Source organism: Callionymus lyra, chromosome 9, assembly GCF_982586985.1.
Source record: "Callionymus lyra chromosome 9, fCalLyr1.hap1.1, whole genome shotgun sequence".
Taxonomy (NCBI): domain Eukaryota; kingdom Metazoa; phylum Chordata; class Actinopteri; order Syngnathiformes; family Callionymidae; genus Callionymus; species Callionymus lyra.
The window spans coordinates 26,022,130-26,256,885 of record NC_141826.1 but is presented as its reverse complement, the minus strand read 5'-3'; the positions used below and the strand labels follow the sequence as shown (position 1 = coordinate 26,256,885).

Genomic DNA, 234,756 nt, shown 5'->3' with positions numbered 1-234,756 from the left:
TCCTCAAAGTCATCCTCATCTTCATCTTCATCTTCATCTTATTGATGATCAAACATGTGAATGTCAATGTCAATGGAAAGAAAAGATGAAAATGTTCCTGATTAATGAGTCGAGAATGTTCTTATGTTCTTCATCCTGTTCAAGGAGACAAACGTGTCTTCATGACTCATCCAAAGGAGGTCAAAGGTCACCAGATGTTGCCTGTGGACTGTCCAGCTCTGACATTGAAAACATTTTTGTGCTTCTATTTGTGGAGATGCTGGAAGCATCTGGTTGATGTTAAGATGTTTGCACTGACTCAGATGCTGGAGCTCTCTCTAAAAATAGCTGCAGATGTTGGACCATGTTTCCCGCTGAGCTGCTCCATAAACATCTCCAGCTTACATAGGAAGGATTCTTGGACAGCAGCGTGACGATGATGATGTGCTGACTCCACAGTTTTGGTTCAACAACATCTTCAAGTGTCCAGAACTAAAGCAGGAGCTTCTGAGCTCCTCAACTCTCGACCTTCATCAATGAACTAACAGTTAAACTAATAATTGATTCAAAGGCGCCATCTAGTGGCGGAATGTGATATTGTTCCATGAGTTAATAAATAACATGATGGTGGTGATCATCATCATCATCATCTTCATCTTCATCTTCATCAACATCATCATCATCTTCATCAACTTCATCTTCATCATCATCTTAGGTTAGGTTAGGTAGAACTTTATTGATCCTCAGGAGGTCTCCTTCGAGATTTTTTTTTTTTTCCCCAATTAGACACAGCAATACAGTAATTATTCATAAAAATAAGAACAAGAAAAAAAGAGAAATAAAGAGAAAGAACAAGATGACACAATCTAAGTCTGAAGATAAAGAACATAGATCAAATAAAACAACAAAGACAAAGGATACAAAGACTAACATAGAACAGAACATCCAGATACTTTCACTCCACTCCTGCCCCCGAACTCAGAATTGTACAATTTAATAGCCCGAGGAATGAATGAGTCCCTGAGTCTATTAGTGTTGCATCATGGGAGGAGCATTCGTGCTTCATCTGCTTCTCTGCTCACTGATGACAGTGTTCAGAGGATGATGTCATCATCATGATGGACAGTAGTTTGTTCAATGATCTCCTCTCAGCAACTGTCACCAGTGAGTCCATTTTCAACCATCATCATCATCATCATCATCTTTTTAATCTTCTTCATCATCATCATCATCTTTTTAATCTTCTTCATCATCATCATCATCTTTTTAATCTTCTTCATCATCATCAACTTCTTCATCATCATCATCATCATCATCATCATCATCATCATCATCATCATCTTCATCATCATCTTCATCATCATCATCATCTTCATCATCATCTTCATCATCATCATCAACTTCTTCATTATCATCTTCATCATCATCATCTTCTCAACCTCTTCATCATCATCATCATCATCTTTTTAATCTTCATCATCATCATCAACTTCTTCATCATCATCTTCATCATCATCTTCATCTTCATCTTCATCATCTTCATCTTCATCTTCATCATCATCATCATCATCATCAACTTCTTCATTATCATCATCATCATCTTCTCAACCTCTTCATCATCATCATCATCTTTATTATCATCTACATCATCTTCATCTTCATCACCATCATTATCTTTTTTAATCTTCATCATCATCATCATCATCTTCTCAACCTCTTCATCATCATCATCTTCATCATCATTTCTTCTCAACCTCTTCATCATCATCATCATCTTTATTATCATCTTCATCATCTTCATCTTCATCACCATCATTATCTTTTTAATCATCATCATCATCATCTTTTTAATCTTCTTCATCGTCATCATCATCTTTTTAATCTTCTTCATCATCATCAACTTCTTCATCATCATCATCATCATCATCATCATCATCATCATCATCATCATCATCATCATCATCATCTTCATCATCATCATCATCTTCATCATCATCTTCATCATCATCATCAACTTCTTCATTATCATCTTCATCATCATCATCTTCTCAACCTCTTCATCATCATCATCATCTTTTTAATCTTCATCATCATCATCAACTTCTTCATCATCATCTTCATCATCATCTTCATCTTCATCATCTTCATCTTCATCTTCATCTTCATCATCATCATCATCATCATCATCATCATCATCAACTTCTTCATTATCATCATCATCATCTTCTCAACCTCTTCATCATCATCATCATCTTTATTATCATCTACATCATCTTCATCTTCATCACCATCATTATCTTTTTAATCTTCATCATCATCATCATCATCTTCTCAACCTCTTCATCATCAACAACTTCTTCATCATCATCATCTTCATCATCATTTCTTCTCAACCTCTTCATCATCATCATCATCTTTATTATCATCTTCATCATCTTCATCTTCATCACCATCATTATCTTTTTAATCTTCATCATCATCATCATCTTCTCAACCTCTTCATCATCAACAACTTCTTCATCATCATCATCATCTTCTCAACCTCTTCATCATCATCATCATCATCATCTTCATCATCATCTGTAATATCATCTTCATCATCATTTCTTCTCAACCTCTTCATCATCATCATCATCTTTATTATCATCTTCATCATCTTCATCTTCATCACCATCATTATCTTTTTAATCTTCATCATCATCATCATCTTCATCATCATCATCTTCTTCTTCTTTATCATCATCTTCTTCTTCATCATCATCTTCATCTTCATCTTCATCTTCATCTTCATCTTCATCTTCATCTTCATCTTCATCTTCATCATCTTCTTCTTCTTTATCATCATCTTCTTCTTCATCATCATCTTCATCTTCATCTTCATCGTCATCGTCATCTTCATCTTCATCTTCATCTTCTTCATCTTCATCTTCATCTTCATCTTCATCTTCATCTTCATCTTCATCTTCATCTTCATCTTCATCTTCATCTTCATCTTCATCTTCATCTTCATCATCATCATCATCTTCTTCTTCATCATCATCTTCTTCATCATCATCATCATCATCATCATCATCATCATCTTCATCTTCATCTTCATCTTCATCTTCATCTTCCTCTCATCGTCATCTTCATCTTCTTCATCTTCATCTTCATCTTCATCTTCATCTTCATCATCTTCTTCTTCTTCATCATCATCTTCTTCTTCATCATCTTCATCTTCATCTTCATCTTCATCTTCATCTTCTTCATCTTCATCGTCATCTTCATCTTCATCTTCATCATCTTCATCTTCATCTTTATCATCTTCATCATCATCTTCATCTTCATCTTCATCTTCATCTTCATCTTCATCTTCATCTTCATCTTCATCTTCATCTTCATCATCATCATCATCTTCATCTTCATCTTCATCTTCATCTTCATCATCACCATCATCTTTATTATCATCTTCATCTTCATCATCATCATCATCATCATCATCATCATCATCTTTATTATCATCTTCATCTTCATCTTCATCATCTTTATTATCATCTTCATCTTCATCATCTTTATTATCTTCATCTTCATCTTCATCTTTATTATCATCATCTTCATCTTCATTATCTTTATTATCATCTTCATCTTCATCTTCATCATCATCTTTATTATCATCTTCATCTTCATCATCATCATCATCATCATCATCATCATCATCATCATCATCATCATCATCATCATCATCATCTTTATTATCATCTTCATCTTCATCTTCATCATCTTTATTATCTTCATCTTCATCTTTATTATCATCATCTTCATCTTCATCATCTTTATTATCATCTTCATCTTCATCTTCATCTTCATCTTCATCTTCATCTTCATCTTCATCTTCTTCATCTTCATCTTCATCTTCATCTTCATCGTCATCTTCATCTTCATCTCCATCTTCATCTTCATCTTCATCTTCATCATCATCATCTTCATCTTTATCATCTTCATCATCTTCATCATCATCATCATCTTTATTATCATCTTCATCTTCATCTTCATCATCACCATCATCTTTATTATCATCTTCATCTTCATCTTCATCATCTTTATTATCATCTTCATCTTCATCTTCATCATCTTTATTATCTTCATCTTCATCTTCATCTTTATTATCATCATCTTCATCTTCATCATCTTTATTATCATCTTCATCTTCATCTTCATCTTCATCTTCTTCATCTTCATCTTCATCTTCATCTTCATCGTCATCTTCATCTTCATCTTCATCTTCATCATCATCATCTTCATCTTTATCATCTTCATCATCTTCATCATCATCATCATCTTTATTATCATCTTCATCTTCATCTTCATCATCACCATCATCTTTATTATCATCTTCATCTTCATCTTCATCTTCATCTTCATCTTCATCTTCATCTTCATCTTCATCTTCATCTTCATCATCATCATCATCATCATCATCTTTATTATCATCTTCATCTTCATCTTCATCATCTTTATTATCATCTTCATCTTCATCTTCATCATCTTTATTATCTTCATCTTCATCTTCATCTTTATTATCATCATCTTCATCTTCATCATCTTTATTATCATCTTCATCTTCATCTTCATCATCTTTATTATCTTCATCTTCATCTTCATCATCATCTTTATTATCATCTTCATCTTCATCATCATCTTCTTCATCTTCATCTTCATCTTCATCATCATCTTTATTGTCATCATCATCATCTTCATCTTCATCATCTTTATTATCATCTTCATCTTCATCATCTTCATCATCATCATCATCATCATCTTTATTATCATCTTCATCTTCATCTTCATCTTCATCTTCATCTTCATCTTCATCTTCATCTTCATCTTCATCTTCATCATCTTCATCATCATCATCATCATCTTTATTATCATCTTCATCTTCATCTTCATCACCTTTGTCAATTATCTTCTTCTTCATCATTAAATGATGAATAAAAATGATTAAATAAACTCGACGTTGAATGTTTGGAAGATTTTTTTTTTTAAGTAAGAAACTAAAAATCAACAAAACTTCTGAATTGAACCTTTTTTGTTTTATGTAATGAAGTCAGTCTTGAAAACGTTCAATACGTAAAAACGTTCACAACTTTGATTGAAAGTTCGTTTAATAAACCGTACGATCCATTTGTGTTTGTTGTCATGTGCTGCCCCCTAGAGGTGTTAAATATATCAACTTCCTAGTGTGACGTCAGTCCAGGGATGTGTTCAGACTCTTGATGTTTAGCTGTGGCTTCAGTGAGCAAAATAATATTATGTAATTAATATTATTAATTAATGGTCACTATATTATTCAGCGACGGCAGAACCTGACACAACAGACTGGAACTCACTCTCTCGTCATCCAACGGTTTGGAGAGAAATAAAAATGAACAGTTGAAAACAAAATAAAAATGCGAGAAAAGAACAAATCAACCATTTGTTTGTCAACAAACACAAGCGTTGAGGTTTCATTTCCATTTATTTGCCTCAAACGTCCGCTAGAGGGCGGCAGCGAGTCGAGGTCTGCAGTTATTCGCAGTGAATTCCTGACGTTGCTGTTGAAGATAAAACAGTTAATAACGTTTGAATGTCCAAGAATTGACGCGACTGGTAAAAAGGAGGACAATAAAGAGAATATAGAGATGTTTTTAAAACGAATCACTCAAATGATTGATGAATAGATCCGCAGTGAATGGACGCAGACGGGCCTGGTCGTGACCTCGCTGTCTCGTAAACATGTGCTGCTCAATAACGTGAAGCCTCTGAGGAAACATCTCATGCGTTTACGACCCAGACCTGACAAGCCAATTAACCAGCGATGACGTAGAGCAGCGAGTGGAGCACCTGCTGACTTGTTCATCAAAATAATCATTGAATCATAATAAAGACACTTTGAAGCGTCAGTTAATACAACATGATTCATGTTCTCAGAGAAAATCAACCATAAACAGAGAAGATACAAGAAACTGATGGAATCGGAATCAAATTATTTATTTGTGCTATTATTAGTGGGTCCAGTCATTTGGAATTTGTTTCGGTCCAGTGTGTATCAACAAACATTAAACATTATAGAATAAAATAAGAATCATTAATACAATAACATGAATGACAATATACTGCACATTTAAACATTTAAACTTCTCTATATTGTTGTTTATGTCTTTTAAATACCGTCAAAAATAAAACATTCAGTTTAATTTGTCATCGAATTTTGTACCGATTTATATTTGGGTTAGTTGAGTGTAAACAATGTTTTCATTAATATTGTTGTTGTTCACTAATAAATTAGTACTTTCATTTTTACAAACTCACTAAATAATTAACTTAACTGTGACGTCAAATAAATATTCTCTCTCTTTTTGTTTTTCTCAATCAACAATATTTCGTGTTCAATTGTTAACATTTTAGAATCAATTATTTCGATTATTATATTATTATTATATTATCGATTATTTCCAAATTACATTTAGAATTTTCCCTTTTTTAACAACTTGTGTTTCCGACTTTCAATGTAATGTCCTCCGTTTAAATCGATCGATTTATAGATATTTTATTGAGACTCGTGGCTGATCAAAGCAACAGGTTTGATGTGTGTGTGTGTGTGTGTGCGCGTGCGTGTGTGTGTGATGTTTGTCTCAGGGGGGGTTGTTAAGTTTCCTTGTAACCGGAATTATCTGTGAAGTGCGACCTTGAGGTGTGACTGTGAATAAAGGAAGAACGAGTCTCTCATACTTCGCACCTCGTTTGCAAATCAATGGCTTCAACAAATCCAAACGTGTTGTTATCTGGTTCTGGACCCTCGCCCGCGCGTGACGTGTAGCGGCCTCACACACCAGTGCTGTGTGTGTGTGTGTGTGTGGTTGTGTTGATTTCTCGAGTTGTTTCATTTCTTTAATCTCTCGGCGCGTCGAGGCCGCTGATAGGTCCTGGTCATAATGTATCGGCGGGGTGTGTGTGTTGGACCTGCGGGTCCCAGGATTGGCCCCGCGGAGGCTCGAGCCTCGCACGTGACGCTCATTTGCATGCACACATCCCCGCGCGGCGAGGACTCGCCGTGACGTCACGGTCCGGGGTGTATACCTGTTCGCATCTTGTCAACACACACACACCATGTGAGAGACGCGCTGGAGCCACGCTTGACCCACATTCGGACTAAAACCAGATCCAGGACCGATCGCTTCTCATCTGTGACGTCATGTCACCTTGAATACGTTTCTTTTTTTCCGACGCTTTATATTGTTTTCAACCCTCGACTCGTGCGCGAGACCATGTACGTGGGGTACCTCCTGGATAAAGAGACCGGCATGTACCACCAGGGGCCCGTGAGGAGGTCCAGCATCAACCTGCCGCCGCAGAACTTCACGCCTCAGTACCCGGACTTCAGCGGATACCATCATGTGCCCACCATGGACTCGCATGCGTCGCAGTCCGGCTCCTGGGGGCCCTCGTACGGCGCGCCCCCGCGGGAGGACTGGGGCGCCTACAGTCTGGGGCCCCCCAACACCACCATCTCCAGCGCCATGAACAACACGTCACCTGCGCAGGTCCCTTACTGCTCACCTGAGTACACGCACATGCACCCGCCCGCGTCCACGGTGCTGCCGCCGCCGCAGGAGAGCGTGAGCGGCGGACACATGTCCCCGGAGGACCGGGACCGGGACGGACGGCGGAACTCGTACCAGTGGATGAGCAAAACCGCGCAGTCTTCGTCCACAGGTGAGTTTTTTTTTTGGACATGTTTGAGGATCTGATGTTAGTCATTTTTCTGAGGGCCTCAGGATGGAGGTGTGAGGCGCCAGTTGTGATGGAAATGTTGAGGGGTTTTTTTTGGGGGGGGGGCCCAACTTCCCTGTGACAAGTGTGAGCCGTCATGTCCAGGCGGTGGCCCCTGGTTTCTTCAACACCTCCTGACTTTGATATGCAGCAGCTCTTCCTCTCCAGGACCATAAAAGCGATCACAGCTGAGCCTCTGCGGATGTTACTGTATTTACTGTCGCCATAAATCACGTGGGAGAAATTCTCACGGGCGCGCAGCAGCCCCCCGAGCAGCTCTCGAAAAAAAACCCCTCTTTTTTTCTAAACATTTTATTTGATGTTGTCTTATCTCCGGCGTGTTTGACATTATCTCGGACCAGGATCTGAGGCCAGTTCGTTTGAAACTCCCTGCACGACCGCGCACATCAAAAAGCCTTATTTGCGTTTCTGTAAACAAAAGACGCAAAGATGTGGATTTGCGGCTCGTAAAGATCCGCGAGATACAGACGCGCCGAGACACGCAGTCCAGTCCGACCAGAGCCAGGACTCGATGAAACTCTGCGTGAAACCTGAGGTGTGTTGTGTTCGCAGGCAAGACCAGGACCAAAGAGAAGTACCGGGTCGTGTACACGGACCACCAGAGGCTGGAGCTGGAGAAGGAGTTTCATTACAACAGATATATAACCATCAGGAGGAAATCTGAGCTCGCTGTCAACCTGGGCCTGTCAGAGAGACAGGTACGTGCACGAGATTAACACAATATTAACACAACATCAACACAATATCTGTGGCAACATCTGTTGTGGAACGAAACCTTAAAGTCGTTGTTTCTATCTCAAATAAATGTCAATATTTCTGAAATAACGTGTTTTGTATATATTTAAAGAGATAATTGTATATATTTTGAGATAAATAGAACATGTTGCTTTAAAATGTTAAATATTATTTAATTAATCCTTGACTTAAATTAAAATATTAAGAGGCTACTTTAAGGCGAGGCCAAGATTTTACTTAGATAATTCAGAAGTTAAAATATATGATATAACATTTGAATCGTCCTGTTATCGACATTAACTTCTGGATAATTATTTATTTTCAAATATGTGCGCAAACACAATAATAATAGGAATCATTTAAAACTGTCTGCGAAAAGCGCATTTTTTACGACTTTACTCGATTTATATTTACGTCTTTAAAAGCCTCAAAAAACGTGTATTTTTTACGCACCTTTACGATGATCATTAAGTTATTTCGTCTTAAATGATCCAGATTGGCACGTATTTATTATCCGCTGACAAATGTGTCGCATTAAAACCTGTCACTTTAAGATTAATTTCTTTTAGAAATACATTTCAAAGATGATCTGTTCGTTTGTTTATTTTAAATTAAACGTGTTTAGAAAGTTAAACGATATAAACTTTTATTTTAAACAAAAAATCGAATTCCTTTGCGATTGAAATAATATATCATTTTTATTTCTAATACACTTTAAGTAAAATGTACTGTACACAAATATATATGTTAAACGGTTTCAATTATCAGAACGGTTTTATAAATATATTTAACGTATTTCTCTAAAACAATTAACGTTTTTAAATTATTTTTGACGTAAACTAAAACGAATTATGACACTTAAATATTTAATACAATATTGTATAACGTGGACTTTCGTTAATTCAGGTCAGTTTTTATCGACTTTAAATATATATTTTCGTTGAAATGCCAAACGAAATCGAATGAATTGTTATTTTTCCCGAATTCTTGTGGTTATTTTCAAGCAAATAGCGAAACTAAAAAAGCTCGAACTTTATTTGTTTATGTTACTTTCTCTCGTTTAAATGTTCGCTAATGTTTTTTATTTCGTTCAGGTGAAGATCTGGTTCCAGAACCGCCGAGCAAAGGAGCGGAAGCTGATCAAGAAGAAGATGGGTCAGTCGGACGGCAGCGGTGGTTCCGTCCACAGCGACCCCGGTTCCGTGAGTCCTCTGCCGGTCCCGGGCTCGCTCAGCCCCTCGGACCTCCACGTGTCCCTGTACCCCCCGCCCCCCATGAACGCTTTACCGTCCATCAGGAATATACAGCAAGTGACATTGACTCAGTGAGAGTTCTGGACCTTCTCCCAAACCTGAGCACTCCGAACCCGCAGGATGGACACTTGGCGTGCAGCCAGAAGACTTTTGATTGGAGGCTCGTGACCCCCCGAACCCCCCACTTCCCCCTCTTTTTTATAGAATAGATCTAATGAGCAGGAAGACTTTGAATGAGAAAAAATGTGACAAAAAAAGTTTTTAATCTTCTTTAAAAGAAATTGTTTGAGATTTATTAAGATATAAATATCATTGTTTTGGTATGTGATTTTGTGTTTGTGTATAAAATGTCAACTCAGGGAAAGTCAGTTTTGAAGTGAACTGAACGAACACTTTCTTCTCCGCTTTATCAAAGCAGGGATTATTTTGGAGAAAAAAGAAAGACTGGATGAAACGGGTATAGAACGATGTTCGATGACAGCGTTCACATGTAAATAAAATGGGTTTTTTTTGCAGTAAAGGACGTTTTTTCGTGTTTCATGGTAAGAAAAATACACAAATTAAATTCATTTATATGTTTAGTTATAACATGATTTTACTTAAAAATCACAATTTATAATACACAAACCGTTAATAAGAGATACCACCGACTTGAAAAAAAATGTGACGGTTAAAAAAGTGTGAAATAAAATGAGGAAAAAATAAATTAAATTGTGTTAATTTAATTGCTATGGTTTCGATATAATAACGTATATACTACACGATAGCTTACGAAAAGGAAGGTAAACCTGTTGAAGAGAAAATATCTCTTTCTTGGTATAAATAGATAAAAACTAAACGATAATATTTATTTATAATAATCAGTCTAGAAATTAATTATTTACGTTCATTAATGTGGCATTTTATGTATTTTTTCAGAATCGCTGTTTGTGGTTTTCTATGATGATTGAAGGGACAATCTACAGTAACAGAACTGCAACACAATTCTTAATATATGAACTAGATTAACATATAATTAATAATAATAATAATAATATCGGTTTCGCGAATCCTTCCCTGCGCGGGCGCGCTCGCTGCGTGCTCGCTCCCGGGAGAGCGCGCACTGACGTCAGCACCTACGTCTCCAGCTCCCAGCGACATGGCGGATTTTGATATCATTTATGAGCTCGAAGACGAAGACGAAGAGCGAGTTGTCAGCGAGGAGTTCCAGCCCAGATACTGCCCGGAGCCGGTGGTGATGCGAGGCGCCGGACACATCACTGTGTGAGCAGAACCGGTTCCGAACAGATGTCGCTCGTGCTTTAAATCAATGTGTCGTTAGCCGCGTTAGCTTCGGAGCTAATAATAACAACAACCATATGTTTGCTCTGGGATCCGTTTGATCGGAACGTTTTATAAACAATTGTCTCTCCTTCAACCAAACACATCAGTGCTGTTGGTAGAATTTAAAAGTCTCAGCGATGAAGGCGTGACTTTTACTTTCTATTAAATTAACAGATTTAAACAGAGATGCGTGTTTTCAACACTAGTTTGTATCATTTGTAACTGGTTTAAATCACGACTGTCACTAGTTTTACTTTCAGGGTTTTTGTTCAAATGTCTCCACTAGTCTTCAGAAGTGAAGAAAGAGATAAACTTGTATTTTAGGGTCTAAACATAACGTGACAGTTTGTGCAGGAGGTTAAACACATGTAAAAACTTCAGCCAAAACAAATGTATAACATGTTAAATTAAACTAGTAAACGATACATTCACTTTAATATCAGTTCCTGATTGATACTGTTTTCGAATACAATTTTCGGATCAATTCCAACAAAAATAAAATAAAATTACACAGTTTAGTTTTGGTAAATTTTCTACGGGAATCATTTTGTTACAGAAGAAATGAACAACAAACAATTTCCAGTGCAAAAGAACACTTGCTAACAAGTGACAAATCAATCTGATAGTTACTGTCTTACTTACTAAACAGTTTTCTTGAAAACAATCAACATATTATCAAGTTTTTTAGCACTTTGCACCAGAATACGAAGCATGTTATGATAGTCGGTACCACTGACACGTTTAGAAAATAACTGGAGTTCAACACCCAGCCCTGTGTTGAGACCACAAGGTCCATCCCATGCATCTCCTGATTTAGGTTCGGTAGAACTTTATTTATTTATTTCTCAAACTCGTTCCTCAAACTCTGGCAATAATGTTGGTCTGTATTCTGCAAAAAAAATGAAATGTGCTTCAAACTCCTGCTCGCTAAGTAATTTTATTTTTTAATATTAACGAGTTAATCCAATTTTGATATTGTAAGTAACGTGTATATAGACATTTGAACTAAGCTATGAACGATAATCATCGATATCAACAACCAGAGCTTGAATCAAAGGAAATTAATCTAATGAGAATGTTTGATGAAGGAGGACAAACACAAGACTATCAGACTCATAGATACATTTTCTTCAGCCCGTGACTGGGACTGTTGAATATTTTGGCCCCTCTGTGATGGAGCTTTTACTTTTCTGGATCTCAGTTAAATAAAAAAAACATTACGAGGGTGAAAAACCTTTTCAAAATCCACCACCAAGCCTCTATTTCCAAGCTAGTGTGTGTCGTTTATGTAACCTTCTCCACACTCGCTCAAGTTACTCGCTGCATGGATCAGCAGGAGGGTAACCTTTAGTCCAACAGGTTTTTGTCCGACGACTTATTTTCAGTTTAAATACAGGAGCTTCACCTTCGGCATCAACAGAGAAGCCGCTCGATGGAATCACTTGAATAAACTTAAATAAAGCACATAATCCATCATTAATAAATCAATATAATGTGTTGATTATTTGTGTGAATATGATTCAACATGTTGAGTTAAGTAGCCATATTTATTATACTTTATTATTAAATGTAGATCAGGTTGTTTTTTTTTAGCATAATTGTATCATTTTTTGAGGTTTAATTAAGAAAAACACTAGGTGTGACTTCTAAGTATCTTTTATGTCGACTAATACAAAGAAGATATTTTTCTACCAGTGACACATTTTTAATTCAGACGTAAATCAAAGAGGTTCTATCAGTAGAACTGTAATGAAATAAACAAGTGTTGACAAATTAATAATGAGGTCGACCTCCAAACATGACGTCAAGAACACTGTTAAAAACTAGTTGGCTAATAAAAATGTAATGTTGTTTGCAAAGCTGCAATAAAACATTACAATCCTTCATCTTAAATGTGTTCTATCTAATACATTTCTGTGTTTTAGTTCGATAATTGACCATTCAATTGTCATTTAATATTCTTTAATTTCAATAAACTATTATTTTGTCTCATAATTCAGCAAAAATAGTTTATAATAATAATACATTTTATTTAAATGTGCCTTTTATGTTGAACACATTAAGGCCACCGCACAGAGCACTTTTAGAAACAGAAAACATATTAAAACATCATGGAAAACCGTCAGAAACAGTGAAGAGAGATATTGACAGTTTTTATATGATATATTTTAGATATTAATGTGAAAAATGATATTTTTGGGAACAAACATGACTTAATGAGACACGAAGGAGTGAAATATGTCTTGTGTAAATGTCATTGAATATTGATTATTTTCAAGTGTTTATACGATGATGCTAATATCACTTCTTTACTTATATCTTCCAGGTTTGGGCTGAGCAACAGATTTGACTCGGAGTTTCCCTCCGTTCTCACGGGAAAGGTACGTCTTCTGCACTTCACTCCAGAGGCTTCTTTCTGTTCAACTCCAAGTGGCAGGAATGAAACCATTAACACTATTGTTGTGGTGTTTGGCCTTTAACAACCCGACTTCCCTCTCGGCCCATTCACGCCGCCCATGTGCCGGAGCTGGGCTCGGGCGACCCAGAAAAGAGGGTCTGGCTCTGTCAATGAGTAAGCCCTGTGTGGGGCCGGGCCGGCGGTGTCGTCGAGGGTCCGACTCCAGGTGATAAAATAATGAAATGAAGCCTCGGCTGCAGACAAGAAAGGAGAGATTCCTGGCTTGGATGCAGAAAGACAAAAAGGCTGCAGGGGTGAAGAGCAGGCAGAGGGAAGTGTGGGGTCATAAAAACTAGCCTCAGTATTGTGATCCGGGGTGACACGTGATTGATGAGGTCACAATTATGATGATTGAAGGGTGCAGATCAGGCCCTGCTGGGCTTTATTCCGAGCTCTTTGACTGTTTGCAGGGAGACCTTTGCATCCTGTCATAAAAGATTACGACCTCGCTTTTATGGCGTACAGACCCGACCAGGAATGAGCATCCATTCAAGTTGTTTGGCCAGCGCCGCCACAGGCACGGACCTTATCTGTCCTGCGAGTCCCTCCTTTGCCTTGAACAGTCTGGAGCTCAGTTAGCCGGTCACCGTTTAGAGATCGACATCTGCAAACATCCACCTGCTGCCTTCTCTTCATGCTTTGATCTCTCGCAGGTTTCCATGACTTTCTCCTGTCGTTCCGCTCGGTTTGAAGAGTCACACTCTTGCTGAAGCTTCAGACAGATTGATACGTTACAAGGATTGATACGTTACAAGGATTGATACGTTACAAGGATTGATACGTTACAAGGATTGATACGTTACAAGGATTGATACGTTACAAGGGTTGATACGTTACAAGGATTGATACGTTACAAGGGTTGATACGTTACAAGGGTTGATACGTTACAAGGATTGATACGTTACAAGGATTGATACGTTACAAGGGTTGATACGTTACAAGGGTTGATACGTTACAAGGATTGATGCGTTACAAGGGTTGATGCGTTACAAGGGTTGATACGTTACAAGGGTTGATACGTTACAAGGATTGATACGTTACAAGGATTGATGCGTTACAAGGGTTGATACGTTACAAGGATTGATACGTTACAAGGATTGATACGTTACAAGGATTGATACGTTACAAGGATTGATACGTTACAAGGGTTGATACGTTACAAGGATTGATACGTTACAAGGGTTGATACGTTACAAGGGTTGATACGTTACAAGGATTGATACGTTACAAGGGTTGATACGTTACAAGGATTGATACGTTACAAGGATTGATACGTTACAAGGATTGATACGTTACAAGGATTGATACGTTACAAGGATTGATACGTTACAAGGATTGATACGTTACAAGGGTTGATACGTTACAAGGATTGATACGTTACAAGGATTGATACGTTACAAGGATTGATACGTTACAAGGATTGATACGTTACAAGGATTGATGCGTTACAAGGGTTGATGCGTTACAAGGGTTGATACGTTACAAGGATTGATACGTTACAAGGATTGATGCGTTACAAGGGTTGATGCGTTACAAGGATTGATACGTTACAAGGATTGATACGTTACAAGGATTGATACGTTACAAGGATTGATACGTTACAAGGGTTGATACGTTACAAGGATTGATACGTTACAAGGGTTGATACGTTACAAGGGTTGATACGTTACAAGGATTGATACGTTACAAGGGTTGATACGTTACAAGGATTGATACGTTACAAGGGTTGATACGTTACAAGGGTTGATACGTTACAAGGGTTGATACGTTACAAGGGTTGATACGTTACAAGGGTTGATACGTTACAAGGGTTGATACGTTACAAGGATTGATACGTTACAAGGATTGATACGTTACAAGGGTTGATACGTTACAAGGATTGATACGTTACAAGGGTTGATACGTTACAAGGATTGATACGTTACAAGGGTTGATACGTTACAAGGATTGATACGTTACAAGGGTTGATACGTTACAAGGGTTGATACGTTACAAGGGTTGATACGTTACAAGGGTTGATACGTTACAAGGGTTGATACGTTACAAGGGTTGATACGTTACAAGGGTTGATACGTTACAAGGGTTGATACGTTACAAGGGTTGATACGTTACAAGGATTGATACGTTACAAGGGTTGATACGTTACAAGGATTGATACGTTACAAGGGTTGATACGTTACAAGGGTTGATACGTTACAAGGATTGATACGTTACAAGGGTTGATACGTTACAAGGGTTGATACGTTACAAGGGTTGATACGTTACAAGGGTTGATACGTTACAAGGGTTGATACGTTACAAGGGTTGATACGTTACAAGGGTTGATACGTTACAAGGATTGATACGTTACAAGGATTGATACGTTACAAGGGTTGATATGTTACAAGGGTTGATACGTTACAAGGGTTGATACGTTACAAGGGTTGATACGTTACAAGGATTGATACGTTACAAGGGTTGATATGTTACAAGGATTGATACGTTACAAGGGTTGATACGTTACAAGGATTGATACGTTACAAGGATTGATACGTTACAAGGATTCATACGTTACAAGGATTGATACGTTACAAGGATTCATACGTTACAAGGATTCATACGTTACAAGGATTGATACGTTACAAGGATTCATACGTTACAAGGATTCATACGTTACAAGGATTCATACGTTACAAGGATTCATACGTTACAAGGATTCATACGTTACAAGGATTCATACGTTACAAGGATTCATACGTTACAAGGATTGATACGTTACAAGGGTTGATACGTTACAAGGATTGATACGTTACAAGGGTTGATACGTTACAAGGATTGATACGTTACAAGGATTGATACGTTACAAGGATTGATACGTTACAAGGGTTGATACGTTACAAGGGTTGATACGTTACAAGGATTGATACGTTACAAGGATTCATACGTTACAAGGATTGATACGTTACAAGGATTGATACGTTACAAGGGTTGATACGTTACAAGGGTTGATACGTTACAAGGATTGATACGTTACAAGGGTTGATACGTTACAAGGATTGATACGTTACAAGGGTTGATACGTTACAAGGATTGATACGTTACAAGGGTTGATACGTTACAAGGATTGATACGTTACAAGGATTCATACGTTACAAGGATTCATACGTTACAAGGATTGATACGTTACAAGGATTCATACGTTACAAGGATTGATACGTTACAAGGATTGATACGTTACAAGGGTTGATACGTTACAAGGATTGATACGTTACAAGGATTCATACGTTACAAGGATTCATACGTTACAAGGATTGATACGTTACAAGGATTCATACGTTACAAGGATTCATACGTTACAAGGATTGATACGTTACAAGGATTCATACGTTACAAGGATTGATACGTTACAAGGATTCATACGTTACAAGGATTCATACGTTACAAGGATTGATACGTTACAAGGATTGATACGTTACAAGGATTGATACGTTACAAGGATTGATATGTTACAAGGGTTGATATGTTACAAGGATTGATACGTTACAAGGATTGATACGTTACAAGGGTTGATACGTTACAAGGATTGATAAATTACAAGGGTTGATACGTTACAAGGATTGATACGTTACAAGGGTTGATACGTTACAAGGGTTGATACGTTACAAGGATTGATACGTTACAAGGATTGATACGTTACAAGGATTGATACGTTACAAGGATTGATACGTTACAAGGATTGATACGTTACAAGGATTGATACGTTACAAGGATTCATACGTTACAAGGATTGATACGTTACAAGGATTGATACATTACAAGGGTTGATACGTTACAAGGATTCATACGTTACAAGGATTCATACGTTACAAGGATTCATACGTTACAAGGATTCATACGTTACAAGGATAGATAAAAGATCAATTCAGTTGATTTTATTTATTTATTGGAGAACGTGACATGAAAAACAAAACGATAAGGATCCTCAGAAATCTGTCATAAACATGGAAACAAAAATAATCTTGACAAGAGAGAAAACAGGTAGAACCCCGGAGATGAATTCATATTTTGAAAAAGTCTTCAGGAAAAACAAATGAAAATACCTGAAATGAATGTGGTCGAGAGAGAGATTAGACACGAGAGTCTGATGCTGTGATTGACACAAAGAAACAACGACAATATTAGTCTGAGAGCGACAAGAGATTCAAAATACACTTTTCCATGTTAAGCCTCACTTGTACGATTATTTTTGGGTAATAAAAAAAATTGTTTTAATTTTATTTGCCACTGTGAAACGTCAATTCAGTTTTAACTACATTCATAAGTACGCTTAGGACCGTTTAGTTTAGTTTTATAAATGTGTCTCAGAGATGCTGGATATTCATTAACAAGGGAAGTTAAGATACCTTAGCATGGCGGCTAGTTAGCATAGTATGTTCTAATAGTTCTGATATATCAGGGATTCATAATAATTACTGTCTTTTTATTCACTAAGAATAAAGTGGAAATTGTTTTTGGTAAATGGAATAACTTTACAAATAACCTTTACTTACTTACCTACTGTTATAATTACTCTTGGATAGCTTAGCTTTCATGCTAATGTAGCTTCATTGCTAGCTTTGAGTCATTTCAATTACTGTATAATGATGGTGGATTTACCTCCTTTTTTACCTCGATTTTTGTTGCACTTAAAAATAAAAAAAAAAGCAGAAAAAGGTTTTGAGTTTGGCCGAGAAAAACGTGTTTCTCTGTGTGTTGGAAACTCTAAATGTGCAAATAAAATACAATTCATAAAAAAAACACAACCTTTCATTTGAAATTGGGAGAACAAAACGTGTCATTTACAATATAAGTGTCACGACTAGTCGCTATGATGGAGACGATAAACACAAATCATGATCCATCAGTCGATCAAAGGAAGTATGTCCATCACATGCAGACGATCACATGACATCTGACACAAACCCTGGAGAAGAAGATGTTTATTGTCAGCGAGTGATGATGTCATCGGTTCACTCAGTCACATGACTTGTCTAAAATTTATATATATATATATATATGTATATGCATATATATGTATGTATGTATGTATATGCATATATATATATATATATATATATATATATATATTCCTGTATATATGCATATACATACATACATACATATATATATATATATATATATATATATATATATATATATATATATATATATATATATATATATATATATATATGACGTAACTTCTGTTTACAACGTCACTAAGATGGAGTCGTTTAGTGTAGAAAGTGTTCATCGATCCATACTCAGTTTTGTGGGCGTTTTAGTGAGAATTTAGTGTGTATGGATCACTACATTTCTCACACTAAGAATTGAGACACACTTATGCACTAAAAGTACTAACTTTGAGTACACAAGTGTGCAATTTTGAGACACAGCATAAGAGACAAAAATGTAGTTGGTTGTGTTGTTGTTGCGTTGTATCGACTCGTGTGGTTATAATCGAACATCAACGTATGAACGTATTGATCATTAAATGTTTAGATCATTTTTAAAAAGAAGTGACACCTGGACCCATCAATCAATCAATCAATCATCAATCAATCAATGTGTGTTCAGGTGGCACCAGAAGAGTTCAGAACCAGCATCAGCAGAGTGAACTCCTGCCTGAAGAAGAACCTGCCGGTGAACGTCAAGTGGCTTCTGTGCGGCTGCTTGTGCTGCTGCTGCACGGCGGGCTGCAGTCTGTGGCCGGTCATCTGCCTCAACAAGAGGGTAAGAACCTGAACCTCCTCAACCTCCTCAACCTCCTGAACCTCCTCAATCCTCCTCAACCTCCTCAACCTCCTGAACCTCCTCAACCTCCTCAACCTCCTGAACCTCCTCAATCCTCCTCAATCCTCCTGAACCTCCTCAACCTCCTGAACCTCCTCAACCTCCTCAATCCTCCTCAACCTCCTCAATCCTCCTGAACCTCCTCAATCCTCCTCAACCTCCTCAATCCTCCTGAACCTCCTCAATCCTCCTGAACCTCCTCAATCCTCCTGAACCTCCTCAATCCTCCTGAACCTCCTCAATCCTCCTCAACCTCCTCAATCCTCATCAACCTCCTCAACCTCCTGAACCTCCTCAACCTCCTCAACCTCCTGAACCTCCTCAATCCTCCTCAACCTCCTCAATCCTCCTGAACCTCCTCAATCCTCCTGAACCTCCTGAACCTCCTCAATCCTCCTGAACCTCCTCAATCCTCCTGAACCTCCTGAACCTCCTGAACCTCCTGAACCTCCTCAACCTCCTCAACCTCCTCAATCCTCCTGAACCTCCTCAATCCTCCTGAACCTCCTCAACCTCCTCAACCTCCTCAACCTCCTCAACCTCCTCAATCCTCCTGAACCTCCTCAATCCTCCTGAACCTCCTCAACCTCCTCAACCTCCTCAATCCTCCTGAACCTCCCCAATCCTCCTCAATCCTCCCCAATCCTCCCCACTCTCCCTTCGCTCACCGCCCAGCAATCCAACCTCGGTTCAGAAAAGACTCTCAAGCGCTCGCTCTGCAATTTGCAGGTTTACGGATCAGCAAGAGTGAGAACGAGCCGTAAACGAGCCGCTCGCTCTATAGATCCTGACGTGAGCTTGTAAAGCGAGCGCTGATAAGTGTGAGATTCACTCGTTGATGTTTAAGTCTCACTGTTGTGGTTCCAGACCAGGAGATCCATCCAGAAGCTGCTGGAGTGGGAGAACAACCGCCTGTACCTCAAGGTGAGCAACGACGTCTTCACCCGTTTATGTGTTTCGTCGGAATATTGAGGCGATTTTATTTTTTAAATCAAATGTTGTTGAACTAGTTTCTTTAATTGGTTCAATAATTTCTATATTGAAAGATTGATTTTTATTTTTTTATAAATGAATAAAACTATTTTTATATTTTCCAAATTCATAGATTTTTTAAATTTTATTTCTTATACTTGTAATATTCTTATACCAGAATCCGAAAATAAATGTTCTAAAGTCAATATTATTTAATTTGTAGTCTTTTAAAATCAACGTATAAATGTATGATGGCGACACCAGACATTACCAACAGAGCACCGAGCGACTGGATCGAGAGCTCGATCGTCGCCTTGTGACTTGAGAGTTTAAATTAATTTGAATTGAATAATTAGTTTAATTATAGTTAAATGTTTATTTTTCCAATAATGTAAATTAAAAAACAATCGTCTGCTTGACCCACGATTGGCTTAAGGTTCGATCCTGTAGCTCGGTGCTCTGTTGGTAATGTCTGGTAGTTTAGGTAGAACTTTATTGATCCTCAGCAGGTCTCCTTCAGGAAATTACTTTTTTCCAATTAGACGCAGCAATACAGCAATTTTTCATAAAAAATGAATACGAATAAAATAAGAACAAGAACAAAGAGAAATAAAGGAACGAACAAGATGATACAATCTAAGTCTAAAGATAAAGAACATAGATCAAAGAAAATAACAAAGACAAAGGATACAAAGACTAACATTTATGTTAACATTAATTAAATTATTAAACATTAATGGTAACTCTATTATACATTTTTATATTGAATTTAAAAGCCTACAATTGTAAAAAAAAAAATGTTTTATTGAATTTAGAAAATACATTTTTGAATTATTCAAATTATTATATCAAACTCTCTGTAAAAAAAGAAAAGCATAAATAAATATTTTAAAGTTTTTATTTAATTATTGAAAACATTTTTTTAATCCTTAATAAACAACCATTTCAATAAAGTTCCAACATTATAAACTTTTAATTAAATGGTTTGTTCTAATGACACAGATGCACTAACGCGACGATTTGTATCAATTTGACGATCAAAGTGTCAAAGAGTGAAACGCTGAGTCAGCATAAAGCTAGTTTGGTCTCTCGGCAACAAATTGGAGCGAAGGCGTTGCTCAAAGGCATAAAGGAAGCTCTTCAGGGTGTCTGGCCAGAGTTTGACCTCAGCCGGACCAGACAGCCCTGTTCCTCAATCCCCCCGAGACACGTCTTCTTTTGTGCCTTTGTGTGGAGCTGAAGAGCTTCTGCTTCTTGGGTTATTTCTTCTTCTGCTTCTCCTTCTCCTCTTTCTCCTCCTCCTCCTCCTCCTCCTCCTCCTCCTCCTCCTCCTCCTCCTCCTCCTCCTCCTCCTCCTCCTCCTCCTCCTCCTCCTCCTCCACTGACCGAGTGTCTCTCCTCAGCTGGGCCTGCACTGGAAGCTCAGCAAGAGGAAGTGTGAGAGCAGCAACATGATGGAATACGTGAGTCGTCCTCGTGCTCCGTCACCCGTTCCGTCATATTTCACGTCGACCGCAGACTCGCCGCCGATTGGCCGCGTCGGCCGTAAGCCCCGCCCCCTGCCCCGCGCGCCACATGACCTGCTAAAGGGCGACAAAGTGCTCTGAACTCCAGACTCCGGCATCTGACCTGCAACTTATCTGCGCATCAACAATTACTCACGACACTTTCCTCTCTTTCAACGTTTCCACATTTCCACGTCCTCGGAACGACAGACGCCTTCGAGGCTCGCGCTGCAGATGTTTTCACTCGTTTGAGCAAAAAGAACAAACATTCTTAGTGAACTGAAACTGTCGCAGTGCATTATGGGACTCGTGGTTCGACTGATCAATTGTATATATTTATGTCAAAGAAAAATGTTACACATAAACGACTAAAACCAGACAAAATGATCCGAAATATGATTGAAAACGATCAAAACTAAATGGTCATAAATCCACTGACTGTCCGCACCGTCTGTAGATAAACAAACACAAACAAATATAATAAGATTTCATGATTTATCTTCCATTTGTGTTTGTCTCTCCTGTCGCGACACATACGATTCTGTCCTTCAAAATAAAAGTCTCCATTTAGGATTCAAAATGTAATGAAGTGACTTCATCAGGTACTTGCCACTGCAGTCAGGATTCGTTTTCCTTAACTTCATTGGTCAGACTTTCTCAGAGGGGATGAGAAAACACACCTCTAAGTCTGAGGCCTTGGTTCTGCTCGCAGTAGCAGACCGGGACAACATAGATACGAGGAAGAAACAATATTAAGTCAATATTTATTTTCAAGTTTTCTTTTTGAAAGAAGCCGCGGCTGCTAATGTTAGCTCAGTCGTTATTATTGTAATATTGTTCCAGTTGATATAAGTGTTTATTGACAGTATCTAGTAAAATAAACACAGTTTGTTGACAGTCTTATACATATTAAAAGAATAAATACAATTATCATAATGATACTAATAACATAAGAGTCCTGTGAATTAAAGTGTTATAAATGTACAGATTAAATCAAAAGACATGACATTAAATAGAATTTAACCAAATTAAATTGACATTTGTTTTATTATGTTTCGGCCACAGATGTTAACATGAGAAGAGTTGAGTTTCTGTTTTAATCTTCATTCATTTATTTAAAATCATTTGTTTCTGGTGATAAAATATTACATTGTTTTTATATCTTAAATGTTGCTACATTTATGCTAAACTAAATCAATAGGAAGAGAAAAAAATGTGGCGTTTTAAAACATTCTTCTCGTTTTATAATCTTCGTAAAACTCACTTGACTTACACACACGGCAGAATTATAGTAGTATTATATACAAGTATTATGTTTTATCTTAAAATAAGAGACTGAAGGTAAAATGCTTGATTTATACAATAAAAAATGAATAATTATCACATGTTTTCCATATTCTTATCACACGTGACAACATCGCGATATTGATATGTTTACATATCGTGCAGAACTGTTTTATACCAACATGTTTATATTACATTTAAAAGACCAAGAATTAAAAAATATTGAATTTAGAAATTTGAATTTTAATGATCGTAATTATGAAATCAAACCAGGTGTAAAACAAAAAATCATAATTAATTTTTAAATATATGATTTTAAAATCAAGAAGGTCTCAAGTGTCTCATCAGAGTCTGTGTTTCTTCGCAGGTGATTCTTATAGAATTCTTACCCAAGTATCCGATCTTCCGGCCGGACTGAGGACGCGGGTCTCGTGGACGGACACTCGGCTCCTCAACCTCCGCCTCAGTGCCTTGTCCCTCCGGAGTCGGACTCTCTTCCCCCAGAAGTCGCTCCGGAGAAGATTTCTTTGCACATTTCCCGACAGATCCAGACACGTCGTTGCACTCGGAGGCGTTTCTGTTACACGAGAGAAGTTTTACCCCAAAGATCCTGCGGACGCGAGCGGCTGTAGATGCACAGAGACTCGTCTACAGGTTCGACCGCCAGTGAGTCGTGAGGAACCAGAGTCTGCGGCTCGTCTGGACCCGTCGACCTCGTGAGCCATAGTCGTGATGTTTGACGATTGCACTCCAGTCCAGATGTTTCTGACCCACAATCAAGACCAAGAACTTTTGCCAATTAAAAGACGTGCCACCGAGGACGAGGTCCACCGGAACCACAGTGTCGTCTCTACGCTCGTCCACCACCAGATGGATTCTGTTTCCTCCTCAGACTTTAAATGAAAAGAACCGTTTTTATTGAATTATTCAAAGGTTAAGAGTTTATATTTATATTTTGTATCACATAAATGATGCCAGAGTCGACATCGTTTGAAGGAATTCACTTTAAATCATCTTGAAATGAACCGATCGATGGTCGACGTTGAAACGTGTTGTTGACGAAGAAAGTTCGACATTGAATCTAAAGAAAGTAATCCTTTTATTCCAGGAGCGACTGAAGCAATAACGCAGATGTTTTACTGCGAGTAACTCGAAGCGAGGCCTTATCTGTACGAACCTGTAATTATTTAGTGGAGAATCTTGGAGACGTTTCATGAAATATTTGTGTTGTTTTGAAAAGAAAGTTTTGAGCGACGGCGTCTTGCTCAAGGGCAGCAGAATCGAACTCTAGTGTTAACCTGCTAACAAGTGTAGCGACTCTGATGCCGGGCTGGTGTCGGACGATCCCGGCTTTTGACTCTGATTTCCTCCCTGTACGTGTCGCCCTCGACGACCTGGAAGCAGAAATAAATGTTTTGATATTCGATCGATTCTTGTGGCGTGAGTTTGATGTCATGACTTGATTGACAGCTCAGAGGTTTGTGAGGCGCAGGCCGTTGTCACCGAGCGTCGTTAACTTTAACAAGTCGACAAGTTACTCGTCGTTTAAAGTTTCACTTTATTGAAACCTGTCTCCATGTTTTCAAAACGTTTAAAGCTTTTCTTTAAAAACAAATGTTTTTAAAAAATAAAATAATGTTTAAATCTGGACAAATAATAATATTAACAGTTTAAACATGAGATTTTTATACATTTAAAATACAAACAAAGCTTAACTCGTACAATAGTTACAACGTTTGAAACTATTTAATATTCTATTTAAAAATATTTAAACGTGAAGTTTTTCAAAGAAATACTTGAGTAAATACATGTTTCATTATAACCAAAAATACTAGCTATTATTACTATTGTTAATAAAAGTGATAAGATCAGATAAAGATCATTACAAATGACTAATACATTTAAATGGTAGGAAAGTAGTAAAATATAGATTCAACATTCAGAGATAAACGATAAATAAATGATAATTTATAATAATCTAATATGTTTTACAGTCGTAAGTCTGGCTGATAAATAGTTTATATCCTAAAAATATGGAAATGTTGGATTTAAACGAAGTTAAAAGTCCTAAATATATGATATTACGAGAATTAAAACTCATAAACAAGACTGAAAATACATCGGATCATAATTTAATGTTTAAAACAAACATTCATACAAATAATTAAAGCAAATACAACAACTAAACATGTTTAACGAGAGAAACACTGGTGAAGTTAACCAGGTCTAGTTAGTAAAGTTAGTATTTGTGTCCAGATCTGAACGAGTCCTTGGACTAGTTCCACTGGTCTGTGTTGACTCAGGTCTGTTTGTGTTTGAAGACTCGTGATGTTTGTTCACTTCTGTCAGAAACGAGGAGAAGAAACTTCAAGAGTTTTGATCAAACCTGCAGAGATTTGTTGAGACTCGAGGGTCCAGTGCTGGAGCCACGAGTCAGACTTCTGCCCCCTAGAGGTCAGACCGCACCATCACAGCTGCTGCTCACGTGATCCAGACTTGAGGAAACATCATTTATTTATTTTATTTATTTATATTCATCGCATTAAAATATTGTCCAGAGAAACGGTATTAAGAAACAACATCAAATAAACGATAAATTAATCTAATCTCCAAACGATTAATGAACACAAAACATGGTTTTGAAGAAATACAACAAATGATTCATGTTTGATAAATCTCTTCATGATTGACACATAACTTCTTGATTGACACGTAACTTTATGATTGATAAATCTCTGCTTGATTGACACATAACTTCTTGATTGACACGTAACTTCATGATTGATAAATCTCTGCTTGATTGACACATAACTTCTTGATTGACACGTAACTTCACGATTGACACGTAACTTCATGATTGATAAATGTCTTCTTGATTGACACATAACTTCTTGATTGACACGTAACTTCATGATTGATAAATCTCTGCTTGATTGACAGATAACTTCTTGATTGACACGTAACTTCATGATTGATAAATCTCTGCTTGATTGACACTTCTCCTCAACATTGATGAATCTCTTCATGATTGACACTTTACTTTATGATTGACATATAACTTCTTGATTGACACATAACTTTATGATTGACACTTCTCCTCAACATTGATGAATCTCTTCTTGATTGACACATGTTCACCTCCTCGTTCTCCAGGCTCAGCAAATGTCATTTGTTTCCTTGATGGCCATAAATGGATCCTGACGTCAAAGGTTTATGACACGGAGACTTCCTCGTGTCCTCGTGTCCTTGTGTCCTCGAGTCCTCGTGTCCTCGTGTCTTTGTGTCCTTGTGTCCTCATGTCCTCGTGTCCTCGTGTCCTCGTGTCCTTGTGTCCTCGATATCCTCGTGTCCTCGAGTCCTCGTGTCCTTGTGTCCTCGTGTCCTCGTGTCTTTGTGTCCTCGTGTCCTCGTGTCCTCGTGTCCTCGTGTCCTTGTGTCCTCAATATCCTCGTGTCCTCGAGTCCTCGTGTCCTTGTGTCCTCGTGTCCTTGTGTCCTCGTGTCCTCGTGTCCTTGTGTCCTTGTGTCCTCGTGTCCTTGTGTCCTCGAGTCCTCGTGTCCTCGTGTCTTTGTGTCCTTGTGTCCTCATGTCCTCGTGTCCTCGTGTCCTCGTGTCCTTGTGTCCTCGATATCCTCGTGTCCTCGAGTCCTCGTGTCCTTGTGTCCTCGTGTCTTTGTGTCCTTGTGTCCTCGTGTCCTCGTGTCCTTGTGTCCTCGATATCCTCGTGTCCTCGAGTCCTCGTGTCCTTGTGTCCTCGTGTCCTCGTGTCCTCGTGTCCTCGTGTCCTTGTGTCCTCGAGTCCTCGTGTCCTCGAGTCCTCGTGTCCTTGTGTCCTCGTGTCCTCGAGTCCTCGTGTCCTTGTGTCCTTGTGTCCTTGTGTCCTCGAGTCCTCGTGTCCTCGAGTCCTCGTGTCCTTGTGTCCTCGTGTCCTCGAGTCCTCGTGTCCTTGTGTCCTTGTGTCTTTGTGTCCTCGTGTCCTCGTGTCCTCGTGTCCTCGTGTCCTCGTGTCCTTGTGTCCTCAATATCCTCGTGTCCTCGAGTCCTCGTGTCCTTGTGTCCTCGTGTCCTCGTGTCCTCGTGTCCTCATGTCCTCGTGTCCTCGTGTCCTCGTGTCCTTGTGTCCTCGTGTCCTTGTGTCCTCGAGTCCTCGTGTCCTCGTGTCTTTGTGTCCTTGTGTCCTCATGTCCTCGTGTCCTCGTGTCCTCGTGTCCTCGTGTCCTTGTGTCCTCGATATCCTCGTGTCCTCGAGTCCTCGTGTCCTTGTGTCCTCGTGTCCTCGTGTCTTTGTGTCCTTGTGTCCTCGTGTCCTCGATATCCTCGTGTCCTCGAGTCCTCGTGTCCTTGTGTCCTCGTGTCCTCGTGTCCTCGTGTCCTCGTGTCCTCGTGTCCTCGAGTCCTCGTGTCCTCGAGTCCTCGTGTCCTTGTGTCCTCGTGTCCTCGAGTCCTCGTGTCCTCGTGTCCTTGTGTCCTCGAGTCCTCGTGTCCTCGAGGACATGTCCTCGTGTCCTCGAGTCCTCGTGTCCTCGTGTCCTCGTGTCCTTGAATCCTCGTGTCCTCGTGTCCTTGAATCCTCGAGTCCTCGTGTCCTTGTGTCCTTGTGTCCTCGAGTCCTCGTGTCCTCGAGGACATGTCCTCGTGTCCTCTGGTCCTCGTGTCCTTGTGTCCTCTGGTCCTCGTGTCCTCGTGTCCTCGAGTCCTCGTGTCCTCGTGTCCTCGAGTCTTCGTGTCCTCGAGTCTTCGTGTCCTCGAGTCCTCGTGTCCTCGTGTCCTCTGGTCCTCGTGTCCTCGAGTCCTCGTGTCCTCGTGTCCTCTAGTCCTCGTGTCCTCGTGTCCTCGAGTCCTCGAGTTCTTGAGTCCTCGAGTCCTAGTGTCCTCTGGTCCTCTGGTCCTCTGGTACTCTGGTCCTCTGGTCCTCGTGTCCTCGTGTCCTCGTGTCCTCGCGTCCTCTAGTCCTCGTGTCCTCGTGTCCTCTAGTCCTCGTGTCCTCGTGTCCTCGCGTCCTCTAGTCCTCGCGTCCTCTAGTCCTCTAGTCCTCTAGTCCTCTAGTCCTCTAGTCCTCTAGTCCTTGTGTCCTCGAGTCCTCGAGTCCTCGTGTCCTCGAGTCCTCGAGTCCTCGAGTCCTCGTGTCCTCGTGTCCTCGTGTCCTCGAGTCCTCGTGTCCTCGTGTCCTCTAGTCCTCGTGTCCTCGAGTCCTCGAGTCCTCGTGTCCTCGAGTCCTCGTGTCCTCGAGTCCTCGTGTCCTCGCGTCCTCTAGTCCTCGTGTCCTCGTGTCCTCGAGTCCTCGAGTCCTCGAGTCCTCGAGTCCTCTAGTCCTCGTGTCCTCGCGTCCTCTAGTCCTCGTGTCCTCTAGTCCTCGTGTCCTCGAGTCCTCGAGTCCTCGTGTCCTCGTGTCCTCGTGTCCTCGTGTCCTCGTGTCCTCGTGTCCTCGTGTCCTCGAGTCCTCGTGTCCTCTAGTCCTCGTGTCCTCGAGTCCTCGAGTCCTCGTGTCCTCGAGTCCTCGTGTCCTCGAGTCCTCGTGTCCTCGCGTCCTCTAGTCCTCGTGTCCTCGTGTCCTCGAGTCCTCGAGTCCTCGAGTCCTCGAGTCCTCTAGTCCTCTAGTCCTCGTGTCCTCTAGTCCTCGTGTCCTCGAGTCCTCGAGTCCTCGTGTCCTCGAGTCCTCGAGTCCTCGAGTCCTCGTGTCCTCGCGTCCTCTAGTCCTCGAGTCCTCGTGTCCTCGCGTCCTCTAGTCCTCTAGTCCTTGTGTCCTCGAGTCCTCGAGTCCTCGTGTCCTCGAGTCCTCGAGTCCTCGAGTCCTCGCGTCCTCTAGTCCTCTAGTCCTCGTGTCCTCGTGTCCTCGTGTCCTCGAGTCCTCTAGTCCTCGTGTCCTCGTGTCCTCGCGTCCTCTAGTCCTCGTGTCCTCGTGTCCTCTAGTCCTCGTGTCCTCTAGTCCTCGTGTCCTCTAGTCCTCTAGTCCTCGTGTCCTCGTGTCCTCGTGTCCTCGAGTCCTCGAGTCCTCTAGTCCTCGTGTCCTCGCGTCCTCTAGTCCTCGTGTCCTCTAGTCCTCGTGTCCTCGCGTCCTCTAGTCCTCGTGTCCTCGTGTCCTCGAGTCCTCGAGTCCTCGAGTCCTCTAGTCCTCGTGTCCTCGTGTCCTCGCGTCCTCTAGTCCTCGTGTCCTCGTGTCCTCTAGTCCTCGTGTCCTCGTGTCCTCTAGTCCTCGTGTCCTCGTGTCCTCTAGTCCTCGTGTCCTCTAGTCCTCGTGTCCTCGTGTCCTCGTGTCCTCGAGTCCTCGAGTCCTCTAGTCCTCGTGTCCTCGCGTCCTCTAGTCCTCGTGTCCTCCAGTCCTCCAGTCCTCGTGTCCTCGAGTCCTCGAGTCCTCGAGTCCTCTAGTCCTCGTGTCCTCGTGTCCTCGCGTCCTCTAGTCCTCGTGTCCTCGTGTCCTCTAGTCCTCGTGTCCTCTAGTCCTCTAGTCCTCGTGTCCTCGTGTCCTCGTGTCCTCGAGTCCTCGAGTCCTCTAGTCCTCGTGTCCTCGCGTCCTCTAGTCCTCGTGTCCTCTAGTCCTCGTGTCCTCGCGTCCTCTAGTCCTCGTGTCCTCTAGTCCTCGTGTCCTCGCGTCCTCTAGTCCTTGTGTCCTCGTGTCCTCTAGTCCTCTAGTCCTCGAGTCCTCGAGTCCTCGTGTCCTCGAGTCCTCGTGTCCTCATGTCCTCGTAATATTTAATGTTCATTTAACTGTTGATTATTTGTGTTTAAACACAAACATGAATCAAACCTTGTTAACATTTGTTGTGTTTAAATATTTCAGGAGATAAAAGAGATTCTTCCTCTTGTTTAATTCATTCTAAAGCATTTTTAAACTCATAAAACTACGTTAAAATCATGTGAAACTATCAAATACTGCAACAAAACTTCTTTATAACGAGTGTTGATACTACAAATACTTACAGTTAATAGTATAGTTAAAACTATAATTACAACTATAAATAACATTAATATGTTGTTATTGCTTTAATATGTTGATAGTTTGACATTTTTATGTTCATTTTATGAAACATATTTTTAACATAATTTTATGAAATCTTTATGAAAGTTTAACCAAGTTTAACAAATAATATTATTCTTTATAGTTTTTAAAAAGCTCGTCTATTGACTCTTGTTTGCACAAAGTTAACATATAAAGTTAAAAACATTTCTCAAATATTTTAATGAAGATAACAAACACGTCACTGATCTGACTTTGTTCTAAACTTCAACGACTTCTATTCCGTTATTTCCTTTGATCTATTTCTTTATATTTGCCTTTGTCATCCCATGAACTTTGTTCTTAGTTTGCACTTTGTTCTTGTTTTTATAAAACTATCATCTGCTGTGAAGTAGAAACCTCATTTCCTGAAGGACCTCCAGAGGGATTCATGAAGTTTATCCATCCATCCATCCATCCATCCATCCATCCATCCATCCATCCATCCATCCATCCATCCATCCATCCATCCATCCATCCATCCATCCATCCATCCATCCATGTATCCATTCATCCATCCATCCATCATCCATCATCCATCATCCATCATCCATCATCCATCATCCATCATCCATCATCCATCCATCCATCATCCATCCATCCACCCATCCATGTATCCATCCATCCATCCATCCATCCATCCATCCATCCATGTATCCATCCATCCATCCATCCATCCATCCATCCATCCATCCATCCATCCATCCATCCATCCATCCATCCATCCATCCATCCATCCATGTATCCATCCACCATCCATCCATCCATGTATCCATCCATCCATCCATCATCCATTATCCATCATCCATCATCCATCATCCATCATCCATCATCCATCATCCATCATCCATCATCCATCATCCATCATCCATCATCCATCATCCATCCACCCATCATCCATCCATCCATCCATCATCCATCCATCCATCTTCCATCCATCCATCCATCCATCCATATATCCATCCATGTATCTATCCATCCATCCATCCATCATCCATCATCCATCATCCATCATCCATCATCCATCATCCATCATCCATCCATCCATCCATGTATCCATCCATCCATCCATCCATCCATCCATCCATCCATCCATCCATCCATCCATCCATCCATCCATCCATCATCCATCCATCCATCCATCCATCCATCTTCCATCCATCCATCCATCCATCCATCCATCCATCATCCATCCATCCATCCATCCATCTTCCATCCATCCATCCATCCATCCATCCATCCATCCATCCATCCATCCATCCATCCATCCATCCATCCATCCATCCATCCATCCATCCATCCATCAACCATACATCCATCCACCCATCCATCCATCCATCCATCCATCCATCCATCCATCCATCCATCTATCCATATATCCGCTCTAGTAGAAGAACTCACATTTCTCCTTCAAACTCTTCACTGGCTGCCAGTTTCTTTCAGGATCATTTTAAAATTCTGGTTCTTACTTTCAGATCTATTCATGGTCAGACCTTCCATCAGTGATCTGATCCAGACTTACACCCCAGCTCGGGCTCTGAGGTCTGTGGATCAGAATCTACTGATGGTTCCTCACACACGGTTCAGGACCAGAGGAGAGAAATCTTTTCAGGCTGTTGCTCCTGAGCTTTGGAACAATCTTCTCTCTCTTTGCTCTTGATGATCTACGGACTCCTTCGACAGACGTTGATTATCTTACTGATCGACCACAGTACGTCAGGCTGAAGGATATCAAGTCTTGCAGCTGAACACCTCAAATACCAAGGAGCTGGTCTTGGACTTCGGGAGGTCCAGGACAAAGCCACGTCCAGAGTCCATCAGAGGCGACGAGGTGGAGATAGTTGACAACTATAAGTACCTCGGTGTGTGGATGGACAGTAAACTGGTCCTGCAACACAGACCATGTATATAAGAAGGTTCAGAGTAGACTGTACTTTCTGAGGAGGCTTCGATCATTTAACATCTGCAAGAAGCTCCTCTGCATGTTCTACCAGTCTGTGGTGACCAGTGTCATGTTCTATGCTGTGGTGTGTTGGGGTGGAAATGTGTCCAAGAGGAGGTCAACAGGTCAACAGGTTGATCAGGAGGGCTGGTTCTGTGGTTGGAATGAAGCTGGGCTCACTGGTGACAGTTCTGAGAGGAGATCATTGAACAAACTACTGTCCATCATGATGATGACATCATCCTCTGAACACTGTCATCAGTGAGCAGAGAAGCAGATGAAGCACGAATGCTCCTCCCATGATGCAACACTAATAGACTCAAGGACTCATTCATTCCTCGGGCTATTAAGTTGTACAATTCTGAGTTCAGGGGCAGGAGTGGAGTGAAAGTATCTGGATGTTCTGTTCTATGTTAGTCTTTGTATCCTTTGTCTTTGTTATTTTATTTGATCTATGTTCTTTATCTTTATCTTTAGACTTAGATTGTGTCATCTTGTTCTTCCTCTTTATGTTCTTCTTATTATTTTATTTTTTATTTATTATTTTTTATTGTTTATGAAAAATTGCTGGCTATTTGAAAAAAACAATTTCCCGAAGGAGACCTCCTGAGGGATCAATAAAGTTTTACCTTACCTTACCTTACCTTACCTTTATTTGTTCAGGCTTTTCCTTGATTTTATGGAACTCCTGTTGTGTTATCAGTATTATCTTGATCTTTTAAGTATATACTTTATTGAATATTGTTTTGATTGTTTAAGCGATTTGTGACCCTGGTCTGGAAAAGCGCTATACAAATAAAAATGACTTACTTACTTACATTGTATCCATCCTTCCATCCATCCAATGCACTTTGTTATCTGTTTGAACTTTGTTCTTTTTATTTGCACTTTTTTCTTGTTTTTATGAAACTTATGTACCTTCTATCGTTCACTGGAAAATCTGATTACTCGAAGGAGATCTTCAGAGGGATTAATAAAGTCTATCTGATCTAATCTAATCTAATCCATCAAACAAAATTTTACTCTTATCGTTGACATTCATAGTCTCTTATCTTATCTTATCTTATCTTATCTTAAACACTGACATCAACATGTCATCGTAAACATAAATCTACGATCATTTTGGGACAAACATCCGACACTACATAAAATGATATATATATAGATATAGATATAGATATAGATATAGATATAGATATATAAATATAGATATAGATATAGATATATAAATATAGATATAGATATAGATATAGATATATAAATATAGATATAGATATAGATATAGATATAGATATCGATATAGATATAGATATAGATATAGATATAGATATAGATATATAAATATAGATATAGATATAGATATATAAATATAGATATAGATATAGATAAAGATATATAAATATAGATATAGATATAGATATATAAATATAAATATAGATATAGATATATAAATATAGATATATAAATATAGATATAGATATAGATATAGATATAGATATATAAATATAAATATAAATATAAATATAAATATAAATATAAATATAAATATAAATATAGATATATAAATATAGATATAGATATAGATAGATATAGATATAGATATAGATATAGATATAGATATATAAATATAGACATAGATATAGATATAGATATATAAATATAGATATAGATAAAGATATAGATATAGATATATAAATATAGACATAGATATAGATATATAAATATAAATATAGATATAGATATAGATATAGATATAGATATAGATATATATCTATAGATAGATATATAAATATATATCTATCTATAGATATATATATTATATCATATATATTATCGTGTCAAAGACATTATTTACTAAAACATATATGAATATAAACCTCGTTCTTTTTAGACATATTTGATCCAAAATGACAGGAACATGTTTTTTAATTATCGTGAGAAAATATGTGTGTGTTCTCGGGACACGTGAGTGTGTGTGTGTGTGTGTGTGTGTGTGTGTGTGTGTGTGTGTGTGTGGGGGTGTGTGTGTGTGTGTGTGTGTGTGTGCGTGTGTGTGTCGCTCTCTCCCCGGCAGACAGACTCGCCCAGTTCTCTCCTCAGGTCCTCACCTGGACCACCTTCACCTGCTCACCTGGACTAACAAGACTAAGAACCAAAGAGACTCACCTGTGGTGAGTTCCAGTCTCTTGTTACGTCATTGTTACGTCATTGTTTGTGTTTTTGCGACTTGACAATAGTTTCGCTACTTCCGGAGTGAAACACGCACGCACAGGTAAGACGAGTTTCGCTCCTGACTTGAGTAAATACCGATTTGTTATGTAAATAACCAGCGCGTTAAGTTGTTTATATGTGTTAAGATACTTGTTTACTGGATATTTATACTTTTAACGAGAGTTTATTGGCGCGACTGTGGCGCGCAGTTAGCATGTAGCATGTTAGCCTCGCCAGGTGCTATCAAGGTGAGTTCAGACATCGTGGTTTTTGTTGTTTATTTTTGTAGTTTTACTGTCTGTGGTTCTGGTTCTGACTCGTCCTGGAGGGTCTCGACAGTTGACAGGAGACTTTGACTTATTTATGGCTTCAGTCAGACGAGCAACGAACACAAACCAAAGTCCAACTGACGAATAAATAACTTTTCTCTCACGAAAGTGGATTAAAATCACTCAAAAAAAACTCCATATTTTTATAGATCTATGTGGAATTGTTTATAATTTAGTCGTTTTACTGTTGTTGGTAAACATTCTATTTTAAATTAGTATTTTGTTGTGATTTTACATTAATCACAAATTTAAAAAAAAGGCTTAAAATCCTCTTTATTTAAATGTCTTTGAAATGACATAACCTTGTCACTTCCCTTTGATATCTTTATTACAACACCTATATAGCTGCATTGAACTATATTAAACCACATACGACCGTCTCTTTAGACATTTCTGTGAGAGTAGAATATAAATAATACTATCAAGAATATACAAGATGGTTCGAGAACGTCAGTGCGACATGAAATAAAAGGTAAAATAATGGTTTCATTAGAGATTTATCTGTTAATAATGGAAACTGTTTCTGTGTCGGTGGTTTGAGTTTGAATTCCTTATTATTATTATTATTATTATTATACTTGTTTTAGTTGTACTGTGGGCCTCTTAGTACGTTGAGTTAAATCCACTGTGTGTGTTTTTAAGTACCGCAGAATTGACGCTAAACATTGATTTATTAATACAGTAAGAAACTCCCTCTGTACACATATTTATACACGATGATTCATCTTAAATGATATTAATATTAACATCAGTAACAAACCAGACGGACCAGTTGCTGATAACACAATGTGGTAAACAATACGAAACATAACCATCTTAAATGTTTAAACATTAAATACAATTTAATTATTTTCTGATTATTAATAACAATTTATACTTCATAGTATTTTTCCGTTCAGTTTTAAAATGATGTAAACACGTGTTGTTGTGAATAAAGTCAACAGGCTGTAAACACATGACACATCATAGGAAACCTTTTATTTTCTCTTAGTTAAAAGGATGAAGTTCAAACACCAGATGTAGTTTCACTTCTCGCCCTCATCAAAGTACTTTTCAACACTTGTTTTCAATGATACTTCACTGAAAGTATATCATAACCACCTTAACACCGATGGTTTGGTGAAATGCAGGGTAAGAGTTTTGCTCGAAGACGTTTAATATTTGAGGGAACATCGCGTCACATGACAGAAAATATTCAACACAACAATTGAATTCCTTGTATGTGAGTAATATTGAATGTTTGCATGAAAGTCTTTATCTCGTATAACAAGAGTTTTCTTCATCAACTATATCAGTTCTGACCACGAAAGATCGTGGTTCAAGGATAAGGTCCTCGCGTGTAGAGTCAGATCTCATCAGAACGTTTAATCTATGTTGGTGACACCAATGAAAATGATGTAGATAGAACTGAATATTAAAATGTATATTTTCAAGTCATTACTTTATTGATAATGACATTTTTTTGGCTTCCTCGAGCCACGGTTGCTTGTTCGTTCTAATTATTACATTTCATCCTGAGATGATCTTTAATTTAAATACAGTAAATCTGCAAAAACTCACAATTTATGACAATTTCTCTTTTATGACAAATGAAAGTGTGAACAACCATTTCACAGCATATGATATTTCAGATTATTTCTATATACAGTGTTAGATTTGCCTCCTCTGAACCAAAATCCAATCTTAATTCACTGTTTAGATCCATTTATACTTCATTTGTACAGCATTACTTTGTCTAATACATTTACTTAAGAAATGGCCACATTTGTAAAAGATGGATTATTACACTTTATTCAAAGACGGGTCGACGACACGTAAAAAAAACTCCAGACATCTTTAAAAGTGATGCCATCGGCAGATTCGATCGACTCTTGTTTTCCATAATGTTTAGTCATTTCTTCCGAAGCGCTGACGCAGCGTCAGACAAGCCACGCCCCCTCTGTCTCATCGACGGGAGATTTGATTTACCTGTCGAGGCCTCACCTGTGTGTTCACACTGGGTGTGTCGTGCACGTGAGCCACGCTACAAAGAAAGTCCACGGGCTCGGCGTGGAACAGTCGCCTCAGATAATCCTGAGACTCCAGGATCATTCGGGACCAGAGACGTTTCCTCAGCGAGCTTAAGTCTCTCACATGATCTCCAGGCATGATGTGGATAATAATGGTGGGAACATGCAGGGAACTACTGCGTTTGTGTGTAGTTTGTGGTACTATATTCTGATGTGGTTGAATCGTTCACGACATCATAGACTTTATACAAATGCATTGTTTTGTGAAACTGAAGCTCGACTTCAATCAATCATTAAACCACATCTGGGAGGAAATGAAACCTTATTTATGACAAATTTTACAGTGAAAACTATTTTAATGTTTCTCTCAAACCCTTGACGTGTTAAATACATGTAACTTCACAGCAGTACTTCATATCTCTAGTATCAGAACCAAATTGAAAATGATTCCCCAAGAGAGTTCAAACAAGTGGTTTTTAACTCTTTTATCTTCATGGAAGCCTGTAATTTATTTTATTTGATTTCTGAGGGATAAAGGTACTAACGTGTAGTGAAAGATGACAACAACAAATGTGATAAAATGAAGTTTAGTTTTAGAAAAAGGACTTAAAAACCTAAAATCTTTGCTCTTTCCAAATGTTTTACTCCATCTTCTCACCTGACATGAATTTGCCTTAAAGAGAAAAGATATGTTGATGATAACTTCGTATGTTAGCAACATTCTGAGTACACAAGTCCATATCATCGTTCACCTTTTATTGTTTGTCTTTTTTCTTTACAAATTTAAAAACAATTGTAAAAGAAAGCCACTAATTATCTAAACCACTTTATATATTTGTGTTAGAATCAAGTGAACTCCCATGATGCCTTCTGACTCACTGTCCTATTTATAGTAGTGACGTCTGGTCACTTCGATACTGATGTTAAATTCTACTTCATGATTCAAGTCAAAAGTGATCGTCAGTTGTGATTGTTCGGCTGGGCGGCAAAGCATTATAAAGGTCACTGTTACTGAGAGCGGGGGGGGGGCACACTGTGGCGCAGCGGTTAGATCGCCTCACAGCGAGAAGGTTGCTGGTTCGCTTCCAGTCCGAGCCAACTTGTTACCTTTCTGTGTCGAGTTAGTTTGTTCTCCCCGCGTTGTGTGGGTTTACTCCGGACACTCCGGTTTCCTCCCACGGTCCAAAAACATACAGAGGTTGATTGAGAACTTGGGGGAAAATGTCTGTTGGTATGAGTGTGTGTGTGAATGGTTGTCTGTCTTTGTGTGTCCTGAGACGGACTGGCGTCCTGTCCAGGGTGTCCCCCGCCTTGTGCCCAAAGAAACTGGGATAGACCCCGGCCCCTCGTGTCCCGTAAATGAATAATTAATTCAATGTTACTGAGAGACACGACACCTCGTGTGGAATGTTGAGTTTCATGTAAAATATTTTTTTGTTAATTTAAAGTGAAAAAGTGAAATGATGAACTACTTCTTAGATACTCTTCGATGCAGGACTTTCAGAAGGTTACTTTGTAAGTTATCATGAAAGTTTTCCTCAGTAATACCTCGTATAACATGCATAACAAGCATAACAAGCAGCTGCATTATCAGCTGAAATGTCTGACGTTCAGAGGAAAATGGAGCTTGGCCTAGTTTCTGCTTCTCTCCGAGGATCCAGAAACACGATCTATTAGCGGAGCAGGTATCGTTTGTACCGAGCGAGGACAAAGGCAGCGATGGAGGACCTCGCTCTGACGTCAGCGATGGCGTGCACCTTCGGGAGTACATGTGTGCGCACAACTTTGTCGTCAGTCGCTCGATGTGCGATTGCTGTACCTGTGGAGATGCAACATCACAACAAACTCTCAGCTGTGCTGCTCTCTGTCTAGTTAAACCAATTCCCCCTGCATTCCTTACACAAATGTCGCTGCAGCTCATAAACACACTTGCGCGCACACACACATACACACACACACACACACACACTGACAGTGTGCAGGGAGGCAGGGCTCTGGTTTCATTCAGGCTTCAGGCAGCTGCTTCGATAGTGTCTTCTGTGAGTGCGATGACGACTCGAGTGCTAGTAGACAAGAGAGATGATCGGGGTGAGTCTCTACAATATCACTTTCTTCTCAAGTATTTCAACATAAAACTTTCTCAATAGGTTGGACTTTTCTCTTTTAGGTTTAGACCAATGTTGTCGATGTTGTGGGTAATATTCCTGAAATGCTATTCACTGTTGAATAACTGTTTTTTAAAGACCGGTTCGAACGGTTTGTACTCGGTTGTTGAGTGTCTTGATCTCTGTTATTCTTGACATCTTTTTAAATGTATAAAGTGCTTCATATTTGAAGCATAAGGTCAGAATCTTCCAGATATCTTGTTAACGTTACTCCTCATTTCTGGTATGTGGCCATAGGTTCCACAGAAGAATGCATTCCTTATCGACACAAGCCTTATAAGAGGGAATTAAAGTGGATTAGCTGCACGACGAATGTGAGCGCTGCCGATCGGACCATTAGAGATGAGAGTTCTAGTTTGTTTCATTCAAGCCTCGCTCTCACTGTAGCGCCACCTTTCTTTTAGTCCGTTTAACTAGTTTAAGTCTGGATCCTCTGGCCTCGTTCACGAGCACAGATGTTGTCTTCCAGTTGGAATGAGAATTCCTTTCGCCCGTCAGGAAACTTGTTGAGAGGAAGCAGCTGCAGCTTCCCGCCGTCACTCATTTCCTGTCGGGGCTGATGGCGTGCCTCGAAATAACGGCGCTCTTCTGTTTTTTTTCTCCCCGCAGAAGGTGACCATGAGGATGTGGAGTCTTCGCAGATGAAAGTGGAGCGACACGACTCGAGCCGCTGGAGGGATATGGCGTTTTGACATGTGACCGAAGAGTGACACTTTTTTACGTATCGTTTGAATCGAGTCTGTAAAGAAAAAATGGCTGCGACAGAAACCAAGACTGTCGGTGGGAGCAACAGTCCGGGTCTCTCGTGGGCCCGGGTGTGTAAGGAGTGCGGTCAGGACCACGAAGGAGAAGAGGGCCACCTCTACGAGTACCAGGACGACGTGGACGACGAACTCATCTGCCACATTTGTCTCCAGCCTCTGCTGAGGCCCATGGACACCCCCTGCGGACACACCTACTGCTTCGAGTGCCTCAGCAGTTTCTTGAAAGATCAGGACTTTTGCCCCGTGGACCGCCAGCGCCTCCAGTTGCAGCAGTGTCGTCAGTCCAGCCTGTTGGTCAGGAACCTCCTGGACAAGCTGACCGTGACGTGTCCTCACTTTGACGAGTGTCAGCAGCAGATGCAGCGATGTGAGCTGCAGCCTCACCTGCACAACAGGTGAGGTTCACACAGTCCTTTGTCTACTTTAGAGTAACTTGTGTTTTATGTGGTGTCGGAGCTGTTGGATAGAACCAGACGGTTGGATCAGATACATTTTTATAACCTTCCGAATCTTCCTCGATCCTACATAAAACTCCAGAACAAGAACTTATTTAACTGCTACTTTGCCAACAGATTGAGGGGTAAAGAGTAAAGGATGGAATAACCATAGTCTGAACACAATTTAAGTTATTAAATAAAGTACAGGAATGTTTACAAATGCCACAATAAATGTAATATCTAAGGCTTTAATCGAGAAGAATATATATTTTTTTCTTCGCAACTTTGTATACAGTGACTGACTGTACTATGGTGCAAACTACTGTAGTACAGAACTAAAAAGTTGTCTTTCAAAGGTCAGGGTTCATTTGGCTCACGTAGTAATGACAACCTTTATTTACGTCACCAGGACGGACTCTTGAAAATATCGAAGGAATGTCCAAACTAGTGTTTTCGAAGGCATTTCTTTCCCGACTGTCCGACTTCAAAGACGCGTTTCTTTCTCGCTGCGAGACATTCCGGTCGAACGAAAACCTCTGCTGTTCTCCAGAGACAAACTAGTCGTTACTCGCATGGAAGGTGCTTATCATCGCAGTGGTCAGTGACAACATGGACTGTTTTTGCTACGTCGTCTGTGTGTTTGACGGCTAACGTGACAAAGTTCAGATGCACAACTGCGACACACACAGACCATACAATTTCTCAACAATGTGTTTCAAGAGTTGTTTTGGTTCTCCATTGTTTCGCTTCACAATCGAGTGAAGCTCCCGAGCCGCTACACAACTGACGGTGTTACACAACAGCTCTGCGTCTATGAAGGCTTGGGTTGAAGATTGAACCTGTGCTTCTCCTCAGATGTCCTGCTTTCAGAAGACTGAAAGATGAAGCAGAGAAGAGGAAGAGGCCCTCGTGGAATGAGCTCAAGGGCCGGAAATGTGACGGAGAGTCGTCCGGTGACGCCAAGCAATCGACGCCTCCCTCTCGAACGTTACCGAGAGATCAGCCGGAGCCTGGACTGGTCAACCCGGCGTACGAGGATTGTGAGGATGGTATGAAACGACAACCTTTTAAACGTTTGGTTTCGTAGTTTGTTGAAGCGTCACTTGTGTCGAATGAACCTTCACTGCCATGGAATTTGATACTGAATCGACTTTCTTATGGAATTTGAGTTTCTGGTTTGTAGTCATGATGTCAAGAATGTGACTCCTTGAGCAACACGACAGTCCATGTCTAGTTTGATCTTTATGGTTGTTCCTCACGATAAAGTCTAGAAGGTCATGTGTCGCTTCTCTCGGTCCAGTGTTTCTCCATGTGAGTTCTGATAAGAGCGACGAGGTGTCGTAAGAGCACGTTTATCAGAAACGGCAAACAGAGCAGTTTCGACGAAGCCCTCGGAAGTCGAACACATTTTGAATGAACAAACAGAAACTACTTTTTGTTTGTTGTGAGTCGAGAACACATGTTCCCTTCATTTGGTTGCATGTGTTCTCAGCCTCTGGGCGTCTGTCGTCGGTCGGTCATCTGCGGCGTCGATGAAACGTGTGTCGACTCACAGCTGCGCTCGTCAGAGGCTTTCATCCACTTACCTGTCTTGATTCAAGCTTCAAAGTCTGCTGACACACGGTTGCCGGGCAACGGTTGAAGTGTTTACCGAACAGTGAGGGTGAAGCTTCTCTTTAATGGAGAAGTGACGTGGAAATGTACAAACGAATAATGCTTTTATTCTGCTTAGGATTTGTCAATCATAAACCGAACAACGACGAACCCTATGTTGACTTTTCCATTATAATAGTTGATTTTTTTCCTTCAAGGGCCACTAGTTAGTTTCCTTCACTAATGCGTTAAGATGTTATTTTTGTCCAGGAGGCTTTATTGGTTTTTTCCAGCCTGATGCAACTTTTTAAATCACAACAATTTTGATAAAAAATTTTTTTTAATAATATCTGAAAACTTAAAAATAAATGTTAATAAAACATGAGGTGGTTAAAACCGACATATGCCAACATATCCTTTGAGGTAATGTCTAGAGAAGAAAGTTAAAAGTTGGTTCAGATGATCTCTAGGAGATCCAGACGATGGCTGACACATTGAGATTCTGCCCAAACATGAGGAGGTTATAAAGAAATGTATGATTGTTTTATTCTTCTCAGTTACACAATGTATCATCAAGCCCTAAAAAACATGATCCATCAAGTTCCAAGATGTCTTGGTATTTTTTTAATAACTAGATGATGATTTTATTGAGCAACATGTATGACCTCACGACAGTGTTCACTTATCTACTCACAATATGTTGGCAGCAGCACGGCTGGTTGTAACATGCTCGTGGACACGTGAAGACAGTTTATGGTTCTTTCTTTTTATCTCAGCTCTTTGTTTCATTATCCAACATTGAAGGAACTACTGTGTCCGATTATGCTGCTGTTATGTCATCGTCGTTTACGAGCTGATGCTAAACATTACATCACGGCTCTTGTAAACATTGAATATACAACTGGATCATTGTTTTTTAGGATAACAATATTCTGCCTTGTTGGACTTTTTGTTCCTTTTTTTGGTTTCATTTTCAAACGGGTGTGTGTTATTATCTTAACGATAACGAGTCTTCAGTCCAAAGCTTGATTCTTCTTCTGTATTTTATATATATTTTCAAACACGTTGGTCTTCCCACAGACAATACACCCCTGAGGTCCAGCCTCGTGGCCGAGTCCAGCGTGGTGGAACTGTTCCGGGATGACCTGGATGAAGAGCTCGGCATTCGCATCGTGGGGGGGAAGGACACGCCGCTGGGGAACATCGTCATCCAGGAGATCATCTGGGGATCGCAGGCGTCCCGTGACGGCCGACTGGCTCCTGGGGACCACATCTTGGAGGTAATATATATAGATGTATATATACATGTGTAGAGTGTTCCAGAAGTGTAGCGGCGCGAGACTATCAGGCCGATGTCGTAGCATGTTGTTGTAAACAGAGAAGGATATTCAGGATTGACAGGTTTTTGTGTCCATGGTTACGGTTGGAGGCGTGGCTTCATGGTCTGACCTGAGACACTCGAATGGTTGTTTTAGTTTGTTATATATTATGTATATTAAGTGTATTTTCTTGGTAGAAATAATAATAATAATACTTTGTAGTTCAGCTTTAACGGTTCAAGTTGATCTCGTCATTGTTTGGTTCTTGACTCGTGGAAAGATGAGTCTAAAGACGAGCTTTAATGGATTGAAAGAGGAGGTTCGTCTTTAACGCGAGTCGATGTATTGATTCTTTTTTTTAGAAAAGCCTGATCCAAACATCACGTCTTGACAGGAAACCGTTAACTTGGAATATGATCGCGTCCAGCGAAGATGATTATTCATCACCAATAATTAGAAGTTGTTTATCCAATATATGTGCAGTTATTTTAATAATTGCATCAAATATGCCTTAATCGATATCAACACCCGTTAAATAAACCATACTCTTATTGACGTTGTGTATATTTTCAGAGTACGAGTCAATAAATGTATAGTTTATTTAGTTTAATCGTCAGTAAAGATGTGCAGTTTGTACATTCATAAAGGTTTTTATCACGTGTTTATTTGTGTTTCTATCCTAAATCTTTGTCTTAAAAGTGTCTCCTAACATGATCATCTAGTGAAGAACTAACTCTATGAACCTCTTGTTGCAGATAAACCAGTCTAGAGTTTGAACTTTACGTTGTTTTATTGGCCTGTCGAGATATTTTATTTCAAGGTGAATATACTGCCTCCATTAAACCTTGAGTGTTTCATGTGTGCAGGTCAACGACATCAGTCTGGCTTCGGTGCCTCACGCTCGTGCCATCGCCGCCCTGCGTCTGCCGGCCCTGCTGCGACTGACGGTGCTGCAGGAGAAGGGGTTTAAATCCAGAGATGCTCGTGACCACCAGGCCTCCTCCTCCTCCTCCTCCACCGGCACCTCCGGCGCCCCCCTGTCCTCCCACAGCCCTCCGGGAAACTCTACCTCCACCTACAGCCAGGGCTCGGTCCTGCAGGTCACGCTGATGAAGAGTCAGCGCAACGAGCCGCTCGGCATCAAACTCATCCGCAAGTCCGACGAGAGCGGCGTCTTCATCCTGGACCTGCTGCCCGGAGGCCTGGCCGCCAAAGACGGGAAGCTGAGGAACAACGACAAAGTTCTCGCCATCAATGGGCAGGACCTGCGACACGGGACACCTGAGAGCGCCGCGCAGATCATCCAGGTGAGTCCTGTTGTAATGGATCAGTCATTAGTAAGTAAGTAAGTAATATTTATTTATATAGCGCTTTTCAAGACCAGGGTCACAAAGCGCTTAAACATTTAAAACAATATTCAATAAAGTATATACTTTAAAGATCAAGATAAAACTGATAACACAACAGGAGTTCCAGAAAATCAAGGAAAAGCCTGAACAAATAAAAATGTCTTAAGATGTTTCTTGAAGGAGTCAGTAGATCATCAAACACAGATGTTTCTTGAAGGAGTCAGTAGATCATCAAACACAGATGTGTCTTGAAGGAGTCAGTAGATCATCAAACACAGATGTTTCTTGAAGGAGTCAGTAGATCATCAAACACAGATGTTTCTTAAAGGAGTCAGTAGATCATCAAACACAGATGTTTCTTGAAGGAGTCAGTAGATCATCAAACACAGATGTTTCTTGAAGGAGTCAGTAGATCATCAAACACAGATGTTTCTTAAAGGAGTCAGTAGATCATCAAACACAGATGTTTCTTGAAGGAGTCAGTAGATCATCAAACACAGATGTTTCTTGAAGGAGTCAGTAGATCATCAAACACAGATGTGTCTTGAAGGAGTCAGTAGATCATCAAACACAGATGTTTCTTGAAGGAGTCAGTAGATCATCAAACACAGATGTTTCTTGAAGGAGTCAGTAGATCATCAAACACAGATGTTTCTTGAAGGAGTCAGTAGATCATCAAACACAGATGTTTCTTGAAGGAGTCAGTAGATCATCAAACACAGATGTTTCTTGAAGGAGTCAGTAGATCATCAAACACAGATGTTTCTTGAAGGAGTCAGTAGATCATCAAACACAGATGTTTCTTGAAGGAGTCAGTAGATCATCAAACACAGATGTTTCTTGAAGGAGTCAGTAGATCATCAAACACAGATGTTTCTTGAAGGAGTCAGTAGATCATCAAACACAGATGTTTCTTGAAGGAGTCAGTAGATCATCAAACACAGATGTTTCTTGAAGGAGTCAGTAGATCATCAAACAGATGTTTCTTGAAGGAGTCAGTAGATCATCAAACACAGAGATGTTTCTTGAAGGAGTCAGTAGATCATCAAACACAGATGTTTCTTAAAGGAGTCAGTAGATCATCAAACACAGATGTTTCTTGAAGGAGTCAGTAGATCATCAAACACAGATGTTTCTTGAAGGAGTCAGTAGATCATCAAACACAGATGTTTCTTGAAGGAGTCAGTAGATCATCAAACACAGATGTTTCTTGAAGGAGTCAGTAGATCATCAAACACAGAGATGTTTCTTGAAGGAGTCAGTAGATCATCAAACACAGATGTTTCTTGAAGGAGTCAGTAGATCATCAAACACAGATGTTTCTTGAAGGAGTCAGTAGATCATCAAACACAGATGTTTCTTGAAGGAGTCAGTAGATCATCAAACAGATGTTTCTTGAAGGAGTCAGTAGATCATCAAACACAGAGATGTTTCTTGAAGGAGTCAGTAGATCATCAAACACAGATGTTTCCTAAAGGAGTCAGTAGATCATCAAACACAGATGTTTCTTGAAGGAGTCAGTAGATCATCAAACACAGAGATGTTTCTTGAAGGAGTCAGTAGATCATCAAACACAGATGTTTCTTGAAGGAGTCAGTAGATCATCAAACACAGATGTTTCTTGAAGGAGTCAGTAGATCATCAAACACAGATGTTTCTTGAAGGAGTCAGTAGATCATCAAACACAGATGTTTCTTGAAGGAGTCAGTAGATCATCAAACAGATGTTTCTTGAAGGAGTCAGTAGATCATCAAACACAGAGATGTTTCTTGAAGGAGTCAGTAGCTCATCAAACACAGAGATGTTTCTTGAAGGAGTCAGTAGATCATCAAACACAAATGTTTCTTGAAGGAGTCAGTAGATCATCAAACACAAATGTTTCTTGAAGGAGTCAGTAGATCATCAAACACAGATGTTTCTTGAAGGAGTCAGTAGATCATCAAACACAAATGTTTCTTGAAGGAGTCAGTAGATCATCAAACACAGATGTTTCTTGAAGGAGTCAGTAGATCATCAAACACAGATGTTTCTTGAAGGAGTCAGTAGATCATCAAACACAGATGTTTCTTGAAGGAGTCAGTAGATCATCAAACACAGATGTTTCTTGAAGGAGTCAGTAGATCATCAAACAGATGTTTCTTGAAGGAGTCAGTAGATCATCAAACACAGAGATGTTTCTTGAAGGAGTCAGTAGATCATCAAACACAGATGTTTCTTGAAGGAGTCAGTAGATCATCAAACACAGATGTTTCTTGAAGGAGTCAGTAGATCATCAAACACAAATGTTTCTTGAAGGAGTCAGTAGATCATCAAACACAGATGTTTCTTGAAGGAGTCAGTAGATCATCAAACACAAATGTTTCTTGAAGGAGTCAGTAGATCATCAAACACAAATGTTTCTTGAAGGAGTCAGTAGATCATCAAACACAAATGTTTCTTGAAGGAGTCAGTAGATCATCAAACACAGATGTTTCTTGAAGGAGTCAGTAGATCATCAAACACAGATGTTTCTTGAAGGAGTCAGTAGATCATCAAACACAAAGAGAGAGGAAGATCGTTCCTTTAAATGTAAAGTTTATTAAGTTTAATCGTCAGTAAAGATTGTACATTCATAAAGGTTTTTATCACGTGTTTATTTGTGTTTCCATCTTTATTTTAAAAGAGGCTCCTAACATGATCATCTGGTGAAGAACAAGCTCTAAGAACCTCTTATTGCAGATAAACCAGTCTAGAGTTTGAACAAAAAACTACTTCAGAGGAACATTAATACTCTTAAGAGTTTACTCACAAATACATCACAGCAATAAAGTTTCCTCTCACAGTCCAAAAGTATGCAGAGGTTTAGTAAATACCCTCAATTGTCTGTATGTGTGTATGAATGTTTGTGTGTCTTGCGACAGTCTAGTGACCGGTTCAGGGTGTCCCCCACCTCTTGCCCCGAGTAGCTGGGATAAACTCCAGCCCCCCCCCAGACAACCTGACGAGGGCATCAGCAGTAGAAACTGAAAACATTTGCAGTAAATGTGATCGTGTGGATATAACTGTAGTCTCAGGTGTGTCTCTGTGTTCTTGGTTGTTCTTCAAGGTTTGTGTATGTTGTGCGCACAGGGCAGCGAGGCGCGCGTGAACTTCGTGGTGATGAGGCCGGCGGACGCGACCGAGGAAGCGTCGAGCGGCGCCAGAGACGGACAGCACGGCCGAGCCGGTCGGCGAGCACCGGATCCACAGTACTTCAGGAGGAGATCCACGTACATGAAGGTGAGTCATCCTGGTGTTGTTGTGTTTACAGTCATGGTTCCTCAAGAACGAGAGCTTCAGGTGCTGAAGCTCAACATCAACTACACACTAATATTAATTGAATGTTATCGTGTTTCTTTTAGAATCAAAGCAGAAAAGTTCCGAGTCGTAATGTCCGTAAAAGTAGCCTCGTGTCCTGCTGTTCTTTATGTCAACACTCTTACCGACGGTGACGCCTCCTTGTCTGCAGCTATCATTTACTCTGTAGGTGTGAGTGAAAGTTGTTTCCTCTAAACACTCTCAGTTCCTCCGACAGGCGCTTTGTTTACATTCATTCATTCATTCATTTCAACCTAATATGTCCACAAACCTCCGAGGCTTTTGGAAGATTGAGAAACTGTTACGAAGTAGATTTAAGTTTGATTAATAGACATGTTTATGATTCTGTGTTTGATTAATTTATCTTTATATTTTCTTATGAAACGGTTGCACAACTGAATCTCAGTTTGATTACTTTTAGTTTGTAACTTTAGTCTGATTCATCAAATACCATTTGATCAGTTTTAAAATATTGGTGCTTTATTACTGCATAACTCACTTGATCTAATGTGTTTTGACTTGTTACACATGTTCATTTTTGACTTTTCTTTTTCCCCGAATCCAATTTTTTTCTCTCATGGTTGAGCGACTTTTGCTGGAAAATACTTTCTTGTGTCTTAAATACTTTCTCGTGTCACAGTTTTTTTTTTTAGTGTAATTATTGTTTTTAAAAGTAATCTATGAATTAGTTTGGATTAACATTCGACAGATATTACGGTAGTTTTGTCTGATCCGGTGTAAACGTGGAGGTAGAACTAGCAAACACCCCCCTCTTGAAAAGGTAAACAACAGGAAGTAGTATCCTCTCCATGTTTGTGTTGATTCAGTGTAATTGTGACGTTCACTCTCCCTGCTTCCATACACCGTCGCTGGGAAGAGTGGCGCCTCACCGCGGGGGGCGAGCGGCGTTGACAGCAGACACCTGCGTCGGGCGAGACCCGTGAAAGCATCAAAGGCGGCGGGTGCTGTCGGCTCAGGCCTCGGCCTCGTTGTTGTTGTTTCCTCGTCGCTCCGCAGGATCAAAGCTAATCACAGTTAGCTTTCACCTGCAGAGCAGAGCCTCGTCTGTTCCGCGGGGGAGGGGCTCCCTGCTGGGGGACACGCAGACCTCCCCCGAGCTTCCCCTCTCAGTTCACACACTCTGGCTGCACGACGAGAGTCCGGTGCTGATCCTCACACTTCGTCCTCTCGCATCTGTCGCTGCGAGGATCTGTTGGACGAGTTAGTCGAGTCCTGATGGGGGTGTGACCCCAATAATATCATGTTTGTTTAGGACCTGCTGGGGTCCGACCTGATGTCTGACATGGATCTAATGATTATTGATCATTGATCATTGATCATTGTCCTACAGGGGGTTTTGAAAGAATAATTATTTGCTTTTTAATATTTTACACCAAACCTCAGTAAAAAAAATAAACTTTGCTTCTTTTAAATATTTCCAAAGAAGCTTCTGTAAATAATAACAATAAATAACAATAAAACTGTATTTTTATTTATGTTTAAGTTATTATTTTTTTAGGTTTAAACCAAAGCAAACGACTTAAACAATGATTCAGTTCAGTCATTGTAGATTTTTAAATTATTGAACTCGTAACGTCTTTAAAACTAACCATTTTTAAACATAAAAATATATATTCTTTTCCCCATAACTCAAAAATAAGTCCTATAAATTCAACATGTTTTATTTACTCTTTTAAATCAAATATAAATATGTTTGAAGTATAACAAACATTTTTTATATTGAATTCAAAATGTTACGAATTACTGAAATATAAATTTAGAAAACATGTTTTTGTAATATTAGAATAAGAAAATCAAACTGTGTTCATTTTAAACTCAATTATTAAAAACAAATATAAGCTCCCAAAACAAACTATCAAGTTCATGATACTATCAAGAAAATGTGTCATCAGTTCAATATTGTGATGACACTGATAAACGTCTATATCGTACGATTAAAATCACAATAAATGATGAAGAATGCAGTCAGGAGAGCGAGGAGGCAGCACAGTTGACACAGAAGGCCAGGAGCATCTGTTCCTCCTGTCATCAGGAGACTTGAACCAACAACCTCTTCATCTGGAGCTGAAACCTCATGAAGCTCAGACTCATGAAGCTGCGTCTTCCTCGATCTGATCTTGTCGACGCGAGTAAAACAAACGTATACAAGGTGACGCGTCGTCATGGTGATAGACAGGAAGTGTGTCAGGTACCCAAGAGAAGATCTTCACCTGCTGATCTCCAGTAGGTTCCTCAGGTGTGAAGGAACTTCTGTTACACAACCAACTCGTTTGCATGTTTGAGATTTAACATTCAAATGAATGTTTCCTGGTCCGTGTTTGTTTTGTTCCGACGACGCTTCAATGATCTGAAGTTAATTCTTGCTGAAAGTGATCCATCATTGAAGTGCTTGGTTCCTCACCAGGATCCTCCAGGCGGGTTCTCCAGCCAGGAGAAGACGGTCAGTCTGAAGAAGGAACCTCGACTTTCTCTGGGCATCACCATCGCAGGAGGACGAGACTGTCGCAGTCGTCTGCCCGTCTACATCACCAGTGTGCAGCCGGTGGGCTGCCTTCACCGCGACGGCACCATCAAGAGAGGTACCGTAGTGTCAGGACTAGAAGCGCACTTAGAATCCTTACAGGTCAACTAATAACTTAATGAGACTTGGAGGTATTACTCCGCTAGACTTGGTGGTATTACTCTGATAGACTTGGTAGTATTACTCCGCTAGACTTGGTGGTATTACTCCGCTAGACTTGGAGGTATTACTCCGCTTGACTTGGAGGTATTACTCCGCCAGACTTGGTGGTATTACTCTGATAGACTTGGAGGTATTACTCCGCTTGACTTGGTGGTATTACTCTGATAGACTTGGAGGTATTACTCCGCTTGACTTGGTGGTATTACTCCGCTTGACTTGGTGGTATTACTCCGCCATACTTGGTGGTATTACTCTGATAGACTTGGAGGTATTACTCCGCTTGACTTGGTGGTATTACTCCGCTTGACTTGGTGGTATTACTCCGCCAGACTTGGTGGTATTACTCTGATAGACTTGGTGGTATTACTCCGCTAGACTTGGAGGTATTACTCCGCTAGACTTGGAGGTATTACTCTGATAGACTTGGAGGTATTACTCCGCTTGACTTGGTGGTATTACTCCGCTTGACTTGGAGGTATTACTCTGATAGACTTGGTGGTATTACTCCGCTTGACTTGGAGGTATTACTCCGCTAGACTTGGAGGTATTACTCTGATAGACTTGGAGGTATTACTCCGCTTGACTTGGAGGTATTACTCCGCTTGACTTGGTGGTATTACTCCGCTTGACTTGGTGGTATTACTCCGCCAGACTTGGTGGTATTACTCTGATAGACTTGGTGGTATTACTCCGCTAGACTTGGAGGTATTACTCCGCTAGACTTGGAGGTATTACTCCGCCAGACTTGGTGGTATTACTCCGCTTGACTTGGAGGTATTACTCCGCTTGACTTGGAGGTATTACTCCGCTTGACTTGGAGGTATTACTCCGCTTGACTTGGTGGTACTACTCTGCTAGAGTTGGTGGTATTACTCCGCTTGACTTGGTGGTACTACTCTGCTGTATGGACTGAAGTATTTGGCTGATGTGGTTCTTCTCAGGCGACGTCCTTCTGAGCATCAACGGCGTGGATCTGACCCAGCTGACCTACAGCGAGGCCGTCTCTGCCCTGAAGACTCAGACGGCTCAGCCTCAGGTGTCTCTGCGGGTCATCCAGACCCTGTCCGAGGACTCCGAGGAGAACCTGGACGCCAACAGAGACGAGCGAGACTCTCCCGAAGACCCTCGAGACGACCCTCTCCACTGGACCCCCCTGTGGACCCGCTGGCTGGGCCTGCCGAGGTAAGACGCGAGCGCCGCCGGGTCGTGTCGCGATGACTCTCACGCTCCCCCTTGTGGTGGTTTCAGTCACATGCACTGGTGCCGAGACATCGTCCTGCAGAAGACCAACAACGACAGCTGGGGCTTCAGCATCGTGGGCGGATACGAGGAGAGCCGCGGTCAGCAGCCCTTCTTCATCAAGACCATCGTGCCGGGGACCCCCGCCCACTTCGACGGACGCCTCAAGTAAGACCACTCGACCTCTAATACGACCTACACGACCTCTACACGTCCTCTCCTTGACCTTTGACCTCCGGGCGTCTTTTCAACGCTCAGACATGAAAGAAACTCTTAAAGCGCTTCAATGTTGCAGCAGATATTTAATTATATTATTATATATATACATTATATTTCATGATATTTAAGTAATGCGTAAATAAAACGATAACATTAGACTCACAACAAATTAAAGTTGATCAACAAAGATACAGTTTTGTTTGAAGCAGAATTTTTTTTATATTGATAACATAAATGTTTACATTTTACATGAAATAAGAGTGATTGAGAAAAATAATAAATCAATTATATTAATAATAAATCAACAATAAAACAAAAACTACACTTATAAAAATAAATATGTAGTATCACTCATCTTACTTATGGTGCCAACAAAAGGGTGAACTCCCATGATGCATTTCTACACACGGCTCTATGAAGTGACGGTTGATTGGTCGATACGATATTTAAATTCTACATGTTAAATCATGAGCCTCTTGGTTCTTCTGTCACATGACGCCCGAGTCACATGATGTCGAGTCACATGATGTCGAGTCACATGACGCCCGAGTCACATGATGTCGAGTCACATGATGTCGAGTCACATGACGAGTCTCATGGTTCCTCCTGCAGGTGCGGCGACGAGATCGTGGCGGTGAACGGATCGACTACGGTTGGAATGAACAACTCGTCGCTGATACCGATGCTGAAGCTGCAGAAGAACAAGGTCACGCTGACCGTGGTGTCGTGGCCCGGGAGTTTAGTTTAGACGCACAATCACACAAAGAGACTCGTATATACACACACAGAGACACACATAGAGACTCACACACACAGAGAAACTCATACACAGACTCACGCACGCACACACAGAGAATCACACACACACAGACTCGCACACACACACAGAAACTCATACACAGACTCACACACACGCACACACACACACACACACAGAAACTCATACACAGACTCACGCACGCACGCACACACACACACACACAGAGAAACTCATACTCACACACTCACACACTCCCCCCTTCCCCCCCCCCTCACACAGAAAGAGAAACTCAGACACACACACACACACACACACACACACACACACAGACATACACACTCAGACTTGCATACACACTAGCACTCACACAGACACACACACTCGCTCTCACACACACAGACTCACACACTCGGTCAAGTCACTCACCAAGTTGTCGAGTTAGTTTCTGGTGTTTGATCAGTTCAACACAACATGTGTGTGCGCTTAAGAGGGTCACATGACTGTTGTGCGAGCGAGTTGGTGAACAATCACAACCTTGTTGAGCTAAAGATGCCAAAATTGATCTTGTTTTATTTTGAAAGAACTTTATCTTCAGATGAAACTGAAGCCGTGTTTTTGAAGAGTTTTAAACTTTTTATCGTCTCCACGGCAACGACGTTCATCTCCTCGACTCACACTTTCATCTCGTTCGGTACAAGATTTATTTTTCTTTGTGTATTTATTTTTGTTTGAAACGTTTCGAAGCTGATGTAGATTTTTCGTTCATTTTATTTTCCAACAATTGATCAAAACTGTTCTACAGCGTCGATGTTCACACCGTTTCATCAATAAAGTTTTTTTCAATGTTGATGTTTCTTGAATTATTTCATAAACAATACTTTCTCTTCTACATCTTTTACTACATTCAACGAATGTCGCCCCCTGCTGGCTCGTTCTATAAACACAAATCAGTCTCTGAAAGGTGGTTTAGTCCCGCCCACTCTCTCCTGATTGGTCAATGTCGCGCAGGTGTGTTTCATCTACTTCCTCCGCAGAAGATTGATTTGAAAATATTTCATTTTCTTCACTAATGTCTCAAATTTTAAAAATACCATCTTTTGGCAAAAATAAATCAATCAAGTCTTTCAGACTCGTTCAGGTCAAAGGTCATCGGACGTGTTCGTCGCGGAGGCAGCAGCTTTAACATGTTTTAAAGGGAAATAAAAGTTTTTCTTAAGCCTTTTAAACATTTGAACTAAATTTCTTCACAGTTTCAAACAAACTAAGTTTAAATCACGTGTTTTATGAACATATTTTCATCTCTATTATGATTTTAAATATTATTGTGTATCTTTTATTATGAATAAACAAGAATCATCTTTGATTGTTATAGTAGAACAAACATCTTCACAGCGCTATATAAATACAAATTACTTACAATATTTAACTTTCTTTAAAAACGACTTTTGTTACATTTGAGTCTCAAACAAATGTTGTCACGTGTTAAATTGACAAGAAACTAATTTTGAACAGAAACAAAATTATTATAATTCGAATCAAAGCCAGTTTATTGAACAGTTGAGTCTTAAAAACGTCATATTTATGATCAGTTTGAGGTGAAAAGTCTTGACATGTAGTGTCTCTGCTGAGACAGTGACCCCTGGCGGTTCATAGAAACATTACAGCAAAAATGTTAAACCATTTCAGATTCAAAGTGATTTAAAAATAAAATAATTAAATGTATTTGTGTAGAAAATAATTGTTCAGGTCATCAAGGATATGACTGGAAACGTGCGGTGTTTGTATTCTACACTAAAACCCTCAAGTACACACATTACTTGTGACTTCCCTCAGTGAAAGTTGTGCGTCCGAACGACACATCCCGACACTCGCACAGCAGAGTGTGTGTTTGTGACGACAAACGAGAAGAAAGAAAAGAGACTATTTGTCTTTCCTGGGATCAGCAAACATCCTCGACACAAACAAGTTCCTGCAGGAGTGAGAGAAGACTCACCGTCAGGGCAGCTGCTCTTTGAAGTCCAACCGACAACCTCTGTCTCACTTCAGTCCTGGTGGAGGTCCTCGGGACGGAGGTTGAAAACCGCCATGAGTGTGTTTGCTCAACGGTTCAGGGTTTGAAACCCGGAGGCAGATTCTTCACAACATTTGTACAAACTTCAATATTTGGTTCATGAATATTTACACTTTGAGTCTCTGACACAACATGTGTGTGTAAAAGTGTTACACAATATTGTGTTTAGCATCACTGTCAATATTGTGTTGATACAATGCTGATAGTGTAGTAACAAGTATATATATGTGTAGTATTGTCCAGTACTTGACTCTGGTGTTATGATAGTGTAGTAACAAGTATATATGTGTAGTATTGTCCAGTACTTGACTCTGGTGTTGTGATAGTGTAGTAACAGGTATATATGTGTAGTATTGTCCAGTACTTGACTCTGGTGTTGTGATACTGTAGTAACAAGTATATATGTGTAGTATTGTCCAGTACTTGACTCGGTGTTGTGATAGTGTAGTAACAATGATATTTGTGTAGTATTGTCCAGTACTTGACTCTGGTGTTGTGATAGTGTAGTAACAAGTATATATGTGTAGTATTGTCCAGTACTTGACTCTGGTGTTGTGATAGTGTAGTAACAAGTATATATGTGTAGTATTGTCCAGTACTTGACTCTGGTGTTGTGATAGTGTAGTAACAGGTATATATGTGTAGTATTGTCCAGTACTTGACTCTGGTGTTGTGATAGTGTAGTAACAAGTATATATGTGTAGTATTGTCCAGTACTTGACTCTGGTGTTGTGATAGTGTAGTAACAAGTATATGTGTGTAGTATTGTCCAGTACTTGACTCTGGTGTTGTGATAGTGTAGTAACAAGTATATGTGTGTAGTATTGTCCAGTACTTGACTCTGGTGTTGTGATAGTGTAGTAACAAGTATATATGTGTAGTATTGTCCAGTACTTGACTCTGGTGTTGTGATAGTGTAGTAACAAGTATATGTGTGTAGTATTGTCCAGTACTTGACTCTGGTGTTGTGATAGTGTAGTAACAAGTATATATGTGTAGTATTGTATAGTACTTGACTCTGGTGTTGTGATAGTGTAGTAACAAGTATATACGTGTAGTATTGTCCAGTACTTGACTCTGGTGTTGTGATAGTGTAGTAACAAGTATATATGTGTAGTATTGTCCAGTACTTGACTCTGGTGTTGTGATAGTGTAGTAACAAGTATATATGTCTAGTATTGTCGAGTAATTGACTCTGGTGTTGTGATACTGTAGTAACAAGTATATACGTGTAGTATTGTCCAGTACTTGACTCTGGTGTTATGATAGTGTAGTAACAAGTATATATGTGTAGTATTGTCCAGTACTTGACTCTGGTGTTGTGATAGTGTAGTAACAAGTATATATGTGTAGTATTGTCCAGTACTTGACTCTGGTGTTGTGATAGTGTAGTAACAAGTATATATGTGTAGTATTGTCCAGTACTTGACTCTGGTGTTGTGATAGTGTAGTAACAAGTATATATGTGTAGTATTGTCCAGTACTTGACTCTGGTGTTGTGATAGTGTAGTAACAGGTATATATGTGTAGTATTGTCCAGTACTTGACTCTGGTGTTGTGATAGTGTAGTAACAAGTATATATGTGTAGTATTGTCCAGTACTTGACTCTGGTGTTGTGATAGTGTAGTAACAAGTATATGTGTGTAGTATTGTCCAGTACTTGACTCTGGTGTTGTGATAGTGTAGTAACAAGTATATGTGTGTAGTATTGTCCAGTACTTGACTCTGGTGTTGTGATAGTGTAGTAACAAGTATATATGTGTAGTATTGTCCAGTACTTGACTCTGGTGTTGTGATAGTGTAGTAACAAGTATATGTGTGTAGTATTGTCCAGTACTTGACTCTGGTGTTGTGATAGTGTAGTAACAAGTATATATGTGTAGTATTGTATAGTACTTGACTCTGGTGTTGTGATAGTGTAGTAACAAGTATATACGTGTAGTATTGTCCAGTACTTGACTCTGGTGTTGTGATAGTGTAGTAACAAGTATATATGTGTAGTATTGTCCAGTACTTGACTCTGGTGTTGTGATAGTGTAGTAACAAGTATATATGTCTAGTATTGTCGAGTAATTGACTCTGGTGTTGTGATACTGTAGTAACAAGTATATACGTGTAGTATTGTCCAGTACTTGACTCTGGTGTTATGATAGTGTAGTAACAAGTATATATGTGTAGTATTGTCCAGTACTTGACTCTGGTGTTGTGATAGTGTAGTAACAAGTATATATGTGTAGTATTGTCCAGTACTTGACTCTGGTGTTATGATAGTGTAGTAACAAGTATATATGTGTAGTATTGTCCAGTACTTGACTCTGGTGTTATGATAGTGTAGTAACAAGTATATACGTGTAGTATTGTCCAGTACTTGACTCTGGTGTTATGATAGTGTAGTAACAAGTATATATGTGTAGTATTGTCCAGTACTTGACTCTGGTGTTGTAGTATTTACAGACCACATGACTCTTGACGAAGTCGTAACTACTGTCAGTCGTTTTCAAACCAAAATATGTCCAAACATCAGCTATAAAAATTCACTGTATCCTCTCGTCCTCAGTCATCGTTATTCCTATAGCTGCGGAGGACGTAACGACTGCTGCCGTCTAGAGGCCGGAATTTTGATTGCAACACAAAATTAACACTGAACGCTGTGAATATTTTCATGTTCATTGTATGTTTTAAAAAAAGATACATTTTTTAAAATATATAACATAAAATAAAATATGATTTGCCAAAAAAATGAAAACAATGGTTTTGTTAAAAAATGGTTGTGATTAAAACACACTGTAATTAAATATAAACCATAAAAACATGTTGAAACTCAAACAATAAATGATGAATAAAAAACATGATGAATAATTGTTGAAATTTTCTCACATCGCTCGTTATAACATTTTATTTACAACAAAAACAACATTATTTCTTCAAAGACTCAAAAAACCAGTAGAAAAAACAAAAAGTCTCTGGGATTTTGTTGCAGAGAAACAGCTCGAGGCGTTTAAGTCACATTTATTTATTTATTTTTATTATTTATATTATTATTTATATTTTTATTGTATTTATTTACATTATTATTATTCATATTATTTTTGTATTTATTTATATGTATTATATTATTTATATTCTTATTGTATTTATTTACATTATTATTATTAATAATAATATTGTTTTTCTTTATATTCTTATTGTATTTATTTATATTATTATTATCATTTATATTATTATTATTATTTATTTTATTGTTGTATTTATTTATTTATGTATTTGTATTACTATTGTATTTATATATATATATTGTATTATATTAGTATTGTATTCATTTATAGTATTATTGTATTATTTATATTATTGTTGTATTTACATTATTGTATTTATTCATATTATTATTATTGTATTTATTTATATTATTGTTGTATTTATTTATATTATTATTGTATTCATTTATATTATTATTATTGTATTTATTTATATTATTATTGTTGTATTTCTTTATACTGTTGTTGTATTTCTTTCTTTCTTTCTTTATATTATTATTGTATTTATTCATATTATTATTATTGTATTTATTTAAATTATTATTGTTGTATTTATTTATATTATTATTGTATTTATTCAGATTATTATTGTATTTATTTATATTATTGTTGTATTTATTCATATTATTGTTGTATTTATTTATATAATATTATTGTATTTATTTATATTATTGTTGTATTTATTTATGTTATTGTATTTATTCATATTATTATTATTGTTCATATTATTATTGTATTTATTTATGTATAATATTATTGTATTTATTCATATTATTATTGTATTTATTTATAATATTATTGTATTTATTCATATTATTATTATTGTTGTATTTATTCATATTATTATTATTGTTGTATTTATTTATATTATTATTATTTATATTATTGTATTTATTTATATTATTATTCATATTATTATTGTATTTCTTTATATTATTATTGTATTTATATGATTGTATCTATTTATATTATTATTGTTAATATTTATATTATTATTGTTGTATTTATTCATATTATTATTATTTATATTATTGTATTTATTTATATTATTATTCATATTATTATTGTATTTATTTATATTATTATTGTTAATATTTATATTATTATTGTATTTACTGGATCAGGCTCGATCTGTGACGACGACATGAATCTTGGCTAACCGTCGACGACTCCTGGTGTAAAACACTCAAGAGTTGCTGCAGGATCAGAGAGTTCCTCTGCTGGTCCTGGGTCGCCCGGGTCTGCGGCAGCTTGCCGGTCCAGCCTCTGGTCAACCTTAAAAAAAACCTCCGACTCGCCCTCGAGCAAAGGCAGCAAAGCATTTGTCTTCGAGTCACAGCTTGACCCGAGCCTCGGGTCCCGTCTGGTCCTTATGTTGACTTTTGATTACTGACTCGTGGTTCCGGTCCTGTGACGGTTCTGAGCTGCTAGACTCTGGACCAGAACCGGGGCGGTGATGAAACCCGGCGGAGAAGGTTCAGGATCTTCTGGGCTTGTTTGCGGTGTCGTCGTCGAGCTCGTCGGCCCAGCAGGACGCCCTGTAGTGGAGGACCAGCCCCTCGCAGATCAAAAGGTTTTATCTGATGCTATCCTCGTCCCCTCAGAGCCCGGCCTGCTCTGGCCTGACCCGGGCCTCGTACGCTGGTCCTGACGGCCCTTTGGCCTTTCCTCTTCTTATCAGGCTCGTGATAAGCAGCTCGGCCTCAGGACAGAAGGAGTTTCTCTCATAACTGGAACACTTTCAGGCAGTAAAACGTCTCCAACGTGGAGTCACGTGTTAGTGTTTCGTCGCCTGATCGAGCACCATGGTGTCCGACTCTGACCTCATCTACTCTGGTTCAGCTGGAGTTTGACGCTTTTTCTCCATCAGCGACGACCAAAGTATTTTCAAAGAACCGTGTGAAGATAAAAACTGTAGAAACTTCAGATGTCGACCGTCATTGAGTGGAATAATAATCATTAATAATCATTAATAATTAAAACGTTTATTTTATCATTTTGGTTCATGTTTTTATGTTAAATTCTACAACATATTATTGTGTCCAGTTGCTATAACTTCAGCAAATTATTTAATATATTATTAATTATTTAATATACAAATATGTATATAAATACATATAAACTGTTCTTTTCATAAACTATTTTTCTCGTTTTTGTTTCAATACATTTGAAGCAAAGTGTCATTAATTATGATATTATCCATTATATAATAAAATATAGATTAAATGAAGAAAAATCAAATAAATGTTATCTTTTTTAACCATTTTCTATCATATAATGTTACATCCCTTTTCTCCCCATTTTCCATCATGTAATGTTACAGCTCTTTTATAACTATTTTCCATCATGTTACGTCTCTATATTTAACCATTTTCTATCATGTTACGTCTCTTTTATAACCATTTTCTATCATGTTACATCTCTTTTTTTAAACCATTTTCTATCATGTTACGTCTCTTTTTTTTAACCATTTTCTATCATGTTACGTCTCTTTTATAACCATTTTCTATCATGTTACATCTCTTTTTTTTAAACCATTTTCTATCATGTTACATCTCTTTTTTTTAAACCATTTTCTATCATGTTACATCTCTTTTATAACCATTTTCTATCATGTTACATCTCTTTTTTTTTTAACCATTTTCTATCATGTTACGTCTCTTCATAACCATTTTCTATCATGTAATGTCTCTTTTTTAACCATTTTCTATCATGTTACGTCTCTTTTATAACCATTTTCTATCATGTTACGTCTCTTTTATAACCATTTTCTATCATGTTACGTCTCTTTCTTAACCATTTTCTATCATGTTACGTCTCTTTATAACCATTTTCTATCATGTTACGTCTCTTTCTTAACCATTTTCTATCATGTTACGTCTCTTTTATAACCATTTTCTATCATGTTACGTCCCTTTTATAACCATTTTCTATCATGTTACGTCTCTTTATAACCATTTTCTATCATGTTATGGCTCCTTTTTAACCATTTTCTATCATGTTACGTCTCTTTATAACCATTTTCTATCATGTTACGTCTCTTTTATAACCATTTTCTATCATGTTACGTCTCTTTATAACCATTTTCTATCATGTTACGTCTCTTTTATAACCATTTTCTATCATGTTACGTCCCTTTTTAACCATTTTCCATCATGTTACGTCTCTTTATAACCATTTTCTATCATGTTACGTCTCTTTTATAACCATTTTCTATCATGTTACGTCCCTTTTTAACCATTTTCCATCATGTTACGTCTCTTTATAACCATTTTCTATCATGTTACGTCTCTTTTTAACCATTTTCTATCATGTTACGTCCCTTTTTAACCATTTTCCATCATGTTACGTCTCTTTATAACCATTTTCTATCATGTTACGTCCCTTTTTAACCATTTTCTATCATGTTACGTCCCTTTTAAACCATTTTCCATCATGTTACGTCTCTTTTTTAACCATTTTCCATCATGTTACGTCTCTTTATAACCATTTTCTATCATGTTACGTCTCTTTATAACCATTTTCTATCATGTTACGTCTCTTTATAACCATTTTCTATCATGTTACGTCTCTTTATAACCATTTTCTATCATGTTACGTCTCTTTTAAACCATTTTCTATCATGTTACGTCTCTTTCTTAACCATTTTCCATCATGTTACGTCTCTTTATAACCATTTTCTATCATGTTACGTCTCTTTTAAACCATTTTCTATCATGTTACGTCTCTTTTTTAACCATTTTCCATCATGTTACGTCTCTTTTATAACCATTTTCTATCATGTTACAGTGAAAACATCGAGGAATCTTCGAGCGTTGAAGCGACATCAGTGTCATCATCACTCGCACGACGACACGTCGTCAGCGTAGAGCCGCACGTCTCCACCTGAAGCAGTGCATCATGGGTCGCGGGCCTTCGTTACCTGCGGCGAAGACGAGCGACAGACGCAGGGAAACCGTCCAAAGTCACGACCCCGACCTGACCTGCTGGAAGGAAATTGTCACGCCGCCCGAGACAAAGAAGAGGACCGGCCCCTCAGACTCTCCTCGGCCCCTAACAATGGGTCTGCGTTCTTAGACCTCTCTGAGACCACAGGCCACACAAAGGCCAGGCTGCCCCCCCGACCTCGCCCCCCCCCCCCCAACCTTCTTCGCAACAGAGCCGGCATTTCACACCGAACCGCGACCCGTCGCTCAGACTGTAACCCCTCGTGCTCCGGGATCGCGGGCGGCGAGAAAAAAAAAAAAATTCAGAAAAATCTCCGAAAAATAAGCCGAGGTTTGTTTTACGACGGTTGTTTCCTGAGAGCCGCGGATCAATGGCTAATAAATGATGAGTCCGGTAATTGGCGCGGGGGGGGAACGGCTCCCTGGGGAACCCCAGACATCAGCAGACCCTGCGTCTGGATCATGTACCCTGAAGCCGGGCCAGGAGACCACATGACCCTCCTACAGTACCTGGGCCTGGATCAAGGTGTGTGTGTGTGTGTGTGTGTGTGTGTGTGTGTGTGTGTGTGTTCTGCATATCAAACACAGGCGTCTCTTTGATGTGAGGGAAACACAAACACTGATCTGAGGACAGTCGTAATGGCTTATTTGTTCCCTTTAGTCATTCATTGAGCAGCTCCTCGCATCTCTATGTCTTCAAAGAGAGGCCGAGGCGCTCGCTACAGTAGCCGAGGAGGGCCTGAGAGGGGCCCGGCCTGGTGGGCCCGAGGAAGACCATCTGGCTTCCTGTTCCTTGGATTTGATATTGATTTATTGGCCGTACACGAGAAGATAAGAGAGAGAGAGAGAGAGAGAGAGAGAGCAGCTGCCAGAGGTTCTTCTCTGAGGAACACAAAGAACCTCCTGCTCGTCCACATCCTAGAAGAATCTGTGTCCAGATACTTCCATCAACCTTCAAATACATCCTCCTTATATATTTGATTGTTCTACTCATGTTTGATTCTACACTTTTATATCACGTCTTCAAGTTTTTAATGTTTAATGTTCTATTGTTTATTTTTATATTTTGACATGTTCTTGTTTTCACCGAGTATCTCTTTCAATTCATATAAAGGTCACAACAAACACAATGTATTCATATAATTATCATTATTCCATTTTTCAAGGATTCAATTTTTAAATCTAAAGACTCGACTGAAGTTATTCGACAATTTAATCATTTTATATATTTTGACACATCAGAAGCAACAGAAATTAAAGTTTCATTTTGCAAATACTACAAATATAAATTTAATAAAATAAAATTTAATCATATCACTTTTTAATATATTTTTAAATATCCAAATATAATGTACTATTAGTTATATTATTGTATAACTAATAAGAAATCTTATTTTAAAACGAAAACGTCAACAGAACGTTGTGAAAGTGAAACAAAAAGAATCGGAACAATCGTGTAAAAGATATTAAACAAGACGTTTTAAAACGGTGTCGACAGATGAAAGTGTCATCAGCGTACAAGTCGACTTCAATAAAGTCAAGTTAAAAAAGTGATTTATTGTTGTGTTGTTTGTTCGTTTCCTAAAAAAGTGAAATAATATAATATCAAGGATCATGTTCAAGATGTTTAATAAATAAAGTTAAGCTAAAAAGGTGATTTATTGTTGTGTTGTTTGTGTGTTTGTATCTAAATAAAAAGGTGATTTATTGTTGAGTTATTTGTTTGTTTGTATGTAAAAAAGTGAAATAAAATAATATCAAGGATCATATTAAAGATATTTAACATGATGTTTTAAAACGGTGTCGACAGATGAAAGTGTCATCAGCGTACAAGTCGACTTCAATAAAGTTAAGTTAAAAAAGTGATTTATGGTTGTGTTGTTTGTGTGTTTGTATCTAAAAAAGTGATTTATTGTTGTGTTATTTTTGTTTGTGTCTAAAAATAGATTTATTGTTGTGTTATTTGTTTGTTTGTATCTAAAAAAAAGTGATTTATTGTTGTGTTGTTTGTTTATTTGTATGTAAAAAAGTGAAATAAAATAATATCAAGAACCATGTTCAAGATATTTAACAAGACCTTTTAAACTGCGTCGACAGATGAAAGTGTCATCAGCGTACAAGTCGACTTCAATAAAGTTAAGTTAAAAAAGTGATTTATGGTTGTGTTGTTTGTGTGTTTGTATCTAAAAAAGTGATTTATTGTTGTGTTATTTTTGTTTGTGTCTAAAAATAGATTTATTGTTGTGTTATTTGTTTGTTTGTATCTAAAAAAAAGTGATTTATTGTTGTGTTGTTTGTTTATTTGTATGTAAAAAAGTGAAATAAAATAATATCAAGAACCATGTTCAAGATATTTAACAAGACCTTTTAAACTGCGTCGACAGATGAAAGTGTCATCAGCGTACAAGTTGACTTCAATAAAGTCAAGTTAAAAAAGTGATTTATTGTTGTGTTATTTGTTTCTAAAAAAGTGAAATAAAATAATATCAAGGATCATATTAAAGATATTTAACAAGACATTTTAAACTGCATCGACAGATGAAAGTGTCATCAGCGTACAAGTCGACTTCAATAAAGTCAAGTTAAAAAAGTGATTTATTGTTGTGTTATTTGTTTGTTTGTGGAACGGTGGGGGGATAAAAGCACTCGACTGATGGCGCCGGAGGTAGAATTGCTGCTGTAATGAGGTGAAAACTTCATTTGCTATTCATAACAAACACGGTCGAAGGTTTAAATCCATCATTGGAGCCATTTATCCGGTCGCATAATGTGACGTGAGCCGGGGAAGTTAAGAGGCTCTGAATGGACGCATGATTTCTTCTCACCCTCTCACCCTCTCACCCTCTCACCCCCTCACCCCCTCACCCCCGCCCGGAGGAAGACGTACATACAGACATGTTTGCGTGACCCCCCCTCCTCACCCCTCCTCACCCCTCCTCACCCCCCAACACAGGCCTGTGATGTGACTGTCTCAGATAATGAGGTGAGAACTTTACGGCAGCAGCCTGTGAGCCTGGCACCAGTCCCGGGGCGGGGGTTGTGGGGGGGTTCCGAGCGGTGGTGTCCAGCGCCCCCTGTTGACCGGCCAGTGCCGGGGCGGCGGGTCCCGCAGCGTCGCACTTCAAAGTCAGAGATCAAGGGTTGACTTGCGCATGACACCCGCAGCATGACAAAGCCGGGGCCGGCCTACGACTGCTGCCTCGTCCCGACACACAAAGACCCTCCGGCGGGCGCCGCGGCCAGGAAGTGCCGAGTCCGGGGGTGGGACGCTCGCAGGAAGAGGGTGTCTATGGGTGACAAGGGTGAGGGCCACAGGAAGGACAGACGGCGACACATTCTCGCCGCCGTTTGATTGGTGGAGCATTAATTGATAAGTTATCTCCGGAGACGCTATCAGCGGGACGAGCTCACACGTAAGACATCAAAGACGCAGACGAGGGTTTCCTCACAAGAACGTCTTCAGCTGCAGTTACAGTCCATCAACCATCATGTCTGACCAGCAGTTAGAGATGAAGGTCCGAGAAACGTCAGTGTCGTCACGAGATTGAACCGAACTCTTGAAATGTGGAGATTTTGATTTAAAATTCAATCAATTTCTATATCAATGTGTTCTATTTTTTGTTGAATAAATACATTTATTAATTTGTATATTGAATTTTGTGTTTAATCATTTAATTCAGAAAATAGATTTTTATTTTTACATGTAGAGTTTGATTTTCTAGTTGAAATAATGAATAAAAAAAGGTTTTTAAATTCAGTTATTACTTAATTCATAGTCTTTTAAATTCAATTTAAAAATGTTGACACCAGACAAAACCAATAGAGCAATAAGCTCCTTATTGTGGGCGACAAATATATTATGTAAGTATATAATATATAATGTCTTGCGTAACATTTGTTTGAAAGAATAATTATTGGAATAAGAACATCACATTTAATGTGTAAAAAAAAAAATTAGTTCATTTTTCAAAACAAACTAATTAAAATATTCAGATGGAAAAATAACACATTTTCAATATACAAGTAATTGATTTCAATAATTCAAAATAATGAAATGCTTTAAAAAACATTAAATATTCTACTGACACTGATATACAAGAACAACTGTCAGTCAAATACTGTCTTAACAACGTATTCATCGTCAGATTATTCTGCTTTAAATATGAATCTCATACTTGTGATGACATCATCGTTTCCTGAAGGAACTGAGAAGACAAGCTGAAGACAGATAGTGGGGGGCGGGGGCCTCATGCTGGGCTCGTCTGCCCTGCAGGGGGCCACTCCTGGATAACACAACAAGAACACAAATAATGGTTGACTACAAATGCCGTCGAGTCAACACAAACAACGTTCAAGAGCTTTTAAGGTCACATGACCTGAAATCTTTAGCTGCTTTGAGATGAAAATAAAAAAATATATATATAATTATGATGTAATATAATATGTAAACGAGAATGAGAAGATAATCAACTTTTGAAATATGAAATAAGCAAGATTAAAGATGTGTTAACACTGAAAGAATGTTTTGTTTCGTAAAGATTTTTATGCTCATAAAAATGTTCTCAGGGTCTTAAACATGTTAAAAGTAAGACAACAGCGCTGCCTGTGGTGAGACATCAGAATGCACTGTGACTGAACAATCAACTTTTCTTATGTAAATTAATTTAACGTATAGATATTTATATTTGGATTCTCTGTTAAGATCAACGAGTCGTGACTTGAGAAAGTCAAATTAATGTAAATATTGTAAAATATTATAAGCAAAGCAAATCATCCCAAACTGATTTTCATTGAAATCTCACTCCAATTTCCTCCCAAATCAATACAGATCCAAAATTAGTGAATAAGTGTGAGTCTCGATGATCATTTACCCTTTTTCTTTATCAAATTTAATTTTTTTAAATTAATGACTTTAATGTTATATTGTATTTAAGTAATTTCTTTTCTTTTTTGTATTATTTTTATTTTTTTATTTTTTCAAAAATACATGTATGCAAGACATATATGTATATTTGTACATACAGCATATATACTGACTATTTAAGATGTTCAGTAGAAGTGGGTATATATTTTTTTAAAACAGAAATTCATTGACATTACTTTTTCGTATTTCAGCTTAAAAATGACTTAAAACGGTTGTTAAAACCAATAAGTTTAAGTGAAATGTTTGACTGTGATCTATTGACTTCTATGACTTAAAATATAACTTAAAGACCTAAATATACCTTAAAAATGATAGTCTTTAATCTGCTAAAGTAAGCCGAGTCCTGCCTAAGAGATTACATAAAAAAGTGCATTTCTACATAAAGTGATGGTTCTCCCAAAAGCTAAAGACGAAGATGAAGACGAAGACAACTGAGCTCCAGTCGCTACATTAAAATGAACAAACATGTTTGTCTATAACTCTAAAAAGTTAGTCAACATGAGAGTGAGTAGAAAATGAATGAAGATTGGGTGAACTATCACTTTAACCCTTCAAGAGGAGTCCAAAAATACAGTTTATATTTTTTATGACAACAAAGACTCATTTCAAGTCACTTTAATATATAAGTTTTAACACTTTTATTGTTGTGACAGTAAATTACTTCTTAACAAGTCATCTTAAAATGCCAATGTACGCTTTTACAAAACGCTAATTCAAAAACGCTAATTCCAAAAGGTTTGTGTTAAGATTAAGGAAAAGTATTTTTAAATGAGCTGCAACTTCCTGCACATCGACTTAAAACATACATTTGTCTCACGTGACCACTCACATGACGTCGCTGCTCCACGCTGACGTCACAACAGCTGATCTGTTCAGTATCGTCTGGCGAGCGAGGTGGGAGTTAACCAGGCCTGCAGCACCACCTGGCGGTGAGATGTCGTCTCTGCACCCGGGGTGAGGTGACGAGTCACAACAACCACTGGACCGAGCCCAGGGCGGACATGAACGACGACTCTCTGCTAAAATTAGACTAACCTGGACTCGAGTCCGTCGTCGAGGCGAGACGCTCCACACCTGGACTAATGGCTTCGGTTAAAAAGGACGACCGACTGACCAGGTCCCAGAGCGTGCTGTGCGTGGGCTTCGCGGGGATCTTCAGCAAGAGCGTGACTTCTCCTCTGGAGGTCGTGAAGATCCAGAGTCAAGTCGGAACTTTTCACTGCAAACGAGGCTTTTGTCAAACTTTCCTGCTCGTGTACCAGCATGAGGGACTGCGAGGCTTCTGGAAGGGGAACCTGGTGTCGTGTCTGCGCTTGTTCCCGTACACAGCTGTTCATCTCGCCGCCTATAAAAAGTAAGTTTTTAAAAAACGTGTGTTTGTTTGTTGTTGTTTTGATGATCGAAGCTAAGTGTTAGCAGCTACTGTTAGCCGCCATGTTTGAGGATCGATATTCACTCGCCGCTTATTGACAGACGATGAACGTACGGATGTGGAAACAAACTCTTCATTATGGCGATTTGTGGAACTGAATCTAAACATATTTTTTAGTTTAAATAGTTTTTTTTTTTCAAAAACTAGGCACTTCCGGTTTGAATAAGACAACACAGCGTCTGCTTCTTTTAGCCAATCAGAAGCTTTCATTTGCTCAGACGATGTTTGTCGACAAAGGGCGTGTATGCCCCGAGTGTTGTCTCGTAGGTGATCAGGCGTAAATAGAAATCTTAATTAATGTAATTTTCCTTTTTTTTTTAAACAAGTTGTTTGTTTAATTAAAGTAACAAGACTTTTGAGACATCATGTCAAATTAATATTTAACTAAATATGACATTATAGATAATCAGTTTTCAAACTAAATAGCACATTTTAATATATATATATATATATATATATATATATATATATATGTATATATACAAAACATGCATACATCTATCATGTATTAATGAAGTGTCATGTCAATATCAATCGTATAAATATGTTCGAAAGCTGAAATCTATAACAAGTACATCAAAGTAATTTAAAAGATTGTATGAAGAGCAAATGAATAAATGTATAAATGTTCATAGATGTTTTCATCATGCTGCTATATTTATATAATTTGTTATATTTATTTATAGCAGGACCAGGCTTTTTTGAACAGCCAACACAGGTTTCCAGCCTGAAGTGAAATATACTTTAAATTTCACTATGTTTACATAGTTAATGAAGTTTGTTTTTAATGAAGTTTTTTTTTTAATGAACATCATTCATAGAAAAAAAAAACAAGCCAAGAAAGATATTATAAAATCAAACATTTTGAGCAAAATGGATAAATAATGTTAAATATTTGAAATTGTTTGTAAGTTAAAACGTGAAGGAACCGATTAACGGTCGTGTCTGCAGCCTGTCAGACTAAACCCAGGGCTGCAGTGAAGGTTACTGTCGGACACAACGTGCTGCAGAAACACAAACATACCTGTCAGAGGATCACCTGTCAGAGGGTCACCTGTCGTAAAAACATCAGAGAAGTCACGACACGTGCCGCACAAACACCTTCACAACAAGCTCACATAAACCTCTGTGACATTCAAGTACAAACGTCTAATAAACATGTCGTAAAGTCGTAAATAAAAGAAACATATTTCTGTTCTTATCTTTCGAGGAATCAACAGTTGATTTGTATTTATTATGGTAGTTTATCTGATTTATGGCATTTCTAAATATGTATTAGACGTTTCTACTTAAATGTTATAGTTGTTTATGTGAGTGTTGTCTTAAAAAAACATACAATCGTATAAAACAATAAATATTTAATGCTTTTATCGGGGATAAGAGGAATACAAACGGGTGTTATTGAATACTTTAGTACATTAACTTACAATCATGGAGAAACTTACAATTATTTTATTTTATATTTATTTACCTTTTTTATTACTAGTCTCTTATTATGACTTTAAGGTTTTTGTTTAAGGAATTTTTCCTTTGTTTTCTAAATTTTTGCTAGATTTTATTTCCCTTCAAAGAGATTTAAGTGAATATTAAAAAACATGATGAAAAGAGTGTTTTTATTTCAGATTTATTTTAAAATAAAGTTTATATAAATTACAAGAATAAACTATACTGTATAATAATATATACTATAACACTAATACTATAATATAATATTACTTTTAGCATGTTTATATTGATTTAATGACTTGATTTTATACTTTTAGCTTCTTTATTTTTGTCTGACGGCCCCTAACAACAGCCACTATAACGAGTGTAAATTGACAACATAAATATGTTAATGTATACGTTTTCCAGATGCAAACAAAATTAAAAGTCTGTTTGTTTTTCACCTCTTTCACCTGCAGCTTTAACAGAACAGCTCTTGTGTGTTCGCAGGATAATTCACCTCCACATGGATAAGTTCGGCTTCGTCTCGCAGTGGAAAGTGGCGTTTGCAGGTGGCCTGGCTGGCGTCGCCGCCGCTCTGGTCACGTATCCTCTGGAGGTGGCGGAGACGCGACTCATCGCTCAGAACCGCCGCCAGCCCACGTACGCCGGCGTGCTGCACACGCTCGCCAACATCCAGCGCGTCGAGGGACTCGCCGCTCTGTACCGAGGCTTCTCCCTCACCGTCCTCGGTCAGTACACCTGTCAATCAAGAGAAGAGAGACTCACCGATCTGATGGAAACTGTTATTGATTTAAATTAATTCTGTTTCTGAATGTTTTATTGAGCTCCTTGGCAGAGGTATGTGCCGTCAAAGTGCTTTTCTAAATAAGTTCCATGTTTCTAGGTGCGTTCCCGTTTTCCGTGGGATGCGTCGCCGTCTACATGAACCTGGACAAGCTCTGGAAGGAGCAACCGTTTCGTTTCTCGTCGCTGCAGAACTTCATCAACGGTTGTCTGGCGGCCGGCGTCGCTCAGACGCTCTCCTTCCCTTTTGAGACCGTGAAGCGTAAGATGCAGGTGAGCTTTGGAGGTTTTTACTTTTACAACGTGATGTTGTTGCACATGCGTCGCTAGGTTTAGCTTAGCCGGTTAGCAAAACATGTACCTTTATATATTGACTAGTCCTGATATTTGACATTAAAATGAAGGTTAATGACGTGTCTTTGAATACAGCATGTTTTTTTTCTCAGAATTCAAAGTATTTTTTGAAGAAAAAAAGTATTTGCTGCAAACAAAGTAACTGTTTTCAAGTGAGGAGCAAATCCATTAATACTAGTGCACACTCGCTTCTTCTTCTTTTTCTTTTATTCCTGAGGCCTATTGCACAAAAGTAGGATTGAAACATCCAGGATAAGTAAGTCAGCTGGGTTTGATGAATCCAAAACAAGACTTACTTTGTTGGAAACCAATCGTGGATAAATGAACACACGACTTCCTCAACTAGACCCTGCGATGGATCACAGATTCACTGATGCACTGAGACAACAAGACATCCCTTTAGAAGCCTATGAAGAACTCAAAGACACAATTAAACACACAGGAAACATTGCTTAGTATGATTTTGGTTCCGCTTTGTGCAACGGGACCATAGATGAGTAGAGCCAGGACAAGATAGCACGACTTAATCCCTTATCTTACTTTTATGCAATAGGCCTCAGGTTTGATGGAGTGTTTATCGGAAATCTAGACGATAACTAACCAAGTAACTTTTATTAGCTTATTTTTCTTTAATTTTTAAATTTACTATATACAGTATATATATTTATATTTGTATGTGTATATTATCAATATCAACCATGGGATGCTATAGTTTAAACACAGCCAAACCATTTTATATTGTCCTTATTCATTTAGTAACTTTAAGATAGAGTAGAATTAAATCATAACACTTACAAATACAACTTGTAATGAATATATATTTTTAATTTAAATGTATATATTTACCTGAAGTCAATAAATCATGTTTTTAATTTTCCTCGGTATTTCGGACACTCGATAAGTACATGATCTACTGTCTCCCTATTTATTTATTTCAATGTTATGATTATTTTTCATCATTTTTAAAAGCGTAACGTTCAGTGATGCATTTGTTTTTTTCTCTTTGGTTTCTTTTCTTGTTTCATAATATCCCACCTTTCTTATTTTTTGTGCGCACTTATTAAAGATCCCCGGGCACAACCGACGATGAAACATAGTTCCGGTGTCAGCCACTAGGCGGTGCTGTCCATCAAAAAGAAAACTTACTCATCGTTATCCGTGTCCGGCCTTTAAGTAGAATTAATCTCAAACTATTATCATCACATCAATGTTTCTTAATCCACCGAAGAACACATATTGTCCGTTGATTTCGTTGAGAAAAGACGCCACTTCCGGTGTCATGTGACCGTGAAGGTTGTCCGGCAGCTGAGAATGTCGCGGCGGCAGCTATAGATAAATACTCCAAAGATAGACTTGTTTCTCTCCGGGACACACGGTTGTGCCTCATGAACCCACATCTGCAGCAACATCATCCGTCACGAGCACCGGGTTGAACGCTGAGTGTTGGAGACGTTTTTGTTTCATCTCTGTTTGTTCAGGACGTTTTAACGTGTGACTCGAGGAAGTCACGTGACGGTCGAGCTCAAGAGGAAGACGTAAAATAACCAGAGTTTTTTTTCACAAGTTTAACTTTAATCCTCAACATTGTCAAGCTGTTCGTTTTATTATTATTATCATTAATCATTATTATTAATTCTTATTATTATTGTCATTATTTTTTAATTGTCATTTTTCATGCATTTTGTTGTATTAAATCTCAGTAGTTTGATAAAAAGAAAAGAGGTAATTTCACTGTGCAAATGTAAACATTTTATCAGTAAACATATTTGTAGGAATAAAAAAAAAAAAAAAAATAGTTGGTTATAATACAAATGACTCAACAGGTGATTCATTGTCCCAGCTTTCCGGGGTCAGGGGACAATTGCGGGGTCATTTACGAGGATCATTAACAACCAACCAGAGACATAGTTTCAAGTTGTCACTATTTTCATGGACTGTTCCTACAGATATTAACCAGAAGAAACTGTCATCACAACCTGCTAAAAAAAAGCGTGTTTTCTCTTTGTTTATATTTAATCAACAATCGTCCACATCAAGAATCCAAACGTCTGCGTCTCCACAGGCTCAGGCGGCTCATCTTCCTCACTGCGGCGGCGTCGACGTTCACTTCCAGGGGACGACGGACTGTTTCGTTCAGATGGTTCGGAACAAAGGTTTCTTCTCGCTCTGGACCGGACTGACCGCCAACACCGTCAAGGTATGTGAGTGACGGGCGACACACCTGCTCCGGAGCACGAGGTTGCCACGCCGACCGTGGCCTTTGTGGGAGGAGGAGGGTGAGACGGGGAGGAGGAGGGTGAGACGGGGAGGAGGGTGAGACGAGTGAGGAGGGTGAGACGGGGAGGAGGGTGAGACGGGGAGGAGGGTGAGACGGGTGAGGAGGGTGAGAATGGAGAGTAATGCCGACGGTGAAATGAATCGTATCACGAGCCGATGAAAGTCTAGAACAGCATGTGTCGCTCTCCAGTTTCAATGTCATAATGGCTGCTAACACACGTTAGCTCGTGGCTCATACTTGTGAAGAGTTACTAGTACTACTACTCGGAGCAAGTACTTTATCTTCGTGTCACTCTGTTGTGAAGAGCTGAACGATTAAGATTAGAAAAAAATAAAATATATACATATGTATTGTTCATAGTTTTCAAGTCATTGTGTATTTAATTTTCATATTGTGTCATGTCACCACAACAAATCCCTGTGTCGTGTTTACAACAAAGTTTCCTGATGCTGATGATATGACCAACATAAACTTAAATAAAATCAACTTTTAACTCTGAGGAAATGAGATGAGAAACTGATTTTTAAATGTATTTATTTGAATAAAAAAAACTTTAAAATAAACATTTAAATAAAACTACACAACTGGAATAAACAATTATAACAAATAATTATAAATATCACATCATTTAGAGTGAAATACATTCAAATAAATACAATATGTGAATCTCCAGTCATCAACAAGTCAAATATAAAAGTTTTAGCTACAACAATATATATATATATATATATATATAAACATATTTATGCACTTTTCAATACAAGCAAAAAGGACGGAGCTTTGTCGTGTTTTGAGTTGAGATGTAAAGAAGAAAAATCCCAACAGTACACGATTCGTTGCGCCAGTTCTTCTCCACAACTCTTGTAGCAAAGTCTCAACAGCACGACACTGAACGAACACAATGGAAACACAGTCAACGTCGTATAAACGTTAGAAATATTTACTTCATCACGTGAAGAAACCATGTTTGGAAGCTCGTCTAGAGAGAGTCGGTGAGGCCGGTGCTCAGGAGAGGCCAGAACATGAAAGTAGATGAAGATGTTTTTGAGTTAATATTTGAAAGACGTCAAAGAAAGTTGTATTTGAGTCGACAGAAGACGGATCTATGACTCACTGATCGACTCTTTGTGTCATTTCTCGTCCTCCGCAGATCGTTCCGTACTTCGGCCTCCTCTTCGTCTGCTTCGAGATGTGCAAGCAGGTGTGTCTTTACCGCAACGGCTACATCGTCTCGCCGCTGAGCTACAAGCCTGCGCCGGGCGTGGACCAGAGCCTCGGAGCCCAGGAGCTGCAGGAGGTCAAGAGATACTTGAGGAACTTTGGCTCCAGCGAGTCGTCCTATTGAGAGCAGAGGAACGTTCTGTGGCTTCATGTGTCGCAGCCTTGTTACCGTGTGGTTACAGAAGGTTCAACTTCTGGAGGAGGAAGTGAAGGAGGAAGTAGAGGAGGAAGTGGAAGTGGGTCACGTGCAACTAACGCTCAATCATGCTAATGTTGAAGTTCTAAACGTGACCCAGAAGGTTCTGATCCAGAGTCAGTTTTGTTTTCTCAAACCGATGAATGAATAAATCTTGACAGTGTTAAAGTGGTCATTATCGGTTCAAATCGTTGTTAGTTCACCTTGTTAATGACATTTTTCTTGTGTTTTCACAAACCTCTTTTGTTCAAAGTGCCTTTTTTAACGCACAAATGTAACTAATGCTGCCCAAAATAACACAGATAATGTATATTTTTATTGAAAATGGTTGTAAATATTTTTATGTTCTAGCACATTTTATTAAAACCTGAAAAATATTGTCACATTGTGTCTTCATTATTTGTGTTTAACTGTGTTTTTACAACAGTATTAAAAGCAAAATAAGCATCAAAAACTCTTTATATTCTTACTCTTCTGTTATCAATCGATTTAAAAAAAATGTATATTTGATACGACTGTCATTCACTTGAGTTGATTGATGGATTAATTAAAATTGATAAATTAAATGATCTTAATTCCAGTGATGGTATTTGTACTTGAAGGATAATACTAATACTAATATTTGTTCTGGAGCTTCAGGCTCACGGAGCAAGTTTGAGTGGAAACAGTCACCTGACCCGTGACGTCACACAGCGAGCACCTGATTGACAGCTGAAGACCAAAAACAGATGTTTCTTTTTACTTGTGATTTTACGTCAGAAATCAAAGGTTACGACCTTATAGTCAGTTATATTCTCGTACTCAGTACATTTTATATCCACAAGTGCAAATAAAGAGTTTTGATTAACATGCATTTTATAATCACTTTATTTTCCAAAGACCTTAAAAACGATAAACTATCAACAAAAAACTGTTTACTTTAATTGAAAAATACACTTTGCATAGAAAGCGCGAACATTTTAACATTATTATACTTTCTTTTTAACGTTTTTATTTATATATCAGGCCATTTTCTTGTCACGAATTTCCATTTTCTTTATTTATGATGAGTGTTTTGATTAAATCAACTATTATTGAAACGGAAACAAATAATGATAAAAGTAAAAATAAACTGTTTCTGACCTTTAACTACCTGTGGGTGCAGCTGGTTCAGCACCTCGACTCTGAATCTATAGAAATGAAGAAGAAACTGCTTTAAAAAACGACATTAAAATAATAATAAAGTTAATGAAAAATAGTTGAAAGTCAAATCTGATACCCACGAGGCCCCGCCCACTACCGGACTCCTCGTCCAATCGGAAGGTGCGACTCCGAGTTCACGTTTTATCTCGCGCACGAGCTCCTTTAAATGGCATCCGCTGCGGTCCTGCTCCGGCCACTCGCACCGAACCCCCAGGAAGACCATCATCTTCACCACCAGCACCCACCAGCACCACCTCCAGCCCCAGGATGAGTGACACCGCCATCTCCTTCGCCAAGGACTTCTTGGCGGGAGGAATCGCAGCCGCCATTTCTAAAACAGCTGTGGCGCCCATCGAGCGAGTGAAGCTGCTGCTGCAGGTGAGTCACGTGACGTCATCACTCATCTCCAAACTCTTAAACGCGTTTATTCTGGAAACTTCCGGTCACTTTTTAAAATGTTTTTAAAGATGTTTGTGCGCAGCTGCGACACAAGAACAAGACCATGTAACGAAAATAATGAGTTTATTTTTCAACTTTTGCTCTTTTTTTTTTTCGGGTCAAAAGTTCTGTGTTTTTTGGGCCCCCAAGGTCAGGAGGAGGTTCGGCTCAGATCTGCTGCTGCTGCAGTGGATCAGAACCAGGGGGACGGGGGTGGGATATCAGTGACGTCAGAATATTAATGGTTGCATTTAATCGTTGAAACTGCGAAGTGTTTTTTATTTATTTAAATATATACACGAGTGTTTTTACACGGTTTTACGTTCTTATTCCAACAACTAAAACTTTAATAGCCTTTAAAAAAAAAATGTTGGTATAATCAGCGGATGATATCAACTTGATTGAACTCTGAACCGATCATGCGAAGGGCAGATGATCACGTGACGACATGGACGCGCATGATCTAATCAAAACTGTTTACAACTAACTAGGTAGATAAAAACTAACTTTTGCACAAGGTTTATTTTCTTTGCTAATTTATCTAAACATTTTTATTGCTGCTGCTTTTTATGTTTTTAATTAGTTTTGTTTTATCTTTATGTTCTTTTTAAGTCAAATGTATTTTTTTTTAATTTAAAATATAATTTAGAAAATCAGTTTTGAGTCATTTGAACAAGAATATGAAAATTAAATTAATTGGTAAAATATTCGATTTTTTTTATTATTAATAAACCTCATCCTTTTCTAAAAAGAAATGATTCAAGTCAGTTATTTAATTAGTTATTCTTTAGACGTTTTTATTTGTTCAGGCTTTTCCTTGATTTTTCTGGAACTCCGTGTTCTCAGTTTTATCTTGATCTTTAAAGTATATATTTTATTGAATATTGTTTTGATTGTTTTAGCGCTTTGTGACCCTGGTCTGGAAAATATCTATAAATATTACTTACTTAAAAAATGAAAGCAATAATGAAACAAAATAATGCTTAAACTTTTCTACAAACAAATGTAAAGTTTCCACATCAGATAAAACTTGTTCTAAAGTGACATGTATGTTCTTCAGGTCCAACATGCCAGCAAGCAGATCTCCGCCGACATGCAGTACAAAGGCATCGTGGACTGCGTGACCCGGATCCCCAAAGAGCAGGGCTTCCTGTCCTTCTGGAGGGGGAACCTGGCCAACGTGATCCGGTACTTCCCCACGCAGGCGCTCAACTTCGCCTTCAAGGACAAGTACAAGAAGGTCTTCCTGGACGGCGTGGACAAGCACAAGCAGTTCTGGAGATACTTCGCCGGTAACCTGGCGTCGGGCGGCGCCGCCGGAGCCACGTCGCTCTGCTTCGTGTACCCCCTCGACTTCGCCAGGACCCGTCTGGCGGCCGACGTGGGCAAGGCCGGGGCGGGTCGCGAGTTCAAGGGCTTGGGGGACTGCTTGGTGAAGATCTCCAGGTCGGACGGCATCAAGGGTCTGTACCAGGGCTTCAGCGTGTCGGTGCAGGGCATCATCATCTACAGGGCCGCCTACTTCGGCGTCTACGACACCGCCAAAGGTGAGCGGCGACCCCGCCTTGACCTCTTCTCTGTGACCTTCACGACTCTAACCTTGAGCTGGCGTCCGCAGGGATGCTCCCCGACCCCAAGAACACGCACATCGTGGTCAGCTGGATGATCGCTCAGTCGGTGACGGCCGTCGCCGGCCTGGTGTCGTATCCCTTCGACACCGTCCGCCGACGCATGATGATGCAGTCCGGACGCAAAGGAGGTGAAGAGATGGATGGTTTATGAATGCCTTTAATGTGTCGGAAGAAAATGAATTAATTTAACATTTAAAAATGAATTAATTTAACTTAACTTTTTTAAATGAATTAATTTAACTTAACTTTTTAAAATGAATTAATTTAACTTTTTAAAATGAATTAATTTAACTTAACTTTTTAAAATGAATTAATTTAACTTTTTAAAATGAATTAATTTAACTTAACTTTTTAAAATGAATTAATTTAACTTCTTAAAATGAATTAATTTAACTTTTTAAAATGAATTAATTTAACTTTTTTAAATGAATTAATTTAACTTCTTAAAATGAATGAATTAAACTTTTTAAAATGAATTAATTTAACTTTTTAAAATGAATTAATTTAACATTTAAAAATGAAGTAATTTAACATTTAAAAATGAATTAATTTAACTTTTTAAAATGAATTTAACTTTTTAAAATGAATTAATTTAACATTTAAAAATGAATTAATTTAACATTTAAAAATGAATTAATTTAACATTTAAAAATGAATTAATTTAACTTTTTAAAATGAATTAATTTAACATTTAAAAATGAATTAATTTAACATTTAAAAATGAATTAATTTAACTTTTTAAAATGAATTAATTTAACATTTAAAAATGAATTAATTTAACATTTAAAAATGAATTAATTTAACTTTTTAAAATGAATTAATTTAACATTTAAAAATGAATTAATTTAACATTTAAAAATGAATTAATTTAACTTTTTAAAATGAATTAATTTAACTTTTTAAAATGAATTAATTTAACATTTTAAAATGAATTAATTTAACTTTTTAAAATGAATTAATTTAACTTTTTAAAATGAATTAATTTACCATTTAAAAATGAATTAAACTTTTTAAAATGAATTAATTTAACATTTAAAAATGAATTAATTTAACTTTTTTAAATGAATTAATTTAACTTTTTAAAATGAATTAATTTAACATTTAAAAATGAATTAATTGAATATTTTAAGAATAAATTAATTAATTTTTATTAATTTAAAAAAAGTTAATAACTTTTTTTAATTGATTTATCCTTTAAAATGAAATCCTATATATTTTTAATTTATCATTCAGTCATGTGATCATCTGTACGTAGGCTAAACGTTTATATATAAATAACACTATTAAGCCAACATTTTAGCATTACATTTAAAAGACTATGAATTACATAATATTGAATTTAGATTTATTTTTTAGTAATTTTCTGTAACTTCAAACTAGGATTTTTCTTTTTAACTTATTTATTTTACTTTCCCAATTAAAACACTTTTTAAACCTCAAAATATGATTTTTTAATAAAAAAAATACTTCAATCATACAAAGGTGTTTTTGTGTTTGAGACATTATTGGTAGAATTTATTTTTCATGATTAAATCCCCAAATGCTGTTTCACTCAAAACATGTTTTCAATCCTTTTTTTTGATTAAGGTTAAACCCTTTCATGTGGTTTAATTAGTTTCTTAATTAGTTTTTTTTTAACCTATAAAAAACTTTTAAGAAAAAAAAAAAAGGAATTGATTTTGAAAAATGCCTTTTTTATTCAATGAATACAAAAAAAAACACCTTTCATAGAAAAACGACTACATTCCAATTTAAAAACAATTAACTCCTTAACCTTTAACCTCCTCGTGTCACTTCTGCGCCTCACGCTCCTCTGTTGCAGCCGACATCATGTACTCGGGCACCATGGACTGCTGGAAGAAGATCGCCCGTGACGAGGGCGGGAAGGCGTTCTTCAAGGGCGCCTTGTCTAACGTGCTGCGAGGCATGGGCGGCGCCTTCGTGCTGGTCTTGTACGACGAGCTGAAGAAAGTCATGTGAAGCTTGTCGTCGCTGAACTGTAACATATTTGTACATTTGATGTATTTCTGGGGACCAGCTGGTGTTTGGCTAGTTGGACCGAGGAGCTCGTGAGGCTTGGAAATAAAATTTGAGCGGAACAACCGTGTGTGTGATGTGTAGCAGAGTGTTGTCGTCACTCCAGGTCTGGTGTGTGTTCTTGTCGTCACTCCAGGTCTGTGCTGTGTCTCAAATCGCATACTAATCTTAGTATGCTAGAAGTTAGTATGCATCAGTTTAGTATGCATACTAACTAGTACGCAAATTCTCCGCAGATAGTATGTCTCAACTCAAACCCTGAAGCTACACACTAACCGGAAATCACATGACGGCTTCTTCTTCTTCTATTTAACGATGTTTCAAGCAGCTGTTTGAACGCTAGCGACACCTGCTGGCAGCACGTATTGCAACTATGGAAAAAGAAATAAAGAAAAAATATGAGAATCTAAATAATCGCGAGATATTTAAGCTGGTATCAGCAGCGAAGACGTGTTTATCCTCCTGCTGCTGAAAATACACATTTAAGTATATGCATATATATGCATTTATATATGACGTAACTTCCGTTTAAAACGTCACTAAAATGGCGGCTGTTTAGTGTGGTTAGTGTCCATCGAACCATGCTAGTTTTGTGGGCGTGTTAGTATGCATGGCGCACTAAATTTCGCATACTAAGAATTGATACACACTAACGTACTAAAAATACTAACTTTTAGTACGCTAGTATGCGATTTGAGACACAGCACTGGTGTGTGTTCTTGTCGTCGCTCCAGGTCTGGTGTGTAATCTTGGCAGGAGGCGGAGTCTAAGTTATGTTTGGTGAAGATCCAACATCAGCTGAGAATGTTTTGCTGCTTCTTATATTACACGAGATGAAGGTTAAAAATATACAACTTTTACTCTTAAGGTTATAAATACATTTTGCTGCAGTTAAACATAAGTTAAATAATGTAAATATCTTTTTAGCCTTTTAAATACAAATTCTAAGATGAATCTAGTTAATGGTTAGTGTATCACGGAAGGGTTGCTGGTTTGAATCCAGCCGTTCATTCTTGCAACCTGTGGAGTTTATTTCTGTGAGTTACTCTGATTTCCTCCCAAAAGTCAAACATGCTTTGTGTGTTCGACTCTGCCGACCTGTCCAGGGTGTCCCTCACCTCTGACCCGGGGTAGCTGGGATAGACTCCAGCCCCCCCGACACAAGGGTCTTTAGAAAATGAATATTTAATCAAATTTATAAAATGGTTTTCGTACAGTCGTCGTATAAGTGCGACTATAGTTACTCATGTTAGTGTCAACTTTTATTTTATACATATTTAATTTCTGTTGTAATGTTTAAACATTCATTTGCTTGATTATATAGTTTATAAGAATAAATGATATGCTTTAGAAAAACAAGTGTTAAATATAGTAAAATGACACGACAAATGTTGATGTTAACGATATCAATTATCGAAGCACGTCTGAAGTGAAGCATCGACTCGTCGGAAACATAAACCAGGAAGTAGACACGACTAGACGATCAGAGTCTGAGAGATTTGATGCACGAGCAGCAGATTTAATCCTCGTGGAGACAAAAGCTCTGATTCTAAACTCGTCGACTCCACAGATCAGACTGAAGAACAGACGATGGAAAAACATTAGCAGGTTGATGAGGTTTAAGATCTTTGTCTACAACAAACATTTATAAACACAAACTTAATTGTCTATGTATTGTTGGTGCAGATGTGTACTGTTGTCTGCTTTTGAGTTTTTCAAGTATATCTTTGTGTGTTTTCTGATTGTGTTAACTTTTGGTGTTTGTGGTTGTGTTTCAATTGTATGTTGAAATGAGGGAGTGTGTTTTGTCAGGATGTGATCTTTTGTGTTAGTAAGTAAAAGAGTTATTTTGTAGGAGCCATGTTTTTTGTTTGTATTTATAGATATTTTACTGTTTTAAAAACCCCTCATGTTTCAACACATCTGTGAACAGAGCTGAATCAAAGTGTGTGTGTGTGTGTGTGTGTGTGTGTGTCCTCATGAAGCTTCACTAGATTACCAATTAAGGCTTTAAACAGGAGGTCGTTACATAACCAGAGCACTTACAATGAATGACGTCATAGGTCATGACCTCCTGATTTACAGTCTTTCATGCGGACGTTTCTATGAACAAACAGCTAATGATGGTGTAAAAATGTTGATTTATGAAGAATGTAAATATAAATACTATCGTCTCGTGCGATCTATCAACACATCTGTGGGATTTCATGAATAATTCAACGTTTAAAAACAAGCGACTCATCAATCTTTGCTTTTGTTTACAACTGCGATAAATTAAATCAGCTTTAGATTGGTTAAAAAAAAATGAAGGTTTAATTTTTATATTTAACGATGTTGCGTCCTAATTATAAACTGGAGTTTTAGCACCATCGCGTGGCAATATCTGGTAACTACATATATGTATATGCTGTATATTCTTTAGTCATTTTTTAAGGTAATTTAACATGAACTAAATAACAATTAAATACGCGCAAAAATGATGTGACCTTAATGTTCATTGAAATACATTTTCACAATAAGGAATCTTCGTGGAATTTAAATATATTAAACGCAATAGTCATAATAATAATTATCCTTTTTTACTAATAAATTAATCATAATTAAATTAAATTTCAAGATTGAATGAATAAATAGGAAAAAATAGAAAAGGTGATTTCTTTACAAACAAGTGATGGATTTAACCAAAAAGCCTTTACAAACGGTCAGTGAGCATTTAGAATGTTTGTAAAGTTGCTAATATAAGACATTAATAAGTGGGTCATAAAGAAAGAATATAATTAATTTACATTCAGAGATACATATGGAGGAGATTTTTACAAAATGGACGAAAACAATATTATCACTGAACTCAAGATACATAATCATTCTCGTGTTCAATCCAAATATACTTAAAACATACTTAAAATGTCGTCATCTGTGTACTTTATTTGTTAACGCTCAGCCGATGCGGAGGATGTGACGTCACAGGCAGCAGCACCTGGCTGTCAGGTAAAGTTCTTCTTATTTTATTTTTTTATGTATTATTTTTTATTGTTTATGAAAAATTGCTGGCTATTGGTAAAAAACAATTTCCCAAAGGAGACCTCCTGAGGGATCAATAAAGTTTTACCTTACCTTACCTTAAAGCTGTGACCTGTAGATGGCGGAAAACACTCGGCACTGCTCGGCAGCCAATCACAGCCCCGCATCCAACCCGCTTCTCCCGAACTCTTCGTATATTTCCGCCTCTTTCCGCCGCCGCTCGGGGTCTCCTGCCCCACTCTTGAGATGTTGGCGTGCGAGCTCTTCACCTCCGTGTCGTCCTGCAGAGAAGAAGGAGAAGTGAAGGAGAAGTGAAGGAGAAGAAGCAGAAGTGAAGGAGAAGTGAAGCAGAAGAAGGAGAAGATGCTTCGATGGTGGATCTCCATCGCCGTCTCGCTGGCTCTGCTCTGGTTCTTCTGGGACTGCGCGCGCTCGTGGACTCAGTACTTCCTGTGCGTGTTCCTGTGGATCTTCACGCCGCTCACTTCCGGTCAGTGTGGACGAGAGTCCGGCACGCAGACGGAGGGGGAACCCTCGCCACAGGTGAGCCAGAAAACCCCGCCAAACCTTGACCTTCTTGACCTGAGCTTCTCTCCTTCAGGAACGAGTGGATGAACGGATGAGCGAGGAGGAGAGGAGCTCGAGCCCGGACCTGACCCAGTGTCCGCTCGTGAAGAAGGCTCTGCAGAAAGGTGAAAGGTCACCACGTGACCAACACTCTAGTGTGTGTATATATGCGTGTATATACGTGTATAATGTGTGTAGCTTTACGTTTGACCTCCTGCACGTGTTCTGTCAGCAAATACTTTCGCTGTGTTTGGACTTGAAACAGAACATCTGTGGCTCATGTTTCAGGAGGAGGAGCTTTTTTTGGGGGAAACTAGGTTAAAAAACATCCCTCGAGGATAATCTATATGTATGTTTGCTGGTTAACTTCTAGTTGACTTCTAGTTGACTTTATAATCCACCCAAAGTTAAGTCCCGCGGTCTGACAACAGTATCCAAAAAAGTTGATTTACTTTAAAAAAAATAATTAAAACATCAAAACTACAGCATCATGTTATCTAACCATCATCTGGTGCTTTATCTACTTCTTAAAATAAATACAAACATCAACTTTCAGTCACTTCCTGTCAGAGATGCTAACACTGTCTTTCAACACTAATGCTAACAACAACAAACCAATTAGCATGTCATGCTAATAAACGGCTAAAGTTAGCCACAATGTAAACAAGATGAAAATGTGTATATATATATTTAAAACATCAAAACTACATCATCATGTTATCAAGCCATCATCTGGTGCTTTATCTACTTCTTAAAATAAATAAAAACATCAACTTTCAGTCACTTCCTGTCAGAGATGCTAACACTGTCTTTCAACACTGATGCTAACATAAACAAACCAATTAGCATGTCATGCTAATAAACGGCTAAAGTTAGCCACAATGTAAACAAGATGAAAATGTGTATATATATATATTTAAAACATCAAAACTACAGCATCATGTTATCTAGCCATCATCTGGTGCTTTATCTACTTCTTAAAATAAATAAAAACATCAACTTTCAGTCACTTCCTGTCAGAGATGCTAACACTGTCTTTCAACACTAATGCTAACATAAACAAACCAATTAGCATGTCATGCTAATAAACGGCTAAAGTTAGCCACAATGTAAACAAGATGAAAATGTGTATATATATATTTAAAACATCAAAACTACATCATCATGTTATCTAGCCATCATCTGGTGCTTTATCTACTTCTTAAAATAAATAAAAACATCAACTTTCAGTCACTTCCTGTCAGAGATGCTAACACTGTCTTTCAACACTAATGCTAACATATACAAACCAATTAGCATGTCATGCTAATAAACGGCTAAAGTTAGCCACAATGTAAACAAGATGAAAATGTGTATATATATATTTAAAACATCAAAACTACATCATCATGTTATCTAACCATCATCTGGTGCTTTATCTACTTCTTAAAATAAATAAAAACATCAACTTTCAGTCACTTCCTGTCAGAGATGCTAACACTGTCTTTCAACACTAATGCTAACATAAACAAACCAATTAGCATGTCATGCTAATAAACGGCTAAAGTTAGCCACAATGTAAACAAGATGGAAATATTCCTTTTATTTGTCCCAAAGTGGAGCTTTTTTTTTTGGTGGATACAGAAGAAACACGAATGTAAAAAGATTGAACAATTAGTTTTAGAGAAAGTTTGTAAATAAAAGAGTTTAAAGGTTTATTATTAGCTTGTTTTTTAGGAAGTGCTTGAACGTATCACAAGATTGATTGAAACAGGAAATGAGAAATAATGTTTCCACTGTTTACTTCTTGATGTTTTCAACTCCAGGGCTGATGGCGGATGTTCTGCTTCTGGACTGGTATTAAAAATGCATCTTCAAAGCTCTTAGTGGATGGAAACAGGATGTTTTAAATCATGCTACACATTTGTGTATACGATACACAACTTACTGTAATATAGACGGACGGACGGACAGACACTTGTTTGATTCAAGTCATGAAGCAAACATTGATGTTCAAACTACAATCAGACAAACACACAAAGACACACACTGTCTTCTGCATGTTGCTCAGAGACACTTTTGCTGATGAATAATACATAAAATAGTACATTTACTTTCTGTTTTATGCAAGTATTACTGCCGTCATAATACTGATTTAATTTTACTTTTATTTATTTATTTTAAATAGAAATGTTGTTCTTTTTAAGCATTTAATAATTTTTTAGAAATTATTAGAATTCTTTGAAAAAATAAACTTCTATTTACTTTTTAAAAAAAATACATAAAATATTTTCGAGTTGAACGATTTATTATTCACAGTTTGATATTCTAATTCCCAGAACTTTTTTTAATAGCTCAGTACTCTTTCACTACTTGTTCCTCCAATTATAAAATATATTTAGCAAATGTTTATTTGAATTATTGTTTTATTAATGATGATAACGTTCCAGGGTTGAGTCAGTACTTTGGTGACTTGTCTGTCAAACTGAGAAACCTGGTGTAGTATTTGATAAAGACATGTCTCTAGTTCAACACTGAACAAAACTGACCAAAAACTGCTTCAACTGAGAAAAATATATAAACTTAGGAAAATGTTGTCACAACATGATCTGGATCTTATAATCCATGTGTTTGTGTCGTTGACACTATTGTAACAGTTTAAGTGTCTAAACCAGAAGGATGTGTTTCGCCTGCAGTTCATACTAAACTCTGCAGCCAGAATTCTGAGCTGCTCTAGTAGAAGAACTCACATTTCTCCTTCAAACTCTTCACTGGCTGCCAGTTTCTTTCAGGATCATTTTAAAATTCTGGTTCTTACTTTCAGATCTATTCATGGTCAGACCTTCCATCAGTGATCTGATCCAGACTTACACCCCAGCTCGGGCTCTGAGGTCTGTGGATCAGAATCTAATGATGGTTCCTGAACTTCAGGACCAGAGGAGAGAAATCTTTCAATATAGAAATTATTAAATTCAATGATTAAAAAAGGCTTAAAAAACATTTTAATAAAAACATTAGTAACATTAGATGAAACCTTCAATATTAAACACTGATAAACTTCTAAAGTGTTTGCAGCAACGATGTAAAGTTTTAGCCACTTTAAAACTGAGTTGAAACATGAACCTTCTTCAAATGTGTTTATATTGTTCCTCAGTGTTTGCTTGTGCGTACGCTCAACTGGTTCTGCCGTGGTACTGCGTCCCCGAGGCGAGGCACCAGCAACCCCTGCACCAGGTCCTCAGCAGGGAGTTCGACTGGGTCATCGAGCGCCTCATCGTGCACGCCCGCGAGCTGGATGTGGGTCAGGTGGCCGTGGGATCCGTTCGCATCCTGACCCAACACCTGCACAACAGCAAGCAGCCGGACAGGTTTGGACCTCATGGTCTGTTTACTGTCTTCATCGGCAGCTTCTCCTAATGTGTGTCGACTCTATAAAACCATCTTAACTATGAATAATTCACCTCAGCTTTACTGGCTTTAACTTTTACTACAGACGACCTGTGAACGCGTCTAAATCTTCTCGGCTCTAGCTCCAGTTACGAAGCTGCTAATGGACCTTTGATGGCTGTTGATGTTTGTGACTCTCGGGATTTAATGACGGTCGTTTACGAACCTCCTGTCCCGTGATGGTCAGCTGACTCGGTGAATGCAGGGAAGACGCATTAGTAGATGAGAAGAAACACAAAGGAACTGAAACGATTGATTTGTTTTGACAGCACATGGACTCTTGAGATCATGTGAATAGATCACAGCTCTCTGGTAGAAACTAGTGGAAAGTATTGATGCTGTGGATCAGAATCTACTGATGGTTCCTGAACTTCAGGACCAGAGGAGAGAAATCCTTTCAGACTGTTGCTCCTAAGCTTTGGAACCATCTCTGTGTTTGATGATCTCCTGACTCCTTCAAGAAACATCTGTGTTTGATGATCTACTGACTCCTTCAAGAAACATCTGTGTTTGATGATCTACTGACTCCTTCAAGAAACATCTGTGTTTGATGATCTACTGACTCCTTCAAGAAACATCTGTGTTTGATGATCTACTGACTCCTTCAAGAAACATCTGTGTTTGATGATCTACTGACTCCTTCAAGAAACATCTGTGTTTGATGATCTACTGACTCCTTCAAGAAACATCTGTGTTTGATGATCTACTGACTCCTTCAAGAAACATCTGTGTTTGATGATCTACTGACTCCTTCAAGAAACATCTGTGTTTGATGATCTACTGACTCCTTCAAGAAACATCTGTGTTTGATGATCTACTGACTCCTTCAAGAAACATCTGTGTTTGATGATCTACTGACTCCTTCAAGAAACATCTGTGTTTGATGATCTACTGACTCCTTCAAGAAACATCTGTGTTTGATGATCTACTGACTCCTTCAAGAAACATCTCTGTGTTTGATGATCTACTGACTCCTTCAAGAAACATCTGTGTTTGATGATCTACTGACTCCTTCAAGAAACATCTCTGTGTTTGATGATCTACTGACTCCTTCAAGAAACATGTGTGTTTGATGATCTACTGACTCCTTCAAGAAACATCTGTGTTTGATGATCTACTGACTCCTTCAAGAATCATCTGTGTTTGATGATCTACTGACTCCTTCAAGAAACATCTCAAGACACTTTGATTTGGGCTTTTCCTTGATTCTCTGAGACTCCTGTGTTGTTCTCAGTATTATCTTGATCTTTTAAGTATATATTTCATTGAGTATTGTTTTGATTGTTTAAGCGCTTTGTGACCCTGGTCTAGAAAAACCCTCTATAAATATAAATTACGTACATAATGGTAATACTTTAAACAATATTATATACAATTTTCAACAGCTCTTTATATATATATAATTTCAAAATATATATATATATTTTTTTAACGTAATCGGTCTTCGACTGGGGCAGGACCAGAGAAATGTATTTAGAGTCAAGAGTTCACACTTAATCATCCTCTGGTATTCTGCTGCAACAGATCAGTGTTGATAGGATGCTGGTGGGTGTTTGGAGGTGAGGCGAGCGACGATGGTGGCATTATTATATATTAAAAAAAAAATTCTTCAATATTAACAGAAAGAAGATGTTGAGGTCTGAGGTTTTACATTAAGTCCAAGTGTGGTTTCATCTGTGGAACAAATACACTTTCAAATACCTTCTTCAGAATCAGAATTCTGTATTTGTGCCAATGTGAGTCGAGAGGGTCCAATCGTTTGGAATTCGTTTCGGTCTACTTTGCAACATCGAACATTATAGAATAAAATATTAAACACAAATACAATAACATTGACAAGTTGGATATTTACATAGTGCAGTTATGGAAGTGTTGATGTTTAAAACAGGTTTGTATGAAGGAAAACGTCAACAATACAGTAAATTAAAAAAATATTTTTTATAACGTACAATATTTTATAAAAGAATACATTGAAAACAAGTATAAATGTAGAAAATGAAAAGATGAGAAAATATTTATTTAAAAGAAAATAAATAAAAAACGGACACATCTTAGCAAAATAGCAGTTTATTATGAATATATGAAATAGATTTTTTCTCTCAGGGTTTTTAACTTAAATCAATGAAAGAACATAAACAAGAAGTAAAATGATTAGTATTTAATCTTATTAATCATAAACAAAAAAATTCAAAGTCATAACCGGCTGTTTATATAACAGAACTTTGAAAAACAAAACAAAAAAATGTTCCTAAACAATCTGACTCGTCAATCTCTGACCCAGAATCTTTGCTTCATGATCTGCACGTTCTTATCTTTCAGTGCGATCTGATTGAAAAAAGAATCTCGATCTAACTTCCCTTTTTCTAAAACCATTTCTGCTCTTTACTGTCGAACGACTGCTCTCACGTTCTCTTCGTCTCCCTTCCAGAGAACTTCTGTTCGGCTCCAAATCGGAAGAGTTTGCTCTTCTGCGGCACTTCTCAGATGTTCTGGTGCGAAACATCTTCCCTGAACATCTGTGGAGCCACGACGTCGTCCGCTGTGCCTTGAACGAGATCATCGCCTCCAAAGGTGAGAGATTGGATTGTTCTCGTCGTGATGATGAGAGCTTCTTTCACGGAACTCTTTCATGAGGTTTTCCTGCCACCGACTCTTTTATCTGCTGCACACACTGTGTGGGTGGTTTAGAAATGATGCTCATGTATGGGTTGCAAAGCACCACATTTGTGGTTGGAGTTAAAATACTCTCAACTGCCGACATTTCTCCTCACGCTTAGAAATATTTAGAAAGACTTTTCTGCAGGCTTTTTTTCTTCCTTTGTTCATCCGAGTCTTCTGTTCTAACCTGGATTCTTGGAAAAACATTCCCTTAATATCTGGTTCTACATTTATACCTGGATGTTTTTTTTTTAGTTTGAAATCCTCTTCTATTTTTATCATAGTTATCTTTAAGTTTATGTTCCAGAAATTGGGTATAAAATGATAAAACTCTATATACAATTAACATGCACATATTAACATAATCAATATTTGTTCATTATTGTGTTGCAATTAAACTTCCGGCCTCTAGATGGAAGTCATAACGTCCTTTGCCGCTAAAGGAAGAATGAAATCTAGTGAGGGCCTGGTGATGACTGAGGACAAGAGGATACAGTGAGTCCAGAAGCTTTTAAAGCTGATGTTTGGACACAAATGAAAGTAGTTACGACTTCGTCAAGAGTCATGTGGTCTGTAAATACTACAACATCAGAGTCAAGTACTGGACAATACTACACAGCTGGCACGCTGCGTCGCAGCCTACTCCCATCAGTGTGTGAATGGGTGAATTTGTAACTTGGTGTAAAGCGCTTCGAGTGCTGAATAAGCAACTAGCGCTATATAAGTAAGAGCCATTTACATATATATTTGTTACTACACTATCACAACACCAGAGTCAAGTACCGGACAATACTACACATATATACTTGTTACTACACTATCACAACACCAGAGTCAAGTACTGGACAATACTACACATATATATTTGTTACTACACTATCACAACACCAGAGTCAAGTACTGGACAATACTACACATATATACTTGTTACTACACTATTACAACACCAGAGTCAAGTACTGGACAATACTACACATATATATTTGTTACTACACTATCACAACACCAGAGTCAAGTACTGGACAATACTACACATATATACTTGTTACTACACTATTACAACACCAGAGTCAAGTACTGGACAATACTACATATATATATTTGTTACTACACTATCACAACACCAGAGTCAAGTACTGGACAATACTACACATATATACTTGTTACTACACTATCACAACACCAGAGTCAAGTACTGGACAATACTACACATATATACTTGTTACTACACCATCACAATACCAGAGTCAAGTACTGGACAATACTACACAAATATCATTGTTACTACACTATCACAACACCAGAGTCAAGTACTGGACAATACTACACATATATACTTGTTACTACACTATCACAACACTAGAGTCAAGTACTGGACAATACTACACATATATACTTGTTACTACACCATCACAATACCAGAGTCAAGTACTGGACAATACTACACAAATATCATTGTTACTACACTATCACAACACCAGAGTCAAGTACTCGACAATACTACCCGTATATCCTTGTTCCCACAGTATCACAATATATGGTATCGTTGACCTGGTATCGTGGTACATGTCAACAGATTTTTGATGTTTTTCAGTGGTTCTGAGAGCATGGATCTTGAAGATATTAAAGCATTTATGGTAGTATTGTATTCCATGTTTCCTCGCACATAAAAGTCACATTTCTCGGGCACAGTAGCTTGAATGACGACCATGAAACGCAAACATGAACTTCTTTACTGACGCTGACTCGAGAAAGTTAAAGGTCAAGGCCGCTCTGACATGATGACATCATCGACACATTCTTCTGCCTCATAAACGCCTCAAATGAAAGCGTCTTACAACTGTTGCTGCAGTGAAGGTTGTTGGTTTAAATGCCTAGAAGCGCTAGTGCTGAACATTAGGTTCACCCGAGAGTCAATAACTGGCACAGGAAGTGAGCGTCTGAAGAGTGAGGTTCTATGGTTCACTTCACGTCACATCAAGACACCATCTTGTTTTTCCCCTCCATAGACAAACTGCTGACATGATGTTCCTCCAATCACTTCAGTTCATTCTGAGCCGCCTCAAGATTAAAAGACGAGATAAAAGAACTTCCTGGACCAGAGATGATTCTTTTAAATGTTGCAGTAAATCAAATATAATGAAAGAATAGATATGGTTTTACGATGATTTACACGTCATCAACACGACCTACAAGTGGAGATGTTTAAATAGATGTGTAACGAACATTTGAAAATGACTCATGCTGGTAATTCTTGTAAGAAAAATCACATTTTTTGTGTTATCCATCCAGTGTTTACGTGATAAATATATAAAAAAAAATTCTGTGAATTTGAAACGAGTCAAGTCGATTTTCTTTCTTTTCTAACTATTTTCTTTCATTGAGTTAAAGTTGTGAGTTTTTGTTTCTATAGTCTCAAAAATATTGGTACAAAATATGCTTGTTTTGATTAATAATTTTAAAAAAAACAACAACTTATAAATATTAACTTAAACGTTTGTTTTTCTTACTCAAGATCCTGGATGTGAGATTCAAAGATCCATCAAACTCTCGATATACTGATGAAAACTCCACAATTCAAAAGTCAGTTTTTAAAAAATAATGTTTCTGAATATGACGCCCAATTTAGTTTGAGAGCAAAAGTGCACGATCTTTAAAAATGACAGCCCTCTATACATGAATAACATTACACTCTTTTTAAATTAAAAAAAGAAAATGCAGTTATCTTTTGACTTCACAGTTCACTATGTAAGAAAGACTTAAATGTCACTTAATTCAAGCTTCTTTTTACAAACGGTGCTTGTAATACGGCAGTCAATGGATAAAAAAAATCAATCATTTTCTCGTCTTTGTTCTTTTATTCCCTCTGAAAGCCTTGGTTGTCTTTCAGTCTTTCGGTTCTTTACGCTGCCGTCTCCAACGGCTCACCATGTAGAATGCTCTCTGTTAGAAAGTATCAACGTATATTTCATAAATTGTGAACCTTTTAGGTAGAACTTTATAGAATTTTTTTTTTTTTCAGCAATACAGCAATTATTCATAAAAAATATATAAAAATAAAATAAGCAAACAAAGAGAAATAAAGAGAAAGAACAAGATGATACAATCTAAGTCTAAATTTTGCTGATTGAAGTAAGAAACGTTTGTGTCCTGATTCTGAAAAGTTATTCTGTGACTAAGACCAGCTTTAAATATTCAACCATTTTGCTTCTAGACACGGGTTTGAAATTGGCATAAAAAAAACCCACATTAAAGTGAAGAACCTGATATTCATGACTTCATAAATTGACACAACCGTTGCTGCCGGTGTGTACGATGGAGTGAAGTCAGGAGGAAACATTCCTTTGAAAGTTTCTTCTACAAAGAGAAGGTTTGATGTCTCGGGAAAAGTTACTTTTCTGGTTTGAAGCCGAGAGTTTGACGCAAGCATCGGCGAAGCTTTGTCTGCATAAACTTTTATGCGTTTGTTAAATGGCTCTTTTTGTCCTTTCAGTCCTGATATGAATAATTTGAATTGAAATCAGACTTAATGAGTCACATGGAATCATCCCGACTCATTTGGTTATTCATTGTTATTCTGCAGTTTGAACTGCAGTTGAGAGAAAAATGACACTTTATGAGAAAAATAAATGTTTTATTTAATAACACTCGTTAAACACAAGGCAACTGAACTTTGGGACGAAGGTTAAACATTCTACAAATCTAAACTGAAGTCCATTTACTTTCATTAGCACGACAATTGGAGAAAATAAAAATAATTTTAAAAAACATAATAGAATCCATCAAATCAACTGCAGCTTCTCTATTTTAAACTTTTGAATGTACAGTATTTGTTAAAACATCTGTATCTTGAGGAACAGCTGTACAAATGGAAGAAGAAATTTGAATGAAAGTCTTCTTTCTTCTTCAGCTCTACTGTGTGCGTTGTACGAGGTTAAGAACTCTGTCGTCTGCTGCACCATTGAGCTTGATGCTATTATCAATATTTGAACCTCCTTAAAACTTATTGAGTAAAATGTAAAACGTTAATATTTCCATAGTTTGGTTTAAAAAATGGGCATCTTGGTGGAAGGCTGCACTCTCAGAGTACCTTTATTGTGTTTTTCATCGACCTTTGATGATGTTTATCATTCAGCTCTTATGACTTATTTGAATACACATCTAATTAAATTAACACTCTCTTAAAACCAGTTCTTAGATGGGTGTGTGTATTGTCAACAATGCAAATATATCTCGATAAAGGATCAAAGATACAATATATTGTGATGGTGTAGTAACAAGGATGTATGTGTAGTATTGTCTAGTACTTGACTCTGGTGTTGTGATAGTGTAGTAACAAGTATATATGTGTAGTATTGTCCAGTACTTGACTCTGGTGTTGTGATAGTGTAGTAACAAGTATATATGTGTAGTATTGTCCAGTACTTGACTCTGGTGTTGTGATAGTGTAGTAACAAGTATATATGTGTAGTATTGTCCAGTACTTGACTCTGGTGTTGTGATAGTGTAGTAACAAGTATATATGTGTAGTATTGTCCAGTACTTGACTCTGGTGTTGTGATAGCGTTGTAACAAGTATATATGTGTAGTATTGTCCAGTAGTGACTCTGGTGTTGTGATAGTGTAGTAACAAGTATATATGTGTAGTATTGTCCAGTACTTGACTCTGGTGTTGTGATAGCGTTGTAACAAGTATATATGTGTAGTATTGTCCAGTACTTGACTCTGGTGTTGTGATAGTGTAGTAACAAGTATATATGTGTAGTATTGTCCAGTACTTGACTCTGGTGTTGTGATAGTGTAGTAACAAGTATATGTGTAGTATTGTCCAGTACTTGACTCTGGTGTTGTGATAGTGTAGTAACAAGTATATATGTGTAGTATTGTCCAGTACTTGACTCTGGTGTTGTGATAGTGTAGTAACAAGTATATATGTGTAGTATTGTCCAGTACTTGACTCTGGTGTTGTGATAGTGTAGTAACAAGTATAATTGTGTAGTATTGTCCAGTACTTGACTCTGGTGTTGTGATAGTGTAGTAACAAGTATAATTGTGTAGTATTGTCCAGTACTTGACTCTGGTGTTGTGATAGTGTAGTAACAAGTATAATTCTGTAGTATTGTCCAGTACTTGACTCTGGTGTTGTGATAGTGTAGTAACAAGTATATATGTGTAGTATTGTCCAGTACTTGACTCTGGTGTTGTGATAGTGTAGTAACAAGTATATATGTGTAGTATTGTCCAGTACTTGACTCTGGTGTTGTGATAGCGTAGTAACAAGTATATATGTGTAGTATTGTCCAGTACTTGACTCTGGTGTTGTGATAGTGTAGTAACAAGTATAATTGTGTAGTATTGTCCAGTACTTGACTCTGGTGTTGTGATAGTGTAGTAACAAGTATATATGTGTAGTATTGTCCAGTACTTGACTCTGGTGTTGTGATAGTGTAGTAACAAGTATATATGTGTAGTATTGTCCAGTACTTGACTCTGGTGTTGTGATAGTGTAGTAACAAGTATATATGTGTAGTACTGTCCAGTACTTGACTCTGGTGTTGTGATAGCGTAGTAACAAGTATATATGTGTAGTATTGTCCAGTACTTGACTCTGGTGTTGTGATAGTGTAGTAACAAGTATAATTGTGTAGTATTGTCCAGTACTTGGCTCTGGTGTTGTGATAGTGTAGTAACAAGTATAATTCTGTAGTATTGTCCAGTACTTGACTCTGGTGTTGTAGTATTTACAGACCACATGACTCTTGACGAAGTCAAACATCAGCTTTAAAATCTGCTGGACTCACTGTATCCTCTTATCCTCAGTCATCATTCTACCTTTAGCTGCGTAGAATGTAATTACTGCTGCCATCTAGAGCTGGAAGTTTAATTGCAACACTAATAAACTTATAAATAAAAACAAAAAATGTGCTTTAAACAAAAAAAAAAGTACACCTTTTTACACATTTTAGTGAAATATATAACGCAATAGAACTATGATAAAAATAAAATTTGATTTGAAAGCCAAAGAAAGAAATCTATAGTGTCGTTATAGATGTATCAATTAAAATATGTTTCCGTGTTGATATATATGTGATGTTATTGTTTCAAATAATAATAATCTTTAGATAAACCTGTGTTAAACTTGCATCATATTTATGTGTCGGTAAGATGTGTTGTGTGTACCTCAGGTGTGTGTCTGCTGGTGAAGTGGTTCTCTGACCCGGACAACCTGAACCAGCTGGTGGTGAGTCAGCTGGACGTCGCGACCCTTAAAGACTCCACGGAGGAGCTGAACGGATCCGACCCCGAGCAGACCTCGCTGGCGTCGCAGGACGAGGAGGGCAGCGACGGGTGAGTGCGAGTCTCGACCTCCTCCTCTCTTATCACGCTCTTATCTCCTCGCAGGCTCTCGGAGGAGGCCGGCGTCTCCAACGGTGACGCAACCAAGCGCAAAAAGAAAGGTTGGAAATTCTCTTTTTATCGAGTCAATTAAGAATCTATCATTAATCCATGAGCTCGTTCATGTGGGTTCCATGGAATCCGACACGTTCTCGCTCAATAAATCATTCTTGATATTCTTCTACACGATTGAACCATGAGAAGCACTCGAGTCCACCAGAGCCGCTTCATGTTTGCTCAGCATCGTGGCGTTCAGTCTTTGTGTTTCTCCAGATAATTAGTTTCATCGTTTGTTTGTCCAGATGGTTAATTAGACCAGCGGCCGACACGAGTCGACGGCGCTCCGGCGTCAGCGAGTCGTTCGTGAAGCAGGAGCTCGAGCGGCAACAACGCAGCGTCAGGATCGTTGGGATCTTTGACATGAATATTTGATCTATTCTGGAGATTGAATGAACAATGAGGCTCTCACAGTAGGAAGTGTTGACCCGAAGCTAAAATGTTGTGCAAGTAAATAAGAAAGTAATTTGTATTTGTAGAGCGCTCTTCCGCTTAAACAATCAAAACAATACCCAATAAAATAAATACTTAAAAGGTCACAGACACCGAGACAAACACAGGAGTCTCAGAGAATAAAAGTGTCTTAAGATGTTTTTTGAAGGAGTCTGTAGACTCCATCAGGGGTGTAAGTCTGGATCAGATCACTGATGGAAGGTCTGACCATGAATAGATCTGAAAGTAAGAACCAGAATTTTAAAATGATCCTGAAAGAAACTGGCAGCCAGTGAAGAGTTTGAAGGAGAAATGTGAGTTCTTCTACTAGAGCGGCTCAGAATTCTGGCTGCAGAGTTTAGTATGAACTGCAGGCGAAACAGATCAAAACAATCCTCAATAAAATAAATACTTAAATGATCAAAATAACACCAAGACAAACACAGGAGTCTCAGAGAATCAAGGAAAAGCCTGCACGAATAAAAGTGTCAGACATGAAAACAAACTGTTACAATAGTGTAAACGACACAAACGCATGGATGATAAGATCCATATCATGTTGTGACAATATTTCCAAAATTCTCTACATCACATGTTTCAAACTCATATTCTTGTTAATATACTGACCTGTCAAGAGTGTTTAAGACGAGACCGTATCGAGGTCAACGATTATACCAGGAATTCCAGTAAAAGTAAAACCTGTGTTGAAGATGGAAGTTTGTTGACGTTTGTTTTTTCTTTTTAAAGAATGAACACGTCCTGTTGAAGACAGTTGAAGGTCTAGAGTTTGACACGTTGACAACTATAAGTACCTCGGTGTCCGGACAGTAAACTGGTCCTGCAACACCATGTGTATAAGAAAGTTCAGAGTAATCTGTACTTTCTGAGGAGGCTTCGATCATTTAACATCTGCAGGAAACTCTTGTGCATGTTCTACCATCTGTGGTGTTTGATGCTGTGGTGTGTTGGGGTGAGAACGTGTCCAGGTGTCAACAGGTGGATCATCTGTGGTTGAAGCTGGACTCACTGGTGACAAGAGATCACTGGACAAACTACTGTCCATCATGATCATCATCCTCTGAACACTGTCATCACGAATGCTCCTCCCATGATGCAACACTAATAGACTCAGGGACGCATTCATTCCTTGTGTTATTAGACTGTTTAATTCTGAGTTTGGGGGCAGAAGAGAAATGATGATATTCCATGTTAATCTTTCAATCCTTTGTTCTTTTTCTTTGATCTATTTTCTTTATCTTTAGACTTGGATTGTGTCATTTTGCACTTTCTGTTTATAGAAACTGTGTTCTTGTTTCATGAATCCATCGTCTGTGTCGCTGTGAGCTGGAAAAATAATTCCCCGAAGGAGACCTGGAGAGGATCAATAAAGTTTATAAAATTTAGAAAGGTTATGAAATGGTTTAAGAAATTCAATTTGAAGTAAAGTGAAAAATCAAAAGTTTTGACAAATCATTCCTGAGTATTGAGAGAATGAAATATCTTTGCTTTTGTAACAAACTCACTTTTTTGTTGATGTTGCTTCACAAAGAAATCAATGTTGAGCTCAGAAAATTGATATTTTCTTTTTGTCATTTTGTGGATTTATCTTGTAGTCTGTGTAGAAAATCTCTCAACTTTATAGTAAAACTATTTCTGACGCACTGATGTAGAGCAGTTGGTGGTCACATGACCAACTCGTCCAGACAAAGTCGCATCGTAAATATCATCTTCAAAATTAATTTAAAAAAACAATAAAAATCATAATTGTTTTTGCTAGTTATACTGAGTGAGTGATGACGTTCTAAACTTAAACAGATTATTAGAGCAAATATTTAAAAATAATGTTACGTGTTGCTGCTTTAAAGCTCCAGAAGCATTGATTGATATTAAATGTAGAAGCTTCTCAAACAGTCGAGGATCCTTCATGGTTTTAGGCTTTTGTTGTTTTGTTTGAGTCAAAGTAAAATCTTGTGTTTTCAAGGCAACAAGTTAAAGAAGGGATGGTCCAAGTTCAAGGACAAGATGAAGAGCAAGAGGGCGAAGAAGAAGAAGATGAAGAAGATGGAGCAGCAGCTGGTGATGAGGATCATGACCCTGCAGGGCGACGCGTCCAACGAGGACGAGGCCTCGAGCAGGGAGGGCTCGCTCTACAGCCGGGACAGCGACGCGGTGAGACGACCACTGATCTGGTGAAAACATGATTGATTGACGGTGGACTTCACGCCGTCAGGAGGACAACGAGGACCTGGAGTCGTATCTGACGGGCGTCCAAGAGGACATGATGGAATTCAAGCTGTCGTATGAAATGTGGCGAGTTGGTCGCTGGTGTGTCAGTATCCCTCAAGTGAGTTGATTAAACAAAGATCAATGATGTTCTACCTAAGTTCTAGAAGAACACTCGTCTATATCTGCTGATCATCCTTGAAGATTGTTTGATTATAGTTAAATTGTTGGATTATAGTTGAAAATTGTTGGATTATAGTTGAAGATTGTTTGATTATAGTTGAAAATTGTTTGATTATAGTTGAAGATTGTTTGATTATAGTTGAAAATTGTTTGATTATAGTTGAAAATTGTTTGATTATAGTTGAAAATTGTTTGATTATAGTTGAAAATTGCTTGATTATAGTTGAAAATTGTTTGATTATAGTTGAAAATTGTTTGATTATAGTTGAAAATGTCTCGATTATAGTTGAAAATTGCTTGATTATAGTTGAAAATTGTTGGATTATAGTTGAAAATGTTTCGATTATAGTTGAAAATTGCTTGATTATAGTTGAAAATTGTTTGATTATAGTTGAAAATTGCTTGATTATAGTTGAAAATTGCTTGATTATAGTTGAAAATTGTTTGATTATAGTTGAAAATTGCTTGATTATAGTTGAAAATTGCTTGATTATAGTTGAAAATTGCTTGATTATAGTTAATATAAATGATTGTGCGTGAGTGAAGTTTCAAAAACGTATAAAATACGTATAAAAAGTGTACGATTGTTTCAGTAAAGGTATCATACATTTTTGTGTTTTCATCAATGATCCAAACGCATAAATAAATAATAAAAATGTATTAACACTATAATAAAGTGCGTCTTCTCAGGCTCACTTGATAAACGATGAGCTGGTCTTCACGATCCACCTGGAGGAGCCCAACAGTCCAGACCACCTGCAGTGGGACATCAGGAAGACTTACATGGACGTCATCTATTTTAGAAATAGTTGGCAGGTTTGTGTTGTGATCAGAGTTGAAAGATGAGCCACTAAACCTTCTTCTACAGGACACTGGAAGTCTTCCTCCTATCCTGGATCTTGGTACGTCAGATGTTCATGATGACCTCATAGAAGAAGCTCGAGTATCTGTGCAGAACTTCCTGCAGGTGAAGTATTTAAACGTAACAAAGTTATTTCTCAGGATTCTACAAGATTCTACTTTCATTTCCAGGAGCTGATCATTGATAAAGACCTCGGCTCCAGTCAACTAGTCTTTCAGTTCCTGTGTCCACTTGATAAACTTCTGAACGAGGAGGAGGACTACAGAGGCGTGTGGGGCCTCCTGAGTGGACTGGCTTCGTTCCTGACCCCGGGTCACGAGGAGGACGAGGTGAGACTAGTTTACACTCTTAGTTTGAGCTTCATCCAGTCAGTGATTTAGTTTATTTAACATAATCTTGTCCATTAGTTTGTTTTTTACAATCGTACACTTCAAGTCAAACACATTTAATCAAACAATTTTCAACTATAATCCAACAATTTTCAACTATAATCCAACAATTTTGAACAATAATCAAACAATTTTGAACTATAATCCAACAATTTTGAACTATAATCAAACAATTTTCAACTATAATCAAACAATTTTCAACTATAATCCAACAATTTTCTACTATAATCAAACAATTTTCAACTATAATCAAACAATTTTCAACTATAATCAAACAATTTTCAACTATAATCCAACAATTTTCAACTATAATCAAACAATTTTCAACTGTAATCAAACAATTTTCAACTGTAAACCAACAATTTTCAACTGTAAACCAACAATTTTCAACTATAATCAAACAATTTTCAACTATAATCAAACAATTTTCAACTATAATCAAACAATTTTCAACTATAATCAAACAATTTTCAACTATAATCAAACAATTTTCAACTGTAATCAAACAATTTTCAACTATAATAAAACAATTTTCAACTATAATCAAACAATTTTCAACTATAATCAAACAATTTTCAACTATAATATAACAATTTTCAACTATAATATAACAATTTTCAACTATAATCAAACAATTTTCCACTATAATCAAACAATTTTCAACTGTAATCAAACAATTTTCAACTATAATCAAACAATTTTCCACTATAATCAAACAATTTTCAACTATAATCAAACAATTTTCAACTATAATCAAACAATTTTCAACTATAATCAAACAATTTTCAACTGTAAACCAACAATTTTCAACTATAATCAAACAATTTTCAACTATAATCAAACAATTTTCAACTATAATATAACAATTTTCAACTATAATCAAACAATTTTCAACTATAATCCAACAATTTTCAACTATAATCCAACAATTTTCAACTATAATCAAACAATTTTCAACTATAATCAAACAATTTTCAACTATAATCCAACAATTTTCAACTATAATCCAACAATTTTCAACTATAATCAAACCATTTTCAACTATAATCAAACAATTTTCAACTATAATCAAACAATTTTCAACTATAATCCAACAATTTTCAACTATAATCAAACAATTTTCAACTGTAATCAAACAATTTTCAACTGTAAACCAACAATTTTCAACTGTAAACCAACAATTTTCAACTATAATCAAACAATTTTCAACTATAAACAAACAATTTTCAACTATAATAAAACAATTTTCAACTATAATCAAACAATTTTCAACTATAATCAAACAATTTTCAACTGTAATCAAACAATTTTCAACTATAATAAAACAATTTTCAACTATAATCAAACAATTTTCAACTATAATCAAACAATTTTCAACTATAATATAACAATTTTCAACTATAATCCAACAATTTTCAACTATAATCAAACAATTTTCCACTATAATCAAACAATTTTCAACTGTAAACCAACAATTTTCAACTATAATCAAACAATTTTCAACTATAATCAAACAATTTTCAACTATAATCAAACAATTTTCAACTATAATATAACAATTTTCAACTATAATCCAACAATTTTCAACTATAATCAAACAATTTTCCACTATAATCAAACAATTTTCAACTGTAAACCAACAATTTTCAACTATAATCCAACAATTTTCAACTATAATCAAACAATTTTCCACTATAATCAAACAATTTTCAACTGTAAACCAACAATTTTCAACTATAATCCAACAATTTTCAACTATAATCAAACAATTTTCCACTATAATCAAACAATTTTCAACTGTAAACCAACAATTTTCAACTATAATCAAACAATTTTCAACTATAATCAAACAATTTTCAACTATAATCAAACAATTTTCAACTATAATATAACAATTTTCAACTATAATCCAACAATTTTCAACTATAATCAAACAATTTTCCACTATAATCAAACAATTTTCAACTGTAAACCAACAATTTTCAACTATAATCAAACAATTTTCAACTATAATCAAACAATTTTCAACTATAATATAACAATTTTCAACTATAATCAAACAATTTTCAACTATAATCCAACAATTTTCAACTATAATCAAACAATTTTCAACTATAATATAACAATTTTCAACTATAATCGAACAATTTTCAACTGTAAACCAACAATTTTCAACTATAATCAAACAATTTTCAACTATAATCGAACAATTTTCAACTATAATATAACAAGAAATTGAAAAGATTAAATGGATCAGAGAAAATAAAAGTTATTTATATGTTAAATGTGCAAACTAGGCTTGTCATGTGATCATTGACGGGTGTCATGTGATCATTGATGGGTGTCATGTGAGCAGTTTCTAAATTGTATTCTTTATTTCTAAAATGTATTCTCTTCAAAGCCATCATTCTTCTATGTGTTGTTCGTAAACATCGGCTCAACAGGTGAATTATTGATGTGACGTATTAAAGTCAAGCTGCAGTTTGTGCTGTTTTAGAAACAAATCAAATATAAATGTTTCCACTGAGACGAGTGAGAATAATTCACCGTGTTTTGTAGGTTTTCACTCTAGTCTTTAGAGAGACTTCCACTGCTCTGCCTTTAGGGGGCGCCAAACTCACCAACCGTTCTGCAACAAACCTTGAAGTTATAAGATGAAAATAATCAGATGCATCTTAAATCAAATCAAAGGGTTCAAGGTCTTAATAATAATCACTGATTCCATGATTTTGTTGTAGAACGTCAACCCTCAGACTGAAGTGCCGAGACATCATCCTCTCACTCGTCCCTCTGCTCCGTCAACTGAAGAGGACTCTGAGCAGATCCCCACCATCCTCATCACTGACGCCGACCCGGACCCGCCTGAAGAAGAAGAAGAAGAACCGGAGGTCTGCTCCCAGGACGACAAGCAGGAGGAGTCGGAGAACCCTCTGACTCACTTGAAGATGATGTTCAAAGGACTGACCCGGAGCAGGTCTCAAGAGTCCCTGGTCTCCAAGAACCCCTGCGAGGATGACGAGGCCACGTCCTCGGGCTTCGCTCCGACCTCCGACCTGAACGGCGGGATCCACGGGGAGGACGCGGAGAGCTCGCCGTGGCGGAGCTTCCACACCAGGTCCGGTAAGAAGGACCGGTCTCAGAAGAACAAAGGCAAGGATCATCCAGGTCTGCCCCGAGGAGCCGACGCTCAGAAGAGTCCGGCCAACTGGGAGCAGCTGGAGACCACGAAGGCCATCTTTGATCTGCTGAAGGAAATCTCAGGTGAGTTGAGCTTCTTACCTGAGATGCTGTTGCTGCTCAATCATCTTCATGAAGGTCGTTTGTAGAACTCACTCTTCAATCTTTGAACATAATCAATAACTAATGATCATCATCATCATCGATCACACGACGAATCTCTCAGTCGTTTAATCTACAATATTCTATGTTTCTTCGAGTAAATCATTCATCTGACCTCAGGTCAGTTAGCAACAAGCTAAGCTAACGTTCAGAGTTTTAAACAAGAGTCAGTGATTGACAGGAGTGAGGTTCGAGGAGATGAGTTAACTATTCATTTCTAGTCATTGATTGTAACTTAAATACTTGTTGATTTGTAGCATCATTAACCATCTTCGACAATGACGTGAACATAAAAATACATAAAATATTATGTTTGAATGATCGATTTCTCCTTAAATAATACAATTTCAAAACATGTGAATGTAGAGTTTTGATTATAATTCTATTATTTAAATATTAAAACCTGACATTTTTATTTATTTAAAACCCATTTATTGGCTGACGATAATGCTGCACGATCAATTGAAAAAATATTGATAACGTGATATTGTCACGTGTGATATGCATCGAAAACATGTGATAATTTACACTTTTTTATTGTATGAATCAAGTATTTCTTAAATGTGCACTTTGATCAATCAGTGTCACATTCTGTAAAGTTGTTAATTTGTAATTTTAATGTCCGTTGTTGTTTACGTCTCCGTCTGTCTGTGAACTGTGCGGCGCAGCTTGTTAGGCTTGGTTGCTATAGTGACGCGTCTAAGCTCAGTATATACAGTGAAGTAATACTAACTTATGATCTAGTCAAACACTAGTGATCCAGTCACTCGTCTCTTTCAACCTCCTTTGTTAAAGCAACATATTGTAAGAACTTTTCATCTCGTCTCAGTTGTTTTCTTATAAGATCGTGAACTTCCAAACAAACCTGTCCGTCTTCACCGTATGCTAACGAGCTAAGTTGTTAGCGTCATTTATAAAGTGTTATGTGTCCGTCTTCACCGTATGCTAACAAGCTAAGTTGTTAGCTTCATTTATAAAGTCTTATGTGTCCGTCTTCACCGTATGCTAACGAGCTAAGTTGTTAGCGTCATTTATAAAGTGTTATGTGTCCGTCTTCACCGTATGCTAACGAGCTAAGTTGTTAGCGTCATTTATAAAGTGTTATGTGTCCGTCTTCACCGTATGCTAACGAGCTAAGTTGTTAGCATCATTTATAAAGTGTTATCTGTGCGTGTACAAGGATTTATTATTGATTCAGTGATATCACGACGCGCCGGCGGCTCCTCTCTGATGTCGCTCAGTTTGGCGGGAAACCGATGCAAGTCCCGCGAGACTGAGCGTTATAAGAGATATTTTTATACCATCATGTCAACACCGAAGCGTTGAAATAAACGAAAGGGAAATATCATAGTTTTCCTTCTTCAAACCACCGGACCTACACTACAGTACTCGCGTGTACATTTTTCAGGTGAAAATATCGCATTAATATCGATATCGCAATTCAAGACACAAATATCGCACATATTTCCAACATCGTGCAGACCTAGTTGATGAACTTAATTGGTTTTAATCAATCAATAGATGGCAAGATGAATGAACTAATGAATGATAATAAAAAAGATTAACAACATGATAAAGAAGACGGACGAGATGCTCTTAATTTGAAAGTTTATTTCCTCCTTCTGGACGGCGTTCGGGGAAATTTCAGTTCAGCGATAACTTTCCAAATTAAACTCGCTCATGATGGATCGACTCTATGATGATGTTTCTGTTTCACTGAACAACTTATACTTTCTTATTTTGTTTATTTTCTCGTTACATAATCTTAACTTCACTTAATCTTTCATCATTACTTGTTAACCTCGTGTTTATCGTACAAGTTTAACTTCTGGTCATCAGTAGAAAAGTCACGACTCGTGCTGTTTAAAGAGTCAAGTTGTCTGAAGCTGCTTCTACTTCCACAGGAAACTCGATCCTCATTAACATTTTCGACGCCATCCTCAAACCTGTCATGCCCATTTTGAAGAAGTAAGTTGAGCTGCTGGTGCAGGATCTCAGGTCCACACTGACTGGTGCAGGATCTCAGGTCCTCACTGACTGGTGCAGGATCTCAGGTCCTCACTGACTGGTGCAGGATCTCAGGTCCACACTGACTGGTGCAGGATCTCAGGTCCACACTGACTGGTGCAGGATCTCAGGTCCACACTGACTGGTGCAGGATCTCAGGTCCACACTGACTGGTGCAGGATCTCAGGTCCTCACTGACTGGTGCAGGATCTCAGGTCCACACTGATTGGTGCAGGATCTCAGGTCCTCACTGACTGGTGCAGGATCTCAGGTCCACACTGACTGGTGCAGGATCTCAGGTCCACACTGACTGGTGCAGGATCTCAGGTCCTCACTGACTGGTGCAGGATCTCAGGTCCTCACTGACTGGTGCAGGATCTCAGGTCCACACTGACCTGTCTCTGCCGCAGGAAGGTTAACTCGTTCCTGAACAAGATGAACCCGTCTGAGGAGCAGATGAGCGTCTACATCGACACCATGCGTGACAAGCAGTGGCCGGAGACGCCCGTCGCTCCTCAACCTCCTCGAACCGACGAGCAGAAGAACGAGACCCGAGAGAGAGCCATCGAGCTGCTGACCTCCAGATGTAGGACGCCATCTTGACTGACGCACGGACGCCATCTTGACTGACTTCTATATGAGACACACATGGACGCCATCTTGACTGATTCTATATGAGACACACATGGACGCCATCTTGACTGACTTCTATATGAGACACACATGGACGCCATCTTGACTGATTCTATATGAGACACATGGACGCCATCTTGACTGATTCTATATGAGACACACGGACGCCATCTTGACTGATTCTATATGAGACACACAGACGCCATCTTGACTGATTCTATATGAGACACACAGACGCCATCTTGACTGATTCTATATGAGACACACACGGACGCCATCTTGACTGACTTCTATATGAGACACACATGGACGCCATCTTGACTGATTCTATATGAGACACATGGACGCCATCTTGACTGATTCTATATGAGACACACATGGACGCCATCTTGACTGATTCTATATGAGACACACATGGACGCCATCTTGACTGATTCTATATGAGACACACGGACGCCATCTTGACTGATTCTATATGAGACACACATGGACGCCATCTTGACTGACTTCTATATGAGACACACAGACGCCATCTTGACTGACTTCTATATGAGACACACGGACGCCATCTTGACTGACTTCTATATGAGACACACATGGACGCCATCTTGACTGACTTCTATATGAGACACACAGACGCCATCTTGACTGACTTCTATATGAGACACACGGACGCCATCTTGACTGACTTCTATATGAGACACACATGGACGCCATCTTGACTGACTTCTATATGAGACACACATGGACGCCATCTTGACTGATTCTATATGAGACACACATGGACGCCATCTTGACTGACTTCTATATGAGACACACGGACGCCATCTTGACTGACTTCTATATGAGACACACATGGACGCCATCTTGACTGACTTCTATATGAGACACACAGACGCCATCTTGACTGACTTCTATATGAGACACACGGACGCCATCTTGACTGACTTCTATATGAGACACACATGGACGCCATCTTGACTGACTTCTATATGAGACACACATGGACGCCATCTTGACTGATTCTATATGAGACACACATGGACGCCATCTTGACTGATTCTATATGAGACACATGGACGCCATCTTGACTGATTCTATATGAGACACACGGACGCCATCTTGACTGATTCTATATGAGACACACATGGACGCCATCTTGACTGACTTCTATATGAGACACACACAGACGCCATCTTGACTGATTCTATATGAGACACATGGACGCCATCTTGACTGATTCTATATGAGACACACGGACGCCATCTTGACTGATTCTATATGAGACACACAGACGCCATCTTGACTGATTCTATATGAGACACACAGACGCCATCTTGACTGATTCTATATGAGACACACACGGACGCCATCTTGACTGACTTCTATATGAGACACACATGGACGCCATCTTGACTGATTCTATATGAGACACATGGACGCCATCTTGACTGATTCTATATGAGACACACATGGACGCCATCTTGACTGATTCTATATGAGACACACATGGACGCCATCTTGACTGATTCTATATGAGACACACGGACGCCATCTTGACTGATTCTATATGAGACACACATGGACGCCATCTTGACTGACTTCTATATGAGACACACAGACGCCATCTTGACTGACTTCTATATGAGACACACGGACGCCATCTTGACTGACTTCTATATGAGACACACATGGACGCCATCTTGACTGACTTCTATATGAGACACACAGACGCCATCTTGACTGACTTCTATATGAGACACACGGACGCCATCTTGACTGACTTCTATATGAGACACACATGGACGCCATCTTGACTGACTTCTATATGAGACACACATGGACGCCATCTTGACTGATTCTATATGAGACACACATGGACGCCATCTTGACTGACTTCTATATGAGACACACGGACGCCATCTTGACTGACTTCTATATGAGACACACATGGACGCCATCTTGACTGACTTCTATATGAGACACACAGACGCCATCTTGACTGACTTCTATATGAGACACACGGACGCCATCTTGACTGACTTCTATATGAGACACACATGGACGCCATCTTGACTGACTTCTATATGAGACACACATGGACGCCATCTTGACTGATTCTATATGAGACACACATGGACGCCATCTTGACTGATTCTATATGAGACACATGGACGCCATCTTGACTGATTCTATATGAGACACACGGACGCCATCTTGACTGATTCTATATGAGACACACATGGACGCCATCTTGACTGACTTCTATATGAGACACACATGGACGCCATCTTGACTGACTTCTATATGAGACACACATGGACGCCATCTTGACTGACTTCTATATGAGACACACATGGACGCCATCTTGACTGATTCTATATGAGACACACACGGACGCCATCTTGACTGACTTCTATATGAGACACACGGACGCCATCTTGACTGACTTCTATATGAGACACACATGGACGCCATCTTGACTGATTCTATATGAGACACACATGGACGCCATCTTGACTGACTTCTATATGAGACACACGGACGCCATCTTGACTGATTCTATATGAGACACACAGACGCCATCTTGACTGACTTCTATATGAGACACACATGGACGCCATCTTGACTGATTCTATATGAGACACACAGACGCCATCTTGACTGACTTCTATATGAGACACACAGACGCCATCTTGACTGATTCTATATGAGACACACATGGACGCCATCTTGACTGATTCTATATGAGACACACAGACGCCATCTTGACTGACTTCTATATGAGACACACGGACGCCATCTTGACTGACTTCTATATGAGACACACGGACGCCATCTTGACTGACTTCTATATGAGACACACAGACGCCATCTTGACTGATTCTATATGAGACACACATGGACGCCATCTTGACTGATTCTATATGAGACACACATGGACGCCATCTTGACTGATTCTATATGAGACACACATGGACGCCATCTTGACTGACTTCTATATGAGACACACAGACGCCATCTTGACTGATTCTATATGAGACACACACGGACGCCATCTTGACTGACTTCTATATGAGACACACAGACGCCATCTTGACTGATTCTATATGAGACACACAGACGCCATCTTGACTGATTCTATATGAGACACACATGGACGCCATCTTGACTGATTCTATATGAGACACACATGGACGCCATCTTGACTGATTCTATATGAGACACACATGGACGCCATCTTGACTGATTCAATATGAGACACACATGGACGCCATCTTGACTGATTCTATATGAGACACACATGGACGCCATCTTGACTGATTCTATATGAGACACACATGGACGCCATCTTGACTGATTCTATATGAGACACACATGGACGCCATCTTGACTGACTTCTATATGAGACACACATGGACGCCATCTTGACTGATTCTATATGAGACACACATGGACGCCATCTTGACTGATTCTATATGAGACACACACGGACGCCATCTTGACTGATTCTATATGAGACACACAGACGCCATCTTGACTGATTCTATATGAGACACACACGGACGCCATCTTGACTGATTCTATATGAGACACACGGACGCCATCTTGACTGATTCTATATGAGACACACATGGACGCCATCTTGACTGATTCTATATGAGACACACATGGACGCCATCTTGACTGACTTCTATATGAGACACACATGGACGCCATCTTGACTGACTTCTATATGAGACACACATGGACGCCATCTTGACTGATTCTATATGAGACACACATGGACGCCATCTTGACTGATTCTATATGAGACACACATGGACGCCATCTTGACTGACTTCTATATGAGACACACGTGGACGCCATCTTGACTGACTTCTATATGAGACACACATGGACGCCATCTTGACTGATTCTATATGAGACACACATGGACGCCATCTTGACTGATTCTATATGAGACACACACGGACGCCATCTTGACTGACTTCTATATGAGACACACATGGACGCCATCTTGACTGATTCTATATGAGACACACATGGACGCCATCTTGACTGACTTCTATATGAGACACACATGGACGCCATCTTGACTGACTTCTATATGAGACACACATGGACGCCATCTTGACTGATTCTATATGAGACACACATGGACGCCATCTTGACTGATTCTATATGAGACACACACGGACGCCATCTTGACTGACTTCTATATGAGACACACAGACGCCATCTTGACTGATTCTATATGAGACACACATGGACGCCATCTTGACTGACTTCTATATGAGACACACATGGACGCCATCTTGACTGACTTCTATATGAGACACACATGGACGCCATCTTGACTGATTCTATATGAGACACACATGGACGCCATCTTGACTGATTCTATATGAGACACACATGGACGCCATCTTGACTGATTCTATATGAGACACACACGGACGCCATCTTGACTGATTCTATATGAGACACACATGGACGCCATCTTGACTGATTCTATATGAGACACACACGGACGCCATCTTGACTGACTTCTATATGAGACACACAGACGCCATCTTGACTGATTCTATATGAGACACACATGGACGCCATCTTGACTGACTTCTATATGAGACACACACGGACGCCATCTTGACTGACTTCTATATGAGACACACATGGACGCCATCTTGACTGATTCTATATGAGACACACATGGACGCCATCTTGACTGATTCTATATGAGACACACACGGACGCCATCTTGACTGACTTCTATATGAGACACACAGACGCCATCTTGACTGATTCTATATGAGACACACATGGACGCCATCTTGACTGACTTCTATATGAGACACACACGGACGCCATCTTGACTGACGTCTATATGAGACACACGGACGCCATCTTGACTGATTCTATATGAGACACACATGGACGCCATCTTGACTGACTTCTATATGAGACACACATGGACGCCATCTTGACTGACTTCTATATGAGACACACATGGACGCCATCTTGACTGATTCTATATGAGACACACATGGACGCCATCTTGACTGATTCTATATGAGACACACATGGACGCCATCTTGACTGATTCTATATGAGACACACACGGACGCCATCTTGACTGATTCTATATGAGACACACATGGACGCCATCTTGACTGATTCTATATTAGACACACACGGACGCCATCTTGACTGACTTCTATATGAGACACACAGACGCCATCTTGACTGATTCTATATGAGACACACATGGACGCCATCTTGACTGACTTCTATATGAGACACACACGGACGCCATCTTGACTGACTTCTATATGAGACACACATGGACGCCATCTTGACTGATTCTATATGAGACACACATGGACGCCATCTTGACTGATTCTATATGAGACACACATGGACGCCATCTTGACTGATTCTATATGAGACACACATGGACGCCATCTTGACTGATTCTATATGAGACACACACGGACGCCATCTTGACTGACTTCTATATGAGACACACAGACGCCATCTTGACTGATTCTATATGAGACACACATGGACGCCATCTTGACTGACTTCTATATGAGACACACACGGACGCCATCTTGACTGACTTCTATATGAGACACACAGACGCCATCTTGACTGACTTCTATATGAGACACACAGACGCCATCTTGACTGACTTCTATATGAGACACACATGGACGCCATCTTGACTGACTTCTATATGAGACACACATGGACGCCATCTTGACTGATTCTATATGAGACACACATGGACGCCATCTTGACTGATTCTATATGAGACACACATGGACGCCATCTTGACTGATTCTATATGAGACACACATGGACGCCATCTTGACTGATTCTATATGAGACACACATGGACGCCATCTTGACTGATTCTATATGAGACACACATGGACGCCATCTTGACTGATTCTATATGAGACACACATGGACGCCATCTTGACTGATTCTATATGAGACACACACGGACGCCATCTTGACTGACTTCTATATGAGACACACAGACGCCATCTTGACTGATTCTATATGAGACACACATGGACGCCATCTTGACTGACTTCTATATGAGACACACACGGACGCCATCTTGACTGACTTCTATATGAGACACACAGACGCCATCTTGACTGACTTCTATATGAGACACACAGACGCCATCTTGACTGACTTCTATATGAGACACACATGGACGCCATCTTGACTGACTTCTATATGAGACACACATGGACGCCATCTTGACTGATTCTATATGAGACACACATGGACGCCATCTTGACTGATTCTATATGAGACACACATGGACGCCATCTTGACTGATTCTATATGAGACACACACGGACGCCATCTTGACTGACTTCTATATGAGACACACAGACGCCATCTTGACTGACTTCTATATGAGACACACAGACGCCATCTTGACTGACTTCTATATGAGACACACATGGACGCCATCTTGACTGACTTCTATATGAGACACACATGGACGCCATCTTGACTGACTTCTATATGAGACACACATGGACGCCATCTTGACTGACTTCTATATGAGACACACATGGACGCCATCTTGACTGATTCTATATGAGACACACATGGACGCCATCTTGACTGATTCTATATGAGACACACATGGACGCCATCTTGACTGATTCTATATGAGACACACATGGACGCCATCTTGACTGATTCTATATGAGAACTGACTCAGCGTCTCCATCATGACCTTTGACTCCATCTTGTCCTTCCAGATTCCAACATCCTGGTCCTCAAGAAGACGGACATTGACGCCGTTTTTAATCTGTTTCAAGACTGTGAAGAAAACAAAACACTGCTTTATGTGAGTGTTTGTGTGCGTTTAATGTTTGTGTGCGTTTAATGTTTGTGTGCGTTAAATGTTTGAGTGCGTTTGATGTTTGTGTGCGTTTGATGTTTGTGTGTGTTTAATGTTTGTGTTGGTTTAATGTTTGTGTGTCAAATATTGTGTGTGTTTAATTGTTTGTGTGTCAAATATTTGTGTGTTTTTAATGTTTGTGTGTCAAATATTTGTGTGGGTTTAATGTTTGTGTGTCAAATATTTGTGTGTTTTTAATGTTTGTGTGTCAAATATTTGTGTGGGTTTAATGTTTGTGTCTCAAATATTTGTGTGGGTTTAATTGTTTGTGTGTCAAATATTTGTGTGTGTTTAATTGTTTGTGTGTCAAATATTTGTGTGTGTTTAATTGTTTGTGTGTCAAATATTTGTGTGTGTTTAATTGTTTGTGTCAAATATTTGTGTGTGTTTCATGTTTGTGTGTCAAATATTGTGTGTGTGTGTCTAATGTTTGTTTTTTGTATACGTTTAATGCCTGTGTCGAACATTGGTGTGGGTTTATCGTGTGCGTTAATGGTTGTGTGTTTAATGTGTGTGTGTGTTGTGTTCCAGATGCTCTTGTCGTTCTTCTTCAGGGAGTTCTTTCCTCACGAACGTTCCTCGAGCGTGTCGTCCTTCAAAGACTGACGTCTCTTCCGATGTTTTGTATTTATTTTTTATTGATTTTTAAATATGACGTATTTATTAAACGTGTTCACTGTACGAGAGAAAAACCTCAAAGAAATGTGAATTTATTTGATCCTTGGACTCGTGTCGTTCACTGTCCTTCATGAAGAAGAAGATGTTTTAGTTTCAGTTTCACTCTTCACTTGAGTTTCTAAGAATGTGTCACTCTGAGCACCGGGTGAAAACATTTGTTCACTCTTCCATTCTTGATAGAAAATTAATGTGACGGAATATTATTAAATAAAGCTTTTTTAACATTTGAGTGTTTCTCTCTGAGTCGAAGCTCTCGTGTGAAGAATCACGAGTGTGTTGATCATGAAAACATGAATGAAGAGTCAAATATATTCATCAGTTATTCCACCTGGTGATTCATAAAAACATGTCATTTCAACTCCAGATGGAAATTAGTGTTTTTATCAGAATGAGTTTCTAACGACGTTATCTTGAGGTTTGTGTCGTATTATGACAGAGATGATGATACATTTTTAATATACGACACAAACTGATTTGAAGTTTAACATTTAATATGTTTAACTGGTTCAATGGAAGTTTATCAGAGAATAATTCAACGTTTAAAAACTTCAACTTTTGTTTAGTTGAAATGTTGTTTTTTTTAACCATAGAATTATTATTTTTGAGTTTAAATTATTTCTATATTAAAATGTTAATTTCTGGAAAAGAAAATGAATTATTTAATTCAATATTTATTTTAAATTAACAGGTTTTCCACAGAGTTTGGTATTTTAATTCCAGTAATTCAAAAATAATTCTGAAAATGTCAGTATTTTTTTTCATTCGTAGTCTTTTAAATTCAATATTAAATATGTTATAATAGTGTCACCAGACATGACCAACAGAGCACCGAGCAACTTGATCCAACTTTTCAGCCAATCATGCGACGCTCAGATGATCATGTGACGACATACAAGCACGTGATCAAGTAGCTCAGAGCACGTTAGATAATATTGAATTCAGAAAAAACATCTTTGGAATTAGGATATCAATCTATATGTGTGAAATATATACTTTCCCCTCCAGATTATTAGAACAAATAAATGTTTAAATATACATATATAATTGATTGAATCAATTATTTTCCAACATTTGTTTTTGTTAAATTCCTTAAATCTACTGATGATAAACTTCAATAGTCTCACATTTTTTTGCACCAACCTTCAGATAAAAACAGTAAAAATAAATCATTTACAGTTTGTGTTTTACTCATTTTAACTAGTTTACAGGTTTATTTTAGTAAACTTGACTGAAACAAACGACTTCAGAGAAAACAGTAATAATTGATCATGAATAAATAATATAAATCTGTTTTTCTTTCTCTGATGAAGCTGAAAATAAATGATGTTTATAAATATAATGTCATGTATTTACACGTCAACATCCCAGCAGGAGTAACTGGAGATTTTCTGCTGAATCAAAGGAGGATAATTTAAGGAGAACTAATAGAACTCAGCAATATTCAAATCTCATCTCTTAAGCTCCGTATTCAATTGTTCTGCCTCCGGTTCCTTCTATGTCACTCCGTGTGACGCTTGATCTTGTTTTCTTCGCCTCTTGTTAGGGAAGCATTGAACCTTAGTTTCCCTGCAGAGACGTTTGCTGACGACTCGTGATCTTTGGTTGAGATGCAGACGCTGGAAAGAAGAAGCAGGTGAGAGAGAAGAGGTTTGAAGATGATGCTGGAGACGAAGAGGAAACAAAACACCGAGAGGTTCACGGACGTGTCGTGAAAACCTCTGACCAGAAATGATTTGTGTTGTTGAAGAAAATATGTTTTTGTTTTAGGAAAAATAAAAGAAATAAAGTGAAAAAAGGCTGCAAAGAAAAGAAAAAGAATAGAAAGGAGAAGAAGAAAAAGAAGAAATTAAAAAGTAAAAAGTAGTACAATTTGTAGTAGAAGTAGAACTGGGAGTAGAAGAAGCAGTGGGAGTACAACTAGAACTGCAATTGGGTGCAAAAGTAGAAGTAAAATTAATAGTACAAGTATAAGTATTAAACGCAGTAGTAGGAATAGTATAAGTAGAATTAGTAGTTGAAGTAGTATGTAAGAAAATAAGTAAGTAATGGTTATTTCTAAAGCGCTTTTCTAGATCAGCTTCTTTTAAAGTACATGTTGTATCTTTGTATTGTAGTAGTAGTAGTCGAAAGTAGAAGTAAACAAGTTGATTGAAGTTTCTAAGCGTTAGAAGATGAAAGTACCTGAAGGTCAAAGTGGAAGGAGTTGAAACATGAGTTGAAGAGTTTTATCGTTTCAAGTGAATGGAGAAAAAAGGGTAGAAAAAGAGGAATAGAAGAAAGAGTTGAAGAGATAAAAGAAAGACAGAATCGAACTGAATACCTTCAGCATTCACACAATTATAGTCTTCTTAACAACCTTCTCTATTTATAGATTAAATTAACCGAAAAATATAATATATCAAACAATAATTGACTCCAGTTTGACCATCACTTAACTGAAGAGTAAACATTTGAATTTATTATCTGATATAACAGCCAATATTTATAAAATAAACCGCCAAATATCTTATCTATATCTTACAAACACATTCTTAGTTAAACATTATAAATCACAAATATGCTCGAATCAAAACCAACTTAAATGTATATTTGTATATAATTATAGACAGTAATTAATTAAATATGTATATGTATTTTAATATTCAGCTGTTATGTTTTTATTAATTTATTATTATTATCATTTATTATTTAAAAAAAGTGAAAGAATAAAAACCACCCGCGCTGGTGTCTTCTTCCTGCAGTTTCTCTTCCAGGCCGTCAGGAGTCGCTGTCGCCTCCACAAACCCGCCGGGATCCAACATGGCTGCGCCCTGAAGACTCGCCGTGTGAAGGAGGTAAAGATGATTCTGTCTCTTCTCTCTTCTTTCTGCGCCTTTAACGTGTTTATTCTACTTCTTGTCCAACATGTCTCTTGTGCTGCTGCTGTTCGTTCATTCGTTGGACTCGATAATGTTGTTTTCTCTCGGTTTAACGCATTAATGTTTGTTAAATGACTTTCATGCTCCTCAGTTTCACCTTAAATCATAATTTTAATATAAATGTTTCTTCACTGAAGACACTTCCGTCTAAACAATAATCGTTAAACATCTGCATTTAAACTGAATATTCTGTACTCGACGTATGTTTATCTTGTTTGAAATCGAACATTCTAATAAATAATAATTCAGTTTTTCGTAAATTTGTTTTAATGCTGTACAATAATAATAATATAATAATAATAAGGTCAAAACAGTCCAATAAAGATTGAAATAATAATAATATTCCAAGTCCAAATGTTTACTGTTGTCAATGCTGATGCTTTTTTACATGTATTTACTTTATATAAATAGTATTTTAAATATTCTATACTATTTCAAGACAAGCATATTTATACAGTCCATCTTTTTACATGTATTTATTTTATATAAGTAGTATTTTAAATATTATATACTAGTTCAAGACGAGCATATTTCTACAGTCCATCTTTTTACATGCATTTACTTTATATAAATAGTATTTTAAATATTCTATACTAGTTCAAGACGAGCATATTTCTACAGTCCATCTTTTTACATGTATTTACTTTATATAAATAGTATTCACTGTATTCTGTGTATTCACTCTTGGTATTTTCTGGTGACACTTTTAAACCAACATGTTTATGTTAAATTTACTACAAATAAAAAAAAAAAAAAATCTATAAAATTTATTTTTTAATCATTTGAATTATAATATCAAACTCTGTGTATAAAATAATAATGTTATTCATTTTTAAGATATTTGAATTATTGAATAAAATGATTAAATAAAAAAATTCAGTGGTTAAAAGAAATACAATTATTAATGTGAAACGTCAAATTCAACCATTGAATATTTTGACACTGATACACAGTAAATACATACAAATGTATAAATTAAGGACTGAATCTCACTATTATGTTAAATGTATAATAATAATTAAAAAATTCGATTGTTGTGAGAGATGTTTATAAAACAAAAGTGTGTATCATACGATGTTTACCATAAAATAAGAAATGGAATATTATAAAACTTATAAGATAATATTGACACAAAATGATACGACGATGATGTAATCATTTATTGTTAAAACATTCATCGTCTCAACATGTTTCTTAACTTTGTTTAAGTGATATTAACTAATGTCTCTTTATATTGTCTAATAATATATTAAACTTCGACAAAAATTAAAATTCAAGACGTAAAAAAAGTGATTCCCATCTTTAGTCGAACATTTAAATCTTTTTTTCCTCATCCTTACAAAGCTGTTAAAATATAAACGCAACATTTAACCTTGAACAATTCATTTTAATGAACAAAACACTGAAGTTGATTTCTATTCAAATCTAATCATCAGCTTCTTTGTTTGGAAACTGATGCTTGTTTTGAATGAAACTCTATTCTTTTCAAATGTGAACTTGAACTTGAGATCTCGTCACCAATAGTTACGAACCAGAACATATTTGCTCGTGTTTTTCTCGAACAAAGGAAACGATGCAGAACTTTTTCCAGACGTTGTCGTCGCGTCGCTGAGAATCAACTTGTTTGTCAAGATGCAGTTTTTTTTTAATATTCTATGTTTATCTTCAGCTTTACATCAAAATATCTTTTCATTCTTTTCTTTTCATTGTGACCAACAAATACTATTTTAGTCACATTATGTAGTTTGATGTAAAAAACATCAAATAAGTAGAATAACTAAATAAAAAAATTATAAAAATACATGAATAAATATAAAGACATAAAGACCAACAGAGAGATTCATATGCCTTGAATCAAATGGGAATAAAGGTTCACGATATATCGAAAAAATATATTGCGGTATTGGCACGTGTGATATACATATTGAAAACGTGTGATAATTTATCATTTTTTAATTGTATAAATCAATCATTTCTTAAATACACACTTTGATAAATCAGTGTCACGTTCTGTAAAGTTGTCAATTTGTACTTCTATGTCTCGTTGTTGTTTACGTCTCCGTCTGTCTGTGAACTGTGCGGCGCAGGTTGTTAGGCTCGGTTGCTATAGTGACACGTCTTGGCTCAGTATATACTAATGAAGTAATACTAAGTTATGATCTAGTCAAACACTAGTGATCCAGTCACTCGTCTCTTTCAACCTCCTTTGTTAAAGCAACATATTGTAAGAATATTCATCTCGTCTCAGTTGTTTTCTTAGAAGATCGTGAACTTCCAAACAAACCTGTCCGTCTTCACCGTATGCTAACGAGCTAAGTTGTTAGCGTCATTTATAAAGTGTTATGTGTGCGTCTTCACCGTATGCTAACGAGCTAAGTTGTTAGCGTCATTTATAAAGTGTTATGTGTGCGTCTTCACCGTATGCTAACGAGCTAAGTTGTTAGCGTCATTTATAAAGTGTTATGTGTGCGTCTTCACCGTATGCTAACGAGCTAAGTTGTTAGCGTCATTTATAAAGTGTTATGTGTGCGTGTACAAGGAGGTAGTTTTATTATTGATTTGGTGATATCACGACGCGCCGGCGGCTCCTCTCTGATGTCGCTCAGTTTGGCGGGAAACCGATGCAAGTCCCGCGAGACTGAGCGTTATAAGTGATATTTTTCTACCATCATGTCGACACCGAAGCGTTGAAATAAACAAAAGGGAAATATCATAGTTTTCCTTCTTTAAACCCCCGGACCTTCACTACAGTACTCACTCCTGCTTATAGATGGATGGATGCACAAATATAAGCCTACACACATAACGGGTAAAAAATAATAAACAAGGAATGTATAATGGTATTAATTGGAATTAAAAAAAAATTGTATATGTACATATTATATTAAATTAAAAATATAAAGGGAATAAACTAAATATAAAAGTTCTATTAAGTAATCTTGAAAAAAATGTTATTTTTATAATCGGTTTTCTTCCCAGATAGACACGTATATATACTTTATGTCCTGGTTATATAAATGGTTTCACATTTGATTATAACTTTACGGTCGCGTTTCCCTTATTTTTAACTCGCAGCATTTTGTATTTTATTTGGGTTTTAAATAAAAGTAGTTTAGTGTCGCATTAAAGTAATTTGTAGTGAATCTCTATGACCTTGAGTTTTATACCATGTGTCAGCAGTGGATGCTGGAATATATATATTTTAAGTGAGACTCTTTTACAGTACATTTCCCCCCATATATATAAATATATATATATTATATGTATTACATGTACAAATCAACACATTAATATTTGTAAAGCGCCTTCAATCTAATCACTTTAAGTTAATGATGGATAATAATGTTCATTCTGCTCCTTGTTTCATTCCAAACGAAAGCATATTTTAACTTTATATACTGTATATCATACAGAATAAACTAAATGATTAAAAAACTCAAAACCAAGCGGTCGATTGTGCCAGAACATTAGAGATACTTTCTACCAAATTATCACAAACACACACACATTTACTGCAAAGAAAAAATGAATATTTAAAAAAACTAGTACAACTAAACTAACTAATCAATTAAAAATAATATTAACACAAAAAAAAGTAAAATTATAATGTCGAGCGGGATTCGAACCTGTGAAATCAATGTAAAGATTTCTAAAAATATACAAATGGATCAACGTTGATGATTAAAACGATGTTGATTATAAACTAAAAAACTAATCTAACCGCTCACAAGTGGAGTCGATGGAAGGAGAAACATTATCGTCGCACGATCATTACTCCTGATGAAAGTGTTCGACTGATGACCTTTCCAGGAATAAACCGTCGGAGACGAAGATAACGACGGTGCTCGGACTTCTGTGATGGAGCTCCAGCGTCTGAGAGATCATTGAAGCTCTTGTCGTGACCCTGAAGGTCACAATCATGAGGGACCGTCTGAAGAGGCTGATGTTCTGAACATCTGGAGCCGCCGCTGAGGGAGAACGAGGTCGAGCGACGCCTTCATTATATTTTATTGATGCTCCAACACTTGTAGTAGCAGACGCTGGCCTCGGGCCTCACTGATGAATCGCTGGTTCTGGTGTTTACAGCGTGACTTGATGATGGTGTCGCTGAGCAGGTGGATGAGAGTTTTAATGCGTCTCCTCAAGAGACTTTGACTTTGAGTCCTGCAGCGTTTACTTCACTGCACAAGAATACACACTTTTCATAGATGTTAACACAATGATCAGAGAGTGTCGTGAAGAATGTGTTAAGTATCACGATCGGACAAGGATATATAGTGATAGTGTAGTAACAAGTATATATGTGTAGTATTGTCCAGTACTTGACTATGGTGTTTCGATAGTGTAGTAACAAGTATATATGTGTAGTATTGTCCAGTACTTGACTCTGGTGTTGTGATAGTGTAGTAACAAGTATATATGTGTAGTATTGTCCAGTACTTGACTCTGGTGTTGTGATAGTGTAGTAACAAGTATATGTGTAGTATTGTCCAGTACTTGACTCTGGTGTTGTGATAGTGTAGTAACAAGTATATGTGTAGTATTGTCCAGTACTTGACTATGGTGTTGTGATAGTGCAGTAACAAGTATATGTGTAGTATTGTCCCGTACTTGACTCTGGTGTTGTGATAGTGTAGTAACAAGTATATGTGTAGTATTGTCCAGTACTTGACTCTGGTGTTGTGATAGTGTATTAACAAGTATATGTGTAGTATTGTCCAGTTCTTGACTCTGGATTTGTGATAGTGTAGTAACAAGTATATATGTGTAGTATTGTCCAGTACTTGACTCTGGTGTTGTGATAGTGCAGTAACAAGTATATGTGTAGTATTGTCCCGTACTTGACTCTGGTGTTGTGATAGTGTAGTAACAAGTATATGTGTAGTATTGTCCAGTACTTGACTCTGGTGTTGTGATAGTGTATTAACAAGTATATGTGTAGTATTGTCCAGTACTTGACTCTGGTGTTGTGATAGTGTAGTAACAAGTATATATGTGTTGTATTGTCCAGTACTTGACTCTGGTGTTGTGATAGTGTAGTAACAAGTATATATGTGTAGTATTGTCCAGTACTTGACTCTGGTGTTGTGATAGTGTAGTAATAAGTATACATGTGTAGTATTGTCCAGTACTTGACTCTGGTGTTGTGATAGTGTAGTAACAAGTATATATGTGTAGTATTGTCCAGTACTTGACTCTGGTGTTGTGATAGTGTAGTAACAATTATATATGTGTAGTATTGTCCAGTACTTGACTCTGGTGTTGTGATAGTGTAGTAACAAGTATATGTGTAGTATTGTCCAGTACTTGACTCTGGTGTTGTGATAGTGTAGTAACAAGTATACATGTGTAGTATTGTCCAGTACTTGACTCTGGTGTTGTGATAGTGTAGTAACAAGTATACATGTGTAGTATTGTCCAGTACTTGACTCTGGTGTTGTGATAGTGTAGTAACAAGTATATATGTGTAGTATTGTCCAGTACTTGACTATGGTGTTGTGATAGTGTAGTAACAAGTATATATGTGTAGTATTGTCCAGTACTTGACTATGGTGTTGTGATTGTGTAGTAACAAGTATATATGTGTAGTATTGTCCAGTACTTGACTCTGGTGTTGTGATAGTGTAGTAATAAGTATACATGTGTAGTATTGTCCAGTACTTGACTCTGGTGTTGTGATAGTGTAGTAACAAGTATACATGTGTAGTATTGTCCAGTACTTGACTCTGGTGTTGTGATAGTGTAGTAACAAGTATACATGTGTAGTATTGTCCAGTACTTGACTCTGGTGTTGTGATAGTGTAGTAACAAGTATACATGTGTAGTATTGTCCAGTACTTGACTCTGGTGTTGTGATAGTGTAGTAACAAGTATATATGTGTAGTATTGTCCAGTACTTGACTCTGGTGTTGTGATAGTGTAGTAACAAGTATACATGTGTAGTATTGTCCAGTACTTGACTCTGGTGTTGTGATAGTGTAGTAACAAGTATATATGTGTAGTATTGTCCAGTACTTGACTATGGTGTTGTGATAGTGTAGTAACAAGTATATATGTGTAGTATTGTCCAGTACTTGACTCTGGTGTTGTGATAGTGTAGTAATAAGTATACATGTGTAGTATTGTCCAGTACTTGACTCTGGTGTTGTGATAGTGTAGTAACAAGTATATATGTGTAGTATTGTCCAGTACTTGACTCTGGTGTTGTGATAGTGTAGTAACAAGTATATGTGTAGTATTGTCCAGTACTTGACTCTGGTGTTGTGATAGTGTAGTAACAAGTATATATGTGTAGTATTGTCCAGTACTTGACTCTGGTGTTGTGATAGTGTAGTAACAAGTATATATGTGTAGTATTGTCCAGTACTTGACTCTGGTGTTGTGATAGTGTAGTAACGGCTTTAAAAGCTGCTGGACTCATTGTATCCTCTTGTCCTCAGTAGTCATCCGGTTAATGTGGGCAATATATTCACAAACATCTTCATATAAAAACATTTTTACACTTGTTTACAGGTGTATTATTTATTTTTATTGACTGACAGTACTTGACTCTGGTGTTGTGATAGTGTAGTAACAAGTATATATGTGTAATATTGTCCAGTACTTGACTCTGGTGTTGTGATAGTGTAGTAACAAGTATATATGTGTAGTATTGTCCAGTACTTGACTCTGGTGTTGTGATAGTGTAGTAACAAGTATATATGTGTAGTATTGTCCAGTACTTGACTCTGGTGTTGTGATAGTGTAGTAACATGTATATATGTGTAGTATTGTCCAGTACTTGACTCTGGTGTTGTGATAGTGTAGTAACAAGTATATATGTGTTGTATTGTCCAGTACTTGACTCTGGTGTTGTGATAGTGTAGTAACAAGTATATATGTGTAGTATTGTCCAGTACTTCTGTCTGACTTCAATCATACTTCGGACATTTGGAATCGACGTTCACTGAAAAAACTTCAGGGGTTTGTGAGAAAATTCCAGTCCGTTCCCAAACAAAGTCTTATCTCAATCCAAACTCTCAGTCTGGCCTTGAAGGCCTAGTTATCAAACTTCTCTGTCAAACGTCAACCTGACGCTCCTCTGCCCCCCCCCCCGACCCCCACGGACTCCCAATTCCTCTCTGGACCAGCTCCCGAGGTCCAAGTCCCACCTTCAGGCAGAGACTGGGACAATGAGGAGGAAGTACGTGGAGACGAGCTCCTGCAACTCACCACCTACGTTGTTTTGTACTTCAGTGTTTGAGGTGTGCTTTATTTGTATCCCTGCATAGCGCCCCCTTCAGGAACAGAGCAGAGATGCCTGTTTTTCATTTATCCGTGGAGGATGGAATGACTGCCATCTAGTGGCTAGAAGTTTAATTGCAACACCAAAATTCACAAACGATGTTCATGTTAAATGTAGATATATTTTTTAATTGAATAAACATTAAACATTAAGTGTTATATGTAACATAACTATGATGTTTAAGTGTTTAAAGAACAAACTTTATTGCCAGTTTTGTAAATGAAGGAATCTTGTGTACTTTGATAAATATTTCCAACCTCTCAGAAGGAGCTCATCTTCTCTTCACTTCCATGGCTGGATGATGATGATGATGGAGTGAAAATGTTCTTGACCTTTAAAACCAGCCGCTGCAAAGTGTGTTGTTCCCTCGACAGAAGTGTGTTTATAAACTGAATGTTCCATGCGAGTCACACGGGTCGAGCCTCGTGTCATCTCCATGATTTGATTCTGGATCGAGATGTTTTGGTTCTTTCACGAGGTTTGAACCGAAGTAACGTTGGGTTTAGAAGGAGCTCGACCTCTGCACGAGTCGACCTCCAGGACAGACGGAGCTGAACGTTTAAAATCAGTTGAACGTCTCGGACTGATGATCAGGAGCAGAAAGTCTAAATGAAGAATCTCAAACTTGACGATTGAACTTCAAATTGAAGTTTAACGATAACGAGTTACGAGTCGATGAATTCATGTTTTTGTGCATCGATACTGTTTCTTTCCTTCTCTGTGGATGTTGAAGCAACACTGTTTATAACTCTTTCGTATTTCATTTAATGGTGGTTTAATTTTGGATCCGTCAAGCACAGTAGAACTGTTGAGCTATTATTGTGTTGCTCTTTACTACACAACATTGTATGCCGACCCACCTGGAGTCTGAGTGTGTTTGGATAAGAATCTGGCAACATGATGTATACGACAGGGACAACGACAAGATATTCTGAGAAAAATTGCGATACATCATACTGTAGTATCAAGGATATATGTGTAGTATTGTCCAGTACTTGACTCTGGTGTTGTAGTATTTACAGACCACATGACTCTTGACGAAGTCGTAACTGCTTTTATTTGTTTTCAAACCAAAATATGTCCAAACATCAGCTTTAAAAGCTTCTCACTGTATCCTCTCGTCCTCAGTCACCACTGTGATCTCGCGGGAGTTGGTTGTTGATTCAAGACTTCGTGGCTGGAAGATTAATCGCAACACAAAATTGCATTTTAATTGTTCATTTAAAAGATTGATGTCCAGAAACATACAGAGGTTGATTGAGAACTTTGGGAAAATTGTCCGTAGGTATGAGTGTGTGTGTGAATGGTTGTCTGTCTTTGTTGGTCCTGATACAGACTGGTCTCCTTTCCAGGGTGTCCCCTTCCTCTCGCAATGAAACTGGGATAGAAAATGAACGAATGAAAGCCTGAAGAATCTTGTCAAAACTGACCAACGGTCTTTAGAAGTTTAATAATGACGTTGTTGTTCTGGAGGTTCTTTCAAATATTCTTCTTCAACTCTTCCCAACGTCAGCTTCTAGAAATCCACTCGTGTTCGTGCCTGTGATGACGTCTCTGTGGTTCGACGCCATGTTGTGACGGACGCCCCGACTTTCCCAGCTGTTTCTAAAAAGCCGTAACTTTGAAGATGAGGCACAGTCGGTTCCTCCGGCTTCCTTCTGTGACACCTGAATCATTTAGAGCTGCGACTGCAATGCAGTCGTTCTCAGGCTGGTCCTGATCTCCTGGTTATTGATCATCATTTCTCCTTCAGAACTAAAGTTCTGGTCAGAGACACCTCCTGCTACGGATCCTTCAACTTTGACTTCTGGTTTTCATTGGCTTTGTGCTCTTATTGTGAAGGAAGAGCTGGAGTTCTTCACCACACGAGAGCAGCATCTGATGTTTTCACTGAAGCTGATTTCTCTTGTTTTTGGGTAAAAAAAGCTTCAACCCTGAGGGTGATCTCTCTTTGTTGCCGTTTGTTTCCGATGGATTCGAGTGCAGGCCTTGAGCAGCTTATTCCCTCTCGCCTCTCAAACATGTTCAGGAGGCGGAAATGTAATTCCGAGATGCCAGTGAAGAAAGTGGTCCTGTGAGGATCGCGGTACGAGCAGCCGGGCTTCGCTCGCGGGGAATGTGGAGCAGGAATCGAGGGCATCGTAGCTCAGGGTCATGTTTTCCAACTCCTGTCTGACATGTTGCTGAGGTAATGGATTAAGTTGGACTAACTTTATTAACCGAGGGACCGGTCGCTCCTCGGGGTCCTTCTTCACTAACCAGGGCAGGATGATTTCTACAACCCGGCTGCCAAGTTGTCATTTTCCATCTGCGTCTCCCTGCGTTCATGTTTCTTTAAGAATATTTATCAGCAGCAGTTTTAGTTTCCGATCACTGAAGGATTTTCTCTCTCGGTGAATGAGAAACGATGGATTCATACCAGAGAACTGAAGAAAACATTGATGTGTTAACGAGAATCATTCGTCCTTCAACACAAGCAGCGTCTCTTTATTTTTTTTGTGTATCAATATTTTACAATGTGTACTTGAAATTCTTTAATTTCTCAAAAATAAACTGCACATTATGAAGGGTGCCATGCTACTCCGCCAGGCGTGGTGGTACTTCTCCGCCGGGCTTGGCGGTAGGTACTACTCCGCCGGGCGTGGCGGTAGGTACTACTCTGCCGGGCGTGGTTGAAGGTACTACTCTGCCGGGCGTGGTGGTAGTTACTACTCTGCCGGGCGTGGTGGTAGTTACTACTCTGCCGGGCGTGGTGGTAGTTACTACTCCGCCTGGCGTGGCGGTAGGTACTACTCCGCCGGGCGTGGCGGTAGGTACTACCCCGCCAGGCGTGGCGGTAGGTACTACCCCGCCGGGCGTGGTTGAAGGTACTACCCCGCCGGGCGTGGTTGAAGGTACTACTCCGCCGGGCGTGGTTGAAGGTACTACTCCGCCGGGCGTGGTGGTGGTACTACTCCGCCGGGCGTGGTGGTGGTAGTTGCTACCCAGCCGGGCGTGGTGGTGGTAGTTACTACCCCGCCGGGCGTGGTTGAAGGTACTTCTCCGCCGGGCGTGGTGGTAGGTACTACTCCGCCGGGCGTGGTGGTGGTACTACCCCGCCGGGCGTGGCGGTAGGTACTACTCCGCCGGGCGTAGCGGTAGTTACTACCCCGCCGGGCGTGGCGGTAGGTACTACCCCGCCGGGCGTGGTTGAAGGTACTACCCCGCCGGGCGTGGCGGTAGTTACTACCCCGCCGGGCGTGGCGGTAGTTACTACTCCGCCGGGCGTGGCGGTAGTTACTACTCCGCCGGGCGTGGCGGTAGGTACTACTCCGCCGGGCGTGGCGGTAGGTACTACTCCGCCGGGCGTGGCTGTAGGTACTACTCCGCCGGGCGTGGCTGTAGGTACTACTCCGCCGGGCGTGGCTGTAGGTACTACTCCGCCGGGCGTGGCGGTAGGTACTACTCCGCCGGGCGTGGCGGTAGTTACTACTCCGCCGGGCGTGGCGGTAGTTACTACTCCGCCGGGCGTGGCGGTAGTTACTACTCCGCCGGGCGTGGCGGTAGTTACTACTCCGCCGGGCGTGGCGGTAGTTACTACCCCGCCGGGCGTGGCGGTAGTTACTACCCCGCCGGGCGTGGCGGTAGGTACTACCCCGTCGGGCGTGGCGGTAGGTACTACCCCGCCGGGCGTGGCGGTAGGTACTACCCCGTCGGGCGTGGCGGTAGGTACTACCCCGCCGGGCATGGTTGAAGGTACTTCTCCGCCGGGCATGGTTGAAGGTACTTCTCCGCCGGGCGTGGCGGTAGGTACTTCTCCGCCGGGCGTGGCGGTAGGTACTACCCCGCCGGGCGTGGCGGTAGGTACTACACCGCCGGGCGTGGCGGTAGGTACTACCCCGCCGGGCGTGGTTGAAGGTACTTCTCCGCCGGGCGTGGTGGTAGGTACTACTCCGCCGGGCGTGGTGGTGGTACTACCCCGCCGGGCGTGGCGGTAGGTACTACTCCGCCGGGCGTAGCGGTAGTTACTACCCCGCCGGGCGTGGCGGTAGGTACTACCCCGCCGGGCGTGGTTGAAGGTACTACCCCGCCGGGCGTGGCGGTAGTTACTACCCCGCCGGGCGTGGCGGTAGTTACTACTCCGCCGGGCGTGGCGGTAGTTACTACTCCGCCGGGCGTGGCGGTAGTTACTACTCCGCCGGGCGTGGCGGTAGGTACTACTCCGCCGGGCGTGGCGGTAGGTACTACTCCGCCGGGCGTGGCTGTAGGTACTACTCCGCCGGGCGTGGCTGTAGGTACTACTCCGCCGGGCGTGGCTGTAGGTACTACTCCGCCGGGCGTGGCTGTAGGTACTACTCCGCCGGGCGTGGCGGTAGGTACTACTCCGCCGGGCGTGGCGGTAGTTACTACTCCGCCGGGCGTGGCGGTAGTTACTACTCCGCCGGGCGTGGCGGTAGTTACTACTCCGCCGGGCGTGGCGGTAGTTACTACCCCGCCGGGCGTGGCGGTAGTTACTACCCCGCCGGGCGTGGCGGTAGGTACTACCCCGCCGGGCGTGGCGGTAGGTACTACCCCGCCGGGCATGGTTGAAGGTACTTCTCCGCCGGGCATGGTTGAAGGTACTTCTCCGCCGGGCGTGGCGGTAGGTACTTCTCCGCCGGGCGTGGCGGTAGGTACTACCCCGCCGGGCGTGGCGGTAGGTACTACACCGCCGGGCGTGGCGGTAGGTACTACTCCGCCGGGCGTGGCGGTAGGTACTACCCCGCCGGGCGTGGCGGTAGGTACTACCCCGCCGGGCGTGGCGGTAGGTACTACACCGCCGGGCGTGGCGGTAGGTACTACTCCGCCGGGCGTGGTGGTGCTAAAGTTTTGCAAAAGTGTTGTTGAATATCATTACCATGAAAATAAAAAGTAGATATTTAAGTGTTTTTATATTTTCTTAAACACATAGTGTACAATGGATTCTTTAAGCTCCTCACTCTGAACCAAGTCGTCCATTCAAGACTCAGATCGCAGCTTATGCTGTTTGTTGTGGCGACGCCAGGACGTTTTCCTGTGACTTTAATTTCCTCCCCGAGGGAAACCTTTGAAAGTGTGACAGTCGCCCACAGAAACCATGTCAAAAGATGCTTTAGAATTCTCTGGAACAAAGGAGTAAAAATGTTCTGACAATGTTTGTGCACGTTTTTGTCTCAAAGTAGGACGAGATTATCTTTGCAAATAACCATGACTTGTGAGTGTAAAAGAAAAAACTGTCCTGTTATGACGATGTAATACCGGGAGTCACTCCAAGAGCTGCAAATATTGTCGTTGAAAATGGAATTAATGCTAATCCCTCAGAGGACTCTCACGAAAGGCGGCATTTTTCCGCGAGGTCTACTTCGCTCTAAAACGATTGATTCCGGCGTCGATGTTGATAGCGTCGTCCGGGCAGGAAAGCGGTGATAAGAGTAAAGTGTGTCTTGTGAATTCACAGAATACAAAACTATTTTCAGACCATAAAAGATTTTCACTCATAATGTGACTTCATAATGGCGAGCGTGGACCGGCGTACCAGAGAGTTTCTTGGGAAGGGATACCAATGTTTACTTCTACTTAACTTTATGATGGAAATGAAGGGAACTGCCGTCTCTGACTCACTACCACAGATTGGTGGTCATATGGGTTCACCTTTCCAAGACGGATACCTTTTCTTACTTGATATATTGTTATTAGTGTTAAGGATCTGTTTCGCCTGCAGTTCATACAAAACTCTGCAGCCAGAATTCTGAGCCGCTCTAGTAGAAGAACTCACATTTCTCCTTCAAACTCTTCACTGGCTGCTCTAGTAGAAGAACTCACATTTCTCCTTCAAACTCTTCACTGGCTGCTCTAGTAGAAGAACTCACATTTCTCATTCAAACTCTTCACTGGCTGCTCTAGTAGAAGAACTCACATTTCTCCTTCAAACTCTTCACTGGCTGCTCTAGTAGAAGAACTCACATTTCTCCTTCAAACTCTTCACTGGCTGCCAGTTTCTTTCAGGATCATTTTAAAATTCTGGTTCTTACTTTCAGATCTATTCATGGTCAGACCTTCCATCAGTGATCTGATCCAGACTTACAACTTTGATTTGAGCTTTTCCTTGATTCTCTGAGACTCTTGTGTTTGTCTCAGTGTTATCTTGTATAAGTATATATTTTATTGAGTATTGTTTTGATTGTTTAAGCGCTTTGTGACCCTGGTCTGGAAAGATAATTAGAAATAACCTTTACTTAGTTACTTACTATTATTCCTTCTTTAGCTTTCAAAATAAAATAAAAACAATGACCTCACGATAATATAGAGGGTCTCGATCACATGAAGTCTCGTGCGTCTATGATGGTCTCGGACCTCATGAATCCCTAAAATATTTCACCCATTTTGAATCTTTCATTGGACTGCAAGAGTCACGTCGTTCTCCTCTTACACTCGTTTTGTTTCCAACACTTGTGGATCTAATCCTGGCGACTGTCAGATTCTAGCTGCTGATCCATTAAACAAACGTCCCTGGAACGTTCTCCTCATCAGGAATATTTATGATCACATCTGCCGAAGACGAGACTGTATCGTCTGCGATTGAGAGTTTCTTCCCTCAGACGCTCTTTGTTCGAGTCCGTGATGACATTTTTCTGTCGGGAGATTGTTTGCCGTGAAAAGTTTCAATTTCTCCGGCGTATTGTTGCCGGTGATGGGTGAAGCTGGCGGAGCTCAGCCCCGAGGTCTGACCGGGTCATCCGAGTTCTTTTATCTCCAGTCCCGGAGGATCATTCAGACCCTTCATGAGGTCTTGGTTTTATTTGACTGGCCTTTAGCACTTGGCATTCAGCGATCAATACGAGCCGAAGGTATGAATACTGATGTGATGGAGGAGCCGACGCAGATGAGCAGCGCTTGATAACTTTAGATCCAATCTTATCCCCTAATCTTCTCCTGCAGCTCAGTGAATTACTACAGCCCAACATTTGTTCTGTTTGGTCGCCGCGGTTCATCAATCGCCTTTTTATCCTGCAGCTCTGAAGACTGTTCACACCCTCAGTGACATCGTGAGGTTCATGTTTGAAGATTTGACTTGAATGGAATTTTTTTCTCTAGGGCTGCACGATATTGGAAATATGTGCAATATTCGTTATTGGTGTCTTGAATTGCGATATCGATATTAATGTGATATTTTTTTCTTTCACTTAAAAATGTAGCCGCGTGCAGGAGCGAGTACTGTAGTGAAGGTCCGGGGGTTTAAAGGAAAACGATGATATTTCCCTTTCGTTTATTTCAACACTTTGGTGTCGACATGATGGTATAAAAATATCTCTTATAACGCTCAGTCTCGCGGGACTTGCATCGGTTTCCCGCCAAACTGAGAGACATCAGAGAGGAGCCGCGGCTGTGCAGGCCGATGCGGGATCCGCAGGTTTTGCCACAGGAGGGACAGAGGTACGTGGCACTGGAGGGTGTGGGCCCTGTAGCAGGCTGATGCCTCAGTGCACGTCGCCGTATCCTCCTCTCTGTGGCTTGCTCCTGAAGGTGAGCAGTTCCTCGGTGGCAGGAGGAACTCCAGGTATAGCGATCAGCAGCCAGGGACTCTAGTGCTGCAGGTGAAATTTTGCACTGCTTCAGGAGGGTTTTAAGATGGTCCTTGAAGCGCTTTTTTGGACCACCAGCAGATCTCTGGCCATCCAGAAGTTGGCCGTAGAGGATTTGCCTAGGCAGGCGGTGGGCAGGCATACGGATCACATGCCCAACCCAGCGCAGGTGTTTCTTTGCAAGGAGCACGGCGATGGTAGGTGTGTTGGTCCGTTCAAGAATATCAGCATGTGGCACCCTGTCTTCCCAGGACACACCCAGGATCCTTTGAAGGCAGCGGATGTGGAAGGCCTCTAGTGTTTTTATGTGCCTCTGGTAGGGTGTCCAGGTTTCCGACCCGTACAGCAGTGTAGAGAGGCAGACCGCCTTGTACACAGCTGCTTTGGTGGAGCTGGTGAGGTTCCTGTTGTGGAATACCCTGGAGCTGAGCCTGCCAAAGGCAGCGGAGGCCAGACCGACTCGGACCTGGATGTCATCATCAATGTTGCAGAAGGGGGACAGAATGCTGCCTAGGTAGGTGAAGTGTGGGACGATGGCAAGGGGATGACCATCGAGGGTGAAGGTACGCACATGTGTTTGGTGGGTGAACTCCTGGACAACTATCTGTGTTTTCCTGATGTTGATTTGGAGACCAATGATAAATCCACCTCCTTGTACACACACACATAACACTTTATAAATGACGCTAACAACTTAGCTCGTTAGCATACGGTGAAGACGGACAGGTTTGTTTGGAAGTTCACGATCTTCTAAGAAAACAACTGAGACGAGATGAAAAGTTCTTACAATATGTTGCTTTAACAAAGGAGGTTGAAAGAGACGAGTGACTGGATCACTAGTGTTTGACTAGATCATAACTTAGTATTACTTCCGTGTATATACTGAGCTAAGTCGGCAAGCTGCGCCGCACAGTTCACAGACAGACGGAGACGTAAACAACAACGAGAAATAAAAGTACAAATTGACAACTTTACAGAACGTGACACTGATTGGCCAAAGTCCGCATTTAAGAAATGCTTGATATATAGAATAAAAAAATTATAAATTATCACATGTTTGCGATGCATATCACACATGACAACATCGCAAATTCAATTTAGAAAATGTATTTTTAAATGATTGGAATAAACGTATACAAAAAAACATTTTGAAAATATTATTTATAAAAAATGCAATTATTTGAAATTAACCTTTCAATGTATAATTGAAATAAATAATTAAAAAAATAATTAAATTCTAAAACACAACATTAAAAAATCCCAAGTTTCAACATGTAAACTTTTAAATGGACTCAATATCACGACGACACTGATGCAGGTCCAGACCAGCCGCTGGTGAAGGTCTCTGCCCTGGGGTTTACTTTGCTGCTGCTAACATTGTTTCTGGATATCTTTTGTATTCAAGGACAGCAGTCCTTCATTGTGGCCTCTAATCATATTCCAACTTTTCTGCAGCGATGAGCAGAATCATGAAATTGCTTTTATAATGTTGTTAGTTATTTTCCAGTGAAGACAGCAGCTTGTCTTCGGGGATTCTCTCTTTGTTAGAACCGGCAACAAAGTCTCATGGCAACCGTCACCGCGACCACGACTGCTGAGCTTCTGTCATTTCTTAAATCAACATGTTTATTTTTTACAATATTCAGGCGAATACTAAGTGTCACATAAGGTGTTGCTGCGTATCATGATACTATGTTAACGATATGGATATGTGTAGTATTGTCCAGTACTTGACTCTGGTGTTGTGATAGTGTAGTAACAGGTATATATGTGTAGTATTGTCCAGTACTTGACTCTGGTGTTGTGATAGTGTAGTAACAGGTATATATGTGTAGTATTGTCCATTACTTGACTCTGGTGTTGTGATAGTGTAGTAACAAGGATATATGTGTAGTATTGTCCAGTACTTGACTCTGGTGTTGTGATAGTGTAGTAACAAGTATATATGTGTAGTATTGTCCAGTACTTGACTCTGGTGTTGTGATAGTGTAGTAACATGTATATATGTGTAGTATTGTCCAGTACTTGACTCTGGTGTTGTGATAGTGTAGTAACAAGTATATATGTGTTGTATTGTCCAGTACTTGACTCTGGTGTTGTGATAGTGTAGTAACAAGGATATATGTGTAGTATTGTCCAGTACTTGACTCTGGTGTTGTGATAGTGTAGTAACAAGTATATATGTGTAGTATTTATCCAGTACCCTGGTGTTGTGCAGATTGATATTATTACGTTTTGAAAAGCAAAAAAAATTTTTTTTTCATTAAATATAAATATAGTTTCGCCAGAAAATCCATCACTATAGTTAACATGTTGAATCCCCCCCTAGTGTCACAAGAGAGAACAGCAGCCTCTTCCATTCTAATGTTCTAGTTGTCTTTGCTGCTGGTTCTTGAACCTCTGCGAGAAATATAAGAAATAATCCGTACATTTCATTTCTCCTTTGATGTAGAGGTTTTTATTTCCTGGCGCGGCGTCGTCTTCTCAGCTTCTCAAGTTTATTGAGAAAAGTGTGTCTTGATAGAAGTTTGTCGAGCGAGTTTGATCCGAACATGCATTATTTTCGCGGCTCGACTCTGACCTACATTCCCATCAGCCCCGGCGTGACCAATCATGGCAGCGGAACTGATTCAGTTTTTTTGTTGTCGAGCGAGGACTGACTTCGGGGGACGTTTCCGCAGGATTTTATTGATCAATTATAAAAGTTCTGCCGATCTGTAGCGACTCATCTGAGAGAAACTATTTTAAAGTCGAAGAACATCAACGATCTCTCGCAAGATTTTCTTATTGGATGTATTTTTAACACCTTTTTTGTATCGTTTTTATCTCCTCATTACAGCTTCAAGAGGTTCTTATTTATAAATGCATCGTTTCCCTTTTATATCGTCGTTTTTTCCTGCTTTACTTTTTAAATAATTTTTTCAATTATATAAATAAATACTAGCAGTAATTTGACAGTTTATTCATACGATTCCTTTGGTTTATGTCCCTCGCAGTGTTGCCTGGAGCTGTAGACATTATTCTGACAACATTAATCCTGACAAAAGTAAAAAGTTGTCAGATATGAAATCACTAGTTTTTTATGCAGTACTACTGCTTAACGAATTGAAGAATTATATTTGTGTAGAACTATGGCAACACAATCATCAGCAAACAAAAGATGAGAAACATTTTATTAGTTACTATAAAAATATAAATACTTGCAATAAATAATTTTTTATTTTATTTACAAACCCAACTGATCGGTCACATGACCTCGCAGAACATTGTGTTGTTTAATTTAATGCAGACGACGGTGTTTATTATTATATTATTATTGTAATTGTGCACTTTTCCATCTTGCTGCGTATATGCTACCTTTCTCTTTCAGTAATTGTGCGAGTAGCATTACTCCACGTTTGTCATAGCATTATTCAAAGTTTGTTGTAGCATCGCTCCAAGTTTGACGTAGCGTCGCTCCAAGTTTGACGTAGCGTCGCTCCACGTTTGTCATAGCATTATTCAAAGCTTGTTGTAGCGTCGCTCCAAGTTTGACGTAGCGTCGCTCCAAGTTTGACGTAGCGTCGCTCCAAGTTTGTCGTAGCGTCGCTCAATGTTTGCCGTAGCGTCGCTCCACGTTTATCGTAGCGTCGCTCAATGTTTGTCGTAGCGTCGCTCCAAGTTTGACGTAGCGTCGCTCCACGCTTGCCGTAGCGTCGCTCCACGTTTATCGTAGCGTCGCTCAATGTTTGCCGTAGCGTCGCTCCACGTTTATCGTAGCGTCGCTCAATGTTTGTCGTAGCGTCGCTCCACGTTTATCGTAGCGTCGCTCAATGTTTGTCGTAGCGTCGCTCCACGTTTGTCGTAGCGTCGCTCCACGTTTGTCGTAGCGTCGCTCCAGGTTTGTAGTAGCGTCGCTCCACGTTTGTCGTAGCGTCGCTCAATGTTTGTCGTAGCGTCGCTCCACGTTTGTCGTAGCGTCGCTCCACGTTTGTCGTAGCGTCGCTCCACGTTTGTCGTAGCGTCGCTCCACGTTTGTCGTAGCGTCGCTCCACGTTTGTCGTAGCGTCGCTCCAGGTTTGTAGTAGCGTCGCTCCACGTTTGTCGTAGCGTCGCTCCACGTTTGTCGTAGCGTCGCTCCACGTTTGTCGTAGCGTCGCTCCACGTTTGTCGTAGCGTCGCTCCACGTTTGTCGTAGCGTCGCTCCACGTTTGTCGTAGCGTCGCTCAATGTTTGTCGTAGCGTCGCTCCACGTTTGTCGTAGCGTCGCTCCACGTTTGTCGTAGCGTCGCTCCACGTTTGTCGTAGCGTCGCTCCACGTTTGTCGTAGCGTCTCTCCACGTTTGTCGTAGCGTCTCTCCACGTTTGTCGTAGCGTCGCTCCACGTTTGTCGTAGCGTCGCTCCACGTTTGTCGTAGCGTCGCTCCACGTTTGTCGTAGCGTCGCTCCACGTTTGTCGTAGCGTCGCTCCACGTTTGTCGTAGCGTCTCTCCACGTTTGTCGTAGCGTCGCTCCACGTTTGTCGTAGCGTCGCTCCACCTTTGTCGTAGCGTCGCTCCACGTTTGTCGTAGCGTCGCTCCACGTTTGTCGTAGCGTCGCTCCACGTTTGTAGTACCGTCGCTCCACGTTTGTAGTAGCGTCGCTCCACGTTTGTCGTAGCGTCGCTCCACGTTTGTCGTAGCGTCGCTCCACGTTTGTCGTAGCGTCGCTCCACGTTTGTCGTAGCGTCTCTCCACGTTTGTCGTAGCGTCGCTCCACGTTTGTCGTAGCGTCGCTCCACGTTTGTCGTAGCGTCGCTCCACGTTTGTCGTAGCGTCGCTCCACGTTTGTCGTAGCGTCGCTCCACGTTTGTCGTAGCGTCGCTCCACGTTTGTCGTAGCGTCGCTCCACGTTTGTCGTAGCGTCGCTCCACGTTTGTCGTAGCGTCGCTCCACGTTTGTAGTAGCGTCGCTCCACGTTTGTAGTAGCGTCGCTCCACGTTTGTCGTAGCGTCGCTCCACGTTTGTCGTAGCGTCGCTCCACGTTTGTCGTAGCGTCGCTCCACGTTTGTCGTAGCGTCTCTCCACGTTTGTCGTAGCGTCGCTCCACGTTTGTCGTAGCGTCGCTCCACGTTTGTCGTAGCGTCGCTCCACGTTTGTCGTAGCGTCGCTCCACGTTTGTCGTAGCGTCGCTCCACGTTTGTCGTAGCGTCGCTCCACGTTTGTCGTAGCGTCGCTCCACGTTTGTCGTAGCGTCGCTCCACGTTTGTCGTAGCGTCGCTCCACGTTTGTCGTAGCGTCTCTCCACGTTTGTCGTAGCGTCGCTCCACGTTTGTCGTAGCGTCGCTCCACGTTTGTCGTAGCGTCGCTCCACGTTTGTCGTAGCGTCGCTCCACGTTTGTCGTAGCGTCGCTCCACGTTTGTCGTAGCGTCGCTCCACGTTTGTCGTAGCGTCTCTCCACGTTTGTCGTAGCGTCGCTCCACGTTTGTCGTAGCGTCGCTCCACGTTTGTCGTAGCGTCGCTCCACGTTTGTCGTAGCGTCGCTCCACGTTTGTCGTAGCGTCGCTCCACGTTTGTCGTAGCGTCGCTCCACGTTTGTCGTAGCGTCGCTCCACGTTTGTCGTAGCGTCGCTCCACGTTTGTCGTAGCGTCGCTCCACGTTTGTCGTAGCGTCGCTCCACGTTTGTCGTAGCGTCGCTCCACGTTTGTCGTAGCGTCGCTCCACGTTTGTCGTAGCGTCGCTCCACGTTTGTAGTAGCGTCGCTCCACGTTTGTAGTAGCGTCGCTCCACGTTTGTCGTAGCGTCGCTCCACGTTTGTCGTAGCGTCGCTCCACGTTTGTCGTAGCGTCGCTCCACGTTTGTAGTAGCGTCGCTCCACGTTTGTAGTAGCGTCGCTCCACGTTTGTCGTAGCGTCGCTCCACGTTTGTCGTAGCGTCGCTCCACGTTTGTCGTAGCGTCGCTCCACGTTTGTCGTAGCGTCGCTCCACGTTTGTCGTAGCGTCGCTCCACGTTTGTCGTAGCGTCGCTCCACGTTTGTCGTAGCGTCGCTCATGGTATAACGTAGCATTACGAAAATAACACGGAGGCGATCATTTACAGGTCCACAGGTAAAACTAATCCTGTGCAAAAAGGGATTAAATCGGTGTTTATGACAAATAACAGTAAGTTACAGTATATTTGTTAACGTAGATTATCATATCATATAATTCCAGTAAAACTGATGTTCGAAGTAAAGAAATGTGCGTTTGATGAACACAAAGAAAGTTAAGATCGATCGCGTCTCAATTCTTCCTGTAAACGACAGGTAAATACTGGTTTATTTCGACCCCGTAACTAAGATTGTTCAAATAATTAAAGTTTCTTGTGTGACTGAGCTAAACAACCTTGTTCTAGTCCTGGAGTATGAAGTTGTTTAACCCTTGTGTAATATCTGCGTCATCTGGGAGACACAAGGGTTAATACAATGAAAAGAGATCAGGAATATTTTATAGTGAGCATATTTTAGTTCATCTGCTGGAAAATAGGTTAAATATTGAACCAATTTCCCCGTTCTTTGATCTGGAGGTAGAAGTGGAGACGAGCGTTGCTAGAGTTGTTGACGTTGTTTTGTTGTCTTAATGAAGATTAAAGCAGACGCTAATGGCTACAACAACAAACTGTGTTGGGCTTCACTTTGCAATTAAATCCACATCTTTTATAGGAACCTGATTAATTTTGGCAATCAAGGTCGACTCCATCTCACAAGTGTCTTCGCCGTCTAATTATTTCCAACAACGGCGAAGCAGTTTCGGGATCATGTTAATGAATTGGTGATAAAAACTAATGGCTTCTAACACGGGAGCGTAATTTCACATCAGTTTATGCAAAGCCGTGTGTAATCATGGCAGCTGCTATTTTGCTCGTCTACCTGTCACGGCTGCCGACATGTTTACCTCAACGGTGAGTCAGTGGAGGTGATTGTAAAAAGACGTGTCTTCGTAAGAAACGGTGTGTGGGAGCCGCGTAGTAATGATGGTGTAGTAATGAAGTTGATGAACAACGTCGACTGTCATCTGTGATGAATGTTTCAGTTGCAAACATGAAGCTTTAACAACGTTATTCATGTTTCTTTAACATCTCAAATGTGAGAGTCAGGCCTGTTCTGGTAAACCAGTAGTTTTTCATTATTAAAGTATTTTTTCATATACTATATAAAGCTTATTTTTGTCTATACATGTTAAATTATATTTAGTTTGATAAATATACCATGACAAGTTTGAAAAGTGAGCTTCTATAGTCAGGAGCCTCGCGGAGTAATGTTACGTGATACCACGACCAAGGTGGAGTAATGCTACGACAAACGCAGATTAATGCTACGATAAACGTGGAGTAATGCTACGACAAACGCGTAGTAATGCTACAACAAACACGGAGTAATGCTACGGCAAACGCGGAGTAATGCTACGGCAAACGCGGAGTAATGCTACGACAAACGCGGAGTAATGCTACGACAAACGCAGATTAATGCTACGATAAACGCGGAGTAATGCTACGACAAACGCAGATTAATGCTACGATAAACGTGGAGTAATGCTACGACAAACGCGTAGTAATGCTACAACAAACACGGAGTAATGCTACGGCAAACGCGGAGTAATGCTACGGCAAACGCGGAGTAATGCTACGGCAAACGCGGAGTAATGCTACGACAAACGCAGATTAATGCTACGCTAAACGCGGAGTAATGCTACGACAAACGCAGATTAATGCTACGATAAACGTGGAGTAATGCTACGACAAACGTAGAGTAATGCTACGACAAACGTAGAGTAATGCTACGACAAACGTAGAGTAATGCTACGACAAACGCGGAGTAATGCTACGACAAACGCGGAGTAATGCTACGGCAAACGCAGAGTAATGCTACGGCAAACGCGTAGTAATGCTACGGCAAACGTGGAGTAATGCTACGGCAAACGCGTAGTAATGCTACGGCAAACGCGTAGTAATGCTACGGCAAACGTGGAGTAATGCTACGACAAACGCGGAGTAATGCTACGACAAACGCAGATTAATGCTACGACAAACGCGGAGTAATGCTACGACAAACGCAGATTAATTCTACGATAAACGTGGAGTAATGCTACGACAAACGCGTAGTAATGCTACAACAAACACGGAGTAATACTACGGCAAACGCGGAGTAATGCTACGGCAAACGCGGAGTAATGCTACGACAAACGCGGATTAATGCTACGATAAACGTGGAGTAATGCTACGACAAACGTAGAGTAATGCTACGACAAACGCGTAGTAATGCTACGACAAACGCGGAGTTATGCTACGACAAACGCGGAGTAATGCTACGACAAACGCGGAGTAATGCTACGACAAACGCGGAGTAATGCTATGACAAACGCGGAGTAATGCTACGGCAAACGCGGAGTAATGCTACGGCAAACGTGGAGTAATGCTACGGCAAACGCGTAGTAATGCTACGGCAAACGCGTAGTAATGCTACGGCAAACGCGTAGTAATGCTACGGCAAACGCGTAGTAATGCTACGGCAAACGCGTAGTAATGCTACGGCAAACGCGTAGTAATGCTACGGCAAACGCGGATTAAGGCTACGGCAAACGCGGAGTGATGCTACGGCAAACGCGGAGTGATGCTACGTCAAATCGGGAGTAATGCCACGACCAACGCGGAGTAATGCTACGACAAACGCAGAGCAATGCTACGGCAACGCGTAGTAATGCTACGGCAAACGTGGAGTAATGCTACGGCAAACGCGGATTAAGGCTACGGCAAACGCGGATTAAGGCTACGGCAAACGCGGAGTGATGCTACGTCAAATCGGGAGTAATGCCACGACCAACGCGGAGTAATGCTACGACAAACGCGGAGTAATGCTACGGCAAACGCGTAGTAATGCTACGGCAAACGCGTAGTAATGCTACGGCAAACGCGTAGTAATGCTACGGCAAACGCGTAGTAATGCTACGGCAAACGCGTAGTAATGCTACGGCAAACGCGGATTAAGGCTACGGCAAACGCGGAGTGATGCTACGGCAAACGCGGAGTGATGCTACGTCAAATCGGGAGTAATGCCACGACCAACGCGGAGTAATGCTACGACAAACGCAGAGCAATGCTACGGCAACGCGTAGTAATGCTACGGCAAACGTGGAGTAATGCTACGGCAAACGCGGATTAAGGCTACGGCAAACGCGGATTAAGGCTACGGCAAACGCGGAGTGATGCTACGTCAAATCGGGAGTAATGCCACGACCAACGCGGAGTAATGCTACGACAAACGCGGAGTAATGCTACGACCAGCAATAGGCAGGAAACACCCTGGACTGGACGCCATTAATATTAATATCGCTACAGCAATTCAAGACACTATTATCGATCATCGCACTTATTTCTAACATCGTGCAGCTCTACTAAATAACATTTCAAGTCGGCCACATAGTTACTGTGCTGTAGGTCGAGTCAAGATCCTGAAATTGTGTTTTAAAATCTAATCAAAGTTCAGTGAAACATTAAAAAAACACATTAGTCTCGTATAGAAAATGTAAAATTCCATCTGCTGGTCTCGTCATTTATCCTCGTATTTAATCCCATTTTCACAGTAACGCAGCGAAACAAATGGCTCTTGTGTTTTTCTTTCCTTCTGTACTGTTGCCAGTAATTGCTGTGGAACGTAATTTTGGCCTAAAGAGCAGCTCGAATCCTTTTTTCTCCCGAACGACTGCGACTTCATGCGACGACTGCGAGGAAACATTAACTCTGATTAAAGCTCGTTGCGACGCCTCCAAGCCGCTGCCGTCACTTTGTTTCCGGTCCAGTGTAAATGTTGTACTCGGCGCCGATGTAGGTCGATTTTCTTCAGCGTTTACTGCGAGACCTTGTGATGAGTGATTTGGTTCCACGAGCGCGAGAAGGTTTCATTATTTACCCACAAACACTGTTGTCAGTGAAGCGTGAGCTTTTAACTCCACAGCTTTGATTCCTTCGTCACGAGTCCAAGACAATATTTGTTGCTGCTACTAATTGCTTTTTTTTCCTTCCTCTTGCATTAAGCTGGAGGTGGGAAGCGGCTCATTATGGGATGTAGGTATCATGTGTTTCACAAGATGTATTACTGGCATTTTTATTATGCATTAGTCGATGAATACGATGAATTCAACTATTAATGAGTGTTTTCTCTCCGAGTCGCTGCAGGATTATGAAGTGATTTGTTCGTGATCAGTCGATGTTTTACTGTTTCAAACACTAGTACTATTGTTGTACTTCTTGATGGACTGTATTTACAGCATGTTTTTAACAACTGTGAAACCATATAATATAATAACTTTGAAATATATTCCTCATATGACCCGCATCACTGACATTATGATCTCAATAGTAAAAATGACAAGCGACGAAGTCAATATAATTTTACACTAATAATAAATTATCTTAAAAAATTGGTGAAAATTGTTTGATTATAATTGAAAATTGTTGTATTATAGTTGAAAATTGTTTGATTATAGTTGAAAATTGTTGTATTATAGTTGAAAATTGTTTGATTATAGTTGAAAATTGTTTGATTATAGTTGAAAATTGTTGTATTATAGTTGAAAATTGGTTGATTATAGTTGAAAATTGTTGTATTATAGTTGAAAATTGTTTGATTATAGTTGAAAATTGTTTGATTATAGTTTAAAATGGTTTGATTACAGTTGGAAATTGTTTGATTATAGTTTAAAATTGTTTGATTATAGTTGAAAATTGTTTGATTACAGTTGAAAATTGTTTGATTACAGTTGGAAATTATATAAATATAATTGGAAATGATATAAATATAGTTGAAAATTGTTTGATTATAGTTGAAAATTGTTTGATTATAGTTGAAAATTGTATTTATATAGTTTAAAATAGTTTGATTATAGTTGAAAATTGTTTGATTATAATTGAAAATTGTTTGATTATATGATTATAGTCTGAATTCTACAATACAAACAAATTATACAAACGAGTACTTTGTGTTTGTGTCAAAGTGTACGATTGTTTAGAATCGTTGATTTCAAGGACAAGAATAGATTGAACAAAGGTAAATAAATCATCTATGGAGTCTCCGTCCTTCACCTTCACTGCTCCACATCAGTAACATCTACATCCGTCAGGATTTGAACCCGAAAAAACAGTTTTGTCTCCTGATGCTTCTCTGATGGTCTCTTCATCTTTTTTTCGTCCCATTGTCTTCTTTTATTTCCTGCTCTTTATTGGATCTTGCTGTCGTTCAGCAGTGAGTGAAGATGTTTCCTCATCCACGGCGGCCCATCCTCACATCCTCAGCATCTTCCCTGCAGACTCTCCACCAAACATTAGTGTTGCGGCGTGAAATCGACCTCTGAACGGCGGCGGCGTCTGCGAGCCACATTGTAAAAGGAGCTATTGAGGGAATTCAAAGTAAATGGATTCTATTTGAGAGTCTTTTTGTGGCGAGCGCCGCCGCCTTAATGCTCTGACAAATATTGCCTCACGGTGGCTGCACTTTAGCTGCCGACGAATAATCAGGCGTGCAGATGGAAGCAGTTTTCCTGGAGAGCGTGAGGCCTGCACATCCTCCACCGTCCATCTAATTGGATGCTCTCTGATGCCGACCATGAATCATTACGAGACCTTTTCTCCCGTCGGTGCTTGTTTTTATCGCAGGATTTCCCTGCATCTGGAAGCTCGATCTGAAAACTTGTATTTGTCCCCAGAGAAGAGACATCGATTCTTTCTTTCTCGTCCTCTTGTCAGGATCATGTTGTTTTCTGACAGAGGATTTTTTACGTGTCCGTGTCTCCGAGTAGTTTCAGATCAGAATTGTTTGACCATTGTTGAAAATTGTTGGATTACAGTTGAAAATTGTTGGATTACAGTTGAAAATGTTGAATTAAAGTTGAAAATAGTTTGATTATAGTTAAAATGTTTGATTATAGTTGAAAAATGTTTGATTATAGTTGAAAATTGTTGGTTTACAGTTGAAAACTGTTTGATTACAGTTGAAAATTGTTTGATTATAGTTGAAAATTGTTTGATTTTAGTTGAAAATTGTTGGATTAAAGTTGAAAATGTTGAATTAAAGTTGAAAATTGTTTGATTATAGTTAAAATGTTTGATTATAGTTGAAAATTGTTTGATTATAGTTGAAAATGGTTTGATTATAGTTGAAAATGGTTTGATTACAGTTGGAAATTATATAAATATAGTTGAAAATTGTATAAATATAGTTTAAAATAGTTTGATTATAGTTTAAAATTGTTTAATTGTAGTTGGAAATTGTTTGATTATAGTTGAAAATTGTTTGATTACAGATGAAAATTGTTTGATTATAGTTGAAAATTATATAAATATAGTTGAAAATTGTTTGATTATAGTTGAAAATTGTATAAATATAGTTGAAAATTGTTTGATTATAGTCTGAATTCTACAATACAAAACAATTATACAAACGAGTACAAACATGTGTTTGTGTCAAAGTGTATGATTGTTTAGAATCGTTGATTTCAAGGACAAGAATAGATTGAACAAACTGTTTGATTACAGTTGAAAATTGTTTGATTTTAGTTGAAAATTGTTTGATTTTAGTTGAAAATTGTTGGATTAAAGTTGAAAATGTTGAATTAAAGTTGAAAATTGTTTGATTATAGTTAAAATGTTTGATTATAGTTGAAAAATGTTTGATTATAGTTGAAAATTGTTGGTCTACAGTTGAAAACGTTTATTATAGTTGAAAATAGTCGGATTAAAGTTGAAAATTGTTGAATTGTTGTTGAAAATTGTTTTTATTGCAGGATTTCCCTGCATCTGGAAGGTCGATCTGAAAACTTGTATTCGTCCCCAGAGTCATTGATTCTTTCTCGTCCTCTTGTCAGGAACATGTTGTTTTCCGACAGAGGATTACGGGTTTTTTACGAGTCCGTGTCTCCGAGGAGGTTCAGATCCGCCTCTACTCGCCACTCAACCCCGATTGACTTTGGCAAATGTGTTTAAGGATGGGATTAAAGTGCGGGTTATTAAATGCACGGTGACACCTTCAGCCCTCGTAACGTGTTGGCATTGACAAGTACCCGTCGCTGTCCTTGACGCCCGCTGGTGTTGGAGAAAAGTCTCTCAGAGTTTTGTCAGTGACTTGAAACAGACCAGATCCTTCCTGAATTCTGATGAGTCCAGAGTTGTTACTGCGTCGCAACACGTCCTCATTCGGTCAGTTAACGGTCCAACAGTCGTGGTTAAAGATCGACAAACGAGTAAATGCTACGATCTAGGGCTGCACGATATTGGAAATATATGCAATATTTTCGATATTGTTGTCTTGAATTGCGATATCGGTATTAATGCGATATTTTTTCTTTTACCTTAAATGTAGCCGCGAGTACTGTAGTGAAGGTTCAGGGGTTTAAAGAAGGAAAACGATGATATTTCCCTTTCGTTTATTTCAACACTTCGGTGTCGACATGATGGTATAAAAATATCTCTTATAACGCTCAGTCTCGCGGGACTTGCATCGGTTTCCCGCCAAACTGAGCGACATCAGAGAGGAGCCGCCGGCGTGTCGTGATATCACCAAATCAATAATAAATCCTTGTACACGCACACATAACACTTTATAAATGATGCTAACAACTTAGCTCGCTAGCATACGGTGAAGACGGACACATAACACCTTATAAATGACGCTAACAACTTAGCTCGTTAGCATACGGTGAAGACGGACACATAACACCTTATAAATGACGCTAACAACTTAGCTTGTTAGCATACGGTGAAGACGGACACATAACACCTTATAAATGACGCTAACAACTTAGCTCGTTAGCATACGGTGAAGACGGACACATAACACTTTATAAATGACGCTAACAACTTAGCTCGTTAGCATACGGTGAAGACGGACACATAACCCCTTATAAATGACGCTAACAACTTAGCTCGTTAGCATACGGTGAAGACGGACACATAACACCTTATAAATGACGCTAACAACTTAGCTCGTTAGCATACGGTGAAGACGGACACATAACAACTTATAAATGACGCTAACAACTTAGCTCGTTAGCATACGGTGAAGACGGACACATAACCCCTTATAAATGACGCTAACGACTTAGCTCGTTAGCATACGGTGAAGACGGACACATAACAACTTATAAATGACGCTAACAACTTAGCTCGTTAGCATACGGTGAAGACGGACACATAACTCTTTATAAATGACGCTAACAACTTAGCTCGTTAGCATACGGTGAAGACGGACACATAACACTTTATAAATGACGCTAACAACTTAGCTCGTTAGCATACGGTGAAGACGGACACATAACCCCTTATAAATGACGCTAACGACTTAGCTCGTTAGCATACGGTGAAGACGCACACATAACACTTTATAAATGATGCTAACAACTTAGCTCGTTAGCATACGGTGAAGACGGACAGGTTTGTTTGGAAGTTCACGATCTTATAAGAAAACAACTGAGACGAGATGAAAAGTTCTTACAATATGTTGCTTTAACAAAGGAGGTTGAAAGAGACGAGTGACTGGATCACTAGTGTTTGACTAGATCACAAGTTAGTATTACTTCACTGGATCACTAGTGTTTGACTAGATCATAAGTTAGTATTACTTCACTGGATCACTAGTGTTTGACTAGATCATAAGTTAGTATTACTTCACTGGATCACTAGTGTTTGACTAGATCATAAGTTAGTATTACTTCACTGGATCACTAGTGTTTGACTAGATCATAAGTTAGTATTACTTCACTGGATCACTAGTGTTTGACTAGATCATAAGTTAGTATTACTTTACTGTATATACTGAGCTAAGTCGGCGCGCCGGGAACACTTGTCGCTGTTGTTGACAGACGGACAAAGAGACATAAGTACAAATGAACAACTTCACAGAACTTGACACAAGCATTATCACGGCGGTACGATTAATTAATTAAAATCCTTTACTACACTGTTTGAGAAACGGCGTCGGGGCCCAAAAATCACAATAAATGGCTGTGTGTGTGTGTGTGTGTGTGTGTGTGTGTGTGTGTGTGTGTGTGTGTGTGTGTGTGTGTGTGTGTGTGTGTGTGTGTGTGTGTGTGTGTGTGTGTGTGTGTGTGTGTGTGTGTGTGTGTGTGTGTGTGTGTGTGTGTGTGTGTGTGTGTGTGTGTGTGTGTGTGTGTGTGTGTGTGAGAATATTTATATATGTATATATTTATTCCTTCATTTATTCATCAAACACTCAACAATCAATCTTTTCCTTCAACATCAGTTGTATCCTTTAAGAAGTCTCTTATTATTCATAATGTATATTCCTGATCGTACCTTAAACCCATCAATGGTCACCGTAGCAACACAGACATTTTATTTAACATGATTTGACATGAAAGCACTTCGTCGAGCCAGGTTTACATTCGACACATTTGCTCTGCGTTGATGTCGCGGCGCCTCTGTGTCCAGAGGAAGAAAAGAAGCAGTCGCGGCTTATTGGTCAAAGAATTTCCGAGAGGAGAAAACTCTGAGAAGATGAGAAACCAGTGAGATTCATGCATGAGGTGAACATCAACAACAAGAAGGTGTGACGAGGAGATTGAGCTTTAAAAACATGGATGACTGGCTGTGACAACTACTGATAAGAAATGCTGAAGGAGAACAGTTGTGCATATACACTATAGAAAGTGTGTGTGTGTGTGTGTGTGTGTGTGTGTGTGTGTGTGTGTGTGTGTGTGTGTGTGTGTGTGTGTGTGTGTGTGTGTGTGTGTGTGTGTGTGTGTGTGTGTGTGTGTGTGTGTGTGTGTGTGTGTGTGTGTGTGTGTGTGTGTGTGTACTGTAATGAACCAATGACATATAATCACATGTATATGTCCATGATGAAGGAATTATAATGGCAGTTAGTTAAAGTTATATATAAACTCGTATCTGATTCATTTGAGTGTGAGCCGCACTGGTTAGAAGCCGTACAAGTCAATGATACATTGTAACATTATTAAAAATAACTTTTTGTAAATCTTGTATCATTAAAATGACCAGATGTCATGTTAATATACTTGGTGCTGCTTATTTAACGCATTTATGCAACTATTTCTCAAGCAAACATTTATTAAAATCCTTATTCCTGGTTAAGTCATTTGTATTTATGTGTAGTTTATAATGTACTTGGGTATCGAAACGGAAATGAGTGTAGATCCTAAAATGCTTTAGTTTTTTCAATTATTGATAAAACCTAAAATGATATATTTATTTGCACTATCTCAGACCGAAGACTGATATTTAATTTGTGGTTCTGTTAATTGTTACTTGTTGTACTAGAGGTGAGTTCTGCATTTCTCTTTTAATCACAATATTTCCTTCACATTATGGGCTGTTTGTTGACATCATTGTGCTATCATACTTGGTGTAGAATATTTTCTCGATAGTATCCAGTTTAAAGTAATTGTGAAAATACGTGACAATATTAGTATTTACTGTTCATCATTAATGTACGGTTTATTTTATATATATATATATATATGTATATATATATATATATAGTATACACACACACACATTGGTTAAGAGGATGAACGATTATTGATGAACAAATATATATACGATATATAAATATAACGAGTTTTAATGGTAAATAAAAACAGAGTACACACACAGTACTACGTCTCCACGCACCAGTAGTTCACGTCTGTTCGACAGCATTTGTTACATTAATCATTTGTTTGGACGAACGATCCGACATGAATGAGAACAATATCTGCTGAAGTTGAAATCATGTCGAGCTTCTTGATTCTTCTTCTACACAAAAAATGACTAGAGGCTCTTGTGTGTGTTTGTTTAAACCTTTCCTTCTCGACATCTTTATCCGACCAGAGACCACAAGAATTAAGAATCCATCAAAAGTTTCCCCGCAGGAAAAAACCCGGCCCGGAATAAGGAGTAAAAGATTTATGGTCGTCATTAAAGTGACACCATAAAGTGAAACGAGGTGTCAAAGAGAGACTGTAAATAACCGTCAGTTGTGTATCGATGTTTTGTCGATAAGATGTGTCGGGGGATCATGGTGGTCTACGGGTCGAGGGAATAACAAACACTCAGAAATGTCCAGTAATGGGACCAGAGCTCAGGGTCCGGCAGGATTACAACAGTGATCAAGTGCATCAAATTAAGTAGAGACTTGGCCCTCGTCCACCACCGCGACTCCCAGGAGACCCTCCGGCTTTTACAACATTCTTGGCCCAGAGCCGCTTTTTAATCAACTGGAAAACCACAATCTCACACTATTTGCTTTAAAAGAAAGAAAAAAAACTCCATAATTCATTGAAAACCTTCAAATTCACAGTGAAAGTCTCTTAATTCTAGATAGTGTTTGATTTTTTTTCTGTCCCTGGAAACTAAACCATGACGTACGAGATGTTTGCTTGTGAAGAAGAAATACTTTTGTCATCGAGAAACATTTTCTGAAAGACTCGAGCCATTTAAAAAAGAACTAAAGTCCAGCGATGACTAATTTGTGAAGGGTCACGGCTGAACGTCCACTGCAGGATATAGAAGTATGTGACGTATATAAAGATAAAGAGGTCTTTTCTTTGGAGGCTCAAAGAATTTAATTGATTTATTTTCAGATATGTTCAAATGAAAAGATGTCTGGTGTTTTTTTCCATGACTTTAAAAGCCTGAAGGTTTAATATTTTGTGTCATTATTGACTCTGAATGAAAACAAATACACAGTTTGTATGTAAGAGCAGCTTCTACATATTCTGCAGTTACAGTTGTGACACTAGGGGGAGCCATAAACAATCTTTGAATCATACTTATTGCTGCTTTAATGTCACTTGAACCTATGTTGAGATTTTAAACTGGTTCTGAGATATTCTTGATCTCAAAATGACCGCCATGAACTGCTCTGTGTCTGGACTAAGATGATTTTTACTTTCCCGTATTAATAGCATGAATTGGCTAATTTTCTGCGTCTCATTCCAAGGAAAACGTTAAAGTCAATAAGAACTTTGTAGCTGAAATATTAAATAAAGTGTTATGATTCAGTTACAGCCATGTTTTTTTTTCATAATCCATCGAGATCGGATGAAAAATGTTGCTAGCAGTCTTTTAAGTAAAGGGCCTTTGGATTTTTTGATCTAAATATTTTTCTCAGTTCTGTATCAAAGCCAGGTACTTCAGCAGGTGTATCTATATTTGAGTTGGAAGAAGCTAATTCAACTCATCATCACTACAAAGTTCCACATCTATTAGCTTGAAGACATTTGCAGAGTGTCTTGATATCAACATTATGTAAAGCTAAGCTAAGCTAGCATTAAAACTCCAAAGCTCCACAGTTTTACATGAACCAACCTCGTCTAAACCTCCTGAGTCTGGTGTTGGTTTGTCTGCATCCGTGACGTTGGCTTGAGTCTTGATTTTTACTGTAGAACTCACTTCAGTTGTACTTTTCCTCCCTGCAGTGAAGCGATCGAGCGACTCGTCGGAGACAAGAATCCCGCAGACGACCAAGATGTCAAAGATCTCTAAAGCGGCGAAGGCCGTGAAGAAAGTCAACTTAAGCAATACGATCCGGGCCATCGTGAGGTCAGGACAAGCCGCCCCGGGGCCCCCGCTGGGCCCCGTCCTCGGCCAGGTGAGATCATTAGCTTCTACTTTTCATCCTTATTAAGCTGGATCGCTGGAGCGAGGCCTCGTTCCGTCGCCCGACCTTTTGTTCTCTGCTCTCATTAGCGGCCAATCAAGCCGGTCCTCGCATCGTGATCCATGTTTCCGTGTCGGAGTGTGTGTTCGACGCCATTCTTATTCTGGCGCCGTCGCCACACACTCCGTCTTCCTCTGCATCTATTTTCTCACACAGACCAACACCTGCTGTCGACATGTATCAGTGTCACTTTTCCACACACCAGCTGCAGCCGAAGGTTTTTACCTTAAATTCAAGTTTTATTGTCGCCGTTACATTCAGAAAAATCTCTTCCATGAACAATACTTGGGGGTAGAAACATTTAGTCTTTCACTGAATCAACGGCATTTATTTGAACTTGGGTGTCGTCCCTCTGAGTAACGATGAACATAATGCTTTGCCGCCCAGTCGCACGGGATGAGTATTACCTGTGGACCTCTGGTAATTTGTAATAATTGTAGAGAATGTTTTAATCCCATGTGAATGTCTGTGATTTGTAATGTAATAATTCAAATGACCGACTGTAATTCACCAAACACAGATGTCGGGTGATGATACTAATCCTGTGTGAATTCGAATGTCTGTGGATGTAATGGTGAATGCCACATATATCTCACTGTTACGGACTTCTAGGAACTTGCCATTGTGTTGATATTTATTTCCGCTGTTTTATTTTGAAGGGGTACAAAATGGGTAGATCGAGTTCGTTGTTGTTGGGGGTGTGTTCCCCATGACCAAAGTAAAGAAGATGTGCGCGCTGCGCAGCTACAAACTAAAGTTCCAGTCTCGTTGTTTCCCGCACGAATACACTCGGTTACACAACTGTAAACAGTGTCTCTTCTGTCAGAATAATGTTGTGGCACATTTATGTGCAGCTCTCGCTGTTGAGCGTCTGCACAAGTTGAAAAACAAACTTTTGTCCACTTTATCTTCTCTAAACGAAGAACGCTTGGTTACACTAACTTTCTCTTTCAGTCATTTTTATATCTGCATCTCTAGTTAATGTCAGTCAAAATGACTATTTGACAGACGTCGCTGTGAATGCACTTAAAATAACACAGAGGAGGTAATTTACAAAACACTGAAGTCCCTGGTAATACTTATCCCGTGAGAATAGGGCTATAAACGTAGAATTTGAATACAGAACTGTAGCGACCAATCAGATGTTATTGGGTAGAAAGGCATCATGGGAGTTTACAGTATTGTTGCACCATAAGTAAGGCTTGTATAAAGCTTTTCTATTCTATTCTATTGTGTGGCCATTTTGTTGTTCCAATAAATCACTTGTGTGTGAACAAAGAAAAGGGGTTTTACAGCCACAATGTAATTAAATATGTATTAACGTGAACCAGGATGTAAGACGTTCAACTGTACAGTTTCCTCCAGTACTGCAGAGGGACGTTCAAGTTTTTTTGCTTACGGAGGCACAACACAACTTTTTAACGACTTGACCAACACATCGACTCCCATAATTGTTGCTCACTGAACAAGGAATGTTTGGACCTTTTAAATATATAGGATTTTTCTCTGGCAAACGAAGCAATAAAGTGCAAACAGTTTAATCAGCTTGAATGCCTGGTTTGTTCTTCCCATTGGGTCTCGCGCCGGAACGTCCTCTGTGTCCGATTAAAGTGAAATATATTGAAAAGCCTTTATGGATAGTGGATTGAAGATCCATTATATAATTGAAAGTCCATCGAGGCGTCTTAAAACTATACGAAGCAGAGTTTTTTTCCTCATTAGATCAAAGGACGGATACAAGGTGGAATGACGTCGCATCCCTCGATGCTTCCTCCTCTTGACCCCGACGGCGAGACTCGAGTCTGGTCCTTACTCTGATGTTCTCTCGTCTCTGGGTTTGATGGACGGAATCACAGACCTTTATTTACTCGTATCAAAGTCAAGCTGAGGAATGTCGCTCGCATGTTGAGCAGGAGAGTCGAGCTGTGTCTCAAATCACATACTTGTGTACTTAAAGTTAGAATTGAGACGCACTTATGCACTAAAACGACCAAGTATGTGAAATGTAGTGCGCCATACACACTACATTGTCACTAAAACTCAAAAAAGACAAAACTGAGTGTGGATCGATGGACACTTTCTATGGCTCCATCTTAGTGACGTTGACGTTGTAAACGGAAGTTACGTCATTTTTACACATATATATATATATATATATATATATACTTACAGGTGTATTTTCAGCAGCAGTAGCTGCTTTGCCACCTGCTGGCAGCAAACATGCTGCCAGCAGGTGGCGATAGTGTTCCTACAGCTGGTTGAAACCATCGTTAAATAGAAGTAGAAGAAGAAGCTGTCATTTCCTGTTAGTGTGTAGCAGCAGAGTTTGATTTGAGACATACTATCTGTGGAGAATGAGTTACTAGTTAGTACGTACACTATCCTGATGCATACTAACTTCTAGTATACTAAGAGAAGTATGTTTGAGACATACTATCTGTTGAGGATTAGTTACTAGTTAGTACGTACACTATCCTGATGCATACTAACTTCTAGTATACTAAGAGAAGTATGTTTGAGACATACTATCTGTGGAGGATTAGTTACTAGTTAGTACGTACACTATCCTGATGCATACTAACTTCTAGTATACTAAGAGAAGTATGTTTGAGACATACTATCTGTTGAGGATTAGTTACTAGTTAGTACGTACACTATCCTGATGCATACTAACTTCTAGTATACTAAGAGAAGTATGTTTGAGACATACTATCTGTGGAGGATTAGTTACTAGTTAGTACGTACACTATCCTGATACATACTAACTTCTAGTATACTAAGAGAAGTATGTTTGAGACATACTATCTGTTGAGGATTAGTTACTAGTTAGTACGTACACTATCCTGATGATACTAACTTCTAGTATACTAAGAGAAGTATGTTTGAGACATACTATCTGTTGAGGATTAGTTACTAGTTAGTACGTACACTATCCTGATGCATACTAACTTCTAGTATACTAAGAGAAGTATGTTTGAGACATACTATCTGTGGAGGATTAGTTACTAGTTAGTACGTACACTATCCTGATACATACTAACTTCTAGTATACTGAGAGAAGTATGTTTGAGACATACTATCTGTGGAGGATTAGTTACTAGTTAGTACGTACACTATCCTGATACATACTAACTTCTAGTATACTGAGAGAAGTATGTTTGAGACATACTATCTGTGGAGGATTAGTTACTAGTTAGTACGTACACTATCCTGATGCATACATTGAGACACAACAATACGATTGTTATTCCGAGTGTTAAAAATGTTAATTATTTATTTCAGTGAACGTCGAAGGTTATTTTTCAGACACAAAAGTGTTTTTTTTGCTTCATTTTCAGGCGTTGACTTTGAAAGAACTGAGAACGCGTCTGTTCATCGATGAATATCAAGTAATGATGGATTATTTTTGTAATTCAAGACATTTGGTGCTTCAAACGTTTGTCTCCGCGTGGATCGAGAGTGAAAGGCGTCTTTTATTCCGGCTTTAATCTCAAAGTCTTTCTCATTAACTTTTATTTGCATCTTAAACTGCCGCTGCCGGCGAACAAACCTCTTTAAACCCGAGCGCTCGTCCCGCACATACAAATGATCTCGTTAGCTTTCGCTAATTGACGGCCTCGTCAGCGTCGGACGCTCTCGCGCCCACGTGGACGTCGATTCATCTCGTCGGAGGAGGAACGAGTGTCGCTGCTGAACATCGTGTTATCAACAAGCTGACGTTCGCCTTCAGACGCCGACGGAATCTAATGAGTCTCGAGCTTTTGACGGATGGAAATGGATTCAGACAAACGCGTCTGTTTCTATCACGACATCGTTTGTTCTTCTCAACGACGCTTGAATGTGATTTATTGGGATTCACGGGTCACTTATTCACGATAAATACTCTATAACTATATGAAGTATATTCCCTGTATACAGCTGAAATAACTTCTGTTGTCCGTAGTACTTACCAATGTCGAAAGAATTGGATATTCTAGAACAATCACATACTTGGTAATAAGTATTTATTAAATGTCATCAGAATTAAATGTATTTTAATTTTAAAGCGAGTAATAAAGTAATATTTGTAGAGCGCTTTTCCTTGACAAGAAAGATCTTTCTCGCCTGCAGTTCATAGAAAAATACTTCTGAGCCGCTCTAGTAGAAGAACTCACATTTCTCCTTCAAACTCTTCACTGGCTGCCAGTTTCTTTCAGGATCATTTTTAAATTCTGGTTCTTACTTTCACATCTATTCATGGTCAGACTCCACTGTCTTGGTTTACATGAACATTTCCTAGACATTTTCTTTATAAGATCTGTTTGTAAAAGATGTATAAATAAAATTTATACAATTTTCTCCTCCAGATGGATTTGATGCTCTTGGTGTTAAAAAATTAGCAAAAAATATTATTTTGAAACTTTCCTCGAAACAGGATCTATTTGTTTCTAAAACCCTATATATATTTTTTTTTAATTTCTATTATTCCTCTACTTCTATATGTTTTTTAATGCAATTTATTTTTACTAAATGTCTTTTTTCTTCCCCCTAATTTTTATAGCTAAAAACTTTTGTAAATATGACATTTTCCTCAAAAATGTTTGTTTCTAAATGCTAAATGCTCTTTCATTTTTTATTAAAACACTGTTTCAAAGCTTTAAACTTTTGTGTAAAATGTATATTTCTGTCCTAAATAATGACATGAAAAGCTTACGTTGCAGTTTCATAATTATGATGTGACGTAGAAACGTGTGAAGTTGAGAAAACTAGAATAATTTTCATTTTTTAATACATATGATGAGCAAAAACGACAACATTCAGTAGAACCTACAAGAAAAAGAGGATGAATAAAGTGAGATGAAGCTACTTGTTGTTGTCTTTGAGGTTGTTGTTAGAATCTACATCTGGATTTAAAGACATAAAACCATTCGTTCATGTCTGTGTTTATAAACGACATCGAAAATCTTCTACGTTTCTGTCAGAGAGTCTTGCTCTGAGAAAATTTTCCTTCCAAGTGTTGGTCGGGTCTGAATTGTGCGTTGAAGTGGTTGTCGTGATTGTCGTGATTGTGTCTCGTGATGGAACGCTTGACCTTCTTTGTAATCCTCTCGTACCCGAGCTCTTGCGGCTCCATCACGGCTCAGATTGGCTGCAGTGACTCGTGACCAGATCGTAGACGTCGTTGTATTTGCTTGTTTGAGCTCAAAGAAAAGGCAGAGAAGGAGAAGAACGAATGAAAACTAGTCGTTTCTGAAGATCATTTGTGTTTTTGTTTGGATCAAACCTCTATAGATTCCTGTTGTTGCCGATCGGTATTGGAAATAAGTGCAATATTTTGATATTGTTGTCTTGAATTGCGATATCGATATTAATGCGAGTACTGAAGTGTAGGTCCAGGGCTTTTGTTTATTTCAACGCTTTGGTGTCGACATGATGGTAGAAAAATATCTCTTATAACGCTCAGTCTCGCGGGACTTGCATCGGTTTCCCGCCAAATTGAGCGACATCAGAGAGGAGCCGCCGGCGCGTCGTGATATCACCAAATCAATAATTAATCCTTGTACACGTACACATAACACTTTATAAATGACGCTAACAACTTAGCTCGTTAGCATACGGTGAAGACGCACACATAACACTTTATAAATGACGCTAACAACTTAGCTCGTTAGCATACGGTGAAGACGGACACATAACACTTTATAAATGACGCTAACAACTTAGCTCGTTAGCATACGGTGAAGACGGACACATAACACTTTATAAATGACGCTAACAACTTAGCTCGTTAGCATACGGTGAAGACGGACACATAACACTTTATAAATGACGCTAACAACTTAGCTCGTTAGCATACGGTGAAGACGGACAGGTTTGTTTGGAAGTTCACGATCTTATAAGAAAACAACTGAGACGAGATGAAAAGTTCTTACAATATGTTGCTTTAACAAAGGAGGTTGAAAGAGACGAGTGACTGGATCACTAGTGTTTGACTAGATCATAAGTTAGTATTACTTCTCTCTATATACTGAGCTAAGTCGGCAAGCTGCGCCGCACAGTTCACAGACAGACGGAGACGTAAACAACAACGAGACATAGAAGTACAAATTGACAACTTTACAGAACGTGACACTGATTGGTCAAAGGTCGCATTCAATAAATGCTTGATTTATACAATAAAAAATGATAAATGATCACGTTTTCGATGCATATCACACGTGACAATATCACGCTATCGATATTTTTCCCATATATCGTGCAGCCTTATTGCTATCGATTGATTTACGGGTTCAAATAAAAAGGATTTCCAAAGACCCTGTAGTGTGATGTAGAAAAACAACAATATCATAGCCTGTGATGGACGGCTGACCTTCTGCTCCGGTGCGACCCAGATTGGCTTCGGCCGCCTGTCGCTCTGGAAAACCAGAGATGGATGGATGAAGATGGATGGATGGAACGATGTCATCCGAGTGACGGAGCAGCTCGATCATTTGTTGGGTCTATGATGCTGTGGTTGAGAACAATCTTCTGCTTCATTATTTTGTAAAAGGTTCTCTGGCTCGAGCCGCTTCCACTTTAAATATGTAGGAGCTGGAACTACTGGAGTAAATTCTGGTTTAATTCCGTCTTCAGAAAAACACCACGATTTGATTCCTGCTGTGATTTAAAAAGAAAAAAAACTCCTCACCCTGAGTTGAATGTATAATTCATTTTCCTTTAAAAAGTCACTTTCATACCACAAACTCCTGCTAACAACCAATACATAATTAACCCTTTATTTAATCTTTTTATTCACGAATCAACTTCTCTTTCTTGACGTATATGAGGTTTAATCAGTTTATTGTGATCCGCAGCTTTAATATCCGTCTTAAAATGTCTTTTTATTGTTCGCTAATCTTCTCAAATGTCTCTCAAACAAGTTTGTTTTGCCAAATCATCCTGGAGCGATTCACTGATGGTTCTTTGTTAGTTTGGGGAACAGAGAGGTTTGATCTGAAGATGATGCAAAATAATATCTTTTCTGTTGTTTGTTCAAATCTGCCTCCACTTGTTTTTTGTTGTCTTTCATCTCCTTGTTTGTTTCTGTGTTTCTCTTAATCTTCTGCCTCGACTGCCGACTTCAAACTGTTCGGGGAGATTTTATTTAGACTCGAGTCGTGAAGTTTTGCAGGAGTTTCAGTTCAAAAATGATATTTTTATTGTGATTTCAAACTTAGATTCCACGAGTAATAATAGTAAGAGTATCTTCGATGATCTCAGTTATTCAAGGAGAACATGTTCCAAGGCCAACAGACGTCAATATTACTAGGATTGGAATTATTACATTTTTAGTGTTTTTAAGCACTTCGAACTCAGTTCAACTAATATTATGAATTCTTCAATAAATACTTAAAACCATACTTCACTCATTTTCTACTCATGTTGACTAAGGGTTTGGAACATTTTCAGAGCAATCTGTTCATTTTAGAGTTATAGACAAAAATGTTTGTTTACATGGTTTTGGTTTAATGCTATAAAATTGTGGTAATTTCTCTTGAAATTTTGATTTTAGTCAAACAATTTTCAACTATAATCAAACGATTTTCAACTATAATCAAACAGTTTTCAACTATAATCAAACAATTTTCAACTATAATCAAACAATTTTCAACTATAATCAAACAATTTTCAATTATAATCAAACAATCTTCAACTATAATCAAACAATTTTCAACTATAATCAAACAATATTCAACTATAATCAAACAATATTCAACTATAATCAAACAATTTTCAACTATAATCCAACAATTTTCAACTATACTCAAACAATTTTCAACTATAATCCAACAATTTTCAACTATAATCCAACAATTTTCAACTATAATCCAACAATTTTCAACTATAATCAAACCATTTTCAACTATAATCAAAAAATGTTCAACTATAATCAAACAATTTTAAACTATAACAGACATTATTAAACTATAATCATACAGTTTTCAACTATTATCAAACGATTTTTAATTTATCTCAAACAATTATTTAAAATAAAAAAATAAAAATGTATACAAACATTAATAACGACAGTTCCATAGTTTATTACATTTTTTTTATATCTCATCAGGCAAACAATAGTTCGCCAACCACTAGGGGGCGACTCCCACGCAGCATTCTGAAATAAGAACAAAGGAACGAAACAAAAGAAGTTGTTTATAATATTACAGTTTTTTTTTGCATCATTTATCATTTTATTGTGATTAAAATGTTCATTTTACGCTTAAAGTCGTTTACATAGATTTGGTTCAATTCAAAAAAAATGTGGTATTTTCCCTCAAAATTGTGATTTATTATTGTGATAATAGCTGTGTATCTCACTGAAGAAAGTATCTAAGGCAGTAAAACACGTGTATCTCTTCACCTCAGAGTTAAACGACATAAACTGCGATTAAAGCTTCGTTGAATGGAAGTCGACGACAGTTTGACTCGCGGTGATAGTTCTATTAATTCAGCAGCAAATGTGAGAAATGTCTGCGACACAACCTGCTCCGACTCTGTGGCAGCAAAGTGTCATAATTACTGCAGCACTATCGATAATTAAATGCAATTTGAATGGATTTCCTGAAGCTCCAGAGGTTCTGATGCAGAGTCTGACACGCAGCCAATTATATCCGTACGAGCGAGATTATAGTCACCATTAAAACTTCTCTGTTCGGGTTGTTTGTTTCTTCAGAGCAACGTTGGAATCTTTTACCATCAATGTGTTAAAATACGGTGTTTGTTCACTTGTTAAATCAACTAAATGTATTATTATTGTTATTATTGTTATTGTTGTCAACATGTTTTATGCTGATGCGTCAACATTCTCATCAGAAGATGTTTTTCTTGGATGATGCGTCTGATATGAGTGTCTTAAAGTGCGATATCGATATTAATGCAATATTTTTCCTTCACCTAAAAATGCAGGAGTGAGTGAAGGTCCGGGGGTTTAAAGAAGGAAAACGATGATATTTCCCTTTCGTTTATTTCAACGCTTCGGTGTCGACATGATGGTAGAAAAATATCTCTTATAACGCTCAGTCTCGCGGGACTTGCATCGGTTTCCCGCCAAACTGAGAGACATCAGAGAGGAGCCGCCGGCGCGTCGTGATATCACCAAATCAATAATAAATCCTTGTACACGCACACATAACACTTTATAAATGACGCTAACAACTTAGCTGGTTAGCTTACGGTGAAGACGGACACGTAACACTTTATAAATGACGCTAACAACTTAGCTCGTTAGCATACGGTGAAGACGGACACATAACACTTTATAAATGATGCTAACAACTTAGCTCGTTAGCATACGGTGAAGACGGACACATAACACTTTATAAATGACGCTAACAACTTAGCTCGTTAGCATACGGTGAAGACGGACACATAACACTTTATAAATGACGCTAACAACTTAGCTCGTTAGCATACGGTGAAGACGGACACATAACACTTTATAAATGATGCTAACAACTTAGCTCGTTAGCATACGGTGAAGACGGACACATAACACTTTATAAATGATGCTAACAACTTAGCTCGTTAGCATACGGTGAAGACGGACACATAACACTTTATAAATGACGCTAACAACTTAGCTCGTTAGCATACGGTGAAGACGGACACATAACACTTTATAAATGACGCTAACAACTTAGCTCGTTAGCATACGGTGAAGACGGACACATAACACTTTATAAATGACGCTAACAACTTAGCTCGTTAGCATACGGTGAAGACGGACACATAACACTTTATAAATGACGCTAACAACTTAGCTCGTTAGCATATGGTGAAGACGGACACATAACACTTTATAAATGACGCTAACAACTTAGCTCGTTAGCATACGGTAAAGACGGACACATAACACTTTATAAATGACGCTAACAACTTTTATTTGAGCTTTTTCCTGATTATCTTTTATAGAATGAAGTTTTAACTGTGTCTTGTTCAAGTTCTCGGTGACCCTGGTCTAGAAAGACGCTCTAGAAATAACCATTACTTCAGTGTCAGGGTGAGAACGCTGCATTTACTGCAGGAGTCGACTGTTATGGATTTCCCGTCAGAACACCAGCAGAAGGTAAATCTTGAAGCATGTGTTGGTTCCGAAGACAAAGTGGACATAAATCTCTCACCTGCTGAACATGAAGGTCGTCACTTTCATGCCAAGTTTCCTCCATGAATCCATCGTCATTAAGTCGAGGTGTTGTTCGTGTCTCTCTGGATCCGAGTTCAGCTGCTGATGTACTTTAATGATGGTTCATAGTTGGAGAGGAACTTCAAACACTCGCAGTTGTTTAACATTAAAACCATTTTATTTCTGCAGTCGCTCGTCTTAAGAATATCTTCTCGGAGCAGAAGTTGTTTCTTCATGTTCGTCTTGACTGTGATGAGTTCGAGTCTCTTTCTTCCGCTGGTGGACATTTAGAATGTTTTACTTCGAGTCACTCGCTGCTGTTTTTTTATTGTGTTGAGTTTTAACTTGAATAGTTCTTATTATTATCATATACACTCATTTTATTTACCAACTCAAAGGAAATATACAGAAGAGTTTGATAACTGAAGACCCTGGCTCCATATCTTCATTTGAAGAACATTTTCAACTATAGTCAAACAATTTTCAACTATAATCAAACAATTTTCAACTATAATCAAACAATATAAACTATTTTCAATTATAATCAAACTAACTTCAACTATAATCCAACAATTTTAAACTGTAATAAAACAATTTTTAACTATAATCAAACTATTTTCAACTATAATCAAACAATATAAACTATTTTCAACTATAATCAAACAATATAAACTATTTTCAATTATAATCCAACAATTTTCAACTATAATCCAACAATTTTCAACTATAATCGAACAATTTTCAACTATAATCGAACAATTTTCAACTGTAATCGAACAATTTTCAACTATAATCAAGTTGACATAATGTTACAAAAAGAGAAAGTTATTTGTAAAACTTTATTATTCTGATCTTGATCTGCGTCTCATTCTCTTGTTGCAGCTGCTGATGGACTTTGTCTCGTACTTATAAATGAACTTGATGGTTTCCATTGTGAGCATCAGTTTGACCTTGATAAAGAAGGGTCATGACTGAAGGTCACAAACTCATTCAAGTGAAACTGTGAACAGAAACAACATTATTATTCTCTGAGTGAGTGAAACCTTCAACCTTGGTTCTCGTCTCCTCGTCGCCTGAAGTCACTTCACGGCAGACTTTAATATTTGTCTGCTTCTCGCACGTCCAAGTCTTTTGCATCATGTCTTTGAAGAAGTGCTGCTGATGAGAGCAGTGATGAATGATTCAGACGCTCCTGCTGCAGAAGCATGTGTGAGCTGCTGATACGTCAGAGGTGTTGAGGCGAGGTGACTCGTGACCCGGAGCTCCGTCACTCAGCAAGTGTTTGGAGAAGGAACCTCTGGATTCCTGGAGATGTTGTCGTCTCATGAATGTGTTCGGTCCACGTTCTCGTCACTGCGTCTCTGCAGCGAACACATGACTGTTGGTGCTTCAGGGCGACTCCTCCATCTTTACCATCGTTCTTTTATCTGCGTCTCCTCGAGAACTTGATGGAGTGCAGCACGACTGTCGACCGCAGGGCAGAGCTCTACAGATGAGGGAGCAGAAGTACTGATGAGGAGAGGTTTGAGGAGCTGAGAGGAGGAGGTTTGAGGAGGTGAGATGATGAGGTGAGAGGAGATGAGGTTTGAGGAGATGAGATGAAGAGGTTTGAGGAGATGAGATGAGGAGGTTTGAGGAGCTGAGATGAGGAGGTGAGATGATGAGGTGAGAGGAGATGAGGTTTGAGGAGATGAGATGAAGAGGTTTGAGGAGATGAGATGAGGAGGTTTGAGGAGCTGAGATGAGGAGGTTTGAGGAGATGAGATGAAGAGGTTCGTGGAGATGAGATGAAGAGGTTTGAGGAGATGAGATGAGGAGGTTTGAGGAGATGAGATGAAGAGGTTCGTGGAGATGAGATGAGGAGGTTTGAGGAGCTGAGATGAGGAGGTTTGAGGAGATGAGATGAAGAGGTTCGTGGAGATGAGATGAAGAGGTTTGAGGAGCTGAGATGAGGAGGTTTGAGGAGATGAGATGAAGAGGTTCGTGGAGATGAGATGAGGAGGTTTGAGGAGCTGAGATGAGGAGGTTTGAGGAGCTGAGATGAGGAGGTTTGAGGAGCTGAGATGAAGAGGTTCGAGGAGATGAGATGAAGAGGTTTGAGGAGCTGAGATGAGGAGGTTTGAGGAGCTGAGATGAAGAGGTTCGAGGAGATGAGATGAAGAGGTTTGAGGAGCTGAGATGAGGAGGTTTGAGGAGCTGAGATGAGGAGGTGAGATGAGGTGAGAGGAGATGAGGTTTGAGGAGCTGAAATGAAGAGGTTTGAGGAGATGAGATGAAGAGGTTTGAGGAGATGAGATGAAGAGGCTTGAGGAGATGAGATGAAGAGGTTTGAGGAGATGAGATGAAGAGGTTTGAGGAGATGAGATGAAGAGATTTGAGGAGATGAGATGAAGAGGTTTGAGGAGATGAGATGAAGAGGTTTGAGGAGTTGAGATGATGAGGTTTGAGGAGGTGAAATGATGAGGTGAGAGGAGGTGAGAGGAGGTGAGAGGAGATGAGGTTTGAGGAGATGAGATGAAGAGGTTCGAGGAGATGAGATGAAGAGGTTCGAGGAGATGAGATGAAGAGGTTCGAGGAGTTGAGATGATGAGGTTCGAGGAGATGAGATGAAGAGGTTCGAGGAGATGAGATGAAGAGGTTTGATGATGAGGTGAGAGGAGATGAGATGAAGAGGTTCGAGGAGGTGCAAATGCATCTTGAATCTTGAAGGACCTCGAACATGTGCAAGTTGGTCACAGTTTGAAAAAAATCTGCTGCTCTTACAGTAATAGAAAATATAAGAAGTTTCCCAGAAGGCTTTGCATCCAGCGTGTGTTTGAAATGTAGAGCGAGCTTCACAAACTGCGATGAAAGAAAGACTGTTTGAGTTCGACGCTGTCAGCGACTTCAGCGGCTCCTCAGAGCTCCTCAGAGCTCCTCAGAGCTCCTCAGAGCTCCTCAGAGCCCCCCCCCACAGCAGGCTCTCCTCCTGGAGGAGGTTCTCTTTGTGAGGAGCAGGAGTTTGAATCGACTGTACATGAAGCCACTCCAAGGAGGAGCCACAGCTGGAGGAGCCCATGTTCGGAGGCTCTGAAGGCACTGTAGCATCAGGACCACATGGACGACTGCGAGGACCTGATGGAGCTGGAGGCAGAACTCTGATGAATGATGGTCTTGTGCGTGTGTGTGTGTGTGCGTGTGTGTGTGTGCGTGTTCACGCCGTCGTCACTTCACCGGTTACACATAAAAACATGCAATTTTCTCGTCTGCACATTGAATCCTGAATAACTGTCGTTCCGCGGAAGCACCGGCGAGTACGAGTCGGTTATTTCTCCCTGAAGCCTTTTTGGCCTTGAATCATTTGAAATGACTACAGCAGCCTTTTTCTTTTTTCTTTTTTCTTTGTGTGTTTATGACACATTGCCAATAACATTGCAGCTCGGCAGCCAATGAGCTGTCAACACGGGCCAAGAATGAATCACTTTATTATTTCACACTCAGTCCTGAAGGTGTAGCTGAAGACGGATGTGGAATAACATCAGTGTACTCACTCACACATGCACACACACACGCTCACACACACACACACACACACACCAAGTTCCCCGCCGAGCCCAGCTCGACTCTCCCCGTCTATAAATAACCAACTTTCAGTGAGCTTCGGATCTTATATCGAAGCGTTACAATGGATTCAATCTCCAGATTGTTCCGAGTCCCTGGTGGTCCATATTGTGTCGGAGGATTATTGATGGTTCTTTTTTTTCCACCTCTGATGTGATCGTGTGACGTTTAATGAAGGAGAGAAACGATGTGTTGTGCAGACGGAGGTCTCTCTCTGAACATGTGATCCCGTCTCGTGGTCCGTCTGGACCGACCCTGGTTTACTCTGGTTTACTGGTTGACTCTGGTTTGCTCTGGTTTGCTCTGGTTTACTGGTTGACTCTGGTTTACTGGTTTGCTCTGGTTTGCTCTGGTTTACTGGTTGACTCTGGTTTACTGGTTTGCTCTGGTTTACTCTGGTCCCGTCTACCGTTTAATGACATCATACGACGTTATAGTCGCAGCGGATGCGTTGACGTGACGCACACATTGAAACGTCCGAAAAACATTAAACTCGGCATCTTGTAACATTTCAGAATCGAGGTCAGAGCGTTGAGCTCCAGGTCGTGGACGGACTAGAAGATTCCGAGGCTGTTCTCAGGTCTTCTTCACCAACATATGTTCTCTTCAGTTCACGCTCCAGGGAGAAGAAGACGAAACTAAAACTCTGTATTTCTCATCGTGTCGAGCATAAGTTGCTGCAATAAGACTCGAGAGAATAAAGTTTTAATGTACTTTATTATATTATATTTTTATTAAACTCTTAACAGTTTTGTTATCCTTAAATGACACGAACACATCATCAACACAACATTAAAACTGTCTGTCATTTGAAATTGAATCTGAACGAGACACGAAATGAAGACTTTGATGAATAATTTGTTGATAGTTTGACTCTTGAAGCTACAAATGAGTCTTTTGAAGTCGTCGTGTGAATCCATCTTTCAATTAACGCCAGGATTAAGTTGAGGAACATCTTCTGATCACAGTTGATCCTTCAGTTGAAACGGTGTCTTTGACGAGTTGTAATCGAGTTTTAAATAGAGTTGGTCATAAGATGAACACTAATAATATCTCAGCCACGAAACAAGTGCTTCTGGTTTTTCTGGTTTGGTGTTTTTACCTTTCATGATTATTTTTTAATCATTTTAATATTATGAATAAAAAGAAAAACATTTAATTCTTGATTTCAATAATTGAGCCACAAAAATAAATTGGATCAACACAAGAACAATAGTTAAATTCTCTGTTTTCTTCTGTATTCTTTTATTCTGTAGGCACTTTAGCAAATTTAATTTGACCCATAGACGAGTCTCTCCCTCACTTTGTCTCCAGTGTAACGGTTTCTTAAGCACGATTACGATACGATTCAATACGATACACTTATCTCATGATACAATTAAATACGATACACTGATCTCATGATACAATTCATTTATCTCATGATACGATTCAATACGATACACTTATCTCATGATACGATTCATTAATCTCATGATACGATTCAATATGATACACTTATCTCATGATACAATTCATTAATCTCATGATACGATTCATTAATCTCATGATACAATTCATTTATCTCATGATACGATTCAATACGATACACTTATCTCATGATACGATTCATTAATCTCATGATACGATTCAATATGATACACTTATCTCATGATACAATTCATTAATCTCATGATACGATTCATTAATCTCATGATACGATTCAATACGATACACTGATCTCATGATACGATTCAATATGATACACTAATCTCATGATACGATTCATTAATCTCATGATATGATTCAATACGATACACTGATCTCATGATACGATTCAATAAGATACACTTATCTCATGATACGATTAAATACGATACACTTATCTCATGTTACGATTCAATAAGATACACTTATCTCATGATACGATTTAATACGATACACTAATCTCACGATATGATTCAATACGATACACTGATCTCATGATACGATTCAATACGATACAATTTAGTTCAATACTTTCATCTTACGATGTGATTTGACACTAATTTCCTTTTGTTATACTTGCATCATTACCCCAAGAATTTTAGGGGACGCTGACTTTTAGTGACATTGTGTGATTGTTCCGCCGGACAAAAGGGACAAAAACACTGGGAATATTTGCATATTAAAGAAATCTAGTCATTTTACAAACATTTTACAAAATATTTTACAAACTTAATTGAAAATAAATGAACCACACAATCCAGAGGACAATGATTAAATAAAACATAAAAATAAATAAACAAATCTACTAGAGTGCTGTTGAATATCAGGTTAATATTGTGAAAGAAAGGCTGATGAATTTATCGGTGTGTTTTCTCACAGCCCTTGTTGCCAAATCATTAAAGCTTTTCCTTCTGTAGCTATTTTTCTCTACTTACAAAAATTGCATTAATTGTCGCCACTTCTAATCTCCCGTCGTTGGAAACGTTGTTTTTCCGTCGGCCACAGACCAGAGGACGAGTCGTGGGGAAGATCGGCTGGTTTGAAACTCTCGGATATTAAAAAACATGAGCTTGGGGTCACGTGAGCGAGTTTAAGAATTGATGATGCGTGAGCGGCTTTTACTGCCTCCATGAAACACATGATTGCTCAACGGCTCCACGTCACATCAGGACTGATGCCATCTGTCGGAGACGCTCGATGATGGATCCGGACGAGAATCTTCCGGCGACGTCGAGCCCAAACATGTTGCATGAGCCATTTATTTCACGAGGAGATCAATACTTGGCATCTTTGTGTCGTTGCAATATCACCACACTTAGTGCCGCAGTATTACAGCGTATTGATTTTGTATGTTAGCGGCGTCTGATTTATGGCCAGATGGACTTTGAATCATGGCCCTGCTGCCGCCTAATGAAAATATAAATCCGCTTTCTTCTGCATTTCTGCTATTTTTCTATCGGAATCCCAGCGACGTGACGGAGAAAACGCTCGCTCTGTGGCGCCGGCCGTGGCGTTCCAATACGTCAGGAAGTGACATTAAGTAACCCTCGAATCATAAGTTAAGAAATGACTTTTTCAAAACAGACCCTCAGATCTTTGTTTGTTCCGACTTCATTACTGTGATGCATCTCGTTGTTTCTCCGCTCGGGGAACGACAGTAACGACATTTAAGTCCATGAATGACTTTCAATATCGTCTCCATCGTGATGTCGATTAAATGACGCCGTTATTGTACTTTCTCTTGTTTGTTTTCTTCTTCTGTGATCTATTGAACGTCAGCTGTTGGGCAGACGCTTCATGGTCGTGACAAAAGGATGTTTCAAGTCGTTTTTGAGGTTTTCTCAAAATGAAAACGTTGATATGGTTCATCGTAAAAATGATAAAGTTTAAGATCAGATAAAAGAAGAGATTATTGAGATTAACAATTATAAAAACTGATTAATTAATACATTTGTTTGAGAGCTAAAAGATTTTAACCCTTTGTGCGATTGATCTAAATTCACTGTTTGGAAATTAAAGTGTTAATTAAAACAAAACGTATATTGTTAAATAATTGATCAGATCTTAATTCATCATATTTAATTGATAAACAATTGGTGGGAAATTAATCATAACAAATTACTGAAATTAAAGAACTCTGCAGCCAGAATTCTGAGCCGCTCTAGTAGAAGAACTCACATTTCTCCTTCAAACTCTTCATAAAATTCTGGTTCTTACTTTCAGATCTATTCATGGTCAGACCTTCCATCAGTGATCTGATCCAGACTTACACCCCAGCTCGGGCTCTGAGGTCTGTGGATCAGAATCTACTGATGGTTCCTGAACTTCCGGACCAGAGGAGAGAAATCCTTCCAGACTGTTGCTCCTAAGCTTTGGAACCATCTCTGTGTTTTATTACCTACTTATCTTTTCATTTTCTCGAGGAAAACCATGTTTGGCAACTTTTCAATGGTCATAATGTTGGTGATAACACAGAGCGGTTTTATAGGTGAAGGTCAGAGTGTTTGATACATCAATTTATTTTTTAAAGAGACCCACTGTTTTTACGAGTCGTATCTAATAGTTGGTTTTATGATATTGAGCTTTATACTTCAAACCTTCTTTACAGTCATAGTTCAATTCAAACGTCACTCATTTTTCTACTCGACTTATGTTGATTATTTTCAGAGTAATCTGTTCTTTTTAGAGTTATAGACAAAAATGCTTGTTAATTTTAATGTAGCAGGTGGAGCTCAGTTGTCTTCATCTTCGTCCAAAAAGACACTTCAAAACATCCAAATACCTCAAACTACTCGTCTGTAACGTCCATCGTGGATTGAAGCTCTACACGAGAAGAATTGGTTATAAAAATCTAAAAACAAGTCTTTACTCAAGGTTTTGTTTGTGAATAAATCTCATGCGTACTGTGCGAGCTCGGTTTGAAACGCTTCTGTTACACTATTGCAGTTGCGTTACTGCATTAGTGGGAGGAGCCAGAAAACAAACGTGTTCAATGTTCCTTAAAGAAACCGTTGAAGCTGATTTTCACTCTTTGATTTTTCATCTCGACGTTAAACCACTGACTTAATGTCATCGTCATCTAAAGATCTTCGTCTCTGATAACAGTGCGTTTTCTGAGGTCAGAGCGTTGAGCCCCAAGGTCGTGGACGGACTAGAAGATTGCGAGGCTGTTCTCAGGTCGACTGACCACATGTGCAGCGTCTTCTTCACCAACATATGTTCTCTTCAGTTCACGCTCCAGGGAGAGAAGACCAAACAAACACACTGTATTTCTCATCGTGTCGAGCAGAAAGTGCTGCAATAAGACTAATATTACATGGATATATGTTGGATTTAATGTAAGAATAAAGTATTAATGTACTTCAAGTAATATTCTTTTGTTAAACTCTCAACCGTTTTTTTATCCTTAAATGACACGAACGCATCATCAACACAACATTAAAACTGTCTGTCATTTGAAATTGAATCTGAACGAGACACGAAATGAAGACTTTGATGAATAATTTGTTGATAGTTTGACTCTTGAAGCTACAAATGAGTCTTTTGAAGTCGTCGTGTGAATCCATCTTTCAATTAACGCCAGGATTAAGTTGAGGAACATCTTCTGATCACAGTTGATCCTTCAGTTGAAACGGTGTCTTTGACGAGTTGTAATAGAGTTTTAAATAGAGTTGGTCATAAGATGAACACTAATAATATCTCAGCCACAAAACAAGAGTTCTTGTCATTTTTCTTGTCAATCAAACAAACTGTCGTTTATTTTTGCTTCAACAAACTAACATCTCTCTGTCATCAGCTCTTAAGATGTTGAAGTGAAATCTTAACTCACTGTGTTTGGAGGAAAAACATCCGACACAGATTTTTCTATAGTCTTAGAAAATCTAAAGTTGCTCTGGAATTCTACATCAATAAAAAGCATTGATTAACCTTCTTTTGATAAAGTTATTAAAGTTTCAATACATCATTCTGAGAATGTTTGTCATAATTGACTCGGTTATATTTCTTTTCAATCCGTTTCTCAATTTGCCTTTTAATTTCTCCGACAGTCGTGGGCCGGAGGGAAATTATCGACTTGTTTTCGTGCGATAAATGCAGCGTTTTAAGAGGCGCTAATGTGATCCGTCAGTGCGCCGTAAACTTGTTGAGCTCGTACTTAAAAACCCAAACCCGACGATCGCACACACCATTACACCGGCGCTCGCCGCCCCAACTGCTGAGACAGAATACATCGGCGCGTTGTTTGTGTTGACTGTGCGAATGTGTCGACACAAAATGGAAACTCATCACACAAGTTTTTCTGTGCGTGAGCTGCAGCTCCGCCGACGGCAGGGACTCCCAGCATGCACTGCTGCTGCTCGATGACCTCGTGGTGGAGTTTGACCTGTGAATTGGTCTGTGACCTTTTCATCCAGTGCGTGGTCGGTCTCCTCTGACCTCTGACCTCAACCAGATCCACTGCAACATTTTCTCTTCTGAGAAACTGACTGTTTTCCGAGTACATCAGTTATTTCTTAAATATTCTCCCTCTTAAGTCGGATCAATGTTCTGACGACTTGTTAACGTTCTTCTTCCTGCTGATACCTGTGACTGTTGTTCAAGTGTTTGTTGGAAAGAGCGGCTCGTCGAAGGGCTTGAGGAGATAATGGAAGCGACGTATCCTTTTTCACGTTGTCCTTTCAAGGAACTCGTTCCCGTCACACGTAATCTTTTCTTCTCAGGACGACAAAAACACAAAACCAACCGTCAAATTGTTGCCGTCGCTCTGAAAGGCTGGCGCCGCCGGACGAGCTCTTAAAACGACATGTCGTTTAGCAAACCGCTTTTAAAAAGTCACTTTGGCGACTCGTCATCATACTTAATAGATTGAAGAAAATATATTGTCCTACAAAATAAATGTAAGCAGAAATACTTCACAATTAATTCTTAAGTTTAAGACAAAGTACCATATATTTCAGACTATAAGGCTCACTTAAAGTTATATAAAATACCCATTTTTTACATTTCTACAAATCTACGTCACATCAACGTGAGAAATTGGGTAAAAAATATTCTTTATTTTATATTTTAAACTCGTCATAGCTGAAGCTAAAAGGCTAACGTGCTACACGTACACTAAATGCTAACATTGCTCGAGCTCCCAGTGCAGTGTGTAGTAGTCGACATGAATAGAAATGAGTGAAACCATCACTTCTATAAATCCTTTTGTCTTAAAGATCAACGCTGTCTTCTATAATATGATGCACAGTTTAGTATTACTGTATTTTTGGCTGAACTTACTGACGTCAAACCACTTTCCTGTGATACAGGCACTAAAAAATCACTCAAAATGAATTAGTGCGACTTGTTCAGCTACGAAGCGACGCAGGATTGTTAGAGTATTACTTTGTTGAAGGTTTTAAGTTGAATTAAGTTGATTAAACTTCTGCACAGTATTCGTTGCCTAGCTTTGGTTTTTTCATATATATTGTTAATACTAACTGACACGACATCAAGAGTAACCTTAATTAAAAAAACCTTACATGAGATTCTGTCAATAGACTTCACTGCCTCAAGTAGTTTCTGTCCTTGTTGAGCAACAACATCTTTATATGTATCATCATGAGAAAGTATTACAGTGAAAAAAACATCCGGTCAACACTTTTATTCTGCAACTTCAGAAGATCCTTAATTTTACAGACACTTTCAAAGCCATTATTATTCGACTCCAGAAACACACATTACATCTTTTCACAGATGAATATTTTGCTAGAGTCTGGTCCTCGACCTGGACTTTAATTCTTTATTCCAAAATGTGAATGGTTTTTCTCAAGGACTGGCAGTTACCACTGGTGTTTTGTTTCTCAAGGGCGCTCAAAATACCTCTTTCACGGTGTAATTTCTGGGACAAATGGAGAGGATTGCGACGAGTATCATCTCAGGAGTCCGACTCTGAGCTACAACTGTGTGCTTTGTCAACAAGAGTTCGCTTAAATCCCGCCTGAATCCGAGGCTTTCGTGTTTTTCTTTGAAAATAGGAGTTTTAGAAAATCCACATTTATCTTTGAAGTCGTCACAGAAGACAGAAGAAGCTCATTTAAAGGATGTGAACACAAAACACACTCAGTACAACATGTGTAAGTGATGAAATGATGACGGGAGTAGAAAAGCACTGGACTCGACATACATCAAAACATTATTTACACACTGGCTCTTGTGTGTTGGAATCACACACAGACTCCAGCTCTGAAGTTCTTGGCAGATTGTTTCCCTCTGTTGATATTTAAAATTGCTCTGAAAGTGCTGCTGCTCATCACAGTTGAGTTTATGTGTGAAATCTCTAGAGTTCATGGGAGATGAAAGTGGGACCTAAGGGGGTCTCTGAAGGCTCCAGACTCACATGGGAGAGTGTGTGGCTCTGAGAGCGTGACAGTGTGTGATAATGAGTGGGCTGGGATTTCCCCGGGGCCTGGCCCTCTCCCTGATCCGAGCTCTGGCTCGGAAGCATGGAGTCCGTCGGCTCCGATCCAGCCGCCGTCCCCGCCGGTCCGGATCCGACCCCTTCCTTGTGCCTCTCCCAGGCCGAGCTCAGCTTCACGCCGAGCGCCAGCAAGTTCTTCCCCAGGAACACCGTGGAGACCCGCGAGTCCTTGAACCACAGCATCCCGGTTCCTCTGAGCCCCAGCGTGAAGATGTTGATGGTGACCAGGCTGAGCCAGGGGTACAGCGCCTCCTTATGGGGTCCCCTTTGGCCCGGCAGGGTCGTGGATCCGAGTTCGGTCAGCGCCACGCACGGGAGCAGCAGGAGTAGGGCGTAGCAGTAGAAGAAGACCAAACCTTCCGCCCAAATGGGCAACCTCTGCTCAACGGGAACCACCGACCCCGAGCCCTGGGCCTCCCACAGACCCGCCTGGAGGTCCAGTATGTCCAGCAGGTCCACCACCACCCACAGAAGTCGCCCGCGCACCTCCTGCTTCCTGCGCTGCGGCGTCATGTTGTCGGCGCCCGTGAGGATCAGGAACAGCGAGGGCAGGCAGATGGACAGCAGCAGCGTCAGCGTCTTCCTCGCCAGCGGGTCCGGCGGGCGCCGCTCCTGTCGGTAGTTGTGACAGACGAAGAAGAGCTTGAGCTGCAGCAGCGACAGGAACAGGAACCAGAGGGCGTTGGCGAAGCCCCTGCGGGACGACTGCGCCTCCGACACCACGCCGGCCGACACGAAGCGCAGCGCCAGCAGGAACCCGGCGTCGCCCAGCAGCACCACCGCGCACTGCCACGCGCTCGGGCCCTGGACGCCGCGGGATCCCAGCATGCTCTGCTCCAGCAGGTACAGGTCGACCACCGCCATCGTGCTCACCGTGACCAGGGTTGATACGCACACCTGGGGCGTGGGCACCATGCCTGCAACACACAAACGAGAGTTCAGCGTCAGAGATGGAGGTCGTTGTCGAGTCTAGGCCAGAGTTCCGGGCGACTCCAGGACCGTTGCGGTGTCTCAAATCGCACACTTGTGTACTCAAAGTTAGGATTTTTAGTGCGTAAGTGCGTCTCAATTCTTAGTATGTGAGATGTAGTGCTCCATACACACTAAATTATAACTAAAACGCCCACAAAACTGAGTATGGATCGATGGACACTTTCTACACTAAACGACTCCATCTTAGTGACGTTGTAAACGGAAGTTACGTCATATATATATATTATATATGCATATATATTCATATACGTATAGGTGTATTTACAGCAGCAGTAGGAGGATAAACACGTCTTCGCTGCTGATACCAGCTTAAATATCGCGAATATTTCGATTCTCATATTTTTTCTTTATTTCTTTTTCCAAACTTGCAAAACATGCTGCCAGCAGGTGGCGATAGTGTTCCTACAGCTGGTTGAAACCATCGTTAAATAGAAGTAGAAGAAGGAGCTGTCGTGTCATTTCCTGTTAGTGTGTAGCAGCAGAGTTTGATTTGAGACAAACTATCTGTGGAGGATTAGTTACTAGTTAGTACGTACACTATCCTGATGATACTAACTTCTAGTGTACTAAGAGAAGTATGTGATTTGAGACATACTATCTGTGGAGGATTAGTTACTAGTTAGTACGTACACTATCCTGATGCATACTAACTTCTAGTATACTAAGAGAAGTATGTGATTTGAGACACAGCATTAGTTACTAGTTAGTACGTACACTATCCTGATGCATACTAACTTCTAGTGTACTAAGAGAAGTATGTGATTTGAGACACAGCATTAGTTACTAGTTAGTACGTACACTATCCTAATGCATACTAACTTCTAGTGTACTAAGAGAAGTATGTGATTTGAGACACAACATTAGTTACTAGTTAGTACGTACACTATCCTGATGCATACTAACTTCTAGTATACTAAGAGAAGTATGTGATTTGAGACACAGCATTAGTTACTAGTTAGTACGTACACTATCCTGATGCATACTAACTCCTAGTGTACTAAGAGAAGTGTATGATTTGAGACACAGCACCTGTTGAATCTTCGTTCTTCATGCAGCAGATCTTTGAAAGACACTCTTTCTGACCGAGTCCTTGAAGTGAAAGTGCAGCTTCAGCTCGTTTCAAGTTTGCATCTCGTGTTTTCGTCATTGATTAATTGCGCCGTCGCTCGCCGGGCGACCTGTCGGAACCTGATCCTTGTTTCTATTGTCTTCCTGATCGACTCTCATCCCGAGCCTCGCTCTTTCATCAGCTTCAATCCCGCCGTCATTCCCGGATGAATATTGAACGCCGTGTATTTGTTTAGACGTGTTTGACCACAGACTGCACGTCCGCACCGACTCCAGTCGTGCAGGAAATGCAAATTGAAACGGAAAGAAAATCCATACGATGTTTGAGATGCAGAGGATTTCAGTGAATTTAAAGATGGAGCAAAAAGTTACGATAGTTTGATGGATTGTGTTGGAAATAAGATCTTGTCGTTTCTGTTCCTGTCGTTTATCTCAAACGTAGGAGCGTCTCAAAGTAACTTTTCATTTCCGACCGTTGTGTCAGTATTGGACCGATACTAGTCTGATACTTTTATCTAATATCACTGTCATTATTATATAAATTAATGTTTTGTTATTTTAAACAACAATTTTACATCAACAAAAATATAAATTCTGTGAATATTTTGACTCAATGTCCAGGAAAAATAAACTTTTGGAAAAGATTATGTATCTGTTGACGATCACAAAAGAGTCGTCGGTAAACGTGAATTCCTCAGAGGTCAGAGGTCAGGGAAAGCTAAAAACACGCATGCATGAATAAACATGAACTTAATGACTTACTTACTAACAATGAATAAATAAAAACGTATGAGTCATTTCCAACCCCGTACATATTTAATTCTACATGTGTTGTCAAGGGTTGAAACCATTGTGTAACCTTTTACATGCAGTTGCTCTATTTAACCACTAGAGGGATCGGTCTCTATTCGAACACCACTTAATCATATAACAGCAAAGCCCTTCCAGTTGCTATCAGACACAAATTATTTATTCTTTTGGATCAACCTAATAAAGGTTCTAAATTATAGACAACATAGTAGATCATTTACAAAACTTCTATTATAGTATTTTTCGGACTATGAGGCGCACTTTAAATCCTAGTTTCAGTCTGAAATCACCGTAGTTTTACTCCTCATTAGTCAGCGAGCCAGCGAAGTATAACTCCGCAGGTCTTCATAGTTATATGCCTTGCAGAGCAATATTACGAATACCTTAAACCCTGTTTAAACAGAATAAACACAAATCTTTATATCGTTATAATCGTCGTATCTTTTAACAATCGTTTGTAAAAACAGTATCAACTTTTCATTGACACCACAGTCCAGCGTCTTAAGTTCTGCATCACATGACCAAAACACACACATCTCATTGGTCAACAACTATGATTCGACATCTGATTTGACGCTTCTTATTCCGACCCAGTGAAGAACCAGACTTTGCTTGTTGATCCTGTAAAGTGTGTCGTGGAACGAACGAGTAAGAAACACTCGTTTGTCCATTTTCTTTTCAAGGGTGAGACGTAGTCGCCTCCTGTTCTCGCCGTGATAACGAGAACCAGACAAACACCAGACAAACACCAGACAAACACCAGACAAACACCAGACAAACACCAGACAAACACCAGACAAACACCAGACAAACACCAGACAAACACCAGACAAACACGAGACAAACACCAGACAAACACGAGACAAACACGAGACAAACACGAGACAAACACCAGACAAACACCAGACAAACACCAGACAAACACCAGACAAACACCAGACAAACACCAGACAAACACCAGACAAACACCAGACAAACACCAGACAAACACCAGACAAACACGAGACAAACACGAGACAAACACGAGACAAACACCAGACAAACACCAGACAAACACCAGACAAACACCAGACAAACACCAGACAAACACGAGACAAACACGAGACAAACACGAGACAAACACGAGACAAACACGAGACAAACACGAGACAAACACGAGACAAACACGAGACAAACACCAGACAAACACCAGACAAACACCAGACAAACACCAGACAAACACGAGACAAACACGAGACAAACACAAGACAAACACAAGACAAACACAAGACAAACACCAGACAAACACCAGACAAACACCAGACAAACACCAGACAAACACAAGACAAACACCAGACAAACACCAGACAAACACCAGACAAACACCAGACAAACACCAGACAAACACCAGACAAACACCAGACAAACACCAGACAAACACCAGACAAACACCAGACAAACACCAGACAAACACCAGACAAACACCAGACAAACACAAGACAAAGACGAAGCTCGAGATGTTTTCTGCCCCCGATGTCGCGAGAAAACCACCGGCGAGGCATCATTAATGGATGCTCGCGGCTCCTTCTCAAACTCTGAATCTCACCCAGATAAGCTGAACTGAGCGTCTCCCAGGTAGAGTTCAAACAGCCTGCAGCAGCAAAAACACATTCTGCAATCTAAGTGAGCAGGAACTTGTTGGTCGACTCTTTTCGTAAATACTGTCATGTTAGTACGAGAGTTAAACATCTGTAACTCTATGATTCCTCTTCGTGTCTCACAAAAAATAAATGTGTCTCTACCTGATCTCGCATCTGACATGAACAAATCATCTGTTTATCTGACAAACGCTTGTTTAACTTTTGAAAGACTGGATTCATGTTCTTCTCACTTTCTATCCATAGCTTTATATCTGAGGTTTCACAAATACTGTATCAATGGATCCTTTCAAGTCGGCAGCAGCAAAATCATCGTGTTTTTATGGTTAACTAGCGAAATTAACTGGTTATGTCAGAGTCTAAAAATAACTTATTCAAATACAAATGACAATGATATAAAAATACATTGACAGTCAAAATTCTTCGTATTTGTCTTCTGCCCCCTTGACCTGATGGAGTTGACCTTTCACCTCCGGGAGGTCAGAAGTCCAAACCAGTGATATATATATATATATATATATATATATATATATATATACATATATATATATGTATATACGACCAATCAGTATCACGTTCTGTAAAGTTGTCAATTTGTACTTCTAGGTCTCGGTGTTTACCTAGCGGCGCAGCTTTCTAGGCTCGGTTGCTATGGTGACACATCTTGCCGGCTCAGTATATCCACAGAAGTAATACTAAGTTATGATCTAGTCAAACACTAGTGATCCAGTCACTCGTCTCTTTCAACCTCCTTTGTTAAAGCAACATATTGTAAGAACTTTTCATCTCGTCTCAGTTGTTTTCTTAGAAGATCGTGAACTTCCAAACAAACCTGTCCGTCTTCACCGTATGCTAACGAGCTAAGTTGTTAGCGTCATTTATAAAGTGTTATGTGTGCGTCTTCACCGTATGCTAACGAGCTAAGTTGTTAGCGTCATTTATAAAGTGTTATGTGTGCGTCTTCACCGTATGCTAACGAGCTAAGTTGTTAGCGTCATTTATAAAGTGTTATGTGTCCGTCTTCACCGTATGCTAACGAGCTAAGTTGTTAGCGTCATTTATAAAGTGTTATGTGTGCGTCTTCACCGTATGCTAACGAGCTAAGTTGTTAGCGTCATTTATAAAGTGTTATGTGTCCGTCTTCACCGTATGCTAACGAGCTAAGTTGTTAGCATCATTTATAAAGTGTTATGTGTGCGTGTACAAGGATTTATTATTGATTTGGTGATATCACGACGCGCCGGCGGCTCCTCTCTGATGTCGCTCAGTTTGGTGGTAAACCGATGCAAGTCCCGCGAGACTGAGCGTTATAAGAGATATTTTTATACCATCATGTCGACACCGAAGCGTTGAAATAAACGAAAGTGAAATATCATTGTTTTCCTTCTTTAAACCCCCGGACCTTCACTACAGTACTCATGGCTACATTTTTAGGTGAAAGAAAAAAATATCGTATTAATACCGATATCGCAATTCAAGACACTAATATTGAATATCGCACATTTTTCCAATATCGTGCAGCCCAAGTATAAATAGCTAGAACTACTAGGTGGGACTAGAAAAACTACTTCTCAAAGTCGTCTATTGTTTGCTCAGCAAACGTTAACGTTGTTCATTTCTCAACCAGATCGATGACGTTTGAATAATAAAGATCATGAACGTCCTGGAATGGCGAGCGCTCTGCATGATTGAGTCAACGATTGTCGCTCGTGACGCTCCGAGGCGTGTGTTTGAAATATAGACGTTAAGATCCTGAGAGACGGAGACGGTCTTGACTATTGTTTGCTCGTCAGAGAAGAATCTTCCGGGGCGTCCAGTGCACGAGAGCGAGCGTGTGAAGGATGGATCTACATGCTTGATAAAGTCTTACAGCGATGCTTCATAAATAAGCCGAGGAGACGCGAGTGTACAGAAGACATGGACATAAAGAGACTCATGTGAAGACTTGCTTTCATGAGCTCGGACGACTGTGAAGTCTCTTCAGATCCGAGGCTCGTCCAGCAGCTGATGAATCCCAGCGACGAGCAGAGAATTAATCCTCTCGCAGGCGTATCTGAGGTCCGTTCTATCTGATCCTCCACAAACCCTTTTGTCTCAAAGCAGACCCGGGACCCGATTATCCTTCCACAGGACGCGGAATACATTTCACCGAGGCGTGGATCCAGAAGATATCGGATTTCAAATGTGCTCCTCGTTCCTTTTCTGGGTTATCACACAAATCTGTGGAGCGTTTAGAGAAGTTTAAGAGCCTCTGATCTGGAACGTTTTCTGTATTTTCTTCCATCCCGAGGTCGAGCCTCGTAAGTTATTCCATCAGCACCTCTAGATTCCACCTCAGAAATCAGGCCCGTCAGCGCCGCGTTTGTGCTCCGGACTTCCTGTCAACACGCTGTCATTTATTCTGTTCTGAGCGGCGGGATGACGGCCCGTCCGTCGACCCATCAATAACGACCCAGATCCATCACCACGACGACGAGGTCCGGGCCAACGGTTGGGCCGCGATCTTAAGTAACGGCGAGAAGACGAGCGAGAAGACGAGCGCGAGACATGGTGTCATTTTTAATCAACGCTCGTCCGTCGGGCCAGAAGAGAGATTTGGTTTCATGGTTGGATTTTTACGAGAGCGCGGCGGAGGATGCTGTGATGAGTCGGACCATAAAACCGACGCGTCGTGAACGGCCGTGGATTCATAACGTGCTGCGAACAAACATCCAGGATTGATCGACAAATGTTTGCACACGAGCCAACTTGTTGTCGCGCCTCAGTCGATCAACAAAACCACGGCTGAACAAAGAGGTTTTTTAGCGAGAAGACGAGGGAGGACGATGTAATTGCACCGGAGGTTCTTTTTTTTTCATCTCTATGCAAATCATCTGGTGATCCTCCTTCCTTATTAAATGAAAAGATGAAAAACCTTCAATTAAACTGCACAGATTGAAGAGATTTGAGATGAGACGGCAGATGTTGGAACGAAGGCTTTTTCTGGGAAACATTGAACTGTAACGTGCGTCTGATTCAATGTCAACTTTATTGATATTTATCCCAAACACAGTGATTTAAATTGAAGGTTCACTTAAAATTCACTCAGTTTCTACTCACCCTCATGTCGACTAATGTTGGATTATTTTCAGAGTAATATGTTCTTTTTAGAGTCATAGACTAAAATGTTTGTTCATTTTAATGTAGCGACTGAAGCTCAGTTGTTTTCATCTTCTTCCAAAAAGACACTTAAAAACATCAAAATACCTCCAAACTGCTCGACTGTAACATCTTGTGTTGAAGCCTCAATTGAGAATTGAGAATTGTTACGACAAAAATCAATCAATCTATACTTTATGCTGGTTTGAGGTTTAAAGAACAACAATAATAAGATAAGAGATATGAACCGTAAGTACTTTGGGTAAATATCAGTGAAGACAGTTGAAGACTCTAATAAATAAAAGCACATTAGTCGACATGAGGACGAGTAGGAAACGAGTAAAGTTTGAATTTTTGGTGAACTATCATTTAAATAAAATCTGTGTAGTGTCTATTTAACTTTTCCACTGTTTTTAAACTCAACATTGCATATGAGGCGACAACCCTCTCAGTAACGGTGACCTGAACGGCTCCCATAATGCTTTGCCGCCCAGTCAACCCATCATAGCTGTCGATGAATTTTGACAACGAACAACGACTTCAAATTTAAATGCAGTTTTGTAAGTAAGTAAGTAATTTATATTTATAGAGCGCTTTTCTAGACCAGGATCATAAAGCTAACACAGAGACAAACACCGAGTCTCAGTGAATCAAGGAAAAGAACCAAAGTGTCTTGAGATGTTTCTTGAAGGAGTCAGTAGATCATCAAACACAGAGATGTTTCTTGAAGGAGTCAGTAGATCATCAAACACAGATGTTTCTTGAAGGAGTCAGTAGATCATCAAACACAGATGTTTCTTGAAGGAGTCAGTAGATCATCAAACACAGATGTTTCTTGAAGGAGTCAGTAGATCATCAAACACAGATGTTTCTTGAAGGAGTCAGTAGATCATCAAACACAGATGTTTCTTCAAGGAGTCAGTAGATCATCAAACACAGATGTTTCTTGAAGGAGTCAGTAGATCATCAAACACAGATGTTTCTTGAAGGAGTCAGTAGATCATCAAACACAGAGATGGTTCCAAAGCTGAGGAGCAACAGTCTGGAAGGATTTCTCTCCTCTGGTCCTGAAGTTCAGGAACCATCAGTAGATTCTGATCCACAGACCTCAGAGCCCGAGCTGGGGTGTAAGTCTGGATCAGATCACTGATGGAAGGTCTGACCATGAATAGATCTGAAAGTAAGAACCAGAATTTTAAAATGATCCTGAAAGAAACTGGCAGCCAGTGAAGAGTTTGAAGGAGAAATGTGAGTTCTTCTACTAGAGCGGCTCAGAATTCTGGCTGCAGAGTTTAGTATGAACTGCAGGCGAGACACATCCTTCTGGTTTAGACACTAAATAATCTGTTACAATAGTCCAGACGAGAACACATGGATTATAAGATCCAGATCATGTTGTGACAAGATTTTCTAAGTTAATAGATTTTCCTGAGTTGAAGCGACCAATCAGCCGTCACCATAAAAGAAGCGTCTGTAGAAAAGCATCAGTCGTTCACTGTCTTGTTGTCACCATAAGTAACCTGGGTTCCGTGATGAGTGAAGTTGTGTGTTTGTGTTGATCTGTTCAGATAGATCACAGGTTTGTAGCCGATCAGAGACGAGGAGCTTTGATGTTCTTGACTGTAGCTGGAATATAGATCTAGATGCTATAGATTTAAAATATGTAGAACCGCGATACGGAAGGTTTTCCAAAGGGAGTTCCAGGAAATGAAAAATGAAAAGACTCGCAAATGTAAAACTTAAGGACTGTTTTCATGAGGCCCTCATGAGGACTGATGATGTAGAAAAGTTTCTGAGAGCTCACTAAATATTTAGTTTTTCTATGTATTTTTAATATACATCACGAAGGCTTTCCAGTCGCGTTAAGACTATTTTTCTTCCCTCGTTCTCGGGGCTTCATGAGTTGACGGTAGATCCACTCGTGAAGCTGCTCTGATGGCTTTAATTTCCTAAATGAAAAAGTGTTATTTATCACGAGTCCCTCTGTGGCGAAGACTTTAATTATCGCTGCAGCTTCTGCTCTCGGTTCAACAGAAAACAAACATTTCCAGGCGTGGATTATTATTCATCAACTCTGAACCAGAACTCGTCGTCCGTTCCGTCTTTAGTGACGTAAAAATATGGATAAACTTAAACATCGCAGTCATTTTTTCGCATAAATTGCGAAATATTTACCGCGTTTGTTCATTTTTGTGTCGCAAGTTACACTAGAAGGCAAATCAAGATTTCTTCAGCACATAAAGAGCAGATGTTGCTGTGACTCTATTTTTTACTTCACAAATATCTTTAAAAGATTCATTTGAATCTTGAAAAATCCTAAAAATGCATGTATTTATTTACTAGTCAAATAATGTTATCCGTCCGTTTGAATTAATCAAACTAATGTTATTAATAATAATAATAATAAATGTGTAATATCATTGTCTTTTCCTATGTTTGGACAGTTTTCCTGCATTAAATGATTTTAAAGAAACTTGAAATATATCCTAGTTTATACAGTATATCGTAATATATTCTGTACCGTGATACGTACCCAGTCAACATACTCCTAATAATACACACGTCTAGTTGATCTACTCGAGGAAGAAGGAAAGACTTTGAAGATTTATGGTAGAAAGGACATCATTTCATTAAAACACCAAGTAATGGCGGCAACTTATTAAACATCTGGAGCGAACACGTTACCATGGAAGGTCTGATCGATTCAAGCGACAGATGTTTATGTTTGGAAGAGACTTCGAGGCACAAACAAGAGCGAAGACAGTTTCTGTGCGAGAACAAAAGAACAAAAGACGACACATTCCAGCCCCCGGAGCCGCGAGTTCACAGAGTGACCAGACCTTCCTGCAGACGACACTGACGGAGCATCATTATCGGCCACAGTCGTCTCTGCACAGGTCGTCTCTGAACTCAGACTGGAGGCAGCGAGACCCTCGGTGGGGTCTTTGTCAGACGCTAACAAGAAACTGAAGCTACGGTTCCCGGCGTCTCAGGGACATTGTATACATTTCTGCGAAGACATGAAAGCAGGAAGGAATCCATGGAGCCCTGCAGGAGCCACGGCCAGAAGATGGATGTTGTTTTTAGAAAAAATACTTTTATGTTGAAGACGAATTTAGCATTCTGAAATAATATTTACTCCAGTGAGTATCTGGAATCCTAAAGTAGATTTACATAAGTCAACAAGTGTCAAACTGACAGTGATAGTGTAGTAACAAGTATATATGTGTAGTATTGTCCAGTACTTGACTGGTGTTGTGATAGTGTAGTAACAGGTATATATGTGTAGTGTTGTCGAGTACTTGACTCTGGTGTTGTGATAGTGTAGTAACAAGTATATATGTGTAGTATTGTCCAGTACTTGACTCTGGTGTTGTGATAGTGTAGTAACAAGTATATATGTGTAGTGTTGTCGAGTACTTGACTCTGGTGTTGTGATAGTGTAGTAACAAGTATATATGTGTAGTGTTGTCGAGTACTTGACTCTGCTGTTGTGATAGTGTAGTAACAAGTATATATGTGTAGTATTGTCCAGTACTTGACTCTGGTGTTGTGATAGTGTAGTAACAAGTATATATGTGCCGTATTGTCCAGTACTTGACTCTGGTGTTGTGATAGTGTAGTAACAAGTATATATGTGTAGTATTGTCCTGTACTTGACTCTGGTGTTGTGATAGTGTAGTAACAAGTATATGTGTGTAGTATTGTTGAGTGCCTATCACAGTTTCATGTCTTCCTTAAGCTCCTCGTCTTTACCTTTATCTTTACCTTCTCATCCCCATTATTCTCCTGCTCTTAACATCTCTTCAGATCTGCTGCTGATTCTCTTGTTCTCGTCCTTCTTCTCAACCCTCCATCCTTCTTCTCAACCCTCCGTCCTTCTTCTCAACCCTCCGTCCTTCTTCTCAACCCTCCGTCCTTCTTCTCAACCCTCCGTCCTTCTTCTCAACCCTCCGTCCTTCTTCTCAACCCTCCGTCCTTCTTCTCAACCCTCCGTCCTTCTTCTCAACCCTCCGTCCTTCTTCTCAACCCTCCGTCCTTCTTCTCAACCCTCCTTCTTCTCAACCCTCCATCCTTCTTCTCAACCCTCCGTCCTTCTTCTCAACCCTCCGTCCTTCTTCTCAACCCTCCGTCCTTCTTCTCATAAACCCTCCGTCCTTCTTCTCAACCCTCCGTCCTTCTTCTCAACACTCCGTCCTTCTTCTCAACCCTCCATCCTTCTTCTCAACCCTCCGTCCTTCTTCTCAACCCTCCTTCTTCTCAACCCTCCATCCTTCTTCTCAACCCTCCGTCCTTCTTCTCAACCCTCCTTCTTCTCAACCCTCCATCCTTCTTCTCAACCCTCCATCCTTCTTCTCAACCCTCCGTCCTTCTTCTCAACCCTCCGTCCTTCTTCTCAACACTCCGTCCTTCTTCTCAACCCTCCATCCTTCTTCTCAACCCTCCATCCTTCTTCTCAAACCTAATCTCACACCTTTTATTTTTTTTAATCATGTCCTCATCCTGATCATCCTCCTTTTTTCATCTTAACACTCTCACTTTGTTTCTTTGGTCAAAGTCTACCTTCTTTTCTTCTACTGTTCACATCCTAATCCTTCAAAGTGTCCTTGTCTAGAAGCAGATTTGTGCAGTTATTCATAAATGACTAGAAAAGCACTGTGACGGTGCATACTGCTGCCAAGGAGCTCATTTTACATGAGGCTCATTGAAACAAAGATAAGAGGAATGTTAAGAAGCTTCTGATCAAGATTTGTGTACGAAACAGTGTTTTGAACATTTGTTAACTTGTTAATTAGTGAACGGCTGTATCTTCAAAACCTTCTTAGATCCAGATGGATTTTTGTCATTATTTGGCCGCGAAACGAATGCAGACAAAAGCACTTTTCATCAGTTTACTCACATGATTCTTGTCAAATATAACATTTTCTTACACAGTACTACACATTCAAATATCCAGTATGAGAACATCGAAGCTCCTTGTCTTTGTTCTCGCTTTTAAAAATGATTTAATTGAACAGAACTAAAGAAAGCACTTTGTGGGAAACACTCATGACAACATCCATCTTAATTATGGTGCCAACAAAACAAGAGAAGTGTGTGGAAATGCATCATGGGAGTTCACTGTTTAGTGACGGCTGATTGGTCGTTACAATGCTGTATTTAAATTCTACGCCTAGTTGCGATGTCAAAAGTTATTGCAGGCTGTTATTGGTCGACTGGGCGGCAAAGCACTTACAAATGATGCAAATACAAAGTTAAACGTTCACTACTTTGAAGATGTTGTTTCATGCAAAGGTTTCTCAGATGAGATGCAATAAACGAGCGACCGCCGTACTTTACTTTTATCTCTCTTGACCGGAGAAATAATACATAAATAAACTCACAATCGTTCCAGAAGTTTAATGAGTTAAAATTTCGGATTTTTTTTTTTCCAGAGGTTTGAGTTTCACTCCAGCTTTAGATGATTTAACTGGAGCAGAAAAAAATGAGTTTGACTGTCAGGAGCAGTTAGTGAAGCTGACAGACATGAATAATGGATCCTCCTGGTGGACAGAGGAGCATGAGGAGCATGTGGAGCAAGAATGAGGAGCATGAATGAGAAAGAATGGGGAGCAAAAATGAGGAGCAAGAATGAGGAGCATGAATGAGGAGCATGAATGAGGAGCATGAATGAGGAGCATGAATGAGGAGCAAGAATGAGGAGCAAGAATGAGGAGCATGAATGAGGAGCAAAAATGTGGAGCGTGAGGAGAAAGTGGAGCATGAATGAGGAGCAAGAGGAGCAAGAAGAGCATGAGGAGCATGAGAGGATGAATGAGGAGCATGAGGAGCAAGAAGAGCATGAGGAGCATGAGAGGATGAATGAGGAGCATGTGGAGCAAGAAGAGCATGAGGAGCATGAGAGGATGAATGAGGAGCATGAGGAGCAAGAAGAGCATGAGGAGCATGAGAGGATGAATGAGGAGCATGAGGAGCAAGAAGAGCATGAGGAGCATGAGAGGATGAATGAGGAGCATGAGGAGCAAGAAGAGCATGAGGAGCATGAGAGGATGAATGAGGAGCAAGAAGAGCATGAGGAGCATGAGAGGATGAATGAGGAGCATGAGGAGCATGAGGAGCATGAGAGGATGAATGAGGAGCATGAGGAGCAAGAAGAGCATGAGGAGCATGAGAGGATGAATGAGGAGCAAGAAGAGCATGAGGAGCATGAGAGGATGAATGAGGAGCATGAGGAGCATGAGGAGCATGAGAGGATGAATGAGGAGCATGAGGAGCAAGAAGAGCATGAGGAGCATGAGAGCATGAATGAGGAGCATGTGGAGCGTGATCAATAATCTGCTTTTCATTAGTGCCGGTTGAACAGAAGCAGAAGTTCACACATGAATCATTCCTTCTCATCTCAGCATCGCGACCACATGACTGACAAACATCTGTTGATCTCCCGGGGAGCCCCTGCTGGGACCCGAGGGTGGTCGCATATTTACACCTTCATCACGTTTGCATCTGAGCTCCTCTCACTTCTTCTTCTTCTTCTCACCCGAGCGCGTCATGACCGGAGAGGAAAGTGAGTATTTACCCGAATCATTCGTCTCGTATCAGAGCTGCGGTTCCGGGCGGGTTTGAGTTGTTGCTGAAGTCTCGTCGCGGAGGGTCCGGGTCAGCGAGGCTGGTCTGGCGGCATCAGGGGGACAAGAGTCTCCGTCACCAGCGGGGTCTCCACAGTCCTCGGATCATAGTTGGTGTCGCAGGGATCCGTGGCTCGGTCCGTGACTCGGTCCGTGACTCGGTCCCTGGCCCCCCCGCTGCGGCGCGTCTCTGCAGCGGGTCAGAGAGCGTCGCTGCCGGAGAAGCTCGGAAGTGAAGCGTCGATGCTGGAGATCAAGCCTGGAGGAGAAGGAAGAAGGACTGGAAAAAAGTCTCGATCATTTGTAGGCAACGAACATCCAACCCGAGACCTCCCACTCTCCCCCAGCGGTCCTCCCTCTCTCCCCCTCTCTCTCTCCTGCTCTCTCTCCCTCTTTCTCCCTCTCCCTCTCTCTTCCCTCTCTCCCTCTCTCTCTCTCCCCCTCGCTCTCTCTCTCTCTCCCTCTCTCTCCCCTCTCTCCCTCTCTCTCTCTCTCTCCCCCTCTCTCTCCCTCTCCCTCTCTCTCTGCGCTCTCTCTCTCCCTCTTTCTCTCCCTCTCTCTCCCTCTCTCTTTCTCTCTCTCTCTCTCTCTCTCTCTCTCTCTCTCTCTCTCACCCTCTTTCTCCCACTCTCTCTCTCTCTCTCTCTCTCTCTCTCTCTCTCTCTCTCTCTCTCTCTCTCTCTCTCTCTCTCTCTCTCTCTCTCTCTCTCTCTCTCTCTCTCTCTCTCTCTTTGAGGCGCATGAATATTTGAACGTCTTCAGTTATGAGACTCAAGATTTCAATGATCCCGGAGATAAACTTTTATTTATCGTTTACTCCTGAGACTTATGTAGTCAAAGCTTTTGTAACACATGAGTTTCCTCCGGGTACTCGTGTGTCTCCATGGCTGATATTGTTTTGATGGTTCAAGCGCTTTGTGACCCTGGTCTAGAAAGATCTTTACAAATAACTATGACTTACTTACTAACAAAAAACAATTCAAATTTTGCTTTTCGAATTGATATTTTGAATCTTTTTGGGTGTTTAAATATTTCACTATAGTTTTTACTATACTATACTATGAATATATAAGAGTTTAAAAATGGATGAACACAGTGAAGTACATCACCTGAGAAACACCTTGAACCTTGAACCTTAATCCTCTCCAGTCAAGGTTGACGCTTCGGAAACATTAGTTTGTATGTGATGAATAAGTCGATGTTTTTGTTTAGACACAAACTTGTGTTGTTGCAGCAGAGAACGATCTCAAGTGTGTCTTTTAGTATTTTTTATATATATTTACCTGAAATATTTGAGGAAAACATTAGGATTTTTATTTTATTTTCCTTTTTTTCCATAGTTGTGATGTGTGACTCTATTGTATCATCAGTGTGTGTGTGGGTGTGTGTGACTCTATTGTATCACCAGTGTGTGTTGTTGTGATGTGTGACTCTATTGTATCACCAGTGTGTGTTGTTGTGATGTGTGACTCTATTGTATCATCTGTGTGTGTGTGTGTGTGACTCTATTGTATCACCAGTGTGTGTTGTTGTGATGTGTGACTCTATTGTATCATCAGTGTGTGTGTTGTGATGTGTGACTCTATTGTATCACCAGTGTGTGTTGTTGTGATGTGTGACTCTATTGTATCACCAGTGTGTGTTGTTGTGATGTGTGACTCTATTGTATCATCAGTGTGTGTGTTGTGATGTGTGACTCTATTGTATCACCAGTGTGTGTGTTGTGATGTGTGACTCTATTGTATCACCAGTGTGTGTTGTTGTGATGTGTGACTCTATTGTATCATCAGTGTGTGTGTGTGTGTGACTCTATTGTATCACCAGTGTGTGTTGTTGTGATGTGTGACTCTATTGTATCACCAGTGTGTGTTGTTGTGATGTGTGACTCTATTGTATCATCAGTGTGTGTGTGTGACTCTATTGTATCACCAGTGTGTGTTGTTGTGATGTGTGACTCTATTGTATCATCAGTGTGTGTGTGTGTGTGTGACTCTATTGTATCATCAGTGTGTGTGTGTTGTTCTGATGTGTGACTCTATTGTATCATCAGTGTGTGTGTTGTTGCTGTGATGTGTGACTCTATTGTATCATCAGTGTGTGTGTTGTTGTGATGTGTGACTCTATTGTATCATCAGTGTGTGTGTTGTTGTGATGTGTGACTCTATTGTATCATCAGTGTGTGTGTTGTTGTGATGTGTGACTCTATTGTATCATCAGTGTGTGTGTGTGTTGTTGTGATGTGTGACTCTAGTGTATCATCAGTGTTTGTGTTGTTGCTGTGATGTGTGACTCTATTGTATCATCAGTGTGTGTGTGTTGTTGTGATGTGTGACTCTATTGTATCATCAGTGTGTGTGTGTTGTTGTGATGTGTGACTCTATTGTATCATCAGTGTGTGTGTGTTGTTGTGATGTGTGACTCTATTGTATCATCAGTGTGTGTGTGTGTTTTGTTGTGATGTGTGACTCTATTGTATCATCAGGGTGTGTTTGTACAAAACTCTATTTTCATTGAAATATTGACACTAGAAAATGATCTTAAGCTCCGCCCACTAAAAACACTCTGTTTTTCTGGAGATTAAATCTTGTTGATCATAACCACACCCATTCTGCTGTGATTGGTCGAGCATGGAGGTTTGTCACCGCACGTCATTAATGGTCTCCACCTCCAAAATACTCGTTGTATAAACAAAGCGTGATCACAGCTGGAGGAGGAGTGAAGCCATTATTACGTCACAATGGACTCTCGTAACCTCTCGTTCGTCCAGATTTCAGAGCAACTTTATAAAGTAATGAGTGTAAAACATGGTCATGATGAGAAGTTACTGTGTCTTGGAGAGAAAGAACTTCAACTTCAACTAGAATCAGCGAAAGTGTTGCTAAAAAATGTAGATGTCGGTTTGAATTTTTAAAAAAAACGTTCAGCCCTAGAAAGCAGAAGAACTTCTCGTCCTTTTAGTGTAAATCTGGACCGACGTACTGAAGTATTGCAGTGTCTCTGTCACACGTCCGTGGATCGTCTCGTTCCAGCCTCAGTACTTAACTTGTTCGAGCGAAAAAAAGAAGAAGATATTTGGTGTAAAAACCAAAGTGTTTCTCCTGCTTGAAGAATTCATCCCTGTCTTGTCAGACATTAGCGTCTCCGGGTTCGCTGCTCCTTCATCTCCACATAGAGCCTGACACTCGCTCTCTGGATGAGTGTGTCGGCTTCATTTGAGAGCGAGCTCTAATCAGACTGCTGGGGAAGAAGGGATGGAAGAAGGGATGGAGAGTCATCGTTCTTGTCAGATGCAGCTCCGCGCTTGGCTGACTCCTGCAGTCCAGAGATTTTCCATTTTCTTCCCAGCGCGGCATTGTCCTCCTGATCCACTCTCAGGGCCTTCCCTGTTTATCGCATCCGGACGCCACCGAGGCGGACCTTCTTCTGGGTGTGGTTGAAGGTCACCCGGCGCTCTGGCTCGCTGTCAGGACGGAGCGGCCAGAAGGACGCTGAGATTAGAGGAGGAGGGCGATGGGCAGCCAGGCGCACCGCTGGTCTGCAGTGTTGTTAAGTCATCGTTTTCACGTCCAGATGGATGGAGCAGGAGGAGGAAGAAGCTGGAGACGCTCGTCAAGTTTCTTTAAACTGCTGCTCATGTTCCTCTTCAGTCTGTGGAAGCTTGTCAGAGAATTGAACAAACTTTGAATTTTTTAATGATTTATTTTTACATTGTTTGTTCATTAATTCATTTTCTATCGCTTTATCCCTTATGGGGGTCGCGGGGAGACTGGAGTCTATCCCAGTATCATAGGGCGAGAGGCAGGGGACACCCTGGACAGGACGCCAGTCTGTCTCAGGACACACAAAGACAGACAACCATTCACACACACACTCATACCTACGGACTATTTCCCTCAAGTTCTCAATCAACCTCTGTATGTTTTTGGACTGTGGGAGGAAACCGGAGTGTCCGGAGTAAACCCACATAACACGGGGAGAACATACTAACTACACACAGGAAGGTCACTAGTGGGTTCGGCCTGGAAGCGAACCAGCAACCTTCTTGCTGTGAGGTGACTCCCTACATGTTTTATTCATAATTTAAATTTATATATATAATTTAAAAAATCTAATAATAAAATGAATACATTTATTTTTTTACACATAGTTTCATATTCTAAATGAAATAATTCAAAAATACATTTTCTAAATCCAATATTGTTTAATTTTTTGTCTTTTAAAATCAATAAAAGTTGGTATAATAGAGTCACCAGACATGACCAACAGAGCACCGAGCTACTGGATCAACTTTCATCCAATCATGTGACGATCATGTGACGACATGGACACACACTGGAGTCAATTAAAAATGATGAAATGCAGAAAATGTATGTGAGAATAATTTGAGTTGGAATATCAAACTCCATGTGTTTAAAAAAAAAACGTTAATTTAAAAAATGCTACTTACAAATCCACCTAAATGAATGTAGAGCCAACATGGGGTCCAGACGCCGGTGTGAGCCGGTCTCTCCTGCAGCCTGTGTTTGCGCCTCCACCTGTGATCAGTCATGTGAGGTGGCAGAAAGCTCGGCGCTGTCAGGACTGTAAGGAGAGCCTAATGGAGTTGAAAATGGAATGTTTTGTCGCAAGGCAATCCATTTCGGTCCGGCCGTCGCCAGCGCGCTCTCACTCGCCCTGGTGTGCCAGCCGCAAACAAAAGTCTCTATTTTAAGCAACGGTCTGAGGGAAAAAAGGCTGCGTTTTACTTCAGAAAGATTAATTTCTCTGGAAACATGAGCTTTATTTCGCTGTGGCTTCAGGGCCTGGAGCTGCTGCTGGTTCTTATGCTGATTCTGATCCACATATTCATCAGCGGCTGCTTGTCAGACGGAGCTGGCGGGCGCTGATGTCTGGGGACACCCTGGACAGGTTGCCAGTCTCATCACAAACGCTCGTCCCGGGTCCACCCACGACCAGTCACACCTGTGGGACTCTGTCACCAGGTGAAGCTTTTCTTCACGAGGACGACAAGTTTCCTTCCTCGTCTGAGACGAGACGGTGTGAGTGTGTCTAGTTACCGACTCTAGTCTCTGACAGTAATATTTTTATTAGATTCTGATCCACGGACCTCAGAGCCCGAGCTGGGGTGTAAGTCTGGATCAGATCACTGATGGAAGGTCTGACCATGAATAGATGTGAAAGTAAGAACCAGAATTTTAAAATGATCCTGAAAGAAACTGGCAGCCAGTGAAGAGTTTTAAGGAGAAATGTGAGTTCTTCTACTAGAGCGGCTCCTGCTTGTTTAGACGCCAACATAAACTGTGACGGTTTCTTAAATGATCCACTATTGTGTCTTAAATGATCCACTATTGTGTCTTAAATGATCCACTATTGTGTCTTAAATGATCCACTATTGTGTCTTAAATGATCCACTATTGTGTCTTATATGATCCACTATTGTGTCTTAAATGATCCACTATTGTGTCTTAAATGATCCACTATTGTGTCTTAAATGATCCACTATTGTGTCTTAAATGATCCACTATTGTGTCTTAAATGATCCACTATTGTGTCTTAAATTATACACTATTGTGTCTTAAGTGATACACTATTGTTTCTTATATGATCCACTATTGTGTCTTAAATGATCCACTATTGTGTCTTAAATGATACACTATTGTTTCTTATATGATCCACTATTGTGTCTTAAATGATCCACTATTGTGTCTTAAATGATCCACTATTGTGTCTTAAATGATCCACTATTGTGTCTTAAATGATCCACTATTGTGTCTTAAATGATCCACTATTGTTTCTTATATGATCCACTATTGTTTCTTATATGATCCACTATTGTGTCTTAAATGATCCACTATTGTGTCTTAAGTGATACACTATTGTGTCTTAAATGGTACACTATTGTGTCTTAAATGATACACTATTGTGTCTTAAATGATCCACTATTGTGTCTTATATGATCCACTATTGTGTCTTAAATGATCCACTATTGTGTCTTAAATGATCCACTATTGTGTCTTAAATGATCCACTATTGTGTCTTAAATGATACACTATTGTGTCTTAAGTGATACACTATTGTGTCTTAAATGATACACTATTGTGTCTTAAATGATCCACTATTGTGTCTTAAATGATCCACTATTGTGTCTTAAATGATCCACTATTGTGTCTTAAATGATCCACTATTGTGTCTTATATGATCCACTATTGTGTCTTAAATGATCCACTATTGTGTCTTAAATGATCCACTATTGTGTCTTAAATGATCCACTATTGTGTCTTAAATGATCCACTATTGTGTCTTAAATGATCCACTATTGTGTCTTAAATTATACACTATTGTGTCTTAAGTGATACACTATTGTTTCTTATATGATCCACTATTGTGTCTTAAATGATCCACTATTGTGTCTTAAATGATACACTATTGTTTCTTATATGATCCACTATTGTGTCTTAAATGATCCACTATTGTGTCTTAAATGATCCACTATTGTGTCTTAAATGATCCACTATTGTGTCTTAAATGATCCACTATTGTGTCTTAAATGATCCACTATTGTTTCTTATATGATCCACTATTGTTTCTTATATGATCCACTATTGTGTCTTAAATGATCCACTATTGTGTCTTAAGTGATACACTATTGTGTCTTAAATGGTACACTATTGTGTCTTAAATGATACACTATTGTGTCTTAAATGATCCACTATTGTGTCTTATATGATCCACTATTGTGTCTTAAATGATCCACTATTGTGTCTTAAATGATCCACTATTGTGTCTTAAATGATCCACTATTGTGTCTTAAATGATACACTATTGTGTCTTAAGTGATACACTATTGTGTCTTAAATGATACACTATTGTGTCTTAAATGATACACTATTGTGTCTTAAGTGATACACTATTGTGTCTTAAATGATACACTATTGTGTCTTAAGTGATACACTATTGTGTCTTAAATGATACACTATTGTGTCTTAAATGATACACGATTGTGTCTTAAATGATACACGATTGTGTCGTAAATGACACACGATTGTGTCTTAAATGATACACTATTGTGTCTTAAATGATACACTATTGTGTCTTAAATGATACACTATTGTGTCTTAAATGATCCACTATTGTGTCTTAAATGATACACTATTGTGTCTTAAGTGATACACTATTGTGTCTTAAATGATACACTATTGTGTCTTAAATGATACACGATTGTGTCTTAAATGATACACGATTGTGTCTCAAATGATACACTATTGTGTCTTAAATGACACACTATTGTGTCTTAAATGACACACGATTGTGTCTTAAATGATACACTATTGTGTCTTAAATGATACACTATTGTGTCTTAAATGATACACTATTGTGTCTTAAATGATACACTATTGTGTCTTAAATGATCCACTATTGTGTCTTAAGTGATACACTATTGTGTCTTAAATGATACACTATTGTGTCTTAAATGATACACGATTGTGTCTTAAATGATACACGATTGTGTCGTAAATGACACACGATTGTGTCTTAAATGATACACTATTGTGTCTTAAATGACACACTATTGTGTCTTAAATGATACACGATTGTGTCTTAAATGATACACGATTGTGTATTCTCGTGTGGCCCTCCTTAGCCTCCTTAGCCTCAGTCAAACTTTAAATCGATCATGTAGAAATATTTGATGTATTAATAGTTTATTCTTGACTAATATTTAGAAAAAAACGTAATTACCCGTCCTGGTTAAACCCGGTCAGAAGAGTGAGCGATGCTCAGACAAAACAAAGGATAAAGAAAGTGTCTGAAGGTAAAATAATGAATAATCATTTCATCTTTACATGTATTAAAGAAGGTAAAAAGCAGAAAGAAAAATATTAAGTGATATAAATGAAGATAAAATTGTTATATTTTTGTTTAGTTTACACTTTATGTACAACTAAGTCATGGAAAACCATGCAATTATCATACAAAGCACTTTATTGAAAATAATAATATATATATTTTGAATGTTCTTTATATTCCTTCAGAAACTGGAGGATAAAAAGAAACTCAAGACCTAAAATAAATCACTTAAACAAGTATTGAATGAAAAAGCGAATCATCAGTCGAGTTAGTTTCTCTCTGACCTCAAACAAATAAGATCTTAATTGAATTTTAACGTAGCCATTAATCACTTGTTACTTTTGCTTAAACTATTTTCTAGAAACTGATCATTTCCTTTGGATCTCCAGGTGAATCTAGTGTGTGTCGAAACTGCATCCATATATTTGGAGGAAGACTTTCTGTGCGACACCGTTATTCAAGTGTGGAGTTTTGAGAAAGTTCTTCTCACTCTCTCTCGGGCCCGAAGATGTTTCTGCGTTTGTTCCGGTACTTTCTGGCCCAGTCGGTACTTTCTGGCCCAGTCGGTACTTTCTGGCCCAGCCGGTACTTTCTGGCCCCGTCAGCACCTCCTGGAGGGTCCAGCATGTGTTTGTTGATCAAAGAAGTGCTTCAGGTCTGCTGGACCAGAGCTCAGAGTGACCTTGTTCATCCATCATCTCGACGTGAAAACAACGGCAGGAAGAAAATAATTTATAAACATAATAAATAATTATGATTACTTTGATCCCATTCGTCAAACTATATCAACACAAACTTGATGGTTTGATCATAACTCCTGAGCTCTGAGCTCGACTCGTCGGACTGAGTGTCCCTGAGGACGTGACGCTGGTGAAGTACTTCGTGGACACAGATGCTGTGTCTCAATACTTACATACTTCTCTTGGTTGAAATAAAATACTTTCATGGTTTAATTCAGAGTTAATGTGGAAATATTCACTGCAATTCTTTGGACAATATTGGACAATACTACACATACAGTATATACTTGTTACTACACTATCACAACACCAGAGTCAAGTACTGGACAATACTACACATATATACTTGTTACTACACTATCAGAACACCAGAGTCAAGTACTGGACAATACTACACATTTGTCCTTGTTAATACAGTATCACAACACCAGAGTCAAGTACTGGACAATACTACACATATATCCTTGTTGCTACACTATCACAACACTAGAGTCAAGTACTGGACAATACTACACATATATACTTGTTACTACACTATCACAACACCAGAGTCAAGTACTGTACAATACTACACATATATCCTTGTTGCTACACTATCACAACACCAGAGTCAAGTACCGGACAATACTAGACATATATACTTGTTACTACACTATCAGAACACCAGTACGCTACACTATCACTATATATCGTATCATTGACACTGTATCGTGATATGTATTGTATTCTTGAAAATACACACGTTTCATATAATTTAGTTTTGGTCGAATTGAGCTTGTATTTATGATTTAAATACTATTCTTCAGGAAACTGTATCAAACGGTTCATTCATCTCCAGAACTGTCTCGTGTGTTTTGGCTCCAGTTTAGTTGTATCTGGAGCTGCTGATCTTTTTCACTTTGAAGTCTAATCCACTGATTGCAGGCGGAAAATCAAGCGAGAACCGAACATAATTCTTCTCATGATAGAGGCAGGATCTGCTGGATCTGAGGCTTGTCAAGGTGGTCTCATGGTCCTCACGTTTGTCAAGGTGGTCTCATGGTCCTCACGCTTGTCGAGGTGGTCTCATGGTCCTCACGCTTGTCGAGGTGGTCTCATGGTCCTCACGTTTGTCAAGGTGGTCTCATGGTCCTCACGTTTGTCGAGGTGGTCTCATGGTCCTCACGTTTGTCAAATTGGTCTCATGGTCCTCACGTTTGTCAAGGTGGTCTCATGGTCCTCACGCTTGTCAAGGTGGTCTCATGGTCCTCACGTTTGTCAAATTGGTCTCATGGTCCTCACGTTTGTCGAGGTGGTCTCATGGTCCTCACGTTTGTCAAATTGGTCTCATGGTCCTCACGTTTGTCGAGGTGGTCTCATGGTCCTCACGCTTGTCAAGGTGGTCTCATGGTCCTCACGTTTGTCAAATTGGTCTCATGGTCCTCACGTTTGTCGAGGTGGTCTCATGGTCCCCACGCTTGTCGAGGTGGTCTCATGGTCCTCACGTTTGTCGAGGTGGTCTCATGGTCCTCACGCTTGTCGAGGTGGTCTCATTGTCCTCACGTTTGTCAAGGTGGTCTCATGGTCTTCACGTTTGTCGAGGTGGTCTCATGGTCCTCACGCTTGTCGAGGTGGTCTCATTGTCCTCACGTTTGTCAAGGTGGTCTCATGGTCTTCACGTTTGTCGAGGTGGTCTCATGGTCCTCACGTTTGTCAAATTGGTCTCATGGTCCTCACGTTTGTCAAGGTGGTCTCATTATCCTCACGCTTGTCAAGGTGGTCTCATGGTCCTCACGTTTGTCAAGGTGGTCTCACGGTCCTCACGTTTGTCGAGGTGGTCTCATGGTCCTCAGGTGGCCTCGGGCAGGTCCTCAGGTTCAGAGGTGCATCATGGGAGATTAAGTGTTCTCCAGAACAGAGGAGATGAAATGAACGCAGTAATGAAGGTAATGAAGGAGAGTGTTTCGCGCTGAAACCTTTAATTAACCTTCTTTCTACACCTTCATCGCTGCAGCTCCGTCTTCTGGACTCTTTATCCAGGATCAATGAATCCTGCTCCGAGCTCTTCTCCTGCGTCGTGTCCTTTATCTCAGAAGAGCCTCCTCGTGACCTCCAGCAGCTCCTGCTCTCGTCTTGTTGTTCGCTCTCACAACAGCTGCTCCGTCAGCAGATCTGTTTGCAAACAACATCTTCACGAGATGAAGCTGCTGCGAGTGTTTCTGAACCAACTTCATCCTCGTGTCGTGTTCATGAAGACGCTCTTTAAACGTTATCTGTCTGTCTTATCTATTTGATCTATCTATCCTGCTCCTCTGCTCCTCCGCTGACCTCCTTCAGTCTCGGATTATAATCCAGACTGAAGCAATAATCTGACACTTTCTCTTGTCACAGAACTTTCTTCTCAATAATCCATAATATTCTAATAAATTAAATTGAATCATCAGACTCAGGCTACAATGTTGAGTTTTTTTAGACATTTGTTGATTTTTTTTCTTTTCAATTGGGAATTTTAATTACATTTTTTTTAATCATTATTTGTTAATGTTCTCATTGTTTTTCTTTTTTAGATATTTTTTGTTTTATTTTAGCAGTTTCTTAACACTCTTTCTTTTTGTTGTTGAGTTCATTTTGTGCAGTTTCTTCACAATGTTTATCCTTTTTTTGTTTTATTTTGATCATTTCATTACGTTTTTTTCTCTCTGAAATATCGGCGGTTTCTTCACCTTCTTTTGTACTATTTATCAGGTTCTTCCCAGTTTTTCATGTCATATTTGTATATAAGTTCAACTTTTTCTTTGTCTATTTCCTCACATTTCTTTAAAGAAATATTCTTTCTTTTTCTTCACTTTTATATTCTGACAGTTTCTTTACGATGTTATTTGATGTTTTATTTTGACGATGAGGTTTATTTTGGCGGGTTTTCTTCCTCCTCCTTCCATGGATCGCCGTCGTTCCTGATGGTTCTGATGATTCGTGATCTTCTGTCGACAACAAGCATCTGGAGCTGCTCCGGCTCAGATCTTCCTCTCTTGAGACGTGATCCATGAGAACTTGAGTGAAGCTCCTGACACTCCTGCTGTGATCCATGAGAAACGGCTTCAAAATCAGATTTCCGTGGATGTATCAGGTGACGCTGATAAAAGTGTTTCTCCTGCACATGTCCCATCATGCAACAGCAGCCCCTCTGTCTTGTTAAATCGAGTTAGTGGAGCTGAACGGCCAATCGCGGAGCAGCAGAGTCGGCGTGACAGACGGAGACACTTTCAGATCGCCGTTAATTACACGTAATAAAGCCGTGAACTCCTGCTAATTACCCAGAAGCCTCCTCCGGACGAGCGGCTGCGCCCGTAGATTAAGGCCTAATCCTGGGGGTCTCGAGGTCTTTGAAGGTCCTGGTGTGAGGAGGGCCTCGGCTGATATGGTGGAGGGTTTGAATCCCGGATTTATGCGGCGGCTTTGACGAGAGCCTGGGAGTCTGATGGATGTCGAGGTTGTCGAAGCCAAACCTGGAGCGAAGTCTCGCACCAGCATCTGCTGCCTGAAGAGCCTGCGAGTGCAATTACTGACACCATCGCCGGGGAAGTCAGAAGCTTCTGGAACTTTATCATCAGGATGTTCTACTGACATGTTGTTGTTTTTAATCGTTTTGTTACTTTTGGATTCAGTTTATCATTTCTTTATTAAATTAAATTACATTTGATTATTTTTTTAATTATGTTATTTCTTTTCAAACATAGAGTTTGATGTTCTTAATTCCCATAAAGAAAATTTTTAAAAAATGATTCGTAGTCTTTTAAATTCAATATAAAAATGTTGTTATAATAGAGTCACCAGACATTAGCAAACGAGCACCGAGCTACTGGATCGATCCTTCAGGTGATTGTCTTAAACTTCTGGTGATTTTTTATTTTAATTTGGTTGATCTTCTACTTCCTCCTGGAATTCATAACCATCGTTTCTGCTCAAGTTTTCATGTCTTACTCGTCCTCCATCTTTTCTGATCGTAGACGTCTTCATCATCCACTCCTCCTCTTCTTCTTCGTCATCTGTGTTCACCTCTAAGGTCTGAGTTCAATCCTGGACGTCTTTTACGCAACGATTATTGATTTGTTTAAATGGAAATGTTGTGGTTTATCAGCGTGTGATTGGTTGTTTTAGTTTAGTCTGGTGACTCTATTTTGACATTTTATATTGAATTTAAAAGACTATGAATTTAGAAAATGTTAAATTTAGAAAACTTATTTTTGAGTGATTGTAATGAGAATATCAAATCCTATGTAAAACATGAATAAATTATTAATATTTTTAATTACATGTTGTTTTTAATCAACCTTTCTATATAAAAATGATTGAATTCATTTTCAATTAAAAAAACGATTCATATTCAAAATGTAATTATTAAAAATATATATTGTGCATAAAAAAAACATTGTAAAAGCTCAGTTCAACATGTATTGTGATGTCACTGATGAACCTTCAGTCCTTCATTGAAGCGAGATTAGCAGAATTAAACGAGCAGAGACAAGTGATCCCTGGAGGCTCATGGATCTGGTTTTCAGTCTGTTTGCCAATATTAACGCTCGTGTGTTTTAAAGCCTTTGAGCCGCACCGTCGTCGTCTCAGTGACTCTTTCTCTAGAACCTTTAGCTGAAGAGTTGACATCATCTCGCTCGTGATTATCTCGTGATCCTCTCGACATCATCTCGCTCGTGATCCTCTCGACATCATCTCGCACTAGTTCTCTCGACATCATCTCGCACTAGTTCTCTCGACATCATCTCGCACTAGTTCTCTCGACATCTCGCACTAGTCCTCTCGACATCATCTCGCTCGTGATCCTCTCGACATCATCTCGCTCGTGATCCTCTCGACATCATCTCACACTAGTTCTCTCGACATCATCTCGCTCGTGATCCTCTCGTGATCCTCTCGACATCATCTCGCTCGTGATCCTCTCGTGATCCTCTCGACATCATCTCACACTAGTTCTCTCGACATCATCTCGCTCGTGATTATCTCGTGATCCTCTCGACATCATCTCGCTCGTGATCCTCTCGTGATCCTCTCGACATCATCTCGCTTGTGATTCTCTCGATATCATCTTGCACTAGTCCTGTCGACATCATCTCCCACTAGTCCTCTCGGCATCATCTTGGACTACTCCTGTCGAGATCATCTCGCACTAGCTCTCTCGACATCAACTCGCACTAGTTCTCTCGACATCATCTCGCACTAGTTCTCTCGACATCATCTCGCTCGTGATTATCTCAACATCATCTCGCACTAGTTCTCTCGACATCATCTCGCACTAGTTCTCTCGACATCATCTCGCTCGTGATTCTCTCGACATCATCTCGCACGTGATTCTCGCGACATCATCTCGCACTAGTTTTCTCGACATCATCTCGCACTAGTTCTCGCAACATCATCTCGCTTGTGGTCCTCTCGACATCATCTCGCACTAGTTCTCTCGACATCAACTCGCACTAGTTCTCTCGACATCTCGCACTAGTTCTCTCGACATCTCGCACTAGTTCTCTCGACATCACCTCGCACTAGTCCTCTCGACATCATCTCACACTAATCCTCTCGGCATCATCTCACACTAATCCTCTCGGCATCATCTTGGACTACTCCTGTCGACATCATCTTGCACTAGGCCTGTCGACATCATCTCGCTTGTGATTCTCTCGATATCATCTCGCACTAGTCCTCTCGACATCATCTCGCTCGTGATCCTCTCGACATCATCTCGCTCGTGATCCTCTCGACATCATCTCGCACTAGTCCTGTCGACATCATCTCGCTCGTGATCCTCTCGACATCATCTTGCACTAGGCCTGTCGACATCATCTCCCACTAGTCCTCTCGGCATCATCTTGGACTACTCCTGTCGACATCATCTCGCACTAGCTCTCTCGACATCAACTCGCACTAGTTCTCTCGACATCATCTCGCACTAGTTCTCTCGACATCATCTCGCTCGTGATTATCTCAACATCATCTCGCACTAGTTCTCTCGACATCAACGCGCACTAGTTCTCTCGACATCATCTCGCACTAGTTCTCTCGACATCATCTCGCTCGTGATTCTCTCGACATCATCTCGCACGTGATTCTCTCGACATCATCTCGCACTAGTTTTCTCGACATCATCTCGCACGTGATTCTCTCGACATCATCTCGCACGTGATTCTCGCGACATCATCTCGCACTAGTTTTCTCGACATCATCTCGCACTAGTTCTCGCAACATCATCTCGCTTGTGGTCCTCTCGACATCATCTCGCACTAGTTCTCTCGACATCATCTCGCACTAGTTCTCTCGACATCAACTCGCACTAGTTCTCTCGACATCATCTCGCTCGTGATCCTCTCGACATCATCTCACACTAGTTCTCTCGACATCATCTCGCTCGTGATCCTCTCGTGATCCTCTCGACATCATCTCACACTAGTTCTCTCGACATCATCTCGCTCGTGATTCTCTCGACATCATCTCACACTAGTTCTCTCGACATCATCTCGCTCGTGATTCTCTCGACATCATCTCACACTAGTTCTCTCGACATCAACTCGCACTAGTTCTCTTGACATCATCTCGCACTAGTTCTCTCGACATCATCTCGCTCGTGATCCTCTCGTGATCCTCTCGACATCATCTCGATCATGATTCTCTCGACATCATCTCGCACTAGCTCTCTCGAAGTAATCTCACACTAGCTCTCTCGACATCATCTCGCTCGTGATCCTCTCGACATCATCTCACACTAGTTCTCTCGACATCATCTCGCTCTTGATTCTCTCGACATCATCTCGCACTATTTCTCTCGACATCATCTCACACTAGTTATCTCGACATCATCTCGCACTATTTCTCTCGACATCATCTCACACTAGTTATCTCGACATCATCTCGCACTAGTCCTCTCGACATCATCTCGATCATGATTCTCTCGACATCATCTCGCACTAGCTCTCTCGAAGTAATCTCACACTAGTCCTCTCGACATCATCTCGCTCGGGATTCTCTCGAAATCATCTCGCACTAGCTCTCTCGACATCATCTCGCTCGTGATCCTCTCGACATCATCTCACACTAGCGCTCTCGACATCATCTCGCTCGTGATCCTCTCGACATCATCTCGCACTAGCTCTCTCGACATCATCTCGCTCGTGATCCTCTCGACATCATCTCGCACTAGTCCTCTCGACATCATCTTGCACTAGGCCTGTCGACATCATCTCGCACTAGTCCTCTCGGCATCATCTTGGACTACTCCTGTCGACATCATCTCACACTAGTTATCTCGACATCATCTCGCACTAGTCCTCTCGACATCATCTCGATCATGATCCTCTCGACATCATCTCGCACTAGCTCTCTCGACATCATCTCGCTCATGATCCTCTCGACATCATCTCACACTAGTTCTCTCGACATCATCTCGCTCATGATCCTCTCGACATCATCTCACACTAGTTCTCTCGACATCATCTCGCTCATGATCCTCTCGACATCATCTCACACTAGTTCTCTCGACATCATCTCGCTCGTGATCCTCTCGACATCATCTCACACTAGTTCTCTCGACATTATCTCGCTCGTGATCCTCTCGACATCATCTCACACTAGTTCTCTCGACATTATCTCGCTCGTGATCCTCTCGACATCATCTTGCACTAGTCCTCTCGGCATCATCTCGCTCGTGATTATCTGGACGTCATCTCGCACTAGTTCTCTTGACATCTCGCACTAGTTCTCTCGACGTCATCTCGCACTAGTTCTCTCGACATTTCGCACTAGTTCTCTCGACATCATCTCGCACTAGTTCTCTCGACATCATCTCGCACTAGTTCTCTCGATATCGTGGCCCTTTTGAGTGATTATCCGACCTGAAAGAAGAGAAAGTTTGAGTCAGAACATTCCAGTCTTTCTATAGATCTACGTTTAATTAGTCCTTTCTTCTTGTTTACTGGTTTTGTGGGCGGTGAAGGGAGGGATGAGGAGGGGGGACGCCTGACATGGATTATCATAATAAACAGGGGAGGAGAGCTGAAGCAAAGAGAGGTTGATGTTCCTCTCTTTCATTTCATTATCATCATTCAAATCCTCCCCTGCATGACGACAATAATCCACTTCAACATGCAGGGAAATTAAATCTGTCCGTTAGTGTTGATGCTCTTTGATTGACGGGTCCGGTTGCTGCTCGATAGATGAATGTTTGATGATCGATTAACATCCATTTGATCTTTGACAGTTTAGAAGGAAATAACAGAGTGAAAACAAGGAGAGAAATTGTGGAGATAAAAGAAAGAAAATTAGATTAAATGACTTGGATTCAATGGGAATATAGAGAAGAAAATGACAACTGCAAATAAAATAATTAAAAATATAATATTCAAAATGTAGTCAAAATAAAAAGGGACAAATGTGAGGAAGAAAAACTGAAAAAATAAATTTAATAAAACTGCATCTGAAAACATGAGAAATACTTGAAGAAATCTATATAAAATAAAATAACGTAACGAAATTGTCCCCAAAAAGAAAAAACGGAGAAACTGGCAAAAGGAAAAAAATTAGTAAAAGTGAAGAATAAAACCTGCCAAAATAAAACAGTTAAACAATGTGTGAGGAAACTACCAAAATAAAACGGTTAAACAATGTGTGCGTAAAACTACCAAAATAAAACGGTTAAACAATGTGTGAGGAAACTACCAAAATAAAACGGTTAAACAATGTGTGAGGAAACTACCAAAATAAAACGGTTAAACAATGTGTGAGGAAACTACCAAAATAAAACGGTTACACAGTGTGTAAGGAAACTACCAAAATAAAACGGTTAAACAATGTTTGAGGAAACTACCAAAATAAAACGGTTAAACAATGTGTGAGGAAACTACCAAAATAAAACAGTTAAACAATGTGTGAGGAAACTACCAAAATAAAACGGTTAAACAGTGTGTGAGGAAACTACCAAAATAAAACAGTTAAACAATGTGTGAGGAAACTACCAAAATAAAACGGTTAAACGGTGTGTGAGGAAACTACCAAAATAAAACGGTTAAACGGTGTGTGAGGAAACTACCAAAATAAAACGGTTAAACAGTGTGTAAGGAAACTACCAAAATAAAACGGTTAAACAATGTGTGAGGAAACTACCAAAATAAAACGGTTAAACAGTGTGTGAGGAAACTACCAAAATAAAACGGTTAAACAATGTGTGAGGAAACTACCAAAATAAAACGGTTAAACAGTGTGTAAGGAAACTACCAAAATAAAACGGTTAAACAGTGTGTGAGGAAACTACCAAAATAAAACGGTTAAACAATGTGTGAGGAAACTACCAAAATAAAACGGTTAAACATTGTGTGAGGAAACTACCAAAATAAAACGGTTAAACAATGTGTGAGGAAACTACCAAAATAAAACGGTTAAACATTGTGTGAGGAAACTACCAAAATAAAACGGTTAAACAATGTGTGAGGAAACTACCAAAATAAAACGGTTAAACATTGTGTGAGGAAACTACCAAAATAAAACGGTTAAACAATGTGTGAGGAAACTACCAAAATAAAACGGTTAAACATTGTGTGAGGAAACTACCAAAATAAAACGGTTAAACAATGTGTGAGGAAACTACCAAAATAAAACGGTTAAACATTGTGTGAGGAAACTACCAAAATAAAACGGTTAAACAATGTGTGAGGAAACTACCAAAATAAAACAGTTAAACATTGTGTGAGGAAACTACCAAAATAAAACGGTTAAACAATGTGTGAGGAAACTACCAAAATAAAACGGTTAAACATTGTGTGAGGAAACTACCAAAATAAAACGGTTAAACATTGTGTGAGGAAACTACCAAAATAAAACGGTTAAACATTGTGTGAGGAAACTACCAAAATAAAATGGTTAAACAATGTGTGAGGAAACTACCAAAATAAAACGGTTAAACAATGTGAGGAAACTACTAAAATAAAACGGTTAAACAGTGTGTAAGGAAACTACCAAAATGAAATCAAATTCTAATTCTAATCTTTCCTGACAACAATAATAGCTGGAGTCTCGTTGACGTCGATGCACTTTGAGTCACTGGTGATGAACCAGATTTGCTGACTGGTCGACTTTCATCTGCTCGTGCGAGGAAGAACGTTCTGCTCTGTTGACCTCAAATCAACGTCTGGACGTCTGGAGACGTCGGCTCTTCCTCGTCTCGGTGTTTGTTCAATGTTCCGTCATGGAAGCTCGAGCGCGTTAGATCCTCCATGTTTTAATGAACTTCATGAGCGTGTTGCCTTCAGGCGCCTCAGAAGGTCACTTCAGATCTGCCTCATCATGGCGTTCCTAATGGACTCGCGTTCCGGTCGCACAAGTTTCCTGCTCGTGTTTGTTCTTCTGCTCGTTCATCACAAAGTTCCAGACGCACACTGGGCCTGAAAACAACACATTTACACAACGTTACACATTTTTATTCTGGTCTGAAAATAAGTCTCAAACTCCTGACGCGTAAACAGACTCGCCTCGGATTCCCTGAACCCAGCGTTCCCGCTTTGAAGCCTGGTCGATTGACTGACAGCTGTCAGGCGTCTGTGCTCCACCGGCACCGTCTGGAACGTCGTGAAGCTTCAGCAGGAGAACATTTTTTGTTTTTTTTAAAAATATCTCCTCGTTCTCCCGCAGAGAGGAATTCCCATCGCGCAGTTCTGCAAAGACTTCAACGAGAAGACCAAAGACATGAAGGAGGGACTTCCTCTCCCGGTGAAGATCCACGTCAAGGTGAGAGATTCTTCTTCTTCTGCTCCAGAGTTCCTCTTGGACCTGGACGTCCATGATTCACCGCAGAGAAGGAAGACTTTAATTTGCATTCATTAACAAAGCGACTCTCAGAGGAACGTTGAGGGATTAAGTTCCTGCAGGAGACTCTGAATAATGAGTTCAACCTCCCTCTGGTTTATCTTTAGATTCATTTAAACTCTTTAGATCTTTGTTTGTGGTTAATCTAGTATTTTTATATTCATTTAAACACTTCAAATCTTTGTTTGTGGTTAATATAGTATTTTTATATTCATTTAAACACTTCAAATCTTTGTTTGTGGTTAATCTAGTATTTTTATATTCATTTAAACACTTCAAATCTTTGTTTGTGGTTAATCTAGTATTTTTATATTCATTTAAACACTTCAAATCTTTGTTTGTGGTTAATCTAGTATTTTTTCATTCATTTAAACACTTAAAATCTTTGTTTGTGGTTAATCTAGTATTTTTATATTCATTTAAACACTTCAAATCTTTGTTTGTGGTTAATCTAGTATTTTTATATTCATTTAAACACTTCAAATCTTTGTTTGTGGTTAATCTAGTATTTTTTCATTCATTTAAACACTTAAAATCTTTGTTTGTGGTTAATCTAGTATTTTTTCATTCATTTAAACACTTAAAATCTTTGTTTGTGGTTAATCTAGTATTTTTATATTCATTTAAACACTTCAAATCTTTGTTTGTGGTTAATCTAGTATTTTTTCATTCATTTAAACACTTCAAATCTTTGTTTGTGGTTAATCTAGTATTTTTATATTCATTTAAACACTTCAAATCTTTGTTTGTGGTTAATCTAGTATTTTTTCATTCATTTAAACACTTAAAATCTTTGTTTGTGGTTAATCTAGTATTTTTTCATTCATTTAAACACTTAAAATCTTTGTTTGTGGTTAATCTAGTATTTTTATATTCATTTAAACACTTCAAATCTTTGTTTGTGGTAAATCTAGTATTTTTATATTCATTTAAACACTTCAAATCTTTGTTTGTGGTTAATCTAGTATTTTTATATTCATTTAATGTGTGTGTGTGAGTGTGTGTCTAGTATTGTGAGTGTGTGTCTAGTATTTTTATATTCATTTAAACACTTCAAATCTTTGTTTGTGGTTAATCTAGTATTTTTTCATTCATTTAAACACTTCAAATCTTTGTTTGTGGTTAATCTAGTATTTTTTCATTCATTTAAACACTTCAAATCTTTGTTTGTTGTTAATCTAGTATTTTTATATTCATTTAAACACTTAAAATCTTTGTTTGTGGTTAATCTAGTATTTTTATATTCATTTAAACACTTCAAATCTTTGTTTGTGGTAAATCTAGTATTTTTATATTCATTTAAACACTTCAAATCTTTGTTTGTGGTTAATCTAGTATTTTTATATTCATTTAAACACTTCAAATCTTTGTTTGTGGTTAATCTAGTATTTTTTCATTCATTTAAACACTTAAAATCTTTGTTTGTGGTTAATCTAGTATTTTTATATTCATTTAAACACTTCAAATCTTTGTTTGTGGTTAATCTAGTATTTTTTCATTCATTTAAACACTTAAAATCTTTGTTTGTGGTTAATCTAGTATTTTTATATTCATTTAAACACTTCAAATCTTTGTTTGTGGTTAATCTAGTATTTTTTCATTCATTTAAACACTTCAAATCTTTGTTTGTGGTTAATCTAGTATTTTTTCATTCATTTAAACACTTAAAATCTTTGTTTGTGGTTAATCTAGTATTTTTATATTCATTTAAACACTTCAAATCTTTGTTTGTGGTTAATCTAGTATTTTTTCATTCATTTAAACACTTAAAATCTTTGTTTGTGGTTAATCTAGTATTTTTTCATTCATTTAAACACTTCAAATCTTTGTTTGTGGTTAATCTAGTATTTTTATATTCATTTAAACACTTCAAATCTTTGTTTGTGGTTAATCTAGTATTTTTTCATTCATTTAAACACTTCAAATCTTTGTTTGTGGTTAATCTAGTATTTTTATATTCATTTAAACACTTCAAATCTTTGTTTGTGGTAAATCTAGTATTTTTATATTCATTTAAACACTTCAAATCTTTGTTTGTGGTTAATCTAGTATTTTTATATTCATTTAAACACTTCAAATCTTTGTTTGTGGTTAATCTAGTATTTTTTCATTCATTTAAACACTTCAAATCTTTGTTTGTGGTTAATCTAGTATTTTTATATTCATTTAAACACTTCAAATCTTTGTTTGTGGTTAATCTAGTATTTTTTCATTCATTTAAACACTTAAAATCTTTGTTTGTGGTTAATCTAGTATTTTTATATTCATTTAAACACTTCAAATCTTTGTTTGTGGTTAATCTAGTATTTTTTCATTCATTTAAACACTTAAAATCTTTGTTTGTGGTTAATCTAGTATTTTTATATTCATTTAAACACTTCAAATCTTTGTTTGTGGTTAATCTAGTATTTTTTCATTCATTTAAACACTTCAAATCTTTGTTTGTGGTTAATCTAGTATTTTTTCATTCATTTAAACACTTAAAATCTTTGTTTGTGGTTAATCTAGTATTTTTATATTCATTTAAACACTTCAAATCTTTGTTTGTGGTTAATCTAGTATTTTTTCATTCATTTAAACACTTAAAATCTTTGTTTGTGGTTAATCTAGTATTTTTTCATTCATTTAAACACTTCAAATCTTTGTTTGTGGTTAATCTAGTATTTTTATATTCATTTAAACACTTCAAATCTTTGTTTGTGGTTAATCTAGTATTTTTTCATTCATTTAAACACTTCAAATCTTTGTTTGTTGTTAATCTAGTATTTTTATATTCATTTAAACACTTAAAATCTTTGTTTGTGGTTAATCTAGTATTTTTATATTCATTTAAACACTTCAAATCTTTGTTTGTGGTTAATCTAGTATTTTTTCATTCATTTAAACACTTCAAATCTTTGTTTGTGGTTAATCTAGTATTTTTATATTCATTTAAACACTTCAAATCTTTGTTTGTGGTTAATCTAGTATTTTTATATTCATTTAAACACTTCAAATCTTTGTTTGTGGTTAATCTAGTATTTTTTCATTCATTTAAACACTTAAAATCTTTGTTTGTGGTTAATCTAGTATTTTTATATTCATTTAAACACTTCAAATCTTTGTTTGTGGTTAATCTAGTATTTTTATATTCATTTAAACACTTCAAATCTTTGTTTGTGGTTAATCTAGTATTTTTTCATTCATTTAAACACTTCAAATCTTTGTTTGTGGTTAATCTAGTATTTTTTCATTCATTTAAACACTTAAAATCTTTGTTTGTGGTTAATCTAGTATTTTTATATTCATTTAAACACTTCAAATCTTTGTTTGTGGTTAATCTAGTATTTTTATATTCATTTAAACACTTCAAATCTTTGTTTGTGGTTAATCTAGTATTTTTTCATTCATTTAAACACTTCAAATCTTTGTTTGTGGTTAATCTAGTATTTTTTCATTCATTTAAACACTTAAAATCTTTGTTTGTGGTTAATCTAGTATTTTTATATTCATTTAAACACTTCAAATCTTTGTTTGTGGTTAATCTAGTATTTTTTCATTCATTTAAACACTTAAAATCTTTGTTTGTGGTTAATCTAGTATTTTTTCATTCATTTAAACACTTAAAATCTTTGTTTGTGGTTAATCTAGTATTTTTATATTCATTTAAACACTTCAAATCTTTGTTTGTGGTAAATCTAGTATTTTTATATTCATTTAAACACTTCAAATCTTTGTTTGTGGTTAATCTAGTATTTTTATATTCATTTAATGTGTGTGTGTGAGTGTGTGTCTAGTATTGTGAGTGTGTGTCTAGTATTTTTATATTCATTTAAACACTTCAAATCTTTGTTTGTGGTTAATCTAGTATTTTTATATTCATTTAAACACTTCAAATCTTTGTTTGTGGTTAATCTAGTATTTTTATATTCATTTAATGTGTGTGTGTGAGTGTGTGTCTAGTATTGTGAGTGTGTGTCTAGTATTTTTATATTCATTTAAACACTTCAAATCTTTGTTTGTGGTTAATCTAGTATTTTTTCATTCATTTAAACACTTCAAATCTTTGTTTGTGGTTAATCTAGTATTTTTATATTCATTTAAACACTTCAAATCTTTGTTTGTGGTTAATCTAGTATTTTTTCATTCATTTAAACACTTCAAATCTTTGTTTGTTGTTAATCTAGTATTTTTATATTCATTTAAACACTTCAAATCTTTGTTTGTGGTTAATCTAGTATTTTTATATTCATTTAAACACTTCAAATCTTTGTTTGTGGTAAATCTAGTATTTTTATATTCATTTAAACACTTCAAATCTTTGTTTGTGGTTAATCTAGTATTTTTATATTCATTTAAACACTTCAAATCTTTGTTTGTGGTTAATCTAGTATTTTTATATTCATTTAAACACTTCAAATCTTTGTTCGTGGTTAATCTAGTATTTTTATATTCATTTAAACACTTCAAATCTTTGTTTGTGGTTAATCTAGTATTTTTATATTCATTTAAACACTTCAAATCTTTGTTTGTGGTTAATCTAGTATTTTTATATTCATTTAAACACTTCAAATCTTTGTTTGTGGTTAATCTAGTATTTTTATATTCATTGAAACACTTCAAATCTTTGTTTGTGGTTAATCTAGTATTTTTATATTCATTGAAACACTTCAAATCTTTGTTTGTGGTTAATCTAGTATTTTTATATTCATTTAAACACTTCAAATCTTTGTTTGTGGTTAATCTAGTATTTTTATATTCATTTAAACACTTTAAATCTTTGTTTGTGGTTAATCTAGTATTTTTATATTCATTTAAACACTTAAAATCTTTGTTCGTGGTTAATCTAGTATTTGTATATTAATAAAAAAAACTTCAAATCTTTGTTTGTTTTTAATCTAGTATTTTTATATTCATTTAAACACTTCAAATCTTTGCACTTTGTTTGTGGTTAATCTAGTATTTTTATATTCATATAAACACTTAAAATCTTTGGATTTGTTCGTGGTTAATATAGTATTTGTATATTAATAAAAAAAACTTCAAATCTTTGTTTGTTTTTAATCTAGTATTTTTATATTCATTTAAACACTTCAAATCTTTGCACTTTGTTTGTGGTTAATCTATTATTTTTATATTCATATAAACACTTAAAATCTTTGCACTTTGTTCGTGGTTAATCTAGTATTTGTATATTAATAAAAAAAACTTCAAATCTTTGTTTGTTTTTAATCTAGTATTTTTATATTCATTTAAACACTTCAAATCTTTGTTTGTGGTTAATCTAGTATTTTTATATTCATTTAAACACTTCAAATCTTTGTTCGTGGTTAATCTAGTATTTTTATATTCATTTAAACACTTCAAATCTTTGTTTGTGGTTAATCTAGTATTTTTATATTCATTTAAACACTTCAAATCTTTGCACTTTGTTTGTGGTTAATCTATTATTTTTATATTCATATAAACACTTAAAATCTTTGCACTTTGTTCGTGGTTAATCTAGTATTTGTATATTAATAAAAAAAACTTCAAATCTTTGTTTGTTTTTAATCTAGTATTTTTATATTCATTTAAACACTTCAAATCTTTGTTTGTGGTTAATCTAGTATTTTTATATTCATTTAAACACTTCAAATCTTTGTTTGTGGTTAATCTAGTATTTTTATATTCATTTAAACACTTCAAATCTTTGTTTGTGGTTAATCTAGTATTTTTATATTCATTTAAACACTTCAAATCTTTGTTTGTGGTTAATCTAGTATTTTTATATTCATTTAAACACTTCAAATCTTTGTTTGTGGTTAATCTAGTATTTTTATATTCATTTAAACACTTCAAATCTTTGTTTGTGGTTAATCTAGTATTTTTTCATTCATTTTAACACTTCAAATCTTTGCGCTTTGTTCGTGGTTAATCTAGTATTTTTATATTCATTTAAACACTTCAAATCTTTGCGCTTTGTTCGTGGTTAATCTAGTATTTTTATATTCATTTTAACACTTCAAATCTTTGCGCTTTGTTCGTGGTTAATCTAGTATTTTTATATTCATTTAAACACTTCAAATCTTTGTTTGTGGTTAATCTAGTATTTTTATATTCATTTAAACACTTCAAATCTTTGTTTGTGGTTAATCTAGTATTTTTTCATTCATTTAAACACTTCAAATCTTTGTTTGTGGTTAATCTAGTATTTTTATATTCATTTAAACACTTCAAATCTTTGTTTGTGGTTAATCTAGTATTTTTATATTCATTTAAACACTTTAGATCTTTGTTTGTGGTTAATCTAGTATTTGTATATTCATTTAAACACTTCAAATCTTTGTTTGTGGTTAATCTAGTATTTTTATATTCATTTAAACACTTCAAATCTTTGTTTGTGGTTAATCTAGTATTTTTTCATTCATTTAAACACTTCAAATCTTTGTTTGTGGTTAATCTAGTATTTTTTCATTCATTTAAACACTTCAAATCTTTGCACTTTGTTCGTGGTTAATCTAGTATTTTTATATTCATTTAAACACTTCAAATCTTTGTTTGTGGTTAATCTAGTATTTTTATATTCATTTAAACACTTCAAATCTTTGTTTGTGGTTAATCTAGTATTTTTATATTCATTTAAACACTTCAAATCTTTGTTTGTGGTTAATCTAGTATTTTTTCATTCATTTTAACACTTCAAATCTTTGCGCTTTGTTCGTGGTTAATCTAGTATTTTTATATTCATTTTAACACTTCAAATCTTTGCGCTTTGTTCGTGGTTAATCTAGTATTTTTATATTCATTTAAACACTTCAAATCTTTGTTTGTGGTTAATCTAGTATTTTTATATTCATTTAAACACTTCAAATCTTTGTTTGTGGTTAATCTAGTATTTTTTCATTCATTTAAACACTTCAAATCTTTGTTTGTGGTTAATCTAGTATTTTTATATTCATTTAAACACTTAAAATCTTTGTTTGTGGTTAATCTAGTATTTTTATATTCATTTAAACACTTTAGATCTTTGTTTGTGGTTAATCTAGTATTTGTATATTCATTTAAACACTTCAAATCTTTGTTTGTGGTTAATCTAGTATTTTTATATTCATTTAAACACTTCAAATCTTTGTTTGTGGTTAATCTAGTATTTTTTCATTCATTTAAACACTTCAAATCTTTGTTTGTGGTTAATCTAGTATTTTTATATTCATTTAAACACTTCAAATCTTTGTTTGTGGTTAATCTAGTATTTTTATATTCATTTAAACACTTTAGATCTTTGTTTGTGGTTAATCTAGTATTTGTATATTCATTTAAACACTTCAAATCTTTGTTTGTGGTTAATCTAGTATTTTTATATTCATTTAAACACTTCAAATCTTTGTTTGTGGTTAATCTAGTATTTTTTCATTCATTTAAACACTTCAAATCTTTGTTTGTGGTTAATCTAGTATTTTTTCATTCATTTAAACACTTCAAATCTTTGCACTTTGTTCGTGGTTAATCTAGTATTTTTTCATTCATTTAAACACTTCAAATCTTTGTTTGTGGTTAATCTAGTATTTTTTCATTCATTTAAACACTTCAAATCTTTGCACTTTGTTCGTGGTTAATCTAGTGTTTCCGAAGATTTTCCTGACCTTCCCTCCTGTCGCTCGCTGCTGCCCCCTCTGGTGATGTGTGTCCTTACACCATGATTTATTCATGGTCCTGAGAGGAATCAGTTCTTCTAGCAGATCTTGTTCAAGCATTTATAAGAGAAACCGTCGTTGAATATTTGATGCAACACTCGAGTCTGAGACCAACAACTGATGTGTGTGTAGCTTCGAGACTGGAGGTGATTGTGTGTTTTTTACAGTCACGTGTCGACAAACACACACATGTTATTGTGTGTTTTTTACAGTCACGTGTCGACAAACACACACATGTTATTGTGTGTTTATTATGTTATTGGTTTGAATCTTATTTACATCAGTTTGTCATGTTTTTAAGTTTAACTCTCATAGTTCAATAGTAATTAAGCAATTTACTCTCTCTGCTCTATCTCTACTCTCTCTCTACTCTCTCTCTCTACTCTCTACTCTCTCTCTGCTCTCTCTCTCTACTCTCTCTCTACTCTCTCTCTACTCTCTCTCTCTCTCTGCTCTCTCTACTCTCTCTACTCTCTCTCTACTCTCTCTCTCTCTCTACTCTCTCTACTCTCTCTCTACTCTCTCTCTGCTCTCTCTACTCTCTCTACTCTCCGCTCTCTCATTCCTCTCTACTCTCTCTCTCTCTCTCTACTCTCTCTCTGCTCTCTCTACTCTCTCTACTCTCCGCTCTCTCATTACTCTCTGCTCTCTCTCTCTCTCTCTCTCTCTCTGCTCTCTCTACTCTCTCTACTCTCCGCTCTCTCATTACTCTCTGCTCTCTCTCTCTCTCTCTCTCTCTCTACTCTCTCTCTGCTCTCTCTACTCTCTCTCTCTCTCTACTCTCTCTCTCTCTCTACTCTCTCTCTGCTCTCTCTACTCTCTCTACTCTCCGCTCTCTCATTACTCTCTGCTCTCTCTCTCTCTCTCTCTCTCTCTACTCTCTCTCTGCTCTCTCTACTCTCTCTCTCTCTCTACTCTCTCTCTCTCTCTACTCTCCGCTCTCTCATTCCTCTCTACTCTCTCTCTCTCTCTCTCTCTCTCTACTCTCTCTCTGCTCTCTCTACTCTCTCTCTCTCTCTACTCTCTCTCTACTCTCTCTCTCTCTCTACTCTCTCTACTCTCTCTACTCTCTCTCTACTCTCTCTCTACTCTCTCTCTCTCTGCTCTCTCTACTCTCTCTACTCTCCGCTCTCTCATTACTCTCTGCTCTCTCTACTCTCTCTCTACTCTCTCTACTCTCTCTCTACTCTCTCTACTCTCCGCTCTCTCATTCCTCTCTACTCTCTCTCTCTCTCTACTCTCTCTCTGCTCTCTCTACTCTCTCTACTCTCCGCTCTCTCATTACTCTCTGCTCTCTCTCTCTCTCTGCTCTCTCTCTGCTCTCTCTGCTCTCTCTACTCTCTCTCTACTCTCTCTCTCTCTGCTCTCTCTACTCTCTCTACTCTCCGCTCTCTCATTACTCTCTGCTCTCTCTACTCTCTCTCTACTCTCTCTCTACTCTCTCTCTACTCTCTCTACTCTCTCTACTCTCTCTACTCTCCGCTCTCTCTCTACTCTCTACTCTCTCTCTGCTCTCTCTCTCTCTACTCTCTCTCTCTCTCTACTCTCTCTACTCTCTCTCTACTCTCTCTCTCTCTCTGCTCTCTCTACTCTCTCTACTCTCCGCTCTCTCATTACTCTCTGCTCTCTCTCTACTCTCTCTACTCTCTCTCTACTCTCTCTACTCTCCGCTCTCTCATTCCTCTCTACTCTCTCTCTCTCTCTACTCTCTCTCTGCTCTCTCTACTCTCTCTACTCTCCGCTCTCTCATTACTCTCTGCTCTCTCTCTCTCTCTGCTCTCTCTCTGCTCTCTCTGCTCTCTCTGCTCTCTCTCTGCTCTCTCTACTCTCTCTCTACTCTCTCTACTCTCTCTACTCTCCGCTCTCTCATTACTCTCTACTCTCTCTCTCTCTCTGCTCTCTCTCTGCTCTCTCTGCTCTCTCTACTCTCTCTCTGCTCTCTCTACTCTCCACTCTCTCATTACTCTTTGCTCTCTCTACTCTCTCTCTACTCTGCTCTCTGCTCTCTCTACTCTCTCTCTACTCTCTCTCTCTCTACTCTCTCTCTACTCTCTCTCTGCTCTCTCTCTGCTCTCTCTGCTCTCTCTCTCCGCTCTCTCTGCTCTCTCTGCTCTCTCTACTCTCTCTCTACTCTCTCTCTGCTCTCTCTCTGCTCTCTCTGCTCTCTCTCTCCGCTCTCTCTGCTCTCTCTGCTCTCTCTACTCTCTCTCTACTCTCTCTCTACTCTCTCTCTGCTCTCTCTCTACTCTCTCTCTACTCTCTCTCTACTCTCTCCCCCCTTCTCTCCTCCTTTGTCTGGAAATGGTTTGCAATGTTATTTTTGTGGGTTGAATTATTGTGAGAACTGAGATTGTTTACTCTTCATAAGCTGATGATGTTTGACACTGAGAAGTGTATGAAGTACTTGTATGGTTTTTCAATTATGGTGTGTGTGTGTGTGTGTGCGTGCGTGTGTGTGTGTGTAGACAAGTAGAATGTAGATAAGTGCATGACACCCGAGGCGTGACAGATCTGATGCATCAGTCAAAAACACTTCATGCGCTCTCGGCGTTGAGCGTCAAGAGTAGGATGAAACATTTGAATAATCAGTTCTTGTGTCGAGAGTCAAGTTTAATCAACTTCACGTTAGTCAGGCAGTAAAACTCTCATAGACCACCATCATCAGGAGAGCACTGAGGGAGCGCATACCTCCTCCAAGGGTTTGTGTAGTTAATTTATTTGAGGCTATGATTATCTCAAATGGTTTTCTTGTTTGTTTACTTCTGGGCCACAGATTTTCCTACCAGCACCGTCTTCAGCTCTACAAGTTGAACCTCTAACCTTACAAAAAACTTCTTTAACATTTTTGTGTTAGCCCTCCAGGGCTAATTTAACATTGAAATCCAGCAAGATCCCAGGCAATGACTGAGGACGAGAGGATACAGTGAGTCCAGCAGCTTTTAAAGCTAACGTTTGGACATATTTTGGTTTGAAAACAAATGAAAGTAGATACGACTTCGTCAAGAGTCATGTGGTCTGTAAATACTACAATACCAGAGTCAAGTACTGGACAATACTACACATATATACTTGTTACTACACTATCACAACACCAGAGTCTAGTACTGGACTATACTACACATATATACTTGTTACTACACTATCACAACACCAGAGTCAAGTACTGGACAATACTACAGATATATACTTGTTACTACACTATCACAACATCAGAGTCAAGTACTGGACAATACTACACATATATACTTGTTACTACACTATCACAACACCAGAGTCATGTACTGGACAATACTACACATATATACTTGTTACTACACTGTCACAACACCAGAGTCATGTACTGGACAATACTACACATATATACTTGTTACTACACTATCACAACACCAGAGTCAAGTACTCGACAATACTACACATATACATACTTGTTACTACACTTTCACAACACCAGAGTCAAGTACTGGACAATACTACACATATATACTTGTTACTACTCTATCACAACACCATAGTCTAGTACCGGACAATACTACACATATATACTTGTTACTACACTATCACAACACCAGAGTCATGTACTGGACAATACTACACATATATACTTGTTATTACACTATCACAACACCAGAGTCAAGTACTGGACAATACTACACATACAGTATATACTTGTTACTACACTATCACAACACCAGAGTCAAGTACTGGACAATACTACACATATATACTTGTTACTACACTATCACAACACCAGAGTCAAGTACTGGACAATACTACACATATATACTTGTTACTACACTATCACAACACCAGAGTCAAGTACTGGACAATACTAAACATATATACTTGTTACTACACTATCACAACACCAGAGTCAAGTACTGGACAATACTACACATATATATACTTGTTACTACTCTATCACAACACCATAGTGAACACTTGACTACAGACGACTCTAGTCTAATGTCAATCAAAGTTTTAACCGTTGATCAACCATTATTCTCGACTAGTATTGTTAACCGGTTCATCCTGACGCCGTCACTGGAACGTTCAGGTTCTGGGCTCGAGGACCAGATGCTGTTCGTCAGGTGCAGGATTTGGGTTTGAATGAAGGTGTTGTCTGAGGCTTAAGAGCTTTATCTGTCACAATGTGAGTTGGCAGCAGTTGAACCATGTGTTTATTCTTCTATCCTGTCATGTGTTTACACCCGAGTCCAGATCAGGCTCAGCACCGGCTCTGTATGGTTGAGGCGGGGGGACCTGATCAGGTGTCTGTGGGTCCTGGTAGTGTTCTCCATAGCTTTGGAGCTCCTGATACTTGTCCAGGTGTTCCTCCTCACAGGTGTCACTCATGACTTCATCTACTGTGTCGTCTTCATCTAGAGTTCTCGTGTTCTTCTGCACCACAAGTTCTCATGTTCTTCTGGACCACGAGTTCTCATGTTCTTCTGGACCACGAGTTCTCATGTTCTTCTGGACCACGAGTTCTCGTGTTCTTCTGAACCACGAGTTCTCGTGTTCTTCTGGACCACGAGTTCTCGTGTTCTTCTGAACCACGAGTTCTCGTGTTCTTCTGGACCACGAGTTCTCGTGTTCTTCTGGACCACGAGTTCTCGTGTTCTTCTGAACCACGAGTTCTCGTGTTCTTCTGGACCACGAGTTCTCGTGTTCTTCTGGACCACGAGTTCTCGTGTTCTTCTGGACCACGAGTTCTCGTGTTCTTCTGAACCACGAGTTCTCGTGTTCTTCTGGACCACGAGTTTTTATGTTCTTCTGGACCACGAGTTCTCGTGTTCTTCTGCACCACGAGTTCTCGTGTTCTTCTGAACCACGAGTTCTCGTGTTCTTCTGAACCACGAGTTCTCGTGTTCTTCTGGACCACGAGTTTTTATGTTCTTCTGGACCACGAGTTCTCGTGTTCTTCTGGACCACGAGTTCTCGTGTTCTTCTGGACCACGAGTTCTCGTGTTCTTCTGCACCACGAGTTCTCGTGTTCTTCTGGACCACGAGTTCTCGTGTTCTTCTGGACCACGAGTTCTCGTGTTCTTCGGATGTTCCCCATTACTTGGTCAGGTCTGGAATGTTTCCGAAGCTTTGATGCTGGTGAACACATGAGTCCGTGATGACATTGAAACTTGACCTTGACCTGCCGACAGATTGATTCTTACTTTAATATTTATCTACACAATTTTGTTAATGACTAAGTTAATGAGTAGTTAAGTCTTTTGAGACTGTTTGAGCTGATGTTCGATAGAACTAAAGATGCAACTTTGTTTAAATCCTGCTCAAAGATTGTGAAGGTATTTTTGGTAAGAAAAAACATCATATTTACTTGAGTTAAACCAAGAAAAACATCATTTTCATGAGTTTAACCAAGAAAAACATCATTTTCATGAGTTTAACCAAGAAAAACATCATTTTCATGAGTTAAACCAAGAAAAAACATCATATTTCATGAGTTAAACCAAGAAAAACATCATTTTCATGAGTTAAACCAAGAAAAACATCATATTTCATGAGTTAAACCAAGAAAAAACATCATATTTCATGAGTTAAACCAAGAAAAAACATATTTTCATGAGTTAAACCAAGAAAAAAACTTTTTCATGAGTTAAACCAAGAAAAAAACTTTTTCATGGGTTAAAACCAAGAAAAACATCATATTTCATGAGTTAAACCAAGAAAAACATAATTTTCATGAGTTAAACCAAGAAAAAACATATTTTCATGAGTTAAACCAAGAAAAAACATCATATTTACATGAATTAAACCAAGAAAACATGTCTTTCCAAATCTAATTAACTTCTGCGTGACATGAAAATATTCATTTGATTCACGATCTCGCACCAGTGGAAATAAACATGTTTTTAATCTAGAGAATGTGTTTAAGAAAAGAATCTCGAGGCTTTAGACGCGAGTGGAGAACGACCTTTGACCCCACGTCGAGCCGTGCAGGAACGAAGGACACTTTTGTTCATATGTTCGTCACATGAATAATGAACGACCTCGTCCGACGCTCCAAGCTTCACCGAGACGTTGATTTGAATCGACCTCAGCAGCAGAAGTTTAACTTCATTTAAATCTAAATTACACTATTTTTCATCTTCAACACGTGGGAAAGCGAGTGTCGTCTGATTAAATGAAAGAATGAATAAATACACGGTTTAGACTTGGTGTCAAATTATATGATGGATCGCAACGAGTGAGTAACTGTCACAATTAGATTTTAATGTTTTTAACTTGTCAAAGAGTGAATGTTGGCTCGACTTTATTGATCCGTTCGTTGACAATATACCGAGAAATAGATGATGAGTTCAAGGACGTTTTTTAAAGTCGTTCCCTTAGAGTCGCTGTTAATAAAAAGACTTGTTTTAAAGGTGAAAACATTTGGATTTGGGAATCATTGGAATATCACTGACCTGAGGACCTGCTGGGATTGTGCAGGGACGTGAGGCAGGTGAGGCAGGTGAGGCAGTGCCTCACAAACTGCGTTGATACATGCGATTGCCGCGCGACGGTGGCCGTTTCTCTGACAGATACGTTTATTTGATTTTTCCACAGTCTAACTGATGCATTTAACCGTTAAAGTTCAATAATTGTGAGGGTCTTATTAAGTTTCTCTGATCGGAAATACAACCGCAGTGAAAAGCCGAGCTTGAGGCACAAATTAATCTGCCTCCATGTACTTCTTCACATCTCCGTTGAGACTTTTGAAACTAAATGAAATACGTTTTTTACAACAAAGTAACAGAGGTTTGTGTGGCGAAGGACAGACGTGTGGACTTTATCTACAGATAGATTTAATACCAGAAACGGTTTTAGTTTCAATCGTATAAAAAAGAGATAAGACTAAGAAAAGATGTATAAAGATCGTCGGCTCTTGAAGAAAGAGCTGAGCCAGAAGGCAAACACTATAGATTCTTAGTCGTGGCTTCGGTCGTGAACTTTGGTCGCCAAGAGAACCAGACGAGTTGAGAGACTCGGAGCTGTTGCTCTGGAGAGAAGTTCAGAACATCTACGATGGAACCTCCTGGACTTTGTCCGACATGTAGAAGAAGAAGAAGAAGAAGAAGAAGAAGAAGAAGAAGAAGTCACTGTGTTGTCGTACAGTTGGAGACTCGGCAGAGAGAACTTCACGTCCATAATTCACGATTTAGTAGATGATTTTATCATCTTTCCATGTCTGTGACGGACTCTGACCCGAGCCGAGACGACACCAACACCAGCTCTTCAGAGTCTGTTTTGCTCTCCAGCGACGTGAGGATCTACAAACCTGTGGACCATAAGTTCCAGCTGTGAGGAGCGAACGAAGGAGGCCCGAGTTAACGACGTCGTATCGCCGGCGGTCCAGGATGGTCCTCCCGGTGTGTTGCTGTCGGCGTTTTATCCCCGAGCCGACAGGTTACAGATGATCCGAAGTAAACGCCTCGTCTGGATTTAAGGGCTCGGATCAATGTGTCCGGCTTGAGGTCGACACTAAATCTGAAATGAAGCAAAAATGCTTCAGATAAACAACTTTTATTCCCGTGGAGCAGAAAAACAAATCCCGGCCGTGGCTGTGATGGTTTAAGAAGTTTTTCATGTGATTTAAGGTGTAATAAGTTGTTTTTATTTATTTTACCGTCAGCAGGACCAGAAGAGTTTATTATGAAACATCACTTGTTTTTCACTCTTTCTTTAAGAGCAGAAAGGAGATTAAAAAAGTTAATAATAAATACTGTTGTGGTTCTATAGACCACCTGATCCTGGTCTTGATTGTCTTGATGTTATTGATGGTTTATGGTCTTGGTGGTTTTTGGTCTTGATGGTCTGTGGTCTTGATGGTTTATGGTCTTGATGGTCTGTGGTCTTGATGGTTTATGGTCTTAATCATCTATGGTCTTGATGGTCTGTGGTCTTGATGGTTTATTGTCTTGATGGTCTGTGGTCTTGATGGTTTATGGTCTTGATGGTCTGTGGTCTTGATGGTTTATGGTCTTGATGGTTTATCGTCTTGATGGTCTGGATGGTTTGTGGTCTTGGTGGTTTATGGTCTTGATTGTCTATGGTCTTGATTGATTGCCTGTGGTCTTGATGGTTTATGGTCTTGATGGTCTGTGGTCTTGATGGTCTGTGGTCTTGATGGTTTATGGTCTTGATGGTCTTGATGGTTTATGGTCTTGATTGTCTATGGTCTTGATTGTCTATGGTCTTGATTGTTTATGGTCTTGATTGATTGCCTGTGGTCTTGATGGTTTATCGTCTTGATTGTCTATGGTCTTGATTGTTTATGGTCTTGATTGTCTGTGGTCTTGATTGTTTATGGTCTTGATTGTCTGTGGTCTTGATTGTCTATGGTCTTGATTGTTTATGGTCTTGATTGTCTGTGGTCTTGATTGTCTATGGTCTTGATCGTCTATAGTCTTGATGGTTTATGGTCTTGATGGTCTATGGTCTTGATGGTCTATGGTCTTGATTGTTTATGGTCTTGATTGTTTATGGTGTTGATTGTCTGTGGTCTTGATTGTCTTTGGTATTGATCTTCTATAGTCTTGATGGTTTATCGTCTTGATTGTCTATGGTCTTGATTGTTCATGGTCTTGATTGTCTATGGTCTTGATCGTCTATAGTCTTGATGGTTTATGGTCTTGATGGTCTATGGTCTTGATTGTTTATGGTGTTGATTGTCTGTGGTCTTGATTGTCTTTGGTATTGATCTTCTATAGTCTTGATGGTTTATGGTCTTGGTTGTCTATGGTCTTGATCGTCTATAGTCTTGATGGTCTATGGTCTTGATGGTCTATGGTCTTTATTGTTTGTGGTCTTGGTGTTCTCTGTTCTTGATAGTATTGATGGTCTTGACGGTATTCTGTCTGGATGGTCTATTGTTTTGGTGGTCTATGAATTTACAGACCACATGACTCTTGACGAAGTCATAACTACTTTCATTTGTTTCACGTGTTTATGACAAAAGTCAAATAAAGGATGAACAAAGTTAAACGATCAATTAAAGTCAATGTTCGGGGAGTTTTCTCTTGACCTCCACATCTGAGTCCATGGTTCTCATTTGAAAATACAGTGGTGTGAGAAAATATGTTTAAGTTTGTGAAAATATCCATGTTTGTTTGTCATTTTGTCTCCTCAGCCCGACAGAACCTACGACCTTCACATTGGGTTTCCCACCGTGTCGTACTTCCTGAAACAAGCAGCAGGTCTGGAGAAAGGTGCAGGAAAGACAGGTGAGTCGTTCACCTGCTGATCGATGTTGAATTCATGTCTCCAGAGACACGGAATTATGGAGTTTTGATTTCAGCTCTCGGCTCTTGTCTTCGCCTCACTCTCCGTCTCACACTTTTCATCCCGTCGTGTCCTCGTCTCGTTCTCTCACTCGCTTTCTGTCATTCACTTTTTCATGCTCACCCCTGTTTCATTCTCATCTCTCACATTCACTCTGTCTCACTCCTCTTTTACACATTCACTCTGTCTCACTCCTCTTTTACACATTCACTCCATCTCACTCCTCTTTTACACATTCACTCTGTCTCACTCCTCTTTTACACATTCACTCCATCTCACTCCACTTTTACACATTCACTCTGTCTCACTCCTCTTTTACACATTCACTCTGTCTCACTCCTCTTTTACACATTCACTCCATCTCACTCCTCTTTTACACATTCACTCTGTCTCACTCCTCTTTTACACATTCACTCTGTCTCACTCCTCTTTTACACATTCACTCCGTCTCACTCCTCTTTTACACATTCACTCTGTCTCACTCCTCTTTTACACATTCACTCCATCTCACTCCTCTTTTACACATTCACTCTGTCTCACTGCTCTTTTACACATTCACTCCGTCTCACTCCTCTTTTACACATTCACTCTGTCTCACTCCTCTTTTACACATTCACTCCATCTCACTCCTTTTTTTACACATTCACTCTGTCTCACTCCTCTTTTACACATTCACTCCATCTCACTCCTCCCTCACACATCCACTCCTCTTTTACACATTCACCCTGTCTCACTCCTATCTCACACATTCACTCTGTCTCACTCTGTCTCACTCCTCTCTCACACATTACTCTGTCCTACTCCTCTTTAACACATTTACTCTCTCACTCCTCTTTTACATACTCACTCTGTCTCACTCCTCTTTCACATTCACTCTGTCTCACTCCTCTTTTAGACACTCACTCTGTCTCACTCCTCTTTCACATTCACTCTGTCTCACTCCTCTTTCAGACACTCACTCTCTCACACATTCACTCTGTCTCACTCCTCTCTCACACATTACTCTGTCCTACTCCTCTTTAACACATTTACTCTCTCACTCCTCTTTTACATACTCACTCTGTCTCACTCCTCTTTAACACATTTACTCTCTCACTCCTCTTTTAGACACTCACTCTGTCTCACTCCTCTTTCACATTCACTCTGTCTCACTCCTCTTTTAGACACTCACTCTGTCTCACTCCTCTTTCACATTCACTCTGTCTCACTCCTCTTTCAGACACTCACTCTCTCTCACACATTCACTCTGTCTCACTCCTCTCTCACACATTACTCTGTCCTACTCCTCTTTAACACATTTACTCTCTCACTCCTCTTTTACATACTCACTCCGTCTCACTCCTCTTTTACACGTTCACTCTCAGTCCCCTCACACATTCACTCCAACACACTCACACATTCACTCTAACACACTCACACATTCACTCTAACACACTCACACATTCACTCTAACACACTCACACATTCACTCTAACACACTCACACATTCACTCTAACACACTCACACATTCACTCTAACACACTCACACATTCACTCTAACACACTCACACATTCACTCACTCCTCCCTGATTTTTTTGATTCAGAATAAAATGTTTTCGGTGGATCAGAACATTTTATGAAATTTTTGTACATTTTTAACTTCACTATAACGAACACAACTGTACACACAGACACACAATGGTTACACAGCACTTGTGTACTTCTGTTGTCAACCCGGTGTTCTGCCCCCGCAGGTCACGAGGTCGCGGGGATGGTGACCGTGAGGGCGGTGTACGAGATCGCTCAGGTCAAAGGTCAGGACCACTGCTTCAAGGTCAGGAACGCTTCGCTGCAGACGGTCGTGAAGAACATCATCGGCTCGGCGCGATCTATCGGCATCAAGGTCGTCAACGAGTGAGTCCCTCGCCGGCGCCCTCTAGTGGCACGTGACCCCCAGACGTTGGCGGCCATTTTGCTGCTAAATCATTTAGTGTTTATCTCTGAGTTCGAGCCAAAGTTTCTCACGAGAAACAGGTTTTTAGATAAAAACAACACAATCTGCAGATAAACGGTGGGAGTCTGCATTTACACAAAGAGCTACACAATGCAACGAACGCACAAACTGACAGATGAAGTGAATCACAATGATTATCTGGTTGTCGTGGCAACTGGATTCTAATTGAACGAGAAGATCCTTTTAATTTTTAATAAAGTTTAAAGTCAAAATATATTTTTCACACCTTTAGTCGAGGCTGTTGTGAGTCTTTTGATCTCCCAGTGTGTGTTTGTGATGTTTTTTCAAAGTGTGTGTTGAGCAATGTTTCTGTAAAACCTCAGAAATATTCAGTAAAAACCTAAAAACTTCATCTTAACTGTTCGATTCAATCACAACAGATTGTTTTTCCGTCGCTCGCTTCTCGATATTGTCGTTTATAAATAAAACTTGATTAATTGAGGTTCTGTCTCTTTAGAAGTTACTTTTACTGATGTTGATAAAAACCTAAAAGAGCCTCTTTAAGTTATAAAAGTGCGAATGTTGGAGTGAAAGTAAGTTTTGAAGTCAGTCTTAAGATCCTTTAAGCTCGAGCTCGTGTTTTAAACATTGAGACGAAGATTGAACTTGAACCGATGTTTCTATGGTAGCGGCGCCATCCAGTGGCGGAAGAGGTGAAGTGCAACAATATTTAGAAATGAAATTATTAAATTAAATTAATATTTTTGATTTCATAAAAGAAAAACTGGGGAAGGTTTGGAACTTTTTCTAATCATCTTTTTTTTTCCAAATATGTTTTTTTTTATGTTTCTCTGAACCGAGATCCAGTTCTTATAGAAGTATCTTAATCTTAATCTTAATCTAAATCATTCTCATGTCTGGACATCAATGATTCCACAGAATTAAAAAAAATCATTTTTTAAATATTTTATTCCTTCTCTTACAAGAATAATTACAATCCATTGATTCAAGAAACTTGACGTTGTTTTATGTAATTAAACACAAATGTAGGATCAAATAAAGACAGATTTAATGATGAAGAATAAAATGTTCTTTTCTCAGCGTTAAACGAAAACAGTTTGAATTGTTTTTCTCGCGAGAAACGACACGAGACAAACGTAACGCCGGTGTCACAGCGCCCCCTGCTGACCGCCTTCTGTCACAGCGACGAGGAAGTTATAAACTCTATGAAAAATATATGATTTAACTCGTTTTTAAAAATATGAATAATTAGTTGTTAGTCGCGTCACAACTGAGATACAACATCAACACACACATCAGCACACACATCAGCACACACATCAACACACACATCAACACACACATCAACACACACATCAACACACACACATCAACACACACATCAACACACACACATCAACACACTGATGGTACGAAGAAAAGTCTTGTTAAAAGTATTAATAAAATGTATTACTGGAGGTTCTTGCAAATCATTGTAAATCGTTAGTTGAGTGAAAATATACAATTTTATACATTTATTTGCAAAAACAAAACATTTAATTAAAACTTTTCACATGTTCAGTGTCGACACACAACAGTTAGCATCACACGTTAGCATCAGAGATTAGCATCACACGTTAGCATCAGAGATTAGCATCACATGTTAGCATCAGAGATTAGCATCACATGTTAGCAACACACGTTAGCATCAGAGATTACCATCACATGTTAGCATCACATGTTAGCATCAGAGATTAGCTTCACATGTTAGCATCACATGTTAGCATCAGAGATTAGCTTCACATGTTAGCATCAGAGATTAGCGTCACATGTTAGCATCACATGTTAGCATCAGAGATTAGCATCACATGTTAGCATCACATGTTAGCATCAGAGATTAGCGTCACATGTTAGCATCACATGTTAGCATCAGAGATTAGCATCACACGTTAGCATCACACGTTAGCATCACACGTTACATCGACAAATCTTTAGTTTTTCCTTCTTCCTGTTTGAAACTGTGGAGACATTGAGCTCAAACCATGAATCAATAAAACTATTAACAGAAACTAAGATAAAGTAAATATAAAATAAATAAAATGCTCAAGAGAATAAAATTGTATTTATTTGTGCTTCAGAACGACAGAGAAAACAATGTAAAATGATTTTTATTCAAACTATTTCACTGCTCGGTACAGAAGTGACTTCAACGGTTTAACAACAAATTGTTATATTTTATCTTTGTTTTTTCTTTACCTTTTGCTTTTTTCATTCCTTCTTTATTAAAAAAAACTATCTTTAAATATATATATATTTGTTCTTAACCTACAGTATGTATGTATGTTGATACGTTTAGTTTGTTAAATAATCGTCTCCTGATGCTTCCTGACGAGTATTTCACTGTTAACTCTTTTCTTCTCCTCCTTCCTTCTCCTCTTTTCTTCTCCTCTTTCCTTCTCTTTTCTTCTCCTCCTTCCTTCTCCTCTTTCCTTCTCTTTTCTTCTCCTCTTTCCTTCTCCTCTTTTCTTCTCCTCTTTTCTTCTCCTCCTTCCTTCCCCTCTTTTCTTCTCCTCCTTCCTTCTCCTCCTTCCTTCCTTCCTTCCTTCCCTCCAGCCTGAGCGCCGAGGAGTACCGATCGTTCCTGCTGCTCCGAGAAGAGAAGCTAAAAGCCGACGCAGAAGCTGCTGCAGCCGAAGCCGCGGAGATAAAGAAAATGAAATGACTTTTCTTCTTTGTTTCTGTCCATCATTTGACTTGTTACTCCTGACGTATAAATAAACATCTGCTCATTAAAACGAATGACTCTCGGTTTGAAATGTTTCTGGTGTTTTTAAATAATGTTTAAAATCCTCTTTATGTCGCAACGAAGAAGTTTAACTTGATGTCAGTCATTCTTGTTTTGTGTTTTTAAGATATTTGTTTGATTTTTTACATAAAACACAGAGAACAACAGTGTAAATGTTATGATAAACAGACAAAATAAAAAATATGAAAGAAGGAAATGTCCATCAGAAGAAGAGAAATAACATTTTTGCAGCTGTAAAAATAAAAGTATATATATATATATACTGTATATATATATATATCCACACACACTCAAACATATACAGTATATTCATAAAAAAATATGAAAAGATGTAACGATAAATACTTGTATAATTAACAGAAAAGATTTTTTTTTTAAAAACTAAAACAAAAAAACACAAAACAAAAAAAAAGAAAGAAAAACAAAACATGCCTGGTCGGCACACACACACACACACGCGTACACACACACACGTACACACACACACGTACACACACACACACACACACACACACACACACGTACACACACACACACACACACACACACATACTGTAGATAATGACACTGTCAATCTAAACAAGCATGTATGATAAACAAGAAATAAAAGAAAAGGTTTTCATGAGGTGACAGTTAAGTCCCTGCAGATGCTTGAAAAGTTCCTTCACATCCTTTTGAACTTTGAGTCCTGGATCCTCTTAAAGTGTGACGTATTTTTTTCCAATTCTAAGTTTCTGAAGTCATTCTTGTTTTAACATCAATTTTCTCTGCTTTTGTTTCTGCTCCAAACCTAAAACACGCTGCACTTCTCCTGTTCGCCAGCAGGTGTCAGTATTCAGTTGCGTCTCCTCCTCTGCGGATGTTTCTTCTCAGTTCAGCTCGAGATGCGAGAGAAGAAGATCTTCATGAGTTTGTGATGATTTTTCTTCTTCTTCACCGTCATGTGACAGAAGCTGCCGCAGCATCACTTCTTCATCCTTCACTGTAGCTCTAATTTTAGCCTCCTTTGTCTCCCTCCTCTTCCTCCTCCTCTCCTCTCCTCCTCCTCCTCCTCCTGTCCTCCTCCTCTCCTCTTCCTCCTCCTCTCCTCTTCCTCCTCCTCTCCTCTTCCTCCTCCTCCTCCTCCTCTCCTCTTCCTCCTCCTCCTCCTCCTCCTCCTCCTCCTCCTCCTCCTCCTCCTCCTCCTCCTCCTCCTCCTCCTCTCTCTCTCTCCTCCTGAATGGAAGTGTTGAAGAAGCTGCTTCTGTCGGAGCAGGAATGCCCATATATGGAGTGTGACGGCGCTGATGGTGGCAGGTACAGGCAGCCAATGGCAGGCGAGGAGTGTATTGTTGCTCTCGTGTGCATCATCATCATCACCATCATCATCATCATCATCATCATCATCATAAGTGGGCGGCGAAGAGGTTCCGCCTGCGCAGACGCACAAAGACGAGGCGCGTGTGCGTCAGTCTGACTCAGATGAGCCTCATTCTGTCTCGTCATGTGTGTGCGTCAGAGCTGTTGCCGAGCGAACACACACTCCGGGGAAGAAATGGAAGAACGAGAGGCAGGAGGAGGAGGAGGAAGATGAAGATGACGATGAAGAGTGTGAAGATGATGACAAAGAAAAAGATGTGATTATAATAGTGAATAATTAAGAAGACAGAAGAAATATCTTCATCATCCTCATTATGATGATGAGGCTGAGGAAGATGATGAAGATGAAGAAGATGATGATGATAAAGAGCAGGATGATGATGAAGAAGATGAAGATTATGATGATAAAGATGATGAAGAGCAGGAAGATGAAGAGGATGAAGAGCAGGATGAAGATGATGAAGATGAAGTTGATGATGAAGATGATGAAGAGCAGGATGAAGATGATAAAGATGACGATGATGATGAAGAGCAGGAAGATGATGAAGAACAGGATGATGATGATGAAGAGCAGGATGAAGATGATGAAGTTGATGATGATGATGAAGATGATGATGAAGAAGAAGATGAAGAAGATGATGATGAAGAAAATGAAGATGATGAAGAGCAGGCTGATGAAGATAATGAAGATGAAGATCATGAAGATAATGAAGATGATGATGATGAAGAAAATGAAGATGATGAAGAGCAGGCTGATGAAGATGAAGATAATGAAGATGATGAAGATGAAGATGATGAAGATGATGAAGATGAAGATGATGATGAAGATGAAGATGATGAAGATGAAGATGGTGAAGATGATGAAGAGCAGGCTGATGATGATGAAGATGAAGATGATGAAGAGCAGGCTGATGATGATGAAGATGATGAAGATGATGAAGAGCAGGCTGATGAAGATGAAGAAGATGATGATGAAGATGAAGATGATGAAGATGATGAAGAGCAGGCTGAGGCTCTGGTCTGCGTTAAGAGCACTTTATTATAAATGCATTTGTATGACAATCAAAGACACTCATAAGCATCACAAGAGAATTCTGTTCCACGACGTCTGCAGATAAATATATCGATCGATTCTCTCCGTAAAAACTCCGTCGTCGTCCAGTCGTACAAACGTACAAATGTGTACCTTTCTGAGAAGAAGCGTCATATTCACAGACATAATGCACAAGCATTCATCTTCAAGTACAGACCATAATATTCACGTGATATCAAAGTAGCCTTGAATAGCTAGAACGTAGGAATCACTCCTTTACTTGAGCGTAGACAACTCTACGTGGTCGTGGCGACACCTGGGAATGGAACCATTCTCTCGTGTCTGGTAGGAATAGCACCCGCACCTTCTTGTTCTGGAACAAAACGTCTCGGTGGATAATAACCCTCTCAAAAAAGAAGAATCTTCCTTGTGCCGCACGTGCACCGGCGCCCCCTGGGGAGCGGCGATGAAGAGTTCGGAGCCAGCATGACAAATATTGATGCTGACGACATTCACCGTCGAGTGTCGGCGAGGATCGCGGCGCCGGAAAAAAACACTTCCAGACAATCTCTTGAGTCGGCGAAGTTCTCCACGTCTTTCCCGCCAGAATCTCCTCTTTTTTTCTTTTTGTTGTTGTTGTTGTTGTTGTTGTTGCACATCACATCGATACACAATATCTTCCATGAAGAAATAAATCTTAAAGGTTCAAGGCCACAAACTCAGAGCTCTTGTTTAAAGGTCTAGAAGTAAACCAGTGTCGTCAGGATATTGAAGGTTTTTTTTAATAATATATTGAAATGTAAACTTTTTTTAAATAAAAAAAAAAAGTTTTTACACATAGAGTTTCAGCTTCTGATTCCAAAAAATCAAAAATTAATTTTCTAAATTCCATATTTTTCAATTTGTAGTCGTTTGAATTCAATATAAATGGTTGGTATCTTAGAGCCAGCAGACAGTAGCAGTCGAGCACCGAGCTGCAGGATCGATCCGTCGCATGATCGACTGAAGGTTGGATCCGGTCGCTCGGCGCTCGTCCAGTAATGTCTGACGCCGCTGACGTCCTTCCGTATGAAAGAGTGTAAACGACCGAGAGCTCTGAGTCTATAGATCTTTTTTTTTTTGTCTTTTTTCTTTTTTTTCTTCACAACAGGTTTTTCACTACGAGTGATTACAAATGTCTGGAAGTCAAACGAGAGGTTTTCTCTGGAGGTTCACGGATGGACACAGAAGCCGAGGCGGCGCCGCACGGAACCAACACTCAGCCAGTGATGGGTTCGTGCGGCAGGCGTGCGGTGTCGCGGCACAACGAAAAAAAAAAGATGGAGGTTGTTCTCAGGAGAAGTCCTTCAGTGGTATATACAGTATGTATATTTATACACTTCATTGTGTTCTACTTTGCAGTAAAAGGGGCTCCACAAAATATGACAATATGCCATACTTAATGAAGTAAGTCACAGACTTATTTTAGAACGGAGGAACACTTCCACTCCCATCTGCAACACAAGAAACAAGGACTTGTTAGCGGGACTGGACCCACTAGGGGGCGACGGCGGCTGCGGGTACTGACCTGTGCGGGAGCACCGTGGCGATGAGTGACATTGGAGTTGATACAACTCAGGTTGTTGCCCTAAACCAGGGGCGATCGAGGCACCTGCCCCTAACATGGGTTCCAGGACGGACAGCTCCTCCATGAGGGACTGAGTGCAGGCGGGCGAGGAGCCCGCGGGGCTCGGCGAGGCGGTGAGGATGAGGGGAGGGGACGTCGGGACGGAGGGCAGAGGAGACGAGACCACCTCGATCTCCATCGGCTCCTCATCGGACCCTCCGGCCTCGCAGTTACAATGCGCCGATTGGACGCTACAGAAGTGGCCCTCGAACGGGGAGGGCTGGTGCCAGAACACTGGGTTCTGAGGGGACGCTGGACTGGAGGAGACTTGAGGGGCGTCTTGAAGGAGGGTTTCCAGGAGGTTCTCTTCAAACAGAGACTCGTCCTCGTCCAGGAACATGGGGAAGTCCAGACCCTTCAAGGCTTTGATGGGATAAAACTCCCTGAGCACGTGGACCGGATCGACGGCTTCGATGGCGGGCGACATGAAGGGCGAGGGGGGGGCGGAGGAGGGCGACATGGGGGGCGGGGACAGTTTGGACAGAAGCGGGTCCAGGTAGAACCCCTCGGCCAGGGAGCTGATGTGCTGAGCCAAGAGGGAGATCTCGGCTCGTTCCTTCTCACGCTCTCGCTCCAGGGAGAAGAAGGAGTGACACGACTGTTTCCCGGGCGACGCCTCGGGGGTGAGGAGACCCTCGGGGGGGCACTGGAGCGGCCCCATCGGGACATCCACGTAAAGGGGACCCCTGACTTCGGGGAGGGTCATGATCGTGCAGTCGCCGTCTCCGGGGCTGTCCGGGGTTGGAGGAAGTTTCTCGTAGAGGGTCCCGCTGCAGGACTCGATGGGGAACAGGAGCTCGGTGGAGGGGGCGGGCAGGGTGAGGGGGAGCTTGTGGGACAGGGTGGTGGGGGGGGCGGGGCTGGGGGCCGTGGTGGGCGGAGCCGTGGAAGAGGTCGAGGGAGCCAAGGAAGTCGTGGACGTGGTCGTGGTGGCAGAGGGGGGCGGGGTGGTGGTGCCGGTGGGGTCGAAGCTGAACAGGGGTTCCCCGAACGGGAAGCTGCTCCCGCTCATGTGGGGCGTGTAGGGGGGGGTGCAGACCAGCTCCTTGGTCTGCTGAGCTTGTGAGGTGGGCACAGGGGGCAGCGGCAGGGGGAGCACCGGCAGAGGTGGGTCCAGCTGGAAGGAAGGGGGCAGCAGGATGTTCTGGGTCAAGAAGTCCAAGTCCGCAACGGTCTCCACGGTGACGGGGCTGGGGGAGGCGGCGCCCGAGGGGGTCTGGACGGGCTGCGGCTGAAAGAAGCTCTCCTCCTCCAGAGAGGAGATGCTGGACCGGAGGTCGCCCTCCACCTGCATGGCCTCGGCGGCCGAGCTGCCGGGCTCGTCCGAGGAACCCACGCTGCAGCCGGTGGTGCTGAAGTCGAAGGACTGGGCGGAGAGTCCGCTGCTGCTGGGCGTGAAGACCTGGTCCGGGCTGGAGAGCGTGTCCGGCTCCTGCTGACCGGCGCCAGCGCTCAGGACCAGGGTGAGCTGGTTCTGCTCCGAGGTCAGCTGCTGTCGCACCGACAGAGCCTCGGACTCACTGCAGGAGTTCAAAGACGTTTAGAAACTCGTCGACCTTGACCTTCAACCTTGACCTTCGAAGCGTTTGTTTACCTGATGATGTAGTTGTTGCTGCTGATGGGAAGATCTCCAGGCTGCAGCTGGAGGACCATGTAGAGCCAGACCCACGACTGGTCCCGGGCCTGCACCCGGACCACCATCTCTGCCCGACCTTCTCCTCCTTCCCTCACTGAAGCAACAACAACATGTTAATCATCAGACCAGGCGGGCGCCGGCGGGCGTGTGGCGTTCACTCACGGAGGAGGCGGTGCTGCGAGGAGGCGTGGGTCAGGTCCTGAGGGTGGACCAGACTGTACCAGGAGCAGGAGCGCAGAGACGCCGCGTCGTAACCCAAGTAAGAGCTCACGCTGCGCAAAGACCCGAGCGTTAGTCACATGATCATGAGGTCACACGAGGACGGGGGGCGTGACCTCACCTGTCCTGGGCCGCCTGCAGCCTCATGTCCCGGCTGTGCTGCGAGTGGAAACAGGCCAGGAACAGGTCGGCGTCCGCCTGCGGGGACGAGGACTCGGGTCCCGGGCGGCCGGGGTGCGGCTCCAGGGGCGAGCAGAAGCAGACCCAGGCCGGGTTGGAGGTCCAGTAGGAGCCGGCGGCGGTGGAGGGCGTGACCAGGCAGCGGGCTCGGATCAGGACCAGCTTGTTCCCGGCGCTCTGCCTGCGCACGGACTTGGACGTGTTGAAGTGACAGCGGAAGAGACGATCTGTGGATGAGACGTGAAGCGTCAGAGAAGATGTTCTGGATCGTGTACAGTCTCTTAATACTACAGTACTACTTGTTCAATAAAGTTCTACCTAGTTATGATGTTTGTTACGAACATGTCGTTTACTTGAACAGCGAGAACTTACACAACAGAACAACCAACACCAGCCTCACTCATGGTGCCAACAAAACAGAGAACTCCCAAGATGCATTTCCACACACTGATCTATTTAGTGATGGCTGATTGGTCGGTACAAAACTGTATTTAAATTCAACATCTATTTAAAAAGTCATCGACAGCTGTCAATGGTTGGCTGGGCGGCAAAGCATTACGGTCGCTGAGAGGGATGACGCCTCATATGCGATGATGAGTTTTCAAGTTAAAAAAAATGTTAGAGATAAATGAGCGACTGCTTTGAAGTTTACTCGAAATAAATACTTGATTAATGATGGAACTAATCAATAATTTATCATTTATAACACGGTTTTTCTAGTCGTGCACACGTTCATCGAAGTATTTTTTCATTCTATTTATATTTTTTTATTCACAGTCTCTTTCTATAGTCGTTAGTTATCACGATGAGGTTTCCGCTGCTTAGTTCGCCTATCAGAAGGACGGGCTCTCCTCACCTGAGTCGGACACCGTCGACAGGTTGGTCTTCATGACAAGGTGGTCCGACGCGTCGATGATGTCGTACACGCTGTCGCCCTGAGCCACGAGGTCCACCTGAGCAAGGGAACACAAACGTTAGACCCCCGGACCGACCCGGCAGGTGCTGGACCGGACTCACCATGGAGTGTCCGAGGTGCTCGGCGACGCTGTCGGACAGGAAGAGCAGCTTCCCCTCGCCGGTCAGCAGCATCAGGAACCCGGGCAGCGCCTGGACCCACTCGGTCAGCTCGTCGAAGGACACGAACCCTCCGTCCTCGGAGGAAGATTCTGAGGGAAACGACGCAGCAGCGAATCAGAACCACGGACAGCGTCAGTTTCAGTACCGCGGACAGCGTCAGTTTCAGCACCGCGGACAGCGCTCGTCACGCATCACCTGTTGCTGAGACCAACAGGTTCTTACCGGGGCTGAAGAACACGGACTTCCTCGTGTACATGCAGGCCAGAGACATGATGTGCAGGTACGACAGGCGAGACTTGTCGGTGTCAGAAATGGGCAACAAGTCCTTCAAGTTCCGGATCTCGGCGTTGATCTGGTCCCGGCGAGCCTTGGACGCGCCTTTGGTGGATCGGTACATGGTGCTGGAGCTCCTGGGAAGATCTCAGAGACGAGGGTTCTGGCGAGTGTTATTGGACGTTCATCTCAGGTGTGATCCGCTCCAGAGAAAGGTTCGAAACCTCCTCCTGCTTCCAGTAGCTCCACTTCTGCGTCCAGGACTGGCTCAGGTGTCTCTGCGAGTCCGGATCCCGTAAATCTGGTTGAGGGACTCTGCTCGCAACTGGCTTTTATAGGCTGGGACTCCGCGGGTGTTGGGGGCTCCCGACGCGCACACACCGACGTAAAACGGAGGGAGGCGGGGGGAGAGGATCTGCCTCCTATCAGGGATGAAGGGATGCTCACCCCCGCCCCTCCCCCTCGTGACGACAGCTCTTGATGATGACGTCGGCATGAAATCGGGAGCTCCGGCGACGCAGAAAGCCCGATTTGG

At 39.4% G+C, this 234,756-nt stretch overlaps 9 protein-coding genes across 15 annotated transcripts; 7 read left to right on the top strand and 2 right to left on the bottom strand.

Annotated features, from left to right (window-relative positions):
* The first annotated feature begins 7,265 nt into the window (after positions 1–7,265).
* Positions 7,266–9,854, top strand: cdx4 (caudal type homeobox 4). The gene is made up of 3 exons (XM_087799874.1): positions 7,266–7,713; positions 8,344–8,489; positions 9,621–9,854. Exons 1-3 carry the CDS (start codon positions 7,266–7,268, stop codon positions 9,852–9,854), a joined length of 828 nt encoding a protein of 275 aa, XP_087656000.1.
* A 1,054-nt stretch (positions 9,855–10,908) lies between these two features.
* chic1 (cysteine-rich hydrophobic domain 1) lies at positions 10,909–23,725 on the top strand. Of its 2 annotated transcripts, XM_087799876.1 has the most exons (6): positions 10,909–11,042; positions 13,429–13,483; positions 19,156–19,311; positions 20,239–20,295; positions 21,747–21,806; positions 23,500–23,725. In XM_087799876.1, exons 1-6 carry the CDS (start codon positions 10,918–10,920, stop codon positions 23,548–23,550), a joined length of 504 nt encoding a protein of 167 aa, XP_087656002.1. In that variant the 5' UTR covers positions 10,909–10,917; the 3' UTR covers positions 23,551–23,725. The 2 variants fall into 2 exon arrangements, with proteins under 2 accessions (XP_087656002.1, XP_087656001.1); XM_087799875.1 differs by lacking the exon at positions 23,500–23,725 and having other exon boundaries at positions 21,747–23,487.
* A 10,400-nt stretch (positions 23,726–34,125) lies between these two features.
* lnx2b (ligand of numb-protein X 2b) lies at positions 34,126–53,351 on the top strand. Of its 6 annotated transcripts, none has more exons than XM_087799853.1 (10): positions 34,126–34,239; positions 39,392–39,941; positions 40,839–41,032; positions 42,657–42,856; positions 43,762–44,202; positions 47,353–47,502; positions 50,006–50,180; positions 51,226–51,466; positions 51,533–51,691; positions 52,355–53,351. In XM_087799853.1, the coding sequence occupies exons 2-10, from the start codon at positions 39,535–39,537 to the stop codon at positions 52,488–52,490; spliced, it is 2,103 nt and encodes a 700-aa protein (XP_087655979.1). In that variant the 5' UTR covers positions 34,126–34,239; positions 39,392–39,534; the 3' UTR covers positions 52,491–53,351. The 6 variants fall into 6 exon arrangements, with proteins under 6 accessions (XP_087655979.1, XP_087655983.1, XP_087655980.1 ...); XM_087799857.1 differs by lacking the exon at positions 34,126–34,239 and adding an exon at positions 34,279–34,340; XM_087799854.1 differs by lacking the exon at positions 34,126–34,239 and adding an exon at positions 34,993–35,080.
* Positions 53,352–67,459: 14,108 nt separating this feature from the next.
* Positions 67,460–74,576, top strand: slc25a43 (solute carrier family 25 member 43). Its single transcript, XM_087798858.1, has 5 exons — positions 67,460–67,834; positions 69,848–70,089; positions 70,245–70,417; positions 72,561–72,695; positions 73,927–74,576. The coding sequence occupies exons 1-5, from the start codon at positions 67,563–67,565 to the stop codon at positions 74,119–74,121; spliced, it is 1,017 nt and encodes a 338-aa protein (XP_087654984.1). The 5' UTR covers positions 67,460–67,562; the 3' UTR covers positions 74,122–74,576.
* A 1,010-nt stretch (positions 74,577–75,586) lies between these two features.
* On the top strand, positions 75,587–79,533 carry slc25a5 (solute carrier family 25 member 5). Its single transcript, XM_087799201.1, has 4 exons — positions 75,587–75,753; positions 76,874–77,360; positions 77,432–77,572; positions 79,267–79,533. Exons 1-4 carry the CDS (start codon positions 75,643–75,645, stop codon positions 79,422–79,424), a joined length of 897 nt encoding a protein of 298 aa, XP_087655327.1. The 5' UTR covers positions 75,587–75,642; the 3' UTR covers positions 79,425–79,533.
* A 3,291-nt stretch (positions 79,534–82,824) lies between these two features.
* LOC148072480 (uncharacterized) lies at positions 82,825–113,521 on the top strand. The gene is made up of 16 exons (XM_087798827.1): positions 82,825–83,045; positions 83,104–83,194; positions 86,203–86,416; positions 88,924–89,066; positions 95,339–95,501; positions 95,556–95,611; positions 98,020–98,207; positions 98,269–98,382; positions 99,135–99,260; positions 99,313–99,411; positions 99,477–99,635; positions 102,434–102,956; positions 104,939–105,002; positions 105,452–105,627; positions 112,475–112,563; positions 113,149–113,521. Exons 1-16 carry the CDS (start codon positions 82,866–82,868, stop codon positions 113,221–113,223), a joined length of 2,460 nt encoding a protein of 819 aa, XP_087654953.1. The 5' UTR covers positions 82,825–82,865; the 3' UTR covers positions 113,224–113,521.
* Positions 113,522–116,072: 2,551 nt separating this feature from the next.
* Positions 116,073–226,771, top strand: mrpl11 (mitochondrial ribosomal protein L11). Its single transcript, XM_087799114.1, has 6 exons — positions 116,073–116,129; positions 149,504–149,676; positions 204,933–205,028; positions 221,886–221,979; positions 223,773–223,932; positions 226,586–226,771. The coding sequence occupies exons 2-6, from the start codon at positions 149,554–149,556 to the stop codon at positions 226,692–226,694; spliced, it is 582 nt and encodes a 193-aa protein (XP_087655240.1). The 5' UTR covers positions 116,073–116,129; positions 149,504–149,553; the 3' UTR covers positions 226,695–226,771.
* Positions 170,597–185,722, bottom strand: tmem265 (transmembrane protein 265). Its single transcript, XM_087798943.1, has 2 exons — positions 185,634–185,722; positions 170,597–172,327 (listed from the first exon to the last, which is right to left on the bottom strand). The coding sequence occupies exon 2, from the start codon at positions 172,323–172,325 to the stop codon at positions 171,270–171,272; it is 1,056 nt and encodes a 351-aa protein (XP_087655069.1). The 5' UTR covers positions 172,326–172,327; positions 185,634–185,722; the 3' UTR covers positions 170,597–171,269.
* A 2,385-nt stretch (positions 226,772–229,156) lies between the features above and the next one.
* On the bottom strand, positions 229,157–234,498 carry npas4a (neuronal PAS domain protein 4a). Its single transcript, XM_087799452.1, has 8 exons — positions 234,171–234,498; positions 233,889–234,037; positions 233,728–233,824; positions 232,813–233,098; positions 232,635–232,744; positions 232,431–232,566; positions 230,738–232,356; positions 229,157–230,663 (listed from the first exon to the last, which is right to left on the bottom strand). The coding sequence occupies exons 1-8, from the start codon at positions 234,343–234,345 to the stop codon at positions 230,635–230,637; spliced, it is 2,601 nt and encodes an 866-aa protein (XP_087655578.1). The 5' UTR covers positions 234,346–234,498; the 3' UTR covers positions 229,157–230,634.
* Between the last annotated feature and the right edge of the window lie 258 nt (positions 234,499–234,756).

What these genes read in the sequence shown, in the direction of transcription:
- mrpl11 (XM_087799114.1), top strand. Translation starts at nt 149,554, where the DNA reads ATGTCAAAGATCTCTAAAGCGGCGAAGGCCGTGAAGAAAGTCAACTTA. An exon ending in TGGGCCCCGTCCTCGGCCAG is followed by an intron (nt 149,677 to 204,932) that starts GTGAGATCATTA and finishes GTTCTCCCGCAG; the next exon opens with AGAGGAATTCCCATCGCGCA. An exon ending in GAAAGGTGCAGGAAAGACAG is followed by an intron (nt 221,980 to 223,772) that starts GTGAGTCGTTCA and finishes CTGCCCCCGCAG; the next exon opens with GTCACGAGGTCGCGGGGATG.
- chic1 (XM_087799875.1), top strand. Translation starts at nt 10,918, where the DNA reads ATGGCGGATTTTGATATCATTTATGAGCTCGAAGACGAAGACGAAGAG. An exon ending in GGCGCCGGACACATCACTGT is followed by an intron (nt 11,043 to 13,428) that starts GTGAGCAGAACC and finishes TATATCTTCCAG; the next exon opens with GTTTGGGCTGAGCAACAGAT. An exon ending in ACAACCGCCTGTACCTCAAG is followed by an intron (nt 20,296 to 21,746) that starts GTGAGCAACGAC and finishes GTCTCTCCTCAG; the next exon opens with CTGGGCCTGCACTGGAAGCT.
- slc25a5 (XM_087799201.1), top strand. Translation starts at nt 75,643, where the DNA reads ATGAGTGACACCGCCATCTCCTTCGCCAAGGACTTCTTGGCGGGAGGA. An exon ending in GAGTGAAGCTGCTGCTGCAG is followed by an intron (nt 75,754 to 76,873) that starts GTGAGTCACGTG and finishes TATGTTCTTCAG; the next exon opens with GTCCAACATGCCAGCAAGCA. An exon ending in GCAGTCCGGACGCAAAGGAG is followed by an intron (nt 77,573 to 79,266) that starts GTGAAGAGATGG and finishes CCTCTGTTGCAG; the next exon opens with CCGACATCATGTACTCGGGC.
- LOC148072480 (XM_087798827.1), top strand. Translation starts at nt 82,866, where the DNA reads ATGCTTCGATGGTGGATCTCCATCGCCGTCTCGCTGGCTCTGCTCTGG. An exon ending in GACGAGGAGGGCAGCGACGG is followed by an intron (nt 95,502 to 95,555) that starts GTGAGTGCGAGT and finishes ATCTCCTCGCAG; the next exon opens with GCTCTCGGAGGAGGCCGGCG. An exon ending in AACCAAGCGCAAAAAGAAAG is followed by an intron (nt 95,612 to 98,019) that starts GTTGGAAATTCT and finishes TGTGTTTTCAAG; the next exon opens with GCAACAAGTTAAAGAAGGGA.
- tmem265 (XM_087798943.1), bottom strand. Translation starts at nt 172,325, where the DNA reads ATGGTGCCCACGCCCCAGGTGTGCGTATCAACCCTGGTCACGGTGAGC.
- npas4a (XM_087799452.1), bottom strand. Translation starts at nt 234,345, where the DNA reads ATGTACCGATCCACCAAAGGCGCGTCCAAGGCTCGCCGGGACCAGATC. An exon ending in CTGCAGGCGGCCCAGGACAG is followed by an intron (nt 232,745 to 232,812) that starts GTGAGGTCACGC and finishes GTCTTTGCGCAG; the next exon opens with CGTGAGCTCTTACTTGGGTT. An exon ending in GCCACGGTGCTCCCGCACAG is followed by an intron (nt 230,664 to 230,737) that starts GTCAGTACCCGC and finishes CTTGTGTTGCAG; the next exon opens with ATGGGAGTGGAAGTGTTCCT.
- slc25a43 (XM_087798858.1), top strand. Translation starts at nt 67,563, where the DNA reads ATGGCTTCGGTTAAAAAGGACGACCGACTGACCAGGTCCCAGAGCGTG. An exon ending in CATCTCGCCGCCTATAAAAA is followed by an intron (nt 67,835 to 69,847) that starts GTAAGTTTTTAA and finishes GTGTGTTCGCAG; the next exon opens with GATAATTCACCTCCACATGG. An exon ending in CCGTGAAGCGTAAGATGCAG is followed by an intron (nt 70,418 to 72,560) that starts GTGAGCTTTGGA and finishes GCGTCTCCACAG; the next exon opens with GCTCAGGCGGCTCATCTTCC.
- cdx4 (XM_087799874.1), top strand. Translation starts at nt 7,266, where the DNA reads ATGTACGTGGGGTACCTCCTGGATAAAGAGACCGGCATGTACCACCAG. An exon ending in CGCGCAGTCTTCGTCCACAG is followed by an intron (nt 7,714 to 8,343) that starts GTGAGTTTTTTT and finishes TTGTGTTCGCAG; the next exon opens with GCAAGACCAGGACCAAAGAG. An exon ending in TGGGCCTGTCAGAGAGACAG is followed by an intron (nt 8,490 to 9,620) that starts GTACGTGCACGA and finishes TATTTCGTTCAG; the next exon opens with GTGAAGATCTGGTTCCAGAA.
- lnx2b (XM_087799853.1), top strand. Translation starts at nt 39,535, where the DNA reads ATGGCTGCGACAGAAACCAAGACTGTCGGTGGGAGCAACAGTCCGGGT. An exon ending in CGACGGCACCATCAAGAGAG is followed by an intron (nt 50,181 to 51,225) that starts GTACCGTAGTGT and finishes GGTTCTTCTCAG; the next exon opens with GCGACGTCCTTCTGAGCATC. An exon ending in CGCTGGCTGGGCCTGCCGAG is followed by an intron (nt 51,467 to 51,532) that starts GTAAGACGCGAG and finishes TGGTGGTTTCAG; the next exon opens with TCACATGCACTGGTGCCGAG.